Here is a 279836-nt window from a genome sequence, read left to right as displayed (position 1 = left end):
ATTTAGAGTGACCAGTGATGGGCGTGGCCATGCCATTGTATGGGCGGAGCTAACGTAATGATGTAACAGCAAGGCATAAGAAAGCAGTGTTTACGCCATGATGTGGACAAACGAGCCTTTGCATCATGGGTGTGCAGAAACTGTGTGATGCTAATAGTATACCGTAACCACAATGCAGCAAACATAGCCATCTATGACCATTAAATAATAAATGCAGTAACAGTTACCCCGGACACCAGAAAATAAACGCAATAGGCAACATTTCAGCACAAAATAACTGCAATGCGGGCAACATGTCAGTACAAAATAAATGCAATGCGGGTGTGAGGATTCAGGTCTGCATTCTGCAGGTCTCTGGAAGAGAGACTTTTTGTCAGTTGTGCAGCTTGCTGCTGAGGAATTTGCATATGTTTGTCATGCAGATTGCCTAGCCACATCCCTTGTGGGCTTGCTCTATTGAGAGCTATGTTTCCCACAGTAAGTTGCTGGTCATAAGGATTCTTCCTGTGAAACACTCTGAAGAGTGTCAGCCTTGCTCATTGTTTGAAGTTTAGCTTAAGAGTAATTCTTGGGACTGCACTCGGCAGGTTCCCTAGTGCAGTTAGGATTGCATATCTGTTTTGTTTGTCTGTTGCGATTGTCCTGTCCCTGCGGTGGTCGACAGGAAATCGTTCTTGTCAGGAACCGGCCCGCGGCACGCCTGCGTATATGGTTCCCGACTGCGGGTTTGACCTGATCAAGCGGGGAACAGCCTTATTTAAGCTAAAAACAAGGCTGGGACCCCTCAAACACTTCCCACTGCCACCACTAGCCGTTGCTAGACACGTTCACTCAGCTGTCGAGTGCTCAACACGCACTCCGCGTTTTTGTATTTGAGTCAGCTTTGCGCTTAGGCCGAATACAAGAACGCCACGCTCACACGCACAGTTGCAATCTTACGCTGTAATGAAGCAAAACCACTAACAGTCGTTCCGAACGATACTGTTAGACTTCCAACTTGGCTGTCGAGCGCAGAAGTGCCTCATACACACAATGCAATTACAATTTCATACGGTAGTGTTGCTCAAGCGTACAATTAGGCATGAACTTATACACGGTTACACTTCAGTCTCTTCTAGGCTATGAGTGTTAGTTTAGCACAGCAGAAGTCAAGCTTATTAAATAATGATTTAATATTCCATAAAAACATAGAACAATGCAGAACTTAATATATACAAAAGATGTACAAAAACAAAGCTAAAAAGTTACAAAGATAAAAGTTACAAAAATAAGAGGTTACAAAGATCAAAGTTACAAAAATACACACACGGATATTTGCGTAAAAATAAACGGGGGAAAAAAGAACGTTACCAGCTTAGAACGTTGTTTGAAGGGAGGACGCCGTTTCGACCAGGAGTCGCGATCATCTCTAGCTAAAGCGCTACCTCCAAGAGAAGATTCTTATTAGGTATCTGCCTCTGCTTTTTATACTCTGAGCTACGCCTGGAGGCTGCAACTTCCTTGGGGAGGGGAGGAACTAGGTTTTAATTAAATCTCGACATTTCCATTTCCAGGTAAAAGTCTATACATCAAAGATTGTGCAGTGAGGCTTTCAACTCCAGGTGAAAACTTGATGAAGGCTTTTTCCTGTCTCCGTTTTTAAAGTCTGCAGAGATTCCAACCCCCTTCCAATAGATGTAATTTACAGGGTATCGTTTGCACCTCCAATAATTCAATTTCCACAGGTAGAAAATGGTATCAAAAGGACTTCACCCCTTCAATAATTTCCAGTAGGCTGTCAAATACATTTCAAACATTCAGGTGTCAGCTTCCCCCTTTCCTCAAGACTCTAGCAGGCTTGCCTTGTATAATGGGACAATGGCTGACACCAGACTCAAAAGCCATGCCGACCAGCCTATTCTTCTTCAATTGGCAGCTAATTAGCAGTCGACACAGTTTCCCCTGTTGGACAATGGGGCAGAGGTAATGGACATTTACATACAGAATTACATTAGACTTCAGTTTACTCTGGCCAGGTGACCAATTACTCCCAAGCCCAATACACATCTGAGGTTTTACCCAGTAGACAGAAACAGGACAGAAATATGTTCTGTTAATATCCTTAACAGCATCAGCACCCCAATATATCACCACAGTTCTGATCTTTGTTCTTGGAGTATAGCTGGAGCAGCGGTTGCTACCAGCTATCTCCTCTATCTGTCTTGCCTGGATCGCACTCGCCTTTCGCTAGTGCTGTGGATCCGTCTGATCTCCATCTCTCTGTCTCCCTGGATCGCACTGGCCTCTTTTCGCTAGTGCTGTGGATTCTATCTCTCGCTTGTCCCTGTTTTCGTATGTCTGTCTTGTCTGCTACGAACGCTTGCTGGAGGCTCGGTGAGGTAACCGTTAAGCAAGCGCTCGCGTCCTCTGTTTCATGTTTGTCTGTCGGTGGTTAGTTAGGCGTGCTTGTCCCTGTTGTGCTTAACATGCGGAGACCGCGCATGAACGCATGCACTGTTGCGAATGAGTGCGGTGTTCGCGTTCAGTTAGCGTTTGTTGTTTTCCTTATCTCCTCATTGTATGATTTGCTGTGCCTTTGCTACTCTCGTGCTCCGCCTTGCTGTAGCCTTGTGTCATGTCTGGCGATCGCACCTCTCGCGATCACGTTCCTACTTCATATCTGCTGTGGTGTGTGCACCGTTGCGGGATGGCGACTAGTTTGGTGCACACACACACAATCTGTCTCTGTGCTCACTCTCAATCGCTTCTCTTGCGATTGCGTTTCTTCCCTTCGTACAATTCCTGTCTGGCGTGTGTGGTAGGGCAGAGGAGCTGTTCCTCTGCACTCCACAGCTCCACCTGCCGACAGGAATTTCCCTCTGCAGGTGCATTGCACCTTCCGCTGGGTTCCCGCAAATTACACGCTTGTGGAGGATTTCCGCAGTGTCAGCGCACGTCTTGTGCGCTGATCACGGAGAGAATTCCACAATCGTTACAGCGGGCAACATGTCAGTACAAAATAAACGCAATGCGGGCAAACATGTCAGTACAAAATAAACGCAATGCGGGCAAACATGTCAGTACAAAATAAACGCAATGCGGGCAAACATGTCAGTACAAAATAAGCGCAATGTGGGCAAACCTTTCACCAGAAAATTAATGCACTGCGGGCAAACATTTCACCAGAAAATTAATGCAATGCGGGCAAACATTTCACCAGAAAATAAACGCAATGCGGGCAAACATTTCCCCAGAAAAGAAACGCAATGCGGGAAAACATTTCTCCAGAAAAGAAACGCAATACGGGCAAACCTTTCATCACAAAATTAATGCAATGCGGGCAAACATTTCCCCAGAAAAGAAACGCAATGCAGGCAAACATTTCCCCAGAAAAGAAACGCAATGTGGGCAAACATTTCACTAGAAAAGAAACGCAATGCGGGCAAACATTTCCCCAGAAAAGAAACGCAATGCGGGCAAACATTTCACCAGAAAAGAAACGCAATGCGGGCAAACATTTCACCAGAAAAGAAACGCAATGCGGGCAAACATTTCACCAGAAAAGAAACGCAATGCGGGCAAACATTTCACCAGAAAAGAAACGCAATGTGGGCAAACATTTCACTAGAAAAGAAACGCAATGCGGGCAAACATTTCACCAGAAAAGAAACGCAATGCGGGCAAACATTTCACCAGAAAAGAAACGCAATGCGGGCAAACATTTCACCAGAAAAGAAACGCAATGCGGGCAAACATTTCACCAGAAAAGAAACGCAATGCGGGCAAACATTTCACCAGAAAAGAAACGCAATGCGGGCAAACGTTTCACCAGAAAAGAAACGCAATGCGGGCAAACGTTTCACTAGAAAAGAAACGCAATGCGGGCAAACATTTCACCAGAAAAGAAACGCAATGCGGGCAAACATTTCACCAGAAAAGAAACGCAATGCGGGCAAACATTTCACCAGAAAAGAAACGCAATGGGAGCAAATTTCATCTGGAAAAGAAAGCATTGATTTACTCACCTGGCAGAAGTCTCCGGCCTCTGGCGCGCTGCTCCTGGGACCGTCTTACTTCTCCTGCAGTCTCCCGCGCTGACAGGGCTACGGCAAGATGGCGCCCGAAGCCCTGTCCTGAAGACACAAATAGGTCTCCAGTACAGGGCTTCGGCAGCCATCTTGCCGTAGCCCTGCTCACCTGCCGGTGTCGGAACAGACACCGGAAGAAGGAGGCTGGAGCGGGGCTGCGGGCACTGAACTGGCACGGCGTCTATAGACGCCGCTGCCAGTTCATGAGGAGAGAGTGGCCAGAGTCCCGAGGCCAGGACGTCCCGCTGCTGAAAGCGGGACGTTTCCCGGGACCTCATGCAGCCTGGGACAGCGGACCCCGAATCCGGGACGTGTCCCGGGCAATCCGGGACGTCTGGTCACTCTACCTAATATATATATATATATATATATATATATATATATATATATATATACATACACACACATATATTAACGTACTTTTATGTAGTCGTCACTTACATTAGGTATTGTGATTAACCAATTCTGATCCTCTTACCGGCAGATTTTGGAGCAGACCATCTCCTCTTGGGGGATTCTCAAAGTTCCTTTTGTTTCAAAGGCATTCCCTGAGAAGACTAATGCTAGGTATACACAATACATTTTTCTGACAGATTTACTGTCAGATCGACTATTTCCAACACGTCCGATCTGATTTCCGATCGATTTTCCATATTAGTAAACGGAAAATCGATCTGAAATCAGATCAGGCTTGTTGGAAATAGTTGATCTGACAGTAAATCTGTCAGAAAATTGTATTGTGTGTACCTAGCATAACACAAAGCCTGTCCAGCCTGCTTACTCATGTCCATGCAATGCTGGCAGTTAGACACGGGGTGTTGCTAGGATCCTGGGAGATCTGGGGCACCCCTAGACACCAGGTGGGAGGGAACTTGTGTGAAAAAAATGGATGTGGCCATGTAGTTGTGAAAAGTGGGTGTGGTCATTGGTAGGGCCAAATATACACGAACTTGGCATATAACATAAAGACAGCTATTCTGTCCAGCAAAGAGAAGCCCCCTACCTTTAATTAACCACTTAAGTACCAGCGCTCTCTACCCCCTTAAGGACCAGAGACCGCTGGTACCAGAAACGGCGGAACATCGAGTGAGACGGTCAGGAGCAGCTTTCATTGGCTCCTGACATGACTATCAACGTAAGCCAATGGGAGTTTTTTTTTTTTTTTTTAAGCTTTCTTGGCCCCTGTTGCATGCAACAGGAGTCCCGGTTAGCCAGGCTATTAGCCCCATGCACGTAAAAAGCATGAGTGCCCTAAAGCACCCCCACAAAATGTGCATGAGTAGCCACGGGCCCCACAATGCAGCAGGGCCCTTCCGGTTGTTCCCCGAAGGGAACCTTCCCCCTTTGCCATCGGCTCAGGGGGTGGCATCCTCCAACACCCGAGGGGTTGGAGGATCCTGGGGTCCTCCGAGGAGGACCCCGACTGCGCCCAGTGGTTACCCAAAGGGCCTGGCCATGTGGCATCCCACATGGTCCGGGTGGCTCCCCCGAGAGGGAGCCGGGTGGGAACCGAAGTCCCCGGTGCCAGCAAGCTGGCCCCAACCTTGCGGCCGGAGTGATAAAAATTCCGCACTCTCCCTAGCCAATGGGAATTGCTTATGTTGATAGGCAGGTGTGTTCAATAAAAACATGGAAACATTGAATTATTTGTGTGGTATTAGTCTAAGCAGGCTGTGATTGCCTATTGTTGTGACTAAAGGCTAGTACACACTAGCAATTTTGATTGACCAATAATTGCTCAATTTTACCACCTCCATGTAGTATGACCATTTACCTATATCATCTGCATAGAATTGAAAATCTGTTTGGCCCTCATACTACATGGAGGTGGTAAAATTGAGCAATCATTGGTCAATCAAAATTGCTAGTGTGTACTAGCCTTTAGATAAAGATCACATTTTATGACCAATGTGTGCAGAAATCCATATAGTTCCAAAAGGCTTACATACTTTTTATTGCTACTGTATTTATTTGCCAGCTCCAATGTAGATTTCTGTGTATATTTGTATGATAAAACTAACAATTTAATCATTTCAGTTTTGTCCTTGTTACCTGATCTATGCTAGAGCTCCATGTACTCTATGGATCTCCTCCTACCTCTCCAAACGCTCCTTCAGGGCTGGAACCCACAGGAGCGCTTTTGGCAGCGTTTTGGCAGCACTGCGATACGCTAGCACTTTGCCAAAACGCTGGGCTGTTAATGGATGGGGCAACTTCCACAGGAGCGTTTGCGTTTCTCAGAAACGCAAACGCAGGACCTGCAGCATTTTGGGAGCGTTAGCGCTTCAATGTAAAGTATTGAAACGCTAGCGGAAACGCTCAGCAAAACCTAAACTGAGCGGTTTTGCTAGCGTTTTGCGGTTCAGCACACTGTAACAAAATGAAAAATAATTAACAGGACCAATCAGGATAAAAACGCTACGCAACCGCTGAGCAAAAAAATACAATGTTGCAAAGCGCGACTGAAAACGCGCATGAATCCGCTTGCAAACTGCTCAGACAAAACGCTAGCGGTAGCGTTTCACGTTTGCTGATTTCAGTGGGTTCCAGGCCTCACAGCATCCTTCAACGGCTCCTCATCATCTCCCAAACCCCTCTCGGTTGGTGTTCCCCAAGGCTCCGTCCTGGGACCTTTACTGATCTCAATGTACACTGCCTCAATTGGGAAAATCATCTCCTCCATGATCATCAACTACCACCTGTATGCCCTAACACCACTAAACTCCTCATCCATGCTTTTGTCATCTCCCGCCTGGACTATTGCAATCAGTGTTGCCGACACATAGGAATTATGCAGGTTTTGTGGCTAGGTAGATGCAGTTAAGGCATTGATTATGTGTAAGTAGCCCCAGAACCTGCATAACTTAGATGTGTCGGTAATTAAAGGGATGAGTTGACAACACTGATTGCAATTCCCTTTCTATCAGGCCGGCCCTCTAACCGTATTACCTACCTTCAATCGGTAATGAATGCGGCAGCCAGACTGATCATCTTATCGCAGTGCCTCTTTGACTCCCTTTTGGATCAACTTCTAAAATCTGTGCTTGGCCTACAAATCAGTGCACAGGACCTGCCCGACCTACATCTCTGATCTTGCCTACAGGCACATACCGACCCACCCCCTCCGATCCTCCAACGGCCTGCTCCTGTTTGCACTGCTCTCCATCCCATGCACGATTACAGGACTTCACTAGGGCTGCCCCCACTCTCTGGAACTCGCTCCCACCAGCCATCTGACTCGCCCCCACCTTTACTACCTTCTAAGGAGCCCTCTTGAGTAACCTTTTCATGCTCATGTACCCCCCCACATCAGTACCATAATATGTTCTGCTAGGCACCCTCTCAACAGATGCACTTATTGTCTCCACCCCCACCCTTTAGATTGTAATGCTGGGCATACACGGGTCGATCCGGCGGCCGATTAACCGCCGGATCGGCCCCCGCCGCGTCCCCGCTCGTGCGCGCGGATCGATTCCCGCCGGTGCTCCTTATCAGCTGCTCGATTCCACGCTATTGTCCGCCGGCGGGGATCGAGCGGGGAATCTATCCGGCAGGTCATCGGACCTGTGGGATATTATCAATCGAGCCATCAGGCTCGATTGATAAGCCTGCCCAAGTTGCCGTGTATGCCCAGCATAAGCCTCTGGCAGGGCGCTCCCACTCAGTGTTTCCAGCTTGATTATGCAATCTTTCTGTCAGACACCCCTCTTATGGACTAGAACAGTCTCTATTCTGACCTATAACACTGTATTGTTATCATATCATCTGCATGATCTTGTTTTGTTGCGAGTTTCCTGTATGTCCTACCTGTATGTTACCCCATTTATCTATTGTGCAGCGCTGCGTAATATGTTGGCACTTTAATAATAATGTATGTAGGCTGCACAGTCATTCTCAGTATCTGCTCTGTATGTATGGAGGCTGCACAGTGTAACTTCTCTTGTCCTGTATGCCGGGTGTAATTCTCAGTATCTGCTCATAGGCCTAGTGCACACCAGAGCGGTTCTGCTGCGGTTTGCGATCCGCTTGCGGGTGCGGATTCATTAGGGTAATGTATTTCAATGTGGTGGTTCACACCAGAGCGGGAGGCGTTTTGCAGAAACGCATACTCCCGGGCTGCTGCAGAATGCGGAGGCGTTTCTGCCTCCAATGTAAAGTATAGGAAAAACGCAAACCGCTCTGAAAAACGGCACTTCAGAGCGGTTTGCCAGGCGTTTTTTGTTACAGTAGCTGTTCAGTAACAGCTTTACTGTAACAATACATGAAATCTACTACACCAAAAACGCTTCACAAAACCGCAAAATGCTAGCTGAAACGCCATAGAAAAAGCGTTTCAAAATCTGCTAGCATTTTGCGGATCTGCTAGCGGTTATTGGTGTGCACCAGGCCTTAGGCCTAGTGCACACCGGAGCGTTTCCGTTGCGGTTTGCGATCTGCTTGCGGGTGCGGATCCGCTAGGGTAATGTATTTCAATGGGCTGGTGCACACCAGAGCGGGAGGCGTTTTGCAGAAACGCATACTCCCGGGCCGCTGCAGATTTTGGATCGCGGATGCGTTTCTGCCTCAATGTTAAGTATAGGAAAACCGCAAACCGCTCTGAAAAACGGCACTTCAGAGCGGTTTGCCAGGCGTTTTTTGTTACAGTAGCTGTTCAGTAACAATACATGAAATCTACTACACCAAAACCGCTACACAAAACCGCAAAACGCTAGCTGAAACGCTACAGAAAAATAAAAAAAAGCGTTTCAAAATCTGCTAGCATTTTGCGGATCTGCTAGCGGTTTTTGGTGTGCACTAGGCCTTATTCTGTATGTATGGAGGCTGCACAGTATGGCTTCTCTTGTCCTGTATGCCGGGTGTAATTCTCAGTATCTGCTCCTATTCTGTATGTATGGAGGCTGCACAGTATGACTTCTCTTGTCCTGTATGCCGGGTGTAATTCTCAGTATCTGCTCTTATTCTGTATGTATGGAGGCTGCACAGTATAACTTCTCTTGTCCTGTATGCCAGGTGTAATTCTCAGTATCTGCTCTTATTCTGTATGTATGTATGGAGGCTGCACAGTATGACTTCTCTTGTCCTGTATGCCAGGTGTAATTCTCAGTATCTGCTCTTATTCTGTATGTATGGAGGCTGCACAGTATGGCTTCTCTTGTCCTATAAGGCAGGTGCAATTCTTAGTATCTGCTCTTATTCTGTATGTATGGAGGCTGCACAGTATGACTTCTCTTGTCCTGCATGCCGGGTGTAATTCTCAGTATCTGCTCTTATTCTGTATGTATGGAGGCTGCACAGTATGACTTCTCTTGTCCTGTATGCCTGGTGTAGTTCTCAGTACCTGCTCCTATTCTGTATGTATGGAGGCTGCACAGTATGACTTCTCTGGTCCTGTATGCCGGGTGTAGTTCTCAGTATGTGCTCTTATTCTGTATGTATGGAGGCTGCACAGTATGGCTTCTCTTGCCCTGTATGCCGGGTGTAATTCTCAGTACCTGCTCTTATTCTGTATGTATGGGGGGTGCACAGTATGCCTTGTCCTGTCCTGTATGCTGGGTGTAATTCTCAGTATCTGCTCCTATTCTGTATGTATGGAGGCTGCACAGTATGACTTCTCTTGTCCTGTATGTCGGGTGTAATTCTCAGTATCTGCTCTTATTCTGTATGTATGGAGGCTGCACAGCATGACTTCTCTTGTCCTGTATGCTGGGTGTAATTCTCAGTATCTGCTCTTGATCTGTATGTATGGAGGCTGCACAGTATGACTTCTCGTCCTGTATGCCGGGTGTAATTCTCAGTATCTGCTCTTATTCTGTATGTATGGAGGCTGCACAGTATGACTTCTCTTGTCCTGTATGCCGGGTGTAATTCTCAGTATCTGCTCTTATTCTGTATGTATGGAGGCTGCACAGTATGACTTCTCTTGTCCTGTATGCCGGGTGTAATTCTCAGTATCTGCTCTTATTCTGTATGTATGGAGGCTGCACAGTATGACTTCTCTTGTCCTGTATGCCGGGTGTAATTCTCAGTATCTGCTCTTTTTCTGTATGTATGGAGGCTGCACAGTATGGCTTCTCTTGTCCTGTATGCTGGGTGTAATTCTCAGTATCTGCTCCTATTCTGTATGTATGGAGGCTGCACAGTATGACTTCTCTTGTCCTGTATGCCTGGTGTAATTCTCAGTATCTGCTCTTATTCTGTATGTATGGGGGCTGCACAGTATGGCTTCTCTTGCCCTGTATGCCGGGTGTAATTCTCAGTATCTGCTCCTATTCTGTATGTATGGAGGCTGCACAGTATGGCTTCTCTTGTCCTGTATGCCGGGTATAATTCTCAGTATCTGCTCCTATTCTGTATGTATGGAGGCTGCACAGTATGACTTCTCTTGTCCTGTATGCCGGGTGTAATTCTCAGTATCTGCTCTTATTCTGTATGTATGGAGGCTGCACAGTATGACTTCTCTTGTCCTGTATGCCGGGTGTAATTCTCAGTATCTGCCCTTATTCTGTATGTATGGGGGCTGCACAGTATGACTTCTCTTGTCCTGTATGCCGGGTGTAATTCTCAGTATCTGCTCCTATTCTGTATGTATGGAGGCTGCACAGTATGGCTTCTCTTGTCCTGTATGCCGGGTGTAATTCTCAGTATCTGCTCTTATTCTGTATGTATGGGGGCTGCACAGTATGACTTCTCGTCCTGTATGCTGGGTGTAATTCTCAGTATCTGCTCTTATTCTGTATGTATGGGGGCTGCACAGTATGACTTCTCTTGTCCTGTATGCTGGGTGTAATTCTCAGTATCTGCTCTTATTCTGTATGTATGGAGGCTGCACAGTATGACTTCTCTTGTCCTGTATGCCGGGTGTAATTCTCAGTATCTGCCCTTATTCTGTATGTATGGGGGCTGCACAGTATGACTTCTCTTGTCCTGTATGCCGGGTGTAATTCTCAGTATCTGCTCTTATTCTGTATGTATGGGGGCTGCACAGTATGACTTCTCTTGTCCTGTATGCTGGGTGTAATTCTCAGTATCTGCTCTTATTCTGTATGTATGGGGGCTGCACAGTATGACTTCTCTTGTCCTGTATGCCGGGTGTAATTCTCAGTATCTGCTCTTATTCTGTATGTATGGGGGCTGCACAGTATGACTTCTCGTCCTGTATGCTGGGTGTAATTCTCAGTATCTGCTCCTATTCTGTATGTATGGAGGCTGCACAGTATGGCTTCTCTTGTCCTGTATGCCGGGTGTAATTCTCAGTATCTGCTCTTATTCTGTATGTATGGAGGCTGCACAGTATGGCTTCTCTTGTCCTGTATGCCGGGTATAATTCTCAGTATCTGCTCCTATTCTGTATGTATGGAGGCTGCACAGTATGACTTCTCTTGTCCTGTATGCCGGGTGTAATTCTCAGTATCTGCTCTTATTCTGTATGTATGGAGGCTGCACAGTATGACTTCTCTTGTCCTGTATGCCGGGTGTAATTCTCAGTATCTGCTCTTATTCTGTATGTATGGGGGCTGCACAGTATGACTTCTCTTGTCCTGTATGCCGGGTGTAATTCTCAGTATCTGCTCCTATTCTGTATGTATGGAGGCTGCACAGTATGGCTTCTCTTGTCCTGTATGCCAGGTGTAATTCTCAGTATCTGCTCTTATTCTGTATGTATGGAGACTGCACAGTATGACTTCTCTTGTCCTGTATGCCGGGTGTAATTCTCAGTATCTGCTCTTATTCTGTATGTATGGGGGCTGCACAGTATGACTTCTCGTCCTGTATGCTGGGTGTAATTCTCAGTATCTGCTCTTATTCTGTATGTATGGGGGCTGCACAGTATGACTTCTCTTGTCCTGTATGCTGGGTGTAATTCTCAGTATCTGCTCTTATTCTGTATGTATGGAGGCTGCACAGTATGACTTCTCTTGTCCTGTATGCCGGGTGTAATTCTCAGTATCTGCCCTTATTCTGTATGTATGGGGGCTGCACAGTATGACTTCTCTTGTCCTGTATGCCAGGTGTAATTCTCAGTATCTGCTCTTATTCTGTATGTATGGAGGCTGCACAGTATGGCTTCTCTTGTCCTGTATGCCGGGTGTAATTCTCAGTATCTGCTCTTATTCTGTATGTATGGGGGCTGCACAGTATGACTTCTCGTCCTGTATGCTGGGTGTAATTCTCAGTATCTGCTCTTATTCTGTATGTATGGAGGCTGCACAGTATGGCTTCTCTTGTCCTGTATGCTGGGTGTAATTCTCAGTATCTGCTCTTATTCTGTATGTATGGGGGCTGCACAGTATGACTTCTCGTCCTGTATGCCGGGTGTAATTCTCAGTATCTGCTCTTATTCTGTATGTATGGGGGCTGCACAGTATGACTTCTCGTCCTGTATGCTGGGTGTAATTCTCAGTATCTGCTCCTATTCTGTATGTATGGAGGCTGCACAGTATGGCTTCTCTTGTCCTGTATGCCGGGTGTAATTCTCAGTATCTGCTCTTATTCTGTATGTATGGAGGCTGCACAGTATGGCTTCTCTTGTCCTGTATGCCGGGTGTAATTCTCAGTATCTGCTCTTATTCTGTATGTATGGAGGCTGCACAGTATGGCTTCTCTTGTCCTGTATGCCGGGTATAATTCTCAGTATCTGCTCCTATTCTGTATGTATGGAGGCTGCACAGTATGACTTCTCTTGTCCTGTATGCCGGGTGTAATTCTCAGTATCTGCTCTTATTCTGTATGTATGGAGGCTGCACAGTATGACTTCTCTTGTCCTGTATGGCGGGTGTAATTCTCAGTATCTGCCCTTATTCTGTATGTATGGGGGCTGCACAGTATGACTTCTCTTGTCCTGTATGCCGGGTGTAATTCTCAGTATCTGCTCCTATTCTGTATGTATGGAGGCTGCACAGTATGGCTTCTCTTGTCCTGTATGCCAGGTGTAATTCTCAGTATCTGCTCTTATTCTGTATGTATGGAGACTGCACAGTATGACTTCTCTTGTCCTGTATGCCGGGTGTAATTCTCAGTATCTGCTCTTATTCTGTATGTATGGGGGCTGCACAGTATGACTTCTCGTCCTGTATGCTGGGTGTAATTCTCAGTATCTGCTCTTATTCTGTATGTATGGGGGCTGCACAGTATGACTTCTCTTGTCCTGTATGCTGGGTGTAATTCTCAGTATCTGCTCTTATTCTGTATGTATGGAGGCTGCACAGTATGACTTCTCTTGTCCTGTATGCCGGGTGTAATTCTCAGTATCTGCCCTTATTCTGTATGTATGGGGGCTGCACAGTATGACTTCTCTTGTCCTGTATGCCAGGTGTAATTCTCAGTATCTGCTCTTATTCTGTATGTATGGAGGCTGCACAGTATGGCTTCTCTTGTCCTGTATGCCGGGTGTAATTCTCAGTATCTGCTCTTATTCTGTATGTATGGGGGCTGCACAGTATGACTTCTCGTCCTGTATGCTGGGTGTAATTCTCAGTATCTGCTCTTATTCTGTATGTATGGGGGCTGCACAGTATGACTTCTCGTCCTGTATGCTGGGTGTAATTCTCAGTATCTGCTCTTATTCTGTATGTATGAAGGCTGCACAGTATGACTTCTCTTGTCCTGTATGCCGGGTGTAATTCTCAGTATCTGCTCCTATTCTGTATGTATGGAGGCTGCACAGTATGACTTCTCTTGCCCTGTATAATTCTCAGTATCTGCTCCTATTCTGTATGAAGCTGCACAGTACGGCTTCTCTTGTCCTGTATGCCGGGTGTATTTCTCAGTATCTGCTCCTATTCTGTATGTATGGAGGTTGCACAGTATAACTTCTCTTGTCCTGAATGACAGGTGTAATTCTCAGTATCTGCTCTTATTCTATATGTATGGAGGCTGCACAGTATGCCTTCTCTTGTCCTGTATGTCAGGTGTAATTCTCAGTATCTGCTCTTATTCTGTATGTATGGAGGCTGCACAGTATGACTTCTCTTGTCCTGTATGCCGGGTGTAATTCTCAGTATCTGCTCTTATTCTGTATGTATGGAGGCTGCACAGTATGGCTTCTCTTGTCCTGTATGCTGGGTGTAATGCTCAGTATCTGCTCCTATTCTGTATGAGGCTGCACAGTATGACTTCTCGTCCTGTATGTCAGGTGTAATTCTCAGTATCTGCTCTTATTCTGTATGTATGGAGGCTGCACAGTATGACTTCTCTTGTCCTGTATGCCGGGTGTAATTCTCAGTATCTGCTCTTATTCTGTATGTATGGAGGCTGCACAGTATGGCTTCTCTTGTCCTGTATGCTGGGTGTAATGCTCAGTATCTGCTCCTATTCTGTATGAGGCTGCACAGTATGACTTCTCGTCCTGTATGCTGGGTGTAATTCTCAGTATCTGCTCTTATTCTGTATGTATGGAGGCTGCACAGTATGGCTTCTCTTGTCCTGTATGCCGGGTGTAATTCTCAGTATCTGCTCCTATTCTGTATGTATGGAGGCTGCACAGTATGACTTCTCTTGTCCTGTATGCCGGGTGTAATTCTCAGTATCTGCTCTTATTCTGTATGTATGGAGGCTGCACAGTATGACTTCTCTTGTCCTGTATGCTGGGTGTAATTCTCAGTATCTGCTCTTATTCTGTATGTATGGGGGCTGCACAGTATGACTTCTCTTGTCCTGTATGCTGGGTGTAATTCTCAGTATCTGCTCTTATTCTGTATGTATGGAGGCTGCACAGTATGACTTCTCTTGTCCTGTATGCTGGGTGTAATTCTCAGTATCTGCTCTTATTCTGTATGTATGGAGGCTGCACAGTATGGCTTCTCTTGTCCTGTATGCCGGGTGTATTTCTCAGTATCTGCTCCTATTCTGTATGTATGGAGGTTGCACAGTATAACTTCTCTTGTCCTGTATGACAGGTGTAATTCTCAGTATCTGCTCTTATTCTATATGTATGGAGGCTGCACAGTATGCCTTCTCTTGTCCTGTATGTCAGGTGTAATTCTCAGTATCTGCTCTTATTCTGTATGTATGGAGGCTGCACAGTATGACTTCTCTTGTCCTGTATGCCGGGTGTAATTCTCAGTATCTGCTCTTATTCTGTATGAGGCTGCACAGTATGGCTTCTCTTGTCCTGTATGCCAGGTGTAATTCTCAGTATCTGCTCTGTATGTACGGAGGCTGCACAGTATGACTTCTCTTGTCCTGTATGCCGGGTGTAATTCTCAGTATCTGCTCTTATTCTGTATGTATGGAGGCTGCACAGTATGACTTCTCTTGTCCTGTATGCTGGGTGTAATTCTCAGTATCTGCTCCTATTCTGTATGAAGCTGCACAGTACGGCTTCTCTTGTCCTGTATGCCGGGTGTATTTCTCAGTATCTGCTCCTATTCTGTATGTATGGAGGTTGCACAGTATAACTTCTCTTGTCCTGTATGACAGGTGTAATTCTCAGTATCTGCTCTTATTCTATATGTATGGAGGCTGCACAGTATGCCTTCTCTTGTCCTGTATGTCAGGTGTAATTCTCAGTATCTGCTCTTATTCTGTATGTATGGAGGCTGCACAGTATGACTTCTCTTGTCCTGTATGCCGGGTGTAATTCTCAGTATCTGCTCTTATTCTGTATGTATGGAGGCTGCACAGTATGGCTTCTCTTGTCCTGTATGCTGGGTGTAATGCTCAGTATCTGCTCCTATTCTGTATGAGGCTGCACAGTATGACTTCTCATCCTGTATGTCAGGTGTAATTCTCAGTATCTGCTCTTATTCTGTATGTATGGAGGCTGCACAGTATGACTTCTCTTGTCCTGTATGCCGGGTGTAATTCTCAGTATCTGCTCTTATTCTGTATGTATGGAGGCTGCACAGTATGGCTTCTCTTGTCCTGTATGCTGGGTGTAATGCTCAGTATCTGCTCCTATTCTGTATGAGGCTGCACAGTATGACTTCTCGTCCTGTATGCTGGGTGTAATTCTCAGTATCTGCTCTTATTCTGTATGTATGGAGGCTGCACAGTATGGCTTCTCTTGTCCTGTATGCCGGGTGTAATTCTCAGTATCTGCTCCTATTCTGTATGTATGGAGGCTGCACAGTATGACTTCTCTTGTCCTGTATGCCGGGTGTAATTCTCAGTATCTGCTCTTATTCTGTATGTATGGAGGCTGCACAGTATGACTTCTCTTGTCCTGTATGCTGGGTGTAATTCTCAGTATCTGCTCTTATTCTGTATGTATGGGGGCTGCACAGTATGACTTCTCTTGTCCTGTATGCTGGGTGTAATTCTCAGTATCTGCTCTTATTCTGTATGTATGGAGGCTGCACAGTATGACTTCTCTTGTCCTGTATGCTGGGTGTAATTCTCAGTATCTGCTCTTATTCTGTATGTATGGAGGCTGCACAGTACGGCTTCTCTTGTCCTGTATGCCGGGTGTATTTCTCAGTATCTGCTCCTATTCTGTATGTATGGAGGTTGCACAGTATAACTTCTCTTGTCCTGTATGACAGGTGTAATTCTCAGTATCTGCTCTTATTCTATATGTATGGAGGCTGCACAGTATGCCTTCTCTTGTCCTGTATGTCAGGTGTAATTCTCAGTATCTGCTCTTATTCTGTATGTATGGAGGCTGCACAGTATGACTTCTCTTGTCCTGTATGCCGGGTGTAATTCTCAGTATCTGCTCTTATTCTGTATGAGGCTGCACAGTATGGCTTCTCTTGTCCTGTATGCCGGGTGTAATTCTCAGTATCTGCTCTTATTCTGTATGTATGGAGGCTGCACAGTATGACTTCTCTTGTCCTGTATGCCGGGTGTAATTCTCAGTATCTGCTCTTATTCTGTATGTATGGAGGCTGCACAGTATGGCTTCTCTTGTCCTGTATGCTGGGTGTAATGCTCAGTATCTGCTCCTATTCTGTATGAGGCTGCACAGTATGACTTCTCGTCCTGTATGCTGGGTGTAATTCTCAGTATCTGCTCTTATTCTGTATGTATGGAGGCTGCACAGTATGGCTTCTCTTGTCCTGTATGCCGGGTGTAATTCTCAGTATCTGCTCCTATTCTGTATGTATGGAGGCTGCACAGTATGACTTCTCTTGTCCTGTATGCCGGGTGTAATTCTCAGTATCTGCTCTTATTCTGTATGTATGGAGGCTGCACAGTATGACTTCTCTTGTCCTGTATGCTGGGTGTAATTCTCAGTATCTGCTCTTATTCTGTATGTATGGGGGCTGCACAGTATGACTTCTCTTGTCCTGTATGCTGGGTGTAATTCTCAGTATCTGCTCTTATTCTGTATGTATGGAGGCTGCACAGTATGACTTCTCTTGTCCTGTATGCTGGGTGTAATTCTCAGTATCTGCTCCTATTCTGTATGAAGCTGCACAGTACGGCTTCTCTTGTCCTGTATGCCGGGTGTATTTCTCAGTATCTGCTCCTATTCTGTATGTATGGAGGTTGCACAGTATAACTTCTCTTGTCCTGTATGACAGGTGTAATTCTCAGTATCTGCTCTTATTCTATATGTATGGAGGCTGCACAGTATGCCTTCTCTTGTCCTGTATGCCGGGTGTAATTCTCAGTATCTGCTCTTATTCTGTATGAGGCTGCACAGTATGGCTTCTCTTGTCCTGTATGCCAGGTGTAATTCTCAGTATCTGCTCTGTATGTACGGAGGCTGCACAGTATGACTTCTCTTGTCCTGTATGCCGGGTGTAATTCTCAGTATCTGCTCTTATTCTGTATGTATGGAGGCTGCACAGTATGACTTCTCTTGTCCTGTATGCCGGGTGTAATTCTCAGTATCTGCTCTTATTCTGTATGTATGGAGGCTGCACAGTATGGCTTCTCTTGTCCTGTATGCTGGGTGTAATGCTCAGTATCTGCTCCTATTCTGTATGAGGCTGCACAGTATGACTTCTCGTCCTGTATGCTGGGTGTAATTCTCAGTATCTGCTCTTATTCTGTATGTATGGAGGCTGCACAGTATGGCTTCTCTTGTCCTGTATGCCGGGTGTAATTCTCAGTATCTGCTCCTATTCTGTATGTATGGAGGCTGCACAGTATGACTTCTCTTGTCCTGTATGCCGGGTGTAATTCTCAGTATCTGCTCTTATTCTGTATGTATGGAGGCTGCACAGTATGACTTCTCTTGTCCTGTATGCTGGGTGTAATTCTCAGTATCTGCTCTTATTCTGTATGTATGGGGGCTGCACAGTATGACTTCTCTTGTCCTGTATGCTGGGTGTAATTCTCAGTATCTGCTCTTATTCTGTATGTATGGAGGCTGCACAGTATGACTTCTCTTGTCCTGTATCTCGGGTGTAATTCTCAGTATCTGCTCTTATTCTGTATGTATGGAGGCTGCACAGTACGGCTTCTCTTGTCCTGTATGCCGGGTGTATTTCTCAGTATCTGCTCCTATTCTGTATGTATGGAGGTTGCACAGTATAACTTCTCTTGTCCTGTATGACAGGTGTAATTCTCAGTATCTGCTCTTATTCTATATGTATGGAGGCTGCACAGTATGCCTTCTCTTGTCCTGTATGTCAGGTGTAATTCTCAGTATCTGCTCTTATTCTGTATGTATGGAGGCTGCACAGTATGACTTCTCTTGTCCTGTATGCCGGGTGTAATTCTCAGTATCTGCTCTTATTCTGTATGTATGGAGGCTGCACAGTATGACTTCTCTTGTCCTGTATGCCGGGTGTAATTCTCAGTATCTGCTCTTATTCTGTATGTATGGAGGCTGCACAGTATGACTTCTCTTGTCCTGTATGCCGGGTGTAATTCTCAGTATCTGCTCTTATTCTGTATGTATGGAGGCTGCACAGTATGACTTCTCTTGTCCTGTATGCTGGGTGTAATTCTCAGTATCTGCTCTTATTCTGTATGTATGGAGGCTGCACAGTATGACTTCTCTTGTCCTGTATGCTGGGTGTAATTCTCAGTATCTGCTCTTATTCTGTATGTATGGAGGCTGCACAGTATGACTTCTCTTGTCCTGTATGCCGGGTTTAATTCTCAGTATCTGCTCTTATTCTGTATGTATGGAGGCTGCACAGTATGACTTCTCTTGTCCTGTATGCTGGGTGTAATTCTCAGTATCTGCTCTTATTCTGTATGTATGGGGGCTGCACAGTATGACTTCTCTTGTCCTGTATGCTGGGTGTAATTCTCAGTATCTGCTCCTATTCGGTATGTATGGAGGCTGCACAGTATGACTTCTCTTGTCCTGTATGCCGGGTGTAATTCTCAGTATCTGCTCTTACTCTGTATGTATGGAGGTTGCACAGTATAACTTCTCTTGTCCTGTATGACAGGTGTAATTCTCAGTATCTGCTCTTATTCTGTATGTATGGAGGCTGCACAGTATGACTTCTCTTGTCCCGTATGCCGGGTGTAATTCTCAGTATCTGCTCTTATTCTGTATGTATGGAGGCTGCACAGTATGGCTTCTCTTGTCCTGTATGCTGGGTGTAATGCTCAGTATCTGCTCCTATTCTGTATGAGGCTGCACAGTATGACTTCTCGTCCAGTATGCTGGGTGTAATTCTCAGTATCTGCTCTTATTCTGTATGTATGGAGGCTGCACAGTATGGCTTCTCTTGTCCTGTATGCCGGGTGTAATTCTCAGTATCTGCTCCTATTCTGTATGTATGGAGGCTGCACAGTATGACTTCTCTTGTCCTGTATGCCGGGTGTAATTCTCAGTATCTGCTCTTATTCTGTATGTATGGAGGCTGCACAGTATGACTTCTCTTGTCCTGTATGCTGGGTGTAATTCTCAGTATCTGCTCCTATTCTGTATGTAAGGAGGCTGCACAGTATGACTTCTCTTGTCCTGTATGCCGGGTGTAATTCTCAGTATCTGCTCCTATTCTGTATGTATGGAGGCTGCACAGTATGACTTCTCTTGTCCTGTATGCTGGGTGTAATTCTCAGTATCTGCTCCTATTCTGTATGTATGGATGCTGCACAGTATAACTTCTCTTGTCCTGTATGACAGGTGTAATTCTCAGTATCTGCTCTTATTCTGTATGTATGGAGGCTGCACAGTATGACTTCTCTTGTCCTGTATGCTGGGTGTAATTCTCAGTATCTGCTTCTATTCTGTATGTATGGAGGCTGCACAGTATGACTTCTCTTGTCCTGTATGCCGGGTGTAATTCTCAGTATCTGCTCTTATTCTGTATGTATGGAGGCTGCACAGTATGACTTCTCTTGTCCTGTATGACGGGTGTAATTCTCAGTATCTGCTCTTATCCTGTATGTATGGAGGCTGCACAGTATGGCTTCTCTTGTCCTGTATGCTGGGTGTAATTCTCAGTATCTGCTCCTATTCTGTATGTATGGGGGGTGCACAGTATGCCTTGTCCTGTCCTGTATGCTGGGTGTAATTCTCAGTATCTGCTCTTATTCTGTATGTATGGAGGCTGCACAGTATGACTTTTCTTGTCCTGTATGCCGGGTGTAATTCTCAGTATCTGCTCTTATTCTGTATGAGGCTGCACAGTATAGCTTCTCTTGTCCTGTATGCTGGGTGTAATTCTCAGTATCTGCTCTTATTCTGTATGTATGGAGGCTGCACAGTATGACTTCTCTTGTCCTGTATGCCGGGTGTAATTCTCAGTATCTGCTCTTATTCTGTATGTATGGAGGCTGCACAGTATGACTTCTCTTGTCCTGTATGCCGGGTGTAATTCTCAGTATCTGCTCTTATTCTGTATGTATGGAGGCTGCACAGTATGACTTCTCTTGTTCTATAAGGCAGGTGTAATTCTCAGTATCTGCTCCTATTCTGTATGTATGGAGGCTGCACAGTATGGCTTCTCTTGTCCTGTATGCCGGGTGTAATTCTCAGTATCTGCTCCTATTCTGTATGTATGGAGGCTGCACAGTATGGCTTCTCTTGTCCTGTATGCCGGGTGTAACTCTCAGTATCTGCTCTTATTCTGTATGTATGGAGGCTGCACAGTATAACTTCTCTTGTCCTGTATGACAGGTGTAATTCTAAGTATCTGCTCTTATTCTGTATGTATGGAGGCTGCACAGTATAACTTCTCTTGTCCTGTATGACAGGTGTAATTCTAAGTATCTGCTCTTATTCTGTATGTATGGAGGTTGCACAGTATAACTTCTCTTGTCCTGTATGACAGGTGTAATTCTCAGTATCTGCTCCTATTCTGTATGTAAGGAGGCTGCACAGTATGGCTTCTCTTGTCCTGTATGCCGGGTGTAATTCTCAGTATCTGCTCTTATTCTGTATGTATGGAGGCTGCACAGTATGACTTCTCATGTCCTGTATGCCGGGTGTAATTCTCAGTATCTGCTCTTATTCTGTATGTATGGAGGCTGCACAGTATAGCTTCTCTTGTCCTGTATGCTGGGTGTAATTCTCAGTATCTGCTCCTATTCTGTATGAGGCTGCACAGTATGACTTCTCTTGTCCTGTATGCTGGGTGTAATTCTCAGTATCTGCTCCTATTCTGTATGTATGGAGGCTGCACAGTATGGCTTCTTTTGTCCTGTATGCCGGGTGTAATTCTCAGTATCTGCTCTTATTCTGTATGTATGGAGGCTGCACAGTATAACTTCTCTTGTCCTGTATGCCGGGTGTAATTCTCAGTATCTGCTCTTATTCTGTATGTATGGAGGCTGCACAGTATGGCTTCTCTTGTCCTGTATGCCGGGTGTAATTCTCAGTATCTGCTCTTATTCTGTATGTATGGGGGCTGCACAGTATGACTTCTCTTGTCCTGTATGCCGGGTGTAATTCTCAGTATCTGCTCTTATTCTATATGTATGGAGGCTGCACAGTATGACTTCTCTTGTCCTGTATGCCGGGTGTAATTCTCAGTATCTGCTCTTATTCTGTATGTATGGAGGCTGCACAGTATGACTTCTCGTCCTGTATGCTGGGTGTAATTCTCAGTATCTGCTCTTATTCTGTATGTATGGAGGCTGCACAGTATGGATTCTCTTGTCCTGTATGCTGGGTGTAATTCTCAGTATCTGCTCTTATTCTGTATGTAAGGAGGCTGCACAGTATGGCTTCTCTTGCCCTGTATGCCGGGTGTAATTCTCAGTATCTGCTCTTATTCTGTATGTATGGAGGCTGCACAGTATGACTTCTCTTGTCCTGTATGCCGGGTGTAATTCTCAGTATCTGCTCCTATTCTGTATGTATGGAGGCTGCACAGTATGACTTCTCTTGTCCTGTATGCCGGGTGTAATTCTCAGTATCTGCTCTTATTCTGTATGTATGGGGGCTGCACAGTATGACTTCTCTTGTCCTGTATGCTGGGTGTAATTCTCAGTATCTGCTCTTATTCTGTATGTATGGGGGCTGCACAGTATGACTTCTCTTGTCCTGTATGCCGGGTGTAATTCTCAGTATCTGCTCTTATTCTGTATGTATGGGGGCTGCACAGTATGACTTCTCTTGTCCTGTATGCCGGGTGTAATTCTCAGTATCTGCTCTTATTCTGTATGTATGGGGGCTGCACAGTATGACTTCTCTTGTCCTGTATGCCGGGTGTAATTCTCAGTATCTGCTCTTATTCTGTATGTATGGGGGCTGCACAGTATGGCTTCTCTTGTCCTGTATGCCGGGTGTAATTCTCAGTATCTGCTCTTATTCTGTATGTATGGGGGCTGCACAGTATGGCTTCTCTTGTCCTGTATGCTGGGTGTAATTCTCAGTATCTGCTCTTATTCTGTATGTATGGGGGCTGCACAGTATGGCTTCTCTTGTCCTGTATGCCGGGTGTAATTCTCAGTATCTGCTCTTATTCTGTATGTATGGGGGCTGCACAGTATGGCTTCTCTTGTCCTGTATGCCGGGTGTAATTCTCAGTATCTGCTCTTATTCTGTATGTATGGAGGCTGCACAGTATGACTTCTCTTGTCCTGTATGCCGGGTGTAATTCTCAGTATCTGCTCTTATTCTGTATGTATGGGGGCTGCACAGTATGACTTCTCTTGTCCTGTATGCCGGGTGTAATTCTCAGTATCTGCTCTTATTCTGTATGTATGGAGGCTGCACAGTATGGCTTCTCTTGTCCTGTATGCTGGGTGTAATTCTCAGTATCTGCTCTTATCCTGTATGTATGGAGGCTGCACAGTATGGCTTCTCTTGTCCTGTATGCCGGGTGTAATTCTCAGTATCTGCTCTTATTCTGTATGTATGGAGGCTGCACAGTATGGCTTCTCTTGTCCTGTATGCCGGGTGTAATTCTCAGTATCTGCTCTTATCCTGTATGTATGGAGGCTGCACAGTATGGCTTCTCTTGTCCTGTATGCCGGGTGTAATTCTCAGTATCTGCTCTTATTCTGTATGTATGGAGGCTGCACAGTATGACTTCTCTTGTCCTGTATGCCGGGTGTAATTCTCAGTATCTGCTCTTATCCTGTATGTATGGAGGCTGCACAGTATGACTTCTCTTGTCCTGTATGCCGGGTGTAATTCTCAGTATCTGCTCTTATTCTGTATGTATGGAGGCTGCACAGTATGACTTCTCTTGTCCTGTATGCCGGGTGTAATTCTCAGTATCTGCTCTTATTCTGTATGTATGGAGGCTGCACAGTATGACTTCTCTTGTCCTGTATGCCGGGTGTAATTCTCAGTATCTGCTCTTATTCTGTATGTATGGAGGCTGCACAGTATGACTTCTCTTGTCCTGTATGCCGGGTGTAATTCTCAGTATCTGCTCTTATTCTGTATGTATGGAGGCTGCACAGTATGACTTCTCTTGTCCTGTATGCTGGGTGTAATTCTCAGTATCTGCTCTTATTCTGTATGTATGGGGGCTGCACAGTATGACTTCTCTTGTCCTGTATGCTGGGTGTAATTCTCAGTATCTGCTCTTATTCTGTATGTATGGAGGCTGCACAGTATGACTTCTCTTGTCCTGTATGCTGGGTGTAATTCTCAGTATCTGCTCTTATTCTGTATGTATGGAGGCTGCACAGTACGGCTTCTCTTGTCCTGTATGCCGGGTGTATTTCTCAGTATCTGCTCCTATTCTGTATGTATGGAGGTTGCACAGTATAACTTCTCTTGTCCTGTATGACAGGTGTAATTCTCAGTATCTGCTCTTATTCTATATGTATGGAGGCTGCACAGTATGCCTTCTCTTGTCCTGTATGTCAGGTGTAATTCTCAGTATCTGCTCTTATTCTGTATGTATGGAGGCTGCACAGTATGACTTCTCTTGTCCTGTATGCCGGGTGTAATTCTCAGTATCTGCTCTTATTCTGTATGAGGCTGCACAGTATGGCTTCTCTTGTCCTGTATGCCGGGTGTAATTCTCAGTATCTGCTCTTATTCTGTATGTATGGAGGCTGCACAGTATGACTTCTCTTGTCCTGTATGCCGGGTGTAATTCTCAGTATCTGCTCTTATTCTGTATGTATGGAGGCTGCACAGTATGGCTTCTCTTGTCCTGTATGCTGGGTGTAATGCTCAGTATCTGCTCCTATTCTGTATGAGGCTGCACAGTATGACTTCTCGTCCTGTATGCTGGGTGTAATTCTCAGTATCTGCTCTTATTCTGTATGTATGGAGGCTGCACAGTATGGCTTCTCTTGTCCTGTATGCCGGGTGTAATTCTCAGTATCTGCTCCTATTCTGTATGTATGGAGGCTGCACAGTATGACTTCTCTTGTCCTGTATGCCGGGTGTAATTCTCAGTATCTGCTCTTATTCTGTATGTATGGAGGCTGCACAGTATGACTTCTCTTGTCCTGTATGCTGGGTGTAATTCTCAGTATCTGCTCTTATTCTGTATGTATGGGGGCTGCACAGTATGACTTCTCTTGTCCTGTATGCTGGGTGTAATTCTCAGTATCTGCTCTTATTCTGTATGTATGGAGGCTGCACAGTATGACTTCTCTTGTCCTGTATGCTGGGTGTAATTCTCAGTATCTGCTCTTATTCTGTATGTATGGAGGCTGCACAGTATGACTTCTCTTGTCCTGTATGCTGGGTGTAATTCTCAGTATCTGCTCTTATTCTGTATGTATGGGGGCTGCACAGTATGACTTCTCTTGTCCTGTATGCCAGGTGTAATTCTCAGTATCTGCTCTTATTCTATATGTATGGAGGCTGCACAGTATGACTTCTCTTGTCCTGTATGCCGGGTGTAATTCTCAGTATCTGCTCTTATTCTGTATGCATGGAGGCTGCACAGTATGACTTCTCTTGTCCTACATGCCAGGTGTAATTCTCAGTATCTGCTCTTATTCTGTATGTATGGAGGCTGCACAGTATGACTTCTCTTGTCCTGTATGCTGGGTGTAATTCTCAGTATCTGCTCCTATTCTGTATGTATGGAGGCTGCACAGTACGGCTTCTCTTGTCCTGTATGCCGGGTGTATTTCTCAGTATCTGCTCCTATTCTGTATGTATGGAGGTTGCACAGTATAACTTCTCTTGTCCTGTATGACAGGTGTAATTCTCAGTATCTGCTCTTATTCTATATGTATGGAGGCTGCACAGTATGCCTTCTCTTGTCCTGTATGTCAGGTGTAATTCTCAGTATCTGCTCTTATTCTGTATGTATGGAGGCTGCACAGTATGACTTCTCTTGTCCTGTATGCCGGGTGTAATTCTCAGTATCTGCTCTTATTCTGTATGAGGCTGCACAGTATGGCTTCTCTTGTCCTGTATGCCAGGTGTAATTCTCAGTATCTGCTCTGTATGTACGGAGGCTGCACAGTATGACTTCTCTTGTCCTGTATGCCGGGTGTAATTCTCAGTATCTGCTCTTATTCTGTATGTATGGAGGCTGCACAGTATGACTTCTCTTGTCCTGTATGCTGGGTGTAATTCTCAGTATCTGCTCCTATTCTGTATGAAGCTGCACAGTACGGCTTCTTTTGTCCTGTATGCCGGGTGTATTTCTCAGTATCTGCTCCTATTCTGTATGTATGGAGGTTGCACAGTATAACTTCTCTTGTCCTGTATGACAGGTGTAATTCTCAGTATCTGCTCTTATTCTATATGTATGGAGGCTGCACAGTATGCCTTCTCTTGTCCTGTATGTCAGGTGTAATTCTCAGTATCTGCTCTTATTCTGTATGTATGGAGGCTGCACAGTATGACTTCTCTTGTCCTGTATGCCGGGTGTAATTCCCAGTATCTGCTCTTATTCTGTATGTATGGAGGCTGCACAGTATGGCTTCTCTTGTCCTGTATGCTGGGTGTAATGCTCAGTATCTGCTCCTATTCTGTATGAGGCTGCACAGTATGACTTCTCGTCCTGTATGTCAGGTGTAATTCTCAGTATCTGCTCTTATTCTGTATGTATGGAGGCTGCACAGTATGACTTCTCTTGTCCTGTATGCCGGGTGTAATTCTCAGTATCTGCTCTTATTCTGTATGTATGGAGGCTGCACAGTATGGCTTCTCTTGTCCTGTATGCTGGGTGTAATGCTCAGTATCTGCTCCTATTCTGTATGAGGCTGCACAGTATGACTTCTCGTCCTGTATGCTGGGTGTAATTCTCAGTATCTGCTCTTATTCTGTATGTATGGAGGCTGCACAGTATGGCTTCTCTTGTCCTGTATGCCGGGTGTAATTCTCAGTATCTGCTCCTATTCTGTATGTATGGAGGCTGCACAGTATGACTTCTCTTGTCCTGTATGCCGGGTGTAATTCTCAGTATCTGCTCTTATTCTGTATGTATGGAGGCTGCACAGTATGACTTCTCTTGTCCTGTATGCTGGGTGTAATTCTCAGTATCTGCTCTTATTCTGTATGTATGGGGGCTGCACAGTATGACTTCTCTTGTCCTGTATGCTGGGTGTAATTCTCAGTATCTGCTCTTATTCTGTATGTATGGAGGCTGCACAGTATGACTTCTCTTGTCCTGTATGCTGGGTGTAATTCTCAGTATCTGCTCTTATTCTGTATGTATGGAGGCTGCACAGTACGGCTTCTCTTGTCCTGTATGACAGGTGTAATTCTCAGTATCTGCTCCTATTCTGTATGTAAGGAGGCTGCACAGTATGGCTTCTCTTGTCCTGTATGCCAGGTGTAATTCTCAGTATCTGCTCTTATTCTGTATGTATGGAGGCTGCACAGTATGACTTCTCTTGTCCTGTATGCTGGGTGTAATTCTCAGTATCTGCTCCTATTCTGTATGTATGGGGGCTGCACAGTATGCCTTCTCTTGTCCTGTATGTCAGGTGTATTTCTCAGTATCTGCTCCTATTCTGTATGTATGGAGGTTGCACAGTATAACTTCTCTTGTCCTGTATGACAGGTGTAATTCTCAGTATCTGCTCTTATTCTGTATGAGGCTGCACAGTATGGCTTCTCTTGTCCTGTATGCCAGGTGTAATTCTCAGTATCTGCTCTGTATGTACGGAGGCTGCACAGTATGACTTCTCTTGTCCTGTATGCCGGGTGTAATTCTCAGTATCTGCTCTTATTCTGTATGTATGGAGGCTGCACAGTATGACTTCTCTTGTCCTGTATGCTGGGTGTAATTCTCAGTATCTGCTCCTATTCTGTATGAAGCTGCACAGTACGGCTTCTCTTGTCCTGTATGCCGGGTGTATTTCTCAGTATCTGCTCCTATTCTGTATGTATGGAGGTTGCACAGTATAACTTCTCTTGTCCTGTATGACAGGTGTAATTCTCAGTATCTGCTCTTATTCTATATGTATGGAGGCTGCACAGTATGCCTTCTCTTGTCCTGTATGTCAGGTGTAATTCTCAGTATCTGCTCTTATTCTGTATGTATGGAGGCTGCACAGTATGACTTCTCTTGTCCTGTATGCCGGGTGTAATTCTCAGTATCTGCTCTTATTCTGTATGTATGGAGGCTGCACAGTATGGCTTCTCTTGTCCTGTATGCTGGGTGTAATGCTCAGTATCTGCTCCTATTCTGTATGAGGCTGCACAGTATGACTTCTCGTCCTGTATGCTGGGTGTAATTCTCAGTATCTGCTCTTATTCTGTATGTATGGAGGCTGCACAGTATGGCTTCTCTTGTCCTGTATGCCGGGTGTAATTCTCAGTATCTGCTCCTATTCTGTATGTATGGAGGCTGCACAGTATGACTTCTCTTGTCCTGTATGCCGGGTGTAATTCTCAGTATCTGCTCTTATTCTGTATGTATGGAGGCTGCACAGTATGACTTCTCTTGTCCTGTATGCTGGGTGTAATTCTCAGTATCTGCTCTTATTCTGTATGTATGGGGGCTGCACAGTATGACTTCTCTTGTCCTGTATGCTGGGTGTAATTCTCAGTATCTGCTCTTATTCTGTATGTATGGAGGCTGCACAGTATGACTTCTCTTGTCCTGTATGCTGGGTGTAATTCTCAGTATCTGCTCTTATTCTGTATGTATGGAGGCTGCACAGTACGGCTTCTCTTGTCCTGTATGCCGGGTGTATTTCTCAGTATCTGCTCCTATTCTGTATGTATGGAGGTTGCACAGTATAACTTCTCTTGTCCTGTATGACAGGTGTCATTCTCAGTATCTGCTCTTATTCTATATGTATGGAGGCTGCACAGTATGCCTTCTCTTGTCCTGTATGTCAGGTGTAATTCTCAGTATCTGCTCTTATTCTGTATGTATGGAGGCTGCACAGTATGACTTCTCTTGTCCTGTATGCCGGGTGTAATTCTCAGTATCTGCTCTTATTCTGTATGAGGCTGCACAGTATGGCTTCTCTTGTCCTGTATGCCGGGTGTAATTCTCAGTATCTGCTCTTATTCTGTATGTATGGAGGCTGCACAGTATGACTTCTCTTGTCCTGTATGCCGGGTGTAATTCTCAGTATCTGCTCTTATTCTGTATGTATGGAGGCTGCACAGTATGGCTTCTCTTGTCCTGTATGCTGGGTGTAATGCTCAGTATCTGCTCCTATTCTGTATGAGGCTGCACAGTATGACTTCTCGTCCTGTATGCTGGGTGTAATTCTCAGTATCTGCTCTTATTCTGTATGTATGGAGGCTGCACAGTATGGCTTCTCTTGTCCTGTATGCCGGGTGTAATTCTCAGTATCTGCTCCTATTCTGTATGTATGGAGGCTGCACAGTATGACTTCTCTTGTCCTGTATGCCGGGTGTAATTCTCAGTATCTGCTCTTATTCTGTATGTATGGAGGCTGCACAGTATAGCTTCTCTTGTCCTGTATGCTGGGTGTAATTCTCAGTATCTGCTCTTATTCTGTATGTATGGGGGCTGCACAGTATGACTTCTTTTGTCCTGTATGCTGGGTGTAATTCTCAGTATCTGCTCTTATTCTGTATGTATGGAGGCTGCACAGTATGACTTCTCTTGTCCTGTATGCTGGGTGTAATTCTCAGTATCTGCTCTTATTCTGTATGTATGGAGGCTGCACAGTACGGCTTCTCTTGTCCTGTATGCCGGGTGTATTTCTCAGTATCTGCTCCTATTCTGTATGTATGGAGGTTGCACAGTATAACTTCTCTTGTCCTGTATGACAGGTGTAATTCTCAGTATCTGCTCTTATTCTATATGTATGGAGGCTGCACAGTATGCCTTCTCTTGTCCTGTATGTCAGGTGTAATTCTCAGTATCTGCTCTTATTCTGTATGTATGGAGGCTGCACAGTATGACTTCTCTTGTCCTGTATGCCGGGTGTAATTCTCAGTATCTGCTCTTATTCTGTATGAGGCTGCACAGTATGGCTTCTCTTGTCCTGTATGCCGGGTGTAATTCTCAGTATCTGCTCTTATTCTGTATGTATGGAGGCTGCACAGTATGACTTCTCTTGTCCTGTATGCCGGGTGTAATTCTCAGTATCTGCTCTTATTCTGTATGTATGGAGGCTGCACAGTATGGCTTCTCTTGTCCTGTATGCTGGGTGTAATGCTCAGTATCTGCTCCTATTCTGTATGAGGCTGCACAGTATGACTTCTCGTCCTGTATGCTGGGTGTAATTCTCAGTATCTGCTCTTATTCTGTATGTATGGAGGCTGCACAGTATGGCTTCTCTTGTCCTGTATGCCGGGTGTAATTCTCAGTATCTGCTCCTATTCTGTATGTATGGAGGCTGCACAGTATGACTTCTCTTGTCCTGTATGCCGGGTGTAATTCTCAGTATCTGCTCTTATTCTGTATGTATGGAGGCTGCACAGTATGACTTCTCTTGTCCTGTATGCTGGGTGTAATTCTCAGTATCTGCTCTTATTCTGTATGTATGGGGGCTGCACAGTATGACTTCTCTTGTCCTGTATGCTGGGTGTAATTCTCAGTATCTGCTCTTATTCTGTATGTATGGAGGCTGCACAGTATGACTTCTCTTGTCCTGTATGCTGGGTGTAATTCTCAGTATCTGCTCTTATTCTGTATGTATGGAGGCTGCACAGTACGGCTTCTCTTGTCCTGTATGCCGGGTGTATTTCTCAGTATCTGCTCCTATTCTGTATGTATGGAGGTTGCACAGTATAACTTCTCTTGTCCTGTATGACAGGTGTAATTCTCAGTATCTGCTCTTATTCTATATGTATGGAGGCTGCACAGTATGCCTTCTCTTGTCCTGTATGTCAGGTGTAATTCTCAGTATCTGCTCTTATTCTGTATGTAAGGAGGCTGCACAGTATGACTTCTCTTGTCCTGTATGCCGGGTGTAATTCTCAGTATCTGCTCTTATTCTGTATGAGGCTGCACAGTATGGCTTCTCTTGTCCTGTATGCCAGGTGTAATTCTCAGTATCTGCTCTGTATGTACGGAGGCTGCACAGTATGACTTCTCTTGTCCTGTATGCCGGGTGTAATTCTCAGTATCTGCTCTTATTCTGTATGTATGGAGGCTGCACAGTATGACTTCTCTTGTCCTGTATGCCGGGTGTAATTCTCAGTATCTGCTCTTATTCTGTATGTATGGAGGCTGCACAGTATGGCTTCTCTTGTCCTGTATGCTGGGTGTAATGCTCAGTATCTGCTCCTATTCTGTATGAGGCTGCACAGTATGACTTCTCGTCCTGTATGCTGGGTGTAATTCTCAGTATCTGCTCTTATTCTGTATGTATGGAGGCTGCACAGTATGGCTTCTCTTGTCCTGTATGCCGGGTGTAATTCTCAGTATCTGCTCCTATTCTGTATGTATGGAGGCTGCACAGTATGACTTCTCTTGTCCTGTATGCCGGGTGTAATTCTCAGTATCTGCTCTTATTCTGTATGTATGGAGGCTGCACAGTATAGCTTCTCTTGTCCTGTATGCTGGGTGTAATTCTCAGTATCTGCTCTTATTCTGTATGTATGGGGGCTGCACAGTATGACTTCTCTTGTCCTGTATGCTGGGTGTAATTCTCAGTATCTGCTCTTATTCTGTATGTATGGAGGCTGCACAGTATGACTTCTCTTGTCCTGTATGCTGGGTGTAATTCTCAGTATCTGCTCTTATTCTGTATGTATGGAGGCTGCACAGTACGGCTTCTCTTGTCCTGTATGCCGGGTGTATTTCTCAGTATCTGCTCCTATTCTGTATGTATGGAGGTTGCACAGTATAACTTCTCTTGTCCTGTATGACAGGTGTAATTCTCAGTATCTGCTCTTATTCTATATGTATGGAGGCTGCACAGTATGCCTTCTCTTGTCCTGTATGTCGGGTGTAATTCTCAGTATCTGCTCTTATTCTGTATGTATGGAGGCTGCACAGTATGACTTCTCTTGTCCTGTATGCCGGGTGTAATTCTCAGTATCTGCTCTTATTCTGTATGTATGGAGGCTGCACAGTATGACTTCTCTTGTCCTGTATGCCGGGTGTAATTCTCAGTATCTGCTCTTATTCTGTATGTATGGAGGCTGCACAGTATGACTTCTCTTGTCCTGTATGCTGGGTGTAATTCTCAGTATCTGCTCTTATTCTGTATGTATGGAGGCTGCACAGTATGACTTCTCTTGTCCTGTATGCTGGGTGTAATTCTCAGTATCTGCTCTTATTCTGTATGTATGGAGGCTGCACAGTATGACTTCTCTTGTCCTGTATGCTGGGTGTAATTCTCAGTATCTGCTCTTATTCTGTATGTATGGAGGCTGCACAGTATGACTTCTCTTGTCCTGTATGCCGGGTGTAATTCTCAGTATCTGCTCTTATTCTGTATGTATGGAGGCTGCACAGTATGACTTCTCTTGTCCTGTATGCTGGGTGTAATTCTCAGTATCTGCTCTTATTCTGTATGTATGGGGGCTGCACAGTATGACTTCTCTTGTCCTGTATGCTGGGTGTAATTCTCAGTATCTGCTCCTATTCGGTATGTATGGAGGCTGCACAGTATGACTTCTCTTGTCCTGTATGCCGGGTGTAATTCTCAGTATCTGCTCTTACTCTGTATGTATGGAGGTTGCACAGTATAACTTCTCTTGTCCTGTATGACAGGTGTAATTCTCAGTATCTGCTCTTATTCTGTATGTATGGAGGCTGCACAGTATGACTTCTCTTGTCCCGTATGCCGGGTGTAATTCTCAGTATCTGCTCTTATTCTGTATGTATGGAGGCTGCACAGTATGGCTTCTCTTGTCCTGTATGCTGGGTGTAATGCTCAGTATCTGCTCCTATTCTGTATGAGGCTGCACAGTATGACTTCTCGTCCTGTATGCTGGGTGTAATTCTCAGTATCTGCTCTTATTCTGTATGTATGGAGGCTGCACAGTATGGCTTCTCTTGTCCTGTATGCCGGGTGTAATTCTCAGTATCTGCTCCTATTCTGTATGTATGGAGGCTGCACAGTATGACTTCTCTTGTCCTGTATGCCGGGTGTAATTCTCAGTATCTGCTCTTATTCTGTATGTATGGAGGCTGCACAGTATGACTTCTCTTGTCCTGTATGCTGGGTGTAATTCTCAGTATCTGCTCCTATTCTGTATGTAAGGAGGCTGCACAGTATGACTTCTCTTGTCCTGTATGCCGGGTGTAATTCTCAGTATCTGCTCCTATTCTGTATGTATGGAGGCTGCACAGTATGACTTCTCTTGTCCTGTATGCTGGGTGTAATTCTCAGTATCTGCTCCTATTCTGTATGTATGGATGCTGCACAGTATAACTTCTCTTGTCCTGTATGACAGGTGTAATTCTCAGTATCTGCTCTTATTCTGTATGTATGGAGGCTGCACAGTATGACTTCTCTTGTCCTGTATGCTGGGTGTAATTCTCAGTATCTGCTTCTATTCTGTATGTATGGAGGCTGCACAGTATGACTTCTCTTGTCCTGTATGCCGGGTGTAATTCTCAGTATCTGCTCTTATTCTGTATGAGGCTGCACAGTATAGCTTCTCTTGTCCTGTATGCTGGGTGTAATTCTCAGTATCTGCTCTTATTCTGTATGTATGGAGGCTGCACAGTATGACTTCTCTTGTCCTGTATGCCGGGTGTAATTCTCAGTATCTGCTCTTATTCTGTATGTATGGAGGCTGCACAGTATGACTTCTCTTGTCCTGTATGCCGGGTGTAATTCTCAGTATCTGCTCTTATTCTGTATGTATGGAGGCTGCACAGTATGACTTCTCTTGTTCTATAAGGCAGGTGTAATTCTCAGTATCTGCTCCTATTCTGTATGTATGGAGGCTGCACAGTATGGCTTCTCTTGTCCTGTATGCCGGGTGTAATTCTCAGTATCTGCTCCTATTCTGTATGTATGGAGGCTGCACAGTATGGCTTCTCTTGTCCTGTATGCCGGGTGTAACTCTCAGTATCTGCTCTTATTCTGTATGTATGGAGGCTGCACAGTATAACTTCTCTTGTCCTGTATGACAGGTGTAATTCTAAGTATCTGCTCTTATTCTGTATGTATGGAGGTTGCACAGTATAACTTCTCTTGTCCTGTATGACAGGTGTAATTCTCAGTATCTGCTCCTATTCTGTATGTAAGGAGGCTGCACAGTATGGCTTCTCTTGTCCTGTATGCCGGGTGTAATTCTCAGTATCTGCTCTTATTCTGTATGTATGGAGGCTGCACAGTATGACTTCTCATGTCCTGTATGCCGGGTGTAATTCTCAGTATCTGCTCCTATTCTGTATGAGGCTGCACAGTATGGCTTCTCTTGTCCTGTATGCTGGGTGTAATTCTCAGTATCTGCTCTTATTCTGTATGAGGCTGCACAGTATGGCTTCTCTTGTCCTGTATGCTGGGTGTAATTCTCAGTATCTGCTCTTATTCTGTATGTATGGAGGCTGCACAGTATAACTTCTCTTGTCCTGTATGACAGGTGTAATTCTAAGTATCTGCTCTTATTCTGTATGTATGGAGGTTGCACAGTATAACTTCTCTTGTCCTGTATGACAGGTGTAATTCTCAGTATCTGCTCCTATTCTGTATGTAAGGAGGCTGCACAGTATGGCTTCTCTTGTCCTGTATGCCGGGTGTAATTCTCAGTATCTGCTCTTATTCTGTATGTATGGAGGCTGCACAGTATGACTTCTCATGTCCTGTATGCCGGGTGTAATTCTCAGTATCTGCTCTTATTCTGTATGTATGGAGGCTGCACAGTATAGCTTCTCTTGTCCTGTATGCTGGGTGTAATTCTCAGTATCTGCTCCTATTCTGTATGAGGCTGCACAGTATGACTTCTCTTGTCCTGTATGCTGGGTGTAATTCTCAGTATCTGCTCCTATTCTGTATGTATGGAGGCTGCACAGTATGGCTTCTTTTGTCCTGTATGCCGGGTGTAATTCTCAGTATCTGCTCTTATTCTGTATGTATGGAGGCTGCACAGTATAACTTCTCTTGTCCTGTATGCCGGGTGTAATTCTCAGTATCTGCTCTTATTCTGTATGTATGGAGGCTGCACAGTATGGCTTCTCTTGTCCTGTATGCCGGGTGTAATTCTCAGTATCTGCTCTTATTCTGTATGTATGGGGGCTGCACAGTATGACTTCTCTTGTCCTGTATGCCAGGTGTAATTCTCAGTATCTGCTCTTATTCTATATGTATGGAGGCTGCACAGTATGACTTCTCTTGTCCTGTATGCCGGGTGTAATTCTCAGTATCTGCTCTTATTCTGTATGTATGGAGGCTGCACAGTATGACTTCTCGTCCTGTATGCTGGGTGTAATTCTCAGTATCTGCTCTTATTCTGTATGTATGGAGGCTGCACAGTATGGCTTCTCTTGTCCTGTATGCCGGGTGTAGTTCTCAGTATCTGCTCTTATTCTGTATGTATGGGGGCTGCACAGTATGACTTCTCTTGTCCTGTATACTGGGTGTAATTCTCAGTATCTGCTCTTATTCTGTATGTATGGAGGCTGCACAGTATGGCTTCTCTTGTCCTGTATGCCGGGTGTAATTCTCAGTATCTGCTCTTATTCTGTATGTATGGAGGCTGCACAGTATGACTTCTCGTCCTGTATGCCGGGTGTAATTCTCAGTATCTGCTCCTATTCTGTATGAAGCTGCACAGTATGACTTCTCTTGTCCTGTATGCTGGGTGTAATTCTCAGTATCTGCTCTTATTCTGTATGTATGGAGGCTGCACAGTATGACTTCTCTTGTCCTGTATGCCGGGTGTAATTCTCAGTATCTGCTCCTATTCTGTATATATGGAGGTTGCACAGTATAACTTCTCTTGTCCTGTATGACAGGTGTAATTCTCAGTATCTGCTCCTATTCTGTATGTATGGAGGCTGCACAGTATGACTTCTCTTGTCCTGTATGCTGGGTGTAATGCTCAGTATCTGCTCTTATTCTGTATGTATGGAGGCTGCACAGTATGACTTCTCTTGTCCTGTATGCCGGGTGTAATTCTCAGTATCTGCTCCTATTCTGTATATATGGCGGCTGCACAGTATGACTTCTCTTGTCCTGTATGCTGGGTGTAATTCTCAGTATCTGCTCTTATTCTGTATGTATGGAGGCTGCACAGTATGACTTCTCTTGTCCTGTATGCCGGGTGTAATTCTCAGTATCTGCTCTTATTCTGTATGTATGGAGGCTGCACAGTATGACTTCTCTTGTTCTATAAGGCAGGTGTAATTCTCAGTATCTGCTCCTATTCTGTATGTATGGAGGCTGCACAGTATGCCTTCTCTTGTCCTGTATGTCAGGTGTAATTCTCAGTATCTGCTCTTATTCTGTATGTATGGAGGCTGCACAGTATGGCTTCTCTTGTCCTGTATGCCGGGTGTAATTCTCAGTATCTGCTCTTATTCTGTATGTATGGAGGCTGCACAGTATGGCTTCTCTTGTCCTGTATGCCGGGTGTAATTCTCAGTATCTGCTCCTATTCTGTATGTATGGAGGCTGCACAGTATGGCTTCTCTTGTCCTGTATGCCGGGTGTAACTCTCAGTATCTGCTCTTATTCTGTATGTATGGAGGCTGCACAGTATAACTTCTCTTGTCCTGTATGACAGGTGTAATTCTAAGTATCTGCTCTTATTCTGTATGTATGGAGGTTGCACAGTATAACTTCTCTTGTCCTGTATGACAGGTGTAATTCTCAGTATCTGCTCCTATTCTGTATGTAAGGAGGCTGCACAGTATGGCTTCTCTTGTCCTGTATGCCGGGTGTAATTCTCAGTATCTGCTCTTATTCTGTATGTATGGAGGCTGCACAGTATGACTTCTCATGTCCTGTATGCCGGGTGTAATTCTCAGTATCTGCTCCTATTCTGTATGAGGCTGCACAGTATGGCTTCTCTTGTCCTGTATGCTGGGTGTAATTCTCAGTATCTGCTCTTATTCTGTATGAGGCTGCACAGTATGGCTTCTCTTGTCCTGTATGCTGGGTGTAATTCTCAGTATCTGCTCTTATTCTGTATGTATGGAGGCTGCACAGTATAACTTCTCTTGTCCTGTATGACAGGTGTAATTCTAAGTATCTGCTCTTATTCTGTATGTATGGAGGTTGCACAGTATGACTTCTCTTGTCCTGTATGCTGGGTGTAATTCTCAGTATCTGCTCCTATTCTGTATGTATGGAGGCTGCACAGTATGGCTTCTTTTGTCCTGTATGCCGGGTGTAATTCTCAGTATCTGCTCTTATTCTGTATGTATGGAGGCTGCACAGTATAACTTCTCTTGTCCTGTATGCCGGGTGTAATTCTCAGTATCTGCTCTTATTCTGTATGTATGGAGGCTGCACAGTATGGCTTCTCTTGTCCTGTATGCCGGGTGTAATTCTCAGTATCTGCTCTTATTCTGTATGTATGGGGGCTGCACAGTATGACTTCTCTTGTCCTGTATGCCAGGTGTAATTCTCAGTATCTGCTCTTATTCTATATGTATGGAGGCTGCACAGTATGACTTCTCTTGTCCTGTATGCCGGGTGTAATTCTCAGTATCTGCTCTTATTCTGTATGTATGGAGGCTGCACAGTATGACTTCTCGTCCTGTATGCTGGGTGTAATTCTCAGTATCTGCTCTTATTCTGTATGTATGGAGGCTGCACAGTATGGCTTCTCTTGTCCTGTATGCCGGGTGTAATTCTCAGTATCTGCTCCTATTCTGTATGAAGCTGCACAGTATGACTTCTCTTGTCCTGTATGCTGGGTGTAATTCTCAGTATCTGCTCTTATTCTGTATGAGGCTGCACAGTATGACTTCTCTTGTCCTGTATGTTGGGTATAATTCTCAGTATCTGCTCTTATTCTGTATGAGGCTGCACAGTATGACTTCTCTTGTCCTGTATGCTGGGTGTAATTCTCAGTATCTGCTCTTATTCTGTGTGTATGGAGGCTGCACAGTATGACTTCTCTTGTCCTGTATGCTGGGTATAATTCTCAGTATCTGCTCTTATTCTGTATGTATGGAGGCTGCACAGTATGGATTCTCTTGTCCTGTATGCCGGGTGTAATTCTCAGTATCTGCTCTTCTGTATGTATGGAGGCTGCACAGTATGACTTCTCTTGTCCTGTATGCCGGGTGTAATTCTCAGTATCTGCTCTTATTCTGTGTGTATGGAGGCTGCACAGTATGACTTCTCTTGTCCTGTATGCCAGGTGTAATTCTCAGTATCTGCTCTTATTCTGTATGTATGAGGCTGCACAGTATGACTTCTCTTGTCCTGTATGCTGGGTGTAATTCTCAGTATCTGCCCTTATTCTGTATGTATGGAGGCTGCACAGTATGGCTTCTCTTGTCCTGTATGCCGGGTGTAATTCTCAGTATCTGCTCTTATTCTGTATGTATGGAGGCTGCACAGTATGACTTCTCTTGTCCTGTATGCTGGGTGTAATTCTCAGTATCTGCTCTTATTCTGTATGTGTGGGGGCTGCACAGTATGGCTTCTCTTGTCCTGTATGCCGGGTGTAATTCTCAGTACCTGCTCTTATTCTGTATGTATGGGGGCTGCACAGTATGACTTCTCTTGTCCTGTATGCTGGGTGTAATTCTCAGTATCTGCTCCTATTCTGTATGTGTGGGGGCTGCACAGTATGGCTTCTCTTGTCCTGTATGCCGGGTGTAATTCTCAGTACCTGCTCTTATTCTGTATGTATGGGGGCTGCACAGTATGACTTCTCGTCCTGTATGTCAGGTGTAATTCTCAGTATCTGCTCTTATTCTGTATGTATGGAGGCTGCACAGTATGACTTCTCTTGTCCTGTATGCCGGGTGTAATTCTCAGTATCTGCTCTTATTCTGTATGTATGGAGGCTGCACAGTATGGCTTCTCTTGTCCTGTATGCCGGGTGTAATTCTCAGTATCTGCTCCTATTCTGTATGAGGCTGCACAGTATGACTTCTCGTCCTGTATGCTGGGTGTAATTCTCAGTATCTGCTCTTATCCTGTATGTATGGAGGCTGCACAGTATGGCTTCTCTTGTCCTGTATGCCGGGTGTAATTCTCAGTATCTGCTCTTATTCTGTATGTATGGGGGCTGCACAGTATGGCTTCTCTTGTCCTGTATGCCGGGTGTAATTCTCAGTATCTGCTCTTATTCTGTATGTATGGGGGCTGCACAGTATGGCTTCTCTTGTCCTGTATGCCAGGTGTAATTCTCAGTATCTGCTCTTATTCTGTATGTATGGCGGCTGCACAGTATGACTTCTCTTGTCCTGTATGCTGGGTATAATTCTCAGTATCTGCTCTTATTCTGTATGTATGGAGGCTGCACAGTAGCACTTCTCTCGTCCTGTATGCTGGGTGTAATTCTCAGTATCTGCTCTTATTCTGTATGTATGGCGGCTGCACAGTATAACTTCTCTTGTCCTGTATGCCGGGTGTAATTCTCAGTATCTGCTCCTATTCTGTATGTATGGGGGCTGCACAGTATGGCTTCTCTTGTCCTGTATGCCGGGTATAATTATCAGTATCTGCTCCTATTCTGTATATATGGCGGCTGCACAGTATAACTTCTCTTGTCCTGTATGCCGGGTATAATTCTCAGTATCTGCTCCTATTCTGTATGTATGGAGGCTGCACAGTATGACTTCTCTTGTCCTGTATGCTGGGTGTAATTGCTCAGTATCTGCTCTTATTCTGTATATATGGCGGCTGCACAGTATAACTTCTCTTGTCCTGTATGCCGGGTATAATTCTCAGTATCTGCTCCTATTCTGTATATATGGCGGCTGCACAGTATAACTTCTCTTGTCCTGTATGCCGGGTATAATTCTCAGTATCTGCTCCTATTCTGTATATATGGCGGCTGCACAGTATGACTTCTCGTCCTGTATGCTGGGTGTAATTCTCAGTATCTGCTCCTATTCTGTATATATGGAGGCTGCACAGTAGCACTTCTCTCGTCCTGTATGCTGGGTGTAATTCTCAGTATCTGCTCCTATTCTGTATGTATGGAGGCTGCACAGTATAACTTCTCTTGTCCTGTATGCCGGGTATAATTCTCAGTATCTGCTCCTATTCTGTATGTATGGAGGCTGCACAGTATAACTTCTCTTGTCCTGTATGTCGGGTGTAATTCTCAGTATCTGCTCTTATTCTGTATGTATGGAGGCTGCACAGTATGGCTTCTCTTGCCCTGTATGCCGGGTGTAATTCTCAGTATCTGCTCTTATTCTGTATGTATGGAGGTTGCACAGTATAACTTCTCTTGCCCTGTATGCCGGGTGTAATTCTCAGTATCTGCTCTTATTCTGTATGTATGGGGGATGCACAGTATGGATTCTCGTCCTGCATGCCGGGTGTAATTCTCAGTATCTGCTCCTATTCTGTATGAAGCTGCACAGTATGGCTTCTCTTGTCCTGTATGCTGGGTGTAATTCTCAGTATCTGCTCTTATTCGGTATGTATGGAGGCTGCACAGTATGGCTTCTCTTGCCCTGTATGCCGGGTGTAATTCTCAGTATCTGCTCCTATTCTGTATATATGGCGGCTGCACAGTATAACTTCTCTTGTCCTGTATGCCGGGTGTAATTCTCAGTAACTGCTCTTATTCTGTATATATGGCGGCTGCACAGTATGACTTCTCGTCCTGTATGCTGGGTGTAATTCTCAGTATCTGCTCTTATTCGGTATGTATGGAGGCTGCACAGTATGGCTTCTCTTGCCCTGTATGCCGGGTGTAATTCTCAGTATCTGCTCTTATTCTGTATGTAAGGAGGCTGCACAGTATAACTTCTCTTGTCCTGTATGCCGGGTGTAATTCTCAGTATCTGCTCCTATTCTGTATGTATGGAGGCTGCACAGTATGACTTCTCTTGTCCTGTATGCCGGGTGTATTTCTCAGTATCTGCTCTTATTCTGTATGTATGGGGGCTGCACAGTATGACTTCTCGTCCTGTATGCCGGGTGTAATTCTCAGTATCTGCTCTTATTCTGTATGTATGGAGGCTGCACAGTATGACTTCTCGTCCTGTATGCCGGGTGTAATTCTCAGTATCTGCTCCTATTCTGTATGTATGGAGGCTGCACAGTATGACTTCTCGTCCTGTATGCCGGGTGTAATTCTCAGTATCTGCTCCTATTCTGTATGTATGGAGGCTGCACAGTATGACTTCTCTTGCCCTGTATAATTCTCAGTATCTGCTCCTATTCTGTATGAGGCTGCACAGTATGGCTTCTCTTGCCCTGTATGCCGGGTGTAATTCTCAGTATCTGCTCTTCTGTATGTATGGAGGCTGCACAGTATGACTTCTCTTGTCCTGTATGCCTGGTGTAATTCTCAGTATCTGCTCTTATTCTGTATGTATGGGGGCTGCACAGTATGACTTCTCTTGCCCTGTATGCCGGGTGTAATTCTCAGTATCTGCTCCTATTCTGTATGAGGCTGCACAGTATGGATTCTCGTCCTGCATGTTGGGTAGAATTCTCAGTATCTGCACTGATTTTGTCTCACCTTATGATAGTTATTAGTCACCAGAGGCGCCCCCTGTGTGTGGCTTGTGGTAATACAATAGATGCACAGAAGACTGGAAATAAATTTCTAGGATTGCTTTTTATTATAAATAAATGTGTTTTCATAAAACAAACAAACATAAAAAAGCACATGCAAGGTATAAATAATACAGACTATAGAGAATACGTAGTGGATCAATGCAGGGAGACTAATGTCCCTCCCTCGGGTCTGTTCACCTGAGAGCAGCAGAGCCTAGCAGGGCAAGTTCTACAACTCCAGTATTATTTGCTTCTTCTATCCCTCTGGACTCACGAGTCTGAATGGCCGATGCAGCATGTGTACGCAGTGCAAGTCAGAGAAGACCAGTTATCCAGCTGCATGACTTTTACTAGCTAGCCAACTACGCTCTATATTACCATTACTGGTATTCTTCACTTTATATTGCCTGTTTTCACAGTGATTTTTAATATATATAATTTATAATACTGGACATGGCATCCAGCTGTTGTGATACGTGCAGTGAGGTTACTTATGTTCATCTTGTTTTCAAAAGTTCTGTCTGCTTTTGTGACCGATAATAATATAATGATTGGCGATTGGAGAAGGGGAGCAAGTATTCCCCGAGGCAATCGCAGTGCCTGTAATGAATGGACATGACTCCGTTCACAGGCTATGTCCATTCATAATAAAGTTAAAAAAAAAAAAGAACAGGCTGTTCCTGAACGATCCGTCCGGCGTATCGTTCAGGAACAGCCTTATCAGTCCGCCGACAGTGCATACACCCGCACTACAGTCTGCTGAAAACCCGCCCGGCGGGAGGTGAAGACGGACCCATCGTTGGCTGCTGTAGTGCGTGTGTATTCACCTTTACTGAGGCACCATTTCCTCTAACCATTCTAACATCGCAGGAGGATCTAAGTCTTTCCACTTTTTTATAATTAATCTCTTTGCTGTAACAATACCCAGCTTTATAAGACGTTCTCTTATCTGATCGTGACCAGTCACTGGATGCCGGATTCCAAACATTATCAGATTGGCTTCTAAAGGAGAATTAAAACTCAAACCAAAAAAAACTTCCAACTCCTTCCAAAATATTTTCCCTATTGGGCATTCCATGATCATATGGGTCAGGGAACTCTGGGCATTCTTACATTTCCAACATATATCATTATCCACTAGGCCCATTTGTGCCTTCCGGACAGGGGTTAAGTATCATCTGGTTAATACTTTAAATAGGGAAATTTGTAAGTGAGTTCCAGACAAGGACCAAACTTCTTGAAAAATGTTAGTCCATGTCTCGGGGGAAAAATGTACCCCATCCTCACTTTCCCATCTGAGACAATTTTTTGTCTGTTTGAAACTGAGTCAACTAAATTAAAAATTTTGGACAGGGCCCCTATTGGCCTTTGCTTCAGTAAAAAAACACTGTTCATACATACTGTATTTACCTCCTGCTTAACAGTCTTTTCCTTTCGTAATTATTCCAAAAACTAGACAGTTGGATACTTCCAAATCTTGTAAGTTGACCCGTATCAAAGACCGGGATAATACCTAGTTTCTGGTTTCCCATCACATGTACCAATCTTAAACCCTGATCCACATTATTGATGCGAGACCAAGATTGGTCCATTGCGGGTCCAAAATCTGGATCAAAAGCAATGGATCTTAACTGTGAAACTCCCTCATTACTTGTCCATTTCCTTAATATTTTAGTCCAAGTTGTTAATGTTGGTGTAATCAGAGGATGAGAGGGAAGGGTAGTAGAGCCCTTAATTATTTCTGGAATCCATGAAAATAGACAGTTTCTATTCAGATATTTACAGTCTCTAGATGTGCAAAGCTGGTAGAGACACCCTAAAAGACTAGCAGCTGTAATTGCAGCAAAAGGTGGTTCTACAAAGTATTGACTCAGGGGGCTGAATAATTACGCACACACCACTTTGCAGTTATTTATTTGTAAAAAATGTTTGGAATACAAGGAATACAGGAAAACAGACATCCTCCACCCTTACCCTTAGCACTGGCGTGCCACAGGGCTGTGTATTAAGCCCTCTCCTCTATGCACTTTTCACCCATGACTGCCAGCCTATCCATACCTCAAACGTAATTGTTAAGTTTGCAGATGATACGACTGTCATTGGGCTTATATCAGACAATGAGGAAGCTGCATACAGAGAAGAAGAAGTTAGGAACCTGACTGCATGGTGCGACATTAACAACCTGTTATTAAATACCAAGAAGACCAAAGAAATTATTCTGGACTTTAGGACCACCAAAAAGACCATCCACCTACCGCTAATGATCAATGCAGAGGCTGTGGAGAGAGTTTCCAGCTTCAAATTTTTGGGAGTCACCATCGCAGAGAACCTGTCCTGGGCTGACAATGCTTTAGCTCTAACTGGCAAAGCACAACAACGCCTCTACTTTCTGAGAAAACTAAGGAGCGCTAACCTCCCACAGAAGCTGCTGGTTAATTTCTACAGATGCACTATAGAAAGCGTTCTGACTAATTGCATGACGGCCTGGTACAACAGCTGCACGAAGGCTACTAGAGAAGCCCTGCAGCGAGTTGTTAAAACAGCAAAAGCTATTATTGGCACACTGAACTACCATCACTGGAACTTTTGTATAATACTTGCAGCGTGAGAAGGGCCAAAAACATTATCAAGGACAACACTCACCCTGGAATTGCCCTGTTTGAGCTTCTTCCATCAGGTAAACGTTTTAGATCAATCCGCACACACACAAACAGACTGAAAGACAGCTTTTTCCCATCCGCCATAAACTTGATGAACTCTGAATCCTCTCTGAAATAATTAACACTGTGTACAAATTGTTTAAACATCTGTAATACCTGGCATACTTGTATAATTTCTTCTCTTCCTTGTTACTATCACTATGTTCCCTATATGCACCGTGGGGTTGTCATGAAAAGTAATTTCATTGTGTTACACAATGACAAAGTGAATTGAATTGAATGATGTATGATTTTCCTTCCATTTCTCACGTGTACACCACTTTGTATTGGTCTTTCACGGGAATTCCAATAAAATTGATTCATGTTTGTGGCAGTAATGTGACAAAATGTGGAAAACTTCAAGGGGGCCGAATACTTTTGCAACCCACTGTATTTTCCAATCTAACCCAAATCCTACTGTCATCATTAATCCTCCACTCTAAAATACGCATTAGATGGATACTTATATAGTACCTGTAGATATCTGGGGCTGCCATATCTCCAAAATTTCTACCCCTGGAGATAATGGAAAAGGCTACTCTACGACTACTTCTTGACCAAATGAATCCCTGAAACAATCTATCCCAGTCTGTAAACCAACTTCTGGAAAGGACCAGGGCAAGCATTGGAGTAGAAATAATACCTTTGGAAGCACCATCATTTTAATAATAGCTATTCTACCCAACACATCGAATGTTGGACGTTCCCAAGTCTGGAACATCCTACTACAGTCAGTCATAATCTTTTTAAGGTTATGTTTGTAAAGGTTATCCACTTCTGAACAAAGATCGACCCCTAGATATTTAATTGAAACCCAGGATAGTGTTTCTAATGCCATCTAGTGGCGAAAAAGAAAATTACACTTTCAATACATTTTTTAATAATAAATTAATACAATTAAGCCCTTCCAAAGCCTCCACCCTCAGTTACCAAACACTTGTGAAAGAAAAATACATAAATAGGGACTGAGCTTATTTTTAATATGTATGGCACAGGTATATTACTGTTATTTTAGTAAATAAGCCTGTAATTATTGGCTGGACACAAAAACCCCCAAATCCCATAAAATACACCTTGCTGTATGTCACCCCTAAATATTGTCTGTAACCTAAATTAATGTCCAGCGCTGCGTAATATGTTGGCGCTTTATAAATACAATAAATAATAATAATAATATTTCCTAATAATATATTGTTGCCATACATTGTACTAGGAACATAATTTAAATGTTGTGATAACCAGGACTAATGGGCAGATAAAATGCGTGGGTTTTAGTTATAGTAGTATTACTTATTTTAAAACTATAGGGGATTAGAAAAATAGTGTATTTTTTTTTCTTGTTTTTCCCTATAAAATGCATAGAAAATAAAGGAATTACTGAAAACAAGTATCGCCCACAAAAAGCCTAATTTGTGGCGAAAAAAAAACCAAGGTATAGATCATTCAGGTGTGAGAAGCAGTGATAAAGTTATGGCCAAATGGATGGGAGGAGCCCTGGCAGGTGAAAATGTCTCTTGCTGGTAAGAGACATGGCCTGTGGGCTGAAGTGGTTAAAAGTCTGCACCAAGCACACTGACATGAGCATACCACCACCACCCTCTCTTTTACCTGAAAATACGAGAGGCAGAAGACAATCAGAGACCACTGGTAGCAGTGCAGTGTTCTCCCTAGGGTCTTTTAGTTTTGGCGTGCACCCGGCTGTTATCAGCTCACCTCCTCCTATGTGGTAAGCAGAGTTTTGCAGAGAAGCGCCGGCCCTGCATTCTCTCATCACGCCCCACCCGGCTAATTTTTCATGCCACCCGGCTGAAAAAAAATTCTGGGGAGAACAATGCAGTGCAGCAAATGTTTATAAGGACACATGGTACGGTCGGTTGTTTGATAAGAAGGACTCAGCAGGATGAGCCTTCCTAAAGGAAGGAGTTTGCTACAGCATCAGAGACCTCGAGAGACAGAAGAAGCATCATATGCTTTGAATCTACCACATCTACCTAAATATATTTTTCAGGTGGACAGACCCTTTAGTACATGCTACTTTAGCATATGAAACACCACTTGGGTCTTCTCCAGGAGGACAATACGTATGTTCTGGCCGCGTGCATTTTGGGTGCAGGGAGAAACTGAACTAGGTAATCTCGGAGAATATAAAAAATATATCCCCCTACTGATTACCCAATTCCCTCCCTTCTGCATGTAATTCAGGGTCCAGTTATTGCAGGCACACAGTGATTATGTAGTCACCACCGAATCCGACGGTGTAGCGTGGGTGCCAAGCAGACGCCAAATTGACCAGTCTCAGAGGAGGAACCCAAGTAACAAGTTATAATAGCACAATGGTATCAATGTCTACAATCTACTCTACCGCTATTGCCCCTGGAATGGCAGCTGTTCGGGGAAGCTTGCTGCTGGCTTGGTGTGTCCTCTCGTGGGTTTTCAGCTGGTAGCTGATGCTGAAGCTTCGTGGGCAGCGGCTGCACTTATACGGGCGTTCACCACTATGCGCCCGCTGGTGGATCTTCAGCGTGTAGGCCTTGGTGAAGCTTTTGTCGCACACTTCACACTTGTGAGGCCGAGTACCCACGTGGCTCCTTCTGTGTTCAACAAAAGAGGAGCAATCGCTGAACGATCGGTCGCACTCAGCGCACTGGTAAGGTCGTTCGCCTGTGTGTGTACGCCTGTGGACGGTGAGGTGAGATTTCTCCCGGAAGTTCTTGCCACAGATGGTGCATAAGTAGGGCTTGGCACCGGAGTGGACACGCTGGTGACGCACGATGGAAGAGTAGTCACTGAAGCTCTTTGTGCACTCAGTACACTGGTAGGGCCGCTCTCCAGAGTGCGTCCTCACGTGGACCCGGAGATGGGAGATGGCGCTGAAGTTTTTTGGACACTCTGGGCACTGGTATGGACGCTCCCCACTGTGGATCCGCTTGTGGACAGTCAGCAAGTTGTTCTTAGAGAAGGCCTTATGGCATTCCTCACACTCGTAGGGCTTTTCTCCTGAGTGGACCCTGAGATGGACCTTCAGGCTGTAGGATTTATTGAAGCTCTTCTCGCACAGGTGACACTTGTGGATCTTCTGGGGTGGGACGGACGGCTTGGCTCTGCGGAATCGGCCGGCCTCATGTGCCCATTCTTCATGTGTGGTCTGGTGGATCCTCATCCGGATCTTCTGTGAGAAACCCTGACCACATTTGGGACACTGGTAAGGTTTCTCTCCTGAGTGGATCCTCTGGTGGACCTTCAGGTTGTAGGCTTTTGAGAAGCTCTTGTTGCACACCTCACACACATGCTCCGTTTTGGAGGACAGGATGGGCATTAGGCAAGACGGGTCCTGTTTGAGCATCAGCTTCACCTCCTTCAGCCTCCGATCCAGCTGATTATGTTGCGTCTGCCGATGCTGCCGTAGGGCCAGCTTGTCTGGAAAGCGTCCGTCGCATTCAGTGCACTTGTAAGGATTTTCTTCGGTGTGCAGTCGGCGGTGAGATTTCAGATAGTCGCCACGAGAGAAGCCTTTGCCGCAATCTGGGCACATGAATGGTTTTTCTGCGGCGTGAGTCCGTGCGTGGATCCGTAAGCGATAGCGGCTGGGGAAGGACTTCTTGCACATTTTGCAGGGGAAAAGTGAATCAGCCCCAAACATGTCTGCGTCTTCGCTCTTGGACTTTTCAGGAAGTACGGAAGTCGACTTCTTCATTGAGGGCTGGGGTCGATCATCAAGACTGTCGCTTAGAGAGGAGGCACCGAGGTGAGGCTTGCTATTCTTGTTCTTCATCCATTTCAGTCCCTCCTCGATAGAAGTGCTTTTCTTTGCTATCTTTCGAGGCTTGCTACACGTTTCATGGAGGAGCCGTGGTGGAGAGATGTGTTCTTGTTTAACCGCCACTCTGGTGTGGAATGCCCTCAATGGGGGGTCTGTGCAGCTGGTGGGCTGGGGTGGGACATCTGTGAGAGAGGAAGATATCAGACATTTAGAATGTTTCTATTAAAAGTACCGTATGTTCTGCTGTATAAGATGCTCCGGAATATAAGAAGCACCAAGGTTTAGAGGGCAAAAACCAAGGGGAACATATACAGGATCTTCTCAAAAAATTAGCATATTGTGATAAAGTTCATTATTTTCTGTAATGTACTGATAAACATTAGACTTTCATATATTTTAGATTCAAATACACACAACTGAAGTAGTTCAAGCCTTTTATTGTTTTAATATTGATGATTTTGGCATACAACTCATGAAAACCCAAAATTCCTATCTCAAAAAATTAGCATATGTCATCCGACCAATAAAAGAAAAGTGTTTTTAAAACAAAAAAAGTCAACCTTAAAATAATTATGTTCAGTTATGTACTCAATACTTGGTCGGGAATCCTTTTGCAGAAATGACTGCTTCAATGCGGCGTGGCATGGAGGCAATCAGCCTGTGGCACTGCTCAGGTGTTATGGAGGCCCAGGATGCTTCGATAGCGGCCTTAAGCTCATCCAGAGTGTTGGGTCTTGTGTCTCTCAACTTTCTCTTCACAATATCCCACAGATTCTCTATGGGGTTCAGGTCAGGAGAGTTGGCAGGCCAATTGAGCACAGTAATACCATAGTCAGTAAACCATTTACCAGTGGTTTTGGCACTGTGAGCAGGTGCCAGGTTGTGCTGAAAAATTAAATCTTCATCTCCATAAAGCTTTTCAGCAGATGGAAGCATGAACCCACTTTTGAACCAGAAACAGCGGCAGAAGCGCCTGACCTGGGCTACAGAGAAGCAGCACTGGACTGTTGCTCAGTGGTCCAAAGTACTTTTTCGGATGAAAGCAACTTTTACATGTCATTCGGAAATCCAGGTGCCAGAGTCTGGAGGAGGACTGGGGAGAGGGAAATGCCAAAATGCCTGAAGTCCAGTGTCAAGTACCCACAGTCAGTGATGGTCTGGGGTGCCATGTCATCTGCTGGTGTTGGTCCACTGTGTTTTATCAAGGGCAGGGTCAATGCAGCTAGCTATCAGGAGATTTTGGAGCACTTAATGCTTCCATCTGCTGAAAAGCTTTATGGAGATGAAGATTTCATTTTTCAGCACGACCTGGCACCTGCTCACAGTGCCAAAACTACTGGTAAATGGTTTACTGACCATGGTATTACTGTGCTCAATTGGCCTGCCAACTCTCCTGACCTGAACCCCATAGAGAATCTGTGGGATATTGTGAAGAGAAAGTTGAGAGACGCAAGACCCAACACTCTGGATGAGCTTAAGGCCGCTATCGAAGTTCCTGGGCCTCCATAACACCTGAGCAGTGCCACAGGCTGATTGCCTCCATGCCACGCCGCATTGAAGCAGTCATTTCTGCAAAAGGATTCCCGACCAAGTATTGAGTGCATAACTGAACATAATTATTTGAAGGTTGGCTTTTTTTTGTTTTAAAAACACTTTCTTTTATTGGTCGGATGAAATATGCTAATTTTTTGAGATAGGAATTTTGGGTTTTCATGAGCTGTATGCCCAAATCATCAATATTAAAACAATAAAAGGCTTGAACTACTTCGGTTGTGTGTATTTGAATCTAAAATATATTAAAGTCTAATGTTTATCAGTACATTACAGAAAATAATGAACTTTATCACAATATGCTAATTTTTTGAGAAGATCCTGTATATGTACTAAACCTGGAATGTCCATGTTCCAGGAGCGTCTTGTAGAATTTCTCTCCCAATTTGGGTCCCCCATGTGTCTCCTTCTGTTCCCAGTGACACGGGAGAGGGGGATGAACGAAGACACATTGGGGGGGGGGGGGAGAGAAGACACACAGGGGGCGAGCAGGAGACACAGGGGAGACATACGGTGGGACAATGTTGGAGTCCCGACATCGAGGAAGATTGCGGGCGATTCAGGGATTCCCTGCATTTGCCGTATTAGGCGCAGGGACTCTCCCCCCATTTTTGGGGAGAAAAATATGTAGGTGGGAAATACGGTATCTCCAACAAAAACGTTTTTTATTTTAAATGAGGGAGGGGAGGAAGGGGGGTTGTTCCTTATAGTATTTGTAATCCCTGCACCTGCACACAAGAGTGTGACCATCATGGCTTGTTAGATATGCTAGGAAGGGAGATTATATGTGCGGCTGCCTGGCCTGAGCAGCAGTGCTAGCGAGGGTACAGCTGTTCCCTGCTGACCTTCCCTCACACTGCTGCTTCCCATAGTGTAGTGGTGTGCGTCCTCCTCCCTGGGATGCTCCTATCCGCTGCCCTCACTGACATGGCATGAAGTCATTCTCTTTTGTAGAAACCTCTGTATACATGCGTTTGTCATTAGCCTGGCAGCCGTGATGTCATTAGCCTGGCAGCCGTGATGTCATTAGCCTGGCAGCTGTGATGTCATTAGCCTGGCAGTATCTTGGCAGCAGGGAGGGTGCTCTTGTGGTCTGGAGGGCAGTTTCCTGCTTTTCTGCTATAAACACCTTCAACTCTTTTCAATCGTACCACAAAACTTGTTTATATAATTCGCAAAAAGCGGCTTGCAATTTCGAGCCAATGATCACCAGTGTTTGAAAGCATTCAAACTGTCTAAACCGGCCATAATCGATATCAGGATTCAGTGTCATGGCAGCTACCAGTCACCCCGAGGCATCATGGGAAGTCAGCCCTAGGCATCGTGGGAAGTCACCCCTAGGCATCGTGGGAAGTCACCCCTAGGCTTCGTGGGAAGTCACCCCTAGGCATCGTGGGAAGTCACCCCGAGGCATCCTGGGAAGCCACCCCTAGGGTTTGTGGGAAGTCACCCCTAGGAATTGTGGGAAGCCACCCCTAGGGTTTGTGGGAAGTCACCCCTAGGCATCGTGGGAAGTCACCCCTAGGGTTTGTGGGAAGTCACCCCTAGGCATTGTGGGAAGTCACCCCTAGGCTTTGTGGGAAGTCACCCCTAGGCTTTGTGGGAAGTCACCCCTAGGCATCGTGGGAAGTCACCCCTAGGCATTGTGGGAAGCCACCCCTAGGGTTTGTGGGAAGTCACCCCTAGGCATCGTGGGAAGTCACCCCTCGGCATCGTGGGAAGTCACCCCTAGGCTTTGTGGGAAGTCACCCCTAGGCATCGTGGGAAGTCACCCCTAGGCTTTGTGGGAAGTCACCCCTAGGCTTTGTGGGAAGTCACCCCTAGGCATTGTGGGAAGCCACCCCTAGGGTTTGTGGGAAGTCACCCCTAGGCATCGTGGGAAGTCACCCCTAGGCATTGTGGGAAGTCACCCCTAGGCATTGTGGGAAGTCACCCCTAGGCATTGTGGGAAGTCACCCCTAGGCATTGTGGGAAGTCCCCCCAGGCATTGTGGGAAGTCACCCATAGGTATCGTGGTAAGCCACCCCTAGGCATCCTGGGAAGTCACCCCTAGGCATCGTGGGAAGTCACCCCTAGGCATTGTGGGAAGTCACCCCTAGGCATCGTGGGAAGCCACCCCTAGGCATTGTGGGAAGTCCCCCCTAGGCTTTGTGGGAAGTCACCCCTAGGCTTTGTGGGAAGTCACCCCTAGGCTTTGTGGGAAGTCACCTCTAGGCATTGTGGGAAGTCACCCCTAGGCATTGTGGGAAGCCACCCCTAGGGTTTGTGGGAAGTCACCCCTAGGCATCGTGGGAAGTCACCCCTAGGCTTTGTGGGAAGTCACCCCTAGGCATTGTGGGAAGTCACCCCTAGGCATCGTGGGAAGTCACCCCTAGGCTTTGTGGGAAGTCACCCCTAGGCTTTGTGGGAAGTCACCCCTAGGCATCGTGGGAAGTCACCCCTAGGCATCGTGGGAAGTCACCCCTAGGCATCGTGGGAAGTCACCCCTAGGCATCGTGGGAAGTCACCCCTAGGCATCGTGGGAAGTCACCCCTAGGCATCGTGGGAAGTCACCCCTAGGCATCGTGGGAAGTCACCCCTAGGCATCGTGGGAAGTCACCCCTAGGCATCGTGGGAAGTCACCCCTAGGCATTGTGGGAAGTCACCCCTAGGCATTGTGGGAAGCCACCCCTAGGCATTGTAGGAAGTCACCCCTAGGCATCAGGGGAAGCCACCCCTAGGCATTGTGGGAAGTCACCCCTAGGCATTGTGGGAAGTCACCCCTAGGCATCGTGGGAAGTCACCCCTAGGCATCGTGGGAAGTCACCCCTAGGCATCGTGGGAAGTCACCACTAGGCATTGTGGGAAGCCACCCCTAGGCATCGTGGGAAGCCACCCCTAGGCATCGTGGGAAGTCACCCCTAGGCATTGTGGGAAGTCACCCCTAGGCATCGTGGGAAGTCACCCCTAGGCATCGTGGGAAGTCACCCCTAGGCATTGTGGGAAGTCACCCCTAGGCATCGTGGGAAGTCACCCCTAGGCATCGTGGGAAGTCACCCCTAGGCATTGTGGGAAGTCACTCCTAGGCATTGTGGGAAGTCACCCCTAGGCATCGTGGGAAGTCACCCCTAGGCATTGTGGGAAGTCACCCGTAGGCATCGTGGGAAGTCACCCCTAGGCATCGTGGGAAGTCACCCCTAGGCATCGTGGGAAGTCACCCCTAGGCATCGTGGGAAGTCACCCCGAGGCATCCTGGGAAGCCACCCCTAGGGTTTGTGGGAAGTCACCCCTAGGAATTGTGGGAAGCCACCCCTAGGGTTTGTGGGAAGTCACCCCTAGGCATCGTGGGAAGTCACCCCTAGGGTTTGTGGGAAGTCACCCCTAGGCATTGTGGGAAGTCACCCCTAGGCTTTGTGGGAAGTCACCCCTAGGCTTTGTGGGAAGTCACCCCTAGGCATCGTGGGAAGTCACCCCTAGGCATCGTGGGAAGTCACCCCTAGGCATCGTGGGAAGTCACCCCTAGGCATTGTGGGAAGTCAGCCCTAGGCATCGTGGGAAGCCACCCCTAGGCATTGTGGGAAGTCACCCCTAGGCATTGTGGGAAGTCACCCCTAGGCATTGTGGGAAGTCACCCCTAGGCATTGTGGGAAGTCCCCCCAGGCATTGTGGGAAGTCACCCATAGGTATCGTGGTAAGCCACCCCTAGGCATCCTGGGAAGTCACCCCTAGGCATTGTGGGAAGTCCCCCCAGGCATTGTGGGAAGTCACCCCTAAGCTTTGTGGGAAGTCCCCCCAGGCATCGTGGGAAGTCACCCCTAGGCATTGTGGGAAGTCCCCCCAGGCATTGTGGGAAGTCACCCCTAGGCATTGTGGGAAGTCCCCCCAGGCATCGGTCTGAAGCACAGAGTCATGGGAGTCCAAAAGGCACTAACAACTGCTCCCAACAGCTCTGCCGGACAAGATTAACTATTTTTAGGTACAAGTGAGTTTCTTATAAAACACGCTAACCAGATTTGGGGGACATACTTGTATTTCAAGTGGTGAAGAAGCACTCATTGGCGTACCACCCCTCAGGGAATGGCAAGGTGTGCAGGAGATCTGACCCAAGACATCACTGGATCCCAATGTCACAAGATAAGCATAATGATCCGCACCACCTTCAGTAAAAGTCCTTATTTATTATAAAATAATAAACATTTAAAAAGCAGAACAGCAGGGCACGACAGTCCACTGTTTCAGGCTATTGCCCATCCTCAGGTTGCCCAATAATAAACTTTGCTTGTTCAGACATCCAGTTATATACATGCAAACATCCAATCAAAATCAGTAAACAAATGAGCGGACCTGATGGGGAACATCCCATTTAAATACTAGATACATGCCCCCATCAAGGTAAATGAATACAATTGCTCACAACATATCAAACATATAATTAACTTATGAATATCCACAACGTATATTAAACTGGTCTAAGTCACATATAAACATTACCTTTATTAAAATGAAATCCCTGGATTATCCAAAACGGGGCAGCCAGAATCCATAAACATTCAGTTATTTACCTAAATGGTAACTCCTCCCTGTTGCCATCCAAAACCACCAATCATCCGGCAGAAACTTGAAAAAACAACAAAATAGTTGAACAAGACTGAATCCGGCTAAAAACGCCGACCAGTAAGGTGAGGGAACCTTTCTCAGGTCACGTGTGTCCCATGACGCTATCAACCAATAGCATCAAGGTCCTGTTCACCCAGTTAGTTACGTCCGCAATCGCGCCCTCTCCAGGGGGGGGCGGAGCCAAAACTGTAAACAGAAAACGCCGACCAATAGATCACCCGGCAGGATCCGCCCCTCGAGTGCATCACTATCACGGGAGGGGAGACGCACATACAAAGTGCGTATAGAGTACGTGCTAGTAACTTAGCAACAGTAAACAAAGGCGGCGACCAATCGATCGCCAGACCATACAAACCCCCCGTGATTCCACCACTCAGAGAGATATATCAGAGACCCGCTCGTAGAGAATGAATAAAACGGCGTGATCATTGGCTACAGGCAAACAGCGCCGACCAATGATTCACAATGTTGTGATCCGCCTCTCTCCCCTGTCTAAACAAAGGAAAATGCCAGCTAGGAGAGCTGCCCACTGGTCAGCGGCATATGAACCAGCCGCAAATCATTTTGAATGGCGATCACCCCCTCTATCATCACACCTAACACTATCTATAACACAAACCTTTAGTTGACTAACATTATGACTAAATCTAGTGAAATGTTCCGAAACTGCCTGATCCATATCCCTCCTACGTATCGTTGACTTGTGTGATGCATCACATCAAAATTATCAAGAATGGAATCTAGATGGATTAGAGAGTTAGACACGGCTAACACGGGCTTGAATAAAGACTATGACTTACAGCTAGATTGGTAATTTGTCATGGTCATGTGTGTATATAGATGTATTGATGTTGCTCTATAGGTGAACTGAATGCCTTGTTTATTGTAGATGGGTAGGTATATCCCCTGTGAATTGATCCTTTATGGGCTGGCCAGGATCCATTTTTTATATATAAGAAATTTTTCTAAATTAAAGTTTTTTCTAAATAAAAGTCTTTTCTAAAAAGGTTTTTTTTCCAAAAAAAGGTTCTTTCTAATTAATAGTGTTTTCCTTTAATTCTCTTATGAGGTGTTGACTTTTCCTATTAAGCTTGCCGAACGCAATTTGTAGTGTGGGCTGCTCTCTGGTTTGCGGCTGGTTCATATGCCGCTGACCAGTGGGCAGCTCTCCTAGCTGGCATTTTCCTTTGTTTAGACAGGGGAGAGAGGCGGATCACAACATTGTGAATCATTGGTCGGCGCTGTTTGCCTGTAGCCAATGATCACGCCGTTTTATTCATTCTCTACGAGCGGGTCTCTGATATATCTCTCTGAGTGGTGGAATCACGGGGGGTTTGTATGGTCTGGCGATCGATTGGTCGCCGCCTTTGTTTACTGTTGCTAAGTTACTAGCACGTACTCTATACGCACTTTGTATGTGCGTCTCCCCTCCCGTGATAGTGATGCACTCGAGGGGCGGATCCTGCCGGGTGATCTATTGGTCGGCGTTTTCTGTTTACAGTTTTGGCTCCGCCCCCCCTGGAGAGGGCGCGATTGCGGACGTAACTAACTGGGTGAACAGGACCTTGATGCTATTGGTTGATAGCGTCATGGGACACACGTGACCTGAGAAAGGTTCCCTCACCTTACTGGTCGGCGTTTTTAGCCGGATTCAGTCTTGTTCAACTATTTTGTTGTTTTTTCAAGTTTCTGCCGGATGATTGGTGGTTTTGGATGGCAACAGGGAGGAGTTAACATTTAGGTAAATAACTGAATGTTTATGGATTCTGGCTGCTCCGTTTTGGATAATCCAGGGATTTCATTTTAATAAAGGTAATGTTTATATGTGACTTAGACCAGTTTAATATACGTTGTGGATATTCATAAGTTAATTATATGTTTGATATGTTGTGAGCAATTGTATTCATTTACCTTGATGGGGGCATGTATCTAGTATTTAAATGGGATGTTCCCCATCAGGTCCGCTCATTTGTTTACTGATTTTGATTGGATGTTTGCATGTATATAACTGGATGTCTGAACAAGCAAAGTTTATTATTGGGCAACCTGAGGATGGGCAATAGCCTGAAACAGTGGACTGTCGTGCCCTGCTGTTCTGCTTTTTAAATGTTTATTATTTTATAATAAATAAGGACTTTTACTGAAGGTGGTGCGGATCATTATGCTTATTTTGGGGGACATACTGGCAGCCCGGAGACCCTCTGTAATACCACCTTCCTGTACAGAACAGAGGTTTGTGTTTAGAGGCTGTGGTGAGGGACACTAGAGGGCGCCACTCACCTTCCTCTTTTGGGTCACGCAGCTCCTCCTTCACACGCACCCATAGGAAGTCCAAGCAGCCAGCCGGGAATTCTGGGAACAGAAGAGAGACAAGTGTGAGATTAGGTACACGGGGACATTAAAGTGAACCCGAATTGAGAGGGATTTGGAGGCTGCCATATATATTTCCTATTAAACAATGCAGATTACCTGGCTGTCCTGCTGATGCTGTGCTTCCAATACTTTTAGTCATAGAAAAATAGTGTCCAAAAAACGCTCTGAAACCCCCTATTATATACTGCTCACAGGTGCAGGATCCAGTTTGCCAGGCAGAACATGATACAAGGGAGGGAGAGATCCACCGACTCTGGATGAGTATAATAACCGTAATTGTATTGGTACAAAAGGACAGATACAGGAAAAAAATTCCATCCACAGGATTAACTAACATGTATCAGGCTCAAGATATGCCCTTAATCATAGGGCGTGTTTGTCCAGCCATGGACCCTGAACAGCCACAGCCCCTGAACAAGCATGCAGATCAGGAGACTGAAGCCAGACTGAATTACCTGCATGCTTGTTCCTGGCGTTATTCAGACACTACTGTAGCCAGAGATCAGCAGGACTGCCAGGCAACTGGTATTGTTTAAAAGGAAATAAATATGGCAGAGGCCAGTGAAAAAACGTTGTCTATTTACATGGTACAGCGCGGCGATCTATGGCAGCGCTGTACTGGGGACAGCCGTGTGACACAGCTGTCCCCAGAGACCCACAGGAGCGATACACTGTCATAGGCTAAAGGCTATGACAGCCGATCGCAGTCATTGGCTGGCGGGGGTCGGAGGGTTAGGAAAATAATAAAAAAATATGTTTATTTATAAAAAAACAATAAATATTTAACAAAAAATAAATAAACATCCTGGGAGCAATCAGAGCAGAAAGGGGGGGGGGGGGGGGGGGGGGGTAGGGTAATCACTTGTGTGCTGAGTTGTACGGCCCTGCAGCGAGCTCTTAAAGCTGCAGTGGCCTTAAAGTGAACCGAGCAGCTTTTTTATCATTCAGGACATTTCTATAGCACATGAAAAATGCATGCCGACAATCTGTTTCATTATTAAAATAAACTTTCATTTTACCTTGTATTTTACATTCAAAGTAGATGAATTACCCTGTTTCAGAAGGGCTGCCCGGCCGTCCCTGGCCGCAGAGCTTTCAGGTTCCTAATTGTTTTATTGGGCTAATTACCAAGAGGTAAACAATGCTATTAGACAACAAAGGGGGTTAGTAATTAGGACTGTTTCTTCAAAGACCTAGTGTGTGTCAATGTGTCAAGATAGCATCTCTGACTTCTGTAAATAAGGAATGTGAGAAGGGGAGGGGGGAACATGGCAGCTCCTATGCCAGGAGAGATTCCATTGAAAGAGAATGTGCTCAGTTCCCTTTAAAGCGGATCCGAGATGAAAAACTAACTATAACAATTAACTTGACTATATGAAGTTTAGATAGTTTACACAGCATATCTAGCTGCAAACAGCTTCAACAGTTTATGATTATTTATTGCTGTGATACAATGAGGGCAGCCATCTTCTGCTTGTCACATTACACAGGCTGAGGGCTGGAGATGCTATCAGCTTGCCTGTGTGTAAATTTAGTCCCCTCTCCTCCTCCATCCGCCTCTGAAATCAATGGCTAGTAAAATCTTAATATGTAAAAACACAGACAAATAAGAAGTGCATTTCTTCCAGAGTAAAATGAGCCATAAATGACTTTTCTCCTATGTTGCTGTCACTTACAGTAGGTTGTAGAAATCTGACAGAAGCGACAGGTTTTGGGTTAGTCCATCTCTTCAATGAAAGTTATTGGCGAATAAAAGGGAGGAGCGCTGACAGGTCAAAATTGCTCTTGTCCGTCAGGGTACAGACTACTAGGGGGTGAAGTGGTTAAACCGTGTTCTTCTAAAGTGTTCCCACTGCTTCCGAGGCGTTCCTTCTGTGTGGAGATCTATACCAGCCCTTCAGCAGTGAGTCTGAGATCTATACCTATGGATGCCAGTATATATACTGTATTGTAGGTCAGTAACACTGTAATGGCCAGCCATGCTGCACTCACCTCCATCCGCTGCTTCTGAGGCGTTCCTTCCTGTGTGGAGATCTATACCAGCCCTTCAGCAGTGAGTCTGAGATCTACGCCTATGGATGCCAGTATATATACTGTATTGTAGGTCAGTAACACTGTAATGGCCAGCCATGCTGCACTCACCTCCATCCGCTGCTTCTGAGGCGTTCCTTCCTGTGTGGAGATCTATACCAGCCCTTCAGCAGTGAGTGTGAGATCTACGCCTATGGATGCCAGTATATATACTGTATTGTAGGTCAGTAACACTGTAATGGCCAGCCATGCTGCACTCACCTCCATCCGCTGCTTCTGAGGCGTTCCTTCCTGTGTGGAGATCTATACCAGCCCTTCAGCAGTGAGTGTGAGATCTACGCCTATGGATGCCAGTATATATACTGTATTGTAGGTCAGTAACACTGTAATGGCCAGCCATGCTGCACCCACCTCCTTCCGCTGCTTCCGAGGCGTTCCTTCTGTGTGGAGATCTATACCAGCCCTTCAGCAGTGAGTGTGAGATCTACGCCTATGGGTGCCAGTATATATACTGTATTGTAGGTCAGTAACACTGTAATGGCCAGCCATGCTGCACTCACCTCCATCCGCTGCTTCTGAGGCGTTCCTTCCTGTGTGGAGATCTATACCAGCCCTTCAGCAGTGAGTGTGAGATCTACGCCTATGGATGCCAGTATATATACTGTATTGTAGGTCAGTAACACTGTAATGGCCAACCATGCTGCACTCACCTCCATCCGCTGCTTCTGAGGCGTTCCTTCCTGTGTGGAGATCTATACCAGCCCTTCAGCAGTGAGTGTGAGATCTACGCCTATGGATGCCAGTATATATACTGTATTGTAGGTCAGTAACACTGTAATGGCCAGCCATGCTGCACCCACCTCCTTCCGCTGCTTCCGAGGCGTTCCTTCTGTGTGGAGATCTATACCAGCCCTTCAGCAGTGAGTGTGAGATCTACGCCTATGGGTGCCAGTATATATACTGTATTGTAGGTCAGTAACACTGTAATGGCCAGCCATGCTGCACTCACCTCCATCCGCTGCTTCTGAGGCATTCCTTCCTGTGTGGAGATCTATACCAGCCCTTCAGCAGTGAGTGTGAGATCTACGCCTATGGATGCCAGTATATATACTGTATTGTAGGTCAGTAACACTGTAATGGCCAACCATGCTGCACTCACCTCCATCCGCTGCTTCTGAGGCGTTCCTTCCTGTGTGGAGATCTATACCAGCCCTTCAGCAGTGAGTGTGAGATCTACGCCTATGGATGCCAGTATATATACTGTATTGTAGGTCAGTAACACTGTAATGGCCAGCCATGCTGCACTCACCTCCATCCGCTGCTTCTGAGGCGTTCCTTCCTGTGTGGAGATCTATACCAGCCCTTCAGCAGTGAGTCTGAGATCTATACCTATGGATGCCAGTATATATACTGTATTGTAGGTCAGTAACACTGTAATGGCCAACCATGCTGCACTCACCTCCATCCGCTGCTTCTGAGGCATTCCTTCCTGTGTGGAGATCTATACCAGCCCTTCAGCAGTGAGTGTGAGATCTACGCCTATGGATGCCAGTATATATATACTGTATTGTAGGTCAGTAACACTGTAATGGCCAGCCATGCTGCACTCACCTCCATCCGCTGCTTCTGAGGCATTCCTTCCTGTGTGGAGATCTATACCAGCCCTTCAGCAGTGAGTGTGAGATCTACGCCTATGGATGCCAGTATATATACTGTATTGTAGGTCAGTAACACTGTAATGGCCAGCCATGCTGCACTCACCTCCATCCGCTGCTTCTGAGGCATTCCTTCCTGTGTGGAGATCTATACCAGCCCTTCAGCAGTGAGTGTGAGATCTACGCCTATGGATGCCAGTATATATATACTGTATTGTAGGTCAGTAACACTGTAATGGCCAGCCATGCTGCACTCACCTCCATCCGCTGCTTCTGAGGCATTCCTTCCTGTGTGGAGATCTATACCAGCCCTTCAGCAGTGAGTGTGAGATCTACGCCTATGGATGCCAGTATATATACTGTATTGTAGGTCAGTAACACTGTAATGGCCAGCCATGCTGCACTCACCTCCATCCGCTGCTTCTGAGGCGTTCCTTCCTGTGTGGAGATCTATACCAGCCCTTTAGCAGTGAGTGTGAGATCTACGCCTATGGATGCCAGTATATATACTGTATTGTAGGTCAGTAACACTGTAATGGCCAGCCATGCTGCACTCACCTCCATCCGCTGCTTCTGAGGCGTTCCTTCCTGTGTGGAGATCTATACCAGCCCTTCAGCAGTGAGTGTGAGATCTATGCCTATGGATGCCAGTATATATACTGTATTGTAGGTCAGTAACACTGTAATGGCCAGCCATGCTGCACTCACCTCCATCCGCTGCTTCTGAGGCATTCCTTCCTGTGTGGAGATCTATACCAGCCCTTCAGCAGTGAGTGTGAGATCTACGCCTATGGATGCCAGTATATATATACTGTATTGTAGGTCAGTAACACTGTAATGGCCAGCCATGCTGCACTCACCTCCATCCGCTGCTTCTGAGGCATTCCTTCCTGTGTGGAGATCTATACCAGCCCTTCAGCAGTGAGTGTGAGATCTACGCCTATGGATGCCAGTATATATACTGTATTGTAGGTCAGTAACACTGTAATGGCCAGCCATGCTGCACTCACCTCCATCCGCTGCTTCCGAGGCGTTCCTTCTGTGTGGAGATCTATACCAGCCCTTTAGCAGTGAGTGTGAGATCTACGCCTATGGATGCCAGTATATATACTGTATTGTAGGTCAGTAACACTGTAATGGCCAGCCATGCTGCACTCACCTCCATCCGCTGCTTCTGAGGCGTTCCTTCCTGTGTGGAGATCTATACCAGCCCTTCAGCAGTGAGTGTGAGATCTACGCCTATGGATGCCAGTATATATACTGTATTGTAGGTCAGTAACACTGTAATGGCCAGCCATGCTGCACTCACCTCCATCCGCTGCTTCTGAGGCGTTCCTTCCTGTGTGGAGATCTATACCAGCCCTTCAGCAGTGAGTCTGAGATCTACGCCTATGGATGCCAGTATATATACTGTATTGTAGGTCAGTAACACTGTAATGGCCAGCCATGCTGCACTCACCTCCATCCGCTGCTTCTGAGGCGTTCCTTCCTGTGTGGAGATCTATACCAGCCCTTCAGCAGTGAGTGTGAGATCTACGCCTATGGATGCCAGTATATATACTGTATTGTAGGTCAGTAACACTGTAATGGCCAACCATGCTGCACTCACCTCCATCCGCTGCTTCTGAGGCGTTCCTTCCTGTGTGGAGATCTATACCAGCCCTTCAGCAGTGAGTCTGAGATCTATACCTATGGATGCCAGTATACATATCATATTGTAGGTCAGTAACACTGTAATGGCCAACCATGCTGCACTCACCTCCATCCGCTGCTTCTGAGGCGTTTCTTCCTGTGTGGAGATCTATACCAGCCCTTCAGCAGTGAGTCTGAGATCTATACCTATGGATGCCAGTATACATATCATATTGTAGGTCAGTAACACTGTAATGGCCAACCATGCTGCACTCACCTCCATCCGCTGCTTCTGAGGCGTTCCTTCCTGTGTGGAGATCTATACCAGCCCTTCAGCAGTGAGTGTGAGATCTACGCCTATGGATGCCAGTATATATACTGTATTGTAGGTCAGTAACACTGTAATGGCCAGCCATGCTGCACTCACCTCCATCCGCTGCTTCTGAGGCGTTCCTTCCTGTGTGGAGATCTATACCAGCCCTTCAGCAGTGAGTGTGAGATCTACGCCTATGGATGCCAGTATATATACTGTATTGTAGGTCAGTAACACTGTAATGGCCAGCCATGCTGCACTCACCTCCATCCGCTGCTTCTGAGGCGTTCCTTCCTGTGTGGAGATCTATACCAGCCCTTCAGCAGTGAGTGTGAGATCTACGCCTATGGATGCCAGTATATATACTGTATTGTAGGTCAGTAACACTGTAATGGCCAGCCATGCTGCACTCACCTCCATCCGCTGCTTCTGAGGCGTTTCTTCCTGTGTGGAGATCTATACCAGCCCTTCAGCAGTGAGTGTGAGATCTACGCCTATGGATGCCAGTATATATACTGTATTGTAGGTCAGTAACACTGTAATGGCCAACCATGCTGCACTCACCTCCATCCGCTGCTTCTGAGGCGTTCCTTCCTGTGTGGAGATCTATACCAGCCCTTCAGCAGTGAGTCTGAGATCTATACCTATGGATGCCAGTATACATATCATATTGTAGGACAGTAACACTGTAATGGCCAGCCATGCTGCACTCACCTCCGTCTGCTGCCCCAGGCTCTTGCTTCACATGTATCGGGGCATCTGGTCCCAGCAGGAAGTCAGAGCTGTGAGCAGGGAATCCTGGGAAGGGAAGAGGACATGCTGTGACATCCTCCGCAGCAATGCTCTGCAGACCCCGCCCCCTGGCTGAGGGCATCACCTACCCAATGAGGTCACCATCTCATAGTTCTCCTTCATCACTGACCGGTATAAAACCTTCTGCCAGCTGGCCAGCGTCTGCCACTCCTCCTGCGAGAACCGCACCGCCACATCCTCAAACGTGATTGGCCCCTGGGGAGAGGAGAAAGATAGGCGGTTACTGCAAGCCAGTGAAAGGCGGAGCTTCCTCCTGGACCCCAGGCTGGGGGCGGAGCTCTGTGACATTAGCATGCACTGATTAGGGATAGACAACGAGATCTAAATAACTCTGAGCTGACGCCAACTTGTGATCGTCCCATACACGTGACCTCATCTCCAGCACAAGTGATCGGCCCATACATGTGACCTCATCTCCAACACAGGTGATCGGCCCATACATGTGACCTCATCTCCGGCACAGGTGATCGGCCCATACACGTGACCTCATCTCCAGCACAGGTGATCGGCCCATACACATGACCTCATCTCCAGCACAGGTGATCGGCCCATACACATGACCTCATCTCCAGCACAGGTGATCGGCCCATACACGTGACCTCATCTCCAGCACAGGTGATCGGCCCATACACGTGACCTCATCTCCAGCACAGGTGATCGGCCCATACATGTGACCTCATCTCCAGCACAGGTGATCGGCCCATACACGTGACCTCATCTCCAGCACAGGTGATCGGCCCATACACATGACCTCATCTCCAGCACAGGTGATCGGCCCATACACGTGACCTCATCTCCAGCACAGGTGATCGTCCCATACACGTGACCTCATCTCCAGTACAGGTGATCGGCCCATACACGTGACCTCATCTCCAGTACAGGTGATCGGCCCATACACGTGACCTCATCTCCAGCACAAGTGATCGTCCCGTACATGTGACCTTATCTCCGGCACAGGTGATCGGCCCATACATGTGACCTCATCTCCAGCACAGGTGATCGGCCCATACACGTGACGTCATCTCCAGCACAGGTGATCGGCCCATACACGTGACGTCATCTCCAGCACAGGTGATCGGCCCATACATGTGACCTCATCTCCAGCACAGGTGATCGTCCCATACACGTGACCTCATCTCCAGCACAGGTGATCGTCCCATACATGTGACCTCATTTCCAGCACAGGTGATCGGCCCATACATGTGACCTCATCTCCAGCAAAGGTGATCGGCCCATACACGTGACCTCATCTCCAGCACAGGTGATCGTCCCATACATGTGACCTCATCTCCAGCACAGGTGATCGTCCCATACATGTGACCTCATCTCCAGCACAGGTGATCGGCCCATACATGTGACGTCATCTCCAGCACAGGCGATCGGCCCATACACGTGACCTCATCTCCAGTACAGGCGATCGTCCCATACACGTGACCTCATCTCCAGCACAGGTGATCGGCCCATACACGTGACCTCATCTCCAGCACAGGTGATCGGCCCATACACGTGACCTCATCTCCAGCACAGGTGATCGGCCCACACATGTGACCTCATCTCCAGCACAGGTGATCGTCCCATACACGTGACCTCATCTCCAGCACAGGTGATCGGCCCATACACGTGACCTCATCTCCAGCACAGGTGATCGGCCCATACACGTGACCTCATCTCCAGCACAGGTGATCGGCCCATAAACGTGACCTCATCTCCAGCACAAGTGATCGGCCCATACACGTGACCTCATCTCCAGCACAGGTGATCAGCCCATACATGTGACCTCATCTCCAGCACAGGTGATCGGCCCATACATGTGACCTCACCTCCAGCACAGGTGATCAGCCCATACACGTGACCTCATCTCCAGCACAGGTGATCGGCCCATACACGTGACCTCATCTCCAGCACAGGTGATCGGCCCATACATGTGACCTCATCTCCAGCACAGGTGATCAGCCCATACACGTGACCTCATCTCCAGCACAGGTGGTCGGCCCATACACGTGACCTCATCTCCAGCACAGGTGATCGGCCCATACACGTGACCTCATCTCCAGCACAGGTGATCAGCCCATACATGTGACCTCATCTCCAGCACAGGTGATCAGCCCATACACGTGACCTCATCTCCAGCACAGGTGATCAGCCCATACATGTGACCTCATCTCCAGCACAGGTGATCGGCCCATACATGTGACCTCACCTCCAGCACAGGTGATCAGCCCATACATGTGACCTCATCTCCAGCACAGGTGATCGGCCCATACACGTGACCTCATCTCCAGCACAGGTGATCGGCCCATACACGTGACCTCACCTCCAGCACAGGTGATCGGCCCATACACGTGACCTCATCTCCAGCACAGGTGATCGGCCCATACACGTGACCTCATCTCCAGCACAGGTGATCAGCCCATACATGTGACCTCATCTCCAGCACAGGTGATCGTCCCGTACATGTGACCTTATCTCCAGCACAGGTGATTGTCCCATACACGTGACCTCATCTCCAGCACAGGCGATCGGCCCATACACGTGACCTCATCTCCAGCACAGGTGATCGGCCCATACACGTGACCTCACCTCCAGCACAGGTGATCGGCCCATACATGTGACCTTATCTCCAGCACAGGTGATCGGCCCATACATGTGACCTCATCTCCAGCACAGACAAGCGTCTCCTAACACCATGCAGGGGTCGGCTGGATAGCGCACTGGTAAGGCTGTTTCCTCTGATGCGGGATTTGAGCTTTTCACCACTGTTTAAATCCCAGCTCAAGCCAACTAGTAAGGAGGCTATGGGCAAGGCTCCCTATTGATCGTGGTCACCTGTGGAGCGCCCCCTAGTGGCTGCAGCCCTGAAGCACTTTGTGTCTGCCAAGAGAAAAGCACAATATAAATGTTTTATAGCTATATATATATTTTTATATACATTACCTTATCAGCAAAGATCCCCACTGCCCAATTCATTGACCTCCAATTCCAAAGGACCTAAAAACAGGAGACACAGAGTTACTGGAGGATGCTGGGAGGCTGAGAAAGCAAGTGCTTGCAAAACTTTTTTTTATTAATAAGCGACTTCTCACACTAAACATGTTTGAATCTCAAGTCTGTGCAGAGAACAAACCAAGCAAAAGTCAGCTACTTACTTCTGTTCTGTGACTACATTCTGTATACAGTATAATCTCGTTATATTCAACTCCAACCTTAAACCCTCCCTTGAGAGGCGGAGTCACACACCGGGCCCCTGTAATGTGAGCCTACCCGAAGGGCAGAGACACACCCCTGATCACACCCCCACCACACTCCTAGTCACTAGAGATGGGAAGTTCGGATCTTTTCAATGATCCGGATGATTCGAATCGGATCATTGAAAAGATCCGGATCTTTGATCCGAATCTCGGATCATTTTACTACGGAAGCATTCGGGGGTGAAATGACTAGCAGGACAGGAGAAGGGGAGGGGGGTGGACACACAGAGAAGGGGAGAAGATGGACAGAGGGCAGGGAGTGGACAGAGAAGGGAGGAGGGACGAGCAGAGAGCAGAAATGTTTGTTTGCACACAATACCCACATGCTGCAATCATATGCTTTACATATATTTCACCTATATGTTCATCTGTATACTTTGAATGGAAACGTCGCACAGTTAGAAAGCATTCCCCATAGCATTCCCAGAAGTGAAGTGCAGCTGTTTAGAGCAGTGCAGGAGGATCATATTGCACTGCAATCACACTGTCTGCAAAGTTACTGAGCTGTGCTGAGCTTAGCCAAAAGCTTCCAATGTGATCACTGTGCACAACTACGGAACAGACAGCCTGTAATGGGCAGCACGTTATAGCCAGTATGTGTGCTCTACACATATCTGGCAGTGGCACCCATGTCCCCTCTCTCTCATCTACCTGTCTCCCTGCAAGGCTGCCTCCCCTCCAACTGAGCGATCCATCCCTGCTATGCTTCCAGGACCCCGCTGCCCGCTGAGAGGGGGCATGTCGCTCCTGGCCCCACCCCTTTTGCAATCCGAATCACTCATTTTGATGATTCGGATGATTCGACTCACAAAATAGATTCGGATCAAAGATCCAAATCGTTCATGATCCGGACAACACTACTAGTCATGCATACCATAAAGATTTCATAAGAAAAATATGTTTTATAATTCAAACCACACTGGTCCTTTCTATCCTGCTTCATTTTCCTTCATAGTAGCATTTTACAATTAGTAATGTATTGATTTAAAGAATGGGAATAAAGTTTAGAGTCAATCACATTATTTAGTATAGAAATATACATAATTACACAGAAAGAGGGACAAATGAGGAGGAAAGAGGGACAGGGCGGAGCTATGCTAATGAACGGTGTGGGCGTGGCCGGCCCCTGAGCAGAAGTGATGCATGACGGGAGGATGGAGCATTGCACATGCCGTCTCTCTGTGTTGCTTAGTAACCGCGACCTGCAGCAGAGGAGGCGGGCCCTATAAATAGACAAAAGCCCGGACCGGAAGTGGAGAACGGGGCGCGCACTGCGGCGGACACCATACCTGAAATGACGTCACAGCTCTGCTCTCCGGTGCCAGGGAGCGCGGGGGGAACACTTCGGCTGCGGGAGGAGCGGAAATGACGGGCGCCCTTAGGTACTTCCGGTCCGGGCTGCGGCAAGATGGCGGAGGAGACGTTTGTACAATTTTGGTTTTGGCTCTCTCTGGCGCGCCCAGGAGGTCTACGCATGCGCACATAGCTGCCAACGCGGAACCCCGCCCATCTGGGAACGTCACTTGACTGCACAGGTGGTGGGGAGGAGCCACGCGCACAGCTGTGAGGAGCAGCCAATGGCAGTCCTCGTATGCAGATTAGGTGAGATGTGATTGGCTGCACTGCGTGATCTACAGATCTCCGCCTATCTGCTTGCTATCCCATAGCAACAGCACAGCTCCGGAGACGCCGCAGACTGGCTGCTCCTCCCCGTTCCCTGATTGCCCCCCCCCCCCTTCACGTCAGCGCGTGCGGCTGGTAAACAGGAGGGGGTCACGTGACACTCCTAAGCCGATGCGCGTGCGCGGAGCCGATTCCCTGTTCCGGTCCATCAGCTGGAGGAGGGGAGGAGCGCCAGGCCCGGGGTGAGGAGGTGTGTGCCGCATGCCTGGGGGAGGGGCGAGGCAGTAGTGAGGGGAGGGGCTATCTGGGTGGTTTTATCAGTGACCTGAATGAATCAGCAGAGCAGCAGTTATGATCAGCAGCACACAGCTGTTATTGTGCAGCTTGCACAGTATGAGGCTCGCCCTGTATCGGGTAACCACACGCCTTGATAAAGGGGAGCCTGCGAGGCCACGAAACAATTGTTGGGTCACACTGTGCAAAGTGTGTAGCATTGATAATAACTGTGCAAAGTGTGTAGCATTGATAATAACTGTGCATTCTATTGCTGTGCAGCATTGCCTGTGCTAATTTATCAAGCAGGCTTCTACTGCACAACTACTGAATTCAAATATAGTGATGAGAGATTTATTGCCAACAGAGGGCGCTTCATTCTGTCTGCCCCGCCCCCCTCCACTAATATCAGCAGGAGGGAGGGTCAGCAGAAGCCACACCCCTATCTGTAAGGATCAGCAGGAGGGAGAGTCAGTGGCAGCAGCAGCCACACCCCTGTCTCTTAGGCTCAGCAGGAGGGAGGGTCAGTGGCAGCAGCCACACCCCTGTCTGTTAGGCTCAGCAGGAGGGAGGGTCAGTGGCAGCAGCCACACCCCTGTCTGTTAGGCTCAGCAGGAGGGAGGGTCAGTGGCAGCAGCCACACCCCTGTCTGTTAGGCTCAGCAGGAGGGAGGGTCAGTGGCAGCAGCCACACCCCTGTCTGTTAGGCTCAGCAGGAGGGAGGGTCAGTGGCAGCAGCCACACCCCTGTCTGTTAGGATCAGCAGGAGGGAGGGTCAGTGGCAGCAGCCACACCCCTGTCTGTTAGGCTCAGCAGGAGGGAGGGTCAGTGGCAGCAGCAGGCACACACCCGTCTGTTAGGATCAGCAGGAGGGAGGGTCAGTGGCAGCAGCCACACCCCTGTCTGTTAGGATCAGCAGGAGGGAGGGTCAGTGTCACCAGCCACACCCCCATCTGTTAGGATCAGCAGGAGGGAGGGTCAGTGGCAGCAGCCACACCCCTGCCTGTTAGGATTAGCAGGAGGGAGGGTCAGTGGCTGCAGCCACACCCCCATCTGTTAGGATCAGCAGAAGGGAGGGTCAGTGGCAGCAGCCACACCCCTGTCTGTTAGGCTCAGCAGGAGGGAGGGTCAGTGGCAGCAGCCACACCCCTGTCTGTTAGGCTCAGCAGGAGGGAGGGTCAGTGGCAGCAGCCACACCCCTGTCTGTTAGGCTCAGCAGGAGGGAGGGTCAGTGGCAGCAGCCACACCCCTGTCTGTTAAGCTCAGCAGGAGGGAGGGTCAGTGGCAGCAGCCACACCCCTGTCTGTTAGGCTCAGCAGGAGGGAGGGTCAGTGGCAGCAGCCACACCCCTGTCTGTTAGGCTCAGCAGGAGGGAGGGTCAGTGGCAGCAGCCACACCCCTGTCTGTTAGGCTCAGCAGGAGGGAGGGTCAGTGGCAGCAGCAGGCACACACCCGTCTGTTAGGATCAGCAGGAGGGAGGGTCAGTGGCAGCAGCCACACCCCTGTCTGTTAGGCTCAGCAGGAGGGAGGGTCAGTGGCAGCAGCCACACCCCTGTCTGTTAGGCTCAGCAGGAGGGAGGGTCAGTGGCAGCAGCCACACCCCTGTCTGTTAGGCTCAGCAGGAGGGAGGGTCAGTGGCAGCAGCAGGCACACACCCGTCTGTTAGGATCAGCAGGAGGGAGGGTCAGTGGCAGCAGCCACACCCCTGTCTGTTAGGATCAGCAGGAGGGAGGGTCAGTGGCAGCAGCCACACCCCTGTCTGTTAGGCTCAGCAGGAGGGAGGGTCAGTGGCAGCAGCCACACCCCTGTCTGTTAGGCTCAGCAGGAGGGAGGGTCAGTGGCAGCAGCCACACCCCTGTCTGTTAGGCTCAGCAGGAGGGAGGGTCAGTGGCAGCAGCCACACCCCTGTCTGTTAGGCTCAGCAGGAGGGAGGGTCAGTGGCAGCAGCAGGCACACACCCGTCTGTTAGGATCAGCAGGAGGGAGGGTCAGTGGCAGCAGCCACACCCCTGTCTGTTAGGATCAGCAGGAGGGAGGGTCAGTGGCAGCAGCCACACCCATCTGTTAGGATCAGCAGGAGGGAGGGTCAGCAGCTGCCACACCCCTGTCTGTTAGGCTCAGAAAGAGGGAGTGTCAGTGGCAGCTGCCATTCCCCCGTCTGTTAGGATCTGAAAGAGGGAGGTTCAGTGTAGCAGGAGGGAGGGTCAGTGTCACCAGCCACACCCCCATCTGTTAGGATCAGCAGGAGGGAGGGTCAGTGGCAGCAGCCACACCCCTGCCTGTTAGGATTAGCAGGAGGGAGGGTCAGTGGCTGCAGCCACACCCCCATCTGTTAGGATCAGCAGAAGGGAGGGTCAGTGGCACAGAATATGGCAGCCTCCATATACCTCTCACTTTAGGTTCTCTTTAAGGTACACCAATATGGCGGCTCCATAGTAGACTCTACATACATAATGCAAGGACCGTACAGAGGAGGCAGTGAGGATAGACAGACCCGGGAGGAAAGCTTCTATTCACCAGGAAAGTAAGGAACCACCAGTAATAACGGAATCTGCATTACACTTGAGGGGAAGTAAACTGTGATCAAAAACCAGACTAAAGTTCTAGCTGGAGTTTATCTTCCTGCCTGCCCTGGGCACAAGAGCTGACGCTCCTACTCTGCTTTCAGATGGAAAGGGGGACAGAGAAGAGGACGGTGATGTCTGCCATGGTAAGGACAAATTGCGATATTTACAAACATTACAATTGTTGATGAGCAAGAATGCCCCTTTATTTTTATGTACTTATTTTGCTTTGCCCATTATCTTATTTTATACGGAGGACAGAAGATGCAGCGTCAGTGGAGGAGCAAGAATCACCCATAAAAGCAGCACCACTCTCTCTATGTTCAAAGAATAAATTGCATATCTTTATTAAGTCATTTTGCATTCCATATGAGCTTGTAGGATAAAAATAATGAAAAACAGGGCCTCAAAAGGATCCACATATAATAAAATCATGTATCAGTAAATTCAAAAAGGAAACCCTTGGTCTTGAGAAAGCCGGGTGACGCCGGCGAAACCGGTGGACTCGTCCTCACCATTCAATGTACTGCAAGATTCCTGCAGATTTTCCACTGTGGCTGATTGAAAATAGGCCCCCAGGAAGTTTCATCACATTTCTTGCTTGACAAATAAAACCTTTACATTTTCTATACAACTAATAATTTGTGGCCCCCGTTATTCAGATTTGTCTGATTCTACATTTATTCTTTTACGTGAAACATCACTTCTACCATTTACACGATCTGCTGTCTGTCTGCCTGGCCACATGTGGCTCTCGCTTCCACGATCTGCTGTCTGTCTGCCTGGCCACATGTGGCTCTCGCTTCCATGATCTGCTCTCTGTCTGCCTGGCCACATGTGGCTCTCGCTTCCATGATCTGCTGTCTGTCTGCCTGGCCACATGTGGCTCTCACTTCCACAATCTGCTCTCTGTCTGCCTGGCCACATGTGGCTCTCGCTTCCATGATCTGCTCTCTGTCTGCCTGGCCACATGTGGCTCTCGCTTCCACGATCTGCTGTCTGTCTGCCTGGCCACATGTGGCTCTCGCTTCCATGATCTGCTCTCTGTCTGCCTGGCCACATGTGGCTCTCGCTTCCATGATCTGCTGTCTGTCTGCCTGGCCACATGTGGCTCTCACTTCCACAATCTGCTCTCTGTCTGCCTGGCCACATGTGGCTCTCGCTTCCATGATCTGCTCTCTGTCTGCCTGGCCACATGTGGCTCTCGCTTCCATGATCTGCTGTCTGTCTGCCTGGCCACATGTGGCTCTCGCTTCCACGATCTGCTGTCTGTCTGCCTGGCCACATGTGGCTCTCGCTTCCACGATCTGCTCTCTGTCTGTCTGGCCACATGTGGCTCTCGCTTCCACAATCTGCTGTCTGTCTGCCTGGCCACATGTGGCTCTCGCTTCCATGATCTGCTCTCTGTCTGCCTGGCCACATGTGGCTCTCGCTTCCATGATCTGCTGTCTGTCTGCCTGGCCACATGTGGCTCTCGCTTCCATAATCTGCTGTCTGTCTGCCTGGCCACATGTGGCTCTCGCTTCCATAATCTGCTGTCTGTCTGCCTGGCCACATGTGGCTCTCGCTTCCATGATCTGCTCTCTGTCTGCCTGGCCACATGTGGCTCCAGGATCTGCTGTCTGTCTGCCTGGCCACATGTGGCTCTCGCTTCCATGATCTGCTCTCTGTCTGCCTGGCCACATGTGGCTCCACGATCTGCTGTCTGTCTGCCTGGCCACATGTGGCTCTCGCTTCCATGATCTGCTCTCTGTCTGCCTGGCCACATGTGGCTCTCACTTCCACAATCTGCTGTCTGTCTGCCTGGCCACATGTGGCTCTCGCTTCCACGATCTGCTGTCTGTCTGCCTGGCCACATGTGGCTCTCGCTTCCACGATCTGCTCTCTGTCTGCCTGGCCACATGTGGCTCTCGCTTCCACAATCTGCTGTCTGTCTGCCTGGCCACATGTGGCTCTCGCTTCCACGATCTGCTGTCTGTCTGCCTGGCCACATGTGGCTCTCGCTTCCACGATCTGCTGTCTGTCTGCCTGGCCACATGTGGCTCTCACTTCCATGATCTGCTCTCTGTCTGCCTGGCCACATGTGGCTCTCGCTTCCACGATCTGCTCTCTGTCTGACTGGCCACATGTGGCTCTCGCTTCCACGATCTGCTCTCTGTCTGCCTGGCCACATGTGGCTCTCGCTTCCACGATCTGCTCTCTGTCTGCCTGGCCACATGTGGCTCTCACTTCCAGGATCTGCTGTCTGTCTGCCTGGCCACATGTGGCTCTCGCTTCCGTGATCTGCTCTCTGTCTGCCTGGCCACATGTGGCTCTCACTTCCACGATCTGCTGTCTGCCTGCCTGGCCACATGTGGCTCTCGCTTCCACAATCTGCTCTCTGTCTGCCTGGCCACATGTGGCTCTCGCTTCCACGATCTGCTCTCTGTCTGCCTGGCCACATGTGGCTCTCGCTTCCACGATCTGCTCTCTGTCTGCCTGGCCACATGTTGCTCTCGCTTCCACGATCTGCTCTCTGTCTGCCTGGCCACATGTGGCTCTCGCTTCCGTGATCTGCTCTCTGTCTGCCTGGCCACATGTGGCTCTCGCTTCCACGATCTGCTCTCTGTCTGCCTGGCCACATGTGGCTCTCGCTTCCGTGATCTGCTGTCTGTCTGCCTGGCCACATGTTGCTCTCGCTTCCACGATCTGCTCTCTGTCTGACTGGCCACATGTGGCTCTCGCTTCCACAATCTGCTCTCTGTCTGCCTGGCCACATGTGGCTCTCGCTTCCGTGATCTGCTGTCTGTCTGCCTGGCCACATGTGGCTCTCTCTTCCACGATCTGCTGTCTGTCTGCCTGGCCACATGTGGCTCTCGCTTCCGTGATCTGCTCTCTGTCTGCCTGGCCACATGTGGCTCTCACTTCCACGATCTGCTGTCTGTCTGTCTGGCCACATGTGGCTCTCGCTTCCACGATCTGCTGTCTGCCTGCCTGGCCACATGTGGCTCTCGCTTCCACGATCTGTTCTCTGTCTGTCTGCCTGGCCACATGTGGCTCTCGCTTCCACAATCTGCTGTCTGCCTGGCCACATGTGGCTCTCGCTTCCACGATCTGCTGTCTGTCTGCCTGGCCACATGTAGCTCTCGCTTCCGTGATCTGCTGTCTGTCTGCCTGGCCACATGTGGCTCTCGCTTCCACGATCTGCTGTCTGCCTGCCTGGCCACATGTGGCTCTCGCTTCCACGATCTGTTCTCTGTCTGTCTGCCTGGCCACATGTGGCTCTCGCTTCCACAATCTGCTGTCTGCCTGGCCACATGTGGCTCTCGCTTCCACGACCTGCTCTCTGTCTGCCTGGCCACATGTGGCTCTCGCTTCCACGATCTGCTCTCTCTCTGCCTGGCCACATGTGGCTCTCGCTTCCACGATCTGCTCTCTGTCTGCCTGGCCACATGTGGCTCTCGCTTCCACAATCAGCTCTCTGTCTGTCTGCCTGGCCACATGTTGCTCTCGCTTCCACGATCTGCTCTCTGTCTGACTGGCCACATGTGGCTCTCGCTTCCACAATCTGCTCTCTGTCTGCCTGGCCACATGTGGCTCTCGCTTCCGTGATCTGCTGTCTGTCTGCCTGGCCACATGTGGCTCTCTCTTCCACGATCTGCTGTCTGTCTGCCTGGCCACATGTGGCTCTCGCTTCCGTGATCTGCTCTCTGTCTGCCTGGCCACATGTGGCTCTCACTTCCACGATCTGCTGTCTGTCTGTCTGGCCACATGTGGCTCTCGCTTCCACGATCTGCTGTCTGCCTGCCTGGCCACATGTGGCTCTCGCTTCCACGATCTGTTCTCTGTCTGTCTGCCTGGCCACATGTGGCTCTCGCTTCCACAATCTGCTGTCTGCCTGGCCACATGTGGCTCTCGCTTCCACGATCTGCTGTCTGTCTGCCTGGCCACATGTAGCTCTCGCTTCCGTGATCTGCTGTCTGTCTGCCTGGCCACATGTGGCTCTCGCTTCCACGATCTGCTGTCTGCCTGCCTGGCCACATGTGGCTCTCGCTTCCACGATCTGTTCTCTGTCTGTCTGCCTGGCCACATGTGGCTCTCGCTTCCACAATCTGCTGTCTGCCTGGCCACATGTGGCTCTCGCTTCCACGATCTGCTCTCTGTCTGCCTGGCCACATGTGGCTCTCGCTTCCACGATCTGCTCTCTCTCTGCCTGGCCACATGTGGGTCTCGCTTCCACGATCTGCTCTCTGTCTGCCTGGCCACATGTGGCTCTCGCTTCCACAATCAGCTCTCTGTCTGTCTGCCTGGCCACATGTGGCTCTCGCTTCCACGATCTGCTCTCTGTCTGCCTGGCCACATGTGGCTCTCGCTTCCACAATCAGCTCTCTGTCTGTCTGCCTGGCCACATGTGGCTCTCGCTTCCACGATCTGCTGTCTGTCTGCCTGGCCACATGTGGCTCTCACTTCCACGATCTGCTGTCTTTCTGCCTGGCCACATGTGGCTCTCGCTTCCACGATCTGCTCTCTGTCTGCCTGGCCACATGTGGCTCTCGCTTCCACGATCTGCTGTCTGTCTGCCTGGCCACATGTGGCTCTCGCTTCCACGATCTGCTGTCTGTCTGCCTGGCCACATGTGGCTCTCACTTCCACGATCTGCTGTCTGTCTGCCTGGTCACATGTGGCTCTCACTTCCACGATCTGCTGTCTGTCTGCCTGGCCACATGTGGCTCTCACTTCCACGATCTGCTGTCTGTCTGCCTGGCCACATGTGGCTCTCACTTCCACGATCTGCTCTCTGTCTGCCTGGCCACATGTGGCTCTCGCTTCCACGATCTGCTGTCTGTCTGCCTGGCCACATGTGGCTCTCGCTTCCACGATCTGCTGTCTGTCTGCCTGGCCACATGTGGCTCTCTCTTCCACGATCTGCTGTCTGTCTGCCTGGCCACATGTGGCTCTCTCTTCCACGATCTGCTGTCTGTCTGCCTGGCCACATGTGGCTCTCACTTCCACGATCTGCTCTCTGTCTGTCTGGCCACATGTGGCTCTCACTTCCACGGTCTGCTTACTGTCTGCCTGGCCACATGTGGCTCTCGCTTCCACAATCTGCTGTCTGTCTGCCTGGCCACATGTGGCTCTCGCTTCCACGATCTGCTGTCTGTCTGCCTGGCCACATGTGGCTCTCGCTTCCACGATCTGCTGTCTGTCTGCCTGGCCACATGTGGCTCTCTCTTCCACGATCTGCTGTCTGTCTGCCTGGCCACATGTGGCTCTCTCTTCCACGATCTGCTGTCTGTCTGCCTGGCCACATGTGGCTCTCACTTCCACGATCTGCTCTCTGTCTGTCTGGCCACATGTGGCTCTCACTTCCACGGTCTGCTTACTGTCTGCCTGGCCACATGTGGCTCTCGCTTCCACAATCTGCTGTCTGTCTGCCTGGCCACATGTGGCTCTCGCTTCCACGATCTGCTGTCTGTCTGCCTGGCCACATGTGGCTCTCGCTTCCACAATCTGCTCTCTGTCTGCCTGGCCACATGTGGCTCTCGCTTCCACGATCTGCTGTCTGTCTGCCTGGCCACATGTGGCTCTCGCTTCCACGATCTGCTCTCTGTCTGTCTGGCCACATGTGGCTCTCTCTTCCACGATCTGCTGTCTGTCTGCCTGGCCACATGTGGCTCTCGCTTCCACGATCTGCTCTCTGTCTGACTGGCCACATGTGGCTCTCGCTTCCACGATCTGCTCTCTGTCTGCCTGGCCACATGTGGCTCTCGCTTCCATGATCTGCTGTCTGTCTGCCTGGCCACATGTGGCTCTCGCTTCCATGATCTGCTGTCTGTCTGCCTGGCCACATGTGGCTCTCACTTCCACAATCTGCTCTCTGTCTGCCTGGCCACATGTGGCTCTCACTTCCACAATCTGCTCTCTGTCTGCCTGGCCACATGTGGCTCTCACTTCCACAATCTGCTCTCTGTCTGCCTGGCCACATGTGGCTCTCGCTTCCACGATCTGCTCTCTGTCTGCCTGGCCACATGTGGCTCTCACTTCCACGATCTGCTCTCTGTCTGCCTGGCCACATGTGGCTCTCACTTCCACAATCTGCTCTCTGTCTGCCTGGCCACATGTGGCTCTCACTTCCACAATCTGCTCTCTGTCTGCCTGGCCACATGTGGCTCTCACTTCCATGATCTGCTCTCTGTCTGCCTGGCCACATGTGGCTCTCACTTCCACAATCTGCTGTCTGTCTGCCTGGCCACATGTGGCTCTCACTTCCACAATCTGCTCTCTGTCTGCCTGGCCACATGTGGCTCTCGCTTCCACGATCTGCTCTCTGTCTGTCTGGCCACATGTGGCTCTCACTTCCACGATCTGCTGTCTGTCTGCCTGGCCACATGTGGCTCTCGCTTCCACGATCTGCTGTCTGTCTGCCTGGCCACATGTGGCTCTCACTTCCACAATCTGCTGTCTGTCTGCCTGGCCACATGTGGCTCTCGCTTCCACGATCTGCTGTCTGTCTGCCTGGCCACATGTGGCTCTCGCTTCCACGATCTGCTCTCTGTCTGCCTGGCCACATGTGGCTCTCGCTTCCACGATCTGCTCTCTGTCTGCCTGGCCACATGTGGCTCTCGCTTCCACGATCTGCTGTCTGTCTGCCTGGCCACATGTGGCTCTCACTTCCACAATCTGCTGTCTGTCTGCCTGGCCACATGTTGCTCTCGCTTCCACGATCTGCTCTCTGTCTGCCTGGCCACATGTGGCTCTCGCTTCCACGATCTGCTCTCTGTCTGACTGGCCACTTGTGGCTCTCGCTTTCACGATCTACTATGTCTGCCTGGCCACATGTGGCTCTCGCTTCCACGATCTGCTCTCTGTCTGCCTGGCCACATGTGGCTCTCGCTTCCACGATCTGCTGTCTGTCTGCCTGGCCTTATGTGGCTCCATGATCTGCTGTCTGTCTGCCTGGCCACATGTGGCTCTCGCTTCCACGATCTGCTCTCTGTCTGCCTGGCCACATGTTGCTCTCGCTTCCACGATCTGCTCTCTGTCTGCCTGGCCACATGTGGCTCTCGCTTCCACGATCTGCTCTCTGTCTGCCTGGCCACATGTGGCTCGAGGTTCCCACCAAGCCTGGAATCTTCCACCCACATCCCAATACGTTTTCTAGGTGGGCTCCATCAGTTTATCGGGGGCTGCGAATAGTAAACGCTGAGAATTGGCCGTAGTCCATCAGCAGCCGATTTTGCCCGTTCTTCCGTCTCATGTTATGGATGTGCAGAGTCGTGGTGCTTTCCCGGTAACGTGTCTTATTGTGCCACGCAGGTGACCATCACCTTCCAGGACGTGGCGGCCTGCTTCCAGGAGTCGGACTGGGACATCATGGAGGACTGGCAGCAAGATCTCTACCGCAGGGCCATGAAGGAGATCCACTCTGCCCTGCAGGACCTGGGTGAGAGAGTCCCGGAGGACATACACCTGCCCCAGACTGATAATATCGGGGAAAGGGGGGGATCAGACATCTCACAGACAATCATTCCATCTGTATGGAGAGATAGGCCTCAATTCACTAAGCTTTATCAAACACTTTATCAAACGTTTGATAATTTACCTCATGGGTAAAATTCAATTTTGAATTCACCAAGGTGTTATGTATTTATTGAAAATTTTATCGATAAAACATTTGATAAATCTATAACACCTTAGTGAATTCAAAATTAGATTTTACCCATGAGGTAAATTATAATTGATAAAGTGTTTGATAAAGTTTAGTGAATTGAGGCCATAGAGGGGGGTCCTCCTGGAAGAGGCAGGGCTGGTCCTAGCACAGAGGAGGCCCTAGGCAAACATAGATAGTGTGGGAGAGTTATGAGTGGGGGCAGGAAGTGTGGGAAAATTATATGTGGGGACAGGAAGTGTGGGAGTGTTATGAGTGGGGGCAGGAAGTGTGGGAGGATTATATGTGGGGGCAGGAAGTGTGGGAATGTTATAAGTGGGTGCAGGAAGTGTGGGAGGATTATATGTGGGGGCAGGAAGTGTGGGAGTGTTATAAGTGGGGGCAGGAAGTGTGGGAGGATTATATGTGGGGGCAGGAAGTGTGGGAGTGTTTTGAGTGGGGGCAGGAAGTGTGGGAGTGTTATGAGTCAGGGCAGGAAGTGTGGGAGAGTTATAAGTGGGGGCAGGAAGTGTGGGAATGTTATACGTGGGGGCAGGAAGTGTGGGAGAGATATGAGTGGGTGCAGGAAGTGTGGGAGTGTTATGAGTGGGGGCAGGAAGAGTGGGAGTGTTATGAGTGGGGGCAGGAAGTGCGGGAGAGTTATAAGTGGGGGCAGGAAGTGTGGGAATGTTATACGTGGGGGCAGAAAGTGTGGGAGAGATATAAGTGGGTGCAGGAAGTGTGGGAGAATTATATGTGGGGACAGGAAGTGTGGGAGTGTTATGAGTGGGGGCAGGAAGTGTGGTAGTGTTATAAGTGGGGGCAGGAAGTGCAGGAGAGTTATAAGTGGGGGCAGGAAGTGTGGGAATGTTATACGTGGGGGCAGGAAGTGTGGGAGTGTTATGAGTGGGGGCAGGAAGTGTGGGAGTGTTATGAGTGGGGGCAGGAAGTGCGGGAGAGTTATAAGTGGGGGCAGGAAGTGTGGGAGTGTTATAAGTGGGGGCAGGAAGTGTGGGAATGTTATACGTGGGGGCAGGAAGTGTGGGAGTGTTATGAGTGGGGGCAGAAAGTGTGGGAGAGATATAAGTGGGTGCAGGAAGTGTGGGAATGTTATACGTGGGGGCAGAAAGTGTGGGAGAGATATAAGTGGGTGCAGGAAGTGTGGGAGTGTTATGAGTGGGGGCAGGAAGTGTGGGAGTGTTATGAGTGGGGGCAGGAAGTGCAGGAGAGTTATAAGTGGGGGCAGGAAGTGTGGGAATGTTATACGTGGGGGCAGAAAGTGTGGGAGAGATATAAGTGGGTGCAGGAAGTGTGGGAATGTTATACGTGGGGGCAGAAAGTGTGGGAGAGATATAAGTGGGTGCAGGAAGTGTGGGAGAGTTATAGTGGGAGAGTTATAAGTGGGGGCAGGGTATGTTGAGGATCTCCACACAAAGTGCGTTTCCTGTGGTTAACACCTCTTGTCTTCTCCTCAGGGTACCGTATCCTCAACCCAGATCTGCTGGTGAAGATTGAGAAGGCCAGCCGGCACCAGTACCTGACTGAAGGTGAGTCCTGTGACAGCGATCAGCAGGGGATTGTGGGATTCTGTATGTAGGAAGGATGGGAGGAGGCGCCCGAGGAATATAAAAAGTTTTAAGGCTGTTTTTACACAGCAAATCGCACTGGATGCTGGTGACACAAGGAGGAGACGAAGCCTGCAGGACTTTCTAAAATCTCAGCAAAACCTCATCGCAATCAAAGCGCAGTAAAATCGCGTGTCGTGTAAAAGAACCCTAAAAACAATTAAAATAAATAAATAGTCTTACTTCGGACGAGGAATGAAGCACGGACGAGGAAATAAACCACTCCTGAGATAGTGGGCGGTGCCTCGTCTACTCCTCTTGTTGGTGCATTGGACGAGGAAATAAACCACTCCTGAGATAGTGGGCGGTGCCTCGTCTACTCCTCTTGTTGGTGCATTGGACGAGGAAATAAACCACTCCTGAGATAGTGGGCGGTGCCTCGTCTACTCCTCTTGTTGGTGCATTGGACGAGGGAGGAATAAGCTTTCAATATAATATTTATTGGATGCTAAAAATGACGCGTTTCATGAGTCTTACCCATTTCCTCTGTGTCAATTTCCAAAGTCTCTCAGGATACAACAGCACGGACTTGGGGCGCCTGTTGGTACCGCAATACACTCTCCCGAGTCCGTGCTGTTCCACCCTAACACTTCTAAAATTGATCTTAGAAAGTCAGAGGTAACCTTTTATATTCTTGGGGCTCACCCTCCCAACCTTTCAGTTCCCCCCCCTAGTTTGAGGTCCCCCAGGAGTAATGTCAGGAGGGTTTCTTGGAGAGCGACCATTGCAGAAGAATGTCTGACAGATTTGCATGGAGATGGATGAATACAATGATTTGCGAACCATGTAACTGCTATATTACATTAAACATAGAAATCAATGACAAAATAAAACAAATACTGAAATTAAGATTTTTTTTTTTATAAATATATGCTCACCAGAAAAATGAAAAGCCAATTAACTCATGACACCCTAAACCCTATAGTTACCATTAGAACAAAAATGTAAAAAAAATCCAAAGTAACAGAAAAACTAAAAGATAATACATAAATTGTAAAGTTAGTGACTTAGATTTATATATGTATACTATAAGGGTATATTATTGTTAGTTTTGCAAATTAGGGATTGTAATTATTTATAGAGTACAATGAGAAAACTAAAAAGACAAAATGTTTCCAAAGAAAATATTGTCACCATACATGGTGCTGGGGACATAATTTCAACATTATAATAACCGGCACTAATGGGCGAATAAAAGCTGTGGGTTTTAATAACAGTAGCATTTATTATTTGAAACCTATAGAGGTTGAAGAAAGACAGTGATTTTTTATTCTTCTTATTCTCTTTAAAATGCATTAGGTGTATTAGGTGTGATAAGTATTGGTAAAGTTATTGGCAAATGAATGGGAGGAGCACTGGAATGTGAAAATTGCTCTGGTCCACAAGGGGAAGAACCCCTTAGTGGGAAAGTGGTTGAAGTGGGTTGTTCAGGTTTACCTGTTCACATGAATGATTCCTGTGGCTTGCATATGTATCTCTTCCTAATTCTCAGACTGTCCCGCCATTGTGTATAACGTTTGCTGACTTGCAGGCAGCGCTGTTCTTGTGCCGGACATCTTGCTGAAGATAGACCAGCGCAACACGTCGCACGCTCCCCAGGAAACGAGCTTCAGGAGATGTGTTCCTGCAGAGTGCACACGAGGTGACTGTCCAGAGGAAAGCCAGTATGTCACCCCACATAAAGCCACTCCTCTCCCTCCTGTCTGTCTCTTTCTGTGCAATCATTCTGCAGGCTTCCACGGCAAGATGTATACCTTTCACCAGCATCACCGTACACCAGATCCATTTCCTGGATCCTAAGAAATCTCTTCATCCAAGGGACAAGGCCGAAAGCCAATACTGGATGGCCATGATATTTGGGGGCCCTGGGCTTTCATTTCCTGGCAGATTCTATCGCTATGGTCTAGTCTGTCAGCGATACTGTGACCTGCCAAACCTGCCGATTTTTTTTTTTGCTTGAAAGATCTCTGGTGTATTGGACTAAAGTGACGGAATCTGCTAGGAAATGGGCAGAACTGGTCTGATGTTTGGGTGGGAGTTGTGGCGCGGTACTGAGAGCAGGACAACAGCGAGGAGCATGACAGTAGTGCTTGTCTGATCCTATTGGCTTACTGTCTGTGTGCTGTGATAGGGCAGAAGATAGGGGGTAGGGGACATACATCACATTCACAGCCAAAACTGTTACAAAAGGATAGTTTACCATTTGTTAATTGTCAACGTGATCCCTTTACTACCCCCCCAGAGCCAGGACGAGGTCCTCCACCACCCAAGGCTGAGACACCAAAGTATGCCCACCCCACATATGTCTCACCCCATCCGTCACACACTGATTGCTATTAGACTAAGAGGCGCTCCAGGCAGTGTTGCCAACCGCCCGTAAATTTATGGGCAGCCCGCAAATTTTGATACAAAATAAGCTGCCCGTGAATTCCGTAAGGAATTCAGCAGCGTCCGTAAGGACTGGCCGCCCGCCCTGTTGCAGGAGGACAGCAGCGCGGTGGAGGGAGAGCTGTGGGCAGCGGTGGAGAAGGGGGGCAATCTCCCCCTTCCCTCACCTTAGTGCTCTCCCTCCCTCGCTGTCCCCTCCTGAACTAAGTGCTGAGTGGCGTTTGGCAGAGGGCTTACCTTCCATCTTGCTCCAAGCGCCGGAATTTCTGCTGCTCTGGTCCAGAGTAGCGGCAAATCATCCCGCGCCAGCGACGAGACGCAGGTAAGTTCATCACTTAGTTCAGGAGGGGAGAGCGAGCGAGGGAGAGCACTAAGGTGAGGGGGGGGGGGGGGGGAGATTGCCCCCCTTCTCCACCGCTGATGCCACAGCTCTCCCTCCACTGCGCTGCTCCCCTCCTGCTGGGGGGTCACCTGGCTACCTATTGTGGGCACATATACCTCTGGCTACATATACTGGGCACATATAACCCTGACTACATATACTGGGACATATACCTGTGGCTACATATACTGGGCACATATAACCCTGCCTACATATACTGGGCACATATACCTCTGGCTACATATACTGGGCACATATACCCTGCTTACATATACTGGGCACATATACCCTGCCTACATATACTGGGCACATATACCTCTGGCTACATATACTGGGCACATATAACCCTGACTACATATACTGGGACATATACCTGTGGCTACATATACTGGGCACATATACCCTGCCTACATATACTGGGGACATATACCCCTGCCTACATATACTGGGGACATATACCTCTGTCTACATATCCTGGGCACATATACCCCTGCCTACATATACTGGGACATATACCTGTGGCTACATATACTGGGCACATATACCTCTGGCTACATATACCCCTTGTCACAGTAGCCCTAGTGGCCAGACCGCAAATTGCCTTCCAAGCGGTGCCAGCGCACGGATCACGCGAACTGTGGTCACAGTCAATGCGTAGGAACCGTTGGGAATTGGCCGCAGACAAACCAGAAGGGAGCCTGTGAGGTACGGTAATTACAACTTACACACTATTTCAGGGTATCTGCCACCACCACTGGTATGGGCCAGTGGACCCGACTGATTGACTAGTCCTGCAAATAAAAACGGTTAAACACACTTTATGCTGTCTGGCTAGTAACAACAGTAGCGTCTCTTCAGAAGTCTGGTTCAGTTTGTGCGGCTGAGAAGCAGGGTAGTGGAACAGTGAATGACTTTGATAAAGTCTTTATTCATGGGCAATATAAATATTTAATATATACAGACAATTATTAAAATCAACAATTATTGAGACATTAATAGCGCAGTATGAAAAGAAAAAAAAATACTTAGTTTCATGGAAAGATGTCCTTTTGTGGGAAGAATCATAAAGTCCAAGCAAAATGGTTTCAAGTTCTGCAAAGTTCTTTGTTTCAGAGCAAAATTCAAAGTTCAGCAAGATGGCCGCCAACCATGTGTCCTCTGGCTGGCAGCAGACCGTTCTCATATAGATGGAATTTGGAGGTGTAATGATCGGTGTAGCACAGAGAGGATCTGATTACCGGTGATCTGCAGTATCACTGGGAATACAGATATATACCAGATTATAGATGATCTGCAGTATCACCGATAATCCGATACACAAGCTAACCTCTGGACACCTAAGCAGAGTGTTTGGTGCAAACAGTAGTAATGAGAGGACTGAGCCTCAGAGCAGTACGGAGTACTGCCCAATTCCTTCTGGACTCTCCCGGCGGGAGGAGTCAGGCTGAGAGAAGGAACGACAGAACAAGAGTGACACTCAAGAGGGAGTGTCACTATCAGGACTGGGAACCGCCCTTTAACAGTAAGGTCGGTTCTCGAGGTCGGACAAGCCAGGTCGTAAACACACGGACAGATAAAGTACAGATTCAGAAGGCAGAGGCGAAAGTCTGAAGTACAGGCAGGATTCGGCAACCGGGTATCAGAAATATCGAGGTACGAAATCAGAAGGCAGATGCAGAGTCTAAGGACGAGCCGGGGTTCGGCAACAGAGTATCAGAAAGACAAGGTACAGGATCAGAATTCAGGAGAATGGTCAGGCAGGCAGAAGGTCATAACAGATAATCACAATCAAACTAGTACTTTAAACTATCAACAAATCTAGCTAAGTGTAGGATTACAGCTCCAGCTGGTCCCGGCACACTTTCGGATCGGACTCAGGTCTGCGTGCTACCACATATGTGATCGCAACGCCAGACAACCAGCAACTGAACAGCCAGCAGTATATATACACAGCCACTCTCCAGCCCCTCCCTAAGTGCTGGACCAATGAGAGGGCTCAGAATTGTCAGCTGACCAGCTTGGTCAGCTGACCTACTTCTGGCTACTATATAAGCTTTGCCTCAGTGCGCGCGCGCGTATCACTCTGAATCTTGGAGGACTATCAGTCCCAGCCACACCAGTACTGCCTTGCAATGTATCCAGTGAACCGAGCGTGGGAGCCGCCTCTAATGCGGATTCTGCCCCTTCCAATGCGGATTCCGCCGTTCCCAATGCGGATTCCGCCGCTCTGCCTATGCGGCATGCGGTGGCTGTTTCCGCGTTGTGATGTCATGCTGGACGCGGAAGCAGCCGCCTCACCCTGATAGACGGCGGCTTTTCCGCGTTTCCTCACAGGAGGACTGAATCGCCCGGGCAGCTCATTTACTTTTAATTGAGCTGAGTTCAGAGGCGGACTTCCAGAGTCGGCCCCTGGGCCGGATTATGGTAATCACATCTGGGCAGGGGCTTTTACCAGCCCCATAACCCTGACATTTTCTCTAGGCCAACCTACGCGGCCGACACACAAATAATAATAACATATTATCGATCCCCAGAGCCTACCGATTAATATGATACCTTGGATGCGGTTGCTAGGGCGTATGGTTACCGAGGGGCCCATAACTCCCAATTTGCTAGGCAGGGGTATATGTGCCCAGTATATGTAGGCAGGGGTATATGTGCCCAGTATATGTAGGCAGGGGTATATGTGCCCAGTATATGTAGTCGGGTATATGCCCCCAGTATATGTAGGCAGGGTATATGTGCCCAGTATATGTAGCCACAGGTATATGTCCCAGTATATGTAGTTAGGGTTATATGTGCCCAGTATATGTAGCCAGAGGTATATGTCCCCAGTATATATAGGCAGGGTGCCCAGTATATGTAATTAATTCCTTTTTTTGTATAGCGCTTTTCTCCTGTCGGACTCAAAGCGCTTATGAGGCAGCCACTAGAGCGCACTCAGTTGGCAGTAGTTCCTGGTGAAAAGCTGTCTCTTATTATGTGCATTTACTGGTGAAAAGCTGTCTCTAATTAATTATGTGCATTTACTGTTGAAAAGCTGTCTCTTATTATGTGCATTTACTGGTGAAAAGCTGTCTCTTATTATGTGCATTAACTGGTGAAAAGCTGTCTCTTATGTGCATTTACTGGTGAAAAGCTGTCTCTTATTATGTGCTTCGCGCGCCGCAAATTTCCTCGAACATGTTGCCCCCTACCCATTTGACTGCCCCCTCATATGTGCCAGTCTAGAACCGGCCCTGTACCCCTGCCTACATATACTGGGCACATATACCCCTGGCTACCTGTTCTGGGGACATCTATACCCCTGGCCACCTATTCTGGGGACACCTATAGACCTGGGGCTACCTATTTTTGGGGAACCACTGCTGTCAGATTAAATGTATTTTGGGGAACTGCTGCCAGATTATGTGTATGTTGGGGTAATCGCTGCTGCCAGATTACATCTATTTTTTGGGAACCACTCCTGCCAGATTACATCTATTTTTTGGGAACCACTGCCATATTATCTGTATTTTGGAAGAACCTCTGCCAGATTACGTGGATTTTTGGTGAAATGCTGTAAGATTACATGTATTTTGGGGGAAAACACTATGGCAGAGCTCAAACTTCCCTGGCAGACCATTTACAGCAATACTAAAATCATGTATATTTGGCCCCACCCATGACCACGCCCACATTATGTTGTGTGACCACGCCCATTTTTTCCGGCGCGCGGCACAGAGGATTTTGTCAGTAAAAAAAATCTTTTGTCAGTAAATTTTTAGGTATTTGCCAGTAAAAAATAATGTGAAAGGTTGGCAACACTGGCTCCAGGGCCCCCAACACCTTAATCTCTGGTTATCTGGCTTGCAGTCACTGCTATGTATCCCCTTTTCTTATTTCTCTCTGCTAGAAACACAATAGGGGAATGATAGCTGAGTGAGTTGTGCGCCCCTCCTACACTACGCCCTGAGGCTGAAGCCTCTCTCGCCTCGGCCTGGCCCTGCACCCCCTCCTACACTGCAGCCTAAGGCTGGAGCCTCTCTCGCCTCTGCCCCGCCCTGCGCCACCCTCCTACACTGCGCCCTGAGGCTCGAGCCTCTCTCGCCTCATATGTGTATAGTGTATAGAGAGTGTGTGTTTGTGCAGCTTTTGTACAGATGTGTGTGTCTGTTAATCGTGTACATTTGTGTGTATACATGTGCACAGTGTGTGCGTGTACAGTGTTAATGTGTGCAGTTTGTGTGTGTGGTGGGATTGTATGCACTGTGTGTGTAGTGGGATTGTATGCACTGTGTGTGTGTGGTGGGATTGTATGCACTGTGTGTGTGGTGGGATTGTATGCACTGTGTGTGTGGTGGGATTGTATGCACTGTGTGTGTGGTGGGATTGTATGCACTGTGTGTGTGTGTGGTGGGATTGTATGCACTGTGTGTGTGTGGTGGGATTGTATGCACTGTGTGTGTGGTGGGATTGTATGCACTGTGTGTGTACAGTGTCTGCATGTATAGAGTAAGTGCAGGGCTGGCTCTAGACTTTTTGCCGCCTGATGCAAACTTAAGGTGCCGCCCCCCCTCAGAATGATCGCTCGCACAGCAGAGGAAAGGGGTGGGCAGCTGTTCGCTGGAGGGGGGCCTTATTTATCTCATCTCGCCCCTAGGGTCCCCCTCCGGTGCTCCCCTCCATGCAGGACAGCAGCGGCAAGGCACTTACGTCCAGCTGCTGGCGAGTCTCCCTGCGATCTGCCCTCCATAACCGCCACTTATGTACTTCCTGCAGCAGAAACAGGAAGTAGACGATGGAGTGCAGATCATGGGAGACCCGATGGCAGCTGGACTGTTCTGCATGGAGGGTGATGCTGATGCCACCTGAGAAAGTGGCGTCACCTGGCGTCATGGGCTGCCTGGGGCTCAGTTGGTGTACAGTGCCTCTGGTGGTGGTGGAGGTATGGGGGGTGCAAGGCTTCTATACTGATCCCTTTCTCCATGCTGTGACAGCAGGCAGCAGGTCTCGGAAGGCCGGGCACCCCATGAAGGTGAAGCAGGAGGATGAAGAAACGCATTGCTCTGACGCTGTAGACATAGGTGAGACTCGCCCATCTCTCTTCTCATACTTGTTCCTCATTCACAAGAACCTACCCTGGTCCTGATCGCCAGCGGGTAAATTATTTGTGTTTGGCAGCCTCGCTTTACGCTCCCCATGAACTGACTGTGGTGGTGAAGCCAGAAAACATGGAGGAGGAGCAGAGGGATGCGTCACTCAAGGCAGATGACAGGAAGTCCTCCCAGACCACGCCCCTATCTGACGAAACAGAGGAAGTGAGGGATCACACCAGCGGTACGTTTCTTCTTCCTGGTCCGACTGTAGAGTAACGGATTGTGCATCATTCTTTCTATCATTACAAGTACCACAGGCCCCTCAGGGTGACCCAGAACCACTAGGAGAGTATGAGGGGGTAACAGAGATTGAAAAGCCCTCCTACTACAAAGCAGTGCTAAATACATTGAGGGAAAGAAGTATTTTATCCCCTGTCGGCTCATGAAATTATGCAGAGGGTGAGACCGCTAGGTTCCTCGTGTTCTCTGCTGTTCGCAGATCTTAAATCGGTATAAAACCCTGACATAATATTCAATAAAAACATGTTTTCCTACTTTTTATATGCCATATGGTTATCATATTTGCTTTTGTGCATAAGTATTATTATTCATTTAGAAATTATAGGTTCCCAAAGTACACTTATTTTACTCTGAGAACCGACTTTGCATTTTATTTAAAACTGCTTTATTCATCTTCTAACATAAGCAGAAATACTTTATGACTGTCTGTCTTTGTTCAGGAGACCTGGCAGTGTCATAGAAGTGTTTATTTACATTCCTCACTTGATACAATTAAATACAAGATAACATTATCTAAAGTTTGGATGCGTCCAGCTTTGCTGGCAGGGAGCTTCTAATTCCTATGTGTAACCCTTTGAATGCTGTTCTAGTAAAAAAAAAAAAAATGCTGGTTGTATATAATATGCAGTAAATGATCTATTAGAGCAAAGAAGGCATGCAGGGTTTGATTCCGCTTTAAACATGCATTCATTATTCTGTTGTATTTCAGAGAAAACCATATCTTCCCAAGAGAAGGTGGTAGATAAATGCTTCTTGGCTGAACACGTTCAGGTTGTGGCCAACGCCCATTTTTGCTTAGTTTGATATTACGGCATTTATAGAAAGGCTGGAAATATAATAAAAATTATTATGTATAGGCGAGTGCTGTGAAAACAGTGCAGGAGGTTTGGGCGCAGCCGGCGCCACCACAGGGCATAATAGGAATTACGTCTGTAGCGGCGCACAGTGAGTAACTTTGGCGCCGTCAGAAGACGGAGCTTAACCACTTGAGGACTGTGGTGTTAAACCGCCCCTAGTGACCAGGCTGTTTTTTACTAAAATGGCCACTGCAGCTTTAAGGCCCAGCTGCAGGGCTGCACAACTCAGCACACAAGTGATTCTTCCCCCCCCTCCCCCTTTTCTCCCCACCAACAGAGCTCTCTGTTGGTGGGCTCTGATCACCCCACAGTTGTTTTTTTTTTTTTTTAAATAAATATTTATTTTATTATTTTTTAAATGTGGCTATTTTTTTAAAATTTATTTTATGTTGTTCCCTCCCTCCCTCCCTCCCCCGCCAGCCAATCAGTGTGATCGGCTGTGATAGGCTCCAGTCTGTGACAGCCGATCACTCCCCAGCCTATGGAGGGGACAGCTGTGTCACACGGCTGTCCCCAGTACAGCGCTGCTGTAGATCGCAGCACTGTACACCCTAATTAGATGGCGGTTTCGCTGCTGGGAGACTGAAGGCAGAGCGGAGCACCACCCGTCAAGCAGGAGATATGCGCGCAGCCTGTGCGCGATCTCCTGCTAGCTTCATAGATAGCCGTTCACGCCAATTGGCATAGAGCGGTCCTGAGGCTGCCACACTGCTTACGCCAATTGGCATAGAGCGGTCCTGGAGCTGCCGCACTGCTTACGCCAATTGGCATAGAGCGGTCCTGGGGCTGCCGCACTGCTTACGCCAATTGGCGTAGAGCGGTCCTGGGGCTGCCGCACTGCTTACGCCAATTGGCATAGAGCGGTCCTGTGGCTGCCGCACTGCTTACGCCAATTGGCATAGAGCGGTCCTGAGGCTGCCACACTGCTTACGCCAATTGGCATAGAGCGGTCCTGAGGCTGCCACACTGCTTACGCCAATTGGCATAGTGCGGTCCTAGAGCTGCCGCACTGCTTACGCCAATTGGCATAGAGCGGTCCTGGGGCTGCCGCACTGCTTACGCCAATTGGCATAGTGCGGTCCTGTGGCTGCCGCACTGCTTACGCCAATTGGCATAGAGCGGTCCTGAGGCTGCCACACTGCTTACGCCAATTGGCATAGAGCGGTCCTGAGGCTGCCACACTGCTTACGCCAATTGGCATAGTGCGGTCCTGTGGCTGCCGCACTGCTTACGCCAATTGGCATAGAGCGGTCCTGGGGCTGCCGCACTGCTTACGCCAATTGGCATAGTGCGGTCGTGGGGCTGCCGCACTGCTTACGCCAATTGGCATAGTGCGGTCCTGGGGCTGCCGCACTGCTTACACCAATTGGCATAGAGCGGTCCTGGGGCTGCCGCACTGCTTACGCCAATTGGCATAGAGCGGTCCTGTGGCTGCCGCACTGCTTACGCCAATTGGCATAGTGCGGTCCTGGGGCTGCCGCACTGCTTACGCCAATTGGCATAGTGCGGTCCTGGGGCTGCCGCACTGCTTACGCCAGTTGGCATAGAGCGGTCCTGGGGCTGCTGCACTGCTTACGCCAATTGGCATAGAGCGGTCCTGTGGCTGCCGCACTGCTTACGCCAATTGGCATAGTGCGGTCCTGGGGCTGCCGCACTGCTTACGCCAATTGGCATAGTGCGGTCCTGGGGCTGCCGCACTGCTTACGCCAGTTGGCATAGAGCGGTCCTGGGGCTGCCGCACTGCTTACGCCAATTGGCATAGTGCGGTCCTGGGGCTGCCGCACTGCTTACGCCAATTGGCATAGTGCGGTCCTGGGGCTGCCGCACTGCTTACGCCAATTGGCATAGTGCGGTCCTGGGGCTGCCGCATTGCTTACGCCAATTGGCATAGTGCGGTCCTGGGGCTGCCGCACTGCTTACGCCAATTGGCATAGAGCGGTCCTGTGGCTGCCGCACTGCTTACGCCAATTGGCATAGAGCGGTCCTGTGGCTGCCGCACTGCTTACGCCAATTGGCATAGAGCGGTCCTGGGGCTGCCGCACTGCTTACGCCAATTGGCATAGAGCGGTCCTGAGGCTGCCACACTGCTTACGCCAATTGGCATAGTGCGGTCCTGGGGCTGCCGCACTGCTTACGCCAATTGGCATAGTGCGGTCCTGGGGCTGCCGCACTGCTTACGCCAGTTGGCATAGAGCGGTCCTGGGGCTGCCGCACTGCTTACGCCAATTGGCATAGTGCGGTCCTGGGGCTGCCGCACTGCTTACGCCAATTGGCATAGAGCGGTCCTAGAGCTGCCGCACTGCTTACGCCAATTGGCATAGAGCGGTCCTGGGGCTGCCGCACTGCTTACGCCAATTGGCATAGTGCGGTCCTGGGGCTGCCGCACTGCTTACACCAATTGGCATAGAGCGGTCCTGGGGCTGCCGCACTGCTTACGCCAATTGGCATAGAGCGGTCCTGTGGCTGCCGCACTGCTTACGCCAATTGGCATAGTGCGGTCCTGGGGCTGCCGCACTGCTTACGCCAATTGGCATAGTGCGGTCCTGGGGCTGCCGCACTGCTTACGCCAGTTGGCATAGAGCGGTCCTGGGGCTGCTGCACTGCTTACGCCAATTGGCATAGAGCGGTCCTGTGGCTGCCGCACTGCTTACGCCAATTGGCATAGTGCGGTCCTGGGGCTGCCGCACTGCTTACGCCAATTGGCATAGTGCGGTCCTGGGGCTGCCGCACTGCTTACGCCAGTTGGCATAGAGCGGTCCTGGGGCTGCCGCACTGCTTACGCCAATTGGCATAGTGCGGTCCTGGGGCTGCCGCACTGCTTACGCCAATTGGCATAGAGCGGTCCTGGGGCTGCCGCACTGCTTACGCCAATTGGCATAGAGCGGTCCTGGGGCTGCCGCACTGCTTACGCCAATTGGCATAGTGCGGTCCTGGGGCTGCCGCACTGCTTACGCCAATTGGCATAGTGCGGTCCTGGGGCTGCCGCACTGCTTACGCCAATTGGCATAGTGCGGTCCTGGGGCTGCCGCACTGCTTACGCCAATTGGCATAGTGCGGTCCTGGGGCTGGCGCACTGCTTACGCCAATTGGCATAGTGCGGTCCTGGGGCTGCCGCACTGCTTACGCCAATTGGCATAGTGCGGTCCTGGGGCTGCCGCACTGCTTACGCCAATTGGCATAGAGCAGTCAACGACAGGTTAAAGTGTACCAGAGCTGAATGAAACAAAGATTTATACATACCTGGGGCTTCCTCCAGCCCCATGCACTCCGATCACTCCCACGCTACCATTCTCAGTGCTCCTCCAGTACCGGGTCCTGTCACTTCTGTCAGTCAGAGCCAGTCTGACGTAAGAGAAGTGCGCTCACTACATATCTCTCCAGTAGCCGCTGGAGAGATACGCAAACAGTGCACTTCTCCTGACTGGCTCCGACTGACGGAAGTGTGGGGACCCGGTACCGGAGCTGGAGGAGACTGAGGACGGCGGCGTGGGAGTGATCGGAGCACATGGGGCTGGAGGAAGCCCCAGGTATGTATAAAACTTTCTGTTTCATTCAGCTCTGAGTCCCTTTAACCACCCTGGCGTTCTGATTAAATCGCCAGGGTGGCTGCGGGAGGGTTTTTTTTAAATAAAAAAAAAACTATTTCATGCAGCCAACTGAAAGTTGGCTGCATGAAAGCCCACTAGAGGGCGCTCCGGAGGCGATCTTCCGATCGCCTCCGGCGCCCAGAATAAACAAGGAAGGCCGCAATGAGCGGCCTTCCTTGTTTTGCTTATATCGTCGCCATAGCGACGAGCGGAGTGACGTCATCGACGTCAGCCGACGTCCTGACGTCAGCCGCCTCCGATCCAGCCCTTAGCGCTGGCCGGAACTTTTTGTTCCGGCTGCGCAGGGCTCAGGCGGCTAGGGGGGCCCTCTTTCGCCGCTGCTCGCGGCGAATCGCCGCAGAGCGGCGGCGATCAGGCAGCACACGCGGCTGGCAAAGTGCCGGCTGCGTGTGCTGCACTTTATTTGATAAAAATCGGCCCAGCAGGGCCTGAGCGGCAGCCTCCGGCGGTGATGGACGAGCTGAGCTCGTCCAGACCGCTCAGGAGGTTAAGTTAAAACACTAATTCGGCCGCCATCAATTTGGGAAGCCGAGTTACATCATTTTTCCACCATCCACGTCGACCTGGAGGACATGGGCAGGAGCAGGGTAAGCCGCATATCAGCTGCACCCTGTGCCCTAGTCTCCAGGCGGCGATTACATAGGTACGCTTTCTAGGTTGATTATAGGACATTGCCCCGACAGGATACGTGGAGGAATGTAGCTTTTGTCATCTGAGTATTTACAACAGGGATCTGGATTCTAGTCCCTGACTCCCCTTATCTATTGGTGAGTACACACGGGCTACAACTGTTGCCGCAACCACGTGGCACGCGAACGTTGCAGCAACAGGTCGCCCGTGTGTATAACGCGCATGCCACAAACCGTCGCTAGTCAGAGCTGTCGCCGCAACTTTCGCTAGTCCGCCACGCGTACTGCGTGAGTATGCGGACTAGCGACAGCAGCACAATACACTACTCACAGAACTTTCAGCGGGGGGGAGGAACCTTCAGCGACAGCTTCCGCCGCATCTATGTCACTCTGTGCACAGAGGGACCTGTCGCCGAGCTGTCACCGAGCTGTCACACACGTCCCCGGTGTGCTAGCGACAAGCTACAACGGTCCCCCATATGCACGTACCATATGTCCTTTGAAAAAGGAATCAAAGAATGTGCAGGGTCTGCGGCAGAGAAGGTTTGGATTGCCTTATTGTCCTCTCTCCAGTGGAAGAATAAACACATCATATAAACAGTCATTTCCTATGGAAAGTGCCTGGACGCTGACAGAAACATTTCTTTTTAAACAAACCTAAATTGTAAAGGGGTATTCCACAGCTTGCCTGGCATACTTTCTTGTGAGGGGCGCATCTGGCGCAGGTCAATCCGTCACAAAACACAATGGAAAATCCACATTCGGTATGTACTGTAGAATCCCTTTATAGTAAACTGCAAGGGACCGGGCAAACTGGGTTACTGTATCAGACGTTTACTAAATCGGAAATTGCCATACTCAAGCACATAATGCATACCGTAGTACTATATATTAATTCAGTCAAGAAGTGTCATTTTTTTCCTTTCTTTGCTTCAGCAAGCGAGTACAGACTGGGTCTAAGCTAGATCACAATGCACAGTGCTCAGTATGCAGGGATTTGCATGCATTAATCATGCAACGGCTTGCATAGGAAGCATAGGTCTCACCAGTTATGCAGGTATAGTACTGATAGTGTGCTCCTCTGTCCACATGTCTGTGCAGCCTGGATGATGCTGTAGCATTGCAGCCATGCACAAGCAAGCCACAGATGACAGGCAGTTCCCTCAGTAATCAGGCAGCAGCTTACACAGGAAGCATAGGTCTCCCCAGATAATGCAGGTACAGTACTGACAGTGTGCTCCTCTGTCCACAAGTCTGTGCAGCCTGGATGATAATGTAGTGTTGCAGCCATGCACAAGCAAGTCACGGATGACAGGCAGTTCCCTCAGTAATCAGGCAGCAGCTTACACAGGAAGCATAGATCTCACCAGATAATAATGCAAGTACAGTACTGATAGTGTGCTCCTCTGTCCACATTTCTGTGCAGCCTGGATGATAATGTAGTGTTGCAGCCATGCACAAGAAAGTCATAGATGACAGGCAATTCCCCCAGTAATCAGGCAGCAGTTTGCACAGGAAGCATAGGTCTCACCAGGTAATGCAGGTACAGTACTGATAGTGTGCTCCTCTGTCCACATGTCTGTGCAGCCTGGATGATGCTGTAGCATTGCAGCCATGCACAAGCAAGCCACAGATGACAGGCAGTTCCCTCAGTAATCAGGCAGCAGCTTACACAGGAAGCATAGGTCTCCCCAGATAATGCAGGTACAGTACTGACAGTGTGCTCCTCTGTCCACAAGTCTGTGCAGCCTGGATGATAATGTAGTGTTGCAGCCATGCACAAGCAAGTCACAGATGACAGGCAGTTCCCTCAGTAATCAGGCAGCAGCTTACACAGGAAGCATAGATCTCACCAGATAATAATGCAAGTACAGTACTGATAGTGTGCTCCTCTGTCCACATTTCTGTGCAGCCTGGATGATACTGTAGTGTTGCAGCCATGCACAAGAAAGTCATAGATGATAGGCAATTCCCCCAGTAATCAGGCAGCAGTTTGCACAGGAAGCATAGGTCTCACCAGGTAATGCAGGTACAGTACTGATAGTGTGCTCCTCTGTCCACATGTCTGTGCAGCCTGGATGATGCTGTAGCGTTGCAGCCATGCACAGCAAGTCACAGAGGACAGGCAATCCCCTCAGTAATCAGGCAGCAGCTTACACAGGAAGCATAAGTCTCACCAGGTAATGCAGGTACAGTACTGATAGTGTGCTCCTCTGTCCCCAAGTCTGTGTAGCCTGGATGATAATGTAGTGTTGCAGCCATGCACAAGCAAGTCACAGATGACAGGCAATTCCCTCAGTAATCAGGCAGCAGCTTACACAGGAAGCATAGGTCTCACTAGCTGGTGCTTTGGCGATAATCCATGCAGGCCCAAAGTAGTGTGTAGATAGTGAGCAGGTCTACAAGTGGCTGCCAGTCTGCCCACCGATCACAGCTCATGGGTCTCTAACGTATGACGCATGTGCCCGCCCACTTTCCACTATAGATGGATACAGAATAGTGCAGGAGACAGAAAACAGGTTTACTATAACAGTTTTATTATATCCGGGTTTACTATACCAGGCGTTACTCCCATATTCTTATAATGGGGCTGGACCAGGACATTAGTTTACTATAACGACAGGCCTCAATTCACTAAGCTTAACTCCTGTCTTTAATAACTCTTCAGAGCTGTTTTACAGTTATCACAATTATATCACCATGGTGATAACTGTAAAACAGCTCATAAGAGTTATTAAAGACAGGAGTTAAGCTTAGTGAATTGAGGCCAATCCTGTATTAACCTCCTTTAAGATGACCACAGCCACTGTTTATATCATAAACAGTTTATGCTCTCTTCTGCAGATTTGGAGAATGAACGCTGTCCAGAAGTTCCTCACGGCAGAGATGTTGGGAAACTTTCAGTTCCGCTGATTGGTCCAGATGGTGACACCATGTTTTTATTCTCCGATGCTGGTGTCACCCTGAACTCCAAGCTCTCCCAGGACTCTGTGCTAGAGAACGCTTTGGAACTAGAGAAATACCTCAAGAGTCTGTCTCACTCTGGCCTGCTGATGGACTGCCCAACGCTAACACGGAGTGAGTTTGACCGCGGCTTCTACGACAACTACAGCGTCCGCAGCAAGCAGCGGCTCAAGCTGATGGGCGAGAAGCGACACCGCTGTGCCGAGTGCGGTAAAGGGTTCACCAGGAACTCTCACCTGAAGGCTCACCGGAGGACTCACACGGGGGAACGCCCCTACAAGTGCCTCGAGTGTCACAAGACCTTCAGCGAGAATTCCCACCTCACTGTCCACGGGCGGGTTCACTCTGGAGAGAAGCACTACAAGTGTAACATGTGTGGCAAGAGCTTCAGCGAGAACTCCAACCTCATCGTCCACCAACGGATTCACACCGGGGAGAAACCATACAGATGTCCCGAGTGTGACCTCTGCTTCAGCCAGCACTCCAGTTTGGTGCGCCACCGCCGCAAGCACACCGGAGCCCGGCCCTACCAGTGTGCGCAGTGCGAGAAAACCTTCAGCCAGAAGGGACACCTGAGCAACCACATCCGCACCCACACGGGAGAGCGGCCGTATAAGTGTGCCGAGTGTGGGAAGTCCTTCAGCGAGCACTCCCACCTCACCGGCCATCAGAAGATCCACAGCGGGGAGAAGCCTTACGTCTGTGACTTCTGCCAAAAGGCCTTCAGCAAGATCTCCAACCTGAAGGCCCACCGACAGATCCACACCGGGTACCGGCCCTACGCCTGCGCCCAGTGCGGCAAGTGTTTCACCCAGCATTCCACCCTGGTCCGACACCAGAAGGTCCACGCTGGCAAAATGGACCTTTTCTGGAGGAAGCTGTGCCAGGACTCTGAGGAGGCAAATGCAGATCCCTCCTGGATAAATGACCTTGTTCTCAGGAGGGTAGGTAGTCCCAGCGATCAGGGGGTGAAAGGAGAAGCAGTGCGTCCTCTGCTGGACCCAAGCTGACAGCAATAACGCCCCAATTCCAGGGACATTATTATTTAATTCTCTATAATCAGTCCAGCCGTCACTAGACGAGAGTTTCCGGAGCTAGTCTAGTTGAGTCGGCCCACCGGGAAACATCATAGACCACTGCAGCTCCTGGTCATGATTTGCGGCAAACTCACTGCTGGACTGGTCAAATAGAGGGAACATAATCCATGTTCTCCTGCAATAAAATCTAATGATCAAATCAGTTTTAGTGCAAAATATCGGTAATTATTGGCCGAATCCTGAGGGCTGCAGCCATTTTAGATCATGAGTTCCTCAGCAGGCTATGATTAAGAACCAGCAGGTCCGAAACATGTCGGCATTGTGCATGTGATGTTGTGCCCGGATACGTCCGTCAATAAAGAGTTCAAACTGTGGCATCGTGCGAGCCTCCTTTCTTCAAGATTATTCCTCAGCAGCTGCAGGACGCCTCCAGCCACTGATGGGATGGGTGTGTGTGGGGGGGAGGTGGGAGTGTCATACACTGTAAATTTGTTAAAAGCAAACAGTTTCACTTACCTGGGGCTTCCCGAAGCCCCCTGCAGCCGTCCTGTGCACTCGCCGGTCCTGCCTGAGGTTCCGTTATCCCGCAGGAGCTACTGTCATTACCGCCGACTTGTGACTGCACGCCCCGAGCAATGCAACACTTACTTCGCGTTCCCGCCAGCTATAGCGGGTGGGAACGTGAAGAAAGCGTCGCATTGCGCGGGGCGCGCAGGCGCAGTTGCCGTCGACTTGTAAGTCGGCGGTAATGAAAGTAGCTCGCGCGGGAGAATGGAGGCTCGGGCAGGACCGGCAAGGGCACAGGACTGCTGCAGGGGACTTCGGGAAGCCCCAGGTAAGTGAAACTGTTTTTAACTAATTTACAGTTCCGTTCTAAAGAGAATCTGAAGTGGAAATAAAGGAAGGCTCTGGGTCCTATAGAGCCTTCACGGTCCCTGCATTCCCCCGCAGGCTCCTCCTTCTTCCACTTCGGTTGGACTTCGTCAGTCTTTGGGAGCACTCAGGCTTCGGAAGACAGGCCACTCCATACTGCTCACGCGCTAGCGCCCTCTCTTGAGCCCAAGTGCTTCTGAAGACTTCCGAAGCCTCCTGTGGTGGGAGATTTGAACCGGGGATCCAGCGCTGGAACACAGGGACCGTGAGGAGAACGGAAAGGTTCTATAGGACCCAGAGCCTTCCCTCTGCTTAGGTAAGTATCTGTTTGATATTTTTCTTGCCACTTCAGATTCTCTTTAACCATTTCCGGACCTCAATGATTGAAGTCTACGCTCTGTTTTGATCTCCTTACTGCTGCCGGGGTGTAGATTTCAATCACCCAGCCGGGCATTCTCGCGGCTACCACCAAATGCGATGCCCTCTCCCCGCTGCAGTTCACTCGCCCTACCATCGTTATGATGGCACAGCTGTGTGAGACGGTCACGAGCCGATTTCACTGGCTCCAGACCTTGTCATCATTGTGAGCCAATCCCATTGGCTTATACTGATAGACAGCGCCAGGAGTCAATGAAAGCGGCTCCTGACATCTCACACGGCTGTGCCGTCATAACGACGGTAGGGCGAGTGAACTGCGGTGATGGGAGATTGGCATGACTGGTGGGTATGTGCAACGATTCGTTGGTAAGCGCCGTTCTTTGGTACCAGCAGTCTCTGGTCCTTAAGGGGGCAGAAGCTGCTGGTACGAAAGTGGTTAAAGTGTACCTGAGGCGAATCTCTGGTACGAAAACACATATTTACCGGAGAAGAGAGCTGGATCCTATAGCGGCTTCCTACGCTGTTCTCTGGTCCCCCATTGACGAGGGCAGCCTCCCCAAAGATCACCGACTAGGGCTTGTCAGAAAGGAACATCGGGAGTGCGCACCTCTTCAGACGCGAGTGCGGTTATACTGGGCTGCACTAGCACTGTAAGCCTTGCATGAGCGGGTCCATGCTACTGCACTGGTGTTCCAATGCTCACGTGGACACAGCACGGCCATGCTCGTGCCAGAAGAGGAGTGAGGCCCCGATGGTCTACAGGGTCATGGGCAGCGTAAAATCCGGATGATGGTGAAGCCAACGAGCAGGTCTTGTATCTGATTCAGGCTGGGAATGAGGCGGAGTCTTCAGGCTGCTGAACACTGCCAGTCACCACTAAAGATGGCCAATGAGATGCTAGCTTTTTTTTCTTGCATGTCATTTGACACTTTGCTGTGCTCTGGCTCAAGTGTAACCTCCCACTGCTCTGCAGATCCTCGGCTCCCACCATCCTTTGCTTTGACATCACCGTACTTAACAGTTTGGTATATAGTGCTGAGTTTCATCTAGCGTGCGTACAATTGTGGCTTTAGCCTAGGATAAATAAATGCTGATACATGTAATATGTGCGGTTATTCATCTGAGGCTGCATTTACTTAATATTAAGCCTTATGCTCAATAGCATAGTGACACATGCATTGGTGCTGATAGTGTGACGCGTGGGGCATTTTGTGCACCAGGCCCTTTCAGATCTGTTAAGGATGAGTTTTTTTTTTTCTTATGTCTCGATACCCAAAATTATGGAACTGAAAGGTGTATCCTACGAAAAAAAATACACTTGAGCTGCTGCATGTGCATAGAAAACAGTATAATTTATTGTGTAGCAGGAATTGATCGAGTGCACGGACCCCGTGACCCTGATAAAAAATTAACATAAAATAATACCAGCACAGCAATGAGGGGCGGAGCATAGCATAATCTGTTAAAGAGACACTGAAGTGAAAAAAAAATATGATGATTTGTATGTGCAGTACTGCTAAGAAATAAAACATTAGGAGCAGAGACACAAGTCTAATATTGTTTCCAGTTCAGGAAGAGTTAAAGGGACCCCGAGCAGTAACTAAAATCAAAACCTTCACTTACCTGGGGCTCTGAACCGCGCATGCGCAGTACTGTCACGCCGGCCACCGTGATGACGCTGAGTGGCTGGCACGATGACGCGAAGCGGCACAAAAGATTCAAAACAAGGAAGTGTCGGCCCGACACCCATCCCGGGTGTCGCCGGCAACGGAGCCACCAGCGGGACCCGCAGAAGAGTCAGGAGGACAGCGGTGGACCTCGCAGCCTACAGTGGGCTGGAGGAAGCCGCAGGTAAGTGAAAGTTTTGATTTTAGTTACTGCTCGGGTTCCCTTTAAGAAACTTCAGTTTTTATCTATTCAAAAGAGCCATTGAGCTCTGTCTTCTGAAGCTTGTTATCTCAACTGTCGGTCACTGTATTTTCTTTGCAGAGAAGGGTTCAAAAGTTCACTGGCCTGCTGTGTAAAATCATTTAGATTGCTGAGTAGTGTGTAAACTGCAAATATTAGAGAATGATGCAATGTTATAAAAATCACTATATAACTGAAAATAAAAATATGAGAACATTTTCTTTGCTACTAATGTTCAAGTAATTATCCGTATTACACAACCAATTCATTATATCATATTTTTTTTTGCTTCAGTGTCTAAGTGCAAAGGGTGGCATTACAAACCCTATTTACGTCTACTATGTTCTCCTTCGGCTGACTCATGCTGTGCTGGTATTAGTTTATGGGTATTCTTAATCAAATCAAGTGTCATTTTTTGGTTTGCTATAGTGTCCTATCACTGGAGCAGCTTCATGGGTGTATGGGTGGCCGTCCACTTAGCTAATTGTTGTTGAAAGCAGGTATACTTTGTTCTCATGACTGTATGATGGAGAGATCTACTGTAACAAAGAGTCCTCCAAACTCCAGGAAAGCGCAATGATGACATGCGCTCTGCACTACATAAACAGCTCCTCTTATCTGCGGCTCTTCAATACTTTCTACTTATTATTTAGCATGTAAACCCACAGTCATCGATCCTATTCCTGAATGCTGAGCTCGTTTCTTCATTGGTGTCGCATCTGAACAATCCCTTGGCCAGGACAGCATGTATGCAGACAGTGTCAGTGCAGTGTATGGGCCCTATCCCGAAAAATAGGGCTACAGAAGATGTCTTCTGGAGCGAGGAGCCAATGCCAGACGAGACCCACCTGCAGCCTCCAGCACATTTGCAGCAGAGGACATTCGCCTTAGATTTTTTTTTTATTTCTGTGCCATAATTAAAATAAATACCAAATTATCAAAATCACGTGTTACTGTGGATTACAGAGATTAGATGGTTTTTAAAGGCAAGCTTGCTAAATTGTCATAAATTGTCCTACTTCCACGTTAACATTTCCAGGTAAGGTCTCTCCTTTTTGGGCAGTAGAGAAAGAAATGGGCGACAGTGCTGAGAATCACAACGGTTCTTCACAGTAGGGATTTCCATCTTTGAATGTTTTACTCAATGTTTTTGAAATAGATATATTTAAACTCATTAAGATCATTGAAGAGTCCCCTCAAGGCTACAGTAATAAGCCGATAACCTGTCAAGTAGGGTGTTGGTGCCGCTACATTATAAAAACAGCAGAGAAGAACAGCCACACTGGAAGTAACATGACAATAACCCAAACAAATTAAATTAGTCTCAATCCAACGAATGTTCTACAAATACCGATAGTAGACAGGTTTCTGGTTACTTGGTGATCAGCTTATTTCTCTGCGTTCATATTCCTGTACCTAACTTACAAAAATCCAATTGTTACAGTAAACCCAAGACAAACCTCGGGTCAAAAACCAGATACTTACCTAAGAAGGAAGCCTCCGGATCCCATAGATGCTTCCCATGTCATCCTCCGGAACACCACTGCCACTCACAGTGGCCCCCCCTTTCCAAAGAAATGTTGGATTTCAGATCTGGGCCGATAGCCTCAACATCCATGAACTCGGCCATAATGTGCCTGCGCGAGTATGGATGCTCCTGTGTAGTAATCTGGAGCTGCTCATGCACTAATGGCTCCGTGCTACTGCACAGCTAGGCTCGCACATGTGCACCCCGGACAGCTAGTGCATGAAATGGAGCGCAGCCTGGACCTGCCAGAGGGTCCCGGTGAGTGGGTCGAGGAGGACATGGAAAGCCTTGGGTTCACTTTGTGAGTAGTGAATACAGTAGTCCACAACATGGCTACTACTTATCTCATCGTGAAGGTCACCAACTTTGTCGGTAGTTCAGTAGGGTTTCCAACACTACCTCTTCCTCAAAATGGCAAATTTAGGCTTGGCTTTTTTGAAAATCTAGTTTCTTTCGATAAATTATTTTTTTTCTAGTTATCACAAAAATAAATATTTTCCCTTTTTCGAGATCAAGCATTTTAAAACCTGCGTGTTCTTGGGATCTTATGAAATGATCTAACGTCTCAGTACAGCTTGAATGTCCATAGCCTTTGGCATGGCTGACTTTATTTTTTCACTTGTGGCTGAATGAAAAGTTTTGAAAATAAAACCAGTGCACAGTCTTGTTACTGAAATGAAGAAAGCCTCAGGAGACTCCCCACCTCTGCTCAGTAGTTCTCCACCCTCCCTGCTAGGTGGGTTCTTTGGTGGGTCTTTAGGTGGTGGGACTGGACGAAGCTCTTAGAGCACTGTGTGCACTGGTACGGCCGCTCCCCGGTGTGAATCCTCTGATGGACCTTAAGGATGGAGTTTTTGATGAACTTCTTGCCACACACCATGCACTGGTAAGGTTTCTCTCCCGTGTGAACCCTCTGGTGGACCATTAGTTCATAGGGCTGCCGGAAAGTCTTTATGCAGTGGCGGCAGTGGTACGGCCTCCCGCCGGTGTGACCGATCTGGTGTCGGAGGAAGCGGGAAAGATCGGAGAAGGTTTTAGCACATTCACTGCATTGGTAAGGTCGTTCTCTTCTCTGCTGGGGCAGTGGTGAGAGGATGCCCACATTGTTATGCCATCCATTCCACCGGTAGAAGGAGTCGTTCAGGATGTAGTCACCACCTGGGGCTTCCAGCTCTGTGGGCGTTTGTTGGTTCTCTGTAGGATATAAAAAGCAAGAATTAGTGCAGTCCAGCCACCTTAGGTAGCCATGCATCTAACGATGATGGGCAGATTCGACCAAGAGACAAATCCCTCTCTAAACAAATCTTATTAGAGAGAGATCTGTTGGCTGCTCATACACCGCAGGCCGATTTCCGATCTATTTCAGCATGAAATCTCTCGGGAATCGTCTGAGTCTGCTGCTTGGCCGCTGCCCCCTAGTGTGAGTACATGTCTGCATTTATACATTACCTGTCCTGTGTCTCGGTGCCCATCCGTCTTCCGAATCTGCTGCTCTTCCATTAGCGGTATACGTGCCGCCGGCGTGGCACGCGCATGCTATGCTCCGGTAGTGTGTATCCCGCTAATGGAAAAGCGGCAGATTCGGAAGACGGATGGGCACCGCGACACGAGGCAGGTAATGTATAAATGCCGACATGTACCGTACATTTATACACTGGGGGAACAGTGGCGGGGGCTTCATTGCTCTTCCGGTATCGCTCGCCAATCAACCACGACGCCCCAACACCTTGCAGCATGTCCGATAAATACATAAGACTAATTTAGGCCCAAATTGGGTCACATCCTTGATTGGGCATTCACTTGGCGGCATTGGTTTCCATCCGATTCGATTAACATTATTCAATCAGATGGTCAGCCAAGTGGAGTAATGTATGGCCACCTTTAGTCCTATACAATAACGTTTACTTATTCAGGAGTCCTAATGCAGTGGGGCAGGGGGGGGGGGGGGGGGGGTGTTGTCAAAAGATTGGTCACCCTTTAAGCTTTTACCTTCTGTCTGTTATGTACCACCACCATTACTGAGGAATACTTGCAGGCAATGCCCATCTGGTTTCCCGGCATTTACCGCCTCGGAAAGCAACATGTTGCTTTCGAGACGAGACGCAATTCCAGGATCTACCACCAGGCTTTAATGAAAGCAGCAAAAACAGCCCTAAATGCCTCCCATTCACTTAAATGGGGCGGCGTTAGATCCCCAAAAAAGCTGCGTCTAAAACGACGCAAAAGCGTCCGTGTGAACAGGCCTTACTCTCCACCTCCTTATTTGTTTCTCACATTTTAAGACGGTTATACAGGTAGTCCCCGACTTACGAACGACCCGCCGATACGAACGGCATGGATTCTGTGTTTCCATGGGAACAAGTCAAATTTTTTTTTTTCAAAATGGACTTGTAGTTTTTGAGAAAATCGATTTTAAAAAAATTCGAAGGAAAAATGGCTTTTAACCTCTTGAGGACTGCAGGGCTAAACCCCCCTAGTGACCAGGCAATTTTTAGTTTAAAAGGCCACTGCAGCTTTAAGGCCAAGCTGCAGGGCCGCACAACATAGCACACGAGTGATTCCCCCTCCCCTTTTCTCCCCACCAACAGAGCTCTCTGTTGGTGGGGTCTGATCGCTCCCCCCATGTTTATTTTTTTTTTAATAAATATTTGTGTTGCCCTTTTTAAAAAAAAAAAACCTCTTCCTTTAAATCCCTTCCCTCCCTCGCTCCCTCCCTCCCCACAGCCGGCCAATTACGGCGATCGGCTGTCATAGGCTTCTGCCTATGAGAGCCGATCGCTCTCTTGTCCCCCAGGGGGACAGCCGTGTCACACGGCTGTCCCCAGTGCAGTGCTGCTGCTGATCGCAGCGCTGCACAGAGTAAATAGACGGCGATCACGCCGTCTAACAGTCTCCCGAGCGGCAATAGCCGCTCGGAGACTGAAGGCAGGGCGGAGCTCCGCCCCCCAAGCAGGAGATGCGCGCGCAGCCTGCGCGCGATCTCCTGCAAAACAGAGCCCCAGGACTTTACGCCAATTGGCGTTAGGCGGTCCTGGGGCTGCCGCCGCGGCCACGCCTACTGGCGTGACGCGGTCGGCAAGAGGTTAAACTTGTGTAAGCAGGTACAGAGGTGACAGAGGGGGACATTGGAGGCACAGGGGGGCACAGAAGAGATACAGGGGACAGAGATGGCACAATGTTCCGACTTAAGAGCAGATTCAGGTTAAAAACGAACCTGCAGTCCCTATCTCGTTTGTTAACCGGGGACTACCTGTATTTGTATTCATATTACCCGCTTTGAGATGCTATGAAGTGACTCGCATGAGGGTTAAAAACTTTTCCTGCCTTATGGAAAATTTAAAAACAAAAAAATTGACCCATAAATGTCCACCTTTAGATTACCAATAGATAGATCATGTTGTGCCGGGGAACAAAAGTGCCATCATCACCCTGCCAATGCCATGAAGACCAGAAAGGAGACCACAGTCACCTTGGTTGGAGTGTTGGGTGGTTCCTCTCTCTTCTGGTGATTGGTTGAGCCACATCTCCGCCATGTCTTGGAGCTCCATCGCTGAGTCGCTGTCTAAAGAAAAGTGGCCACCATCAGATACATGATCTGGGGAACAAAGCCCACCACAGAGGGTTCAGTCATTAACAGAGGCATATTAAGTAGCGTGGTCCTCTTAAGTCTACCAATGACTGACTGGCTGCTCGATGTGATGAGTTTATTGTTCATTGCATTTCTCCTCCCTTTGTAGTTTATTAGATAAAGTATAAACAACCACATTTATTGTTAAGACTACCTTATATAAATAATACACCTTAAAGAACTTAAAATGTACCTGAGACCTAGCACCAGGCCGTTTACCGTACTTTGTTGGAGAGAACGGTCCCATATATAGAGCTGAATAAAGGCAGCTGGTTTACTTTAAGTGGGATTTGTGAGGGAGCAGGCTGGTGTTGTAATTTATTTTCTGGTTGAACTCGATGGACGTATGTCTTTTTTCAACCCAAATAACTGTAACTATGTAAGAACGGTGGCATGTATAAAGCTGAATAAAGTCAGCTGGTTTACTTTGTTGGGAGGGAACGGTATAATACATAGAGCGGAATAAAGTCAGCTGGTTTGCTGTGTTGGGAGAGAAGGATTACATGTATAGAGCTGAATAAAGTCAGCTGGTTTGCGGTGTTGGAATGATGGAGGAGAAAGCCCCTTCTGTGGGCAGCATATGCAATCTGAGTGGAGACAGCTACACCTGCTCTGTAACCCAGAGAAGACTTTAAACCCACAGCCAAATGTCTACAGGAGATAAATAGAAAATATTTCACATTTACTTTGTGAGAAGTAAAACAAAAAGGGGGAAGGAGGAAGAGGAGGAGTCCAGCCTGGTGAAGTACGGAAGTACAAAGTGAAATATGTGTTCTTTGGTAGAGAATAATCACAGGACATTGGTTGTCCAGGATGTTGGGGAAGTACTCTGGGGAAAGGTTTATTCAGGCCCAATGGTGATGAATAACTCTCACCAGTGAAGCCTAGGAGGGTGGACATCTCATGTGTCCATCTCTGAGGACCACAGATGGGGATGTACGGCACAACATGCAGCTCCAACACTGAGGAGATGCCCACGAGATCAAATCATTCACATGTTGAAACCTTGAGGTCAGAAGCGTGAAAGGTGGCCCGTTCTGGGGAGCCATTTCTCGGGTACGGTCTTTCTAGACAGAGACTTCGGCTCCTTTTACACTTGGTGCGGAGTGATTGTACACCATCGTACCACGCCCGACAAGTCACACCGTGCGTTATAGCCACACTGCCACAAAATCAGTAATACATACATTCAGGGGTTACCGGCCACTGCAAAAGCAACTCTAGCGGTGCCGCCATGGGACTTGATGCAAGACGCCGCACCGCATTCCGTGTGGTATCTCCATAGGGTGGATTTGTGTGACGCAACGCAATGGACCGCCCCACGTGTAAAAGAAGCATAAATGTGAAGAAGCTGTCTCTGTCTGGATTCATGACCTGACTTTCTCTTAAAGAGAACCCGAGGTGGGTTTGAAGAATATTATCTGCATACAGAGGCTGGATCTGCGTATACAGCCCAGCCTCTGTTGCTATCCCAAACCCCCCTAAGGTCCCCCTGCACTCTGCAATCCCTCATAAATCACAGCCACGCTGCTGACAAACAGCTTGTCAGAGCTGGCTGTGTTTATCTCTATAGTGTCAGTCTGCTGCTCTCCCCGCCTCCTGCAGAACTCCAGTCCCCGCCTGCATCCCTTCCCTCCCTGCTGATTGGAGGGAAAGGACGGGGGCAGGGACCGGAGCTATGCAGGAGGCGGGGGAGCAGCCGAGACTGACACTACAGATGTAAACACAGCCTCACAGCATTTATGAGGCATTGCAGAGTGCAGGGGGACCTTAGTGGGGTTTGGGATAGCAACAGAGGCTGGGCTGTATAGGCAGATCCAGCCTCTGTATGCAGATAACATTCTTTAAACACACCTCGGGTTCTCTTTAACACACCCTGTACACATTAAAGTGGACCTGACCTCTTGCACTGGACAGTTTAGCCTGTCTAATTCTCCCTCATCTGTGGCTGATCACCACTGTAATTTGATCTCTCAGCTGTGTCAGCTCAGGAACCTCCTCTGCCTGGGCAGAGCAGCTAATTGGTAAACACAGGCTGTTAACAATATGTCTGCTTCCATGAAAGCAGGAAGTAGACACACTGCAGATTTATTGCAGGATTTTTATCAGCTGTAACAAAGAAATGTTTTTCTGTAAAGGTTATGATGCTATTGTGTATCTTTTCGAGCAGAGAGGAAGTTTAGAGTTCAGGTCCACTTTAACAGTTATTGTCATGTCAGTTTGAGACTGCCATTGTTTATGGATTCAGAGATGGTTCTGTGCTGGACTTAATCCACCGTGAGGTTCCTCACTGAAAGTGTCAGGATCTCCTTCTATTACTCACCAATGAAAATCATCATTTATAAGCGCAATAAAAAATGATTGAAAACTGAACTTTAAGGTCCATACACAAGCTAGATCATGCAAGTCAAACTCCGGCCCGTTGGCCAAATCCGGCCTGCAAAGCCATCAGATGTTGGCCCACAAGTGGTTTCCCAACTTTGCATTATGTTTGGCCCACTCTAGACCACCAGAAAAGCTATATTGGAGGGTAAGCCCTAGATCATCAGGGAAGCCATATGAGAAGGGGGCAGCATTAGACACCAGGGAACTGTAAAAGAGAAGGGATGGGGGCCACTAGACACCAGGGAACTATACAGGGGTAGGTGGGGGCCACTAAACACCAGGGAACTATACCGGGGAAGGTGGGGGCCACTAAACACCAGGGAACTATATAGGGGGTTGAGGGAGGACACTAAACACAGGGGAACTGTATGGGATGGAGGGAGGACACTAAACACAGGGGAACTGTATGGGATGGAGGGAGGACACTAAACACAGGGGAACTGTATGGGATGGAGGAGGCTATTAGACACCAGGAAGAGAGGTGGCCACTAGGTCGGCCTGCAACTTGGTCCCAGAGTTTAATTTTTCTCCCACTATTTGAGTTTGACACTCCTGAGCTAGATAAAAGTTGGCATACACAAATGAGCAACTTCGCTCAAATGACATTTCCTGGCAAAAAGCAATGACAAGCAGTCAAAGAAAACCAGAGAAGTTACAATACAAAGAATCAATACTTACCCGGGGCTTCCTCCAGCCCCATAAGCACGTGGGAGTCCCTCCCCGTCCTCCCGCGGTCTCCTGTTCAGCCGGATTCAGCCCCGGTAACTGGTTCAGTCCCGTCAGCCAGGGTCTACTGCGCATGGGGGGGGGGAAGGTCCACAACTGACCTAACTAAACCAGTTACTGGGGCTGATTGCGGCTGAACGGGAGACCGCAGGAGGACGGCAAGGGACTCGGACGTGGTTATGGGACTGAACGAAGCCCCGGGTAAATATGGAATCTTTGTATTATAACGTCTCTGGTACACTTTAAAACGACATTGTCCACACACAGCGATATTCCAAATGATTATGTAGTTTATAAACAGCATGCATAAACGGAAATTGGCATCGCACACGACCAAGAACAATGTCATTTGAATGACTTGTACACACTGGCCGACTATATGATATCTGCCAAATAGTCTACGTTGATTTGCCAAGTGGATCGGGCAGAATACACAATATTGGCCACTCGTCATTGTCGTTTAGCTACAATTGTTTATGATTCTCATCCGAAGTGGTGAAAATTGTTGTTCCTCGAACATTTCAAACAACTTTTCTCCAGCGTGTGTACAAAGCTTTAGGCTGGAGGTGACCTATCTTTCAATAAAGAATAAAAGCAGAGTGCAGAACTGGACTGTAATAGACAAGGCGTCAATAGATGCTACCAAAAAAAAAACAAACATGGGGGCCACCAGGAACTCTCAAGACCAGATAGACTAATTCTACTGCTACAGCTTTTACACCTTCATGGGAAGTGTTGCACCCAAGCTAAAGCGTCTAATTCCCTGACAAAAGAAACGGATACGTTTATTAGGGGACCTAATGCTCTTCACAACCAGATGGTCAGTGAGATGTTGAGGACTCTGGTTGAATGGACATTGTATGCAGTTTGGAACTGAGCCAATCAGATGCATTCCCTGGCAATATTGATTGGCTGTTTTCCAGGCAGCATAAATATTGCATGAGAACTCGAATAATTAGCATTTCACTGACCACTTGTAATCACTACTGGTAAGCCATACATGTCAGACTCCGGCTTCTTGGCCAAATCCGGCCTGCAGAGCCATACATTGTGGCCCGCATGTGGTTTCCCCACTTAGCATTGTTTGTCCCACTCTAAACCACTAGGGAAGCTATATTGGAGGGTAAGCCCTAGATCACCAGGGAAACCATTTGGGGGAGGGGGGCAGCACTAGAAAGCAGGAAACTGTATAGGGGAGGGAACGATGTCACTAGACACTAGGGAACTGTATAGGAGAGGGAGGGGCATCTAGACACTAGGGAACTGTATAGGGGAGGGAGGAGGCATTAGACATCAGGGAAATGTATAGGGGAGGGAAGGGGGCACTAAACACCAGGGAACAGTATAGGGGGTCACTAGACACCAAGGAACTGTATAGGGGAGGGAGGAGGCCACTAGACACCAGGGAAATGTATAGGGGAGGGCGGAGACCACTAGACACCAGGGAACTGTATAGGGGAGGGAGGTGGTCACTAGACACCAGGGAACTGTATGGAGAGGGAGGAGGCCACTAGACACCAGGGAACTGTATAGGGGAGGGAGGAGGCCACTAGACACCAGGGAACTGTATAGGGGAGGGAGGAGGCCACTAGACACCAGGGAACTGTATAGGGGAGGGAGGAGGCCACTAGACACCAGGGAACTGTATATGGGAGGGAGGAGACTAGTGATGGGTCGTTCGCGAACGAGCCGTCTCTAAGAGCCGGCTCTTTGCTGCGAACGACAAGAGCTGGCTCTCAGTTTTAAAAGAGCCGATGCCTCAGCCGCCCCACTCAGCTCTGCTTTGCTCTGTAATAAAGGGCGCTGAGGCATGCTGGGAGATGTAGTCCTCCTCTTGCAGCTTGTAGGAGTGTATGGGGAGGAGCAGAGCAGTAGGGATTGCCCCAGTCAGAGAAGCAGTCTGGAGTTGTCATGGAGACGGGGGCGGGGCTTTTATTCCGATTCTGAGTGGTGTCTAGTGATATTTAATGAAGAGCCGATTGAGAGCCGTGAGAGCCGGCTCTTTAATGGGAGCCGATTCAGAAGAGCCGATTCTCCGAGAAGAGCCGGAATTCCCATCACTAGTGGAGACTACTAGATGCCAGGGAACTGTATGGAGAGGGAGGAGGCCACTAGACACCAGGGAAATGTATAGGGGAGGGAAAGAGGCACTAAACACCAGGGGACTGTATAGGGGAGGTGTAGGGGGTCACTAGACACCAAGGAACTGTAGAGGGGAGGGAGGAAGGACCACTAAACACCAAGAAAATGCATGGGGGGGGGGGGGGGATAGGCCACTAGACACCAGGGAACTGTGTGTGTGTATGTGTGTGGCATTAAACACCAGGGAACTGTGTATCGAACTGTGTTGGGAGGGGGCCATTAGACACGAGGAAACGGTATAGGGGAGGGAGGAGACTATTAGACACCAAGGAATTTTAGAAGGGCTGGAGGTGGCCACTAGACATTGAGGTTGGCCCATGACTTGGTCCCAGTCCCAGTGTTCAATTTTTGCCCACCTTGTATTTAACACCCCTTCGCTAAACAATGGTACTGGCCAAAGTCAGCTTGCAGTTCTCATTACTGAATATCAGTGATTCACCAAAAACGTTTATGTTCATCAAGTAGTCGTAATCTCGATCCTGTTCAATCAGACAACCCTAATCTCATCGTTCATCAAGCAGAGAGAATGAAACACACACACCTAACATCTTTTTAAAACATATTTTATTTTTTACTCTGTATTCTATTTTTGTTTATTTATGCCAGTATACATCTGGCAGTTCTTAGGCTAAATTCACCAGCTAGAAAATAACCACAGAGACCCAAGGACTAACTGAACATAGCAGGTGGACAGTAATAAAAGACGGCAGTGGGGAAGCAGCCTGAGGGATCTAAGTTATTTTTCGTTTCGGGGGGATGGGCTGATTGCTGCTACAAGCGCCCATGACCTGTGGTCTCAGTCCCATGTGGACAGTGGGCTGATCTGTAGTCCGGCTGTTTGCTGGCGGACGGGACATTGGGCGCACAGCCTCCACACCCTGCTGTATAATGCTGCCTAGAGCGGCCAGTCCTTCTGTCTGCTGGATGTGGAGGAGGTTCAGAGAGTAGGCGATCTGGGACAAGATGGAGTTCTGTTCCTGCATTAATATGTTAGACTCCTGTTGGTTAGAAGACAAGTTGTGAAGAGTCCGATTTAGCGTGGAGAAATGTTTGTCTTGGCGCCCTGACTCCAAACTTGGTTCTTCTTCTTCTTCGATCATGTTGGAGGAGTGAGGCTTGTTTCCAGGTGAAATGATAGAAGGTTCTTCAGAAGAGTCTTTACTTGAGTCCTCTTGCATACTCTGATACTGACGGGAAAAGACAGAGGCAGCCAAGGATTCTGGATGGACCAGATCTACGGCAGGAGAATAGACTGCGGCTGCCAGAGATTCATGATGAACCAGATCTACAGGGGGAGAGAAAATGGTGGCTGCCAGGGACTCCTGATGGAGCAGATCTACAGAAGGTGAGTATATAGTAGCTGCCAAGGACTCCTGATGGACCAGGTCTATGGGACGAGAGAAGGTGGTGGCTCCTAAGGACTCCTGATGGACCAGGTCTATGGGACGAGAGAAGGTGGTGGCTCCTAAGGACTCCTGATGGACCAGGTCTATGGGAGGAGAAAAGATAGTGGCTGCAAGTGCCTCCTGATGGACCAGATCTACGGGGATGAAACAAAAAATGTTTATGTTAATAAAGTGATAGTGGAAGTTTTCTCAGACATGTGGAACTCATCCACAAACACAAAAGAAATTCTGAACATTTTATTAAATTTGTGTTCCTTTCTGACTGCTCTCTTCCATGTTTCTACAAGCCATAAAAGTCTACCATTGAACAGCAGATGGTGACATTGCATGGGTTATTTCATGCAATCTTTTAGCTTATTTCTACAAATACTTGGGGAGAGTCGCCCACCTCTTAACACTTTTACCAAGTGAAAAATAAACCAGGAAAATCTATTTCAGAGGTTTATAAGGATCTTCTGCCTGTTGCCTACACCTCCCTAACCCAAACAAACGCCATTACACTTCATAAACTTAACAAGAAAACACCCTCAAGCTTCATCAGTGGAGATATAATTTAACGTTTGCTTGGATTTTACGCGTTTTCTAATACCGCTCCTATTTTTCACCACATTTTCACCATACAGTTCAGTCGTGGAATTACTTAACGATGGTAAAAATACAGCAGGCAATGAGAGAAGGCAACATGCGGTAAAATAGACCTCCAAGTATTCTTTATCATACACACAACATGACAAATGAAACATGGCTTTGTGACAAAGCAATATCAGTGTTTATTTAATGTGATCAAGATCCACGTGTAAGATGCAGCCACCCTGAACCAAACAGAAGCCATGTTCTCTTCACAACATACAATGAAGCTCGACTATCTGGGATGGGATATTGGCCTTCCTCGTCCCAGGCCACTGGGCAGCAGGATGTGCGGAACTCCAGTCCTGGAGGCCCATATCCAGGCCAGTGTTTAGGATGGACTGAGAAATGGAGGAATGTGATCTCCTTGATGAACCACGCCCTTCCTGATTCAGGGCCATCAATTCATTCGTGCAGTCTAAAAATGTGTGAGGACCTCGGCCCTCCAGGACTGAAGTTTGGCAGCCCTGCATTAGAGGATGGAAAAACCAATTGGGCAAACGTGGGTCAATAAACAGTTGCCCTGAGTTTTCCCACAGGAGATATTTTTGCATTTAATCTATAATAGGTGATGAGGCTCCCAGGAAGCAAAGAAAGTGCTGAACATAAGCTGACCTTAGTTAACTTAAAGAGACACTGAAGGAAAAAAATTATAATATAATGATTTGTATGTGTAGTACAGCTAAGAAATAAAACATTAGGAGCAGAGACATGCGTCTAATATGGTTTCCAGTACAGGGTGAGTTAACACACTCCAGTTGTTATCTATGCAAAAAAGCCATTGAGCTCCACGTCTTTCAAAGTCGCAGAGAGCTCTGTGTTCTAAAGCTTATTATCTCAAGTGTCAGTCATTGGGCCTGATTCACAAAGCGGTGCAAACTGTTTAGCACGGGCGTGCTAAACAGTTAGCACGTGAAGTGCATTTCGCAGACTTTTGCGCGCGCAAAAGTCCGCGAAATACACTTAACGTGCTAACTGTTTAGCACACCCGTGCTAAACAGTTTGCACCGCTTTGTGAATCAGGCCCATTGTGTCTTCTTTTTCTCTCCAGAGGACAGGTCAAAAGTTCACTGGCCTGCTCTGTAAAATCATTTAGAATGCTAAGCAGTGTGTAAACTACAAATATTAGAGAAAGATGCAATGCTATAAAAAACACTATATAACTGAAAATAAAAATATGAGAATATTGTCTTTGCTACTAATGTTTTAGTAATTATCCGGACTATACAACCAATTCATTATATCATATTTTTTTTTTCGCATCAGTGTCTCTTTACATTTTCTTACCTACCTCATCACTTGCTAGGTACTGAATGAGAAAACATCTCAAGAGAAACTGGGGGGAAAGTTTATTGCATCAAGGCCCTGGTCTTCCTTTACCATCAGTTGCCTGGGAATAATGTCTGGCACACAAAGCAGGAGGTAACGCCTAGCAATGTCCATGTTCATTTAAAGCTAACTAGCTGGTTCTCATCTACCTCTGTGGCTCATCTGCTGTAAGTGAAAGATAACCTGACTTCTACAAGAACACGTACAGTTATCTGCATTGGGAATAGGAAGGCTTTCTCTATAGTGTAGAGATCTCCGGGGAGTGGGAGGGTTCTCTAATCTGTTATAAAAGGGAGGGCTGTGCACGGCTGTATACTGTAAGGACCCATAAAAAGTGGGAGGCCTCTCAGGATAATGTGGGACTCTCTACGGATGTGGCAGAGTTCTGTAGATGGTGGTGATGGTAGAAGGTTCTGCATAGTGCAGTGATCTCCAAGGAATTGGTGGTGGTAGTGGAGGTGGTGGCAGTGGAGGTGGTAGGTTCTACATAGTGCAGTGATCTCCAGGGAACAGGTGGTGGAGGTGGAACGTTCTGCATAGTGCAGTGATCTCCAGGGAACAGGTGGTGGTGGTGGAGGTGGTAAGTTCTGCATAGTGCAGTGATCTCCAGGGAACAGGTGGTGGAGGTGGAACGTTCTGCATAGTGCAGTGATCTCCAGGCAACAGGTGGTGGTGGTGGAGGTGGTAAGTTCTGCATAGTGCAGTGATCTCCAGGGAATAGGTGGTGGTGGTGGAGGTGGAAAGTTCTGCAAATGTATGTAAATGTATGCCGCTTTAAAATGGACCAGAAATTGATTGGTCCATTTCAAGTTGCCTAAATTTGCATACAATATTTTTATTATCCTTCATTAAAGGAAAAGGGAAAAGTTCAGTTAAACTTCCCTGGGGCTTCTTCCAGCCCCATGTAATTCTTCAGGTTCCTCACTGTCCTCCTGGTCCCCTCTGTTGTGCCACTGTCTGCCCCGGTAACATCAGCAATGGGCGCAGCCCAGGTCACGTGCCTCCATGCTCACACTACCGTGGCTGGAAAAATTGTGCGCATGCAGAGTTGCAAGATTTACGAACTGCGCATAGGCAGAATGCTTCCGGCTACGGGAGCACGATCGAGAAGGCACGAGTGGACAGGACAGTACATGGGGGACCAGTGTCACAACCAAGAGGGCCGAGAGGACGGTGAGGGATCTGAAACACTACAGGTGGCTAGAAGAAGCCCGAGGTCAGCCAAACTGAACTTCTCTTCATCTACTAACTCTGAATTATTTCCTTTCCATTGACCATCCCTAGTAGGGATCTATAAGAAGAGTGAAACCTCTCTACATAGCATGGAGCTTCAGACCTCTCCAGGGAATGGGGTCTAGGAGCTTCAGGCCTCTCCAGGCAATGGGGTCTAGGAGCTTCAGACCTCTCTAGGGAATGGGGTCTAGGAGCTTCAGACCTCTCTAGGGAATGGGGTCTAGGAGCTTCAGACCACTCCAGGGAATGGGGTCTAGGATCTTCAGACCTCTCCAAGGAATGGGGTCTAGAAGCTTCAGACCTCTCCAGGGAATGGGGTATAGGACAGGCATGGGCAAACTCGGCCCTCCAGCTGTTACGGATCTACAAGTCCCACAATGCATTTGCCTTTATGAGTCATGGCTGTGGCTGTCAGACTCCTGCAATGCATTGTGGGACTTGTAGTTCCTAAACAGCTGAAAGGCCAAGTTTGCCCATGCATGTCTAGGAGCTTCAGACCTCTCCAGGGAATGGGGTGTAGGAGCTTCAGACCTCTCCAGGGAATGGAATCTAGGAGCTTCAGGCCTCTCCAGGCAATGGGGTCTAGGAGCTTCAGACCTCTCCAGGGAATGGGGTCTAGGAGCTTCAGACCTCTGCAGGGAATGGGGTATAGGAGCTTCAGACCTCTCTAGGGAATGGGGTCTAGGAGCTTAAAACCTCTCCAGGGAATGGGGTCTAGGAGCTTCAGACCTCTCCAGGGAATGGGGTCTAGAAGCTTCAGACAGCTCCAGGGAATGGGGTCTAGGAGCTTCAGACCGCTCCAGGGAATGGGGTCTAGGAGCTTCAGACCTCTCCAGGGAATGGGGTCTAGGAGCTTCAGACCGCTCCAGGGAATTGGGTCTAGGAGCTTCAGACCGCTCCAGGGAAAGGGGTCTAGGAGCTTCAGACCGCTCCAGGGAATGGGGTCTAGGAGCTTCAGACCTCTCCAGGGAATGGGGTCTAGAAGCTTCAGACCTCTCCAGGGAAAGGAGTCTCAGAGATTCCAAATTGGCAAGGTCCAAGGTTGGCTAGCACACATGTCAACACATGATTGACAATTGTTTTAGGCCCACAGAGGGTCCCCTTCATCGAAAAGTGCAGACACAACATTGTATGTCTGCAATTTCTGATGAAGGGGACCCTCCATGGCCCCGAAACAGTTGAGTTGACTCATGCATTGAATAAATACTTCAGCAATATACCTATGGTGTGCTAACCAACCTTGGACTTTGCTTATTGTACTGGGTGTTTGCTTTGCACCCCGGTTATGCACCCAACTACATACATCAAAGTGTGCCACTTCCAAACCTCCTACTTCACATTCTCCAGAGAATGCTTTGCATTGCTATCTGTGCAAGGTAAGGGATCTACGGGGAATTGGTGGTGGTGTCTCTCTCATGCAGAGATAGGGAATGATAGGAGGCGCTTTGTAATGCAGGGAGCTATCTATGTGCAATGTAGACATCTATAGGGAATGGGACAACTCTCTGTGCAATGGGCTGCCCTACGTCATTCCTAAAAGCTAGTGGTAAGGGCAGTGAAGGTGTAAATCCATGCCATAGAAGAGCTGAGCTTCAGCCTCCCTGACTACGCTGCTTATTAAGCAGACCACAGAGTGAAGAAGCAGAGACAAAGTCAATGTGAAGGTCTACAATATTCAGGGGTCCTAAAGATGGAGTAAGAGAGCCACATCTGGTTCTCTTACTCCTTCCTTGCTTTCCTACAAAGCGTGAAAGTGTAATAAGATTATTTACCAGCTTCCACCTCCTCCGGATGATCTTCCTTGTCTTGGTTCCAATCGACCTCCTTGCTGAACTCCGGCTTGAAGAAATCTCTCAGCCTCTGTTCGTAGGGTGCCAGCCTCAGGTGTGGCGGAGGTCGACGGCCGGTCTCTGCAACGTGAGCAGCAGCCTCGCTCAGCTTCTCGTTCATTTTGCGCTTGGCGTCCTTCCACCTCCTCTTGACTTTATCGCTGGTGCGAGAGGCCACTCCGACGGCGCTCACTTCATTGGCGATGGCGTCCCACATGGCGTTCTTGGCTACTCCCGGAGTTACTTCGGCTTCCTTCCCAAAAAGTTTAGAGTAATTTTCAATGACCAGGTCCACCAGGACATCAAGTTCCTTCTCGGTGAACTTCACAATCCGCAGACGCGGAACTCCGAGGGAGGGGGATGGAGCCAAGCGAGATCCGTGTGAATTGTGTACCTGAACCCCTGGGAATTGTGGGGCTGCCTCGGTGTCACTGTTAGGCGGCTCCCCCATATCTGTTATTGCAGCACAGAACAAAGTGAGATTTAGAGCGGTCTTTGAACTCGTTTCACAGATGTTTGTGAAAACACAATAAGGCCACTACTGAGTGTATGAAAAACATCAAGAATTCCCCGGTGGTAACAGAGCAATGCTTAGGATGGGCATGGGAGGGCTAAGCACCCATCAACAGCCCACTGGGATGAAATCATTTGACGTTCCTCTTATACTCGGAATAATATTTGAAGAAGGCATCCCACCACTAACTCAATGACTACAGTTGGTGTGACGAAAACACAGTCACTTACTCCATGAACATGAACTCCATGAAGACCTAACCTCATTTCTGTACATATGTGGAGGCATGACACTCTCCATCAGAATAATCTCAGTTCCTGAATATCATGAAGCTCAGTATGGTAATCATTTTCTGTCCCGCACAGCATCACCCCTCCTGGACATTTATATAATGGGTGATAACATGACCCTACACCCCGACACATTCCTCCCCCTCACCCCAGCCCGCTGCCTGGGTGTCACCCTGACACACTCCTCCCCCTTCAGCCCGCTGCCTGGGTGTCACCCTGACACACTCCTCCCCCTCCAGCCCGCTGCCTGGGTGTCACCCTGACACACTCCTCCCCCTCCAGCCCGCTGCCTGGGTGTCACCCTGACACATTCCTCCCCCTCCCTCCAGCCCGCTGCCTGGGTGTCACCCTGACACACTCCTCCCCCTCCAGCCCGCTGCCTGGGTGTCACCCTGACACACTCCTCCCCCTCCAGCCCGCTGCCTGGGTGTCACGCTGACACATTCCTCCCCCTCCCCCCAGCCCGCTGCCTGGGTGTCACCCTGACACACTCCTCCCCATCCAGCCCGCTGCCTGGGTGTCACACTGGACTCTGCCCTCTCCTTTACATCCCAAATCCAAAATGTCACCAATTCCTGCAACTTCCACCTCTGCAACATCTCCAAGATCCTTCCTGACCCTGGAACTTGCAAAACTCCTCATTCATGCCCTTATCATCTCCCCCCTCGACTATTGCAGCTCCCTTCTGTCTGGCCTCCCTGTGAACCACCCCACCCACCTACAGTGTATCATGAATACAGCAGCCAGACTGATCCAATGTTCCCACCCCTCCACAGCTCCACTCTGTAAATCCCTCCACTGGCTTCCTATTTGCTTAAGGCTCACCTTCCAAATTGTGCGTGTGGCCAACAAGTGTGTACACAAGACCTGCCCAAGTTACATCTCTAAACTCCACATACAGCTGGCTTACTTGCAGTAAGGAAGCATTAAAGAGAATCTGTATTGTTAAAATCGCACAAAAGTAAACATACCAGTGCGTTAGGGGACATCTCCTATTACCCTCTGTCACAATTTTGCCGCTCCTTGCCGCATTAAAAGTGGTTAAAAACAGTTTTAAAAAGTTTGTTTATAAACAAACAAAATGGCCACCAAAACAGGAAGTAGATTGATGTACAGTATGTCCACACATAGAAAATACATCCATACACAAGCAGGCTGTACACAGCCTTCCTTTTGAATCTCAAGAGATAATTTGTGTGTTCCTTTCCCCCTGCAGCTATCTTCCACTGAAGTGTCAGGCTGTTTCTTCCTGCAGAGTGCAGACAGCTCTGCCTGTATGTAATTTCTCTGTATGTGAAAGCCCAGCCAGCTCAGAGGAGGATTTATCCAGCTTGTAAAAGATAAGAGAGAAGAGAGAAGCTGCTCTAATCTAAATAATACACAGGCAGAGTGCAGAGAGGGGCCTGGATGGGGGAGATGCATCACAGAACCACAACACTGAAGAACTTGGCAGCCTTCCAGACACAGGCCTGACAAGTCTGACAAGAAAGAGATAAGTTGATTTATTATAGAGATGGTGATAGTAGAACGTGCTGCAGTAAGCCAGAACACATTAGAATAGCTTTTGGAACTTGTAGGATGATAAAAAACAGGATGCAATTTTTGTTACGGAGTCTCTTTAAGGATTACCGTATATTACTTGTCTGATTGTTGTTGGCCATTACAAAGTCTTGTATTACCATACGGCTGATATTTACTAATACTTTGCTGTACATTTGCAGTGTTACAATATAAAGACGATCAATAAAATGAGTTAAAAAAAAACCCAAACACCTGGCAGTGTGGATATTAGATGACGGCCGAAGGATTACTGCCTAATCGGCTCTGTGACGTGCTTCAGAAAACGTCAGCATTATAGACAGGCATAAATGACATGTTGACAAAGCAGTGCTGGAGCAGCCACTACCAGACTTCACTCCTGGCTCGCCGATGCACGATCCTCCAGTGGGTCACCACTGCCGTGGTTAGTGCACCCAAGATCAAAAGCAAAAACGAAAAAGGCGCACAAATGGCGTAATAAACTTGCGCTTATAGATTCAAAATTGCACAACATGTTTAGGGGTTTCCCCCTTCCCGAGGGAGGGGGAAATGCCGAAACATCATCTAGTCGAATATGAGAAGCTCCCCCAGGGACGGCGCGTAAATCAGACCTGTGTAAGTTCCAAGTGGAAGCCACGCGTGTGCAGAGAAAGCAGGCCTTGGGTTACGAGTGTTCTCTTTCCCTAAGCGGGTGCAGTTTAGATCTCGCGCCTGTGCACTTCAAAATAGCTCTGCGCCTCTTGGAGGAACTTACGGGTAGTGCGGGAGCTACGGGGAGCGGGAACGTGGGGACCACAAGCACAATGAGCAGGGCCAGGACACTTCTACAAAGGTAATCTAGCCCACCAAGGGCTATATTTAATAGATTTTACTCTAGCTTAGGGGAACTTTAAGACATCAGCAAAGGGCCAGGTCCACCAAGACCAGAAACAGTCCCTCAGGGTAGATAAATTGCCCTGAAACATACACGGAACCATGTTACTCGCCCCCTCAGCTTTCACAACGTCTATAACCAAGGTCCGGCACATCATATTAAAGCCTCTGTATTTATAGCGCCCCCCACCCATCTACCACATCTCTGCATCTGAATCTCTCCTCCCCCCCTCCAAGCATTTGTTAAAGAACAGAGCCTCTCACCTCTAGAGGGAGCTGTTGCATCCTCCGGTCTCTGGTTGCCTACCGATACCTTAATGTACTCCACCTCCTCTTGTTTGATGGTCTTAGATGTCACCATTGTGGCCGCTGTAAGTGATGGGCACCTGTCAGTCAGAGCTCCACGGCATTTGTAACAAAATAACTGGACATTCCATGTTGTACTTTTCTCCTGGTAATTACTTTACTTTCTCTACACAACGCTCTTAAAAAGTGAGTCTGAAGTGAAAAAACAAAAAAACAAAAGCAAAAACAGATATTCACCTGAGGTGAGGGAAGGCTCTGGGTCCTATCGAGGGTTCCTGTTACTCTTCTGGTCCCGTCATTACACTGCTGGCTAGCTATCCGACCGGTGGGTTGGAGAATGCTCTCTGTTGTTGCGGGGAGTATTTTGTAAGCCCAAGTGATCCGAAGACTGGCACTACGTACTGCGCATGCGCGAGCACGCCCCCCTCCCCTCTCTGAGGAATGGGAAGGCTGCATGCGCGAGCACGCCCCCCTCCCCTCTCTGAGGAATGGGAAGGCCGCATGCGCGAGCACGCCTCCCTCCCCTCTCTCTGAGGAATGGGAAGGCCGCATGCACGAGCACGCCCCCCTCCCCTCTCTCTGAGGAATGGGAAGGCCGCATGCGCGAGCACGCCCCCCTCCCCTCTCTGAGGAATGGGAAGGCCGCATGCGCGAGCACGCCCCCCTCCCCTCTCTCTGAGGAATGAGAAGGCCGAATGCGCGAGCACGCCCCCCCTCTCTCTCTGAGGAATGGGAAGGCCGCATGCGTGAGCACGCCCCCTCCTCTCTCTCTGAGGAATAAGTAGGCCGCATCCGTGAGCACGCCCCCCCCTCTCTCTCTGAGGAATGGGAAGGCCGCATGCGTGAGCACGCCCCCCCCCCTCTCTCTGAGGAATGGGAAGGCCGCATGCGCGAGCACGCCCCCCTCCTCTCTCTCTAAGGAATGGGAAGGCCGCATGTGCGAGCACGCCCCCCTCCCCTCTCTCTGAGGAATGGGAAGGCCGCATGCGCGAGCACGCCCCCTCCTCTCTCTCTGAGGAATAGGTAGGCCGCATGCACGAGCACGCCCCCCTCCCCTCTCTCTGAGGAATGGTAAGGCCGCATGCGTGAGCACGCCCCCTCCTCTCTCTCTGAGGAATAGGTAGGCCGCATGCACGAGCACGCCCCCCCCCCTCTCTCTCTGAGGAATGGGAAGGCCGCATGCGTGAGCACGCCCCCTCCTCTCTCTCTGAGGAATGGGAAGGCCGCATGCGCGAGCACGCCCCCCCCCTCTCTCTGAGGAATGGGAAGGCCGCATGCGCGAGCACGCCCCCCTCCTCTCTCTCTAAGGAATGGGAAGGCCGCATGCGCGAGCACGCCCCCCCCCCTCTCTCTCTGAGGAATGGGAAGGCCGCATGCGCGAGCACGCCCCCCCCCCCTCTCTCTCTGAGGAATGGGAAGGCCGCATGCGCGAGCACGCCCCCCCCCTCTCTGAGGAATGGGAAGGCCGCATGCGCGAGCACGCCCCCCCCCTCTCTGAGGAATGGGAAGGCCGCATGCGCGAGCACGCCCCCCTCCTCTCTCTCTAAGGAATGGGAAGGCCGCATGTGCGAGCACGCCCCCCTCCCCTCTCTCTGAGGAATGGGAAGGCCGCATGCGCGAGCACGCCCCCTCCTCTCTCTCTGAGGAATAGGTAGGCCGCATGCACGAGCACGCCCCCCTCCCCTCTCTCTGAGGAATGGTAAGGCCGCATGCGTGAGCACGCCCCCTCCTCTCTCTCTGAGGAATAGGTAGGCCGCATGCACGAGCACGCCCCCCCCCCTCTCTCTCTGAGGAATGGGAAGGCCGCATGCGTGAGCACGCCCCCTCCTCTCTCTCTGAGGAATGGGAAGGCCGCATGCGCGAGCACGCCCCCCCCCCTCTCTCTGAGGAATGGGAAGGCCGCATGCGCGAGCACGCCCCCCTCCTCTCTCTCTAAGGAATGGGAAGGCCGCATGCGCGAGCACGCCCCCCCCCCTCTCTCTCTGAGGAATGGGAAGGCCGCATGCGCGAGCACGCCCCCCCCCCCTCTCTCTCTGAGGAATGGGAAGGCCGCATGCGCGAGCACGCCCCCCCCCTCTCTGAGGAATGGGAAGGCCGCATGCGCGAGCACGCCCCCCCCCTCTCTGAGGAATGGGAAGGCCACATGCGCGAGCACGCCCCCCTCCTCTCTCTCTAAGGAATGGGAAGGCCGCATGCGCGAGCACGCCCCCCTCCTCTCTCTCTAAGGAATGGGAAGGCCGCATGCGCGAGCACGCCCCCCCCCTCTCTCTCTGAGGAATGGGAAGGCTCTATAGTACCTTCCCTCTTTTTAGGCAAGTATGTGTTTTTTTTTTTTTTATGTTTTCACTTCAGATTTACTTTAACTTCTCTGGCGGTATGATTATTCCCAGATTTAGTATATCAGTATTTGACAGTCATGGAGGTCTGTGGAGGCCACAGAGACAGGAAGTTGAGGGTGGTGGTGGTGGTGGGGGGGGGGAACCTCCCTAATAAAGGGAACCTTAACTGAGAATGATATGGATGTTTCCTGTAAACAATACCAGTTGCCTGGCAGTCCAGCTGATCTTTGTGACTGCAGTAGTGGCTGAATCACACCCTGAAACAAGCATGCAGCTAATCCAGTCTGACTTCAGTCAGAGCACCTGATCTGCATGCTTGTTCAGGGGCTGTGGCTAAAAGTATTAGAGACACAGGATCAGCAGGAGAGTCAGGCAACTGGTATTATTTTAAAAGGAAAAATCCATATCCTTCTCAGTTTAGGTTCCCTTTAAGGATTTGTAGCATAAAAGCCAACTCACATTGGCTGGGATTTGAACCTGGGTCTCACTGTGTGGTGGGCAAGCACACTAACCACTGTACCACAACAGTAGTAACTGAAGTTGGCCTAAAATTTACCATTTATGCTCAATGCAATAGAAACATTAGGTTGCTTAAAGGGAACCTTAACTGAGAGGGCTATGGATGTTTCCTGTAAACAATACCAGTTGCCTGGCAGTCCAGCTGATCTCTGTGACTGCAATAGTGGCTGAATCACACCCTGAAACAAGCAAGCAGCTAATCCAGTCTGACTTCAGTCAGAGCACCTGATCTGCATGCTTGTTCAGGGGCTGTGGCTAAAAGTATTAGAGACACAGGATCAGCAGGAGAGTCAGGCAACTGGTATTATTTTAAAAGGAAAAATCCATATCCTGCTCAGTTTAGGTTCCTTTAAAGATGAATATGACCAGAAGCAAACCACAGAGGAAATGGGAGTCACTCCAGCCTGGAGTCTGGCTGCCAGAATACAGTGACTGTGACATCGCGCAGCTCAGTGGTTGTGACACATTTGGGCACTTTGGAGCGAGGTTTAATGTTACTGATCAGAAATGTCGCTGTGGAGCTGAACATTCTTGTGGCATTCATCAGCAATATTACTGGCAGCTCTGTGAGGTTGTGTGTCTTGTGGTGTCACACTGCCATCTGCTGGTGTTCTGCCATAATGCAGCTCTGTGAGGTTGTGTGGCTTGTGGTGTCACACTGCCATCTGCTGGTGTTCTGCCATAATGCAGCTCTGTGAGGCTGTGTGGCTTGTGGTGTCACACTGCCATCTGCTGGTGTTCTGCCATAATGCAGCTCTGTGAGGTTGTGTGGCTTGTGGTGTCACACTGCCATCTGCTGGTGTTCTGCCATAATGCAGCTCTGTGAGGTGGTGTGGCTTGTGGTGTCACACTGCCATCTGCTGGTGTTCTGCCATAATGCAGCTCTGTGAGGTTGTGTGGCTTGTGGTGTCACACTGCCATCTGCTGGTGTTCTGTCATAATGCAGCTCTGTGAGGTTGTGTGTCTTGTGGTGTCACACTGCCATCTGCTGGTGTTCTGCCATAATGCAGCTCTGTGAGGTTGTGTGGCTTGTGGTGTCACACTGCCATCTGCTGGTGTTCTGCCATAATGCAGCTCTGTGAGGTGGTGTGGCTTGTGGTGTCACACTGCCATCTGCTGGTGTTCTGCCATAATGCAGCTCTGTGAGGTTGTGTGGCTTGTGGTGTCACACTGCCACCTGCTGGTGTTCTGCCATAATGCAGCTCTGTGAGGTTGTGTGGCTTGTGGTGTCACACTGCCATCTGCTGGTGTTCTGTCATAATGCAGCTCTGTGAGGTTGTGTGTCTTGTGGTGTCACACTGCCATCTGCTGGTGTTCTGCCATAATGCAGCTCTGTGAGGTTGTGTGGCTTGTGGTGTCACACTGCCATCTGCTGGTGTTCTGCCATAATGCAGCTCTGTGAGGTTGTGTGGCTTGTGGTGTCACACTGCCATCTGCTGGTGTTCTGCCATAATGCAGCTCTGTGAGGTTGTGTGGCTTGTGGTGTCACACTGCCACCTGCTGGTGTTCTGCCATAATGCAGCTCTGTGAGGTTGTGTGGCTTGTGGTGTCACACTGCCATCTGCTGGTGTTCTGTCATAATGCAGCTCTGTGAGGTTGTGTGTCTTGTGGTGTCACACTGCCATCTGCTGGTGTTCTGACATAATGCAGCTCTGTGAGGTTGTGTGGCTTGTGGTGTCACACTGCCATCTGCTGGTGTTCTGACATAATGCAGCTCTGTGAGGTGGTGTGGCTTGTGGTGTCACACTGCCACCTGCTGGTGTTCTGCCATAATGCAGCTCTGTGAGGTTGTGTGGCTTGTGGTGTCACACTGCCATCTGCTGGATGTCTGCCATAATGCAGCTCTGTGAGGTGGTGTGGCTTGTGGTGTCCCACTGCCATCTGCTGGTGTTCTGACATAATGCAGCTCTGTGAGGTTGTGTGGCTTGTGGTGTCACACTGCCATCTGCTGGTGTTCTGACATAATGCAGCTCTGTGAGGTGGTGTGGCTTGTGGTGTCACACTGCCACCTGCTGGTGTTCTGCCATAATGCAGCTCTGTGAGGTTGTGTGGCTTGTGGTGTCACACTGCCATCTGCTGGATGTCTGCCATAATGCAGCTCTGTGAGGTGGTGTGGCTTGTGGTGTCACACTGCCATCTGCTGGTGTTCTGACATAATGCAGCTCTGTGAGGCTGTGTGGCTTGTGGTGTCACACTGCCATCTGCTGGTGTTCTGTCATAATGCAGCTCTGTGAGGTGGTGTGGCTTGTGGTGTCACACTGCCACCTGCTGGTGTTCTGCCATAATGCAGCTCTGTGAGGTTGTGTGGCTTGTGGTGTCACACTGCCATCTGCTGGATGTCTGCCATAATGCAGCTCTGTGAGGTGGTGTGGCTTGTGGTGTCACACTGCCACCTGCTGGTGTTCTGCCATAATGCAGCTCTGTGAGGCTGTGTGTCTTGTGGTGTCACACTGCCATCTGCTGGTGTTCTGCCATAATGCAGCTCTGTGAGGTTGTGTGGCTTGTGGTGTCACACTGCCACCTGCTGGTGTTCTGCCATAATGCAGCTCTGTGAGGCTGTGTGTCTTGTGGTGTCACACTGCCATCTGCTGGTGTTCTGACATAATGCAGCTCTGTGAGGTTGTGTGGCTTGTGGTGTCACACTGCCATCTGCTGGTGTTCTGACATAATGCAGCTCTGTGAGGTTGTGTGTCTTGTGGTGTCACACTGCCATCTGCTGGTGTTCTGTCATAATGCAGCTCTGTGAGGTTGTGTGGCTTGTGGTGTCACACTGCCATCTGCTGGTGTTCTGTCATAATGCAGCTGTGTGAGGTGGTGTGGCTTGTGGTGTCACACTGCCATCTGCTGGTGTTCTGTCATAATGCAGCTGTGTGAGGTGATGTGGCTTGTGGTGTCACACTGCCACCTGCTGGTGTTCTGTCATAATGCAGCTCTGTGAGGTTGTGTGGCTTGTGGTTTCACACTGCCATCTGCTGGTGTTCTGACATAATGCAGCTGTGTGAGGTGGTGTGGCTTGTGGTGTCACACTGCCATCTGCTGGTGTTCTGTCATAATGCAGCTCTGTGAGGTGGTGTGGCTTGTGGTGTCACACTGCCACCTGCTGGTGTTCTGTTATAATGCAGCTCTGTGAGGCTGTGTGGCTTGTGGTGTCACACTGCCATCTGCTGGTGTTCTGCCATAATGCAGCTCTGTGAGGCTGTGTGGCTTGTGGTATCACACTGCCATCTGCTGGTGTTCTGCCATAATGCAGCTCTGTGAGGTTGTGTGGCTTGTGGTATCACACTGCCATCTGCTGGTGTTCTGTCATAATGCAGCTCTGTGAGGTTGTGTGGCTTGTGGTGTCACACTGCCATCTGCTGGTGTTCTGTCATAATGCAGCTCTGTGGGGTGGTGTGGCTTCTGGTATCACACTGCCATCTGCTGGTGTTCTGCCATAATGCAGCTGTGTGAGGTGGTGTGGCTTGTGGTGTCACACTGCCACCTGCTGGTGTTCTGTCATAATGCAGAGCTCTTTTAATATTTTCTCTATTCTGCTATTGGGTAATAGGATAAAGGGATATCTGTAATTATTTACAGATATTTTACTATCATAACTAACCCTATTCTCACTTGACCCCGCCCTCGCCCTAACTTACAACCAGTATCTGTGCTTCCTTCCACTCCAAAAACTCCCTCCGCCAATATCCGAGGAAAAACAAAAGTTTGCTTCTTAAAACAGAAAAAACACACCAATATCCGCACAGCCTAATTACTACATTTATCCGGCACGCTGGCACCCAAATTAACTCGGGCGCTGTTATGTGACGCCCATTTTACCAAAGTGCCACCCACTGGCGTCCAAATGACCTACTTCAGGGTGTGTGATGGGGCTGCAGAGAGCTTCAGATTAATCATAAATTATCTGTAAGACTTAAAGGACACCTGAAGTGAGAGGGATATGGAAGCTGCCATATTTATTTCCTGTTAAACAATACAGTTGCCTGGCAGCCCTGCTGATCTCTTTGGCTGCATAATGCAGCTCTGTGAGGTTGTGTGGCTTGTGGTGTCACACTGCCACCTGCTGGTGTTCTGTCATAATGCAGCTCTGTGAGGTTGTGTGGCTTGTGGTATCACACTGCCATCTGCTGGTGTTCTGTCATAATGCAGCTCTGTGAGGTGGTGTGGCTTGTGGTGTCACACTGCCATCTGCTGGTGTTCTGCCATAATGCAGCCCTGTGAGGTGGTGTGGCTTGTGGTGTCACACTGCCACCTGCTGGTGTTCTGTCATAATGCAGCTCTGTGAGGTTGTGTGGCTTGTGGTGTCACACTGCCATCTGCTGGATGTCTGCCATAATGCAGCTCTGTGAGGTGGTGTGGCTTGTGGTGTCACACTGCCATCTGCTGGTGTTCTGTCATAATGCAGCTCTGTGAGGTTGTGTGGCTTGTGGTGTCACACTGCCACCTGCTGGTGTTCTGTCATAATGCAGCTCTGTGAGTAGTGTCTGAATTACACACCTGAAACAAGCATGCAGGTAATCCAGTCACACATCATTTAGTGCACCTGATCTGCTGCATGCTTGTTCAGGGGCTATGGCTAGTAGTATTAGAGGCAGAGGATCAGCAGGACAGCCAGGCAACTGGTATTGCTTTAAAAGGAAATCAATATGGCAGCCTCCATATACCTCTCACTTTGTTGTCCTTTAAAGGGAACTGAGAAACCGGAAATACATTTTTTTTAAAGTTGGCCATTAACTATACGATCAGAAACAATCGATCAGCTGCGACGATTGATCAGATTTTTTTTGGGGGTTCAATACCATTAATCTGATCAAGTTGATTAGCGGTAATTTATCGATTAATAGGCACAATTTATTGAGAGTGGATTGTAAATGGCCACCTTTAAATAAACCTCCCTGTAAGGCAGGATCCTCATGGAGTGCGCCATTGGGGGGGTGATTGCGATAAGCTTTATTAGTTATCTATGGGGTGCTGCTCCTCTGACCCCCGTCCGTATGGAATGTGCCATCGCCTGGAGAAGCACAATGCCCACTGTGACGCATGCGAGAACATTTCTATACCCGCATCCATGGACTACATCTCCCAGCATGCATTGCAGCGGGCGCACACTATGCCGGGAGGGTGAAAATGCAGCAGCTGTGATCTCTCCGTGGAGAAGATGGCAGATACCATACTGACCCACTGGGGGCCAGAGGAGCAGCACCCCACTGCCTGCGTCCCTGATGGATGCATCTACACTGCGCATATGCGCGCCCGGACTGACGTGTGTGCATCTATACTGCGCATGTGCAAGCCCGGACTGACGTGTGTGCATCTATACTGCGCATGTGCAAGCCCGGACTGACGTGTGTGCATCTATACTGCGCATGTGCAAGCCCGGACTGAAGTGTGTGCATCTATACTGTGCATGTGCAAGCCTGGACTGACGTGTGTGCATCTATACTGCGCATGTGCAAGCCCGGACTGACGTGTGTGCATCTATGCTGCGCATGTGCAAGCCCGGACTGACGTGTGTGCATCTATACTGCGCATGTGCGCGCCTGGACTGACGTGTGTGCATCTATACTGTGCATGTGCGCGCCCGGACGGACGTGTGTGCATCTATACTGCGCATGTGCGCGCCCGGACTGACGTGTGTGCATCTATACTGCGCATGTGCGCGCCCGGACTGAAGTGTGTACATCTATACTGTGCATGTGCGCGCCTGGACTGACGTGTGTGCATCTATACTGTGCATGTGCAAGCCCGGACTGACGTGTGTGCATCTATACTGCTTATGTGCGCTCCCAGACTGACGTGTGTGCATCTATACTGCGCATGTGCAAGCCTGGACTGACGTGTGTGCATCTATACTGCGCATGTGCAAGCCCGGACTGACGTGTGTGCATCTATACTGTGCATGTGCAAGCCCGGACTGACGTGTGTGCATCTATACTGTGCATGTGCAAGCCCGGACTGACGTGTGTGCATCTATACTGCGCATGTGCGCGCCCAGACTGACATGTGAGCATCTATACTGCGCATGTGCGCTCCCAGACTGACGTGTGTGCATCTATACTGCGCATGTGCAAGCCCGGACTGACGTGTGTGCATCTATACTGCGCATGTGCAAGCCCGGACTGAGGTGTGTGCATCTATACTGCGCATGTGCGCACCCGAACTGACGTGTGTGCATCTATACTGCGAATGTGCGCTCCCAGACTGACGTGTGTGCATCTATACTGCGCATGTGCAAGCCCAGACTGACGTGTGTGCATCTATACTGCGCATGTGCAAGCCCAGACTGATGTGTGTGCATCTATACTGCGCATGTGCAAGCCTGGACTGACTTGTGTGCATCTATACTGCGCATGTGCAAGCCCAGACTGACGTGTGTGCATCTATACTGCGCACGTGCGTGCCCGGACTGACGTGTGTGCATCTATACTGCGCATGTGCGCTCTCGGACTGACGTGTGTCCATCTATACTGCGCATGTGCAAGCCCGGACTGACGTGTGTGCATCTATACTGCGCATGTGCAAGCCCAGACTGACGTGTGTGCATCTATACTGCGAATGTGCGCTCCCAGACTGACGTGTGTGCATCTATACTGCGCATGTGCGCTCCCAGACTGACGTGTGTGCATCTATACTGCGCATGTGCAAGCCCGGACTGACGTGTGTGCATCTATACTGCGCATGTGCAAGCCCAGACTGACGTGTGTGCATCTATACTGCGAATGTGCGCTCCCAGACTGACGTGTGTGCATCTATACTGCGCATGTGCGCTCCCAGACTGACGTGTGTGCATCTATACTGCGCATGTGCAAGCCCGGACTGACGTGTGTGCATCTATACTGCGCATGTGCAAGCCCGGACTGACGTGTGTGCATCTATACTGCGCATGTGCAAGCCCAGACTGACGTGTGTGCATCTATACTGCGCATGTGCGCACCCGGACTGACGTGTGTGCATCTATACTGCGCATGTGCAAGCCCGGACTGACGTGTGTGCATCGATACTGTGCATGTGCAAGCCCGGACTGACGTGTGTGCATCTATACTGTGCATGTGCAAGCCCGGACTGACGTGTGTGCATCTATACTGTGCATGTGCAAGCCCGGACTGACGTGTGTGCATCTATACTGCTTATGTGCGCTCCCAGACTGACGTGTGTGCATCTATACTGTGCATGTGCAAGCCCGGACTGACGTGTGTGCATCTATACTGTGCATGTGCAAGCCCGGACTGACGTGTGTGCATCTATACTGCGCATGTGCGCGCCCAGACTGACGTGTGTGCATCTATACTGCGCATGTGCACTCCCAGACTGACGTGTGTGCATCTATACTGCGCATGTGCAAGCCCGGACTGACGTGTGTGCATCTATACTGCGCATGTGCAAGCCCGGACTGACGTGTGTGCATCTATACTGCGCATGTGCAAGCCCAGACTGACGTGTGTGCATCTATACTGCGCATGTGCGCACCCGGACTGACGTGTGTGCATCTATACTGCGAATGTGCGCTCCCAGACTGACGTGTGTGCATCTATACTGCGCATGTGCACGCCCGGACTGACTTGTGTGCATCTATACTGCGCATGTGCAAGCCCAGACTGACGTGTGTGCATCTATACTGCGCATGTGCAAGCCTGGACTGACTTGTGTGCATCTATACTGCGCATGTGCAAGCCCAGACTGACGTGTGTGCATCTATACTGCGCACGTGCGTGCCCGGACTGACGTGTGTGCATCTATACTGCGCATGTGCGCTCTCGGACTGACGTGTGTCCATCTATACTGCGCATGTGCGCGCCCGGACTGACGTGTGTGCATCTATACTGCGCATGTGCAAGCCCAGACTGACGTGTGTGCATCTATACTGCGAATGTGCGCTCCCAGACTGACGTGTGTGCATCTATACTGCGCATGTGCGCTCCCAGACTGACGTGTGTGCATCTATACTGCGCATGTGCAAGCCCGGACTGACGTGTGTGCATCTATACTGCGCATGTGCAAGCCCGGACTGACGTGTGTGCATCTATACTGCGCATGTGCAAGCCCAGACTGACGTGTGTGCATCTATACTGCGCATGTGCGCACCCGGACTGACGTGTGTGCATCTATACTGCGCATGTGCAAGCCCAGACTGACGTGTGTGCATCTATACTGCGAATGTGCGCTCCCAGACTGACGTGTGTGCATCTATACTGCGCATGTGCACGCCCGGACTGACTTGTGTGCATCTATACTGCGCATGTGCAAGCCCAGACTGACGTGTGTGCATCTATACTGCGCATGTGCAAGCCTGGACTGACTTGTGTGCATCTATACTGCGCATGTGCAAGCCCAGACTGACGTGTGTGCATCTATACTGCGCACGTGCGTGCCCGGACTGACGTGTGTGCATCTATACTGCGCATGTGCGCTCTCGGACTGATGTGTGTCCATCTATACTGCGCATGTGCGCGCCCGGACTGACGTGTGTGCATCTATACTGCGCATGTGCAAGCCCAGACTGACGTGTGTGCATCTATACTGCGAATGTGCGCTCCCAGACTGACGTGTGTGCATCTATACTGCACATGTGCTCTCCCAGACTGACGTGTGTGCATCTATACTGCGCATGTGCAAGCCCGGACTGACGTGTGTGCATCTATACTGCGCATGTGCAAGCCCGGACTGACGTGTGTGCATCTATACTGCGCATGTGCAAGCCCAGACTGACGTGTGTGCATCTATACTGCGCATGTGCAAGCCCGGACTGACGTGTGTGCATCTATACTGCGCATGTGCGCTCTCGGACTGATGTGTGTCCATCTATACTGCGCATGTGCAAGCCCAGACTGACGTGTGTGCATCTATACTGCGCATGTGCAAGCCCGGACTGACGTGTGTCAGCATCTATACTGCGCATGTGCGCTCTCGGACTGATGTGTGTCCATCTATACTGCGCATGTGCGCGCCCGGACTGACGTGTGTCCATCTATACTGCGCATGTGCAAGCCCGGACTGACGTGTGTGCATCTATACTGCGCATGTGCAAGCCCAGACTGACGTGTGTGCATCTATACTGCGCATGTGCAAGCCCGGACTGACGTGTGTGCATCTATACTGCGCATGTGCGCTCTCGGACTGATGTGTGTCCATCTATACTGCGCATGTGCGCGCCCGGACTGACGTGTGTCCATCTATACTGTGCATGTGCGCGCCCGGACTGACGTGTGTGCAGCACAGATCCGTTTATCTGCACAAGGAGTCCCAAAAGGGGCCCATACTCTGGTCCATTTCAGCCATCGATCGGAAATCGATTCTTTCAAATCTATTGATCGATTTGCGGGACAATTTTGATGGATTTCATCTCTCTGACAGGATGGAAAATCTAGGTCGATGTGCAGCTGGCAGCAGATCGATGGCCCATAGCGTTGCATTGGATCTAATGGCCCAATAATGCATTTAGATCGATTTCCAATACATGTAATTCTGAAACCTATTGGAAATCTGTTCCTAGTGTGTGGCAGACATCAGATAGATTCCTGACAGATTCCACCTGACAGGCACCTGACACAAATCTGATGGTCGAATATGCTGCAAATCTATCAGTGTATGGCCACCTAAAGAGTTGTGTGGCCGAGCCAATCGAATAACTGCACAGGGGGACAGCGGTGGAATGAGGCACACGGGATCCAGAGCCTTCTCGCTTCTTACGGAAGTATAGAAGTCTATTTTTAAAGTTCACATCATGTTTGCTTTAAAGAGACTCCGTAACAAAAATTGCATCCTGTTTTTTATCATCCTACAAGTTCCAAAAGCTATTCTAATGTGTTCTGGCTTACTGCAGCACTTTCTGCTATCACAGTCTCTGTAATAAATCAATGTATCTTTCCCCTGTCAGACTTGTCGGCCTGTGTCTGGAAGGCTGCCAAGTTCTTCAGTGTTGTGGTTCTGCTATGAACTCACCCTTCCTGGCCCCTCTATGCACACTGCCTGTGTGTTATTTAGATAAGGGCAGCTTCTCTCTTCTCTCTTATCTTTTACAAGCTGGATAAATCGTCCTCTGAGCTGGCTGGGCTTTCACATACTGAGGAATTACAGACAAGGGCAAAGCTGTTTGCAGGAAGAAACAAGCAGCCTGAAACTTCAGTGCATGAGAGATGCAGGGGGGAAAGAAACACACAAATGATCTCTTGAGATTGAAAAGGAAGGGTGTATACAGTCTGCTTGTGTATGGATGTATTTTCTATGTGTGGACATACTGTACATCAACCTACTTCCTGTTTTGGTGGCCATTTTGTTTGTTTATAAACAAACTTTTTAAAACTGTTTTTAACCACTTTTAATGCGGCGAGGAGCGGCGAAATTGTGACAGAGGGTAATAGGAGATGTCCCCTAACGCACTGGTATGTTTACTTTTATGCGATTTTAACAATACAGATTCTCTTTAAGGCTGGCCACCATCCCAGTCACAGAAGTCTCGCTTTGCAGTAAGCCGTCCTATGATCCCCGTCAGATGTGAATACAGCGGACACGGTCAGGAAAGAAAGGGACTGTAACGTGTGATATGAGACACATGAAAGTAAAGGTGACCACACACCATACAATAAAATGATCCGATTTTATGTCAATACGATAAATATGATTGGATCTCCCTGAAAAATCTAAAGCTTTTTTTTGCTGGAAATTTTCCTTCAATTTTTCTAAAGTTTGTATGGTGTGTGTTAGATTGTCAATTTATTGATATACACACCCTAGCAATTTTCTCAGAGTTTCCAATCATTTTTATCATAATTGGGGGGAAATTGAACACAGGTGGGCGGTACATTTGTCATATTTTTAAAATGTTACAATCCGTCAGAAAAATTGATTGCAATTCTTAAATTGAACAGATATAATTTGTATGGTGTGTGGCCACCTTGAGTCGGCTCACACAATACATCCCTAGAGTCCTCCTACAGCTCTGCGGTAATGGAGTCCTGCTCTTCCTCCTATAAAAGCTGCAATAATGTACGTGTGGTGTTCTGCTTTATTACCGCACAATGCCCCGTTCCTCCAAATATTCCCAGCATGCCCAGTTCCCTTCCTGCAGTGACCCGGCCTCACCTCTGGGCCTGGTCGGCGTGCCGTCTGATGGCTGGCTTCCCAGGGATACATTGGCATTCTCCACCCCTTCCTGTTTGGCAGGATGTGATGTCACTCGTCCTGGAAAAACAACCAAACAACATAAGTCCACAAACACCGAGATAACAAGCACGGATATCTGCACAAGGCGTGTAGCGAGGCACAACGGTCTGACTTTTGTTCTGGGTGTCACCTCTCACTGTTGACTGATGGGGGAGAGGGGGGTGTTAATTGGGGGATTCATATTTTTGCATAATAACACATAGCACATGGCAGCCCACCTGGAGTTTGTCAAAAGGCACCTGAAGGACTCTCATGCCATGAGAAAATGATATGGTCTGATGAGACAAAGACTGAACTCTTCGGTGTGAATGCCAGGCGTCATGTTTGGAGGAAACCAGGCACCGCTCATCACAAGGCCAATACCACCCCTACAGTGAAGCATCGTGGTGGCAGCATCATCACCAGGCCAATGCCACCCCTACAGTGAAGCATGGTGGTGGCAGCATCATCACCAGGCCAATACCACACCTACAGTGAAGCATGGTGGTGGCAGCATCATCACCAGGCCAATACCATCCCTACAGTGAAGCATGGTGGTGGCAGCATCATCACCAGGCCAATACCACCCCTACAATGAAGCATGGTGGTGGCAGCATCATCACCAGGCCAATACCACCCCTACAGTGAAGCATGGTGGTGGCAGCATCATCACCAGGCTAATACCATCCCTACAGTGAAGCATGGTGGTGGCAGCATCATCACCAGGCCAATACCACCCCTACAGTGAAGCATGGTGGTGGCAGCATCATCACCAGGCCAATACCACCCCTACAGTGAAGCATGGTGGTGGCAGCATCATTGCCAGGCCAATACCACCCCTACAGTGAAGCATGGTGGTGGCAGCATCAATGCCAGGCCAATACCACCCCTACAGTGAAGCATGGTGGTGGCAGCATCTTGCTGTGGGGATGTTTTTCAACAGCAGAAACTAGGGGACTTGTCAGGATAAAGGGAAAGATGACTGCAGCAATGCACAGAGACATCCTGGATGAAAACCTGATCCAGAGCGCTCTGGAACACAAATATCCGGAAAGTATTCACAGCGCATTACATTTTGTTATGTTACAGCATTATTCCAAAATGGATTAAATAATTTTTTTCCTCAGAATTTGACACGCAACAACCCATAGTGACAATTTGACAAATGTTTAATTGAGGTTTTGGCAAATTTATTAAAAATAATAAAAATCACATGTACATACTTTAAGTGTTCACAGCCTTTGCCATGAAGCTCAAAATTGAGCTCAGGTGCACCCTGTTTCCCCTAATCATCCATGAGACGTTTCTGCAGCTTAACTGGAATCCACCTGTGGTACATTCAGTTGAATTCAGTAAATTCAGTTGATTGGATATGATCTGATAAGGCACACACCTATATACGGTCCCAGAGTTGACAGTTTATGTCAGAGCACAAACCAAGCATGAAGTCAAGTAAATAATCTGTAGACCTCCGAGAAAGGTTTGTCTCGAGGCACAAATCACAGAAAAGGTCACAGAAAAAAATTCAGCTTCTTTGAAGGCCTCCATAATCCGTAAGTGGAAGAACTTCAAAACCACCAGGAGTCCATTCAGTGTGAAGCAAGCACCCAGAAGAGGAATGGCTCTGCACATTCAGATACTGGCTGACGGCTTGAGAAAGGTTGGACAGACCGAAACAGCGTGGCTGTTGCTGATACAGTTGAACATCATGCCGATTTAAATTAATAAAAAGCTTTAATACATTGGATTCTGCTGACTCAATTGTGGATCAAAACCACCAGGACTCTTCCTAGAGCTGGCCGATCATCTAAACTGAGCAATCAGGGCAGAAGGGCCTTAGTTACGGAGGTGACCAAGAACCCAAATTTAACTCTATCTAAACTCCAGAGGTCTTCTGTGGAGAGAGGAGAACCTTCCAGAAAGACAACCTTCTCTGCAGCAATCCACCAATCAGGCCTGTATGGTAGAGTGCCAGATGGAAGCCACTACTTAGTAAAGGCCACATGGCAGCCCACCTGGAGTTTGCCAAAAGGCACCTGACTCTCAGACCACGAGAAACAAAATTCTCTGGTCTAATGAGGCAAAGATAGAACGCTGTGGTGTGAATATGCCAGGCATCATGTTTGGAGGAAGCCAGGCACTGCTCATCCCCGGCCAATTCCATCCCTACAGTGAAGCATGGTGGTGGCAGCATCATGCTGTGGGGATGTTATACAGCAGCAGGAACCGGAAGACTAGTCAGGATAAAGGGAAAGATGATGGCAGCAATGTACAGAGACCTCCTGGAGGAAAACCTGAGATTGTAACTGCTGCCAAAGGGCCATCGACAAAGTATTGAGCAAAGGCTGTGAATACTTATGTACTGGTGATTTCTCAAGTCTTTTATTTTTAATAAATTTGCCAAAACCTCAGGTAAACTTTGTTCACGTTGTCTTTATGGAGTGTTGTGTGTAGAATTCTGAGGAAAGAATGAATGTTATGCATTTTGGAATAAGGTTGTAACATAACACAGTGTGGAAAAGTGATGGGCTGTGAATGCTTTCCAGATGCACTGTGTACAGGATCTTCTCAAAAAATTAGTATATTGTGATAAAGTTCATTATTTTTTATAAACATTAGACTTTCATATATTTTAGATTCATTACTCACAACTGGAGTAGTTCAAGCCTTTTATTGTTTTAATATTGATGATTTTGGCATACAGCTCATGAAAACCCAAAATTCCTAACTCAAAAAATTAGCATATTTCATCCGACCAATAAAAGAAAAGTGTTTTTAAAACAAAAAAAAGTCACCCTTCAAATAATTATGTTCAGTTATGCACTCAATACTTGGTCGGGAATCCTTTTGCAGAAATGACTGCTTCAATGCGGCGTGGCATGGAGGCAATCAGCCTGTGGCACTGCTCAGGTGTTAAGGAGGCCCAGGATGCTTCGATAGCAACCTTAAGCTCATCCAGAGTGTTGGGTCTTGCGTCTCTCAACTTTCTCTTCAAAATATCCCACAGATTCTCTATGCGGTTCAGGTCAGGAGAGTTGGCAGGCCAATTGAGCACAGTAATACCATGGTCAGTAAACCATTTACCAGTGGTTTTGGCACTGTGAGCAGGTGCCAGGTCGTGCTGAAAAATGAAATCTTCATCTCCATAAAGCTTTTCAGCAGATGGAAGCATGAAGTGCTCCAAAATCTCCTGATAGCTAGCTGCATTGACCCTGCCCTTGATAAAACACAGTGGACCAACACCAACAGCTGACATGGCACCCCAGACCATCACTGACTGTGGGTACTTGACACTGGACTTCAGGCATTTTGGCATTTCCCTCTCCCCAGTCTTCCTCCAGACTCTGGCACCTTAATTTCCGAATGACATGCAAAAGTTGCTTTCATCCGAAAAAAGTACTTTGGACCACTGAGCAACAGTCCAGTGCTGCTTTTCTTTAGCCCAGGTCAGGCGCTTCTGTCGCTGTTTCTGGGTCAAAAGTGGGTTCATGCTTCCATCTGCTGAAAAGCTTCATGGAGATGAAGATTTCATTTTTTCAGCACGACCTGGCACCTGCTCACAGTGCCAAAACCACTGGTAAAGGGTTTACTGACCATGGTATTACTGTGCTCAATTGGCCTGCCAACTCTCCTGACCTGAACCCCATAGAGAATCTGTGGGATATTGTGAAGAGGAAGTTGAGAGACGCAAGACCCAACACTCTGGATGAGCTTAAGGCCGCTATCGAAGCATCCTGGGCCTCCATAACACCTGAGCAGCGCCACAGGCTGATTGCCTCCATGCCACGCCGCATTGAAGCAGTCATTTCTGCAAAAGGATTCCCGACCAAGTATTGAGTGCATAACTGAACATCATTATTTGAAGGGTGACTTTTTTTGTTTTAAAAACAATTTTCTTTTATTGGTCGGATGAACTATGCTAATTTTTTGAGATAGTAATTTTGGGTTTTCATGAGCTGTATGCCAAAATCATCAATATTAAAACAATAAAAGGCTTGAACTACTTCAGTTGTGTGTATTTGCATCTAAAATATATGAAAGTCTAATGTTTATCAGTACATTACAGAAAATAATGAACTTTATCACAATATGCAAATTTTTTGAGAAGATCCTGTATAAAGTTACATAGTATGGTGGAAAAAAAGACATCCGTCCAACAAGTTCTACCCGGATCATGTTCAGAATCAAACATAAATAAGTAGAAATATTCTGCACACATACTGGTGACTGGCATATGGCTATTGATATAAACATTTGTCGTACGTGAAAGTTATTTTTCTTACGAAGAATGAATCCCGTCTCTGATCTTAAAGTGGATCTGAGATTAACTTTTACTCATTGCATAATTGTGTTCCTTTTATATAGTGTACAGGGCATTCCTCAAGCCAAATACTTTTTTTGTTTTGTTTTATTACTCTAATTCCCTATAAACTAAACAAGCCACGCCCACAGCTCCTTTTGTGCCTCAGCACTCTCAGAGCCATGTAGCAAGGGCTCATGGGAGCTCAGTCTGGGCAGGAGGAGGGGGAGGTGTTACTAGCCAGATATTTCAGAGGCAGAGGGGAAGGAGAGGGGATTGAGCTGAGGGCTGGAGATGCTATCAGCTTGCCTGTTTAATGTGACAAGCAGAACATGGCTGCTGTCATTGTATCACAGGAAGAAATAATCATATACTGTTGAAGCTGTTTGCAGCTAGATTTGCTGTGTAAACATTAGATAAGATATAAAGACAAGTTACTTGTTATAGTTAGTTTTTCACCTCGGATCCGCTTTAACCAAAACACAGATCACATCCAAAGCCCTGACTGAGGCCTCCTTCACCGGGGCAGCTGACTGGCGGCAAATTCACCGAAACTGCTCGGTTGGGTGAATTGGTCCAGATGGAAAATTTTGGTAGATCGGTGGCGGATTGGGAGCGCGTCACTGAGGACACGAATAGCACCTGATTCAGTGACTGAGGAAGGTACTCTCCCTGTCCGCCGCAGGGCCCAGACTCTCCCCAGCAAAGCACCGAATGTACCTGCTGCTACTTGCCCCGCAGTGCCACCAATTCCCTGCTGATCCTGGGGGCCCTGGTGCACTAAATTACCCATCACTACTTGCCCTGCAGTGCCACCAATTCCCTGCTGATCCTGGGTACCTGGGCCCTGGTGCACTGAATTACCCATCACCACTTGCCCTGCAGTGTCACTGATTCCCTGCTGATCCTCTGGTACCTGGGCCCTGGTGCACTGAATTACCCGTCACTACTTGCCCTGCAGTGCCACCGATTCCCTGCTGATCCTGGGTATCTAGCCCTGGTGCACTGAATTATCCATCGCTACTTGCCCCACAGTGCCACCGATTCCATGCTGATCCTGGGTACCCAGGCCCTGGTGCACTGAATTATCCATCACTACTTGCCCCGCAGTGCCACCGATTCCTTGGTGATCCTGGGTACCCGGGACCCGGTGCACTGAATTACCCATCGCTACTTGCCCCGCAGTGCCACCGATTCCCTGCTGATCCTGGGTACCCAGGCCCTGGTGCACTGAATTATATATCACTACTTGCCCCGCAGTGTCAACGATTCCCTGGTGAGCCTGGGTACCCGGGCCCCGGTGCACTGAATTACCCATCGCTACTTGCCACTGATTCCGTGCTGATCTTGGGTACCCAGGCCCTGGTGCACTGAGTTACCCATCACTACTTGCCCCGCAGTGCCACCGATTCCCTACTGATCCTGGGTAACCGGGCTCTGGTGCACTGAATTACCCATTACTACTTGCCCCGCAGTGCCGATTCCCTGCTGATCCTGGGTACCCGGCCCTGGTGCACTGAATTACCCATTACTACTTGCCCCGCAGTGCCGATTCCCTGCTGATCCTGGGTACCTGGGCCCTGGTGCACTGAATTATCCATCACTACTTGCCCCACAGTGTCGATTCCCTGCTGATCCTGGGTACCCAGGCCCTGGTGCACTGAATTATCCATCACTACTTGCCCCGCAGCGCCACTAATTCCCTGTTGATCCTGGGTACAGGGGGACCTGGTGCACTGAATTACCCATCGCTACTTGCCCCGCAGTGCCACCGATTCCCTGCTGATCCTGCATACCCGGGCCCTGGTGCACTGAATTACCCATCGCTACTTGCCCCATGTGAAGGATTGTGGAATAGCCGCCGCGTGCTCTGACGGCGTGGCGGCTACTTCCGCGCCCAGTCCGGGGGTTGACGCGCGGCGACATGTGTCTGATGTGGTACAGCCTTCCTGTGCACATAGGCTGAGGAATACACGCGCGCGGGAAGACAGAAGCTTTATGGGAAGCAGAGAGGGATCAGCTGACTCCCTTGGTCAGCTGATCTCAGGATGTATGCGGATTGGCCGGAAGGGACTGGGCGGCGCTGATCAGCGCTGCACTATATAACCTGTCGTCCCTCAGTCTCACGTTGTCTGCCGTTGCGAATGCTTTATGTGTTAGCACACAGACCTCAGTCAGATCTTACAGTGTGTTAGAACCGGGAGGACCTGGGAATTCACACTGAGCTACAATACTCTCGTATGTTATGCTATAGACTAGTTCCAGGGTGTTGTGACTACGGACCTCACACCCAAGCCTAGGATACTGTGTCAATGCTATGTTATGCTATAGACTAGTTCCAGGGTGTTGTGACTACGGACCTCACACCCAAGCCTAGGATACTGTGTCAATGCTATGTTATGCTATAGACTAGTTCCAGGGTGTTGTGACTACGGACCTCACACCCAAGCCTAGGATACTGTGTCAATGCTATGTTATGCTTTAGACTAGTTCCAGGGTGTTGTGACTACGGACCTCACACCCAAGCCTAGGATACTGTGTCATTTCTATGTTCTGACATAGACTAGTTCCAGGGTGTTGTGACTACGGACCTCACACCCAAGTCTAGGATACTGTGTCAATGCTATGTTATGCTATAGACTAGTTCCAGGGTGTTGTGACTATGGACCTCACACCCAAGCCTAGGATACTGTGTCAATGCTATGTTATGCTATAGACTAGTTCCAGGGTGTTGTGACTATGGACCTCACACCCAAGCCTAGGATACTGTGTCAATGCTATGTTATGCTATAGACTAGTTCCAGGGTGTTGTGACTACGGACCTCACACCCAAGCCTAGGATACTGTGTCAATGCTATGTTATGCTATAGACTAGTTCCAGGGTGTTGTGACTACGGATCTCACACCCAAGACTAGCACTGTGTACTTGTATTACCTTAGCCAGCCACTAGGGTGTAGAGAGCTAGGATCTCACATCCAGTTAGGGCAAGTCTGTTCATTTTAGCAGCAGGGCATCCTGCAACCAAGCCTAGGCCCCTCTCCTAGGGAGCCTTTAGCCTATAGGGATTCCCCCACGGTCTGGGGTGAATTCCCTTCTTCTTCTAACCTCCAGCTCCTCTGGTGGTTCTCACTCAAAGTGCTACTGTTACACCAAACACTCATATCTCAGGTGTCCAGAGGTTAGAAATACCCGGATTATTGGTGATTCTGCAGATCATCCATAATCTGGTGTATATCTGCATTACTGGTGATTCTGCAGATCACCAATAATCAGATTCTCTCAGCGTGTTGACACCAATCGTTACACCCCACAGTAGTGATGGGAGTCCTGCAAGGAGGCGGCAGATTTTGGGGTGAGTATGGACAGGGTCGCCCGGCTCAGCTTCTGGGGGTCTCAGCACTGCACGGGGAGCTCTGAGGGTCTCCTTACTACAGGAAGATGCTTCGGGACTGCGGTGGAAGTTGTGTGCTAGGGACTGAAGACCCAGCAGCCGGAGGGGGGAGAGGAGGAGGAGGAGGGGTAAAGAACCCGCCGCTCTATTATGCAGATTTCTATTTAATCATATTTGCTTTAGTTTTTGTTTTGTTTTTTGTAGGTTTTCATACTAAAAATGTGATAAAAATATTAAATACTAAGCATGTTTAATTAGGATAGCAGCAATATTACCACGACTATTTCATACTTCAGGTCTGCCTGATACTTTGGCCATTTTGTTATGCAGTGTATGACAGATAAGCCTATTATTAGCTAATAGTAATAATAATAATAATTCACTGCAGTGTATGACAGATAAGCCTATTATTAGCTAATAGTAATAATAATAATTCACTGCTATGTATGACAGATAAGCCTATTATTAGCTAATAATAATAATAATACTAGCAATAATAATATTATACTGCAGTGCATGACAGATAAGCCTATTATTAGCTAATAATAATAATTCACTGCAGTGTATGACAGGTAAGCCTATTATTAGCTAATAATAATAATAATACTAGCAATAATAATAATATACTGCAGTGCATGACAGATAAGCCTATTATTAGCTAATAATAATAATTCACTGCAGTGTATGACAGGTAAGCCTATTATTAGCTAATAATAATAATAATACTAGCAATAATAATAATATACTGCAGTGTATGACAGATAAGCCTATTATTAGCTAATAATAATAATAATACTAGCAATAATAATAATATACTGCAGTGCATGACAGATAAGCCTATTATTAGCTAATAATAATAATTCACTGCAGTGTATGACAGGTAAGCCTATTATTAGCTAATAATAATAATAATAATACTAGCAATAATAATAATAATATACTGCAGTGCATGACAGATAAGCCTATTATTAGCTAATAATAATAATAATAATAATAATAATACTAGCAATAATAATAATATACTGCAGTGTATGACAGGTAAGCCTATTATTAGCTAATAATAATAATAATAATAATATTCTTATTACTGCAGTGTACGACAGATAAGCCTATTATTGGCTAATAATAATAATAATAATAATTTACTGCAGTGTATGACAGATAAGCCTATTATTAGCTAATAATAATAATAATAATAATATTCTTATTACTGCAGTGTACAACAGATAAGCCTATTATTAGCTAATAATAATAATAATAATATTCTTATTACTGCAGTGTACAACAGATAAGCCTATTATTAGCTAATAATAATACTAGCAATAATAATAATATACTGCAGTGTATGACAGATAAGCCTATTATTAGCTAATAATAATAATAATACTATTGTTATTACTGCAGTGTACAACAGATAAGCCTATTATTAGCTAATAATAATAATAATAATAATATTCTTATTACTGCAGTGTACAACAGATAAGCCTATTATTAGCTAATAATAATAATAATACTAGCAACAATAATAATATACTGCAGTGTATGACAGATAAGCCTATTATTAGCTAATAATACAAAAATAATAATGATAATAATTTACTGCAGTGCATGACAGATAAGCCTATTATTAGCTAATAATAATAATATTTGTATTACTGCAGTGCATGACAGATAAGCCTGTTATTAGCTAATAATAATAATATTTGTATTATTGCAGTGTACGACAGATAAGCGTATTATTAGCTAATAATAATAATATTTGTATTACTGCAGTGTACGACAGATAAGCGTATTATTAGCTAATAATAATAATAATTTACTGCAGTGTATGACAGATAAGCCTATTATTAGCTAATAATAATAATAATACTAGCAATAATAATAATATACTGCAGTGCATGACAGATAAGCCTATTATTAGCTAATAATAATAATTCACTGCAGTGTATGACAGGTAAGCCTATTATTAGCTAATAATAATAATAATACTAGCAATAATAATAATATACTGCAGTGTATGACAGATAAGCCTATTATTAGCTAATAATAATAATAATAATAGCAATAATAATAATATACTGCAGTGCATGACAGATAAGCCTATTATTAGCTAATAATAATAATTCACTGCAGTGTATGACAGGTAAGCCTATTATTAGCTAATAATAATAATAATAATACTAGCAATAATAATAATAATATACTGCAGTGCATGACAGATAAGCCTATTATTAGCTAATAATAATAATAATAATAATAATAATACTAGCAATAATAATAATATACTGCAGTGTATGACAGATAAGCCTATTATTAGCTAATAATAATAATAATACTATTGTTATTACTGCAGTGTACAACAGATAAGCCTATTATTAGCTAATAATAATAATAATAATAATATTCTTATTACTGCAGTGTACAACAGATAAGCCTATTATTAGCTAATAATAATAATAATACTAGCAACAATAATAATATACTGCAGTGTATGACAGATAAGCCTATTATTAGCTAATAATACAAAAATAATAATGATAATAATTTACTGCAGTGCATGACAGATAAGCCTATTATTAGCTAATAATAATAATATTTGTATTACTGCAGTGCATGACAGATAAGCCTGTTATTAGCTAATAATAATAATATTTGTATTATTGCAGTGTACGACAGATAAGCGTATTATTAGCTAATAATAATAATATTTGTATTACTGCAGTGTACGACAGATAAGCGTATTATTATCTAATAATAATAATAATTTACTGCAGTGTATGACAGATAAGCCTATTATTAGCTAATAATAATAATAATACTATTGTTATTACTGCAGTGTACAACAGATAAGCCTATTATTAGCTAATAATAATAATAATAATATTCTTATTACTGCAGTGTACAACAGATAAGCCTATTATTAGCTAATAATAATAATAATACTAGCAACAATAATAATATACTGCAGTGTATGACAGATAAGCCTATTATTAGCTAATAATACAAAAATAATAATGATAATAATTTACTGCAGTGCATGACAGATAAGCCTATTATTAGCTAATAATAATAATATTTGTATTACTGCAGTGCATGACAGATAAGCCTGTTATTAGCTAATAATAATAATATTTGTATTATTGCAGTGTACGACAGATAAGCGTATTATTAGCTAATAATAATAATATTTGTATTACTGCAGTGTACGACAGATAAGCGTATTATTAGCTAATAATAATAATAATTTACTGCAGTGTATGACAGATAAGCCTATTATTAGCTGATAATAATTTACTGCAGTGTATGACAGATAAGCGTATTATTAGCTAATAATAATAATAATAATGTATTGCCATGTATGACAGATAAGTCTATAATGTATTATTTAATACTACCAATACTAATATGAATAATAATGAAGCAGGGGTTTGTGTCATGTGACAGATGCACGGTCTGCTGACACAGCCAGCCAATCAGGTCCCAAATAGGAGCTTCAAAAATCTAACATTTATTCCTAATACATTATACATTCATCAAAATATGTGACAATATATCTCTTGTTTATTAAAAATAAATATCAATTGTACTGAAGATGGTAAATAAAGCAAGCATATTCCTTTCCAGACATCGTGACTTCAGGCAAAGTAAAGTTTAAAGAAAATAATAGTTTTTCTCTACAAGGAATATTACGTAAATAACGGCGTGAATGAGAGTAAAATAGGCGACAATTATCTGCTGAGATCACCGCAGCGCGGCAGCTGCCATGGCCGTCTCTGGGGGGAGGGGTCATATAAAGCCGGTAATAATAACGTGTTTAGCATGACCGCGGGAGCACAGGGCACCTGGGAGAGACACGCGAGTGCGATTTCCAGAGAGACGGGATAATTACACGGCTCGTGTGCCATACATAGAGCTGCAAGACAACAAGCTGTACAGAACAATAATTACCAGACTGGCTGACACGCCCCTCCGCCGCCCCAAACTAAGGTCAACAAAGTTCAGCAGCCGCAACCAGCAAATATACACATCGCTGCAAACTCGGAAATAATCCTGTTATTTGTGATGTGCAAGAGAATACGCAATGCTTTCCAGTAGATAGACGGTTTTGTTATTGTACTAGGCATGGCCTGACAAACATCACATCAGAAAATAATAATAAGGCCCTTGGATTGGATCATCCGACATGATTTCCTTCAGAAAACTAAATCACAAACTTCTCTTCAGTTGTATTAAAAGTTCAGTCATTCAAGTGCATTATTATTAGCATGCAGGCAGTGCTGGGCTTTCCTATCCCCAAACCCACTATGCTTTGCAAATAACAGGAAGGAGCACCCCACTTTAAACTAATGTTTGAAAAAGATACAACAATGAAAATGTATGGCAATTAAAGAAAAACAAAACTTCAGTTTGTCTATCTTAACTACTCTGTGACAGCTCCACGCCAACGGGCGTGGCCGCAGCGGCAGCCCCACGACCGGCTAACGCCAATTGCTACTGAAGGAGATCGTGCGCAGGCTGTGCCCACATCTCCTTCTCAGGGCGCATATCCGTCCTGCGCAGCTCACAGGTACAGGGAGAGGGAGGGAAGGGCAGAGAGGGCAGAAATCGCTGCGGAGGGGGGCTTTGAAGAGCTCCCCCGCAAAGTGCAGATAGCCGGCGGCAATCAGACCCCCCCCCAGCAGGACATCCCCCCTAGTGGGGAAAAAAGAGGGGGGGGAAGTCTGATCTCCTTGCAACAATCCTGATCAGTGCTGTGGGCTGGAGAGCCCATGCAGCAAAGATCAGCCATAAATCCCCTGGTCCTTAAGTGGTTTTAACACTGTGGTCCTCATGTGGTTAAGGTGGCCACTAATGATACAATTTTCCAAACGATCCGTTACCAACGATTCTTTGTATGAACAATCGTAAATGACAGTTTGGGACCGCTAATGGCCAAAAATCTCCTAACCAATCTGATCAGATTAACAAAATCGATCTGAATTTTGGTTCAATCCTTACAATCTGATCGGATTGGTTGGGAGATTTATGTCCATTAGTGGTCCCAAACCATAATTTACGATCATTCATACAAAGAATCGTTCCTAATCAATCGTTCAGCAAATTGTATCATTAGTGGCCACCTTTACAGTGACACTGAAGTAACAAAACAAAGACAAACCTGTAATATAATGAAATGTATGTGTAGTACTGATGATTAATAGAACATGAGCAGCAAAGCAAAGCCTTGTATTTGTCGTTATATAGCTTTATTTATAACGACACCAGACCTGACACAGTTACAATTACAATCCACACTCTGTATTTTAAACTATGACACAGAGCAGAGCCATTGACCCTTTGACCTTCCCTGCAGTAAAACTTTCTCAGAAGCTGCCTACCATATTTCTGTGTAAGTGCTTCAGAAAACAGTTTTTTTTTAACTATTTCTGTATGGAAACAGTATGAGACTCTGTTCTTTGCTATGAATGTTCTATTTCTTAGCTGTACTACACATACAATTCCTTATCTCATAAACTTTCAGATTCCCTTTAACCACTTCCCCTCCCCCGGGACGAGTAACTACGCCGCTGCAAAATGCTACAACTCTGTGCAGAGAAGTAGCTACACCGTCCCTCCCCGCCGCACGCTCCCGCTTGCCCCCTGTGCTGGTTACCGCCGCCAATCATTAGCCACTAGATCACTGCATGGGTACACAGCTCCCATTCATTGATCTAAGCCCCCGTGTGAATGACCGCAGATGTCTATGAGCAGGGTCGGACTGGGCCACAGTAGTACAGTTTTTTCCCTCGGTGGGCCCTGCCTCCTTGTCTGACAGAGCTCCAATTGCTGCCTGCAGCACAACAATTCTCTTCTCAGTGCTGTAATCACTCATGCTGAGAGCAGTGGCGTAGCTAAGGAGCTGTGGGCCTCGATGCAAATTTTACAATGGGGCCCCCCAAGCACTCTTTACATAACAATTGATACGACGCACCAAAACCTCCCAATAGCAACTACAGTGTTAGAGGTGCAAGAAGGGGATGGGAAATAGCTTGCTAATGATCACCACTGTTCAAAGTATCTATAGAAGTGATTATTATGAGCACAGGACCAATAGAGAGATGCGGTCGCAACCTCTGCAGTCGCAACCTCTGCAAAGTAGGACATTACTTTATATTGAAGGAGGGGACTCTATGCAAAGTTTTGCTGGGCAGCAGTGTCTCTGAATTACAGTGCTGCTAAGATCATGTACATTTGGTCCTGTCCATAATACATCATGACCACGCCCACCTTCCGATTCATGGTCACTCCCTTTTTTCACCGCAATCATGGGATGCGTGAGCCCCAGGTTGATATTTCTTTGGTGGGCCCCCAGTGTCCCAGTCCAACCCTGTCTATGAGACAGTGCCTTCATTTACAAAACCCGTCCACGCAGTGCTTCCTGTTTGCGTACTAATACTAGGCTTACGGAAGTCAGCTGCGAGGACATCTTGTGGCCAAGCAGTAAAATTAAATTTACATTTTTATTTTTTCAATAAAGGACATATTTTTACATTTATTTTTATTTTTTTTATATAAAAAATATAAAAATACATAGTTACCTTGGGGACTAAACTTTTTTAATACGTATGTAAAGAGGGTATATTACTGTTACTTTATATATTATGGACTTGTAATTAGGGATGGATGCAAAACTGAAAAAATGCACCTTTATTTTCAAATTAAATATTGACGCCATACATTGTAATAGGGAAAAATTTTAAACGTTGCAATAACCGAGACAAATGAGCAAATAAAATGTGTTGAATCTAATAATGGTAGCAGGTATTATTTTAAAACTATAATAGCCGAAAACTAAGAAATAATATTTTTTTCTGATGTTTTTTTTTATTATTCCCGTTAAAACGCAGTTAGAATAAAATAATTCTTAGCAAAAAGTAGGCATGGGCCCACGAGTGGCTAGACTCGAATACGTGATTTATATGAGGCTTAAAGAGACTCCGTAACAAAAATTGCATCCTGTTTTTTATCATCCTACAAGTTCCAAAAGCTATTCTAATGTGTTCTGGCTGACTGCAGCACGTTCTACTATCACAGGCCTCAATTCACTAACATTTATCAAACACTTTATCAAACGTTTGATAATTTACCTCATGCGTAAAATCTAATTTTGAATTCACTAAAGTGTTAAATATTTATCAAATGTTTTATTGATTAAACGTTCAATAAATATATAACATAATATAACACCTTAGTGAATTAAAAATTCGTTTTTACCCATGAGGTAAATTATCAAACGTTTGATAAAGTGTTTGATAAAGCTTAGTGAATTGAGGCCACAGTCTCTGTAATAAATCAATGTATCTTTCCCCTGTCAGACTTGTCGGCCTGTGTCTGGAAGGCTGCCAAGTTCTTCAGTGTTGTGGTTCTGCTATGAACTCCCCTTTATGCACACTGCCTGTGTGTTATTTAGGATTAGAGCAGCTTCTCTCTTCTCTCTCTTATCTTTTTACAAGCTGGATAAATCGTCCTCTGAGCTGGCTGGGCTTTCACATACTGAGGAATTACAAACAAGGGCAAAGCTGTTTACAGGAAGAAAAGAGCAGCCTGAAACTTCAGTGCATGGGGGAAAGAAACACACAAATGATCTCTTGAGATGCAAAAGGAAGGGTGTATACAGCCTGCTTGTGTATGGATGTATTTTCTATGTGTGGACATACTGTACATCAACCTACTTCCTGTTTTGGTGGCCATTTTGTTTGTTTACAAACAAACTTTTTAAAACTGTTTTTAACCACTTTTAATGCGGCGAGGAGCGGCGAAATTGTGACAGAGGGTAATAGGAGATGTCCCCTAACGCACTGGTATGTTTACTTTTGAGCGATTTTAACAATACAGATTCTCTTTAACCCCCTTGGCGGTATGAAAAATACCGCCAGGGGGAAGCGCAGCAGTTTTTTTTTTATTTTTTTTTTTTTTTATCATGTAGCGAGCCGAGGGCTCGCTACATGATAGCCGCTGCTCAGCGGCATCCCCCCGCCCGCTTCGATCGCCTTCGGCGATCACCGATCAGGAAATCCCGTTCAAAGAACGGGATTTCCTGGAGGGCTTCCCCCGTCGCCATGGCGACGGGGCGGGATGACGTCAGCGACGTCGGGACGTCATTGGGAGACTCGATCCACCCCTCGGCGCTGCCTGGCACTGATTGGCCAGGCAGCGCTCGGGGTCTGGGGGGGGGGCCGCGCGCCGCACCGGATAGCGGCGATCGGGCGCGCGGCGGCGGCGATCGGGGTGCTAGCTGCGTCCAGCAAAAAAAAAATTAAGTAAATCGGCCCAGCAGGGCCTGAGCGGCACCCTCCGGCGGCTTACCCCGTGTCACACACGGGGTTACCGCTAAGGAGGTTAAAGAGACTCTGAAGTGAGAAAAAATTGATATTTTTACCTGCTATATGCATAAGCATTATGAGGAGAGGTGAAATGCTGATTCCAACGAGGGTTTTATTACCACCCAAATCCCGAGGCAAACATTCATGACTTTCCAGGTTGTGGATTTTGCTGCCCGGGGAGGCAGAGCTTAGAGCTGCAGCTCTGCCTCTAATGAAGACAATCTCCGTGCGGATCTCCGCCTCTCCCCGCCCCTCCCTGTGAAAGAAGATTGAGAGGGGCTGGGAGAGGCGAAGATCCTGAAAGAGGCAGAGCTTAGCGCTGTAGCTCTGCCTCTATTGAAGTCAATCCCCACTGATCGCCGCCTCCCCCCCCCCCCCCTCTCAATCTTCCTTCACTGAGAGGGGCGGGGAGAGGCGGGAGATTCGCATGGAGATTGACTTCAGTAGAGGCAGAGGTACAGCGCTAAGCTCTGCCTCTTTCAGGATCTTCGCCTCTCCCCGCCACTCTCAATCTTCTTTCACAGAGAGGGGCGGGGAGAGGCGGAGATCTGTGCACAGATTGTCTTCATTAGAGGCAGAGCTGCAGCGCTAAGCTCTGCCTCCCCGGGCAGCAAAATCCACAACCTGTAAGGTCATGGATGTTTGCCTCGGGATTTGGGTGGTAATAAAACCCTCGTTTTGCCGCTGGAATGAGGCGTTTGACCTCTCACCATAATGCTTATGCATACTAGCAGGTAACAATATCAAATTTTTCTCACTTCAGAGTCTCTTTAATTACCTCCGCTGTGCGGCGGGGAAACAAGGGGTTATATAACCATAAGTCCGTCATATATTGTGCGCTCCAAATAGCTTGCACGCGTCCTATTGGTTGCGTTGCAAGACTCACTACGCACACTTCCTCCTTCAACCAGGAAGGACCACCAAACCTGAGATCAAGATTTCCTCATCACACCCAACCTGACGAAGGAGGTGGTTTCTGCTCTTGGCACCAAAGCTTGGCGGCGCTATTGCATTAATGCTTTCATGTGTGCCCCGCGCAAGGGTAATTTGGGGTTCCCGCAAACACTGGACCCATGAATTACATCTCCTCTGAGATGCTACGTCTCGGAGGTGGGGAAGTATTTAACACTGCCGGGAATTTGAGCGGCAGCACGGAGAGCCATCAATCCGCTCACCATGCGCCCCGCTCACCAGTGGCTGGTTACGCTACCGGTTGGTGTACCATGTACGCCAACCTGAAGCCAAAATGTAATTACCATACTAAACCTGATTTCAAGATTTCAACAGCATACATATTCTGAGCAAATATTATATTATCACACTCAACTCAAGGCCCGAAATTAAATTGGTAAACCCGACTTAAGGCCTAGATTTCAGCATCACAACCACCTAACATCCAGATTTCAAAATCCCATTCATGTCAACATTCATATTTATCGCCACTCAAGATTTCAACATCACATCCAACCTGAAGACAGATTTCACCCATCCGCACACTCAACCCGAGGTTCACAATTACAACCAACTTAACATTTCGACTTTCACAGTACAACCTATTTAAATGCAAGATTTCATCAACACCTCATAATCACAAACGAAGGCACAGATTTAATTGGCACACCCAACCTAAAGGTGCGTACATGCCTAACAACTGATGTCGTCTGCCCGGGATCAGGACCCAATCCCCCTGGGCAACATCACTGGGCCAGCCTGTACAGATGTGATTCAGCCGTGTAGCTGAAAACAACTGAGAAAACCTGTAGGAGGCGCCTATAATATAACTCTCTAAAATCATAAGGTATAGGAGTAGTTAGACATTACCTCCATGAATGGACAAACCATATGGGTAGAAATAATTTTAATGAAGCACCAAAAAGACCACGCGTTTCACAGGTACTGGCCCGCTTCCTCAGGTCAACAACAAAGTGCCTAAGCCTGTAGCAGTTGTAGGTTTGGGTGCCTCTTTAGCTGACAACACATTCTATTGCTATGCTGGGGGGAGGCGATGGGGCGATGGAAGTGTGCGTGGATGACGTCACAGGTCAGGTGGGGGAGCAGCGTCTTCAAAGAAGTTGGGCCTCCTTTGGCCAAGTTGAGTCACGTGGCAGATCGCTTGCCGAGCAGCCGTCGCTGGTCGGGGGCTTCTGTACACACTCCCGACTGTTGACTGAGGCAGTCATTATTGGACAACGAAGCCAACTTTAGTCAGGCGTGTGTAGGAGGCTTAAAACAAATATTTTGTCAAACCTAACTTGGGGTGAAGATTTCACCATCACACTTGTGATCGCATTATTACACCAACCAGAAGCTAAGATTACACCATCACACTCAACTTGTGGCCAATGTCTCATGATCACATTATTACACCAACCAGAAGCTAAGATTCCATGATCACACTCAACTTGTGGCCAATGTCTCATGATCACATTATTACACCAACCAGAAGCTAAGATTCCATGATCACACTCAGCTTGTGGCTAATGTCTCATGATCGCATTATTACACCAACCAGAAGCTAAGATTCCATGATCACACTCAACTTGTGGCCAATGTCTCATGATCACATTATTACACCAACCAGAAGCTAAGATTACACCATCACACTCAACTTGTGGCCAATGTCTCATGATCACATTATTACACCAACCAGAAGCTAAGATTCCATGATCACACTCAACTTGTGGCTAATGTCTCATGATCACATTATTACACCAACCAGAAGCTAAGATTCCATGATCACATTCAACTTGTGGCCAATGTCTCTGTGATAGAACGCGGAAAAGCCGCCGCGTGTACTGACGGCAAGGCGGCTGATTCCGCGTCCAGCGCGGCGGTTTGTACGCAGCAGCGTGCATCTGGTGTGGCTGGGTCTGTTAGTTCACACAGGTTGAGGAATACGCACGCGCGCGCTGAGAGGCAGAACCTTTATGACAAACGAGGAGGGATCAGCTGACCTATTTGGTCAGCTGACCTCAAAGCAGGTGGCTATTGGTTGATAGCTGATGGGTGGCACTGGAGAGCGCTGCTCTATATATAGTCACTGCTGATCAGTCTCAAGTTGTCTGCCGTTGCGAACACTTACGTGGAAGCGCTCACACCTAGTCAGATCCTACAGTGTGTTAGAACCAGGAGGACCTGGGAATTCACACTGAGCCAGATTACTTCTGTGTATTATTTGTGTTATTCTGTTATACTTCAGACTAGTTCCAGGGTGTCGAGACCACGGACCTAACATCCAAGATTAGGGACTCTGTGTTATCATTGTGTTATACTCCAGACTAGTTCCAGGGTGTCAAAATCACGGACCTCACACCCAAGATTAGGGACTCTGTGTTATCATTTGTGAGAGAACGCAAAAAAGCCGCCGCGTGTGCTGACAGCAAGGCGGCTAATTCCGTGTCCAGCGCGGCGGTTTGCACGCAGAAGCATGCGTCTGGTACTGTGAGAGAACGCGGAAAAGCCGCCGTGTGTACTGATAGCAAGGCGGCTGGTTCCGCGTCCAGTGCGGCGGTTTGCACGCAGCAGCATGCGTCTGGTGTGGCTGGGTCTGTTAGTTCACACAGATTCAGGAATACGCGCGCGCGCCCTGAGAGGCAGAACTTTTATGACGGCCAAGGGGGGATCATCTGACCAGGCTGGTCAGCTGACCTCAGAGCAAGTGGCTATTGGTCTATCACTTAGGGGTGGCGCCAGAGAGCGCTACTCTATATATAGTTACTGCTGGACAGTCACAAGTTGTCTGCCGTTGCGAACACTACGTGGAAGCACTTAGACCTTAGTCAGATCCTACAGTGTGTTTGAACCAGGACGACCTGGGAATTCACACTGAGCCAGATTACAACTGTGTTATTATTGTGTTATACTTCAGACTAGTTCCAGGGTGTAGAGACCACGGACCTCACACCCAAGATTAGGGAACTTGTGTTATCATTCTGTTATATATCAGACTAGTTCCAGGGTGTAGAGACCACGGACCTCACACCCAAGATTAGGGAACTTGTGTTGTCATTCTGTTATACTTCAGACTAGTTCCAGGGTGTAAAGACCACGGACCTCACACCCAAGATTAGGGAACTTGTGTTATCATTCTGTTATACATCAGACTAGTTCCAGGGTGTAGAGACCACGGACCTCACACCCAAGACTAGGCATTGTTTGATATCTGTTATGATCTATTGCTTTCCTGGCTACCCCTCCGATCGCTGATTCGGTACCACGCATATCTAATTATCCGTTGCCAACCCTGCCTGCCTTGGATACCGAATCAGCCTTCTGTCTTTGTACTTTGTCTGTCGTGTGTTGCCGACCCGGCTTGCCCGACCTCGAGAACTATCTCTCCCCTTTAGGAGATAGTCTCCAGATCAGCTAGTGACATCCACCTTCAGGCTTCACTCACTTACTGGCCCTTCCTACCTTCAGCCTGAGACTCCACCCCTTGGAAGATCTCAGGCTGCTGGAAGGTTCTCGTGCTTCTCAAAAGAGCAGTGTTGCCCATACTGCCAAGGACCACCTGCTCATCAGGTGGATTACTCAAAGTAAATATTGTTGCACCAAACACTCACGATATATACAGGCGTCCAGAGGTTAGTACTATATCTGTATTATTGGTGATTCTGCAGATCACCAATAATCAGATTCTCTCTGTGTGCTGACACTGATCGTTACATCATTGTGTTATACTCCAGACTAGTTCCAGGGTGTCGAGACCACGGACCTCACACCCAAGTCTAGGAATACTCTGTACCATCATATTATACTCCAGACTAGTTCCGGGGTGTAGAGACCACGGACCTCACACCCAAGACTAGGCATTGTTTGATATCTGTTATGACCTATTGCATTCCTGACTATCCCTCTGCTTTCTGATTCGGTACCTACGCATATCTGATTATCTGTTGCCAAATCCTGCCTGCCTTTGGATACAGAATCAGCCTTCTGTCTTTGTACCTTGTCTGTCTGTGTGTTGCAGACCTGGCTTGCCCGACCTTGAGAGCTATCTCTCTCCTTCGGAGATAGTCTCCAGACCTGCTAGTGACATCCACCTTTCAGGTGTCACTCACTCACAGGTCCTTCCTACTTTCTGCCTGGGACTCCACCCCTTTGGAGATCTCAGGCTGCTGGAAGGTTTTGCTTCCCTAAAGGCGGTATCGCCCATACTGCCAAAGACCACCTGCCCCTCAGGTGGTCCTACTCAAAGTCATTACTGTTGCACCAAACACTCACACTATAAAGGTGTCCAGAGGTTAGTTATACTTGGATTATCGGTGATTCTGCAGATCATCAATGATCAGGTATAATCTGTATTCTTGGTAATACTGCAGATCACCAATAATCAGATTCTCTCTGCGTGCTGACACCGATCGTTACAGTCTCATGATCACATTATTACACCAACCAGAAGCTAAGATTACACCATCACACTCAACTTGTGGTCAATGTCTCAAGATCGCATTATTACACCAACCAGAAGCTAAGATTTCATCATCACACTCAACTTGTGGCCAATGTCTCATGATCACATTATTACACCAACCAGAAGCTAAGATTACACCATCACACTCAACTTGTGGTCAATGTCTCATGATCACATTATTACACCAACCAGAAGCTAAGATTACACCATCACACTCAACTTGTGGTCAATGTCTCAAGATCGCATTATTACACCAACCAGAAGCTAAGATTCCATGATCACACTCAACTTGTGGCCAATGTCTCATGATCACATTATTACACCAACCAGAAGCTAAGATTCCATGATCACACTCAACTTGTGGCCAATGTCTCATGATCACATTATTACACCAACCAGAAGCTAAGATTACACCATCACACTCAACTTGTGGTCAATGTCTCAAGATCGCATTATTACACCAAGCAGAAGCTAAGATTACACCATCACACTCAACTTGTGGCCAATGTCTCATGATCACATTATCATACCAACCAGAAGGTAAGATTCCATGATCACATTCAACCAGAGGCCAGGATTTATGGTGATCATCACACACAACCTGAGATCATGAATCCATCTTCACACATATTCCTGAAACTCAGGTTATATTACCAAATATAGCATGAAGCCAAATTTTCATCATAACAATCACCTGGAATTCAAGATTCCATTGTCACACCACGTCACATACCCAGAATCCAACAGTACATATGCACTAAGGCCCACATCTCATCATCACACACCACCTGAACCCAAGATTGTATCACCATTCCCAATATCCAACCTGAGGCCAAAGTTTCTTCAGTCAGAGGTCATTTCATCATCATACAGAACCTGAGGCCTGGATTCCAAATTTTGACCTGACCTAAGGAAAAATTTTATTCTAAGACCCGGCCTAATGCTAAGTTTCATTATTTTATCCAACTAGAGGCCAAGATTCTGTGATCACATCAACCGAGGCCAAGATTTCATCAGGACACCAAACCTGAGAGCAAAACACGCTCCTGCCAAACCTGGTCCGGAACTACATCCAACAAGTCCTGGACTCTGCTCCTTGGCCCAGAGCAGGCTGGCGTCGAAGGGGCTGTCGGGGCGGGGCTCGCGTGAGACTCAAGAGGAGGGGCCTGAGGTCAGCCATCCCCTCAGTTCTCCTGGCAAATGTCCGCTCTCTCCCTAACAAATTGGATGAACTACGTCTCCTCTGCGGCAGGTGGGAACTGGGGAAGAACACCCCAGTTCTATGCTTCACGGAGACTTGGCTGCATGAGAACATCCCGGAGAACGCCCTACTCCTCCCAGGCTTCGGCCTCATACGTGGGGACCGTGACCCTGCCCTCTCTGGGAAGAAAAGAGGTGGGGGCATCTGCTTCTATGTCAGCTCCACATGGTGCCCCTCCCCACCAGTACTCGAAAGGAGGTGCTCCCCGGACCTAGAACTTCTAATAGTGAACTGCAGGCCGGCATACTCACCACGGGAGTTCTCCTCCTATGTCCTTGTCGGAGTGTACATACCCCCCGACGCTGATGTCAAATCCGCCCTGAGTACTCTCAGCGACATCATATCGCAGTGGGAAACATCCCTCCCAGACTCACTGTTAATCGTTATGGGGGACTTCAACAGAGCAAATCTCCGACAAGAGCTGCCACGCTACCATCAGCATGTTGCCTGTCCCACCAGAGGCCCGAACATACTCGATCATTGCTACACACCACTTAAGGATGCCTACAAGGCTACCTCCGGGGCGGCGCTTGGCTCCTCGGACCATTGCGTTGTTCATCTCATCCCCACCTACAGGAGGCTCCTGGAATCTACTAAACCGGTTGTGAAGTCCTCAAAGGTATGGTCAAGCGAGGCTAAGCTCAACCTTCAAGCCTGCTTTGACTGTACGGACTGGAAAGCCCTGGCAGCCCCTGACCTGGACGAGTGGGCAGATAACGTTACCTCATATATCAGCTTCTGTGAAGCCTCCTGCGTCCCAACCAAATTCTTCAAGGTCTACCCCAATAACAAACCGTGGTTCTCCAACAAGCTACGGCTACTGCGGAAAAGCAAGGAGGCGGCACATAAGGAGGGCAACCAGGAGAACTACAGGAAGGCAAGGAACACTCTGAAATGAGAGCTGAGAGCCGCAAAAAAGGAGTTCGCTGAGAGGATGAAACAGAACCTGCACTCGAACGACTCACGAGCAGTGTGGCTAGGCCTCAAGACCGCCACCAACTACAAGCCCCCACCGCAACACGCACCACCCAGCTCCGAGTTAGCCGAAGAACTAAGCAAATTCTACTGCAGGTTCGAGAGACAGGCTGAGCACGGGGGACACCTACCACCTCCCACCATCCCAGCACTCCACGCGAATAGCGACCCTAGTAGCGTGGACCCACTCCATCTGGAGGTGGGTGAGGCAGACGTCCAGCGCCTCCTTTCTAAGCTAAATGCCAGGAAAGCCTCGGGCCCTGACGGTGTGTCTCCAGCCTGCCTCAAGACCTGTTCGTGGCAACTTGCTCCCATTCTCTCTGCAATCTTCAGAAAGTCACTGACTGAGGGTAGAGTCCCTGCGTGCTACAAGAGGTCCACCATCATACCCGTGCCAAAGAAACAGGGCATCTCTGACCTCAACAACTTCAGGCCTGTGGCCCTGACGTCTGTCATCATGAAGTCACTAGAGAGAGTGGTCTTATCCATCCTCAAGCTATCCACCCTGCCCCTTCTGGACCCACTCCAGTTCGCCTACAGGGCAAACAGGTCTACTGACGACGCCCTTAACTTCTGTCTGGAATACATCCTTAACCACCTCGACAGACCAGATGCGTATGCCAGAGTTCTGCTACTGGACTTCAGCTCAGCTTTTAACACTATATGCCCACGCATCCTTCAGAATGTCCTGGCTACACTTGGGGTTCACCCCACCCTACGCTTATGGATCACGGACTTTCTTACCAAGAGATCCCAAGTTGTCAGACTGGGGGACATCCACTCCAGAGAAATGACAACCAACACTGGGGCACCCCAGGGCTGCGTCCTGTCCCCGCTGCTGTTCTCCCTCTACACAAATAACTGTAGATCCACGGCAGACTCTGTCAAAGCCATAAAATTTGCAGACGATACCACCATTGTTGGCCTTGTCACCAAGGACAATATCCAGGAGTATCAGCAGCAGGTCGAGAGTATATGCCACTGGTGCACAGAGAACAGGCTGGTGCTCAACACAGCCAAAACTGTTGAACTAATAATTGACTTTAGAAAGTCTGCTCCCACTCCGCCTCCCATCCACATTGACGGTGCTGAGGTGGCCAGAGTGCCCTGTGCTCGCCTCCTGGGCACCACCATCTCCGGCGATCTCAGTTGGAAGGCCAACATTATGGCAACCCAGCGGAAGGCCCAGCAGAGGCTTTTCTTCCTCCGCCAGCTGCGGAAGTTCGGCATGCCACAGGAGATCCTAACATGTTTCTATTCCGCCACCATTGAATCGATCCTCTGCTCCTCCATCCTGGTCTGGTATGCGGGAGCCACTGCCAGGGACCGACACAAACTACAGAGGACCATCAGGTCGGCGGAGAGGATCATTGGGAGACCCCTGCCTTCACTTGACCTCCTGCATAACACAAGACTGCGTGCTAGGGCACTGAAGATCGCAAGTGACCCCTCACACCCAGGCCACTGCTTCTTCACCCCACTGCCACTGGGCCGGAGACTTCGAGCCATCCCAACTAAGACCACCAGACACAAGAACTCCTTCTTCCCTGCAGCCGTCAGCCTCCTGAACTCCCTTAGCATTCTCCCGCCCTCTACCTGTGCCTTACCACCGAAACAGTAGAGGACTGGAATTAAATGCGCTTCTCAAAGCAACCTGCCACCACCCCTAACGGACTGGACTTTGTCCCTGCACCCTGCCCTGACTCCAGCAGCACACTGGAAATATGCATGCGGCCGCTGAATGTATACTTCTGATTGTATATTTGTGTACATACATTTCCTCTTTCCTGAGTGCAATATGTTTTTGAGTACGATGTTTTTTTACTGCCATGTCCCTACTGTATTGTAATGCTCTTCCCTGCTTTCTGCCTATGCACCTCTTGGAGCTATGTATTGTGCCAAACCCAATTCCGAGCGCGACCCAGTCATGCTTGGCGAAATAAAACTATTCTGATTCTGATTCTGAAAATTAAATGCTCAGACCCAACCTGAAGCTAAGATATCATCATCACAGCTAACCTAACATCTAAATTTTACCATCACACCATCCAAACATAGGCCAATATTTCATTATCGCAGCACACCTGATGCCAAGATTTCATTATTAGACCTAACCTAGGACCAAGATTTCATAATCACACACACATGCGCACGTGCGCACGCACACACACTCATATCATCCAACACCAAGCCAATTAATATGTTCAGATCCTGGGCACTTTATCTGATATTGTATATTTATGCATGTTGGTGGGGGGAGGCCCTCCCTGTTTTGTTACTGCACGGATTATAATGCACCCCTGACAAAGCCCTAAGTGTGTGGTGAAACATGTTGGATAATGGGAGTGTATTCTAGTTATGTCTAGTCTAGTTATGTTCCGTATATACTTGTATATAAACCAAGATTTCTTTGCTCCCAAAATGCCCCCCCCCCCCCCCCCCCCACGCCCCGCCCGAGAAAAATATTGGTTTATACTCAGGTACACTACTGGTAAAGTAGTGTATTTTCCCCTCCCCCTGTGCAAATGTGTACTGTGGCAGTATGTACCTCTTCCTCTACCTCCACTGACAGCAAACATGTGTTGTATGATTGTTTACTGCCCCCCAAGCAAACACCTCCGGGCTCCTCTGTGGTATGGAGGGGGCACCTTGCTAGTGTGCAGCTGTCCACTGGGGAGCAGGATGGGTAGGGCTGTTGGCTGCCTGATAGCCGGCAGGAGGAAGAGCATTGAGGCATGGGGGGACGCGGTCTGCACATTTAGTAGACATCACGGCACACATTACTACTGGTACAATGATAGTGCTTTATTTTGCCTCTGCAAAACCATCTTAGCAATTGACTCAATAAGGGTTATGTTTTAATATTGATAGGACCTTTACGTTTCGGAGTAGTTTATGGTATATTCTCCCCACATACACAGTCACATTAGTTTGTGGCATGCTATCAAATGAGTATTCCAGATGTTTCCAGATGTTTCCACAAGCTCCAATAAGAGGGCTTCATTATAAATAACGGTCCAATGCCTCACCTCTGGTGGTGGCTGCTGGACTGTCAGAGTTGCGTCCTCCCACCGATACTCTGACGTAGTCTAGTTTCTCCTGCTTGATGGATTGGGAGGTTAAGTGCCCTGGAAAAAAACAGACAAACGAGATGTTTATAATGAGCAAACACTGGTTATAAAACATACCAGATGGTGAATGCCAAACGAGATGTTTATAATGAGCAAACACTGGTTATAAAACATACCAGATGATGAATGCCATCCCTAAATAAGAACATAAAATGTAAATCTAGCTTTGTACATTGGGTTCTTCATCAGAGCATCCTATACTAGCCCTGATATAGAACCTCACTTAATACTATTCCTACAGCTCATTCATGTGGGTGGCTGAACTACGCAATTCAGATGGCAAACGCTTCACTGAACCGATGAACACAGAACAGGAAGAAGCCACCAATATGGGTGGTAGGGATCGGTGGTGATCAGCCACATGGTTGAAAATTGTAAGCCTGCTCAGTAAGCCAGCACCTATTCAGTGAGGAGTCCATAGGCTAGACTCCCTAACACTGCTACTGCCTATAGAGTGCCCCCTAGTGGCTGCAGCTCTGGCACTTTGAGTCCAGCAGGAGAAAAGTGCAATATAAATGTTCTGTGTCTTCATATTGTAGGTTGCACTGTCTGGGAGGTGATGTTGTCTACCTATCTGTGTCTTCGTCTTGTAGGTTGCACTGTCTGGGAGGTGATGTTGTCTACCTATCTGTGTCTTCGTCTTGTAGGTTGCACTGTCTGGGAGGTGATGTTGTCTACCTATCTGTGTCTTCGTCTTGTAGGTGGCACGGTCTGGGAGGTGATGTTGTCTACCTATCTGTGTCTTCGTCTTGTAGGTGGCACGGTCTGGGAGGTGATGTTGACTACCTATCTGTGTCTTCGTCTTGTAGGTGGCACGGTCTGGGAGGTGATGTTGTCTACCTATCTGTGTCTTCGTCTTGTAGGTGGCACGGTCTGGGAGGTGATGTTGTCTACCTATCTGTGTCTTCGTCTTGTAGGTTGCATTGCCTGGAGGTGATGTTGTCTACCTATCTGTGTCTTCGTCTTGTAGGTGGCACGGTCTGGGAGGTGATGTTGTCTACCTATCTGTGTCTTCGTCTTGTAGGTGGCACGGTCTGGGAGGTGATGTTGTCTACCTATCTGTGTCTTCGTCTTGTAGGTGGCACGGTCTGGGAGGTGATGTTGTCTACCTATCTGTGTCTTCGTCTTGTAGGTTGCACTGTCTGGGAGGTGATGTTGTCTACCTATCTGTGTCTTTGTCTTGTAGGTTGCACTGTCTGGGAGGTGATGTTGTCTACCTATCCGTGTCTTCGTCTTGTAGGTGGCACGGTCTGGGAGGTGATGTTGTCTACCTATCTGTGTCTTCGTCTTGTAGGTTGCACTGTCTGGGAGGTGATGTTGTCTACCTATCTGTGTCTTCGTCTTGTAGGTTGCACTGTCTGGGAGGTGATGTTGTCTACCTATCTGTGTCTTCGTCTTGTAGGTTGCACTGTCTGGGAGGTGATGTTGTCTACCTATCTGTGTCTTCGTCTTGTAGGTGGCACGGTCTGGGAGGTGATGTTGTCTACCTATCTGTGTCTTCGTCTTGTAGGTGGCACGGTCTGGGAGGTGATGTTGTCTACCTATCTGTGTCTTCGTCTTGTAGGTTGCACTGTCTGGGAGGTGATGTTGTCTACCTATCTGTGTCTTCGTCTTGTAGGTTGCACTGTCTGGGAGGTGATGTTGTCTACCTATCTGTGTCTTCGTCTTGTAGGTTGCACTGTCTGGGAGGTGATGTTGTCTACCTAGGTTTACGGAAGTATCACAATGTGTAAGCAACATTCCACCAACATCTCTGTCCATCTGTGACTGCTACACTAAGCAGCAGCTAATAACTGGTGAGGAGACCACTTGCAAGTAAGACTCTGAAGATCAGATTAAGCCCACAACATCACTAAGTCTAAAGATGACCATACATCATCAAGCGATTTGGCGGACCGATCGGCCATCCGATTTGATCATTTTATTGAACTGGATAAAAACTGGTGCCGCAACACGCACGTCTGATTGATGATTCGAACAATTTCAAAGACAAAGATTCTCACCTGTCCCACTGCTGCAACTCTCGCCCCCTCTGTGGTCACCCCATGTGGCACCAGATGCGTGAAGGACCACGTGGTGATGCTTGGTGCGACGGCAGACACGCGGGTGACGGCAGCGGAGGCCGGGGGTCACAGTAGCAGGATAAGTGAGATTTTACACCCCACGGGTACTTGGGGAGGAGGGGGGCATTTACACTTGGGGTCGGCCAAGCAGGTGGTAGCCCTAGGCCGATTCCTGATACATTTCATGCTAATATTGATCGGCAATCAGTCTGAGGTGTATGTGCAGCCGACAGATATCTCTACAATTTGATTTGATCAAAAGAGAAATCTGTCTCTTGGGACAAACATAAATGTTGTATATATGTACTGCATTTTACAATTTTACAATACTGGTTTTTTAGTCTGTGACATCTTGCCTGGACTTTCTTAAAGAAAACCTGTAATGAGAAAAACCTCCCTTGGGGGGTACTCACCTCGGGTGGGGGAAGCCTCCAAATCCTATTGAGGCTTCCCCCGTCCTCCTGTGTCCCACGGAGGCGGAGATAAAGCTCCCGGAACGGCGGGGATGTAAATATTTACCTTCCAGGCTCCAGCGCAGGTGCAGTATCAGCTCGGAGATAGGCGGAAATAGCCGATCGCTGTCGGCCCGCTCTACTGCGCAGGCGCCTATCTCCGTGCAGAGAGGCGCAATAGCGCCCCCGCTGGAGCCAGGGAAGGTAATAAATCAGCGCTTGTCAGGCTTGTCGAGGGAGGATTCCAGGACACTTTGGGGGAGCCAGCGCTAGACTGCCTGCAGCTACAGGGGAGGGGGAAGCCTCATTGGGACCCTGAGGCTTCCCCCTCCCGAGGTGAGTACCCCCCCAGGGGAACTTTTTTTGTTACAGATTCTCTTTAATAATCCTGTGGTTAACTGCTACTCTACAACAATATCCTCAGTTTAAAGAGAACCCGAGGTGGGAATTTATTATGCTAGTGGGGCACAGAGGCTGGCTATGCACAGTAACACCAGCCTCTGTTGCCCCTTGGTGTGCCTCCATGTCCCCCCTGTGCGCCGCTATACCCCCGCAGTGCTGGCGACACACAGTGTGTCGCCAGCACAATATTTACCTAAGCCTGTCTGTCAGCGCCGCTCCCCCGCCTCCTCCGCATCAGTGCTACCCGCCCGTGTCCTCCGATTGGAGGGAAGTGACGCGGGCGGGTAGCGCCGATGTGGAGGAGGCGGGGGAGCGGCGCTGACAGACAGGCTTAGGTAAATATTGTGCTGGCGACACGCAGCACTGCGGGGGTACAGCGGCGCACAGGGGGGACATGGAGGCACACCATGAGGCTGGTGTTAGTGTACACAACCAGCCTCTGTGCCCCAGTAGCATAATAAATTCCCACCTCGGGTTCTCTTTAAAATGCATCTCTGGTGTACATAAAAAAACACAAAGGTACGCTAATGCGTAAAACTTTGAGTGTCCCAACACATTGGGCTTGATTCACAAAGCGGTGCTAACTGTTTAGCACGAGTGTGCTAAACAGTTAGCACGTGAAGTGCCGTTCGCGGACTTTTGCGCGAGCAAAGTGCCGTGATTCGTGTGATCGCGGACTTTTGCGCACGCAATTTGCCACGATTCATGCGAATCGTGGCAAATTGCGCGCGCAAAAGTCTGTGATCGTGCGAATTGCGGCACTTTGCATGTGTAAAAGTCCGCGAACGGCACTTCACGTGCTAACTGTTTAGCACACTCGTGCTAAACAGTTAGCACCGCTTTGTGAATCAAGCCCATTGTCTATTTAATAAGATTCACTGGAACCCCATATCAGCTGGGTTCCGGTGCAGAGATCTGCTCCCGTACAGAAAATGGCCCTGGCCTATATCAGATATAGAAAAGGTAGAGGCCTTTTTCTGCAAGGTGGCAGGGCTACACGCTGGAACCCAGCTGATATGGGGCTCCGGTGACTCTTACTATACAGATGCCATGCTGGGGCATTCACGTTGGCAATGAAAGGCCAGGGTGGCTGTATTGTGCACTCCTGACTTAGCAGCTCAGGGATTCACTTGTTGGCCAACGGGAAGGTGCAGAAGTGTATCTGGATGGAACAGATGCCCAAGATCATCTTAAAGCTATGTATTTTGTGTGTCTTTTCGGAGATTTCCTCTTGCTTTGTAAAGGCCTGATGAAGGGTTAAATCTAACCTGAAACGGACTAGTGTTTTTGTCTGAAAATTTTACAAACAAAGCACATTATATATCTATTGCCATTATTGTCAAATCATATGATCTTCTATAATTTCTGATCTTTTTGTCTTTGGAAGATTCTTTTTTGACAAACAAAAAGTTTTTATCCAAATTTTGCAATTTTTTGCCTGACAGGGTAGAGCAGGGGTGTCAAACTCAATCATGTAAGGGGCCAAATTCTATAACCTGGTCTAAGTCGCAGTTCAAATTGTTTATTGAGATTTAACATTTATTGAACCGTCTCAAGCTAAGAGGTGTAACTATAGCGACCGTGGGGGTTAGCTCCTCCCCTTCTGCAGAGTAGCACAGTGGAGCAGTTTAATATTTATCTGGCCCAGTGCTGCTTCGGCAGAAACGCATCAGGATTAAATGTGGCCCAAGGCAGGTTGCCAAGCGTCTCCTCCCGTATAGTGTTATTGGTAAGCTGCCACACGAGGGGGTTTGGATGGCAAGAGTGTCCCCATGGTCACTTTGCTGTGAGGTTTCATAGGTTGTTGCTGCACAATACCTCAAACCGACAATATTTCAACCAGCAGCATTGTCACCGGTGAGCCCTCTGGATGGGAAGGCCGTGTGCCGTTATTCTATCGCTACTTACAATGATGTGCATTTGTAGCTCTCAAGCGCTACATAAAATGGCAAGGAAGGCCGCATTCGGCCCACGGGCCCCTCTGTTTGACACCTGTGGGGTAGAGTGTCAGCTTCCTGGCCAGGAACTATATGTTTGTAATTACAGGGAATGGCAAAAATAATGGAAACACCTTGAAAATCAACAAAATATATTATAATATGGTGCAATTCCACCTTTTGCGGCAATTACAGCCTCAATTCTCCGAGGTTTTGATTCATACAAATTGTGAATTGTTTCCAAAGGAATTTTAGCCCATTCTTCAGTTAAAACACCCTCCAGTTATTTTAGAGACGATGGCGGCGGAAATCGTCTTCTTACTTGAATTTCTAATAACGACCATAAATGCTCAATAATGTTGAGCTCTGGGGATTGTGGTGGCCATTCTATAACAATTCTAGCTGTATGGATTGGGGCATAATCATCTTGAAAGATGGCATTCCCCTCCAGAAACAGTTGTTGAACCATAGGATGAACTTGGTCGCCCAAAATTCCTAAATAGGCCTCAATTCACTAAACAGTTAAAGGACTTACGAGGCGAACACACGAAAAAAAGTTAATTACCTTATGGCCATTGCAGTGGTCATAGCAGACTATCAGCGCCTGGCCTGTCACTGTGTGGCCCTCTGTTAGCATTATCCAAGCTGTAGTTCAGGCCCCGACCCTGCCTAGGGTCGCCTTATCAATTTGCGATCAAAATCGCCGCTTTAAAAAAATCCTACGTCTGCGCAGTTCTTAGCCGCTAGTGTGGCTGCGCAGGTTCTCTGGCCTGTCCCCGCTCCCTTCACTCAGCTCTGTACGTCATGTGGGCGTGCCCGCACGGCCGCCCACATGACTGATTGAGGGACAAGTCACGTCTCCCCATGCTCAGGGCTGCTTGTCTCGGCTGAGGGGGCGTGGCTGACTTGTCCCTCAATCAGTCATGTGGGCGGCCGTGCGGGCACGCCCACATGCCGTACAGAGCTGAGTGAAGGGAGCGAGGACGGGCCGGGGACAGGCCAGAGAACCTGCGCAGCCGCACTAGCGGCTAAGAACTGCGCAGACGTAGGATTTTTTTAAAGCGGCGATTTTGATCGCAAATTGATAAGGCGACCCTAGGCAGGGTCGGGGCCTGCACTACAGCTTGGATAATGCTAACAGAGGGCCACACAGTGACAGGCCAGGCGCTGATAGTCTGCTATGACCACTGCAATGGCCATAAGGTAATTAACTTTTTTTCGTGTGTTCGCCTCGTAAGTCCTTTAAGACTACTCTACAGATGGTTTTTAATCTGATGGTTTGGTGTAATGGTTTAGACCTGGTCTAACATTCAGTAATTACACAATTCACAGATGCAAAGTATGTATGCAGAGGAGAGCTCACCAGAGAAGGATGTCAGTCATAGCTACTTGTTTGTGAATTGCATCTTTTGATCATTTCCCCTGCTTTACCCACCTAATTACCAAATGGTTTAGACCAGGTCTAAAACATTTGGTAATAGTGAATTCCCCTTTGATGCAACTGACCAAACCATCAGTAGACTAAAAACCATCAATAGGCTAGTCTAAACTGATTAGTGAATTGAGGCCATAGTCTCGGCTGTTAATTCTTCCATGAAGGGAAATAATTGGCCCAGTGGATTTCCAAGAAATAGCACCCCAGATCATCACAGAACCCCCGCCATGTTTTACAGTTGGGAAGGCAGTCTGGATGAAATGCTTCTTTCAGCTGTCTCCAATCGTACACTCGGCCGGAGGTCAAAAATAAGGTAAACGATGATTCGTCAGAGAAAATCACATTTTTCCACTGCACGAGGGACCAATTCTGGTGGTTTCTACACCACTCTAAACACTTTGAAACATTTCTCTTTGCAGTTGTTCCGTGGAATCCAGATTTGTGCAGCTCTTGACGAACAGTTTTTGTGGAAACTGGGTTCTGTAGGTGTTCATTCAGCTCTGCAGTAATTTTAGGAGCCTGCAAGCTTTTTTAACAATTCGATTTAAAGGGAAGGTTCAGGGAGGGGATTAAAAAAATAAAAATAAATTTCCACTTACCTGGGGCTTCCTCCAGCTCGTGGCAGGCAGGAGGTGCCCTCGCCGCCGCTCCGCAGGCTCCCGGTGGTCTCCGGTGCCCGACCCGACCTGGCCAGGCCGGCTGCCAGGTCGGGCTCTTCTGCGCTCCATTTCCTGGGACTTCTGCGTCCCACGCCGGCGCGCTGACGTCATCGGACGTCCGCCGGGCTGTACTGCGCACGCGCAGTAGTTCTGCGCATGCGCAGTACAGCCCGGCGGACGTCCGATGACGTCAGCGCGCCGGCGTGGGACGCAGAAGTCCCAGGAAATGGAGCGCAGAAGAGCCCGGCCTGGCCAGGTCGGGTCGGGCACCGGAGACCACCGGGAGCCTGCGGAGCGGCGGCGAAGGCACCTCCTGCCTGCCACGGGCTGGAGGAAGCCCCAGGTAAGTGGAAATTTATTTTTATTTTTTTAATCCCCTCCCTGAACCTTCACTTTAAAGTCCGACGGGCTCTCTCAGACAACTTAGACTTTCGGCCACAACTGTGCCTTGCGGAGGTCGTTTTTCCTTCTCTTTGAAAAGCAGTCATTACTTTTGAGACAGTACCTCTTGAAATGCCAAGCATTCGCGCAGTTTCTGTTACAGTAGCGCCTGCCATGCAAGCACCAACAATTTGGCCTCTTTGAAAGTCTGAGAGATCTGCCATTTTTATAAATTATAACCAACTTTGGTTTAGAGATCTGTAAAAAAAACTATTATTTTAATTAAACATATCAAATACTAAAAATAATAAATAAAAACATTTAACATATGTCAAGTTTTGATTGCTTAAAGAAGTTATCAGGGAAAATGAATAAAATAAGTGGTACTTACCCGGGGACTTCCTCCAGCCCCAAGCTCCCAGCATGTCCTTCGCCGCAGCTCCCTCCCGGTCCCCGGCGATGACGTCAGGCCGACCTCCAGGTCGCCTACGCGAGCGGCGCTGTGAATCACCGCCACATGGGCCGTAGCGGACTGTGCAGGTGGTAGTAGCCCTGCGCCTGCGCAGTCCGCTCCGGCCCACGTGGCAGTAATTGACAGCGCCGCTCGCACAGGCGCAGTACAGAGCTACCTGGAGGTTGGCCTGACGTCATCGCCGGGCACCGGGAGCAAGCGGCGAACGGCTGCGAGGAGAGCTGCGGCGAGGGACATGCTGGGAGCTTGGGGCTGGAGGAAGTCCCCGGGTAAGTAGCACTTATTTTATTAATTTTCCCTGATAACTCCTTTAAAACATGTTCAAAGATTATGATGCAAAAATGTTAGGTGTTTCCATTATTTTGTCCAACCCCTGTATCTCACTAATATAATAAATGTGAAAGTTTATTACTGATTACACAACAATGGCTGAACAGGTGTGAGTGAAATTTTATCTGGAATAAAGTATAGGATACTTTTTATTCCCATAACCAAAAAGTGGGTGGAGACAAACACAAATTTCACAAGGAAAATGTAAACTGCAGCCATTCTTACATTGTTAATGGTAGGGTTCTCAAACTTTGCACAGCTGGTCACTGGGTGACTGGGATTAGTATTCAGAAAAGTGGGTGGAGCCTACAAAAGCCAATCAAAATTCACCTATTGATTTTCAAGGGGAATATTTAATTGATGCCATTCTTGCAATATTAATGGCACAAGCCTCAAACCTGATACAGTCGGTCATTGGGTGACTGGGGTTCAAATTCAGAAAAGGGGGTGGAGCTACCGTCAATCAGATCTGTTTCATTTCAATGCAAATTATTGATGCCAAAGACCACAAAGCTTACAAACTATGTAATTGAGTAATTGTTTGTTCGGGTTAGAAAAAGTGGGGGAGCCAACACCAGCCAAATACATACCCGGGCAACATCGGGCCATCAGAGGAGCCCAGGGGAACAGTGGAGCCCGGGACACAGAGGAGCCCAGGACACAGAGGAGCCCAGGACACAGAGGAGGCCAGGACACAGAGGAGGCCAGAACACAGAGGAGGCCAGAACACAGAGGAGCCCGGGGCACAGAGGAGCCCGGGACGTAGAGGAGTCTGGGACGCAGGGGAGCCCAGAACACAGAAGAGTCCAGAACACAGAGGAGCCCAGGACACCGAGGAGCCCAGGAAACAGAGGAGCCCAAAACACAGAGAATCCCGGGACACAGAGGAGCCCAAAACACAGAGGAGCCCAAAACACAGAGGAGCCCGGGACACAGAGGAGCTCGGGTCACAGAAGAGTCCGGGACACAGAGGTGCCCAGGACACAGAAGAGCCCAGGACACAGAAGAGCCCAGAACACAGAGGAGCCCGGGACACAGAGGAACTCAGGACACAGAGGAACTCAGGACACAGAGGAGCTCAGGACAAAGAGGAGCCCAGGACATGGAGGAGCCCAGTACACAGAGGAGCTTGGGGTCACAGAAGAGTCCGGGACACAGAGGTGCCCAGGACACAGAGGAGCCCAGGGTAACAGAGGAGCTCAGGACACAGAGGAGCCCGGGACACAGAGGAGCCCAGGACACAGAGGAGCCCAGGACACAGAGGAGCCCAGGGGAACAGAGGAGCCCAGGGGAACAGAGGAGGCCAGGAAAAAGAGGAGCGCAGGACAAAGAGGAGCCCAGGACACACAGGAGCCCAGAACACAGAGGAGCCCGGGACACAGAGGAGCCCGGGACGCAGAGGAGCCCAGAACACAGAAGAGTCCAGAACACAGAGGAGCCCAGGACACAGAGGAGCCCAGGACACAGAGGATCCCGGGACACAGAGGAGCCCGGGACACAGAGGAGCCCGGGACACAGAGGAGCCCGGGACACAGAGGAGCCCGGGACACAGAGGATCCCGGGACACAGAGGAGCCCGGGACACAGAGGAGCCCGGGACACAGAGGAGCCCGGCACAAAGGGGAGCATGGGACACGGAGGATCCCAGGACACAGAGAAGCCCAGGACACAGAGGAGCCCGAGACACAGAGGAGCCTGGGACACAGAGGAGCCCAGGACACAGATGAGTCCAGGACACAGAGGAACTCAGGACACAGAGGAGCTCAGGACAAAGAGGAGCCCGGGACACAGAGGAGTGCAGGACACAGAGGAGCCCGGGACACAGAGGAGCCCGGGACACAGAGGAGCCCGGGACACAGAGGAGCCCAGGACACAGAGGAGCCCAGGACACAGAGGAGCCCAGGACACAGAGGAACTCAGGACACAGAGGAGCTCAGGACACAGAGGAGCCCGGCACAAAGGGGAGCATGGGACACGGAGGATCCCAGGACACAGAGAAGCCCAGGACACAGAGGAGCCCGAGACACAGAGGAGCCCGGGACACAGAGGAGCCCGGGACACAGATGAGTCCAGGACACAGAGGAACTCAGGACACAGAGGAGCTCAGGACAAAGAGGAGCCCGGGACACAGAGGAGTGCAGGACACAGAGGAGCCCGGGACACAGAGGAGCCCGGGACACAGAGAAGCCCGGGACACAGAGGAGCCCAGGACAAAGAGGAGCCCAGGACACAGAGGAACTCAGGACACAGAGGAGCTCAGGACAAAGAGGAGCCCAGGACATGGAAGAGCCCAGGACATGGAGGAGCCCAGTACACAGAGGAGCCTGGGGTCACAGAAGAGTCCGGGACACAGAGGTGTGCAGGACACAGAGGAGCCCAGGACACAGAGGAGCCCAGGACACAGAAGAGCCCAGGACACAGAAGAGCCTAGGGTAACAGAGGAGCCCAGGGTAACAGAGGAGCCCAGGGTTACAGAGGAGCCCAGGGTTACAGAGGAGCCCAGGACAAAGAGGAGCGCAGGACAAAGAGGAGCGCAGGACAAAGAGGAGCGCAGGACAAAGAGGAGCGCAGGACAAAGAGGAGCGCAGGACAAAGAGGAGCGCAGGACAAAGAGGAGCGCAGGACAAAGAGGAGCGCAGGACAAAGAGGAGCCCAGAACACAGAGGAGCCCGGGGCACAGAGGAGCCTGGGACGCAGGGGAGCCCAGAACACAGAAGAGTCCAGAACACAGAAGAGTCCAGAACACAGAGGAGCCCAGGACACCGAGGAGCCCAGGAAACAGAGGAGCCCAAAACACAGAGAATCCCGGGACACAGAGGAGCCCAAAACACAGAGGAGCCCAAAACACAGAGGAGCCCGGGACACAGAGGAGCTCGGGTCACAGAAGAGTCCGGGACACAGAAGAGTCCGGGACACAGAAGAGTCCGGGACACAGAGGTGCCCAGGACACAGAAGAGCCCAGGACACAGAAGAGCCCAGAACACAGAGGAGCCCGGGACACAGAGGAACTCAGGACACAGAGGAACTCAGGACACAGAGGAGCTCAGGACAAAGAGGAGCCCAGGACATGGAGGAGCCCAGTACACAGAGGAGCTTGGGGTCACAGAAGAGTCCGGGACACAGAGGTGCCCAGGACACAGAGGAGCCCAGGGTAACAGAGGAGCTCAGGACACAGAGGAGCCCGGGACACAGAGGAGCCCAGGACACAGAGGAGCCCAGGACACAGAGGAGCCCAGGACACAGAGGAGCCCAGGGGAACAGAGGAGCCCAGGGGAACAGAGGAGGCCAGGAAAAAGAGGAGCGCAGGACAAAGAGGAGCCCAGGACACACAGGAGCCCAGAACACAGAGGAGCCCGGGACACAGAGGAGCCCGGGACACAGAGGAGCCCAGAACACAGAAGAGTCCAGAACACAGAGGAGCCCAGGACACAGAGGAGCCCAGGACACAGATGATCCCGGGACACAGAGGAGCCCGGGACACAGAGGAGCCCGGGACACAGAGGAGCCCAAAACACAGAGGATCCCGGGACACAGAGGAGCCCGGGACACAGAGGAGCCCGGGACACAGAGGAGCCCAGGACACAGAGGAGCCCGGCACAAAGGGGAGCATGGGACACGGAGGATCCCAGGACACAAAGAAGCCAAGGACACAGAGGAGCCCGAGACACAGAGGAGCCTGGGACACAGAGGAGCCCAGGACACAGATGAGTCCAGGACACAGAGGAACTCAGGACACAGAGGAGCTCAGGACAAAGAGGAGCCCGGGACACAGAGGAGTGCAGGACACAGAGGAGCCCGGGACACAGAGGAGCCCGGGACACAGAGGAGCCCGGGACACAGAGGAGCCCAGGACACAGAGGAGCCCAGGACACAGAGGAGCCCAGGACACAGAGGAGCCAAGGACACAGAGGAACTCAGGACACAGAGGAGCTCAGGACACAGAGGAGCCCGGCACAAAGGGGAGCATGGGACACGGAGGATCCCAGGACACAGAGAAGCCCAGGACACAGAGGAGCCCGAGACACAGAGGAGCCCGGGACACAGATGAGTCCAGGACACAGAGGAACTCAGGACACAGAGGAGCTCAGGACAAAGAGGAGCCCGGGACACAGAGGAGTGCAGGACACAGAGGAGCCCGGGACACAGAGGAGCCCAGGACACAGAGGAACTCAGGACACAGAGGAGCTCAGGACACAGAGGAGCCCGGGACACAGAGGAGCCCGGGACACAGAGGAGCCCAGGACACAGAGGAGCCCAGGACACAGAGGAACTCAGGACACAGAGGAGCTCAGGACATGGAAGAGCCCAGGACATGGAAGAGCCCAGGACATGGAGGAGCCCAGTACACAGAGGAGCCTGGGGTCACAGAAGAGTCCGGGACACAGAGGTGCGCAGGACACAGAGGAGCCCAGGACACAGAGGAGCCCAGGACACAGAAGAGCCCAGGACACAGAAGAGCCCAGGACACAGAAGAGACTAGGGTAACAGAGGAGCCCAGGGTAACAGAGGAGCCCAGGGTAACAGAGGAGCCCAGGGTTACAGAGGAGCCCAGGACAAAGAGGAGCGCAAGACAAAGAGGAGCGCAGGACAAAGAGGAGCGCAGGACAAAGAGGAGCGCAGGACAAAGAGGAGCCCAGAACACAGAGGAGCCCAGAACACAGAGGAGCCCGGGGCGCAGAGGAGCCCGGGGCGCAGAGGAGCCCCGGACGCAGAGGAGCCCGGGACGCAGAGGAGCCCGGAACGCAGAGGAGCCCAGAACACAGAAGAGTCCAGAACACAAAGGAGCCCGGGGCACAGAGGAGCCCGGGGCACAGAGGAGCCCGGGGCACAGAGGAGCCCGGGCCGCAGAGGAGCCCAGAACACAGAAGAGTCCAGAACACGCCCGGGACACAGAGGAGCCCGGGACACAGAGGAGCCCGGGACACAGAGGAGCCCGGGACACAGAGGAGCACGGGACACAGAGGAGCCCGGGACACAGAGGAGCCCGGGACACAGAGGAGCCCGGGACACAGAGGAGTCCGGGACACAGAGGAGTCCGGGACAGAGAGGAACCCGGAACACAGAGGAGCCCGGCACACAGGGGAGCATGGGACACGGAGGAGCCCAGGACACAGAGGAGCCCAGGACACAGAGGAACCCAGGACACAGAGGAGCCCAGGGTAACAGAGGAGCCCAGGGTAACAGAGGAGCCCAGGGTAACAGAGGAGCTCGTGACACAGAGGAGCCTGGGACACAGAGGAGCCTAGGACACAGAGGAGCCCAAAACACAGAGGAGCCCGGGACACAGAGGAGCCCGGGACACAGAGGAGCCCGGGACACAGAGGAGCCCGGGACACAGAGGAGCCCGGGACACAGAGGAGTCCGGGACACAGAGGAACCCGGAACACAGAGGAGCCCAGCACAAAGGGGAGCCCGGGACACGGAGAAGCCCAGGACACAGAGGAGCCCATGGGAACAGAGGAGCCCAGGGGAATAGAGAAGCCCAGGAAAAAGAGGAGCGCAGGACAAAGAGGAGCGCAGGACAAAGAGGAGCCCGGGGCACAGAGGAGCCTGGGACGCAGAGGAGCCCAGAACACAGAAGAGTCCAGAACACAGAGGAGCCCAGGACACAGAGGAGCCCAGGACACAGAGGAGCCCAGGACACAGAGGAGCCCAGGAAACAGAGGAGCCCAAAACACAGAGGATCCCGGGACACAGAGGAGCCCAGGACACAGAGGAGCCCAGGACACAGAGGAGCCCAGGACACAGAGGAGCCCAGGACACAGAGGAGCCCGGCACAAAGGGGAGCATGGGACACAGAGGAGCTCAGGACACAGCCCAGGACACAGAGGAGCCCGGGACACAGAGGAGTCCGGGACACAGAGGAGCCCGGCACAAAGGGGAGCATGGGACACGGAGGAGCCCAGGACACAGAGGAGCCCGTGACACAGAGGAGCCCGTGACACAGAGGAGCCCGTGACACAGAGGAGCCCGTGACACAGAGGAGCCCAGGACAAAGAGGAGTGCAGGACACAGAGGAGCCCAGGACACAGAGGAGCCCAGGACACAGAGGAGCCCGAGACACAGAAGAGCCCGGGACACAGAGGAGCCCGGGACACAGAGGAGCCCGGCACAAAGGGGAGCATGGGACACGGAGGATCCCAGGACACAGAGAAGCCCAGGACACAGAGGAGCCCGAGACACAGAGGAGCCAGGGACACAGAGGAGCCAGGGACACAGAGGAGCCAGGGACACAGAGGAGCGCAGGACACGGAGGAGCCCGGGACACAGAGGAGCCCGAGATACAGAGGAGCCCAGGGGAACAGAGGAGCCCAGGACAAAGAGGAGTGCAGGACAAAGAGGAGCAGGACAAAGAGGAGCTCAGGACACACAGGAGCCCGGGGCACAGAGCAGGAGTATAGCTAGAGCAAGGTGAGAAAGTTTTCGTCTTCACCCTGCGTCCAAATGTCCCAGTGTCAATTCTATAATCATAATGCTAGAATGGCGCACCATTTCGGGTCCTTTGCAGTCCTGTCAGTTTTGTATCGGTTTTATGTGTTTCTGTAGGTGTGTTCACATAGAAAAGGTGTAATTTCCAGTCCAGTCAGGTAAAACTGATGCAAAACTGACAGGACCTGGATCGGACTGGAAATGTGCAGATTTAAGTGTGAACACAGCAATAAAAACACATAGTTACATAGTTATTTGGGTCGAAAAAAGACATACGTCCATCGAGTTCAACCAGATGCCAACTATCAAAACAGGACAGGACTGGGCACCTTTTTATGTGTGAACCCAGCCTTAGGAAGCAGTATACACTCCCACACAGCCAGTACTACCAGCAAGTCATTTCTGCAGATGTTTATTAACAATTACTAACATGTTGTATTACTAAGAACTTCTGTAAGGACTTTATTTCACTTTTATGTAACTGTGGCAATGCATTTGTTTTATTATCATTCCCTTACAGTGAGAACCTTTCTTTGTATGAAATAAAAGTCATTGTTGTGTAACTCTGTATTGGGTTTCTCTCTTCCTGTAAGAATCAGGTCAGCGGTGAGACGGTTACAGGGAGATGGGAATAGACTCGTCACAGCTGGGTGTCAGCGAAGCGATGGGGAATCCTCTGAGGATGGCGTGACGCAATCTTCTATTATCAGAGAAATAAACAGAATGAGCAGGTATGGCCGCCACCACCGCAGGGACTTCTTCTGCTCCCGTACGGGGACTGGAGACAAACAGAGCACCTGTAAGCGGCGACGCCTCCACCTCTCCCCCGGGGGCTGGGCTAATACCACCTGTAAGCAGCGACGCCTCTGCCTCTCCCCCGGGGGCTGGGCTAATGTTACCTGTAAGCGGCGACGCCTCCGCCTCTCCCCCGTGCATTGGGCTAATGTCATCCTAAACGTCCATCTCCGGGGGGGCCGCACAACGCTACAGACACAGGGAAATTATCCAGCTGCGTGATATCTGCTTCACTCCCACCCTAAATAAAGCTCCGGGATACGTCAGTAATGTCTGACGCAACCAAACAAGCAGCCCGGGAGGAATAGTGAAAATACAGAAAAACATGAGGAGAGACATCCACCAGATGGCAGTGTGACACCACAAGCTGTGCAATCTCACAGAGCTGCCAGTAATGTACCTATTGATGAACAATGTCACAAAGAATGATTTGTCCCACAGTGACAGCCTGGATGAGAGGGATAGGGAGACTGCCATAGTCATTTCCTATGGCAGAATGCAGATTGCCTGGCAGCCCTGCTGATCCTCTGCCTCTAATACTTTTAGCCACAGCCCCTGAACAAGCATGCAGTTCGGGTGCTCTGACTGAAGTCAGACTGGATTAGCTGCATGCTTGTTTCTGGTGTGCGATTCAGACACTACTGCAGCCAAAGTGAACATCAGGACTGCCAGGCAATTGGTATTGTTTAACAGGAAATAACTATGGCAGCCTCCATATCCCTCTCTCTTCAGGTGTCCTTTAAAGAGAACCAGAGACGAAGCAACCTCTTGTATTTTACCTTATACATCAGTGGGAACATGACAGTAAACACCTAAACTGCTCTCTGTTTCATTCTTCTCTGCTAAATCTGCCTGTTATCAGCCCTGATAGAATCCCGACTGAGCATTCAGTCTAGCTTTGCCCCGGAATGATTATAGCTGAGTCAGTCTTCTGTGATGTCTTTTCAAGCCAAAGCCTGCCCACTTGTGGCTCTGCTTTCCTGCTATTTATCCTCGAAGCAGCAAAGCAGAGCCACAAGGGGGCAGGCTTGGGCTTGAAAAGACCTCACAGAAGACTGACTCAGCTATAATCATTCCGGGGCAAAGCTAGACTGAATGCTCAGTCGGCATTGTATCAGGGCTGATAACAGACAGATTTAGCAGAGAAGAATGAAACAGAGAGCAAGGTAGGTGTTTTCTCTAATGTTCCCACTGATATATAAGGTAAAATACATGAGGGTGCTTCACCTCTGGTTCTCTTTAATGTGACACTAACCTCATCCCAAAGTTCCAGAAGCAGAATGTAACACAATGTAAGCATATGACAAGGAATGATACACAATCAGTGGTCTTCTTTAAAACTGCATGTCAAAAAAAAAGATCAGGAGTTTCACAGATGCTAACTGCAGAAACTGACGGTGAGGTCAGGAGAGCTGAGCACTTTGTCTGTGGGTGGAGCCTCCCATTACACTGAGGCACCAATAGGGGGGAGAAGTCTGGCCAAGCCTCTGTCTCTAGAACTGCTGATGATTTTGACATGCAGTTTTAACCGAATGTGATCTGTATTAATCATATGCTTGGATTCCATGGCCCTTGGCAGTTAGACAAGTTAACAAAATAAAGTAAACACCCAAAAACTAAAGAATTAAGAATCTCCACCAACCACTCACTAACGTCAGTACATAAAGTGGGATAAAACTCCATAGTAACTGAAAAAAAAATCACCCAATAATATACTATTTATTTCACTTATCTTGTTGTTTTCAGCCTTCACTATCATATTTAGGAGAAATGTGATATAAAAAATAATTCTGCTGGTTTCCATCTTTACTGTTTCCTCTGTGATGCCAAAAGTGACACCATTTCTGGCCTTTTCTTTTTCATCCCAGCTCAGTGTGAAGGTGACCATACACCTATAGATGGCCATCAGATAGATCCCTGTATGAACTGAATGCAGCACTAAATTAATTCAAAATCTGTGTGGCAACCGCCTGCCTCACCACCTCGGATGGAAATCAATCGATCAGGCAATGTTTTAAGGTGATCAAATCTGATATATATATATATATATATATATATATATATATATATATATATATATGGAAGATCAAGCAGTGTACGGCCAGCTTTCATTTTCCCTCCCCCTCCACTGCCACACCTTACTGTCCCTCCCACAGCAAACTTCATCTAGACAACAGGCATACATCACAGTGTAAACTCTTCAAACGGAGGGGGGAATCAGTTATCTCCTTCTGGTCATAGTGTCCTTATCTTATCCAAAATAGGAAGCTTTCTGTTATTTGCATGCTGAAATAAGCTTGTTACTGTGGCAAAAGGATGTCAGTGGAATTTCCCAAGCAGAACATATGCAACATATTACGGTATTTGGCCACCTAAGGAGTCACAGTGCTAAAGTGAACTAAAGCTATAACTATATACACACACATAACCACCGAGTGTCTACAACGTTAGAATTTTCAGCCATCCAAAAATGACCTCTCGGCAACAGAGGATAAAAGAGAAGAATGGATGGAGAGAAGACAATTATGGTAGTGAGTAGATAGATTCAAATCTTTTTGTTTCTTTTACTTTAATTAAAGACACAAAGTGCTATTCTCAGGCCCGGCTATATACACCTCCTCTTCCTCCAGTCCCCACCCTTGAGGATCCCTCTGCTATATACACAGCCTCTTCCTTCAGTCCCCACCCTTGAGGATCCCTCTGCTATATACACCTCTTCTTCCTTCAGTCCCACCCTTGAGGATCCCCCTGCTATATAGCGCTGCATAATATGTTGGCGCTTTATAAATACAATAAATAAATTAATATATACACCGCCTCTTCATTCAGTCTCCACCCTTGAGGATCCCCTTCTATAAAAACCGCCTCTTCCTCCAGTCCCCACCCTTGAGGATCCCTCTGCTATATACACCTCCTCTTCCTTCAGTCCCCACCCTTGAGGATCCCCTTCTATATACACTGCCTCTTCCTCCAGTCCCCACCCTTAAGGATCCCTCTGCTATATACACCTCCTCTTCCTTCAGTCCCCACCCTTGAGGATCCCCTTCTATATACACCGTCTCTTCCTTCAGTCCCCACCCTTGAGGATCCTCCTTCTATATACACCGTCTCTTCCTTCAGTCCCCACCCTTGAGGATCCTCCTATATACACCGTCTCTTCCTTCAGTCCCCACCCTTGAGGATCCCTCTGCTATATACGCCTCCTCTTCCTTCAGTCCCCATCCTTGAGGATCCTCCTTCTATATACACCGTCGCTTCCTCCAGTCCCCACCCTTGAGGATCCCTCTGCTATATACACCGTCTCTTCCTTCAGTCCCCACCCTTTAAGATCCCCTGTTATATATACCTCCTCTTCCTTCAGTCCCCACCCTTGAGGATCCCCCTGCTATATAGCGCTGCGTAATATGTTGGCGCTTTATAAATACAATAAATAAATTAATATATACACCGCCTCTTCCTTCAGTCTCCACCCTTGAGAATCCTCTTCTATAAAAAACGCCTCTTCCTTCAGTCCCCACCCTTGAGGATCCCTCTGCTATATACACACATCCTCTTCCTTCAGTCCCCATCCTTGAGGATCCTCCTTCTATATACACCGTCACTTCCTCCAGTACCCACCCTTGAGGATCCCTCTGCTATATACACCTCCTCTTCCTTCAGTCCCCACCCTTGAAGATCCCCTGTTATATATACCTCCTCTTCCTTCAGTCCCCACTCTTGAGGATCCCCCTGCTATATAGCGCTGCGTAATATGTTGGCTCTTTATAAATACAATAAATAAATATATACACCGCCTCTTCCTTCAGTCTCCACCCTTGAGGATCCCCTTCTATAAAAACCGCCTCTTCCTCCAGTCCCCACCCTTGAGGATCCCTCTGCATATATACACCTCCTCTTCCTTCAGTCCCCACCCTTGAGGATCCCCTTCTATATACACCGCCTATTCCTTCAGTCCCCACCCTTGAGGATCCCCCTGCTATATACACCGCCTCTTCCTTCAATCCCCACCCTTGAGGATCCCTCTGCTATATATACTTCCTTCAGTCCCCACCCTTGAGGAGCCCCTTCTATACACACCTCCTCTTCCTTCAGTCCCCACCCTTGAGGATCCCCCCGCTATACACACCACCTCTTCCTTCAGTCCCCACCCGAGGATCCCCGCTATATACACAGCCTCTTCCTCCAGTCCCTGCCCCCGAGGATCCCTGACTCACGCTGTGATTGGGTAGTCCTGACCTCTGGCCTCTCCACGGGGCGGACCTCCTGCCTCTCTTTCTCGATGTCCTTCTGTCGGGGGATGATGGGGTTGATGATAGAATCAGCTGTGTACAGAGAGGAGAGAATATGGGTTTATATTGAATTCACAGCACAGAGAGGCTAAAATATCTCTGCCAAGACTTAAAGGGCATCAGAAGCCATAGCCATAGACCCTAAACAAGCATGCAGATCAGGTGCTCTGACTGAAGTATGACTGGATTAGCTGCATGCTTGTTCCAGGTGTGTGATTCAGACATTACTGCAGCCAGGAGTACCAGGCAATTAAGGCTTCTTTTATACATGGTGTGGTGCAATAGTCTTGTGGCAGGAGGGCCCACCGCAGGACGATCGCACCGCACCATTCCGTATTCTAGACACCATGCGGCAAGAGAAATTTGCATAGCTCCGCCCCTGCTTAGTGTTATGCTCCCTGCTGGACAGGAAGGACGTCAATGGTTTTTCGGCGATTGCACATGCACTTATTTTTACCGATTGGACATACAATCTAGTATTATGTGTGGGCACACCATCCAAACTTTAAGGACCGCTACTGCGAAAAATTGAAAAATTTTAAATTCGTGTATACATATACAAAAAAGAAATATTTTTCTTCCAGAATAAAATGTGCTATAAATGACTTTTCTCCTATGTTGTTGTCACTTACAGTACGTTTTGGAAATCTGACACTACAAACAGGTTTTCTCCTTATGGGGGATTCTCAGCATGGCCTTTATTCTTTATGAAGACACTCCCTGAAAAGGATTTATACAATGATGCTGGCCAGCCTCCCTGCTCGCTGCACACTTATTTGGGCAGTTGGACGGAGCAACTGACAATCACTAAGTACTTTTGAAAATAAACAAAACCCTGAGAACCCCCCTATGAGGAGATGGGCTAGTCGAAAACCTGTCAGTTCTGTCAGATATCTAATACCTACTGTAAGGGACAGCAACATAGGAGAAAAGTCATTTATGGCTCATTTTACTCTGGAAGAAATGTATTTCTTATTTTTATGTGTTTAAATGCATTTTACATTTGACAATTTTCGCAATCGTGGTCCTTTACACATGTACTTTGCTCACAGTGCCATTCCCTTCAGAAGCCCCTAGTGGATGAGACCTGAATGGCAACTGTGGCATAGTAAGACGGGGTCGGTGGGTGTTGTCACATTGGTGAAGCGACATGTGAAATGATGAGATAAACATATACGTATATGATGGTGCTACTAAATAATTATGTGAACTCCCTTTCTGGTACAGAAAGAGTTAAAAAAAACCCCAAAAACTTGAAGAGGTATCTATGGAAAAGAGCTTCTCTGTGCTCGTTGACAGCTTGTCAAAGTCAGTCCCGATTTCTGAAAAGCAAATAGAAGTTTAAACAGCGAGAAACAGTGAGAGACAGGTTGAGATGAGGTTTTATAGCTGGGAAGTTAGAAGTTTTAAATCAAAATGATACCATTTATTGGCTAACTTACAAAAAAAACAGTAAGCTTTTGGCTATGAAGCCTTCGTCAGACTGATTCCTGCAGGCCAGTTCTAAGGGTCAATAGCTCTGCTCTGGTCTACTGCTTAAAATACAGAGTGTGGATTCTAAACTGCAACTGTGGCAGTCTGATGCAATGTTATAAATAAAGCTATATAACTGAAAATAAAAACATGAGACTATTTTCTTTGCTACTAATGTTCTGTGAATTATCTGTACTACACATACAATTATGTCATAAGTTAGTTTGCTCGGGTTCTTTGTAACAATAGGGTTGTGATTCCAGCATTTATACACGTTGTCTGATCTGCCGCTCTCACCCGCCCTTTCCTGTACGGCATTCATCACTATAAAATATTTTATGGGCACAGAGGAAACTGTCACATGGAAGCATCCGGTTTTATGAGCTTCAGGCGCACAAACTGCTTATTAGGAAAATTACCACATTTGTTTTTTAAATTCATCTGAAGTATAAATGAAAGAAAGCGTCACTCTGCACGACATTCTCGAGGGATACAAAGTGACAAGAGCCGCAATGACTTTGTTCCATCCTGCTGTGGGGTACTGACCTGCGCTGTGGGCGGGGCTCTGTGGGCGGTGACCTCTGTACGTGGGCGTGTCGTCCTGATTTATCCTCAGTAGTAGATCCGGGGTGCAGGCTGGAGGAGGGGAGACACAAGAAGATGAGAACCAGAAGTGTCTATAATTACTGCAGCAAGGCTACCTACCCTCCTCCCTCTCGCCAGAGCAGCAGGCCACGCCCATGGCGGGACATCTCACACATGACTTATAGTTTATGTTACACATTCCTATAGCATATGTCTACACCAGGGCTGCCAAACTCAAATACAAAGTGGGCCGGAAGTGAACACTGGGACCTAGTTGTGGGCCAACCTCAATGTCTACTGGCCACATCCCTTTTTATAAAATTCTCAGATTTGTAATGGCCCACTCCAACCCCTTATATAGTTCCCCAGTGTCTAGTGGTCCTCCCTCCCTTACACAGGTCCCTGGGGTCTAGTGGCCCCCCACCCTCCCCTAGTGTCTAGTAGTCCTCCCTCCCCTATACAGTTCCCTGGGGTCTAGTGGCCCCCTCCCTCCCCTATACAGTTCCCTGGTGTCTAGTGGCCCCCACCCTCCCCTATACAGTTACCTGGGGTCTAGTGGCCCCCCCCTCCCCTATACAGTTCCATGGGGTCTAGTGGCCCCCACCCTCCCCTATACAGTTCCCTGGGGTCTAGTGGTCTCCTCCCTCCCCTATACAGTTCCCTGGGGTCTAGTGGTCTCCTCCCTCCCCTATACAGTCCCCTGGTGTCTAGTGGCCACCTCCCTCCCCTATACAGTTACCTGGGGTCTAGTGGCCCCCTCCCTCCCCTATACAGTTCCCTGGGGTCTAGTGGTCTCCTCCCTCCCCTATACAGTTACCTGGGGTCTAGTGGCCCCCACCCTCCACCATACAGTTCCCTGGTGTCTAGTGGCCACCTCCCTCCCCTATACAGTTACCTGGGGTCTAGTGGTCTCCTCCCTCCCCTATACAGTCCCCTGGTGTCTAGTGGCCACCTCCCTCCCCTATACAGTTACCTGGGGTCTAGTGGCCCCCACCCTCCCCTATACAGTTCCCTGGGGTCTAGTGGCCCCCTCCCTCCCCTATACAGTTACCTGGGGTCTAGTGGCCCCCTCCCTCCCCTATACAGTTACCTGGGGTCTAGTGGCCCCCACCCTCCCCTATACAGTTCCCTGGCGTCTAGAGGTCTCCTCCCTCCCCTATACAGTTCCCTGATGTCTAGTGGTCCCCATCCTCCCCTATACAGTTCCCTGATGTCTAGGGGTCCTCCGTCCCCTATACAGTTCCCTGGCGTCTAGTGGTCTCCTCCCTCCCCTATACAGTTCCCTGGTGTCTAGCGGTCCCCACCCTCCCCTATACAGTTCCCTGTCGTCTAGGGGTCCTCCCTCCCCTATACAGTTCCCTGGGGTCTACAAACAAACAACATGTATTATGGCTGGAAATTATTTACTATGAGCGGGGGTAGGGAAGTGTATGTGTAAATAACTTAGGAAATAGCCCTCACATTTTAAACTAAAAGAGATCCCATTGAAAGCGCTCCACACTGTCCATATTCCTGGCTGCTGCACAGTCACTATACCAAGTATTGCTAGTTACCTACTGCTCTCTCTCTCTCTCTCTCTCTAGTCTCAGGCTGGGTATAAAATATCACATAATGGGGATGACATATCCACATAACAAGGCACGCTGGTCACATGTGCTCTACTGGTTCATGAAAAGTGTGATTTCACTGACAGGTCCTCTTTATGGAAACATTTCACAACACACAGCAGCGGGACCAGGATGCTGAGCAGAAGCATTGCGGGGGGCTTACCTGGGGGCCTGCTGGGCTTCCCTCCCCTCCTCCGGCACACGTTGAGGTTGGACACTGATTCTTGCTTTACTCCTGTGTAGCGGCCGCCCTCTCTGGAGGAGAAAGCTGTGGAGGAAACATTACAGTCACCGCCTCCTGCTCGTCACACGCAAGTCTCAGCACACAGACTGGTCAGGAAACATTACAGTCACTGCCTCCTGCTCGTCACACACAAGTCTCAGCACACAGACTGGTCAGGAAACATTACAGTCACCGCCTCCTGCTCGTCACACACAAGTCTCAGCACACAGACTGGTCAGGAAACATTACAGTCACCGCCTCCTGCTCGTCACACACAAGTCTCAGCACACAGACTGGTCAGGAAACATTACAGTCACCGCCTCCTGCTCGTCACACACAAGTCTCAGCACACAGACTGGTCAGGAAACATTACAGTCACCGCCTCCTGCTCCTCACACACAAGTCTCAGCACACAGACTGGGCAGGAAACATTACAGTCACTGCCTCCTGCTCGTCACACACAAGTCTCAGCACACAGACTGGTCAGGAAACATTACAGTCACCGCCTCCTGCTCGTCACACACAAGTCTCAGCACACAGACTGGTCAGGAAACATTACAGTCACTGCCTCCTGCTGGTCACACACAAGTCTCAGCACACAGACTGGTCAGGAAACATTACAGTCACCGCCTCCTGCTCGTCACACACAAGTCTCAGCACACAGACTGGTCAAGAAACATTACAGTCACCGCCTTCTGCTCGTCACACACAAGTCTCAGCACACAGACTGGTCAGGAAACATTACAGTCACCGCCTCCTGCTGGTCACACACAAGTCTCAGCACACAGACTGGTCAGGAAACATTACAGTCACCGCCTCCTGCTCGTCACACACAAGTCTCAGCACACAGACTGGTCAGGAAACATTACAGTCACCGCCTCCTGCTGGTCACACACAAGTCTCAGCACACAGACTGGTCAGGAAACATTACAGTCACCGCCTCCTGCTCGTCACACACAAGTCTCAGCACACAGACTGGTCAAGAAACATTACAGTCACCGCCTCCTGCTGGTCACACACAAGTCTCAGCACACAGACTGGTCAGGAAACATTACAGTCACCGCCTCCTGCTCGTCACACACAAGTCTCAGCACACAGACTGGTCAGGAAACATTACAGTCACTGCCTCCTGCTCGTCACACGCAAGTCTCAGCACACAGACTGGTCAGGAAACATTACAGTCACTGCCTCCTGCTCGTCACACACAAGTCTCAGCACACAGACTGGTCAGGAAACATTACAGTCACCGCCTCCTGCTCGTCACACGCAAGTCTCAGCACACAGACTGGTCAGGAAACATTACAGTCACCGCCTCCTGCTCGTCACACACAAGTCTCAGCACACAGACTGGTCAGGAAACATTACAGTCACCGCCTCCTGCTCGTCACACACAAGTCTCAGCACACAGACTGGTCAGGAAACATTACAGTCACCGCCTCCTGCTCGTCACACGCAAGTCTCAGCACACAGACTGGTCAGGAAACATTACAGTCACCGCCTCCTGCTCGTCACACGCAAGTCTCAGCACACAGACTGGTCAGGAAACATTACAGTCACTGCCTCCTGCTCGTCACACACAAGTCTCAGCACACAGACTGGTCAGGAAACATTACAGTCACTGCCTCCTGCTCGTCACACACAAGTCTCAGCACACAGACTGGTCAGGAAACATTACAGTCACCGCCTCCTGCTCGTCACACACAAGTCTCAGCACACACACCGGTCAGGAAACATTACAGTCACTGCCTCCTGCTCGTCACACACAAGTCTCAGCACACAGACTGGTCAGGAAACATTACAGTCACCGCCTCCTGCTCGTCACACACTAGTCTCAGCACACAGACTGGTCAGGAAACATTACAGTCATCGCCTCCTGCTCGTCACACACAAGTCTCAGCACACAGACTGGTCAGGAAACATTACAGTCATCGCCTCCTGCTCGTCACACACAAGTCTCAGCACACAGACTGGTCAGGAAACATTACAGTCACCGCCTCCTGCTCGTCACACACAAGTCTCAGCACACAGACTGGTCAGGAAACATTACAGTCATCGCCTCCTGCTCGTCACACACAAGTCTCAGCACACAGACTGGTCAGGAAACATTACAGTCACTGCCTCCTGCTCGTCACACACAAGTCTCAGCACACAGACTGGTCAGGAAACATTACAGTCACCGCCTCCTGCTCGTCACACACAAGTCTCAGCACACAGACTGGTCAGGAAACATTACAGTCACCGCCTCCTGCTCGTCACACACAAGTCTCAGCACACAGACTGGTCAGGAAACATTACAGCCACCGCCTCCTGCTCGTCACACACAAGTCTCAGCACACAGACTGGTCAGGAAACATTACAGTCACCGCCTCCTGCTCGTCACACACAAGTCTCAGCACACAGACTGGTCAGGAAACATTACAGTCACCGCCTCCTGCTCGTCATACACAAGTCTCAGCACACAGACTGGTCAGGAAACATTACAGTCACCGCCTCCTGCTCGTCACACACAAGTCTCAGCACACAGACTGGTCTGGAAACATTACAGTCATCGCCTCCTGCTCGTCACACACAAGTCTCAGCACACAGACTGGTCAGGAAACATTACAGTCACTGCCTCCTGCTCGTCACACGCAAGTCTCAGCACACAGACTGGTCAAGAAACATTACAGTCACCGCCTTCTGCTCGTCACACACAAGTCTCAGCACACAGACCGGTCAGGAAACATTACAGTCACCGCCTCCTGCTGGTCACACACAAGTCTCAGCACACAGACTGGTCAGGAAACATTACAGTCACCGCCTCCTGCTCGTCACACACAAGTCTCAGCACACAGACTGGTCAGGAAACATTACAGTCACTGCCTCCTGCTCGTCACACGCAAGTCTCAGCACACAGACTGGTCAGGAAACATTACAGTCACTGCCTCCTGCTCGTCACACACAAGTCTCAGCACACAGACTGGTCAGGAAACATTACAGTCACCGCCTCCTGCTCGTCACACGCAAGTCTCAGCACACAGACTGGTCAGGAAACATTACAGTCACCGCCTCCTGCTCGTCACACACAAGTCTCAGCACACAGACTGGTCAGGAAACATTACAGTCACCGCCTCCTGCTCGTCACACACAAGTCTCAGCACACAGACTGGTCAGGAAACATTACAGTCACCGCCTCCTGCTCGTCACACACAAGTCTCAGCACACAGACTGGTCAGGAAACATTACAGTCACCGCCTCCTGCTCGTCACACGCAAGTCTCAGCACACAGACTGGTCAGGAAACATTACAGTCACCGCCTCCTGCTCGTCACACGCAAGTCTCAGCACACAGACTGGTCAGGAAACATTACAGTCACTGCCTCCTGCTCGTCACACACAAGTCTCAGCACACAGACCGGTCAGGAAACATTACAGTCACCGCCTCCTGCTTGTCAGACACAAGTCTCAGCACACAGACCAGTCAGGAAACATTACAGTCACCGCCTCCTGCTCGTCATACACAAGTCTCAGCACACAGACTGGTCAGGAAACATTACAGTCACTGCCTCCTGCTCGTCACACACAAGTCTCAGCACACAGACTGGTCAGGAAACATTACAGTCACTGCCTCCTGCTCGTCACACACAAGTCTCAGCACACAGACTGGTCAGGAAACATTACAGTCACCGCCTCCTGCTCGTCACACACAAGTCTCAGCACACACACCGGTCAGGAAACATTACAGTCACAGCCTCCTGCTCGTCACACACAAGTCTCAGCACACAGACTGGTCAGGAAACATTACAGTCACCGCCTCCTGCTCGTCACACACAAGTCTCAGCACACAGACTGGTCAGGAAACATTACAGTCACCGCCTCCTGCTCGTCACACACAAGTCTCAGCACACAGACAGGTCAGGAAACATTACAGTCATCGCCTCCTGCTCGTCACACACAAGTCTCAGCACACAGACTGGTCAGGAAACATTACAGTCATCGCCTCCTGCTCGTCACACACAAGTCTCAGCACACAGACTGATCAGGAAACATTACAGTCACCGCCTCCTGCTCGTCACACACAAGTCTCAGCACACAGACTGGTCAGGAAACATTACAGTCATCGCCTCCTGCTCGTCACACACAAGTCTCAGCACACAGACTGGTCAGGAAACATTACAGTCACTGCCTCCTGCTCGTCACACACAAGTCTCAGCACACAGACTGGTCAGGAAACATTACAGTCACCGCCTCCTGCTCGTCACACACAAGTCTCAGCACACAGACTGGTCAGGAAAGATTACAGTCACCGCCTCCTGCTCGTCACACACAAGTCTCAGCACACAGACTGGTCAGGAAACATTACAGTCACCGCCTCCTGCTCGTCACACACAAGTCTCAGCACACAGACTGGTCAGGAAACATTACAGTCACCGCCTCCTGCTCGTCACACACAAGTCTCAGCACACAGACTGGTCAGGAAACATTACAGCCACCGCCTCCTGCTCGTCACACACAAGTCTCAGCACACAGACTGGTCAGGAAACATTACAGTCACCGCCTCCTGCTCGTCACACACAAGTCTCAGCACACAGACTGGTCAGGAAACATTACAGTCACCGCCTCCTGCTCGTCATACACAAGTCTCAGCACACAGACTGGTCAGGAAACATTACAGTCACCGCCTCCTGCTCGTCACACACAAGTCTCAGCACACAGACTGGTCAGGAAACATTACAGTCATCGCCTCCTGCTCGTCACACACAAGTCTCAGCACACAGACTGGTCAGGAAACATTACAGTCACCGCCTCCTGCTCGTCACACACAAGTCTCAGCACACAGACTGGTCAGGAAACATTACAGTCACCGCCTCCTGCTCGTCACACACAAGTCTCAGCACACAGACTGGTCAGGAAACATTACAGTCACCGCCTTCTGCTCGTCACACGCAAGTCTCAGCACACAGACTGGTCAGGAAACATTACAGTCATCGCCTCCTGCTCGTCACACACAAGTCTCAGCACACAGACTGGTCAGGAAACATTACAGTCACCGCCTCCTGCTCGTCACACACAAGTCTCAGCACACAGACTGGTCAGGAAACATTACAGTCACCGCCTCCTGCTCGTCACACACAAGTCTCAGCACACAGACTGGTCAGGAAACATTACAGTCACCGCCTCCTGCTCGTCACACACAAGTCTCAGCACACAGACTGGTCAGGAAACATTACAGTCACCGCCTTCTACTCGTCACACACAAGTCTCAGCACACAGACTGGTCAGGAAACATTACAGTCACCGCCTTCTGCTCGTCACACACAAGTCTCAGCACACAGACTGGTCAGGAAACATTACAGTCACCGCCTTCTACTCGTCACACACAAGTCTCAGCACACAGACTGGTCAGGAAACATTACAGTCACCGCCTCCTGCTCGTCACACACAAGTCTCAGCACACAGACTGGTCAGGAAACATTACAGTCACCGCCTCCTGCTCGTCACACACAAGTCTCAGCACACAGACTGGTCAGGAAACATTACAGTCACCGCCTTCTGCTCGTCACACACAAGTCTCAGCACACAGACTGGTCAGGAAACATTCCAGTCACCGCCTTCTACTCGTCACACACAAGTCTCAGCACACAGACTGGTCAGGAAACATTACAGTCACCGCCTCCTGCTTGTCACACGCAAGTCTCAGCACACAGACTGGTCAGGAAACATTACAGTCACCGCCTCCTGCTCGTCACACACAAGTCTCAGCACACAGACTGGTCAGGAAACATTACAGTCACCGCCTCCTGCTCGTCACACACAAGTCTCAGCACACAGACTGGTCAGGAAACATTACAGTCACCGCCTCCTGCTCGTCACACACAAGTCTCAGCACACAGACTGGTCAGGAAACATTACAGTCACCGCCTCCTGCTCGTCACACACAAGTCTCAGCACACAGACTGGTCAGGAAACATTACAGTCACTGCCTCCTGCTCGTCACACACAAGTCTCAGCACACAGACCGGTCAGGAAACATTACAGTCACCGCCTCCAGCTCGTCACACACAAGTCTCAGCACACAGACCGGTCAGGAAACATTACAGTCACCGCCTCCTGCTCGTCACACACAAGTCTCAGCACACAGACTGGTCAGGAAACATTACAGTCACCGCCTCCTGCTCGTCACACGCAAGTCTCAGCACACAGACTGGTCAGGAAACATTACAGTCACCGCCTCCTGCTCGTCACACACAAGTCTCAGCACACAGACTGGTCAGGAAACATTACAGTCACCGCCTCCTGCTCGTCACACACAAGTCTCAGCACACAGACTGGTCAGGAAACATTACAGTCACTGCCTCCTGCTCGTCACACGCAAGTCTCAGCACACAGACTGGTCAGGAAACATTACAGTCACCGCCTCCTGCTCGTCACACACAAGTCTCAGCACACAGACTGGTCAGGAAACATTACAGTCACCGCCTCCTGCTCGTCACACACAAGTCTCAGCACACAGACTGGTCAGGAAACATTACAGTCACCGCCTTCTGCTCGTCACACACAAGTCTCAGCACACAGACTGGTCAGGAAACATTACAGTCACCGCCTCCTGCTTGTCACACACAAGTCTCAGCACACAGACTGGTCAGGAAACATTACAGTCACTGCCTCCTGCTCGTCACACACAAGTCTCAGCACACAGACTGGTCAGGAAACATTACAGTCACTGCCTCCTGCTCGTCACACGCAAGTCTCAGCACACAGACTGGTCAGGAAACATTACAGTCACCGCCTCCTGCTCGTCACACACAAGTCTCAGCACACAGACCGGTCAGGAAACATTACAGTCACCGCCTTCTGCTCGTCCCACACAAGTCTCAGCACACAGACTGGTCAGGAAACATTACAGTCACCGCCTCCTGCTCGTCACACACAAGTCTCAGCACACAGACTGGTCAGGAAACATTACAGTCACCGCCTCCTGCTCGTCACACACAAGTCTCAGCACACAGACTGGTCAGGAAACATTACAGTCACAGCCTCCTGCTCGTCACACACAAGTCTCAGCACACAGACTGGTCAGGAAACATTACAGTCACCGCCTCCTGCTCCTCACACACAAGTCTCAGCACACAGACTGGTCAGGAAACATTACAGTCACCGCCTCCTGCTCATCACACACAAGTCTCAGCACACAGACTGGTCAGGAAACATTACAGTCACCGCCTCCTACTCGTCACACACAAGTCTCAGCACACAGACTGGTCAGGAAACATTACAGTCACTGCCTTCTGCTCGTCACACACAAGTCTCAGCACACAGACTGGTCAGGAAACATTACAGTCACCGCCTCCTGCTCGTCACACACAAGTCTCAGCACACAGACTGGTCAGGAAACATTACAGTCACTGCCTTCTGGTCGTCACACACAAGTCTCAGCACACAGACTGGTCAGGAAACATTACAGTCACCGCCTTCTGCTCGTCACACACAAGTCTTCACACACAAACTGGTCAGGAAAGATTACAGTCATTGCCTCCTGCTCGTCATACACAAGTCTTCACACACAAACTGGTCAGGAAAGATTACAGTCACCGCCTCCTGCTCGTCACACACAAGTCTCAGCACACAGACTGGTCAGGAAACATTACAGTCACCGCCTCCTGCTCTTCACACACAAGTCTTAGCACACAGACTGGTCAGGAAACATTACAGTCACTGCCTTCTGCTCGTCACACACAAGTCTCAGCACACAGACTGGTCAGGAAACATTACAGTCACCGCCTCCTGCTTGTCAGACACAAGTCTCAGCACACAGACCGGTCAGGAAACATTACAGTCACCGCCTCCTGCTCGTCATACACAAGTCTCAGCACACAGACTGGTCAGGAAACATTACAGTCACTGCCTTCTGCTCGTCACACACAAGTCTCAGCACACAGACTGGTCAGGCAACATTACAGTCACCGCCTCCTGCGCGTCACACACAAGTCTCAGCACACAGACTGGTCAGGAAACATTACAGTCACCGCCTCCTGCTCGTCACACACAAGTCTCAGCACACAGACTGGTCAGGAAACATTACAGTCACCGCCTCCTGCTCGTCACACACAAGTCTCAGCACACAGACTGGTCAGGAAACATCACAGTCACCGCCTCCTGCTCGTCCCACACAAGTCTCAGCACACAGACTGGTCAGGAAACATTACAGTCACCGCCTCCTGCTCCTCACACACAAGTCTCAGCACACAGACTGGTCAGGAAACATTACAGTCACCGCCTCCTGCTCGTCACACACAAGTCTCAGCACACAGACTGGTCAGGAAACATTACAGTCACCGCCTCCTGCTCGTCACTTACAAGTCTCAGCACACAGACTGGTCAGGAAACATTACAGTCACTGCCTTCTGCTCGTCACACACAAGTCTCAGCACACAGACTGGTCAGGAAACATTACAGTCACTGCCTCCTGCGCGTCACACACAAGTCTCAGCACACAGACTGGTCAGGAAACATTACAGTCACCGCCTCCTACTCGTCACACACAAGTCTCAGCACACAGACTGGTCAGGAAACATTACAGTCACTGCCTTCTGCTCGTCACACACAAGTCTCAGCACACAGACTGGTCAGGAAACATTACAGTCAGCGCCTCCTGCTCGTCACACACAAGTCTCAGCACACAGACTGGTCAGGAAACATTACAGTCACTGCCTTCTGCTCGTCACACACAAGTCTCAGCACACAGACTGGTCAGGAAACATTACAGTCACCGCCTTCTGCTCGTCACACACAAGTCTTCACACACAAACTGGTCAGGAAAGATTACAGTCACTGCCTCCTGCTCGTCATACACAAGTCTTCACACACAAACTGGTCAGGAAAGATTACAGTCACCGCCTCCTGCTCGTCACACACAAGTCTCAGCACACAGACTGGTCAGGAAACATTACAGTCACCGCCTCCTGCTCGTCACACACAAGTCTCAGCACACAGACTGGTCAGGAAACATTACAGTCACTGCCTTCTGCTCGTCACACACAAGTCTCAGCACACAGACTGGTCAGGAAACATTACAGTCACCGCCTCCTGCTTGTCAGACACAAGTCTCAGCACACAGACCGGTCAGGAAACATTACAGTCACCGCCTCCTGCTCGTCATACACAAGTCTCAGCACACAGACTGGTCAGGAAACATTACAGTCACTGCCTTCTGCTCGTCACACACAAGTCTCAGCACACAGACTGGTCAGGCAACATTACAGTCACCGCCTCCTGCGCGTCACACACAAGTCTCAGCACACAGACTGGTCAGGAAACATTACAGTCACCGCCTCCTGCTCGTCACACACAAGTCTCAGCACACAGACTGGTCAGGAAACATTACAGTCACCGCCTCCTGCTCGTCACACACAAGTCTCAGCACACAGACTGGTCAGGAAACATCACAGTCACCGCCTCCTGCTCGTCCCACACAAGTCTCAGCACACAGACTGGTCAGGAAACATTACAGTCACCGCCTCCTGCTCCTCACACACAAGTCTCAGCACACAGACTGGTCAGGAAACATTACAGTCACCGCCTCCTGCTCGTCACACACAAGTCTCAGCACACAGACTGGTCAGGAAACATTACAGTCACCGCCTCCTGCTCGTCACACACAAGTCTCAGCACACAGACTGGTCAGGAAACATTACAGTCACTGCCTTCTGCTCGTCACACACAAGTCTCAGCACACAGACTGGTCAGGCAACATTACAGTCACCGCCTCCTGCGCGTCACACACAGTCTCAGCACACAGACTGGTCAGGAAACATTACAGTCACCGCCTCCTGCTCGTCACACACAAGTCTCAGCACACAGACTGGTCAGGAAACATTACAGTCACCGCCTCCTGCTCGTCACACACAAGTCTCAGCACACAGACTGGTCAGGAAACATCACAGTCACCGCCTCCTGCTCGTCCCACACAAGTCTCAGCACACAGACTGGTCAGGAAACATTACAGTCACCGCCTCCTGCTCCTCACACACAAGTCTCAGCACACAGACTGGTCAGGAAACATTACAGTCACCGCCTCCTGCTCGTCACACACAAGTCTCAGCACACAGACTGGTCAGGAAACATTACAGTCACCGCCTCCTGCTCGTCACACACAAGTCTCAGCACACAGACTGGTCAGGAAACATTACAGTCACTGCCTTCTGCTCGTCACACACAAGTCTCAGCACACAGACTGGTCAGGAAACATTACAGTCACCGCCTCCTGCTCGTCACACACAAGTCTCAGCACACAGACCGGTCAGGAAACATTACAGTCACCGCCTCCTGCTCGTCACACACAAGTCTCAGCACACAGACTGGTCAGGAAACATTACAGTCACCGCCTCCTGCTCGTCACACACAAGTCTCAGCACACAGACTGGTCAGGAAACATTACAGTCACCGCCTTCTACTCGTCACACACAAGTCACAGCACACAGACCGGTCAGGAAACATTACAGTCACCGCCTCCTGCTCGTCACACACAAGTCTCAGCACACAAACTAGTCAATCAGAGTCCCAGCGGGCTCAAGGCTATCCAGTCAGAAGACCTGGGTCATGCTGCTCTCCTCCTGTAGTGCTCTGATGGTGACATCACACAGGGATTCAGGGGTCATTGGCCAGGAGGGCTGGGGCTGAAGCAATATGATGAGAACCTGCAGACAGAGGCCTCACTTTACGAAGGGCCATTCGGGAAGAAAAAAAAAGAAAAAGTGCAATCGGCATTTCTGTATTTTTTCTTTTTAAAGGGAATGTGAAGTGAAAATAAACGTATGATATAATGATTTGTATCTGTAGTACAGATAAGAAATAAAACATTAGGAGCAGAGATATAAGTCTAATATTGTTTCCAGTACAGGAAGAGTTAAGAAACTCTGTCTTCTGAAGCTTATCATCTGAAGTGTCTGTCACTGTATTTAGTTTTTTTTCTGCAGAGTAAAGTTAAAAAGTTCACTAGCCTGCTCTGTGAAATCATGTAGAATGCTGAGCGTAAAGTTTAAACTGCAAATATTAGAGAATGATGCAATGTTATAAAAAAAACTTACTGAAAATAAAAATGAGACTATTTTCTTTGCTACTAATATTCTACTAATGATCCGTACTAAACAACCAATTCATTTATTATATCATAATTTTTTTCACTGCAGTGTCACTTTAAACCCACTAAAGTTTTGCCGAATGTGGCACTCGTTCAGGAACTTTACAAAGTCTGAATCTGTTCGGAAAGTGTGTCTCTGGCCTAGTGCACACCAGAGCGTTTCCACTGCGGTTTGCGATCCGCTTGCGGGTGCGGATCCGCTTGGGTAATGTATTTCAATGGGCTGGTGCACACCAGAGCGGGAGGCGTTTTGCAGAAACGCATACTCCCGGGCTGCTGCAGATTTTGGATTGCGGATGCGTTTCTGCCTCAATGTTAAGTATAGGAAAAACGCAAACCGCTCTGAAAAACGCCTGTTCAGAGCGGTTTTGCCGGCATTTTTGTTACAGAAGCTGTTCAGTAACAGCTTTACTGTAACAATATATGAAATGTACTATACTGAAATCCGCTGCAGCAATCCGCAAAACGCTAGCAAAACGCCATAGAAAAATAACAAAAAGCGTTTCAAAATCTGCTAGCATTTTGCGGATCTGCTAGCGGCTTTTGGTGTGCACCAGGCCTCTGTGTGTGTGGGAAGGGGGCGGGAGGGGCTTGCCATTTTCACCTCGCTGGTCCTGGCTGATGAGGATGTGCGGGGGGCCGGATAACGCTGCAGGGTTATGGCTGCTGGTAAGAATCTGGGGTGCTGCCAGGTGCTGTGACCTCTCCTCCATGTGTTAGCAGCTGTGCCAGTGCCAGAACCTTCCTCTAGTGCAGCTGTGTGGCCTCCATCACGCCCCACATTAATGTTTGTTTACTGACAGATATCCTGCCCGGCAGTGCATCAGCACCAATGGGGTGAGGAGACTGGGTGGCTCCTCCCACTGGCTGGCTCCTTTGCCTGTGACATTTTACCGCAGGATGATAGTTCCTTACCGACAGCTCCGGGCTGGAGATAAATACTGAGCATTATTCTTACCGCAAGCTCTAATCTTTGTGAACTTACATTCGTTGAGGTATTTATCGCAATAGTCGATAATTTTACCTTACGGTAACAGCCTCACTGAATTGGTGTTTAGCAGGATGTTCGGTAAAACAGGCTTTTCTCTGCATTACGGAGTGGGGTACCGCTTAGTGAACTGAGGATATTTCAGGAAACGGAAGTGAGACGTTTTTGCAGCGTTGCTTCTGGAAGTCGGTCTCTGAGGGGCGGAGTCAGACCTCAGCGATGGCTTCCCTGATTACTCCTCTGATGAGTACAGGCAGGCTCTAGCACAGCGCTGGGCATACTACGGTCCATATACGGACAGTGGGTGCTGCAAACCCTGCCCCCTCTTAGGCGAATTCTTCTAGTCCCTCCCTCCCTGCAGAGTCGCGAGCAGAAGGAAACAAATGGTTAACACTCACCTACTCTCCGCTCATGGCCACGGGGCATCACGTGACACACGTCACATGACATGCGTATAACGCTCTGGCACATCCTGATGGCGTGTCATGCGACGCCCAGTGGCCATGGAGACCCGACGCGGGAAGCTGAGAGTAGGCGAGTGTTAACCACTGGTTTCCTTCCGCTCGCGACTCTGCGGGGAGGGAGGAATGTTAGGAATGTGGCCCGTGGTCCGCAGCATGCGCCCCGGCCCACGCAAAGTCTGCCCCGCCCTGCTCTAGCACATGCTCTGTACTGATTGGTAGACATATATCACCTCCCTGTGCCACAAAGGCAGGATGAGGATGTAATTATACCCCCCTGTAGCCTGTATGTTCCCTCTGTGTCCTCCCGGTCCTATCCGATGTGCTGCTGTCAAACCCTGGAAACTGCAACTCAGCTTACAGACTACAGCACATGCACAGCCCCGCCCGCCAGTCCCACTCCTGTGGGCGGGAGCATTCTGCTCATGTGAAATTCTTTTAAAACTTTTAACCGTCAACGGAAGCTGAATAGAGGAAGTGAGCAGCCAGGAGCCGCGCATGAGCAGTAGCCGCAACCTGGCTGTATCGGGGAACATCACAGGAGACACAGCGTAATCGCACCAGGAGGAGACAGAGGAAGCAGCCGGACAACAAGGGGCTGGAGGAGGCCGTAGGTAAGTATAGAATACTCTTGTACCCCCTCTCAGGTTTACTTTAAAAACTACCTAGAGATTCTGACTCTTCAATGCTTTATAAAAACATTTAATTTTACTATTGTGCGCCTGTCTCTCTCTGGGAGATCGCCCTCCTCCGGGTCTGCACAGGAAGTGGCTGATTCTCACAGACTAAGAGATTGTCCTCCTCCCAGTCTGCACAGGAAGTGGACGGAATTCTCACAGACTAAGAGATCGCCCTCCTCCCGGTCTGCACAGGAAGTGGCTGATTCTCACAGACTAAGAGATCGCCCTCCTCCGGGTCTGCACAGGAAGTGGCTGATTCTCACAGACTAAGAGATCGCCCTCCTCCCAGTCTGCACAGGAAGTGGACGGAATTCTCACAGAATAAGAGATCGCCCTCCTCCCGGTCTGCACAGGAAGTGGCTGATTCTCACAGACTAAGAGATCGCCCTCCTCCCAGTCTGCACAGGAAGTGGACGGAATTCTCACAGAATAAGAGATCGCCCTCCTCCCGGTCTGCACAGGAAGTGGCTGATTCTCACAGACTAAGAGATCGCCCTCCTCCCAGTCTGCACAGGAAGTGGCTGATTCTCACAGACTAAGAGATCGCCCTCCTCCCAGTCTGCACAGGAAGTGGACGGAATTCTCACAGAATAAGAGATCGCCCTCCTCCCGGTCTGCACAGGAAGTGGCTGATTCTCACAGACTAAGAGATCGCCCTCCTCCCAGTCTGCACAGGAAGTGGCTGATTCTCACAGACTAAGAGATCGCCCTCCTCCCGGTCTGCACAGGAAGTGGCTGATTCTCACAGACTAAGAGATCGCCCTCCTCCCGGTCTGCACAGGAAGTGGCTGATTCTCACAGACTAAGAGATCGCCCTCCTCCCGGTCTGCACAGGAAGTGGACGGAATTCTCACAGACTAAGAGATCGCCCTCCTCCCGGTCTGCACAGGAAGTGGACGGAATGCTCACAGACTAAGAGATCGCCCTCCTCCCGGTCTGCACAGGAAGTGGCTGATTCTCACAGACTAAGAGATCGCCCTCCTCCCAGTCTGCACAGGAAGTGGACGGAATTCTCACAGACTAAGAGATCGCCCTCCTCCCGGTCTGCACAGGAAGTGGACGGAATGCTCACAGACTAAGAGATCGCCCTCCTCCCGGTCTGCACAGGAAGTGGCTGATTCTCACAGACTAAGAGATCGCCCTCCTCCCAGTCTGCACAGGAAGTGGACGGAATGCTCAAAGACTAAGAGATCGCCCTCCTCCCGGTCTGCACAGGAAGTGGACGGAATGCTCAAAGACTAAGAGATCGCCCTCCTCCTGTTCTGCACAGGAAGTGGACAGAATTCTCACAGACTAAGAGATTGCCCTCCTCCCGGTTTGCACAGGAAGTGGACAGAATTCTCACAGACTAAGAGACTGCCCTCCTCCCAGTCTGCACAGAAAGTACACGTAATTCTCACAGACTAAGAGATCGCCCTCCTCCCGGTCTGCACAGGAAGTGGACGGAATTCTCACAGACTAAGAGATCGCCCTCCTCCCGATCTGCACAGGAAGTGGACGGAATTCTCACAGACTAAGAGATCGCCCTCCTCCCAGTCTGCACAGGAAGTGGACAGAATTCTCGAAGACTAAGCGATCACCCTCCTCCCAGTCTGCACAGGAAGTGGACAGAATTCTCACAGACTAAGAGATCGCCCTCCTCCCAGTCTGCACAGGAAGTGGACAGAATTCTCACAGACTAAGAGATCGCCCTCCTCCCGGTCTGCACAGGAAGTGGACGGAATTCTCACAGACTAAGAGATCGCCCTCCTCCCGGTCTGCACAGGAAGTGGCTGATTCTCACAGACTAAGAGATCACCCTCCTCCCGGTCTGCACAGGAAGTGGATGGAATTCTCACAGACTAAGAGATCGCCCTCCTCCCGGTCTGCACAGGAAGTGGAAGGAATTCTCACAGACTAAGCGATCGCCCTCCTCCCGGTCTGCACAGGAAGTGGACCGAATTCTCACAGACTAAGAGATCGCCCTCCTCCCGGTCTGCACAGGAAGCAGACAGAATTCTCAGACTAAGAGATCACCCTCCTCCCGGTCTGCACAGGAAGTGGACGGACATCTTACAGACTAAGATATCGCCCTCCTCCTGGTTTGCACAGGAAGTGGCTGATTCTCACAGACTAAGAGATCGCCGTCCTCCCGGTCTGCACAGGAAGCGGACAGAATTCTCACAGACAAAGAGATCGCCCTCCTCCCAGTTTGCACAGGAAGTGGTCGGAATTCTCACAGATGACGGCACGCGACAATGATGAGAATCCAAGGGAGGCTTCCAACCCTCACAACAATGTCCATCACAACAAAACAGAGAGAATTGTGCAAAGTTGTGCTGCAAAGGTGGCCGGTTGTCAGTTGCCTGTCTGCGATCACCTGTGTGAGGGGAGTCTCTCTCCGTGTCGCAGACATCGATGTACAGATCCTTCACCCTCTTTATCCGGAACAGGATGTCAGGATTGAGGATTTCGAACCCTGCAGAGGGAGGGAAGAACAAACAAGGAAGACATGAGGTCTGCGCTCTCAGGAAATATATATACAAGGTGGGAGCATCTGACATTAAAGGACACATCCAAGAAGCCTGAAAAATAAAACATCTACATACCCTGGGCTTCCTGCAGCCCCTAGCAGCCGTCCTGTGCCCTCGCCGCAGCTCTGCTCCCCGCCAGTGGCCCGGGGTTTCCTCCGGTGCAAGATGCCCACAGCGCCTGCACAAGCGGCTCTCAGAGTCGCACTGACATCATCCAGACTGTAGTAGGCAGGCGCAGAACTACTGCGCAGTACAGCCCGGATGACGTCAGTGCAACTCTGTGAGCTGCATGTTGGAGCGCAGTAACATGCCGACATCTGCACCGGAGGGGCCCGGGAGCCACCGGAGCTGCGGCGAGGGCACAGGACGGCTGCCAGGGGCTTGAGGAAGCCCAAGGTAAGTAGATTTTGAATTTCTTAACACCTCGGACCTTCCCTTTAATTCAACCCTTACCCATACCTCCCAACACTTACAGATAAGAGGGACAATTACACACACACCCCTGTCACACCTCTAACCACACGTACCTATAATTAAGCTGCCAGGAAATTTGGGTGCAGGGTAAAGCCAAAAAACAGCTCATCCCGCTCCTGCAAAAGTCCCGGCGGCGATTATTACTATTCCCGATCCAGATCGCCATGGATAGTGGGGGAAAGATATAATTCGGCTTCCAGCTATTGCGGCCGACTGTTTTTGTAGTAATTTGGGCTTCGTCTTTTGATGGTGCCCAAATTACTGTCAGAGCGCCGAGCGTGAGGGAGAGACAGCGGAGAGAGAGGAGCGGGAGAGAGAGGAGTGACAAGTGAGGTGGGACAGGTTGTGGGGACAATACAAGGAGCGGGAGAGAGAGGAGTGACAAGTGAGGTGGGACAGGTTGTGGGGACAATACAAGGAGCGGGAGGAAGAGGAGTGACAAGTGAGGTGGGACAGGTTGTGGGGACAATACAAGGAGCGGGAGGAAGAGGAGTGACAAGTGAGGTGGGACAGGTTGTGGGGACAATACAAGGAGCGGGAGGAAGAGGAGTGACAAGTGAGGTGGGACAGGTTGTGGGGACAATAGAAGGAGCGGGAGGAAGAGGAGTGACAAGTGAGGTGGGACAGGTTGTGGGGACAATACAAGGAGGGGGAGGAAGAGGAGTGACAAGTGAGGTGGGACAGGTTGTGGGGACAATACAAGGAGGGGGAGGAAGAGGAGTGACAAGTGAGGTGGGACAGGTTGTGGGGACAATACAAGGAGGGGGAGGAAGAGGAGTGACAAGTGAGGTGGGACAGGTTGTGGTGACAATACAAGGAGGGGGAGAGAGAGGAGTGACAAGTGAGGTGGGACAGGTTGTGGGGACAATACAAGGAGGGGGAGGAAGAGGAGTGACAGGTTGTGGGGACAATACAAGGAGCGGGAGGAAGAGGAGTGACAAGTGAGGTGGGACAGGTTGTGGGGACAATACAAGGAGCGGGAGGAAGAGGAGTGACAAGTGAGGTGGGACAGGTTGTGGGGACAATACAAGGAGCGGGAGGAAGAGGAGTGACAAGTGAGGTGGGACAGGTTGTGGGGACAATACAAGGAGCGGGAGGAAGAGGAGTGACAAGTGAGGTGGGACAGGTTGTGGGGACAATAGAAGGAGCGGGAGGAAGAGGAGTGACAAGTGAGGTGGGACAGGTTGTGGGGACAATACAAGGAGGGGGAGGAAGAGGAGTGACAAGTGAGGTGGGACAGGTTGTGGGGACAATACAAGGAGGGGGAGGAAGAGGAGTGACAAGTGAGGTGGGACAGGTTGTGGGGACAATACAAGGAGGGGGAGGAAGAGGAGTGACAAGTGAGGTGGGACAGGTTGTGGTGACAATACAAGGAGGGGGAGAGAGAGGAGTGACAAGTGAGGTGGGACAGGTTGTGGGGACAATACAAGGAGGGGGAGGAAGAGGAGTGACAGGTTGTGGGGACAATACAAGGAGCGGGAGGAAGAGGAGTGACAAGTGAGGTGGGACAGGTTGTGGGGACAATACAAGGAGCGGGAGGAAGAGGAGTGACAAGTGAGGTGGGACAGGTTGTGGGGACAATACAAGGAGGGGGAGGAAGAGGAGTGACAAGTGAGGTGGGACAGGTTGTGGTGACAATACAAGGAGGGGGAGAGAGAGGAGTGACAAGTGAGGTGGGACAGGTTGTGGGGACAATACAAGGAGGGGGAGGAAGAGGAGTGACAGGTTGTGGGGACAATACAAGGAGCGGGAGGAAGAGGAGTGACAAGTGAGGTGGGACAGGTTGTGGGGACAATACAAGGAGCGGAAGGAAGAGGAGTGACAAGTGAGGTGTGACAGATTGTGGGGACAATACAAGGAGGGGGAGGAAGAGGAGTGACAAGTGAGGTGGGACAGGTTGTGGGGACAATACAAGGAGGGGGAGGAAGAGGAGTGACAAGTGGGGTGGGACAGGTTGTGGGGACAATACAAGGAGGGGGAGGAAGAGGAGTGACAAGTGAGGTGGGACAGGTTGTGGGGACAATACAAGGAGCGGGAGAGAGAGGAGTGACAAGTGAGGTGAGACAGGTTGTGGGGACAATACAAGGAGCGGGAGGAAGAGGAGTGACAAGTGAGGTGGGACAGGTTGTGGGGACAATACAAGGAGCGGGAGGAAGAGGAGTGACAAGTGAGGTGGGACAGGTTGTGGGGACAATACAAGGAGGGGGAGGAAGAGGAGTGACAAGTGAGGTGGGACAGGTTGTGGGGACAATACAAGGAGGGGAAGGAAGAGGAGTGACAAGTGAGGTGAGACAGGTTGTGGGGACAATACAAGGAGGGGGAGGAAGAGGAGTGACAAGTGAGGTGGGACAGGTTGTGGGGACAATACAAGGAGCGGGAGGAAGAGGAGTGACAAGTGAGGTGGGACAGGTTGTGGGGACAATACAAGGAGCGGGAGGAAGAGGAGTGACAAGTGAGGTGGGACAGGTTGTGGGGACAATACAAGGAGGGGAAGGAAGAGGAGTGACAAGTGAGGTGGGACAGGTTGTGGGGACAATACAAGGAGCGGGAGGAAAAGGAGTGACAAGTGAGGTGGGACAGGTTGTGGGGACAATACAAGGAGAAGGAGGAAGAGGAGTGACAAGTGAGGTGGGACAGGTTGTGGGGACAATACAAGGAGCGGGAGGAAGAGGAGTGACAAGTGAGGTGGGACAGGTTGTGGGGACAATACAAGGAGCGGGAGGAAGAGGAGTGACAAGTGAGGCGGGACAGGTTGTGGGGAGAATACAAGGAGCGGGAGGAAGAGGAGTGACAAGTGAGGTGGGACAGGTTGTGGGGACAATACAAGGAGCGGGAGGAAGAGGAGTGACAAGTGAGGTGGGACAGGTTGTGGGGAGAATACAAGGAGCGGGAGGAAGAGGAGTGACAAGTGAGGTGGGACAGGTTGTGGGGACAATACAAGGAGCGGGAGGAAGAGGAGTGACAAGTGAGGTGGGACAGGTTGTGGGGACAATACAAGGAGGGGGAGGAAGAGGAGTGACAAGTGAGGTGGGACAGGTTGTGGGGACAATACAAGGAGCGGGAGGAAGAGGAGTGACAAGTGAGGTGGGACAGGTTGTGGGGACAATACAAGGAGAAGGAGGAAGAGGAGTGACAAGTGAGGTGGGACAGGTTGTGGGGACAATACAAGGAGCGGGAGGAAGAGGAGTGACAAGTGAGGCGGGACAGGTTGTGGGGAGAATACAAGGAGCGGGAGGAAGAGGAGTGACAAGTGAGGTGGGACAGGTTGTGGGGACAATACAAGGAGCGGGAGGAAGAGGAGTGACAAGTGAGGTGGGACAGGTTGTGGGGACAATACAAGGAGCGGGAGGAAGAGGAGTGACAAGTGAGGTGGGACAGGTTGTGGGGAGAATACAAGGAGCGGGAGGAAGAGGAGTGACAAGTGAGGTGGGACAGGTTGTGGGGACAATACAAGGAGCGGGAGGAAGAGGAGTGACAAGTGAGGTGGGACAGGTTGTGGGGACAATACAAGGAGGGGGAGGAAGAGGAGTGACAAGTGAGGTGGGACAGGTTGTGGGGACAATACAAGGAGCGGGAGGAAGAGGAGTGACAAGTGAGGTGGGACAGGTTGTGGGGACAATACAAGGAGCGGGAGGAAGAGGAGTGACAAGTGAGGCGGGACAGGTTGTGGGGAGAATACAAGGAGCGGGAGGAAGAGGAGTGACAAGTGAGGTGGGACAGGTTGTGGGGACAATACAAGGAGCGGGAGGAAGAGGAGTGACAAGTGAGGTGGGACAGGTTGTGGGGAGAATACAAGGAGCGGGAGGAAGAGGAGTGACAAGTGAGGTGGGACAGGTTGTGGGGACAATACAAGGAGCGGGAGGAAGAGGAGTGACAAGTGAGGTGGGACAGGTTGTGGGGACAATACAAGGAGGGGGAGGAAGAGGAGTGACAAGTGAGGTGGGACAGGTTGTGGGGACAATACAAGGAGCGGGAGGAAGAGGAGTGACAAGTGAGGTGGGACAGGTTGTGGGGACAATACAAGGAGAAGGAGGAAGAGGAGTGACAAGTGAGGTGGGACAGGTTGTGGGGACAATACAAGGAGCGGGAGGAAGAGGAGTGACAAGTGAGGCGGGACAGGTTGTGGGGAGAATACAAGGAGCGGGAGGAAGAGGAGTGACAAGTGAGGTGGGACAGGTTGTGGGGACAATACAAGGAGCGGGAGGAAGAGGAGTGCCAAGTGAGGTGGGACAGGTTGTGGGGACAATACAAGGAGCGGGAGGAAGAGGAGTGACAAGTGAGGTGGGACAGGTTGTGGGGAGAATACAAGGAGCGGGAGGAAGAGGAGTGACAAGTGAGGTGGGACAGGTTGTGGGGACAATACAAGGAGCGGGAGGAAGAGGAGTGACAAGTGAGGTGGGACAGGTTGTGGGGACAATACAAGGAGCGGGAGAGAGAGGAGTGACAAGTGAGGTGGGACAGGTTGTGGGGACAATACAAGGAGCGGGAGGAAGAGGAGTGACAAGTGAGGTGGGACAGGTTGTGGGGACAATACAAGGAGCGGGAGGAAGAGGAGTGACAAGTGAGGTGGGACAGGTTGTGGGGACAATACAAGGAGCGGGAGGAAGAGGAGTGACAAGTGAGGTGGGACAGGTTGTGGGGAGAATACAAGGAGCGGGAGGAAGAGGAGTGACAAGTGAGGTGGGACAGGTTGTGGGGACAATACAAGGAGCGGGAGGAAGAGGAGTGACAAGTGAGGTGGGACAGGTTGTGGGGAAAATACAAGGATCGGGAGGAAGAGGAGTGACAAGTGAGGTGGGACAGGTTGTGGGGACAATACAAGGAGCGGGAGGAAGAGGAGTGACAAGTGAGGTGGGACAGGTTGTGGGGACAATACAAGGAGGGGGAGGAAGAGGAGTGACAAGTGAGGTGGGACAGGTTGTGGGGACAATACAAGGAGCGGGAGGAAGAGGAGTGACTAGTGAGGTGGGACAGGTTGTGGGGACAATACAAGGAGCGGGAGAGAGAGGAGTGACAAGTTAAGTGTGACAGGTTGTGGGGACAATACAAGGAGCGGGAGGAAGAGGAGTGACAAGTGAGGTGGGACAGGTTGTGGGGACAATACAAGGAGCGGGAGGAAGAGGAGTGACAAGTGAGGTGGGACAGGTTGTGGGGACAATACAAGGAGGGGGAGGAAGAGGAGTGACAAGTGAGGTGGGACAGGTTGTGGGGACAATACAAGGAGCGGGAGAGAGAGGAGTGACAAGTTAAGTGTGACAGGTTGTGGGGACAATACAAGGAGGGGGAGGAAGAGGAGTGACAAGTGAGGTGGGACAGGTTGTGGGGACAATACAAGGAGGGGGAGGAAGAGGAGTGACAAGTGAGGTGGGACAGGTTGTGGGGACAATACAAGGAGCGGGAGGAAGAGGAGTGACAAGTGAGGTGGGACAGGTTGTGGGGACAATACAAGGAGCGGGAGGAAGAGGAGTGACAAGTGAGGTGGGACAGGTTGTGGGGACAATACAAGGAGCGGGAGAGAGAGGAGTGACAAGTTAAGTGTGACAGGTTGTGGGGACAATACAAGGAGGGGGAGGAAGAGGAGTGACAAGTGAGGTGGGACAGGTTGTGGGGACAATACAAGGAGGGGGAGGAAGAGGAGTGACAAGTGAGGTGGGACAGGTTGTGGGGACAATACAAGGAGCGGGAGGAAGAGGAGTGACAAGTGAGGTGGGACAGGTTGTGGGGACAATACAAGGAGGGGGAGGAAGAGGAGTGACAAGTGAGGTGGGACAGGTTGTGGGGACAATACAAGGAGCGGGAGGAAGAGGAGTGACAAGTGAGGTGGGACAGGTTGTGGGGACAATACAAGGAGCGGAAGGAAGAGGAGTGACAAGTGAGGTGGGACAGGTGGTGGGGACAATACAAGGAGGGGGAGGAAGAGGAGTGACAAGTGAGGTGGGACAGGTTGTGGGGACAATACAAGGAGGGGGAGGAAGAGGAGTGACAAGTGAGGTGGGACAGGTTGTGGGGACAATACAAGGAGCGGGAGGAAGAGGAGTGACAAGTGAGGTGGGACAGGTTGTGGGGACAATACAAGGAGGGGGAGAGAGAGGAGTGACAAGTGAGGTGGGACAGGTTGTGGGGACAATACAAGGAGGGGGAGGAAGAGGAGTGACAAGTGAGGTGGGACAGGTTGTGGGGACAATACAAGGAGCGGGAGGAAGAGGAGTGACAAGTGAGGTGGGACAGGTTGTGGGGAGAATACAAGGAGCGGGAGGAAGAGGAGTGACAAGTGAGGTGGGACAGGTTGTGGGGACAATACAAGGAGCGGGAGGAAGAGGAGTGACAAGTGAGGTGGGACAGGTTGTGGGGACAATACAAGGAGGGGGAGAGAGAGGAGTGACAAGTGAGGTGGGACAGGTTGTGGGGACAATACAAGGAGGGGGAGGAAGAGGAGTGACAAGTGAGGTGGGACAGGTTGTGGGGACAATACAAGGAGCGGGAGGAAGAGGAGTGACAAGTGAGGTGGGACAGGTTGTGGGGACAATACAAGGAGGGGAAGGAAGAGAGAGAGGAGTGACAAGTGAGGTGGGACAGGTTGTGGGGACAATACAAGGAGGGGGAGGAAGAGGAGTGACAAGTGAGGTGGGACAGGTTGTGGGGACAATACAAGGAGCGGGAGGAAGAGGAGTGACAAGTGAGGTGGGACAGGTTGTGGGGACAATACAAGGAGGGGGAGGAAGAGAGAGAGGAGAATAAGTAATGGAGGGGGGGGGGGGGGTTGCAGAAGGCTATTATAAATGTAAAGCGGTCAGATATACCCAGATCCCGGTTCAGTGAGCGGAGTATGCCATGCATTGCCGTACAATAACCAAGCAGCTCGGGGTGACCCAGAACCACTAGGGAAGTATAGGGGGACAAAAGAGACCGAAAAGCCCTCCTACTAAAAAGTCATCGTTTAGTGTAGTTTGCTTCAGGGGCGTAAAGAGATCATTTGCATATTCTGTAGCAGTGCATTGTGGGTAACCACAGTCGCTCACTTAAAGCTGAATTATCGCAAGTACCTGTGGAGTTGGTAAAGAAATCACCCGTCCTCAGTTTATGAAACCACCGACTCCGACTCCAGGTACCCAAAATGGCTCCGACTCCTCGATTCCAACTCCACAGTCCTGGTTTTAAGAAGGCAAAACACACTAAGCATTGCTTTTCGGTCTCTTTTATCCCCCAATACCTTCCTAGTGGTTAGGGTCACCCCGAGCTGCTTGGTTACTGTGTTGTTCTGGTCCAAGCCCTATCTCATACAGCCATATCAATCCCTGCCATGTACTGATGAGGACCAAAAGTCTGAAACAGGCTGTCTGCATGTTGGGGTTGGTGTGGCTCTGTAACATGTATAAGTTATAGGCTTGCGAGACACCAGCGGTTCTGGATATAAGCCCGGCTTCAGGGGCATAAAGAGATAATTTGCATATCCAGTAATGGTGCATTGTGGGAGACCACAGTCGCTCACTTCAAGATACATTGCCTTGTGTCTCAGTTATAGGACTGTGAGCAGTTACTGGGATGCCCCTGCCCTGGAAAAGGTCACATGTCTCCGCTCTGCAGTACATATGTGATGTCAGAGCGCTCCTCTGTATGAAGCCCCTCCCCATCACACACACACACTATACTCACCCATCCCCTGCAGAGCAGAATGGATCTCCAGCATCACCTTCTTGTAGAGCTCCTTCTGCCAGTCCTCCAGGCCGCTCCACTCCTCTGCCGAGAAGCAGGCCGCCACGTCCTGGAAGGTCACCGACACCTGCGGAGGGGAGAGATCAACTGTAACTCCTCCCACTGCTCAATCACAAACGAGAAACATCCCTCCAAGCCAAGAGGTCTACAACCGAACCCTCGATAGATATCTCCCCAACCTCAGGCCGAGTGTGTTATAACTCAATACAGGCCGCCGTCTACACACACAGCTTCTGTGCCGGGAGATCGGCCTCAATACACCAAGCATTACCGCATTCAGGAATGCTGAAAATACAGTAGCTGAGTTTACCGATCACTTAGGAAAGTGTCAATTCATAAAGGCTGTTACTGCATAGAAAGCTGAAATTACCGAGCAGTGCGGTAATTACCTCAACACGTCAGTAAATGTCAACTCATGAAGGTTACAGCATGCGGTAAAACACTGTAACCTTCTCGATATTTACCGGCTGCTCTCCTCTGTCGAAAAGCCAGCTTTGAATGCCTTCCATGTGGTTATCCCCATGATTGACAGAAGCAGGGAGCCAATAGGAACAGCCTCTGTTTCCTGCAACTCCCTGTGATTGGATCCATATCCTTCTCTGGAGGGTCCAGCTTTTCTACCCCCCCCCCCCCCCCCCCAGGCAGCAGAGCAGAGAGATCGAAACAAAATAGGCTTCCCCTGCCTCCCTTTGGCAATTTAACCCCTTAAAGAGAAACCGTAACCAAGAATTGAACTGCATCCCAATCAGTAGCCGATTCCCCCTTTCCCATGAGAAATCTATTCCTTTTCACAAACGGATCATCAGGGGGCGCTGTATGGCGGATATTGTGGTGAAACCCCTCCCACAGTGTGATGTCAGGACCATGGTCCTGATTTCCTGTCTGTGAACCTCATTGCATTGTGGGACATAAAAGCTGTTTACAGCTGGGTCCAACTGCCAAAACAAAGCAAGCAGCATCTCCTTCCACTGACATCACCTGCCAGCATGTCACCATGTGATACATGACAGTGGGACAACACTGACTAAATCATTTATACATAATTACTGTAAAAATGAAGCACTATTTTATTACATTATTTTCACTGGAGTTCCTATTTAAGTTCCTATTTAAAGATGCAGAGGGGCTAGTGGGGAAATCACCTAAGCAGGGCATGTGTAATGTCTCCTGGAAGTTCATCTAAGCTGTGGCAATTAAACAAAATGTTAAGAAAGACTAATAGACAGATTCAGAGCAGCAGAGGCAGTATAACAAACAGTATAACCAACATGGACACCACCATTGTTGGCCTTGTCACAAAGGATAACATCGAGGAGTACTGTCAGCAGGTGGAGAGAATCTGTAACTGGTGCAAGGAGAACAGGCTGGTGCTCAACACTGCAAAAACCGGTCAAGCTAATCGTTGATTTTAGGAAGAATCGGCTCCCGCTCCACCTCCAATCTACATTGACGGCACTGAGGTAGCTAGAGTTCCCTGTGCCCGACTTCTGGGCACTACCATCTCCAGAGATCTCAGCTGGAAGCCTAACATCACCGCCCCCCAGCGGAAAGCCCAGCAGAGACTGCACTTCCTCAGCCAGCTGAAGACGTTCGGCATGACCCGAGAGATTCTGACTAGTTTCTACTCCGCCACCATTGAATCAATCCTCTGCTCTTCCATCTTGGTCTGGTATGCTGGCGCCACCACCAGTGACAGGAACAGACTACAGAGAGTTATCAGGTCGGCGGAGAGAATCAATGGGAGCTCCCTCCCCCCCACTTGCCCTCTTACATAACAATAGACTGCGATCTAGGGCACTGAGGATTGCCAACGACCCCTCACACCCAGGCCACCGCTACTTCAATCTGCTTCCACTGGAGCGGAGGTTACGTGCCATTGCCACAAAGACCACTAGACACAGCAACTCATTCTTCCCCTCGACTGTCAGCCTCCTTAATTCCCTCCACATACTCGGGCGGGGACACGGCAAACCAGTCAACCGGCCCACGTGACTAATTGGTGGCATCTAATGTCATATTGAAACTGTGATGTATAATGTAACGGATGTATAATGTATTGGATGATGTCTGCTAGCTTGTTTTCTATCTAGGTCTTCTTCCTCTTGAGCCATTTGTACTGTGCCAAATCAATTCCAAGCATGGATCCATGTCATGCTTGGCGAAATAAAGGTTTCTGATTCTGATGTACATCTAAGGGATGTCAGGGATGCCTCTTAACCACTTCCCGACCGCCTAACGCACAGAGGCGGCCGGGAAGTGGAGCCCTGAAGGACCGGCTCACCCACAGAGGCGGCGGTCCTTCTAAGGGCATGGGCGGAGCGATCGCGTCATCCGTGACGCGATCCTCCGCCGGCTACTGTCACCGCTCGCCCGCCGCAACATCCCGCCGGCTATACGGAAGCGCCGGCGGGATGTTAACCCCGCGATCGCCGCATACAAAGTGTATAATACACTTTGTAATGTTTACAAAGTGTATTATACAGGCTGCCTCCTGCCCTGGTGGTCCCAGTGTCCGAGGGACCACCAGGGCAGGCTGCAGCCACCCTAGTCTGCACCCAAGCACACTGATTTCTCCCCCCCCCTGCCCCAGATCGCCCACAGCACCCATCAGACCCCCCCTGCCCACCCCCCAGACCCCTGTTTGCACCCAATCACCCCCCTAATCACCCATCAATCACTCCCTGTCACTATCTGTCAACGGTATTTTTTTTTTATCCCCCCCCCTGCTCCCTGCCCCCTCCTGATCACCCCCCACCCCTCAGATTCTCCCCAGACCCCCCCCCAGACCACCCCCCCTGTTTACTGTATGCATCTATCCCCCTGATCACCTGTCAATCACCCGTCAATCACCCCCTGTCACTGCCACCCATCAATCAGCCCCTAACCTGCCCCTTGCGGGCAATCTGATCACCCCCCCACACCAATAGATCGCCCGCAGATCCGACATCAGATCACCTCCCAAATTCATTGTTTACATCTATTCTCTCCTCTAAACACCCACTAATTACCCATCAATCACCCATCAATCACCTCCTATCACCACCTGTCACTTTTACCTAACAGATCAGACCCTAATCTGCCCCTTGCGGGCACCCAATCACCCGCCCACACGCTCAGATTGCCCTGTGACCCCCCCTTATCAATTCACCAGTGCATTAATTACATCTGTTCTTCCCTGTAATAACCCACTGATCACCTGTCAATCACCTGCCAATCACCTATCACCCATCAATCACCCCCTGTCACTGCCACCCAATCAGCCCCTAACCTGCCCCTTGCGGGCAATCTGATCACCCACCCACACCATTAGATCGCCCGCAAACCCGCCGTCAGATTACCTCCCAAATGTATCGTTTACATCTGTTATCTTCTCTAAACACCCACTAATTACCCATCAATCACCCCCTATCACCACCTGTCACTGTTACCTATCAGATCAGACCCTAATCTGCCCCTTGCGGGCACCCAATCACCCGCCCACACGCTCTCAGATTGCCCTCAGACCCCCCCCCCTTTATCAATTCGCCAGTGCATTAATTACATCTGTCCTTCCCTGTAATAACCCACTGATCACCTGTCAATCACCTGCCAATCACCTATCACCCGTCAATCACCCATCAATCACCCCCTGTCACTGCCACCCATCAATCAGCCCCTAACCTGCCCCTTGCGGGCAATCTGATCACCCACCCACACCAATAGATCGCCCGCAGATCCGACATCAGATCACCACCCAAGCGCAGCGTTTACATCTATTCTCTCCTCTAAACACCCACTAATTACCCATCAATCACTCCCTATCACCACCTGTCACTGTTACCTATCAGATCAGACCCTAATCTGCCCCTTGCGGGCACCCAATCACCCGCCTACACGCTCAGATTGCCCTCAGACCCCCCCTTATCAATTCGCCAGTGCAATATTTACATCTGTCCTTCCCTGTAATAACCCACTGATCACCTGTCAATCACCTGCCAATCACCTATCACCCATCAATCACCCCCTGTCACTGCCACCCAACAATCAGCCCCTAACCTGCCCCTTGCGGGCAAACTGATCACCCACCCACACCAATAGATCGCCCGCAGATCCGACATCAGATCACCACCCAAGCGCAGTGTTTCCATCTATTCTCTCCTCTAAACACCCACTAATTACCCATCAATCACCCATCAATCACCCCCTATCACCACCTGTCACTGTTACCCATCAGATCAGACCCTAATCTGCCCCATGCGGGCACCCAATCGCCCGCCTACACGCTCAGATTGCCCTCAGACCCCCCCCCCTTATCAATTCGCCAGTGCAATATTTACATCTGTTCTCCCCTGTAATAACCCACTGATTACCTGTCAATCACCTATCAATCACCCATCAATCACCCCCTGTCACTGCCACCCATCAAATACCCCCTGTCACTGCCACCCATCAATCACCCGCTGTCACTGCCACCCATCAATCAGCCCCTAACCTGCAAACTGATCACTCACCCACACCAATAGATCGCCCGCAGATCCGACATCAGATCACCACCCAAGCGCAGTGTTTCCATCTATTCTCTACCCTAAACACCCACTAATTACCCATCAATCACCCCCTGTCACTGCTACCTATCAGATTAGACCCCTATCTGCCCCTAGGGCACTCAATCACCCGCCCACACCCTCAGAATGCCCTCAGACCCCAGCCCTGATCACCTCGCCAGTGCATTGCTTGCATCTATTCCCCCCTCTAATCACACCTTGAGACACCCATCAATTACCTCCTGTCACCCCCTAGCACACCTACCCATCAGATCAGGCCCCAATTTGCCCCGTGTGGGCTCCTGATCACTCGGCCAAACCCTCAGATCCCCCTCAGACCCCCTTCCGATCACCTCCCCAGTGCATTGATTGCATCTATTTTCCCCTCTAACCACCCCCTGAGACACCCATCAATCACCTCCTGTCACCCCCCTAGCACTCCTATCCATCAGATCAGGCCCAATACAACCTGTCATCTAAAAGGCCACCCTGCTTATGACCGGTTCCACAAAATTTGCCCCCTCATAGACCACCTGTCATCAAAATTTGCAGATGCTTATACCCCTGAACAGTCATTTTGAGACATTTGGTTTCCAGACTACTCACGGTTTTGGGCCTGTAAAATGCCAGGGCGGTATAGGAACCCCACAAGTGACCCCATTTTAGAAAAAAAGACACCCCAAGGTATTCTGTTAGGTGTATGACGAGTTCATAGAAGATTTTATTTTTTGTCAACAGTTAGCGGAAATTAATTTTTATTGGTTTTTTTTTCACAAAGTGTCATTTTTCACTAACTTGTGACAAAAAATAAAATCTTCTATGAACTCACCATACCCCTAACGGAATACCTTGGGGTGTCTTCTTTCTAAAATGGGGTCACTTGTGGGGTTCCTATACTGCCCTGGCATTTTAGGGGCCCTAAACCGCGAGGAGTAGTCTAGAAAACAAATGCTTCAAAATGACCTGTGAATAGGACGTTGGGCCCCTTAGCGCACCTAGGCTGCAAAAAAGTGTCACACATGTGGTACCGCCGTACTCAGGAAAAGTAGTATAATGTGTTTTGGGGTGTATTTTTACACATACCCATGCTGGGTGGGAGAAATTTCTATGTAAATGGACAATTGTGTGTACAAAAATCAAACAATTGTCATTTACAGAGATATTTCTCCCACTTAGCATGGGTATGTGTAAAAATACACCCCAAAACGCATTATACTACTTCTCCTGAGTACGGCGGTACCACATGTGTGGCACTTTTTTACACCCTAAGTACGCTAAGGGGCCCAAAGTCCAATGAGTACCTTTAGGATTTCACAGGTCATTTTGCGACATTTGGTTTCAAGACTACTCCTCACGGTTTAGGGCCCCTAAAATGCCAGGGCAGTATAGGAACCCCACAAATGACCCCATTCTAGAAAGAAGACACCCAAAGGTATTCCGTACGGAGTATGGTGAGTTCATAGAAGATTTTATTTTTTGTCACAAGTTAGCGGAAAATGACACTTTGTGAAAAAAAACTATTAAAATCAATTTCCGCTAACTTGTGACAAAAAAATAAAAACTTCTATGAACTCACCATACTCCTAACGGAATACCTTGGGGTGTCTTCTTTCTAAAATAGGGTCATTAGTGGGGTTCCTATACTGCCCTGGCATTTTAGGGGCCCTAAACCGTGAGGAGTAGTCTTGAAACAAAAATGACCTGTGAAATCCTAAAGGTACTCATTGGACTTTGGGCCCCTTAGTGCAGTTAGGGTGCAAAAAAGTGCCACACATGTGGTATCGCCGTACTCGGGAGAAGTAGTACAATGTGTTTTGGGGTGTATTTTTACACATACCCATGCTGGGTGGGAGAAATACCTCTGTAAATGACAATCTTTTGATTTTTTTACACACAATTGTCCATTTACAGAGGTATTTCTCCCACCCAGCATGGGTATGTGAAAAAATACACCCCAAAACACATTGTACTACTTCTCCCGAGTATGGCGATACCACATGTGTGGCACTTTTTTGCACCCTAACTGCGCTAAAGGGCCCAAAGTCCAATGAGTACCTTTAGGATTTCACAGGTCATTTTGAGAAATTTCGTTTCAAGACTACTCCTCACGGTTTAGGGCCCCTAAAATGCCAGGGCAGTATAGGAACCCCACAAATGACCCCATTTTAGAAAGAAGACACCCCAAGGTATTCCGTTAGGAGTATGGTGAGTTCATAGAAGATTTTATTTTTTGTCAAAAGTTAGCGGAAATTGATTTTAATTGTGTTTTTTCACAAAGTGTCATTTTCCGCTAACTTGTGACAAAAAATAATATCTTCTATGAACTCACCATGCCTCTCACTGAATACTTTGGGATGTCTTCTTTCCAAAATGGGGTCATTTGGGGGGTATTTATACTATCCTGGAATTCTAGCCCCTCATGAAACCTGACAGGGGGTCAGAAAAGTCAGAGATGCTTGAAAATGGGAAAATTCACTTTTTGCACCATAGTTTGTAAACGCTATAACTTTTACCCAAACCAATAAATATACACTGAATGGGTTTTTTTTTATCAAAAACATGTTTGTCCACATTTTTCGCGCTGCGTGTATACAGAAATTTTACTTTATTTGAAAAATGTCAGCACAGAAAGTAAAAAAAAAATCATTTTTTTTGCCAAAATTCATGTCTTTTTTAATGAATATAATAAAAAGTAATGGGTGTATCACAGGTGAAAGAAGGGAACGGAGTCGGCACTACAGCTCACTGCATGTACTGGGAGGGAAACGGCAGGAAGGGCAGTCTTCTAAACCTTAAGTGCAGACAGCGTGCTCAGGCTACGTGTGGATAGAAGATGCAAACATAGAGACAAAGTGGGTGAGCCGGCACTTGCTGTGTACTGTCTTTTATTCCAAAAGGTGGCATAACATAATTCCATATCACATAGACAATATGCGGTGGGTTAACATACCATAAAAGAAGGCTGCTGGAGGTGGGTGGGTGCTGGGCACAGAGGAGCCTGACGGCCGTTTCGCGCTAGGTACGCGCTTCCACGGAGGCTATAAGCTGTAAGCTGGCTGGCCGGGCTAAAATAGTTACCCTTGCGGCGTGCGGCGGACTTCCGGCGCTTGGAGCCGCCCATCCCACTCCCTGCAAACCAATCCTACGCTGGAGCGCATGTATGCGCTCCAGCGCCGGCTGGTGAGGGGGAGTGACGTCATGTTCCTCCCTTAAATAGAGGAGGAGATCGTGAGAAGAGGCTTAAGAGGGAGGAGGTGCTCCTCATCTTGGGAACTGATGCCATGGGCCCGTTGGGCTTAAATGATTATACTGACTTTTCCTGTTTCCTGGATCCATGAAATGTGTATGAAGTATTGATGTATTCCAGCGAAGTTAGGGGTACCCCCCATGGTTCCTGAACACCCTCTATCCTCCCCCTTCTCCTTCCCCCTTCCCTTCCTTCCCTTCCTTCCTATTCCTGTCTTTCCTTCCCACCTCCCTACCCCTCCCTCCCCGCCCCCTTCTCCCATCCCCCTTTCCTCCCCTTGTCCAGTTTTTCCCATTTTTCCCCTCCCTTTCCCCCTTCCCCCTGTGTTATGACGTCCATAAATAGGGATTGTCCAGCATAATATTAATAATACCTGCTTCTCACTCTTCCCCTTTCTTGCATGCCCATCCTGTATGTGCATTTTTAGTCACTTGTGCACCATGACAGTCAAGTCTTTTTAATTAATATATTGGCAACTTGTCACTTTATAATGTATTAGGGCTGTTAATCTTCCCTATTTTACTCAGATGCACTTGTGATAATAATGCTTTTATCACTATATAGTAGATATATTTGTTTCAGGTCTTTGCACTAAGAATTGTCACTTTAACACTGCACCCTTTTCCTGGGCCGCAGTTAGACCTTCCGCCACATGATGGCGCCGAATCCAGGAACGGAAGCTATCCATTGCAATAGCAATAACAGCCACCTAATGCAGTGTGGACTGTCTAAGCTTCCGTCCTCACCTGACGTCACTCCCCCTCACCAGCCGGCGCTGGAGCGCATACATGCGCTCCAGCGTAGGATTGGTTTGCAGGGAGTGGGATGGGCGGCTCCAAGCGCCGGAAGTCCGCCGCACGCCGCAAGGGTAACTATTTTAGCCCGGCCAGCCAGCTTACAGCTTATAGCCTCCGTGGAAGCGCGTACCTAGCGCGAAACGGCCGTCAGGCTCCTCTGTGCCCAGCACCCACCCACCTCCAGCAGCCTTCTTTTATGGTATGTTAACCCACCGCATATTGTCTATGTGATATGGAATTATGTTATGCCACCTTTTGGAATAAAAGACAGTACACAGCAAGTGCCGGCTCACCCACTTTGTCTCTATGTTTGCATAATAAAAAGTAAAAATCGCAGGAGCAATCAAATAGCACCAAAAGAAAGCTTTATTAGTGACAAGAAAAGGAGCCAAAATTCATTTAGGTGGTAGGTTGTATGAGCGAGCAATAAACCGTGAAAGCTGCAGTGGTCTGAATGGAAAAAAAGTGGCCGGTCCTTAAGGGGTAGAAAGACTGTGGTCCTCAAGTGGTTAAGGTGGCACACACCATACAATTTTTTAAATATCTGTTCAATTTAAGCATTGCAATCAATTTTTCTGACTGATTGTAACATTTCAAAAATATGACCAATGTACCACACACGTATGTTCAATTTTTCCTCAATTATGATAAAAATGATTGGAAACTGACAAAATTGCTAGGGTGTGTGTATTAATAAATTGACAATCTAACACACACCATACAATCTTTAGAAAGATTGAAGAAAAATATCTAGCATTCCAGATTGGTAAAAATCGAAGAAAACGGGAAATCCGATCGGATTTTTCAGTCGAATTAAAAATAAAAAGCTTTCAATCTTTTCGGGAGATCTGATCGTTTTTATTGAATTGCCGTAAAATCGGATCATTTTATTGTATCGTACCTTTACTATTGTAATGCCCAACGACACAGAGACACTCCACAGTGCTCTGCTGTTACCGAACAGGTGTTTGTGAATTGAAGCATAGTATTTAACTAAATGACTGAACTACTACTGTACCTGTGAAAATATTGAGGAATTAGCAAAAAATAAAATCTAAAATACCGAATGCTGTATTTTCCCGACTTTTTTTTTTTTTTTATTATTGAACAGCCTTTGATGAATTGAAGCCATTGCGTATATTATAGATAATGGCAGTTGGTGCTGTCTGTAACGATCGGTGTAACACAGAGAGGGTCTGATTACCGGTGATCTGCAGTATCACCGAGAATGCAGAATATACCCGATTATTGATGATCTGCAGTATCACCGATAATCAGATATATCTACTAACCTCTGGACACCTGAGATGAGAGTGTTTGGGTGCAACAGTATACTTTGAGGAAAGCACCCAGGAAATGTGAGCAAGACAGTAGGATCTACTGTGATGGGTTAGCTTCCTTCCACAAGCCTGCTACTCCCCAAGGGGTGGAGCCAGGCTGAGACAGTGGGAAGGACAGAACGTGAGTGACACCAGTGGAGGAGTGTCACTGACAGATCTGTGAACTATCTCCTAACAGGGGAGATAGTTCTCGAGGTCGGACAAGCCAGGTCGTAAACACATGGACAGATAAGGTACAGAGACAATAGGCAGATACAGAATCCAGAGACTAGCCAGGTATCGGCAACAGAGAATCAGAAATACAAGGTACAAAATCAGAGATCAGGAGAATGGTCGGAAATGCAGAAGGTCATAACAGATAATCAACAATGTCTAAGCTTGAGTGTGAGCTCCAAGATTCTCACACTCCAGGACTAACTAGATCATACAAATAATACAGATGGTACAGAATTCCTAGACTAAGGTGTGAGATCCGTAGTCGTCAACACCTTGGAAACTAGTCTAGATGACAATACAGATAGTAACAGAATTCCTAGGCTAAGGTGTGAGTTCCGTGATCATCAACACCTTGGAAACTGTCTAATAATCACAGATACTGACAAGGTCTGAGTGCTACCACGTAGTGATCGCAACGCCAGACACCAGAGAAATGACCAGCACCCAGTATATATACACTAGCGCTCACCAGCGCCTCCCCTAAGTGCTGGACCAATGAAAGTTGCTGCAATTGTCAGCTGACCGGCCTGGTCAGCTGACCCTCCTCTGACTGCCATAAAGGCCCTGCCTCTCTGCGCGCGCACGCGTCCTCCTGAACCAGTGTGGACTATCAGTCCAAGCCACACCAGTCATGTGTTGTAATGTTGTTGCTGTATGGGATGCGGAATCCGCCGCCACGCTGTCTGAGCGTGCGGCGTTTCCTCCGCATTCCGCCTTACTGAGAGAAGCAGGCCTACCATCTTTCCCCGAATTTAAGACATCCTCCAAAAGTAAGCTCTAGCCCATATTTCGAGTATACTCGAAATATAAGGCATCCTCCTAAAATAAGCCCTAGTTAGAATGGGCGCTAGGGTCCTGCTCCACATACCCCCCAATAGGGAATCTGCCTATATATACAGGGGGAATCTGGCTAAATACTAAAGGGGGGATCTGGCTACCACCGCAAAATATAAGACCTCCCTGAAAATAAGCCATAGCACATATTTTGGAAGGAAAATTAATATAAGACAGTGTCTTATTTTCGGGGAAACACGGTATGCGAGCAACTAGCCGCATTGGACGCGGAATCCGCCGCCCTGTAGTTAGAGCATGCGGCGGTTTCTCCGCGTTCCAACTGCGTCCCAACAGCCATGTCAAACACGGAATCAGCCGCCTCACTCTGAGTATTGGCGGCGGCTTTTCCGCGTTTTCTCACACTGTCTATATTTTTTTGTCTGCCAGTAGTAAAGATGATAACATGCAGGCTGAATGTGGATCAAACTATATGAACAATTTCTTGATCTCTTGTGTTTTTTTTAACTCTTCACTTTGCAGTGTGTTGATTTACTATATTTTTACCCCCTTTACGCTAAAGTTCCTCTCTAAATTCAAATGACCGTGCGACCTACTAGAAGAAGACATGCACTGGAGTGTAGGAACCCTTCTAGGGTTCTGGCTTACGTGGTACACGTGGGCGGCCATGATGAGATCTCTCTACAGGCGTGGTCAGAGAGGGAAGGGTCACATCCGCAGAGGAACCTGCAGGAGAACATGCCAACAACACGTGTTACTGATCATTGTACAGACAAGAATACACAGCTGTACTCCTCTGCAGTGGTCAGAGAGAGGTCACATCCACAGAGGAACATGCACGTGTTACTGATCATTGTACAGTATGGGGGAGGGGAGGTAGGTACAGTATGGGGGAGGGGAGGTAGGTACAGTATGGGGGAGGAGGTACAGTATGGGAGGAGGGGAGGTAGGTACAGTATGGGGGAGGGGAGGTAGGTACAGTATGGGGGAGGAGGTACAGTATCAGGGGGGAGGGGAGCAGTGTTCTCCCCAGGGCTAATTAGGTAGGTGTGGGGGGGGGGGGAGGTACAGTATGGGGGAGGGGAGGTAGGTACAGTATGAAAGAGGAGGGGATGTACAATATGGGAGGGGGGGTAGGTACAGTATGGGGGGGGGGGAGGTAGGTACAGTATGGGGGGAGGGGAGGTACAATATAGGGGAGGTACAATATGGGGGGAAGGTAGGTACAGTATGGAGGGGGGGGGGAGGTAGGTACAGTATGAGGGGGGAGGGGAGGTACAATAAAGGGGAGGTACAATATGGGGAGAGGGGAGGTAGGTACAGTATGGGGGGAGGGGAGGTACAGTGGGGGGGGGGGGGAGGTACAGTATGGGGGGAGGTAGGCACAGTATAGGGGGAGGGGAGGTAGGTACAGTATGAGGGGGAGGGGAGGTACAATAAAGGGGAGGTACAATATGGGGGGAGGGGAGGTAGGTACAGTATGGGGGGGGGGACGTACAGAATGGGGGGAGGTAGGCACAGTATGGGGGGAGGAGAGGAAGGTAAAGTATGGGGGAGGGGAGGTACAGTATGGGAGGAGGGGAGGTACAGTATGGGGGGAGGGGAGGTAGGTACAGTATGGGGGGGGGGAGGGGAGGTACAATATAGGGGAGGTACAATATGGGGAAAGGGGAGGTAGGTACAATATGGGGGGGAGGGGAGGTAGGTACAGTATGAGGGGGGAGGGGAGGTACAATATGGGGGGAGGGGAGGTGGGTGGGCACAGCACTGAGAGGAGGCACGCACTGATCCGGATAGAGGGGTGGGTGGGGCTCTAGCGGTAGTAGTGACGTCACATACCGGGCAGCAGCGGCTCCGGTCAGAGACGGATCAGCGGAGGTTTCGCTCTCCGGGCGCCGCCATGACAGCAGCACCGCGCATGCGCGTCGACCCGGGATCCCGCCCGTGACGTCACCGCTCAGATCCCGCAGCGCTGCTTTGACCACGCCCACCCGCTGCTGTGCCTGCCTGGCTCCTCCCACCCCTAAGTCTTCACCCAATCACGTTATCGCTGCTCCATCCTCAGCCCTGAATTATTGTATTATGTTTATAATTATATAGTTATTATTGTCATTTTTACTGTGTATGAATATATTAATGTACAACAAGAGAGACTCAGAGTGTGACCTATAGGAAGATCCTAGGGGGAGGTGACCCTCAGCGGTGTGACCTATAGGGGAGGTGACCCTCAGCGGTGTGACCTGTGGGGAGATAACCCTCAGCGGTGTGACCTATGGGGAGATAACCCTCAGCGGTGTGACCTGTGGGGAGATGACCCTCAGCGGTGTGACCTGTGGGGAGATAACCCTGAGCGGTGTGACCTATGGGGAGATGACCCTCAGCGGTGTGACCTGTGGGGGGAGATGACCCTCAGCAGTGTGACCTGTGGGGAGATGACCCTCAGCGGTGTGACCTGTGGGGAGATAACCCTCAGCGGTGTGACCTGTGGGGAGATGACCCTCAGCGGTGTGACCTGTGGGGAGATGACCCTCAGCGGTGTGACCTATGGGGGAGATGACCCTCAGCGGTGTGACCTGTGGGGGGAGATGACCCTCAGCAGTGTGACCTATGGGGGAGATGACCCTCAGCGGAGTGACCTGTGGGGAGATAACCCTGAGCGGTGTGACCTATGGGGAGATGACCCTCAGCGGTGTGACCTGTGGGGGGAGATGACCCTCAGCAGTGTGACCTGTGGGGAGATGACCCTCAGCGGTGTGACCTGTGGGGAGATAACCCTCAGCGGTGTGACCTGTGGGGAGATGACCCTCAGCGGTGTGACCTGTGGGGAGATGACCCTCAGCGGTGTGACCTATGGGGGAGATGACCCTCAGCGGTGTGACCTGTGGGGGGAGATGACCCTCAGCAGTGTGACCTATGGGGGAGATGACCCTCAGCGGAGTGACCTGTGGGGAGATGACCCTCAGCGGTGTGACCTATGGGGAGATGACCCTCAGCGGAGTGACCTGTGGGGCGATAACCCTCAGCGGTGTGACCTAGGGGGAGATATGACCCTCAGCGGTGTGACCTATGGGGGAGATGACCCTCAGCGGTGTGACCTGTGGGGGGAGATGACCCTCAGCAGTGTGACCTATGGGGGAGATGACCCTCAGCGGAGTGACCTGTGGGGAGATGACCCTCAGCGGAGTGACCTGTGGGGCGATAACCCTCAGCGGTGTGACCTAGGGGGAGATAACCCTCAGCGGTGTGACCTGTGGGGAGATGACCCTCAGCGGTGTGACCTATGGGGAGATGACCCTCAGCGGAGTGACCTATGGGGAGATGACCCTCAGCGGTGTGACCTGCGGGGAGATGACCCTCAGCGGTGTGACCTGTGGGGAGATAACCCTCAGCGGTGTGACCTGTGGGGAGATAACCCTCAGCGGTGTGACCTATGGGGAGATGACCCTCAGCGGTGTGACCTGTGGGGAGATGACCCTCAGCGGTGTGACCTGTGGGGAGATGACCCTCAGAGGTGTGACCTATGGGGAGATGACCCTCACCGGAGTGACCTATGGGGAGATGACCCTCAGCGGTGTGACCTGTGGGGAGATGACCCTCAGCGGTGTGACCTGTGGGGAGATAACCCTCAGCGGTGTGACCTGTGGGGAGATAACCCTCAGCGGTGTGACCTATGGGGAGATAACCCTCAGCGGTGTGACCTATGGGGAGATATGACCCTCAGCGGTGTGACCTGTGGGGAGATGACCCTCAGCGGTGTGACCTGTGGGGAGATGACCCTCAGCGGTGTGACCTGTGGGGAGATCACCCTCAGCGGTGTGACCTGTGGGGAGATATGACCCTCAGCGGTGTGACCTATGGGGGAGATATGACCCTCAGCGGTGTGACCTATGGGGAGATGACCCTCAGCGGTGTGACCTGTGGGGAGATGACCCTCAGCGGTGTGACCTGTGGGGAGATGACCCTCAGCGGTGTGACCTATGAGGGAGGTGACCCTCAGCAGTGTGACCTGTGGGGAGATGACCCTCAGCGGTGTGACCTGTGGGGAGGTGACCCTCAGCGGTGTGACCTGTGGGGAGATAACCCTCAGCGGTGTGACCTATGGGGAGATGACCCTCAGCGGTGTGACCTGTGGGGAGATAACCCTCAGCGGTGTGACCTGTGGGGAGGTGACCCTCAGCGGTGTGACCTATGGGGAGATGACCCTCAGCGGTGTGACCTATGGGGAGATAACCCTCAGCGGTGTGACCTATGGGGAGATATGACCCTCAGCGGTGTGACCTGTGGGGAGATGACCCTCAGCGGTGTGACCTGTGGGGAGATGACCCTCAGCGGTGTGACCTGTGGGGAGATGACCCTCAGCAGTGTGACCTATGGGGGAGATGACCCTCAGCGGTGTGACCTGTGGAGAGATGACCCTCAGCGGTGTGACCTATGGGGAGATATGACCCTCAGCGGTGTGACCTGTGGGGGAGATGACCCTCAGCGGTGTGACCTGTGGGGGAGGTGACCCTCAGCGGTGTGACCTATGGGGAGATAACCCTCAGCGGTGTGACCTGTGGGGAGATGACCCTCAGCGGTGTGACCTGTGGGGAGATGACCCTCAGCGGTGTGACCTGTGGGGGAGATGACCCTCAGCGGTGTGACCTGTGGGGGAGATGACCCTCAGCGGTGTGACCTGTGGGGGAGGTGACCCTCAGCGGTGTGACCTATGGGGAGATGACCCTCAGCGGTGTGACCTGTGGGGGAGATGACCCTCAGCGGTGTGACCTGTGGGGGAGATGACCCTCAGCGGTGTGACCTGTGGGGGAGGTGACCCTCAGCGGTGTGACCTATGGGGAGATGACCCTCAGCGGTGTGACCTGTGGGGAGATGACCCTCAGCGGTGTGACCGATGGGGGAGGTGACCCTCAGTGGTGTGACCTGTGGGGAGATAACCCTCAGCAGTGTGACCTATGGGGGAGGTGACCCTCAGCGGTGTGACCTATGGGGAGATGACCCTCAGCGGTGTGACCTATGGGGAGATGACCCTCTGCGGTGTGACCTGTGGGGAGATGACCCTCAGCGGTGTGACCTATGGGGGAGACGACCCTCAGCGGTGTGACCTGTGGGGAGACGACCCTCAGCGGTGTGACCTATGGGGAGACAACCCTCAGCGGTGTGACCTGTGGGGAGATGACCCTCAGCGGTGTTACCTGTGGGGAGATGACCCTCAGCGGTGTGACCTGTGGGGAGATGACCCTCAGCGGTGTGACCTGTGGGGAGATAACCCTCAGCGGTGTGACCTGTGGGGAGATAACCCTTAGCGGTGTGACCTATGGGGAGATATGACCCTCAGCGGTGTGACCTGTGGGGAAATGACCCTCAGCGGTGTGACCTGTGGGGAGATGACCCTCAGCGGTGTGACCTGTGGGGAGATGACCCTCAGCGGTGTGACCTATGGGGGGATGACCCTCAGCGGTGTGACCTATGGGGAGATGACCCTCAGCGGTGTGACCTATGGGGAGATGACCCTCAGCGGTGTGACCTATGGGGAGATAACCCTCAGCGGTGTGACCTATGGGGGAGATGACCCTCAGCGGTGTGACCTATGGGGGAGGTGACCCTCAGCGGTGTGACCTGTGGGGAGATGACCCTCAGCGGTGTGACCTATGGGGAGACGACCCTCAGCGGTGTGACCTGTGGGGAGATGACCCTCAGCGGTGTGACCTGTGGGGAGATGACCCTCAGCGGTGTGACCTGTGGGGAGATAACCCTCAGCGGTGTGACCTGTGGGGAGATAACCCTCAGCGGTGTGACCTATGGGGAGATAACCCTCAGCGGTGTGACCTATGGGGAGATATGACCCTCAGCGGTGTGACCTGTGGGGAGATGACCCTCAGCGGTGTGACCTGTGGGGAGATGACCCTTAGCGGTGTGACCTGTGGGGAGATGACCCTCAGCGGTGTGACCTGTGGGGGGATGACCCTCAGCGGTGTGACCTATGGGGAGATAACCCTCAGCGGTGTGACCTATGGGGAGATGACCCTCAGCGGTGTGACCTATGGGGAGATAACCCTCAGCGGTGTGACCTATGGGGGAGATGACCCTCAGCGGTGTGACCTATGGGGGAGGTGACCCTCAGCGGTGTGACCTGTGGGGAGATGACCCTCAGCGGTGTGACCTATGGGGAGACAACCCTCAGCGGTGTGACCTGTGGGGAGATGACCCTCAGCGGTGTGACCTGTGGGGAGATGTTAACCCTCAGCGGTGTGACCTATGGGGAGATGACCCTCAGCGGTGTGACCTGTGGGGAGATGACCCTCAGCGGTGTGACCTAGGGGGAGATAACCCTCAGCGGTGTGACCTATGGGGAGATGACCCTCAGCGGTGTGACCTATGGGGAGATAACCCTCAGCGGTGTGACCTATGTGGAGATGACCCTCAGCGGTGTGACCTATGGGGAGATGACCCTCAGCGGTGTTACCTGTGGGGAGATGACCCTCAGCGGTGTGACCTAGGGGGAGATAACCCTCAGCGGTGTGACCTATGGGGAGATGACCCTCAGCGGTGTGACCTATGGGGAGATAACCCTCAGCGGTGTGACCTATGGGGAGATGACCCTCAGCGGAGTGACCTGTGGGGCGATAACCCTCAGCGGAGTGACCTATGGGGAGATGACCCTCAGCGGTGTGACCTGTGGGGAGATAACCCTCAGCGGTGTGACCTGTGGGGAGATGACCCTCAGCGGTGTGACCTATGGGGGGATAACCCTCAGCGGTGTGACCTGTGTGGAGATGACCCTCAGCGGTGTGACCTGTGGGGAGATGACCCTCAGCGGTGTGACCTATGGGGAGATGACCCTCAGCGGTGTGACCTATGGGGAGATGACCCTCAGCGGATTGACCTGTGGGGCGATGACCCTCAGCGGTGTGACCTATGGGGAGATGACCCTCAGCGGTGTGACCTATGGGGAGATGACCCTCAGCGGAGTGACCTATGGGGAGATGACCCTCAGCGGAGTGACCTGTGGGGCGATAACCCTCAGCGGTGTGACCTATGGGGAGATGACCCTCAGCGGAGTGACCTGTGGGGAGATGACCCTCAGCGGAGTGACCTGTGGGGCGATTACCCTCAGCGGTGTGACCTGTGGGGAGATGACCCTCAGCGGTGTGACCTATGGGGAGATGACCCTCAGAGGTGTGACCTATGGGGAGATGACCCTCAGCGGAGTGACCTATGGGGAGATGACCCTCAGCGGTGTGACCTGTGGGGAGATGACCCTCAGCGGTGTGACCTGTGGGGAGATGACCCTCAGCGGTGTGACCTGTGGGGAGATAACCCTCAGCGGTGTGACCTATGGGGAGATAACCCTCAGCGGTGTGACCTATGGGGAGATATGACCCTCAGCGGTGTGACCTGTGGGGAGATGACCCTCAGCGGTGTGACCTGTGGGGAGATGACCCTCAGCGGTGTGACCTGTGGGGAGATGACCCTCAGCGGTGTGACCTATGGGGGGATGACCCTCAGCGGTGTGACCTATGGGGAGATAACCCTCAGCGGTGTGACCTATGGGGAGATGACCCTCAGCGGTGTGACCTATGGGGAGATAACCCTCAGCGGTGTGACCTATGGGGGAGATGACCCTCAGCGGTGTGACCTATGGGGGAGGTGACCCTCAGCGGTGTGACCTGTGGGGAGACGACCCTCAGCGGTGTGACTTATGGGGAGATGACCCTCAGCGGTGTGACCTATGGGGAGGTGACCCTCAGCGGTGTGACCTATGGGGAGATAACCCTCAGCGGTGTGACCTGTGGGGAGATGACCCTCAGCGGTGTGACCTGTGGGGAGGTGACCCTCAGCGGTGTGACCTGTGGGGAGATAACCCTCAGCAGTGTGACCTGTGGGGAGATAACCCTCAGCGGTGTGACCTATGGGGAGATGACCCTCAGCGGTGTGACCTGTGGGGAGATGACCCTCAGCGGTGTGACCTAGGGGGAGATAACCCTCAGCGGTGTGACCTATGGGGAGATGACCCTCAGCGGTGTGACCTATGGGGAGATAACCCTCAGCGGTGTGACCTATGGGGAGATGACCCTCAGCGGTGTGACCTATGGGGAGATGACCCTCAGCGGTGTGACCTATGGGGAGATGACCCTCAGCGGAGTGACCTGTGGGGAGATGACCCTCAGCGGTGTGACCTGTGGGGAGATGACCCTCAGCGGTGTGACCTGTGGGGAGATAACCCTCAGCGGTGTGACCTATGGGGAGATAACCCTCAGCGGTGTGACCTATGGGGAGATATGACCCTCAGCGGTGTGACCTGTGGGGAGATGACCCTCAGCGGTGTGACCTGTGGGGAGATGACCCTCAGCGGTGTGACCTGTGGGGAGATGACCCTCAGCGGTGTGACCTATGGGGGGATGACCCTCAGCGGTGTGACCTATGGGGAGATAACCCTCAGCGGTGTGACCTATGGGGAGATGACCCTCAGCGGTGTGACCTATGGGGAGATAACCCTCAGCGGTGTGACCTATGGGGGAGATGACCTTCAGCAGTGTGACCTATGGGGGAGGTGACCCTCAGCGGTGTGACCTTTGGGGAGATGACCCTCAGCGGTGTGACCTATGGGGAGACGACCCTCAGCGGTGTGACCTGTGGGGAGATGACCCTCAGCGGTGTGACCTGTGGGGAGATGACCCTCAGCGGTGTGACCTGTGGGGAGATAACCCTCAGCGGTGTGACCTGTGGGGAGATAACCCTCAGCGGTGTGACCTATGGGGAGATAACCCTCAGCGGTGTGACCTATGGGGAGATATGACCCTCAGCGGTGTGACCTGTGGGGAGATGACCCTCAGCGGTGTGACCTGTGGGGAGATGACCCTCAGCGGTGTGACCTGTGGGGAGATGACCCTCAGCGGTGTGACCTATGGGGGGATGACCCTCAGCGGTGTGACCTATGGGGAGATAACCCTCAACGGTGTGACCTATGGGGAGATGACCCTCAGCGGTGTGACCTATGGGGAGATAACCCTCAGCGGTGTGACCTATGGGGAGATGACCCTCAGCGGTGTGACCTGTGGGGAGATGACCCTCAGCGGTGTGACCTAGGGGGAGATAACCCTCAGCGGTGTGACCTATGGGGAGATGACCCTCAGTGGAGTGACCTATGGGGAGATGACCCTCAGCGGTGTGACCTATGGGGAGATGACCCTCAGCGGTGTGACCTGTGGGGAGATGACCCTCAGCGGTGTGACCTATGGGGAGATAACCCTCAGCGGTGTGACTTATGGGGAGATGACCCTCAGCGGTGTGACCTATGGGGAGATGACCCTCAGCGGTGTGACCTGTGGGGAGATGACCCTCAGCGGTGTGACCTGTGGGGAGATGACCCTCAGCGGTGTGACCTGTGGGGAGATCACCCTCAGCGGTGTGACCTGTGGGGAGATATGACCCTCAGCGGTGTGACCTATGGGGGAGATATGACCCTCAGCGGTGTGACCTATGGGGAGATGACCCTCAGCGGTGTGACCTGTGGGGAGATGACCCTCAGCGGTGTGACCTGTGGGGAGATGACCCTCAGCGGTGTGACCTATGAGGGAGGTGACCCTCAGCAGTGTGACCTGTGGGGAGATGACCCTCAGCGGTGTGACCTGTGGGGAGGTGACCCTCAGCGGTGTGACCTGTGGGGAGATAACCCTCAGCGGTGTGACCTATGGGGAGATGACCCTCAGCGGTGTGACCTGTGGGGAGATAACCCTCAGCGGTGTGACCTGTGGGGAGGTGACCCTCAGCGGTGTGACCTATGGGGAGATGACCCTCAGCGGTGTGACCTATGGGGAGATAACCCTCAGCGGTGTGACCTATGGGGAGATATGACCCTCAGCGGTGTGACCTGTGGGGAGATGACCCTCAGCGGTGTGACCTGTGGGGAGATGACCCTCAGCGGTGTGACCTGTGGGGAGATGACCCTCAGCAGTGTGACCTATGGGGGAGATGACCCTCAGCGGTGTGACCTGTGGAGAGATGACCCTCAGCGGTGTGACCTATGGGGAGATATGACCCTCAGCGGTGTGACCTGTGGGGGAGATGACCCTCAGCGGTGTGACCTGTGGGGGAGGTGACCCTCAGCGGTGTGACCTATGGGGAGATAACCCTCAGCGGTGTGACCTGTGGGGAGATGACCCTCAGCGGTGTGACCTGTGGGGAGATGACCCTCAGCGGTGTGACCTGTGGGGGAGATGACCCTCAGCGGTGTGACCTGTGGGGGAGATGACCCTCAGCGGTGTGACCTGTGGGGGAGGTGACCCTCAGCGGTGTGACCTATGGGGAGATGACCCTCAGCGGTGTGACCTGTGGGGGAGATGACCCTCAGCGGTGTGACCTGTGGGGGAGATGACCCTCAGCGGTGTGACCTGTGGGGGAGGTGACCCTCAGCGGTGTGACCTATGGGGAGATGACCCTCAGCGGTGTGACCTGTGGGGAGATGACCCTCAGCGGTGTGACCGATGGGGGAGGTGACCCTCAGTGGTGTGACCTGTGGGGAGATAACCCTCAGCAGTGTGACCTATGGGGGAGGTGACCCTCAGCGGTGTGACCTATGGGGAGATGACCCTCAGCGGTGTGACCTATGGGGAGATGACCCTCTGCAGTGTGACCTGTGGGGAGATGACCCTCAGCGGTGTGACCTATGGGGGAGACGACCCTCAGCGGTGTGACCTGTGGGGAGACGACCCTCAGCGGTGTGACCTATGGGGAGACAACCCTCAGCGGTGTGACCTGTGGGGAGATGACCCTCAGCGGTGTTACCTGTGGGGAGATGACCCTCAGCGGTGTGACCTGTGGGGAGATGACCCTCAGCGGTGTGACCTGTGGGGAGATAACCCTCAGCGGTGTGACCTGTGGGGAGATAACCCTTAGCGGTGTGACCTATGGGGAGATATGACCCTCAGCGGTGTGACCTGTGGGGAAATGACCCTCAGCGGTGTGACCTGTGGGGAGATGACCCTCAGCGGTGTGACCTGTGGGGAGATGACCCTCAGCGGTGTGACCTATGGGGGGATGACCCTCAGCGGTGTGACCTATGGGGAGATGACCCTCAGCGGTGTGACCTATGGGGAGATGACCCTCAGCGGTGTGACCTATGGGGAGATAACCCTCAGCGGTGTGACCTATGGGGGAGATGACCCTCAGCGGTGTGACCTATGGGGGAGGTGACCCTCAGCGGTGTGACCTGTGGGGAGATGACCCTCAGCGGTGTGACCTATGGGGAGACGACCCTCAGCGGTGTGACCTGTGGGGAGATGACCCTCAGCGGTGTGACCTGTGGGGAGATGACCCTCAGCGGTGTGACCTGTGGGGAGATAACCCTCAGCGGTGTGACCTGTGGGGAGATAACCCTCAGCGGTGTGACCTATGGGGAGATAACCCTCAGCGGTGTGACCTATGGGGAGATATGACCCTCAGCGGTGTGACCTGTGGGGAGATGACCCTCAGCGGTGTGACCTGTGGGGAGATGACCCTTAGCGGTGTGACCTGTGGGGAGATGACCCTCAGCGGTGTGACCTGTGGGGGGATGACCCTCAGCGGTGTGACCTATGGGGAGATAACCCTCAGCGGTGTGACCTATGGGGAGATGACCCTCAGCGGTGTGACCTATGGGGAGATAACCCTCAGCGGTGTGACCTATGGGGGAGATGACCCTCAGCGGTGTGACCTATGGGGGAGGTGACCCTCAGCGGTGTGACCTGTGGGGAGATGACCCTCAGCGGTGTGACCTATGGGGAGACAACCCTCAGCGGTGTGACCTGTGGGGAGATGACCCTCAGCGGTGTGACCTGTGGGGAGATGTTAACCCTCAGCGGTGTGACCTATGGGGAGATGACCCTCAGCGGTGTGACCTGTGGGGAGATGACCCTCAGCGGTGTGACCTAGGGGGAGATAACCCTCAGCGGTGTGACCTATGGGGAGATGACCCTCAGCGGTGTGACCTATGGGGAGATAACCCTCAGCGGTGTGACCTATGTGGAGATGACCCTCAGCGGTGTGACCTATGGGGAGATGACCCTCAGCGGTGTTACCTGTGGGGAGATGACCCTCAGCGGTGTGACCTAGGGGGAGATAACCCTCAGCGGTGTGACCTATGGGGAGATGACCCTCAGCGGTGTGACCTATGGGGAGATAACCCTCAGCGGTGTGACCTATGGGGAGATGACCCTCAGCGGAGTGACCTGTGGGGCGATAACCCTCAGCGGAGTGACCTATGGGGAGATGACCCTCAGCGGTGTGACCTGTGGGGAGATAACCCTCAGCGGTGTGACCTGTGGGGAGATGACCCTCAGCGGTGTGACCTATGGGGGGATAACCCTCAGCGGTGTGACCTGTGTGGAGATGACCCTCAGCGGTGTGACCTGTGGGGAGATGACCCTCAGCGGTGTGACCTATGGGGAGATGACCCTCAGCGGTGTGACCTATGGGGAGATGACCCTCAGCGGATTGACCTGTGGGGCGATGACCCTCAGCGGTGTGACCTATGGGGAGATGACCCTCAGCGGTGTGACCTATGGGGAGATGACCCTCAGCGGAGTGACCTATGGGGAGATGACCCTCAGCGGAGTGACCTGTGGGGCGATAACCCTCAGCGGTGTGACCTATGGGGAGATGACCCTCAGCGGAGTGACCTGTGGGGAGATGACCCTCAGCGGAGTGACCTGTGGGGCGATTACCCTCAGCGGTGTGACCTGTGGGGAGATGACCCTCAGCGGTGTGACCTATGGGGAGATGACCCTCAGAGGTGTGACCTATGGGGAGATGACCCTCAGCGGAGTGACCTATGGGGAGATGACCCTCAGCGGTGTGACCTGTGGGGAGATGACCCTCAGCGGTGTGACCTGTGGGGAGATGACCCTCAGCGGTGTGACCTGTGGGGAGATAACCCTCAGCGGTGTGACCTATGGGGAGATAACCCTCAGCGGTGTGACCTATGGGGAGATATGACCCTCAGCGGTGTGACCTGTGGGGAGATGACCCTCAGCGGTGTGACCTGTGGGGAGATGACCCTCAGCGGTGTGACCTGTGGGGAGATGACCCTCAGCGGTGTGACCTATGGGGGGATGACCCTCAGCGGTGTGACCTATGGGGAGATAACCCTCAGCGGTGTGACCTATGGGGAGATGACCCTCAGCGGTGTGACCTATGGGGAGATAACCCTCAGCGGTGTGACCTATGGGGGAGATGACCCTCAGCGGTGTGACCTATGGGGGAGGTGACCCTCAGCGGTGTGACCTGTGGGGAGACGACCCTCAGCGGTGTGACTTATGGGGAGATGACCCTCAGCGGTGTGACCTATGGGGAGGTGACCCTCAGCGGTGTGACCTATGGGGAGATAACCCTCAGCGGTGTGACCTGTGGGGAGATGACCCTCAGCGGTGTGACCTGTGGGGAGGTGACCCTCAGCGGTGTGACCTGTGGGGAGATAACCCTCAGCAGTGTGACCTGTGGGGAGATAACCCTCAGCGGTGTGACCTATGGGGAGATGACCCTCAGCGGTGTGACCTGTGGGGAGATGACCCTCAGCGGTGTGACCTAGGGGGAGATAACCCTCAGCGGTGTGACCTATGGGGAGATGACCCTCAGCGGTGTGACCTATGGGGAGATAACCCTCAGCGGTGTGACCTATGGGGAGATGACCCTCAGCGGTGTGACCTATGGGGAGATGACCCTCAGCGGTGTGACCTATGGGGAGATGACCCTCAGCGGAGTGACCTGTGGGGAGATGACCCTCAGCGGTGTGACCTGTGGGGAGATGACCCTCAGCGGTGTGACCTGTGGGGAGATAACCCTCAGCGGTGTGACCTATGGGGAGATAACCCTCAGCGGTGTGACCTATGGGGAGATATGACCCTCAGCGGTGTGACCTGTGGGGAGATGACCCTCAGCGGTGTGACCTGTGGGGAGATGACCCTCAGCGGTGTGACCTGTGGGGAGATGACCCTCAGCGGTGTGACCTATGGGGGGATGACCCTCAGCGGTGTGACCTATGGGGAGATAACCCTCAGCGGTGTGACCTATGGGGAGATGACCCTCAGCGGTGTGACCTATGGGGAGATAACCCTCAGCGGTGTGACCTATGGGGGAGATGACCTTCAGCAGTGTGACCTATGGGGGAGGTGACCCTCAGCGGTGTGACCTTTGGGGAGATGACCCTCAGCGGTGTGACCTATGGGGAGACGACCCTCAGCGGTGTGACCTGTGGGGAGATGACCCTCAGCGGTGTGACCTGTGGGGAGATGACCCTCAGCGGTGTGACCTGTGGGGAGATAACCCTCAGCGGTGTGACCTGTGGGGAGATAACCCTCAGCGGTGTGACCTATGGGGAGATAACCCTCAGCGGTGTGACCTATGGGGAGATATGACCCTCAGCGGTGTGACCTGTGGGGAGATGACCCTCAGCGGTGTGACCTGTGGGGAGATGACCCTCAGCGGTGTGACCTGTGGGGAGATGACCCTCAGCGGTGTGACCTATGGGGGGATGACCCTCAGCGGTGTGACCTATGGGGAGATAACCCTCAACGGTGTGACCTATGGGGAGATGACCCTCAGCGGTGTGACCTATGGGGAGATAACCCTCAGCGGTGTGACCTATGGGGAGATGACCCTCAGCGGTGTGACCTGTGGGGAGATGACCCTCAGCGGTGTGACCTAGGGGGAGATAACCCTCAGCGGTGTGACCTATGGGGAGATGACCCTCAGTGGAGTGACCTATGGGGAGATGACCCTCAGCGGTGTGACCTATGGGGAGATGACCCTCAGCGGTGTGACCTGTGGGGAGATGACCCTCAGCGGTGTGACCTATGGGGAGATAACCCTCAGCGGTGTGACTTATGGGGAGATGACCCTCAGCGGTGTGACCTATGGGGAGGTGACCCTCAGCGGTGTGACCTATGGGGAGATAACCCTCAGCGGTGTGACCTGTGGGGAGATGACCCTCAGCGGTGTGACCTATGGGGAGGTGACCCTCAGCGGTGTGACCTATGGGGAGATGACCCTCAGCGGTGTGACCTATGGGGAGATGACCCTCAGCGGTGTGACCTATGGGGAGATGACCCTCAGCGGTGTGACCTGTGGGGAGATAACCCTCAGCGGAGTGACCTATGGGGAGATGACCCTCAGCTTAAACATGCAGAAAAATTGGCATGTCAGCTTTCCCTTGGAGACACCTACTCCTTTCTGTCCTTTTTTTTTTTTAAGAGTGGTGTCACACTTCACCCATCTCTTCAATAGAGATTGCCCGAACCTCCAATTTTCGGTTTGCGAACTTCCGCAAAAAGTTCGGTTTGCAGGAACTTTTGGGAACCGCAATAGACTTAAATGGGGAGGCGAACTTTGAAAACTAGAAGCATTTATGCTGGCCACAAAAGTGATGGAAAAGATGTTTCAAGGTGAGTTTTTTCAGTGACGAGAAGATCAATGGGAGAATCGCACACCACTGTGGAGGTGCCGGACCATGTGAACTATAGTCGAAAAAATCAAAAAGGTCCGCACACTCAATCAACCAATGTGACACAAATCCACTCCATTAGCCAACGACTCGTTTCGGGGCCCCATTCTGTGTTGTTTTACCTTGACAAAGGGGACCCCACGGGGCCCCGAAACGAGTCGTTGGCTAATGGAGTGGATTTGTGTCACATTGGTTGAATAAACCTTCATCTTGGATGGATTGAGTGTGCGGACCTTTTTGATTTTTTCAGTGACGAAGGAATTTTTTTTTTTAAAAAGGCGTTATAGCTTTTGAGGAAATTGATTTTAAAGATCTCCTTCTGACCGTGGTAAAATTAAACGCCCGCCAACTTTAGCGGTTAATAGGGATGGTCGATGGATTCCGCGGAATTAAAAATTCTGTGATTCCGACCGGAATTTGGTGATTCCGGTTCCGTTGCGACGGAACGGAATTGCTGTAGCGCTATGGCGTAATTTCCGCAGAAAAATGTGGAATTCCGCGGAAAAATGATCTCTCTCTCCCTCTCTCTCTCTCTCTCTCTCTCTCTCTCTCTCCTGAATGTTTTAACTTAAAACCATCAACAGATACCGGCAGAATTTCGGAATTCCGCCGGATTGAAAAAGCAATTCCGTTCCGACCAAGCAGAACGGAATGACCAATTTCCGCCCGAAATTGCGGAAAATACAATTCCGCGGAAAGTGGTGACCATCCCTACTAGAGAGAGATGAATCTACATGGGTATCTGGGGTTCTCTTCGGACAACTGTTGAACACAAAAGGCAAGGCCGTCCCTGTATGGGTGCCCGCAGTATAGGTTAGCCAGGTCTAGTTTCACTTAGTATAGGTCCCCCCAGTATAGGTAGCCAAGAATAGGTACCCCAGTATAGGTAGCCAAGAATAGGTACCCCAGTATAGGTAGCCAGGCATAGGTGAGCCAATATAGTTGCCCCCGCTATAGGTTAGCCAGGTAGGTGCCTCCAGTATAGGTAGCCAGTATAGTTGCCCCCAGTATAGGTTAGATAGGCAGGCGCCCCCGGTATAAGTTACATAGGTAGGTGCCCCAGTACAAGTTAGCTAGGTGGGTGCCTCTAATATAGGTAGCCAGAATAGTTGCCCCCAGCATAGGTTAGATAGGTAGGTGCCCCCAGTATAGGTCATTTAGGTAGGTGTAGCCAGTATAGTTGTCACCTGTATAGGCTAGCTAGGTAGGTAGGTGCCCCCAATACAGGTTAGATAAGTGCCCCCAGTATAGGTTAGATAAGTAGCTGCCCCCCAGTATAGGTTAGATAGGTAGGTTCCCCTCAGTATACGTTAGATAGGTAGGTGCCCCCCAGTATAGGTTAGATAGGTAGCTGCCCCCCAGTGTAGGTTAGATAGGTAGCTGCCCCCCAGTGTAGGTTAGATTAGGTAGGTGCCCCCCAGTATAGGTTAGATAGGTAGTTGCCCCCCAGTGTAGGTTAGATTAGGTAAGTGCCCCCCAGTATAGGTTAGATTAGGTAGCTGCCCTCCAGCGTAGGTTAGATGAGGTAGGTGCCCCCCAGGATAGGTAGCTGCCCCCCAGTGTTGGTTAGATAGGTAGCTGCCCCCCCAGTGTAGGTTAGATTAGGTAGGTGCCCCCCAGGATAGGTTAGATAGGTAGCTGCCCCCCAGGATAGGTTAGATAGGTAGCTGCCCCCCAGCGTAGGTTAGATTAGGTAGGTGCCCCCCAGGATAGGTTAGATAGGTAGCTGCCCCCCAGCTAGAGTTGAGCTGAAATTTTCGTAATTTCGCATTACTATAATTACGCATGCGAAATTTGCGATTACGATGCGAAATTGGCGTAGCGAAATTGCCATTAAAATCGTAATTAAAAATACCGTAAGCGTAATTTTCAACGCGAAATTTCGCGTTTCGTTCATGCCGTAATTTCGCATTAAACGCTACCGTAATTTCGCGTTAAACCGTAATGCTCCTTATAATATAAAAAAGCCGCCGACTTTAAGGGTTAATAGCAAAGCCCCCTTAAATGCTAAGAGCCTCAAATTTGGAGAATATATTAAGGAGATCAGGAGGAATAAGAGGAAAAATTTTTTTTTCAAAAAGACCTTATAGTTTTTGAGAAAATCGATGTTAAAGTTTCAAAGGAAAAATGTAAACATTTAAAAACCCGCCGACTTTAACGGTTAATAGCAAAGCCTGCTTAAAGTTTAGGAACACCAAATTCCCAGGGTATATTAAGGGGATCAGTGGGAATAAGAGGAAAAATTTTTTTTTCAAAAAGACCTTATAGTTTTTGAGAAAATCGATTTTTAAGTTTCAAGGGCGAAAATGTCTTTTAAATGCGGAAAATGTCAGTTTTTTTTGCACAGGTAACAATAGTGTATTATTTTCATAGATTCCCCCAAGTGGGAAGAGTTTTACTTACTTCGTTCTGAGTGTGGGAAATATAAAAAAAAAACGACGTGGGGTCCCCCCTCCCAGACCTCTTTAACCCCTTGTCCCCCATGCAGGCTGGGATAGCCAGAATGCGGAGCACCGACCGCGTGGGGCTCCGCACCCTGACTATACCAGCCCGCATGGTCCATGGATTGGGGGGTCTCGGAAGGGGAGGGGCAGCCAAGCTTTCCCCTCCCCCTCCGAGCCCTTGTCCAATCCAAGGACAAGGGGCTCTTCTCCACCTCCGATGGGCGGTGGAGGTGGAGGCCGCGATTTCCTGGGGGGGAGGTTCATGGTGGAATCTGGGAGTCCCCTTTAAAAAGGGGTCCCCCAGATGCCCACCCCCCCTCCCAGGAGAAATGAGTATAGAGGTACTTGTACCCCATACCCATTTCCTTTAAGAGTTAAAGTAAATAAACACACAGACACTTAGAAAAAGTATTTTAATTGAACAAAAAACATAACCACGAAAAAAGTCCTTTAATATTCTTAATTAACCATTAATACTTACCTGTCCCTTTAAATAAATGATCCCACGCAATATCCTCGGAAATGTTCTATCAGTTACAATGTAACAAAGTTATTACAATATAACAACTTTGTTACATTGTAACTACGCCGCACCCGACGTCACTCGCCGCCGCCGCCGCGTCTGCGCTGCAGGACCCGACAGAGCTCTGAGCTATAGCTCAGAGCTCTCGAAAGCATCTTTGTATTTGGGCTCCAAGGAGCCCCATTGGTCCTTAGCAGACCAATGGGGTTCCTTCTGATTTGAAGGAACCCCATTGGTCTGCTAAGGACCAATGGGGCTCCTTGGAGCCCAAATACAAAGATGCTTCTCAGAGCTCTGAGCTATATAGCTCAGAGCTCTGTCGGGTCCGTGCAGGACGCTAAGTCCCCGCCGGCTCCGCTGCCCTCCCCGCCTCTCCCACATGTCACCCACATGTCACCCACATGTGGGTGACATGTGGGTGACAGATGTGGGCGGGGTGGACAGCGGGAGCTGCGGGGACTTAGCGTCCTGCACGGACGCGTATGCGGCGGCTGAGCGGCGAGTGGCGTCGGGTGCGGCGTAGTTACAATGTAACAAAGTTGTTACATAATAACTTTGTTACATTGTAACTGATAGAACATTTCCGAGGATATTGCGTGGGATCATTTATTTAAAGGGACAGGTAAGTATTAATGGTTAATTAAGAATATTAAAGGACTTTTTTCGTGGTTATGTTTTTTGTTCAATTAAAATACTTTTTCTATGTGTTTGTGTGTTTATTTACTTTTAACTCTTAAAGGAAATGGGTAAGGGGTACTACAAGTACCTCTATACTCATTTCTCCTGGGAGGGGGGTGGGCATCTGGGGGACCCCTTTTTAAAGGGGACTCCCAGATTCCACCATGAACCCCCCACCCAGGAAATCGCGGCCTCCACCTCCACCGCCCATCGGAGGTGGAGAAGAGCCCCTTGTCCTTGGATTGGACAAGGGCTCGGAGGGGGAGGGGAAAGCTTGGCTGCCCCTCCCCTTCCGAGACCCCCCAATCCATGGACCATGCGGGCTGGTATAGTCATGGTGCGGAGCCCCACGCGGCCGGTGCTCCGCATTCTGGCTATCCCAGCCTGCATGGGGGACAAGGGGTTAAAGAGGTCTGGGAGGGGGGACCCCACGTCGTTTTTTTTTTATATTTCCCACACTCAGAACGAAGTAAGTAAAACTCTTCCCACTTGGGGGAATCTATGAAAATAATACACTATTGTTACCTGTGCAAAAAAAACTGACATTTTCCGCATTTAAAAGACATTTTCGCCCTTGAAACTTAAAAATCGATTTTCTCAAAAACTATAAGGTCTTTTTGAAAAAAATTTTTTTCCTCTTATTCCCACTGATCCCCTTAATATACCCTGGGAATTTGGTGTTCCTAAACTTTAAGCAGGCTTTGCTATTAACCGTTAAAGTCGGCGAGTTTTTAAATGTTTACATTTTTCCTTTGAAACTTTAACATCGATTTTCTCAAAAACTATAAGGTCTTTTTGAAAAAAATTTTTTTCCTCTTATTCCTCCTGATCTCCTTAATATATTCTCCAAATTTGAGGCTCTTAGCATTTAAGAGGGCTTTGCTATTAACCCTTAAAGTCGGCGGCTTTTTTATATTATACGGAGCGTTACGGTTTAACGCGAAATTACGGTAGCGTTTAATGCGAAATTACGGCATGATACGACTGTAATGCGAAAATTACGCGAAAATTACGCTTACGCGAAATTTCGCAAAATCCTTCTTCATTACGATTATGTACTTACGGCCATAATCGTAATTACACTAATTACGCGAAATTTCGCAAAATCGTAATTAGGTCATTACGCTCATCTCTACCCCCAGCGTAGGTTAGATTAGGTAGGTGCCCCCCAGGATAGGTAGCTGCCCCCCAGCGTAGGTTAGATTAGGTAGGTGCCCCCCAGGATAGGTTAGATAGGTAGCTGTCCCCCATAATGGAGGGGGGAATCACCGTAGCCGCGGGGAGGGCAACCCGACCTCTCCCGGGCCGCCCTCCGTGCTCCCCCCTCAGATGTATAGTGAGCTGCAGCCAGGGAGGGAGCGCTGTATACAACATACCTCCCTGGCTCCAAGCGCTGCTCTCTCGTCGCCGGTCTTCTCCCATCTGCCTACACGCGTATACATACGCTGCTTCCGGCTAAACAGGAAGCAGCGTGTGTATACGCGTGTAGGCAGAGAGAAGAAGACCGGCGGCGAGAGAGCAGCGCTTGGAGCCAGGGAGGTATGTTGTATACAGCGCTCCCTCCCTGGCTGCTGCTGCTCACTATACATCTGAGGGGGGAGCACGGAGGGCGGCCCGGGAGAGGTCGGGCTTCCCCCCTCCATTACAGCGCCCACCTCCCAACAGCGCCCCGGGCGGTGGCACGCCCTGCACAGGGCTAGAAACAGGCATGGCTTGAACCACCAACCTTGCGGTTAACAGCCGAACACGCTAACCTATTGCGCCACAGAGACTGTGTACCACAAAGACTGTGCACACAGTTGCTGTTGAATGATTTTATGGGGATGTATGTGTGTCTTTTGGAGGAAGGAAGTAAGTCTGCTCCAAGAAGTTTCAGCATGAAGTGTTGGTGGTATAATGGTTAGGATGGCAGCCTGCCAAGCACTAAACCTGGGTTTGATTCCTAGCCAATGTATGTGAGTTGGCTTTTGACATCCTACAAATCCCTAAGCAAGCTCATTTTTCTCTTGGATATATCATAATGGTACATGCTAGGCTGGCTTCAGCATGTAGCATTGTAGTGTGTTGTGTTGGTGGTATAATGGTTAGGATAGCAGCCTACAAAGCGGTAGGTTTGGGTTCTATTCCTGGCCAATGTGAGTTAGCTTTTGACATACTACAAATCCTTAAAGAGTAACTGTTAGCCCCAAAAATGCAATTTAAATCTCTATTGCAATCTTTTATTTACTATTTAAGTGAGCCAAAAAGGCAATGCAGAAGTTAAAAATCAATCTATTTTTTTTACTATGTAGCCTTTTCCCCAAGCTCCGGACGCAAAGCCGCATATCAGATACTGATGAGCATGCAGAGCATGCCTATGTCTGCCCAACCCCCCTCTCCCCCCCAGGACCAGGTGCCGATCTATTCGCACCACAAACAGCTGACCGCTCTGACAGGGAGAGAGAGCGGCAGCACTTCCAGGGCAGCCACCGCAGAGCAGCCGCCGCCGAGTCACATGTGAGACATGTGAGAGAGATGCACGGCAGCGGCTGCTCTGCAGTGGCTGCGCTGGAAGTGCTGCCGCTCTCTCTCCCTGTCAGAGCGGTCAGCTGTTTGTGGTGCGAATAGATCGGCACCTGGTCCTGGGGGGGAGAGGGGGGTTGGGCAGACATAGGCATGCTCTGCATGCTCATCAGTATCTGATATGCGGCTTTGCGTCCGGAGCTTGGGGAAAAGGCTACATAGTAAAAAAAATAGATTGATTTTTAACTTCTGCATTGCCTTTTTGGCTCACTTAAATAGTAAATAAAAGATTGCAATAGAGATTTAAATTTCATTTTTGGGGCTAACAGTTACTCTTTAAGCAAGCTCATTTTTCTCTTGGATATATCACAATGGTACATACTAGGCTGGCTTCAGCATGTAGCAATGTAGTGTGTTGTGTTGGTGGTATAATGGTTAGGATAGCAGTCTACAGAGCGGTAGGCCTGGGTTCGACTCCTGGCCAATGTGAGTTAGCTTTTGACATCCTACAAATCCCTAAGCAAGCTCATTTTTCTCTTGGATATATCACAATGGTACATGCTGTTATGATCACTTCTGCAGCATGTACTGCTGGCTGCACTTTTACTGAAGACAAGCAGTTTTTGATTTTTTTGCGTGCATTTGCTCGCATAGTTTTGCGTGCTCTTACACTGAGTTGATTCCATCTGCAGTCGCTCTGAAGTTAATGACAGGTTAATATGCTTTTGTGAAAACAAACATTGTCTCTTGCAGTGGGGCTGCAATCCCTTTCTTGCAGGCTGCATATCATTGTCTGCCTTTTCCTGCTGTCAGCTTGTGACTGATTATCATTCACCTGTGTGGGAATCTGCATGTCTGCTCCCATTGGATGACCTCAGTATAAAGGACTGCTTCCTGCAGTGCTCCATGGGCTATCATAGTCTCAGATTCAGTCTGTTACTCTGTCCGGCCCCCACCTCGTTCCTTGTCCGTGTGGACTGCACTGACTCCTGCGAAGGGGTCAGTGAGTCCTTCCAGTTCAGCTCTTGTTATCAGCAATTGTTACTTTGCTAGTCTTGCATCATATATTGGTTCATTGCCAATATATACGCATACTAGCGCGTTTGTTATTTTCCTTGTATTCGTGTTACGTTAATACATCAGTGTCGCTGATATATACGTACACAAACTGTTTATATCCTGTGTTCAGTCAGTTAGTTTCCAGCACGTTTTGGTAGGTTGCGCGTATTGTGATCACCCGTGCTAGCTAGTTCAGTCCTGATCCTAGTCCTGCTCCAGTTCTTAGTCAGTGTTCCTTGCTTATGTCATATATCGGTTTATCGCCGATATATACATATGTCAGTTAGTAGTTTGTAGTTCATTGATAGCTGTAACCATAATACGCTAGGAAATCATACCTATTGTATATTTGTGTGTATTACGTCTGTCTTCTTTGACTCTATTTCCTGACTATTCTGTCCTGTCCTTGTGAAGCACGCCACCGCTGCAATAGCATTGGCTGCCTCATTCCAGTCTGTCTTGTCTTGGACGTTTGCTGTCACTTAAGCAGTGACTAGTTCAGCAAGCGTTCATTCTGTTACCTGTCCTGATCTTCTGAGTTCTGGTTTATGCGCTCAGCGCTACCTTGCGCTGAGCCACTATAGTGAAAGGATTGTTTGTGGCTGTTCGGATCTCCGCCTGCTCTGTGCGCCACATCTCCTATTGGAGTCAGTCCTCTCCTCCACTAAACTGGGGATATCCTGGTTCCTTGTGCTAGTGTGTGTACCTCCTCCACGTCAGAATCCGCATTGTGTGCTGACTGTGGAGGATATACCACCAAGCTTAACATTTGCTAGGCTGGCTTCAGCATGTAGTGTTGGTGGTGGTATAGTGGTGAGGAGAGCTGCCTTTCAAGCACATGACCTGGGTTTGATTCCTGGCCAATGTATATGAGCTGGCTTTTGACATCCTACAATTCCCTGGAAGACAAGATCCTTCTGCGAAGGAGGGAAGAAGAAAAAGTACTAGGGGAACAGCCAACAGGTGCAATGGGCTACCATTTAGCATAAACAAGGTTTCATTTGTGATTACTTCAATTTTTCTGCCGGATTGTGGAATTCCGCAAAATTTTCTTAAAATTCCGGCGGGAATGTCATAGCGACGGAATTTAGCAATGGCGGAATCCGCGAATTCCGGCGGAACGGAATTTGCTCTTTCCGATCATCCCTAGCGGTTAATAGCAAAGTCCCTTTAAGAGCCAGAAACACCAAAATTGCTGGGAATGTTAAAGTGAACCTTAAGTGTCAAAAATAAATTGAGTTTTACTCACCTGGGGCTTACCTCAGCCCCCTGCAGCTGATCAGTGCCCACGGCGAGTCGCTCTGATGCTCCGGGTCCCGCTGGTGGCCACTTCCGGTTTCGCCGTCAGGACCCGTCAGGCTGGGGAACGCGGCTGATTCTACGCGTTTCCGCCAGCAGGATCCCGGAGCATCAGAGCGACTCGTCGTGGGCACCGATCAGCTGCAGGGGGCTGAGGTAAGCCCCAGGTGAGTAAAACTCAATTTATTTTTGACACTTAAGGTTCACTTTAATAGTGGAAACAAGAGTAAAAAAAAGACCTTATACTTTTTGAGAAAATCGATTTTAAAGTTTCAAAGAAAAAAGAGCCGTTTCATTAAAAAAAGAAACGATTCATTAAAAAGAAGCGGATGATTAATGAACCGTTTTTCAAAGGATGATGGCTCAGCAGTGGCACATTTTCTAGCATTGTAGGGACTCTTAGGGGGATTGTTAGGATTCCGCCTGTGGCATGTTCTGTTCATTGCAGGTGGAGCCGTAAATGGACAGTTCCGGCTTGTCAGTCTGCATTCAGTTGTGCATTTGCAGTGAGTCACATTTGTAATTGCTCTGAAGTTCTGGGCAGCTTGGGATGCTGTCATGAATTCAAGCATTGTCTGTTGCTGCTGAGTTGCAGTTACTTTCATGCAGGTTGTATAGTTTTGTCTGCCTTTTCTGGCTGTCAGCTTGTGACTGACTGCCATTCACTTGTGTGGAGATTTACATCTCTGCTCTCATTGGATGACCTCAGTATAAAGGTTTGCTTCCTTCAAGAGTGCTCGGGCGGAGTGAATGGCAGTCAGTCACAAGCTGACAGCCAGAAAAGGCAGACCAAACGCATAGTTTCAGCTCTGTCTAGGCTGTTACTGGGTCCCTTGATATTGTAAAATATTTTCCTTGTCTTAGTTCAGTTATTCCTGTGGAGCTACGTTATATATTTCCCACGGGGACATATTTCCGTACTCCTTCTAGTATAGAGATTCTGTATTGCCTAGTCTTGTTCACTGTATTGCTCCTGATCCTAGCCAGTCTTTCTTGCTTATGTTATATATCGGTTCATCGCCGATATATACATATGTTAGTGTGAGAAAACGCGGAAGAGCCGCCGCCATGAGCCAGCGGCCGGCGGCTCTTTCCGCGTGCAGCGACCTCACACACGGAGAGGCAGCCGCCTCCTCCCAGCATGGGGCGGCTGTCCCCGTGAAGAAGCGTGCGGAGCGCGGAGAAACCGCCGCGTCCGCGCATACCTCCGCTGTGGAGGCTCAGAGTGGGGCTGCTGTGGCTGGGACATGTAGTCCCTCCAGATTTAGAGTGACGCGCGCGCACTCAGGCAGGGCATATATAGTAGCCAGAGGTAGTCAGCTGACCAGGCTGGTCAGCTGACTCTGGCTTCACTCCCCATTGGTCCAGCACTGTGGGAGGTGCTGGGGAGCGAGATGGGTATATATACTGCTGGCTGGTCATTTCTCGGGTGTCTGGCGTTGCGATCACAATGTGGGAGCACGCAGACCCTTAGTCAGATCCGAAAGTGTGCCGGGACCAGCTGGAGCTGTAATCCTACACTTAGCTAGATTCTGTTGATAGCTAAAGTACTAGTTTGATTGTGATTATCTGTTATGACCTATTGCTTGCTCGACCATTCTCCTGAACTCTGATCTTGTACCTCGATATTTCTGATACTCCGTTGCCGAACCTCGGCTCGTTCCTAGACTCTGCTTCTGCCTCCTGATTTTGTACCCCGATATATCTGATACCCCGTTGCCGAACCCTGCCTGTACTTTGACTCCGCCTTTGCCTCCTGATCTTGTACTTTATCTGTCCGTGTGTGTACGACCTGGCTTGTCCGACCTCGAGAACCGACCTTACTGTTGGAGGCGGTTCCTCGTTCTGTTAGTGACCCTTCCGCCAGAGGGTTATTTTCAGTATATCCTTCCTGCTGACAGCCTGACTCCTCCCGTCTTGGAGAGCTCAGGTTTGCGGAAGGAATCTGTACAGTATGCCTTGCTGTACTGAGGCCCAGTCCTCTAAGTGTTACTGCTACACCAAGCACTACACTCTACTCAGGTGAACAGAGGTTAGCTTGTATATCGGATTATCGGTGATACCGCAGATCACATATAATCTGGTATATATCTGTATTCCCAGTGATTCTGCAGATCACCGGTAATCAGATTCTCTCTGTGCTTCACCGATCGTTACAGAACGCCAGACCAAAAAACAGATGGAATCACGCGCTGATCCTATGACTGTGCTTGCCACTTCGGTGGATAACATCCATCAAGCACTGGGCCAGCACAAAGCCTTAATTGATGCCTTATCAGGCTCTGTGAAAACCCTCCAGACGTCAGTTGATTCAGTGCGATCCCCTCCTAGTGATGACATACGTATGCCTGTACCAGATACATTTTCTGGCCACAAGTCTGACTTCCGGAATTTCAGGAGTAGAGTGTTATCATATTTCGAGTTGAGACCCCGATCCTCGGGGACTGAGACCCAACGGGTCACCTTTATTAAAACTTTACTGACTGGTGACTCCCAGTCATGGGCATACAACCTGCCTTCTACCGATACTGCTCTGACCTCGGTAGAGGAATTCTTTAAGGCCATGGCCGTAATTTACGACGACCCTGACCTTGCTGCATCCTCTGAGCGGAAGCTCAAACTTTTGCGGCAAGGCAGAGGGTCGGTCGAGGATTATGCGGCAGAATTTCGCAGATGGTCAGTCACCGCCAGATTCGACAACTTTGCCCTGATGGATTACTTCCTGTCTGGGTTGTCGGAGGAGGTTTCCGACCTAATGTTAACTGTACCCGAGCCTAAGACCGTCGATGAGGCTATATCATCGGCCATTCAAGTTGATCGTAGGCTACGCCATCAGAGGCAGACTAAGGGCAGTCACCGTGTCAGGGTGACATCATACGCAGCGCCATCCGCTACACCCCTAGTACCACCTTCTCTGCCTGTCTCACCTTCCCCGGCCTTGCCTCCACCCGAACCAATGCAGATTGGTCGATCGAAACTGACCCAGGTGGAGCGAAGGCGGAGAATGACGGAACAATTGTGCCTGTATTGTGCAGCAGCAGGGCATAGGGTGCGAAACTGCCCTAACAGGTCGGGAAACGGGTCTGCCTAGGAGTAGTGGGGGGTGACACCCTGGGCACACAATCTTCACCCCTTAAAGAAAGAAAATTGCTTCTCCCTTGTACTGTCACATGGGATGATAAGTCTGTAGCCACTGAAGCTTTTATCGACTCCGGCTCAGCGGCTAATTTTATGAACTTCGAATTTTCTCAGGAGTTGGGTCTACCACTCACTCCCGTGAGACCCCCCATTCAGGTCACGGCAGTGGACAATTCCCCTTTGCAACGGAATCGTGCCCTGTCACAGACTCCGCTGGTGAAGCTCACCATAGGGGTATTGCATGGGGAACAGTTACAATTTTTTGTGTTACACATGTCAACTTCCACTATTATCCTGGGCATGCCATGGTTACAAATTCATTCTCCGCAGATAGACTGGGCCACAGGGCAGTTAACAGCATGGTCACCTCATTGTTTTCAGCAGTGTTTGGGGAAGCTGACATTGGGTCAAATCAGGGTGCAGGTGGAAGGTGTACCGGAACAGTACTTGGATTATGCGGATGTGTTCTGTCCCAAGGCTGCGGATAAACTGCCCCCGCATCGCCCGTTTGACTGTCCAATTGACCTTCGCTCTGGTTGTATGCCTCCTCGAGGCCATTTGTATAATCTATCTGGCCCTGAGAAACTAGCCATGCAGGAGTATGTTCGTGAGAACCTGGCCAAGGGCTTCATTCGGCCGTCCCGGTCACCCGCTGGGGCAGGCTTCTTTTTTGTTAAGAAGAAAGACGGGGGCTTACGGCCTTGTATCGATTATCGTGGCCTTAACAAGATCACAGTGAAGAATCGCTACCCGTTGCCACTTATAGACGATTTATTCACACAGGTCACGGAGGCTAGGATATTTTCAAAGTTAGATTTACAGGGGGGCATACAATCTGGTGCGTATACGAAAGGGCGACTGTGAGAATCCGCTCAGCTGCCTGCGCAGGCAGGCAGCCTTTTGACCATTGTTTAGGTTTGCTTGCTGCAGGACTCTGGAAAGGAGACCTTCTGTCAGTTGTGCAGCTTGTGTTGCTGAGGGATTTGCATACATTAGTCATGCAAATCCGTTACCTGCCTTCTTTTGATGACTGGTACTATAAAAGCATTCTGCTCCCAGAATGCTTTGCTGGACATTTCCCTTCCATGGTCTGTTCCTGATGGACACTGCTGGAGTGTCAGCCATGCTACTTCTCGTTGAAGATTAGTTTAGAGTTATTCGTGGGACTGCGCTAGGCAGATTCCCTAGTCTAGTTAGGATTGTATTATTTGTATTGCCTGTTCTGTCTGTCTGTGGGGTGCTAACCAGAGCAGCGGTTGCTATTGGTAGGCCCTTCTGTTCTGTTATTATCTTCTCTGGATCGCACTAGTCTCTTTGCGCTAGTGCTGTGGATCCTTCTGTTCTGTCTCCTGGGATCGCACTAGTCTCTTTGCGCTAGTGCTGTGGATCCTTCTGTTCTGTCTACTGGGATCGCGCTAGCCACTTTTCGCTAGCGCTGGGGATCCTTCTGTTCTGTCTCCTGGGATCGCGCTGGCTACTTTTCGCTAGCGCTAGGGATCCTTCTGTTCTGTCTTCTGGGATCGCGCTGGCTACTTTTCGCTAGCGCTGGGGATCCTTCTGTTCTGCTACTCTGTACCTGGATCGCGCTAGCCACTTTTCGCTAGTGCTGTGGATCCTTCTGATCTGTCTTCCTGAATCGCACTAACCGCTAGCGGTAGCGGCTGTGGATCGTTCTGATCTGTGTTTCTGCTTGGATCACACTTGCTCTGACGGAAGAGCGGTGGATCCTTTCTGCCTAGTTCCTGTTTCACGTTTGTCTGTCTTGTCTGATTCGAAACGCTTGCTGTAGGCTCGGTGAGGTAACCGTTAAGCAAGCGCTCGCGTTCTCTGTTTCGTGTTTGTCTGTCTTTGGTCGCGTCAGCGCACGTTTGGTGCGCTGACCACGGAGACGATTCCACAATCGTTACAGCGACGAATGGAAGACGGCCTTCAATACCCCTGACGGGCATTACGAGTACAGGGTGATGCCCTTCGGGTTATGTAATGCCCCGGCCGTCTTCCAAGAACTCATCAATGAGGTTTTCAGGGAGGTGTTAGGGAAGTTCGTTTTAGTCTACTCAGACGATATTCTCATCTTTTCTAACAACCTCTCAGAACACAGAACCCATGTCAGAATTGTATTAGACAAACTGAGGCAGAATATGTTATACGCCAAACTCGAGAAGTGTATTTTTGAGGTGATGTCGGTTGCCTTTCTGGGATATATAATCTCCACCTCAGGTCTGTCCATGGACCCTGCCAAGGTCTCCGCGGTCCTGGAGTGGCCGCAGCCGGTGGGGTTAAAATCGCTACAACGGTTCTTGGGGTTTGCGAACTATTATAGAAGGTTTATAAAGGGGTACTCCACAGTAGTCGCACCCCTCACTAGCCTTACTAACAAAGGGGCAGACACCACTCATTGGCCTCCCGAGGCCTTACAGGCATTTTCTACTCTAAAAGGGTTGTTCTGCTCGGCGCCCATACTGAGACACGTGGACACTTCCTTCCCATTTTTTGTTGAGGTAGACGCCTCAGAGGTCGAGGTGGGGGCTGTGCTGTCTCAGCGTTCTGGTCTCCAGGGTAGATTACACCCGTGTGCCTATTTTTCCAGAAGGTTCTCTCCGGCAGAGAGAAACTACGATATTGGCAACAGGTAGTGTTGGGCGAACACCTGGATGTTCGGGTTCGGGCCGAACAGGCCGAACATGGGCCAGATGTTCGGCATGTTCGGCCCGAACGCCGAACTCAATGGAAGTCAAGGGGACCCCCGAATATGCCCATTTTGGGGTCGCAGGCATAAGGGGGGAGCATGCCCCGATCGCGGGGGGGGGGTCGGAAATTCCCCCCACCCCCTCCGCTAGCGCTCCCCCCTCTGCCCGCTTCCCCATAAAAAAAGTTTAAGGCAAGGTAAATAGTACCTGGTGGCTGGCACTGGAGTGAGGAGGAGGAGGAGTCCGAGTAGCAGAGTGACGCGTTGAGGCCGGGCAGCGGGCGGTTCAGCGGTAGTACCCTTGTGGTACTTCCGCCCTTTCTCTGACCTCACGTCCTCTACGTGACGACGCATATGAGGGTACGCGTGACGCGTACCCTCGTATGCAGAGGACGTGAGGTCAGAGAAAGGGCGGAAGTACCACAAGGGTACTACCGCTGAACCGCCCGCTGCCCGGCCTCAACGCGTCACTCTGCTACTCGGACTCCTCCTCCTCCTCACTCCACTGCCAGTGCCAGCCACCAGGTACTATTTACCTTGCCTTAAACTTTTTTTATGGGGAAGCGGGCAGAGGGGGGAGCGCTAGCGGAGGGGGTGGGGGGAATTTCCGACCCCCCCCGCGATCGGGGCATGCTCCCCCTTATGCCTGCGACCCCATAGGGGGGCCGTATTGCGGCATGTTCGGGCGAACAGGGCCCTGTTCGGCCGAACAGGGGCCCTGTTCGTCCCTGTTCGGCGGGCATTGAAAAGTTCGGGCGAACCCGAACTAAAAAGGCCAAACACCATCAGGTGTTCGGCCGAACTCGAACATCACCCGAACAGGGTGATGTTCTGCAGAACCCGAACAGTGGCGAACACTGTTCGCCCAACACTAGCAACAGGGAGCTCCTAGCCATCAAATTGGCCTTCGAAGAGTGGCGTCATTGGCTAGAGGGAGCTGAGCACACTATCATGGTTTATACCGACCACAAGAACCTGGAATACATCGAGGGGGCTAAAAGGTTAAGCCCGAGACAGGCTCGATGGTCTCTATTTTTCTCGAGGTTTACATTCTTGATTACGTACACGCCAGGTAGTAAGAATACCAAGGCAGATGCACTCTCTAGGTGTTTCGAACCGGAGACAGCACAGCCCTCTGTTCCCGAGACCATTGTCCCACGAAGAGTAGTGTTAGCCGCTACTGAGACTTGGGAGGACTGGAAGGAGACTTTGAGTCCTTTCCAGCAGGATATCCCGGAAGGAAAACCAGATGGGGTGTTGTTTATCCCGTTACCATTCCGTCTCCAGATCTTGGAGATGGTCCACTCTCATAAAAATACGGGACATCCTGGGGCGTCTAGAACGCAAGATCTCGTGGCCAGATGTACATGGTGGCCTTCGCTAGCAGCTGACTGCAGAGAGTTTGTCAGGGAATGTGCGGTGTGCGCAAAAAGCAAGCCCTCCCGGCTGGCATCTGTAGGTACATTGCAGCCTTTGCCCACCCCGAGTGAACCATGGACCCACTTGTCCATGGATTTTGTGGGAGAGCTTCCTAGGTCCGAAGGCATGTCGGTTATCTGGGTGGTGGTCGACCGTTTTAGTAAAATGGCCCACTTCGTGCCCCTGAAAGGACTCCCTTCGGCCCAGGAACTGGCCGATTTATTTATCACCCATGTCTTCAGACTGCATGGCATTCCAGAAGACATAGTATCCGATCGGGGAGTCCAGTTTGTTTCGAAATTTTGGAGGGCATTCTGCCACCAAATGGGCATGAAATTGTCGTTCTCCTCGGGTTACGACCCACAGACAAATGGCCAGACGGAGAGGGTCAACCAATCGTTAGAGCAATTTTTGAGGTGTTACGTTGCCGAGGCGCAGAGTGATTGGGTTAAATTTTTACCTTATGCAGAATTTGCCCACAACAACTTAAAGAGTTCTTCCTCAGGTTTCTGTCCATTTCAGATAGTAACCGGTAAACTACCTAAATTCTCTCTGTTGCCAATTGCGTCCACTCCATTTCCAGCATTGGAGGCTTGGCAAAGGTCATTTAAGGACATGTGGTGGACCATCAAGAATAATCTCGTAAAAGCATTTCAGAGTCAGAAAGGTCAGGCTGACAAGAAACGCTCGTTAGAGTGGAAATTTCAACCAGGAGATTTGGTTTGGGTGTCAACCCGTCACCTGACCCTGAAACAACCTTCTGACAAACTTGGTCCCAGGTTCGTGGGTCCATTCCCGGTTACTAGGAAAATCAATGATGTCACATATACCGTTGATCTCCCCACCAACATGCGGGGAGTGAGGTCCTTCCACGTATCACTTCTCAAACCCGCAGTCCAGGTGGGTCCCACTCCTCCTCCTCCTGTTTTAGTCGATGCCCAACCCGAATATGAGGTGGAGAAGATCATAGACTCACGTACTGTACAAAACTCGGTGCAGTATCTCGTACATTGGAAGGGGTACGGCATTGAGGAGAGGCAATGGGTACCTGGGAACTGCATGCATGCGGACGAGTTAGTGAGGGAATTTCATGCTGTACATCCAGAAAAACCTGGAAGGAGCTGTCCGGAGTCCACTCCTCGGGGGGGCGGGGGGGGGGGGGGGGTACTGTGAGAAAACGCGGAAGAGCCGCCGCCATGAGCCAGCGGCCGGCGGCTCTTTCCGCGTGCAGCGACCTCACACGGAGAGGCATCCGCCTCCTCCCAGCATGGGGCGGCTGTCCCCGTGAAGAAGCGTGCGGAGCGCGGAGAAACCGCCGCGTTGGATGCGGCGGTTGGCGCGCATACCTCCGCTGTGGAGGCTCAGAGTGGGGCTGCTGTGGCTGGGACATGTAGTCCCTCCAGATTTAGAGTGACGCGCGCGCACTCAGGCAGGGCATATATAGTAGCCAGAGGTAGTCAGCTGACCAGGCTGGTCAGCTGACTCTGGCTTCACTCCCCATTGGTCCAGCACTGTGGGAGGTGCTGGGGAGCGAGATGGGTATATATACTGCTGGCTGGTCATTTCTCGGGTGTCTGGCGTTGCGATCACATATGTGGGAGCACCCAGATCCGTAGTCAGATCCGCAAGTGTGCCGGGACCAGCTGGAGCTGTAATCCTACACTTAGCTAGATTCTGTTGATAGCTAAAGTACTAGTTTGATTGTGATTATCTGTTATGACCTATTGCTTGCTCGACCATTCTCCTGAACTCTGATCTTGTACCTCGATATTTCTGATACTCCATTGCCGAACCTCGGCTCGTTCCTAGACTCTGCTTCTGCCTCCTGATTTTGTACCCCGATATATCTGATACCCCGTTGCCGAACCCTGCCTGTACTTTGACTCCGCCTTTGCCTCCTGATCTTGTACTTTATCTGTCCGTGTGTGTACGACCTGGCTTGTCCGACCTCGAGAACCGACCTTACTGTTGGAGGCGGTTCCTCGTTCTGTTAGTGACCCTTCCGCCAGAGGGTTATTTTCAGTATATGCTTCCAACTGACAGCCTGACTCCGCCCGTCTTGGAGAGCTCAGGTTTGCGGAAGGAATCTGTACAGTACGCCTTGCTGTATTGAGGCCCAGTCCTCTAAGTGTTACTGTTACACCAAAACACTACATTCTACTCAGGTGAACAGAGGTTAGCTTGTATATCGGATTATCGGTGATACTGCAGATCACATATAATCTAGTATATATCTGTATTCCCAGTGATTCTGCAGATCACCGGTAATCAGATTCTCTCTGTGCTTCACTGATCATTACAGTTAGTCAGTCGTTTGTAGTTTCATTGATAGCTGTACATTGTAATACGCTAGGAAATCATATTTATTGTATATTTGTCTATGTATTACATTTGCCTGTCTTTTGATTCTGCTATTTCCTGACTATTCTGTCCTGTCCTTGCAGGTAGCCATTGCTGTGGTTGCTATTGGCTACCTCACTCTTGTCTTTGTGAATGCTTGATGCCACTGAGATAGTGAATAGATTAGAGTAACATCTGCAACTATGGCGGCTACGGACACGCAGGGTATACCCGCAGCCGCCTTTGTTCCCTGTTCTCAGGCCTCATCCGTTCCGTCGGCGTCTAGCACGCCGGGAACGGTACTGTCTCGTGCTCATAGGGCCGCTGTATCGCGCGGGTGCGTGCGGAGACAGGACCTTTATGCTGGAAGAAGGCGCGTCAGCTGACCTGCCGGTCGGCTGACGGCACAGGTGACTCACGCCGCTCGGATTGGCTGATTGGTAAGGGGCGCGACTGTGAGCTCTCCTCGGCTTCTTAAGCCTTCACTGGTCATTTGCAACTTGTCTGCTGTTGCGAATAAACTCGTGTTAGCGCTCAGACCTTAGACTAGTATCCGGTGTGCTTTGATCTGGGAGGAAACCAGGGATTTCACACAAGACTAGGACCATTGTTATAGTGTATTACTGATTACCTGTGTATGATTCTGGCTATACTCTGACCTTGCTATTGCTCATCGATTCTGTACTTCTGCCTATCTGACCTTAGTTGCTGAACCCCTGCCTGATAACTCACTATTCTTCTGCCTCACGTTTCTGTACTGTACCTGTCTCTCAGTTGCCGAACCTTGCCTGTCTGACCTCTCTCTACTCACCAGTGGGCCCTTGCCACTGGTGAGGTGCTCTTTTGATTAATTACTGTAACGATTGCAGAATCAATTTCGTGGTCAGCGCACAAGATGCGCACTGACACAACGAAAACCCTCCACAAGCGTATGAAAGGGGGAACCTAGCTTTGGTGCAAGCACCAGTAGAGGGCAATTCCCACCGGCAGATGGCGCTGTGGAGTGCAGACGAGTACAACCGCTGCACGGCCACAGATGCCAGATGGGGATTGTACAGATCAAGACAATGCGGGGCTGAACAGCCCTTAAAGAGAAAGAGCACAGGTACAGGATGAATGTGTGTTCATCAATCTAGTCGCGACCTTGTGACTGTGAACACACATCAGCAGAAACAAAAGTAGGAACGCAATCGCGAGAGAGGCGACTGCCAGAGGTGACACAAGGCTGAAGCAAGACAGGGCACGAGAGTAGCAAAGACACAGCAAATGACAATGAGAAGTAATGAAAATAACAAATGCTAACTAAACGCGAACACCGCACTCATTCGCAACAGCGAACACGTTTACAGCGCAGTCTCCGCGAGTTAAGCACAACAGAGACAAGCACGCCTAACTAACCACCGACAGACAAACACGAAACAAAGAACGGGAGCGCTTGCTTAGTGGTTACCTCACCGAGCCTACAGCAAGCGTTCGTATCAGACAAGACAGACAAACGGAAAACAGGAATACGAGAGGAAAGATCCACTGCTCTTTCCATCAGAGCGAGTGTGGTCTAAGCTCAGGAACAAGAAAACAGATCAGAAGGATCCACAGCGCTAGCGCAATGCTAGTGTGATCCAGACAAGACAGAACAGAAGGATCCACTGCCACTACCGCTAGAGGCTAGTGCGATCCAAGCAAGACAGAACAGAAGGATCCACAGCGCTAGCACAAGGCTAGTGCGATCCAGGCAAGACAGAACAGAAGGATCCACTGCCACTACCGCTAGAGGCTAGTGCGTTCCAAGCAAGACAGATCAGAAGGGACTACCGGTAGCAACCGCTGCTCCGGTTAGCACCCAGACAAACAGAACGATTTCCTGTCGATCACCGATGGGACAGGACAATCGCAACAGACAGACAAAACAGATATACAATCTAACTGCACTAGGGAAACTGCCTAGTGCAGTCCCAGGAATTACTCTAAGATAACTTTGACAAGATATAGCATGGCTGACACTCTAGAAGTGTTTCAACAAACCCTGAAGGAATGACCAGCAAAGGACTCTGGGAAACATAGCTTCTTATACTGCCAGCCCTCAAATGAGACAGCTAGATGATTTGCATAACCAATGTATGCAAATTCCTCAGCAGCAGAGCAGATCAGAAACTTGCAAAGGAAAGACAGGTCTCTCTTCCAGAGACCTGCAGCCCACAGACTAGAGGAATGGTCAAACAGCTGTCTGCCTGTGAAGCCAGCTGAGCGGATCCTTACAATTACCCACCAGCTCCTCTGGGGAGGTTTAGTTTAAGTTATACAGCTCCTGTGACTGATAGTACCTTACCAGCTCCTCTGGTAAGGTTTAGCCAAACTTTGTTGTCACTCCTGTTATTAGTACTTTACCAGCTCCTCTGGTAAAGACCTATTATTTATACTACTGTTGTTGCAGCTAGTACCCACCAGCTCCCCTGGTGAGGGCTAGCACTGCTATTGCAGCTAGTACCCACCAGCTCCCCTGGTGAGGTCTAGTACTGTTGTTTCAGATAGTACTCACCAGCTTCTCTGGTGAGATCTATCCATTAATCTACTGTTGCACCAAACATTTTACACCTCTGTTTCTCAGCCGTCTATACTTGCATTATTGGTGATAATGCAGATCACCACATAATCGGGTATAGCGTCTGTATTATTGGTGATTCTGCAGATCACCCAATAGTCAGACGTCTGTGTGCTACACCAATCGTTACAATTAGCAAGCATTCATTCTGTCAGCCTCCGTCCTCCTTGTCCTGTCCTTGCAGGTAGCCATTGCTGTGGTTGCTATTGGCTACCTCATTCCAGTCTGTCTTGTATCTGTCTGAATGTTTGCTATCGCAAGAGCAGCGCAACATCGCACTGTGCTGCCATTGCGTCTTGTCAGAGGCCCAGAGTTGCAGTTGCTCTGGGCAGCCTGTGTAGCCTCTTCCATAATTCAGCTCTCAGCCTTGTTGTGCCGGCTGGTCAGAAAGTATGACCCCCCCAGCGTTACAGGGATCATGACTGGTGAGTTTCGGGCCCCTAGGCCAAAGAGGTCATAGCCTAGGGTCACAAAAACCTGTTCATTTTGGCAATGTTAATGGTGGCGATTCTGACAAACATAAATCACACAGCCATGGCCGTGAGCAAAGTCTGAATCTCACTACATGTCTCATGCAGGTAGAAGGCATATTGTTGTACTTGCACTCCAATTTTGGGTTCCCTACATCTCTGCAAACCAGAGTTACGGGGATGCAAAAGTGCCCTCTTCCCCACCTTTGGTGCCCCAGGAGGAGGTGGGGGCGATGACTCCCTGGGGGGGGGGGGGTTTCATGATGGCATCTGGGAGTCCCCTTTAAGAAGGGGAGCCCAGATGCCCACCCCCCTCTCAGGAGAAATGAGTATTTCCACAAAGGGTTAAAAGAAATAAAAACACAACCACGAGAAAAGTATTTTATTATTCTAAATTAACCATAAACACTTACCTGTACCTTAAAAAAATGTTTTCCACGCCAATATCCTCGGTAAACAATCCAACGAATACAGTATCCTCTTATCTTGCAATCTTCAATTAAGTTGATTGAAGATCTCCAACACCTCCCACATAGCAGAGAATGCGTCCTTTAGGATGCATAGCTGCCGGCTCCTGCTGTCTCTACCCAACCTGCCTTTACCTTTCGCCCTCACCTAGGCTGGCACCTGGTCCTGCACAGGGCGCATTCTAAGCTATACTAACGGTTCATTAATCATCCGCTTCTTTTTAACGAATCGGTTCTTTTTTTTAATGAATTGGCTCTTTTTTCTTTGAAATGTTAAAATCGATTTTCTCAAAAAGTATAAGGTCTTTTTGAAAATGTTTTTTTTTTCTCTTGTAGTAACTGCCCTCCTCTACATACCCTGCAAATTTGGTGTTTTTACTATGTATGGGGACTTTGCTATTAACCGCTAAAGTCAGCGGGCATTAAAGTCTATGGGCGAACCAAACTTTTTTCAAAAAAAGTTCCTGGTTCACTGCTAACGCGAACCACCGAAGTTTGCCGAGAACTGTTCGGGCCATCTCTCCTCTTCAACTACAAGAACGGCCCAGGAGTAGTCTTAGCTACCCTAATATGTACCGCAGGGCCCTTATTACACTTTCTCTTACAGGCTGTAATGATCTGCTCGGCTGCCTGTGCAGGCAGGCAGCTTTTTGACCATTGTTTAGGTTTGCATGCTGCAGGACTCTGGAAAGAAGAGATTCTGTCAGTTTTGCAGCTTGTGCTTGCAGAGGAATTTGCATACGTTGTCATGCAAATTGCCTGGCCACATTCATTGGAGGCGTGTACTATAAGTACTATGTGTTTCCCACAATGCTTGGCTGTTCATAAGGATTTAGTCCTGGGTAACACTCCTGGAGGAGTGACAGCCTTACTCTCTGTTTGAAGATCAGCTTAGAGTAATTCCTGGAAAACTGCACTAGGCAGGTTTCCTTAGTGCAGTTAGGATTGCTTATCTGTTTGTTTGTTCTGTTGCTATTGTCCTGTCCCAGTGGTGGTCGACAGGAAATTGTTCTGATCTTTGTTCCTGGAGTATAGCTGGTGCAGCGGTTGCTACCAGCTATCTCTTCTGATCTGTCTCACTTGGATCTCGCTGGCATCTTGCGCTAGCGCTGTGGATCCTTCTGTTCTGTCTCTATGGATCGCGCTAGCCACTTTCCGCTAGTGCTGTGGATCCTTCTGTTCTGCTACTCTGTACCTGGATCGTGCTAGCCACTTTCGCTAGCGCTGTGGATCCTTCTGTTCTGTCTCCTTGGATCGCGCTAGCCACTTTCCGCTAATGCTGTGGATCCTTCTGTTCTGCCACTCTGTACCTGGATCGTGCTAGCCACTTTCGCTAGTGCTGTGGATCATATCTCTCGCTTGTCCCTGTTTTCGTGTGTCTGTCTTGTCTGCTACGAACGCTTGCTGGAGGCTCGGTGAGGTAACCGTTAAGCAAGCGCTCGCGTCCTCTGTTACATGTTTGTCTTGTCTTGGTTAGTTAGGCGTGCTTGTCTCTATTGTGCTTATCACGTGGAGACCGCGCACGAATGCGTGCACTGTTGCGAATGAGTGCGGTGTTCGCGTTCAGTTAGCGTTTGCTATTTTCCTTGTTATTCTCATTGTATTATTTGCTGTGTCTTTGCTAACCTCGTATTCTGTTCTGATCTGCCTTGTGTCACTTTTGGCAATCGCCTTTCTTGCGGTTGCGTTTTTGTATCGTATCTGCTGTTGTGTGTGCGCTGTTGTGGGGTGGCGACTAGATTGGCGCACACACATACAACCTGTCCCTTTGCTCGTTCTCATTCGCAATCGCTTCCCTTGCGATTGCGTTCTGGGCTTCGTACAATTCCTGTCTTGCATTTGTGGAGGTACAGAGGATTGGTTCCTCTGCACTCCCCAGCGCCATCTGCCGACAGGAATTTCCCTCTACGGGTGCGTAGCACCTTTTGCTAGGTTCCTGCAATTACACGCTTGTGGAGGATTTCCGCCGTGTCAGCGCACGCGTTGTGCACTGATAACGGAGAAAGTTCCACAATCGTTACAGTATGACCAGCCCAACCCAAACCCCCAGTGTAGACGGAATTTCTGATTTGTACGATTTTGTCGAGTTTGGGTCCTGTGTCTTTAAGAGCTTTAAAAGGTTAAACTCAGAGACCAAAGCGGAATTTCTTTCTGAATGCGTGAGGTTTTGCCTGAATCCCACCTTTCAGATTTCTGATCCGTCCACGTCGGCTCTTCTTTTTGCTTATGTGCTCTTAAAGACAATTTGTTCACCTGGGCATATGATGTGCTAAAAAATAATTCTTGGAATGGTAATCTGTATCAGTTGCTTGCAGTGATATTCTCTCACTGGTTTAAACTGCCTGGCTTACCACCTGCTCCGATTGAATGTGTAGCTGCTGATAAGTCAGCTGATCTTTCCCTTCCATGCAAAACTTTTCAGTATGACAATCAGTTCAATGTGTCTGTTGCCACTTCAGGTTTTAAACAGCAGACATGCAAAGTGGCTAAAAAGAGAAAAACTAAAAAACGCAAGCATCGGAATAAAACACTCCCTATTGATGTTTATAAGGATGTTGTTCCGTCTCCGGCTTTTTTGCCCCAATCCAAAGCTTATGTGGATCCTGCTATAGGTAGGATCGCACACTATATTAAAGCAGTTAAAATATCTGTTCTTGTTCCTGATCTCCACCCATATGGAGATTTTCTGGATACTGGCCTGTTTGAACCCCCATTTGCTTCCTGGGATGTTGGGGCCTTGCTGGAGGAATTCGATTTTGATTGGAAAGCCTTTTGCGATTTTTACATCGCAAAAAGCGAAAATGTCTTGAATGCTTGTCTCGATTCTATGTACCTTCTTATTGATTCCGATGAATGTGACTAGGATGATGTGGATCTGGTGATCTATGTATGGCAAACTATTTTGGATGAGTTGCACACACACCAACCGATTGATTCCAATAAAAAGACATTGTTCTCAGATGATTGTTCCAGCCTTTCTGGGGTAAAGCATGTGAGTCTTGACTTTGTGCAATCTGCAATGAATGAGCGTGCCGCTGTGGTTGATTCCTGTGCGAATTCTGAAGGATTCGCTCCTGACAGTGTGCAGTTTGAATCTGTGCGATCTGATGCCTGTTTCTCGGATGTTCCTGCAGATTGTGATCGGCATGAGTCTGCCGGTTTCCTCAAGGATGTGTGGGATCCTTTTTCATTTTGAAACAGATCTTTGAGATCTTCCGTCTGTGACCCTGCTATGGGGAAAATTTCTCGACTATGCAGCGTCAAAAGTAAAATTAATATGCCTAATAAAGTTTATCCTGTTGATGTCACTATTTCTTCTGCACATGAGTCTCTGTCTCACCCTGTTCACACCTGTAAGGGCCCGTTGCCTGGGGACAGTTGCTCCAGTGTTTCTGTCCTAAATGCTTTGCAGTCTGCCCCGCAGATCGCGGAGGTTTGCACTATGGAAGCGTCAGTTTCACAACCTAAAGTGAATTTTGATTCGCAGGTTTTGCGTTCTGATTCCTCGGATTCGACATTGTTAGCCGAATCTAAGAGTGAGACAGCGCTTCGGTTTTGCGAATCTGATGCTGAACCTTCTTTGCCTTATTCAGAGACGCTTTCTCTGAACCTGCCCTGTACCATGAATGAAAACATGTTTTCCTTTCGCACTGACGTTTGTGAGCCCCTATCTTGCTCTGAGGGAAGTGCTGATTCTGCACCCTGTACTCTGGATGAGTCAATGTGGCCTTGCTTAGAATCCCCTGCAGTGTCCCTAGAGGCTCGTCTAGGTATTGCCACTATACTCACCTGTTTTTCTGCAGTTTTGGAGTTACAAGCTAGTTTGACTGCCACACAGAATTCTGGGTACAGTGAGAATGAAGTTGGGGAGTCAGTGTGTGTTCCAGTAAATATTCCTGTACATCCCGCTAATTATGATGAAGTTCAGTCTCAGGTTATGGTGGAACCATTCCTGGGACATCTGCCCTGTTCACAAAATAAAGTTCCAGTTTTGCCCTGTAACATGGATAGTTCAGAATCCTTCTTAGAAGATGTTCCTGAGGTCTTGTTTGATGTTCTGGAGGTCTCCGAGTTCCTCCCAAAGGGTGCAGAACTTGTAGGAGATGTCTCCTGCCCCCCAAGTCCTTCTGAGGTATTGCCCTCTTCCGTAGGCATTGCTGCCTTGCTGGCTACCTTTTCAGCTCTGGTGGAGCTTCATTCATGGGTAGTCAATGATGAATTTCTGTCAGATACCAGTACAGTCATTGAGATCTCTAAGCCTGAGATCGAGTCTTCTTTTGAAATACCAGTACCTGTGACCTTTACTCGTGATGATTTTCTGCCCGGTCCTGGTTTTGGTCTGGTCGTGCCGGACTCTGAGGTTGGCAGTTCCCCGACATGTCCTGAGGTTTCTCCTGTGCTGGTGTACCCCAGTGTGCTCTGTGACATAGAAAGCCCAAGTGTGCCTCGGTTACCAGCGTACTCAGATGCTTCCTCGGTGGAGACATGTTCTGATTTAGCCTGCCTGCTTGCATGCCCAGAAGTGGTCCCTGAAAGTCCTGATCTTGATGGGTGTCCTGCTAATTCTGAATCTGGAACTGTCATAGGTTCCATGGGGGTGCTTGGTAGCTCTCCATGTGGGCCTGGCGAGCGTTCTGGCTTCTTGGAATCTCTGCGGAGCTTCAAGGCGTTCTGGGAGATTCCGAGAGAAGTTTTGCTTGGTGCCCTGAATACGATCAACAGCGGCTTTTGTTTTGAAAGAGAAACTTCGAACAGGTTTTGTGGCAGATTTGGTATTTTCGGACGCTCCTTGGAAGGTGGTGGGTATTGTCTGGAGGGTGTCGGTGGCTTCTTCTCTGGTATCCACAGTCCTGATGGGTGTTATGCTGAGACTTGTAGTGCTGATGGGCATGTTTCGGTGGCTTCTGTTTCCGATGACGTCGGTTTCGGGTGGACTGACTCTGGAATTGGACCTTGTCGGGCTGTCCCGACCTTCATGAGTCTTCGGTTGGAGTCTTTTGCTAATAGCTGTTTTGAGGGTCGTCTGGAATTCGACCCTGAAGGGGGGGGGGGGGTACTGTAATGATCTGCTCAGCTGCCTGTGCAGGCAGGCAGCTTTTTGACCATTGTTTAGGTTTGCATGCTGCAGGCCTCTGGAAAGAAGAGCTTCTGTCAGTTTTGCAGCTTGTGCTTGCTGAGGAATTTGCATACGTTGTCATGCAAATTGCCTGGCCACATTCATTGGAGGCGAGTCCTGGGTAACACTCCTGGAGGAGTGACAGCCTTACTCTCTGTTTGAAGATCAGCTTAGAGTAATTCCTGGAAAACTGCACTAGGCAGGTTTCCTTAGTGCAGTTAGGATTGCTTATCTGTTTGTTTGTTCTGTTGCTATTGTCCTGTCCCAGTGGTGGTTGACAGGAAATGGTTCTGATCTTTGTTCTTGGAGTATAGCTGGTGCAGCGGTTGCTACCAGCTATCTCTTCTGATCTGTCTCACTTGGATCTCGCTGGCATCTTGCGCTAGCGCTGTGGATCCTTCTGTTCTGTCTCTATGGATCGCGCTAGCCACTTTCCGCTAGTGCTGTGGATCCTTCTGTTCTGCTACTCTGTACCTGGATCGCGCTAGCCACTTTCGCTAGCGCTGTGGATCCTTCTGTTCTGTCTCCTTGGATCGCGCTAGCCACTTTCTGCTAGTGCTGTGGATCCTTCTGTTCTGCTACTCTGTACCTGGATCGCGCTAGCCCCTTTCGCTAGTGCTGTGGATCCTATCTCTCGCTTGTCCCTGTTTTCGTGTGTCTGTCTTGTCTGCTACGAACGCTTGCTGGAGGCTCGGTGAGGTAACCGTTAAGCAAGCGCTCGCGTCCTCTGTTACATGTTTGTCTTGTCTTGGTTAGTTAGGCATGCTTGTCTCTATTGTGCTTATCACGTGGAGACCGCACACGAATGCGTGCACTGTTGCGAATGAGTGCGGTGTTCGCGTTCAGTTAGCGTTTGTTATTTTCCTTGTTATTCTCATTGTATTATTTGCTGTGTCTTTGCTAACCTCGTATTCTGTTCTGATCTGCCTTGTGTCACTTTTGGCAATCGCCTTTCTTGCAGTTGCGTTTCTGTTTCGTATCTGCTGTTGTGTGTGCGCTGTCGCGGGGTGGCGTCTAGATTGGCGCACACACATACAACCTGTCCCTTTGCTCGTTCTCATTCGCAATCGCTTCCCTTGCGATTGCGTTCTGCGCTTCGTACAATTCCTGTCTGGCATTTGTGGAGGTACAGAGGATTGGTTCCTCTGCACTCAGCGCCATCTGAATTTCCCTCTACGGGTGCGTAGCACCTTTTGCTGGGTTCCTGCAATTACACGCTTGTGGAGGATTTCCGCCGTGTCAGTGCACGCGTTGTGCGCTGATCACGGAGAAAGTTCCACAATCGTTACACAGGGCAATGGAAACCGTTTTGCCCATGCGATAAAGCGAGGTGCAAAAATGAAATCATGCCTAGCAGAGGCTGGTTTTGAGCCATTGAGCTCTGGGTTATGGGCCCAGCACGCTTCCGCTGCGCCACTCTGCAGCCATGTGGTGATGGCTTCATTGTAGGAAAAAGTGAGTGAGACTGATTAGCCGTTGTAATGATCGGTGTCAGCACACAGAGAGAATCTGATTATTGGTGATCTGCAGTATCACCAAGAATGCAGAAATATACCTGATTATTGATGATATGCAGAATCACCAATAATACAGATATAGTACTAACCTCTGGACACCTGTATATATCGTGAGTGTTTAATGCAACAGTATTTACTTTGAATAATCCACCTGATGAGCAGGTGATCCTTGGCAGTGTGGGCAACACTGCTCTTTTGAGAAGCACGAGAACCTTCCAGCAGCCTGAGATCTTCCAAAGGGGTGGAGTCCCAGGGTGAAGGTAGGAAGGACCTGTGAGTGAGTGACACCTGAAAGGTGGACGTCACTAGCAGGTCTGGAGACTATCTCTTAAGGGGAGAGATAGCTCTCTTGGTCGGGCAAGCCAGGTCTGCATAAAGTACAAAGACAGAAAACTGATTCGGTATCCAAGGCAAGCAGGGTCTGGCAACAGGTAATCAGATACATAGTGTCACGATTGTGGAACTTTCCCCGTGATCAGCGCACAACGCGTGCGCTGACACAGCGGAAATCCTCCACAAGCGTATAATTTGCAGGAACCCAGCAAAAGGTGCTACGCACCTGTAGAGGGAAATTCCTGCCGGCAGATGGCGCTGGGGAGTGCAGAGGAACCAATCCTCTGTACCTCCACAAGTGCCAGACAGGAATTGTACGAAGCGCAGAACGCAATCGCAAGAGAGGCGATTGCGAATGAGATTGAGCAAAGGGATAGGTTGTATGTGTGTGCGCCAATCCAGTCGCCACCCCCGCGACCGCGCACACACAACAGCAGATACGAAATAGGAACGCGATCGCGAGAGGTGCGATCGCCAGACGTGACACAAGGCAGATCAGAATAGAATACGAGGGTAGCAAAGGCACAGCAAATACAATAAGGAGATACGGAAAATAACAACGCTAGCTAACCGCGAACACCGCACTCATTCGCAACAGTGCACGCAGTTATGCACAATCTCCACGTGATAAGCACAATAGAGACAAGCACGCCTAACTAACCATTAACAGACAAACATGAAACAGAGGACGCGAGCGCTTGCTTAACGGTTACCTCACCGAGCCTGCAACAAGCGTAGCGGACAAGACAGACACACGAAAAACAGGAACTAGGCAGAAAGGATCCACCGCTCTTCCGCCAGAGCAAGTGTGATCCAAGCAGGAACACAGATCAGAAAGATCCACAGCCGCTAACGCTAGCGGCTAGTGCGATCTAAACAAGACAGAGCGATTCGCTATCAACCGCCGCTGGTGACAGCGCAATCGCGACAGACAAGACAGAACAGAAGGATCCCCAGCGCTCGCAAAAAGTAGCTAGCGCGATCCCAGGAGACAGAACAGAAGAGATAGCTGGTAGCAACCGCTGCACCAGCTATACTCCAAGAACAGAGATCAGAACCATTTCCTGTCAACCACCATAGGGACAGGACAATGGCAAACAGGCAAGACAAGACAGAACAGGCAATACAGATAATACAACCTGACTGGGCTAGAAGGGGAGCCTAAAGCAACCCCCAGGAATTAACTATACTAGATAGCAATGGCTGACACTCCAGCAGTGTCCATCAGGAACTGAGCATGGAAGGGAAATGTCCAGCAAAGCATTCTGGGAAACATAAAGCTCTTATAGTGCCAGTCATCAAAGAAGGCAGGTAGGGGATTTGCATAACGAATGTATGCAAATTCCCCAGCAAGAGAACAGACCAGAAACTTGCAATGGAAAGACAGGTCTCTGTTCCAGAGACCTGCAGCCCACAGACTAGAGGAATGGACAAACAGCTGTCTGCCTGTGCAGCCAGCTGAGCGGATCATCACACATAGGTACCGAATCAGAAAGCAGAGGGATAGTCAGGAATGCAATAGGTCATAACAGATATCAAAAATGCCTAGTCTTAGGTGTGAGGTGCGTGGTCTCTACACCCTGGAACTAGTCTGGAGTATAATACGATGGTACAAAGTATTCCTAGACTTGGGTGTGAGTTCCGTGGTCTTGACACCCTGGAACTAGTCTGGAGGATAACAGAATGTTAACACAGATTCCCTAGTCTTGGGTGTGAGGTCCGTGGTCTCGACACCCTGGAACTAGTCTGAAGTATAACACAATAATAACACAGTAGTAATCTGGCTCAGTGTGAATTCCCAGGTCCTCCTGGTTCTAATAGTGGTGCTCAAATACCCCTTTTTAAAATTCGAGTTTGGTCGAATTCGAATAGTAAATTATTCGAGGTCAGTCGAATATTCGAGTCGAATAATTTTTACTATTCGATTCGACCTCGGACTTCGAGCTGACTATTCGAGTCGGTATTCGAGCTCATTATTCGAGCTGACTATTCGAATTGGCCTTAAATAGCTTCCAACACTTGTTTTGAGGGTGAATGATGCAAGAAACATCTTTTTTTCCAAGTAACAACAGCAAGTGATTATGTGGGGATGTTCCTTTAAAAAAAAAAAGGTGGAAAGAGAAGTTGTGTCCAGAATTTTGTTCAGTACTGTATATACTTCTTCTTCTTCTTCTCCTTCTTCTTCTTCTTTATCTTCTATATCTTCTTCTTCTATATCTTCTTCTATATCTTCTTCTTCTTCTTCTATATTGTCTTCTTCTTTTTCTTCTTCTTCATCTTCTTCTTCTTCATCTTCTAATCTTCATCTTCTTCTTCTTCTTCATCTTCTTCATCTTCATCTTCTTCTTCTTCTTCTTCTTCTTCATCTTCTTCATCTTCTTCTTCTTCTTCATCTTCTTCATCTTCTTCTTCATCTTCTTCTTCTTCATCTTCATCTTCTTCATCTTCTTCTTCATCTTCTTCATCTTCTTCTTCATCTTCTTCATCTTCTTCTTCTTCCTCTTCTTCTTCTTCTTCCTCTTCTTCATCTTCTTCTTCTTCATCTTCTTCTTCTTCTTCCTCTTCTTCTTCTTCTTCATCTTCTTCATCTTCTTCATCATCTTCTTCTTCATCTTCTTCTTCATCTTCTTCATCTTCTTCATCTTCTTCATCTTCTTCTTCTTCTTCTTCTTCCTCTTCTTCTTCTTCTCCTTCTTTTTCTATATCGTCTTCTTCTTCTTCACTTATTTCTCTTTCCATTTTTTTTTTAAAGAAATGCAGCTATTTTTGAGCGTAACAAATAGCTGGTGGGCGCACGCATGTTGGAAGCGCCATTGTATGTGCTCCCTGGCAGTGGACTGGAAACACACAGACAGCAGGAGGTAAATTCAGCAGCAGGAGAAGGAGGATGAGTGTGTGGCAGCAGGCAGTCAATGAGGCAGGCAGCGTGACATAATAGCCCTGGTACCTAGCGTTGATACCAGGGCTATAAATAAACACAACAGGAGGTCCCAGACAGCGGTCGTGCAGCCCACATCGTGTCCAATACACAACTGGGACAACACAGTTTTCAACCCGGGCACCTCAGAAAAATTAAACCTTTTTTTTTGTAATGGTTTTGTAGTGTTGGTTTTACAACCAATTACACAGATATAGCTATTTTTTGACGTAATAGCTGGTGGCAGAGTGGCAGCAAAAGGTAAATCTGTGTACCCTGGCAGTGGGAAACACAGACAGACAGCAGCAGCAGCAGGAGGAGGAATGGAGGAGGAGCAGTGTGAGTGTGGCAGCAGGTAGGCAGCGTGACTGTTATGATCATGTCTGCAGCGTTTACTGCTGGCTGCAGTGGCATTGTAACCCAAGCAGTTCTGATGTCATTAAATGCATTTTCTTGCATAGTTTGGTTTGCACTTAAACTAGTTGCTGATTCCATTTGCAGTCACTCTGAAATTAATGACAGTTTAACATGCTCTTGTGTAAACAAACATTGTCTGCTGCAGTGGAGGGGCAGTCCCTTTCCTGCAGGCTGCATATTATTGTCTGCCTTTTCCTGCTGCCAGCCTGTGATTAATTACCATTCACTTGTGTGGGAATCTGCAGGTCTGCTCCCATTGGATGACCTCAGTATAAAGAACTGCTTCCTGCAATGCCTCATGGGCTACCATAGTCTCAGATTCTGTCTGTTACTCTGCTCGTGCCCGACCTCGTTCCTAGTCCGTGTGGACTGCGCTGACTCCTGCGAAGGGGTCAGCGAGTCCTCCTAGTTCTGCTCTTGTTTCTAGAAGTTGTTACTTTGCTTGTCTTGTGTCATATATTGGTTCATCGCCAATATATACGCATACTTGCGCATTTTGTTATTTTCCTTGTATTCGTGTTACGTTGATATATCAGTGTCGCTGATATATACGTACACGAACTGTTTATATCCTGTGTTCCGTTAGTCAGCGTTCCAGCACGCTGAGCTAGTTATCCTGTTCCTGGTCCTGTTTGTGGATTGCGTTCATCTCTGCGAAGAGATAGCGAATCCTTCTGAGTCCTGTTCCCTGTATTACTCCAGTCTTAGTCAGAGTTCCTGCTTATGTCATATATCGGTTCATTGCCGATATATACATATGTTAGTCAGACGTTACGAATAGTTTCATTGATAGCTGTAATTGTAATACGCTAGGAAAACATACTTATTGTGTATTTATCTGTGTTACGTTCATCTATCTTGATCCTGCTGTTTCCTGTCTCTCCTGTCCTGTCTTTGTGAGGCACGCCATCGCCGCAACGCATTGGCTGCCTCATTCCAGTCTGTCTGGTTTTGGACGCTTGCTGTCGCTAAGTAATCGCTAGCTAGCAAGCGTTCATTCTGTCTACCTGTCCTGATCTCCTCAAGTCCTGGTTTATGCGCTCAGCGCTACTTTGCGCTGAGACGTTATTACGAAAGTGTTTGTGGCTGTTCGGATCTGCACCGGCTCTGTGCACCACAATCTCCTATTGGAGTCATTCCTCTCCTCCACTAAACTGGGGATATCCTGATCCCTTGTGCTGGTGTGTGTACCTCCTTCACGTCAGCTTATGTGTTGTATGCTGACTGTGGAGATTACACCTCCAAGCTTAACATTATGGTAGCCCCATTACCAATCCCCATTGTGGGAGGGGGTTCCCAGCAAAAATGACACTGTTTGTTATGGTTCCTGTTCCTTTAAGAAATTTGAGAAGCTCAATTCTGAAACAGAAAATGAGTTTTTTTCTGAATGTGCCAGGTTCCTGGCCAATCCTGAGCTCCAGGCTACTCCTGTTTCAACGTGGGCCCCCCAGCTAGTTTATGTTTTATTTAAGGGAAGATTGTTTCAGTGGGCCTACGATGTCTTGGATCATACCAATTTAAAAGAGAGACCACTGGAATTTCTAGCGTTTGTGATCCATAACTGGCTGCGCAAAACCGATTTGCCTAGCCCTTTTGATAAGCTCCTGGCAGCTTGTCAATCAGCTGCTCCTTCTACTGCCTACAAAAATAATCAGCAAGCAGATAATTGTTCTGATAACTTTTCTTCTGCTAAGGCAGCAGGGTCTAAAGCCAAACGTAAACGCTCCAAAAGAAAAGCGTTACAATCAGCGGAGTCGTTGCCCTTGGCGACTGCGCATCAGATCTGTAATGAGACTCCGCCAGTAGTAGATAATGAAATTCAGTCACCATTCAGGGGAGTCAAATGGACCTATGAAACTACTAATGAACTTTCATTGCTAGCCAGGGAAAATAAAAGTTCTTGTTTAAATGAATTATCTGAATATGATTATGAAGATATATTACAGAGTATTGAACAGATCAATTTATTCGTGCAGCAAGGGAAATTTGCATACACTACAGTTCAACACTTGCTACAGGTACTGGAGATCCTTAGGAATAAGAAATCGGCCAATCACCTGCTAAATAACCCAATGTATGTTTCTGCCACTAACACATTTGCAAACTATGATCAGCCGGAATGCTCAGCTGTTAAATATGCATGGGATCCTCCATTTGAGAAAGGAGAGATGGAAGCCCTGGTCTATGAATGGAAGAAAGATGCAAGTTCATTTTGTCAGTTTTACAGTGCAAAAAGTGAATTAGTATTGAATGCATGCATTAAGTCTGCCTATAACCTAATAAAAACTGGTGTGTGTGGGTATGACTTTGTGGCTCCATTGATCGATGTGTGGAGAATGATTCTGGACGATTTTTATGCGATTCAATCAGTTGATACCAGGGAAGACACACTGTCAAGTGGAGATTGTTCCACTTCCTTAGTTCCTGAGGACTCGCCTGCTTCAGCACCTTTGGCTGATTCAGCGAGTGATTCAGAGCTCCTTTTGTGTGAAATTGAAGTTCCTGTAATTCCACCCTGTACCATGGATAACTCAGTGTTACTTCCCAGTAAGACAGAAATTACTAATACTTCCTTAATCTTGCCCTGCACAAATTTCTCAGCAGAGGACCCAGAGGTCCTGCTGACTTCTGAGTCCAGCCTAGCCAGTACTCATGAGTCTTTGTTCAGTGAAACAGACACCAGAAAAATCTTGCCTGTCTCTGCAAACACTTCTGCAGAAATTACCTGTGTTAATAAAGTTCAACTCCTGTCTGATCCAGCAGATGCCAATAGATGCACTACATCAGTTTCTGAGTCCCAGCAATCCTGTCCAGAAATCTCAGAACCCCAGCATCTGAATTTTCCAATTTCACAATTGAATGGTGATTTAGATGCGCAAACATTGTGTTTTGATCTTCCTGTTTCTACACCTCACTCTAGTTTCATGAATAACTCAGAGCGTCTGCTATGTGAGTCCGAAATCGCAGAATTATTACCGTGTTCAGAAAATGTTCCAGTGAACTTGCCCTGTACCATGAATTGTGCAGTAGATCTCTCCAATGAAACTCAGGTCACAGAATCATTATGCTGTCCAGCAGGTGCTTCCATGGTTTTGCCCTGCAGTGTGGACTGTTCGGTGATCCTGTCCAGTGAAGCTGTGGTCACAGAGTCTTATGCTTCACCCAGTACTTTGGATACTTCTAACCCTCTAGCAGAACAGTCTGAGGCACTGCTTACCTCAGTTGGTGTTGCAGTAATATTCACTTGTCTAGCAGCTGTTTTGGAATTACAGTCTGCTCTAATAAAACTTGATGAATTTCTGCCCAGCGAAGCAGAAGCCATTGAAATATTGTCCTCGTCAGCAAGTGTGTTAGATACCTTGCCCTGTACACAGTCTGATTTAACCAATGTTGTTGAGTCCCTCTCCAGTGTTGTAACAGCCGAGGAACTCCAGCCCTGTCCTCTGAATGTTTCAAAAGTCTTGCCCTGTAACATGGATAATTCTGACTCGCTGGAAAAAATAATAGAAATCTCAGAATTTCAGTCCGGGTTAATGAGTGTTTCTGAAACCCAGCCCTGTATCCTGGAAAATTCTGGTTCTCTGGCCGGTGTGGCAGAAGTTCCTGAGTCCCCTTCCTGTCCAGTGAGTTACTCAGTTTTGCCTAGTTCAGTGGGGATTGCTGCACTATTGACTTGTTCTGCAGCCCTTCATGAGCTCCAATCCAGTGTATTTGATGAGTCTCTGTCTAGTCCAGAAGAAGTTATGGGAACCCTGTCTAGTTCGGTGCATACATCAGAAGATTTGTCCTGTCTTGTAAATGCCCCTGAACATGATTTGTTAATAACTTTGCTGGAATCAGAGACATCTAAGTCTGATCCTGCATTTTTTAGTGAGAATCCAGTAACTGTGAAGTCTAGTCATGATGATTTTTTTTTGCCCAGTCCTGGTTTCGGTCCTACCTTGACTGACTTTGAGGTTTGCAGTTCCTTGACATGCCCAGAAGTCTCTCTTGTGCCGGTGTGCCCAGATGTGCTTCGTATGCCAGAGTGCCCAAGTGTGTCTGTGTTGGCGTGCTCACATGCTTCCCTAGTGGAGACATGTTCTGATGTTGCCGGTTGGCCTGCATGCCCGGAGATGGTTCTGGTCCCTAAAAACCCTGATCTTGATGTTTGTCCTTGTGACCCTGACTCTAGAGTTGCCCTGGGTTCCATAGGGGTTCTTGATGGTTCTCCATGTGAGCCTAAGGGGCGTTCTGACCTGTGGGGTCTCTTTGGAGCTTCCAAGTGTTCTGGGAGATCTCTGAGGAAACTTGTCCTGGTACCTTGGACTGGTTCAACGGTGGGTTTTGTGTTGGTGGGGACAGTTCTGGTGGGCATTGCAAAGGCTTTGGCGTTTTTGGACAGTCCCGGGAAGGCGGTGGGTATCGCTCAGAGAGTTTCTGGGGGCTTTTCTCTGGAAGTCGTGGTTCTGATGGGTGTCACACTGGGGCTTGTGGTACTGATGGGCGTGGTTCTGTAGGTTCTGGTTCTGATGGGTCCAGTCTTGTGGGGACTGATTCTGGAATTTGGTCTTGCCGGGCTGTCCCGGTCATCATGAATTATCAGTCAGATTGTTTTGTTGGGAATTTCAGTTTCGAAAAGCGTCTGGTATCCGCCTTTAAGGGGGGGGGGGGGGGGGGGGGGTAATGTTATGATCATGTCTGCAGCGTTTACTGCTGGCTGCAGTGGCATTGTAACCCAAGCAGTTCTGATGTCATTACATGCATTTGCTTGCATAGTTTGGTTTGCACTTAAACTAGTTGCTGATTCCATCTGCAGTCACTCTGAAATTAATGACAGTTTAACATGCTCTTGTGTAAACAAACATTGTCTGCTGCAGTGGAGGGGCAGTCCCTTTCCTGCAGGCTGCATATTATTGTCTGCCTTTTCCTGCTATCAGCCTGTGATTAATTACCATTCACTTGTGTGGGAATCTGCAGGTCTGCTCCCATTGGATGACCTCAGTATAAAGAACTGCTTCCTGCAATGTCTCATGGGCTACCATAGTCTCAGATTCTATCTGTTACTCTGCTCGTGCCCCACCTCGTTCCTGGTCCGTGTGGACTGCGCTGACTCCTGCGAAGGGGTCAGCGAGTCCTCCTAGTTCTGCTCTTGTTCTAGAAGTTGTTACTTGCTTGTCTTGTGTCATATATTGGTTCATCGCCAATATATACGCATACTTGCGCATTTTGTTATTTTCCTTGTATTCGTGTTACGTTGATATATCAGTGTCGCTGATATATACGTACACGAACTGTTTATATCCTGTGTTCCGTTAGTCAGCGTTCCAGCACGCTGAGCTAGTTATCCTGTTCCTGGTCCTGTTTGTGGATTGCGTTCATCTCTGCGAAGAGATAGCGAATCCTTCTGAGTCCTGTTCCCTGTATTACTCCAGTCTTAGTCAGAGTTCCTGCTTATGTCATATATCGGTTCATTGCCGATAAATACATATGTTAGTCAGACGTTACGAATAGTTTCATTGATAGCTGTAATTGTAATACGCTAGGAAAACATACTTATTGTGTATTTATCTGTGTTACGTTCATCTATCTTGATCCTGCTGTTTCCTGTCTCTCCTGTCCTGTCTTTGTGAGGCACGCCATCGCCGCAACGCATTGGCTGCCTCATTCCAGTCTGTCTGGTTTTGGACGCTTGCTGTCGCTAAGTAATCGCTAGCTAGCAAGCGTTCATTCTGTCTACCTGTCCTGATCTCCTCAAGTCCTGGTTTATGCGCTCAGCGCAACTTTGCGCTGAGACGTTATTACGAAAGTGTTTGTGGCTGTTCGGATCTGCACCGGCTCTGTGCACCACAATCTCCTATTGGAGTCATTCCTCTCCTCCACTAAACTGGGGATATCCTGATCCCTTGTGCTGGTGTGTGTACCTCCTTCACGTCAGCTTATGTGTTGTATGCTGACTGTGGAGATTACACCTCCAAGCTTAACAGTGACATAATAGCCCTGGTACCTAGCGTTGATACCAGGGCTGTAAATAAACACAACAGGAGGTCCCAGACAGCGGTCGTGCAGCCCACATCGTGTCCAATACACAACTGGGACAACACAGTTTTCAACCCGGGCACCTCAGAAAAATTAAACCTTTTTTTTTGTAATGGTTTTGTAGTGTTGGTTTTACAACCAATTACACAGATATAGCTATTTTTTGATGTAATAGCTGGTGGCAGAGTGGCAGCAGAAGGTAAATCTGTGTACCCTGGCAGTGGGAAACACAGACAGACAGCAGCAGCAGCAGGAGGAGGAATGGAGGAGGAGCAGTGTGAGTGTGGCAGCAGGTAGGCAGCGTGACATAATAGCCCTGGTACCTAGCGTTGATACCAGGGCTGTAAATAAACACAACAGGAGGTCCCAGACAGCGGTCGTGCAGCCCACATCGTGTCCAATACACAACTGGGACAACACAGTTTTCAACCCGGGCACCTCAGAAAAATTAAACCTTTTTTTTTGTAATGGTTTTTTGGTTTTGGTTTTACAACCAATTACACAGATATAGCTATTTTTTGACGTAATAGCTGGTGGCAGAGTGGCAGCAGAAGGTAAATCTGTGTACCCTGGCAGTGGGAAACACAGACAGACAGCAGAAGGGCAGTACACAGCAGCCCACTGTAGGTGTAAAATGTGTGGCTGCAGGCGACGTAATAGTCAAAGTGAACCAGGCTGGCTTAGTGAGCAGGAGCCAGGAGGTGGTAAAGGGTGGTAAGGCACATTAACGATGGTTCTTAGCCAGTTCATGTCCCCCTCTCGCCGACAACAGGGGCCAGGAACTCGCCTTCCACCCACGCCTGGTTCATCTTGAGAAACGTCAGTCTGTCCACAGACTTGTGAGACAGACGTGAGCGTTTCTCGGTGACCACGCCACCAGCTGCACTGAAGCAGCGCTCGGACAGCACGCTGGAAGGGGGGCAGGACAGCACTTCCAGGGCGTACTGCGCCAGCTCGCTCCAGATCTCCAGGCGCTTGACCCAATACTCCATGGGATCAACAGGGGCATCGCTGTCAAGCCCGCTGTAGGACCCCATGTAGTCAGCCACCATGCGGGTCAGGCGCTGGCTGTGACCGGAGGAGGATGCTGCTGCATGCACCTCCTCTCTAGTCACTGCTGCCGGAGCCTCTACAGTCCTGTAGAGCTCGTGGCTGAGAGACAGCAGGTCTGTGGGGCGCTTGCTGCTGGATGCAGGCACCTGCTGCTGCCTCTGTGCTGGCTGCTGGACAGTGGGGGTGGAAGGCTGGGGGAAGGCTTCCTCCAAGCGCTCAACAAGGGCCTGCTGCAAGCTCCTTATTTGTTGCGCTGGGTCTCCTCCTGCAGGCGGCAGGAACTGGCTCAACTTCCCCTTGAGGCGTGGGTCCAACATCATGCTGATCCAGATGTCCTCCCTCTGCTTCATCTGGATCACCCTGGGGTCTCTGCGCAGGCACGTCAGCATGTGCGCTGCCATTGGGAAGAGGCGGGCCACGTCTGCTGGCACATCGACGGCAGTGCTGCTGTCCTCATCCTCCTCCTCTGCCTCGTCAGCCTCATCCTCTCTCCACCCCCGCACCAACTCAGCTGCACTGTGCTGCTCCCCCTCATCAGCAGCAAGGTCAGGGACCTCCACCAAGTCCTCCTCCTCCTCCCCCTCAGAGGTGGACTGTGCAGCTGCTTGCCGCTCCTGCTGGTCCAAGGCTGCCGCTCCCTGTTCCAGCAAAGCATCGAGGGCCCTGTTCAGCAGACAAACCAGGGGCACCCACTTGCAGACCATAGCATGGTCCCTGCTCACCATGTTAGTGGCCTGCAGAAAGGGAGCCAGCACTAAGCACACCTGCTGCATGTGCCTCCAGTCATCATCGGGGACGATGGACGGGATGTTGCTGGTCTTGTCCCTTCTCTGAGCGGCGGAAACAGTGGCCAGGGCAAGGTACTGTTTGACAGCGCGCTTCTGTTCAACCAGACGCTCCAACATCGCCAGGGTGGAGTTCCAGCGAGTCGGAACGTCAAGGATCAGCCGATGGCGTGGCAGATCCAGCTCCTTTTGCACGTCTTCCAGGCTCGCACAGGCTGCAGCCGAGCGCCGGAAGTGACGCACAACGTTCCTTGCCGTTTCCAGCAGTTCGCCCATCCCCTGGTAGGTGTGCAAGAACTTCTGCACCACCAGGTTCAGCACGTGGGCAAGACAGGGGATGTGGGTCAGGTTTCCCCTGTCTATTGCGGCAACCAGATTGGCCCCATTGTCGGCCACCACCTCTCCGACTCTGAGGCCTCTGGGGGTCAGCCAAATCCTCTCCTGCTCCTGGAGTTTGGCCAACACATGGGTTGCCGTCAGCTTGGTCTTCCCAAGGCTGACCAAGTGCAGCAGCGCTTGGCAGTGGCGGGCCTTCACGCTGCTGCTGAGGCGGGGGGTTTGGCCAGGTGTGCCGAAGGATGGCAGAGGATCGGAGGAACCTGCTGCAGTTCCCCTGACCCTGCGGGGTGGCACCACCCACTGTGTTGCTGCTGCTGCTGTGCCCGCTGCTGCTCTCCCATCCTCACCCCCTTCCACCAAGCTGACCCAGTGGACAGTGAAGGACAGGTAGCGGCCTGTCCCGAAGCGGCTGCTCCAGGAGTCCATGGTGACGTGGACCCTTTCACCAACCGCGTGCTCCAGCCCTCGCTCCACATTGGCCATCACAAAGCGGTGCAGTGCAGGAATGGCCTTGCAGGAGAAAAAGTGTCTGCTGGGGAGCTGCCAGTCTGGGGCAGCGCACGAATGTCGCTCCCCTCCTGCACGAGCGTGTACGGCAGGAGTTGGGAGCACATGGCCCGTGCCAGCAAGCCGTTCAGCTGCCGCACGCGATGGCTGCTGGGAGGCAGAGCCCTAACCACCCCCAGGAAGGACTCGCTCAAAAGGCTCTGGCGTGGCCTTTTGCTGGCACGGGAATCAGCAGACACAGCGGAGGAGGCCACTGAGGACTGGCTGCCAGAACAGGCCTCAGTGTCGGCGGCAGGAGTTGCAGAGGGGGGAGGAGCAGTGCGTTTCCGCACTCCTGCTGGTGCTGCTGGAGGAGCAGGAGGGCGGGTGGCTGCTGTTGCTGCTGCTGCTGCTGCTGAAGGCTGTGCAGTGATGGGTGTGGTGCCACTGCCAGCACCAGATGCCTTCAGCCTCTGAAACTCCTCATGCTGGTGGAAATGTTTCGCAGCAAGGTGGTTGATGAGCGAGCTGGTGCTGAACTTTAAGGGGTCTGCACCTCTGCTCAACTTCCGCTGACAGTGGTTGCAAGTGGCGTACTTGCTGTACACAGTGGGCATGGTGAAATATCGCCAGATTGGTGACAGAAACATCCCCCTACGGCATGGAAGCGCTGCTGCCTGTCTCCCTGTGGTGGTTGGGGGGGGGGGCTTGGGTGCGGCTGGTGGTGGTACTGGCAGATGCTGCTGCTGCTGCTGAGCCTGAGACACCAGCAGGCTGTGGGACCTGCCTACTGCTGCCAATGCTTGCAATGATGCGCCTCCTTGCAAGGCCCACAAGCGCATCCTCCTCCTCCTACTCAGAGCTGCTGAGGATGACATCCCCTGGAGGTGGTGGCGCCCACTCTCTGTCTGTCACCGGGTCATCATCATCCTCCCCCTCCTGAAACATGTCCTGCTGGGATGATAACCCCCCAAACTCCTCTCCTGATGCATGGATGGGCTGCTTGACTGTCGCCACAGTCTTGCTGTCCAATCCCTCATCCCCCAAAGTGCCCATCAGCATCTCCTCCTCAAGATCGCCAACAACAGCAGACAATTTACTCATGATGCCTGGGGTCAAAAGACTGCTGAATGACAGGTCGGCGAGTGACGGTGAATTGGCCTCCTCCCCAGACCCTGCTGGGCGGCTGCTGCGAATAGGGGTGGTGGTGGTGGTGGTGAGGGTGGAGGCCTCGGATGCAGAGCTGATGGCGGGCTGCTCATCCTCCGTCATGAGTTGCACCACAGTGTCTGCATGCTTTTCCTCAATGGGACGTTTCCGACCCGGCTGGAGGAAAATCGGAGCAGGTGCTACACGCTGCTGCTGCTGTGTCTCTGCAGCGTGAGTTGCAGATGCTCCTGCTGGGCGGCGCCCAAGGCGTCCACGGCCAGTGGCTATGGGAGGAATGTTAGCCACTGACGCTGCTGCTGCTGCTGCGGAACTGTGCATGGTGGCGCGGCCGCGGCCTGCCACAATGCTGCTCCCTCTCCTCCTGATTCCCTTGCTGCCCTTCCCCTTGCCCAAACCGCGCTGGCTGCCACTTCCAGACATCTTCGATGTTTTGGGCGTATAGACAAAAGTTTTTTAAAAGGGCGGGTGAAAAGTGGGGTACTTTAATGGAGTGGGTTGGTGGGTGAGGTGACTGAGTGAGTGTCCCTAGTACAGTAAGTAAGTAGTAACAGTCAGGAAGTACAACTAGCAGTTACAATAATCAGTAGTAATCACAAGTAAATTTAGTGTGTGTACACTACAGACAGTGAGTGCACGCACGCGCAAACACGCGCAGGAGCTAGCCTATGAACAGTGACTGAGTGAGTGTCCCTAGTACAGTAAGTAAGTAAGTAGTAACAGTCAGTAAGTACAACTAACTAATTACAATAATCAATCAGTTATCAGAAGGAAATAGAGTGTGTGTAGTGTGTGTACATAGACAGTGAGTGCACACACGCAGGAGCTAGTAGCCTATGAACAGTGACTGAGTGTCCTAGACTCCTAGTACAGTAAGAGTAAGTAGTAACAGTAAGTACAACTAACTAATTACAATAATCAATCAGTTATCAGAAGGAAATAGAGTGTGTGACTGTGTGTAGTGTGTGTACACAGACAGTGAGTGCACACACGCAGGAGCTAGTAGCCTATGAACAGTGACTGAGTGTCCTAGACTCCTAGTACAGTAAGAATAAGTAGTAACAGTAAGTACAAACAACTAACTAATTACAATAATCAATCAGTTATCAGAAGGAAATAGAGTGTGTGTAGTGTGTGTACACAGACAGTGAGTGCACACACGCAGGAGCTAGTAGCCTATGAACAGTGACTGAGTGTCCTAGACTCCTAGTACAGTAAGAGTAAGTAGTAACAGTAAGTACAACTAACTAATTACAATAAGCAATCAGTTATCAGAAGGAAATAGAGTGTGTGTAGTGTGTGTACACAGACAGTGAGTGCACACACGCAGGAGCTAGTAGCCTATGAACAGCGACTGAGTGTCCTAGACTCCTAGTACAGTAAGAGTAAGTAGTAACAGTAAGTACAACTAACTAATTACAATAAGCAATCAGTTATCAGAAGGAAATAGAGTGTGTGTAGTGTGTGTACACAGACAGTGAGTGCACACACGCAGGAGCTAGTAGCCTATGAACAGTGACTGAGTGTCCTAGACTCCTAGTACAGTAAGAGTAAGTAGTAACAGTAAGTACAAACAACTAACTAATTACAATAATCAATCAGTTATCAGAAGGAAATAAAGTGTGTGTAGTGTGTGTGTCAGGCATAGACTCACCCCCTCGGCGGCTGGCAGTATGGACGCCGCTCTCGGCTCTGACGTCACCGGATCCCCGAACTTCCGGTCCGCGTCAGCTGGCAGCGCCGGCGGCCGTTCCAGCCGCATGTCGTCATTGCAGGGCAGGGCAACGCGCTCACGCACGGAGCGTCAGGCCCTTTATGCCCTGAGGAGGAGGCTGCCTTGATCCGCCCTGCTGAGGCACTCCCCACCCCTTGCTGACCTCATCCGGGGGGTGGGGGTTCCTGGACTGACAGTCTGCATTTAAGCAGCAGACTGCCAGTACTCCTTGTCCGCTGTAGCGATCACACTCTGTGCTAGCTCTCGGATCCACAGTATACTTATATATTGGTTACGCCAATATATAAGTACTGGAAGAAACATACCATTGTATTTACCTGTGCCTTTGATCTTTTGCCTGTCTTTGACTCTGAGTTTCTCTAATCCTTTTTGTACCGTTGCCTATCTGATTACCCGTTGCCAACCTTGCTGTGCCCTCGTTCACTCTCTTGCCTACCGTCTCTGTACCTCGTATCTCTGATCTCTGTTGCCGAACCCCGGCTAGCCTTTAGACTCCGCATCTGCCTCCTGATTCTGTACCTCGTATTTCTGATAACCTGTTGCCGATCCCTGCCTGTCGACCATCCCCGCCAGCGGGCCCTTGCCGCTGGACGGCAGTCTGAGCTCTGTGGGCCCTCGCCACAGAGCAATACGTTATTTACTGTTTGCACCAATCATTAAAAGACCATTTTGGGTGGACAGAGGTTAGTTATATATCGGATTATCGGTGAGACTGCAGATCACTTATAATCAGGTATATCTGTATTTCTGGTGATACTGCAGATCTCCAGAAATCAGACACTCTCTGTCCTCACTAGTAGTTACGGAACGTGACAGTACAGCGGACCAATTAACATGGAAGCCCTGGTCCAGCAGGTTAATACTCTGACGACAGTCGTTGCTCAATTGGGCCAGACCATTAAAGACCAGCAGGTCCAGCTCAACCGACTAACAGAGATTGTGCAAAACTTGCAGGCGTCAGGTGTTCCCGCTCCTATAGCACCTGTCGAACCTAAGATGCCGTTGCCCATACCATTTTCAGGGGAACGTTCTGATTTCCGAAACTTTCGAGATCGCTGTCAGTCATATTTTTTGATGCGTCCCATTTCATCTGGTTCTGAATTACAAAGAGTCACGCTTATAAAAACCCTCTTACAGGGCAACTCACAGACCTGGGCCTATAGCTTACCCTTAGGTCATGAGGCCCTTACCTCTGTT

At 49.4% G+C, this 279836-nt stretch overlaps 3 protein-coding genes across 16 annotated transcripts; 1 reads left to right on the top strand and 2 right to left on the bottom strand.

Moving 5' to 3' along the window:
- Positions 1-41336: 41336 nt before the first annotated feature.
- LOC137571122 (zinc finger protein ZFP2-like) lies at positions 41337-67483 on the bottom strand. Of its 2 annotated transcripts, none has more exons than XM_068279835.1 (6): positions 67255-67483; positions 65652-65705; positions 62786-62912; positions 62619-62702; positions 56181-56252; positions 41337-47935 (listed from the first exon to the last, which is right to left on the bottom strand). In XM_068279835.1, exons 1-6 carry the CDS (start codon positions 67447-67449, stop codon positions 46347-46349), a joined length of 2121 nt encoding a protein of 706 aa, XP_068135936.1. In that variant the 5' UTR covers positions 67450-67483; the 3' UTR covers positions 41337-46346. The 2 variants fall into 2 exon arrangements, with proteins under 2 accessions (XP_068135936.1, XP_068135937.1); XM_068279836.1 differs by lacking the exon at positions 67255-67483 and adding an exon at positions 67014-67140.
- LOC137571123 (zinc finger protein interacting with ribonucleoprotein K-like) lies at positions 67112-97292 on the top strand. 9 transcript variants are annotated; one of them, XM_068279841.1, is made up of 9 exons: positions 67598-67838; positions 70271-70383; positions 70528-70569; positions 77720-77846; positions 79526-79597; positions 81207-81317; positions 87425-87511; positions 87609-87764; positions 95762-97292. In XM_068279841.1, the coding sequence occupies exons 3-9, from the start codon at positions 70528-70530 to the stop codon at positions 96889-96891; spliced, it is 1725 nt and encodes a 574-aa protein (XP_068135942.1). In that variant the 5' UTR covers positions 67598-67838; positions 70271-70383; the 3' UTR covers positions 96892-97292. The 9 variants fall into 9 exon arrangements, with proteins under 9 accessions (XP_068135946.1, XP_068135944.1, XP_068135939.1 ...); XM_068279845.1 differs by lacking the exons at positions 67598-67838; positions 70271-70383 and adding an exon at positions 67112-67347; XM_068279843.1 differs by lacking the exons at positions 67598-67838; positions 70271-70383 and adding an exon at positions 67354-67567.
- Positions 97293-102180: 4888 nt separating this feature from the next.
- LOC137571121 (zinc finger protein 544-like) lies at positions 102181-221613 on the bottom strand. Of its 5 annotated transcripts, none has more exons than XM_068279833.1 (12): positions 221494-221613; positions 220303-220380; positions 208680-208806; positions 200399-200497; positions 184733-184837; positions 182924-183013; positions 180830-180937; positions 161160-161258; positions 134367-134465; positions 120391-120495; positions 105075-105200; positions 102181-102799 (listed from the first exon to the last, which is right to left on the bottom strand). In XM_068279833.1, the coding sequence occupies exons 2-12, from the start codon at positions 220321-220323 to the stop codon at positions 102315-102317; spliced, it is 1464 nt and encodes a 487-aa protein (XP_068135934.1). In that variant the 5' UTR covers positions 220324-220380; positions 221494-221613; the 3' UTR covers positions 102181-102314. The 5 variants fall into 5 exon arrangements, with proteins under 5 accessions (XP_068135934.1, XP_068135935.1, XP_068135931.1 ...); XM_068279834.1 differs by having other exon boundaries at positions 105075-105167; XM_068279830.1 differs by lacking the exons at positions 102181-102799; positions 105075-105200 and adding exons at positions 111034-112026; positions 116854-117363 and having other exon boundaries at positions 221494-221612.
- Between the last annotated feature and the right edge of the window lie 58223 nt (positions 221614-279836).

The sequence above is a fragment of the Hyperolius riggenbachi genome, chromosome 4 (genome assembly GCF_040937935.1).
Source record: "Hyperolius riggenbachi isolate aHypRig1 chromosome 4, aHypRig1.pri, whole genome shotgun sequence".
Classification (NCBI taxonomy): domain Eukaryota; kingdom Metazoa; phylum Chordata; class Amphibia; order Anura; family Hyperoliidae; genus Hyperolius; species Hyperolius riggenbachi.
Note: the sequence above shows the minus strand (reverse complement) of the source record. Positions and strands in the feature narration are given on the sequence as shown.

Bases quoted from the DNA above. Each gene is read 5' to 3' on its own strand.
- LOC137571122 (XM_068279835.1), bottom strand. From the start codon at position 67,449: ATGTGCGCATGCGTAGACCTCCTGGGCGCGCCAGAGAGAGCCAAAACC. The intron at 56,253-62,618 runs GTGAGTGCAGCA...TTCTGTTCCCAG, and splicing joins GCCTGGGGCAGCAGACGGAG to AATTCCCGGCTGGCTGCTTG. The intron at 47,936-56,180 runs GTGAGTGGCGCC...CCTCTCTCACAG, and splicing joins GCGTGACCCAAAAGAGGAAG to ATGTCCCACCCCAGCCCACC.
- LOC137571123 (XM_068279845.1), top strand. From the start codon at position 70,528: ATGGAAAGGGGGACAGAGAAGAGGACGGTGATGTCTGCCATG. The intron at 79,598-81,206 runs GTGAGTCCTGTG...GCTGACTTGCAG, and splicing joins GCACCAGTACCTGACTGAAG to GCAGCGCTGTTCTTGTGCCG. The intron at 81,318-87,424 runs GTGACTGTCCAG...ATGCTGTGACAG, and splicing joins TCCTGCAGAGTGCACACGAG to CAGGCAGCAGGTCTCGGAAG.
- LOC137571121 (XM_068279830.1), bottom strand. From the start codon at position 220,323: ATGGCCGCCCACGTGTACCAC. The intron at 120,496-134,366 runs GTGAGGCCGGGT...CATCACTTACAG, and splicing joins CACGCCGACCAGGCCCAGAG to CGGCCACAATGGTGACATCT. The intron at 117,364-120,390 runs GTGAGAGGCTCT...CTGCAATAACAG, and splicing joins TGCAACAGCTCCCTCTAGAG to ATATGGGGGAGCCGCCTAAC.